The sequence below is a fragment of the Panthera leo genome, chromosome D3 (assembly GCF_018350215.1).
Source record: "Panthera leo isolate Ple1 chromosome D3, P.leo_Ple1_pat1.1, whole genome shotgun sequence".
In the NCBI taxonomy this organism is placed as follows: Eukaryota; Metazoa; Chordata; class Mammalia; order Carnivora; family Felidae; genus Panthera; species Panthera leo.
The window spans coordinates 51915214-52203571 of record NC_056690.1 but is presented as its reverse complement, the minus strand read 5'-3'; the positions used below and the strand labels follow the sequence as shown (position 1 = coordinate 52203571).

At 34.0% G+C, this 288358-nt stretch overlaps 1 long non-coding RNA gene across 1 annotated transcript; it reads right to left on the bottom strand.

The window, feature by feature from the left end:
• Nucleotides 1-91536: 91536 nt before the first annotated feature.
• LOC122203782 lies at nt 91537-268319 on the bottom strand. The gene is made up of 3 exons (XR_006195332.1): nt 268275-268319; nt 192171-192328; nt 91537-91759 (listed from the first exon to the last, which is right to left on the bottom strand). It is a non-coding gene; the product is annotated as an uncharacterized LOC122203782 (long non-coding RNA).
• Between the last annotated feature and the right edge of the window lie 20039 nt (nt 268320-288358).

Here is a 288358-nt window from a genome sequence, read left to right as displayed (position 1 = left end):
AATGCTTCATTTTGTTGTATTAATATAGTGGTGATGGAGATCTTTGATTTAATTCCTTATTTTAATGGAATTGTGGTTATTCTCCAGCTTGAGGTTTCAAAACTCTCTTCAAATTCACAATAACTCACTAGTTGATGATGCCAGCTACCTTTATTATGCTATTCAGAATAAAATATTGCTACAAGGGCTGTTCTATTAATACAGAACACATTACCTAAAGCTTGGGTAACTCCGTCTCAGGAGTTCTTTGTCATCTTTACAGTCCAGTGTTGCATTCACTGAAATAACACATTAAATTTGTATGTTCTTAAGCACCTGGCTTAATTGAAACTCATGGCAATGATAGCACAATAACTGGCCCGAATAATAAACTACAGACAATCATTGTGCAGTGAAAGGTGTCAAAGACATGCTTTTATGGAATCAAAGGTAGTAACAGGGGCTTTTTATTTGATTCAAAGGTGGGGGCAGAATTGGAACTTATTTCCCAATATTAAACTGCAGATGGATAGTGTAGTAGTCTGATTTTTAAACTTTCAATTAACATTGATGTGCTTTAATTACACATCAAAGGAAAACATGAAGAAGCTATTATGCTTTTGTTTCTTAATATGCCACATCAATTTTGATTTAAAAAAAAATCCAAGGGGACACAGAGACATATTTAAAATAGAACAATTGGTGGATATTGAATACAAATAATCCAAAGCACAAGGATGATTTGAATCTCTTAATGATGAGTTTATAACTGAAATTAGAAGGAAGAAGCAAATGATTCAGGGACCCTAACAAGAATCTAGGAACTGTAGGTCTTTTATTAAAAAGAAGATCTGTTCTTGGCAAAGATTCCCTGGATGGCTCTGGATTTACTTTGAAAAAAATTCTAAACACTGTCATCACCTGGAATAATTGGTACTAGTGTGATCCTAGAATTTTCCATCAAGCTCTAATTGGGCTCCAGTTTCAAATAGATGGCATTCTAATTTAGTTGAAATACAGACACATGTTCTTATTTTCTCACCAAACTGGAGTGTTTTTTTTTTTAAGATAAGATTACACACTAGAAATTGTTGATCCTGTCACTATGTCCATAACTGGTTTGATGTTCTGAGATGGATGACTGTTCATAGGAAGGAAACAATTTCAATCCTATGACAAAGTCTGCAATTAGGGATTATAAAAGAAAACAATGCTTTGATACCATAAAGTATTGAATTACAAATTCCTATTATCAAAATTAAAATTTAAAAATAAATGGAAAATGTAATTGCATTTAATAAATTTAGACTTCTATTACCTTTGTACTTGCAGCTAAAAATCTTTAAAATGTTATACCCTGTATCAGTCAGTATTCGCCAGAGAAACAGAACCAATAGGATATGCATAGAAAGAGTGTTAGATGTGAGGAGATTCAGCATGAGAATTGGTTCACATGATTATGGAGACCAAGAAGTCCCATGATCTGTCATCTGCAATTTGAAACATTTGGAAAGCTGGGGTTAATTCAGTCCATGTTCTGAAGGCCTAAGAATCTAGGAGCTGATGGTGTGGGCCCTGGTCTGAGTCTGAAAGCCAAAGAACCAGGAAATCAGAATAGAATACTTTAAAACTAATGTTTCAATAGATGGAATAAGGTAAAAATCATTGACTTTAGAATTAGATAAATGAAGTCATAAATTTAATTCTGTCATATTTTAGCTGTATTGTTTAGGATGTATATGTTTACAACTGACAAAAATCCAATTAATCTATCTTAAGCAAGAATGCAGAGTTAAAGTCCTACATGACTGGAAAGTCTAGGTTACAACTTGCTCTGGGCACTGCCAGATTCTAGGAACACAATATATTTAGGAAGAGTGAATATATAATCCATTACTAAGACCTGTTTCAGGGTGAGAGGAGGTTCTTAACATTAATTAAAAAACATTAATTGATCTGCAACAAATGAAAAAAATCCCAGGCAAATCAGGATATAAGGTCACTGTATTCTGAGGTGTGTGTTCTCTTTATCTCTTTTCCTGAGTGACTTGAGAGGTTGGAGCTTTCATGACACTTTGGAATGTTAGGTAGGATTGCTACCAGCAGTCATAGCTTCATAGCTTTTTAATTTAACAATCCCTGTGGGAAGATGGCTTTTTCTCTTCTATTATCTGCATATCAGTTCCAGAGAATACTTTGCTCTTCTTGGTGTATATGTCTATGAAACCAATCTGTGTTATCAGGTGATAAAATAATATAACTACTTCATTTTAGGCTTCGCTCATAGCAATAAAATGGGTAAACCCTATTGACAACCCTTTTTGGGGATCGCATGTAATAAGGAAGAATAACTCCCTCTAAAAAAGGATGATGGCAGATAAACAGATGTGGTACGATAATTTAATGCCTTAAACTTATTAATTAAACCCTCTTAAGCCACGACTTTTCATTGGAAACTGAAAAATAATACACTATCAAATAATTGCTGTGAGATCTACGTTGCCTAGCATACTGCTTGAAAAATAGTGAATAGCCATTAAATTTTAATGAACACTTTCTCTATAGAATATAAATAACCATAAAGTGAAATACTGTAAAACCTTGGATTGTAGCTTGTTCTGTGAATGTTAAGATGAACATTTCTAATAAATTTTAACTTGATAAACAAGCGATGTATTGCAATATGAGTAGTATGTGATGCCAAATGTCACATGACCACAACTGAGCCAATGGTTCTTGAAATTCACTTTGATATACAACTGCTTTGGATTACAAGCATGTTTTCAGAATGAATTATGCTCACAAACCAAGGTTTTACTGTAATCTGACATGTTAGAAGATAGCTAAGAATTATTGGTATGATTAATGCCAAAGAAAAAGTGTCTAGAGAAAAGACATGTGAAAGAGAGTTCAGGAAGCAAATATTTGTGTCATATTTTGAAAGTTAAAGGAGATCTACAAGTGCAAAATAGTACCATAAATAAAACCTAATGCATAGGGGGTATATGTGATGATATACATCCCAATGCACAGATCATTTCATTAGTAAATTCTATGAAAAATATAAGGAAGAAACAACACTACTAAATTCTAAATTATTTGGGCAAATAAAGGAGAAAAAAGCATTTCCAAACTCAATTTATGAGGAAAGCATAACCTGATACCAAAAACTTGACAAAAGTATTATGAAAAAAGAAAATTATAGACTAGTTTCAATAGAAGAAATTGATAAAGAGTTAAAGAAGCTATTTCTAGAATGGCCTTAAGCCCATGGCAGTCAAGGCTTATGCCTGTTGTCCTAGAATAAGAATTAGTTGTACCTCCTTTTACTATTAAAAATAAAATGTTCCCATTTGGATAATAAATTATATATTTACTTTAGTTGTTCTCCACAATACCAGTAGTGTGGGTGCTTTCACAGTGGACTTACAGTGAGATTTTGAGAAGTAGGTAATTCTAATGGCTTTGTAGGTAATCAATGGAAGTGTATAATGTGATTACATATTAAATGTATTTTAACTTAATGGTAGAAGGATGAAAATTTTAAACAAATTTATTCATCCAGAAAGAAAAGTATAGTTTGAGCCATATTTGACATTATTACCAGGATCAAATACTTAAATGTAAAAATAAATAAATCCATACTAATAATACAAAAAGGGAGTGAGTTCTTTCGGGTGCTTGGGTGGCTCAGTCAATTAAGCATAAGACTCTGGATTTCAGCTCATGTCATGACCTCGTGGTTTGTGAGTTTGAGCCCTGCATCAGGCTCTGTGCTGATAGTGAGGAGCTTGCTTAGGATTCTCCCTCTCTCCCTCTCATTCTTTCTCAAAATAAATAAATAAACTTTAAAAAGGGGTAAATTCTTTTATATAAGAATAAGATCTTTCTTTAAAAGTATTTCAAAATTCACAAAGAGAAAAACTATTGATAAACTTAATCTTATATAAATAAAAAAACCTTACATGTCAATATTTCAATATGCAAAGTAAAAACACAAATGGAAAAATGAAAAAAAATTTAAATTTTACTATCACAAAGTCTATCATCATTTGGGTATAAAGAAATCTGTAAGAAAAAGACCAAAACCCAATGAAAATATGGGCAAAGGATAAATGAAATGGAAATTTCACACAACATAATTACAAATGACCCCAACTATTTTCAAAGATACTTCACTCACAAAACAATATAATAAAACTAGAGAAATGTGAATTTTAACCTGTCAGACTTGCAAAAAAAATCTTAAGATTAATAACAACTTTGTCATCAAGATATGAGAGAAAAAAGTATTCAGATATTTTAGGTAAAGTTTGAAAACTCCCTCTGCAATATCCTTCTCCCCCCTACACCTATTCCATAGGGCATCCCAAGAGCAATCCCAATAAAAGTCCTGCAATTTTAACTCCATCTTGGTGTCTACTTCCCAGGGAACCCAACTCGAAATACCTGATTACTTACGAAATAATGTATGCACTTGGCTATTCAAACCTACTTTTCCCCCCCATAATAATGAATATTTGAAAACAGGTCAAATGTAATTATTGAGGATTTGGTTAAATCGGTTATATTAGAATACATATATAAAATAATATATTCATCTTAAAAATAGGAAGTTTTCTATACACTGATGTGAAAATATTTCCATAATGCGTATATAAATGTATATATGTATATCAAGGTACAAATAATGTACATAGAACACTGCCGTTGGTGTGGAAAAGGATTGTTTCTCTTTCCATAAGGAAGAAGTACTAACATGCATACGGAACAATGAAGAGTGTCTAATTTTGAAAAGTATAAGCAGAGATCTTTGAAATTAGGAATAGAGAAGGAAGAATGAATTCCCAGTGTTTACGATTTATACTATTTTAAGTTTTGGACACAGTTATTCAGAGAAATCTATCTATCTATCTATCTATCTATCTATCTATCATCTATCTATCATCTATAATTTATCTAGCCACACTTTGTTTATTTCTCTGCTTAAAGACTTTTCTTAGAATCTACCTCCAAAAAGCACATGTAATGAAATTAAAAAAAAATTTTTTGTTAACGTTTATTTACTTTTTGAGAGACAGAGACAGAGCATGAGCTGGGGAAGGGACAGAGAGAGAGGGGGAGTCACAGATTCTGAAGCAGGCTCCAGGCTCTTGAGCTGTCAGCACAGACCCCCACTCAGGGCTCAAACTCATGAACCATGAGATTATGACCTGAGCCAAAGTCAGCCACCTAACCGACTGAGCCACCCAGGCGCCCGGCTAATGAAATATTTTTTAACTGGGATCTCTTAGTTCCTTCTTACAATTTTCTAGAATAACGTCCTTTAAGATGGTCTGTTATTTCTCATGGTGTCAATTTTGTCTATAAAAAAATGACCCCTTTATCTTTTGAAGTGGAAATGCAAAAAAACAATGACTACACTGATTTCCCCATCAATTGTCAGGTAGACTTTCTTGAACCAGCCTCTTTAACTCCTGGTGTCAATGCACCAATATCCATAAGCCACATCTTAGAGAACCATAAGTTAAAAAAACTCAAGAAACCCCTTATTGAACTCTACTTAAGTATCACACATAAACCAGCAACTGCCCCCATTTAATACACATCCAACCAAGGAATGTGATGTAAGTTTTCCCTTCTGGAAAGCATGCACATTCTCCAAATGTGGTTTTCTTAAAGCTACTTTAAGTGGATGGGAGGGGCCAACTCCTTCATCTTTCCTAAAGGGGAGTGATATAAAAACTTAATAGCATTGCCAAGTTCATTAATGTATACTTCCTATTGTTTCCTTTCTTGTATTTTTAATTTTTCTGTTCTTTTTCCAACTTCTTGCCCTTATGTTTTAACAAATATCCTCATCTATAAATTTTCTTCTAATAATGTCTTTAACTGCCCTGTAACCACTTTGATATATAGTATTTTCATTATCATTCAATTTTTAATATTTTCTAATTCACATTTTTCTTTGATACATCAATTATCTTAAAATGTATTGCTTAAGTTCCAAACTTATGTAGATATTTAGCGATTTCTTAAATTTGATTTTCAACTTATCTGTGGTCAGAGAATATATTCTAAATGGTTGCAATAATTTGAAACACTTTGAGACATTTTTATGACTAAATATATGACCCATTTTGGTAAATGTCTTCTCTGTACTTGAAAAGAACATGCATTCTCATTTAAAAATTATCTTTTATTGTTTTTTTGTCTGCATATTCTATCTCTTGTTGAGTATTTAAATCTCCCATTATAATCATACATTTGAGGCTATGTTACTAAGTATATGCAAATTTAGAATAATTTTATCTTCATAGTGGAGTGACCTTTCATCATTATGCAATGTAAGTTTTCTAATGCATCTTCGTTTGAAATCTTCTTGAACCAATAGTATAGTTAAACCAGGTGAGTTTCGGTTAGTTTTTACATATTTTATCTCTTTCTTATTTCCCAGTTTTTACTTTTAATCTTTCTGTATCTTTATATTCAAATTGTGTCTCTTGTAAATATATACATTGTTTTATTCCAATCCAATTTCACAATATTGATCTCTTCATTGCAGCACTTATTTTATTTGGATTTTATGTAATTACTAACATTTACATTCAAATCTACAATGTTGCTATTTTCTACTTACCACCTCTCTTCACTGATTTTTTTATTCTTCTCTCATTATTCTGATTACCTACTGCTGTGTGATATGCCTCCTACAAAAGTTAATGGTTTAAAAAACCATTCTATTACTTCCTGTGATTCTTCTGCTGGGTGTTCTGGGCTCTGGGCTTAGTGAGGGTTTTCCTGTTTTGTTTTGTTTTATTTTATTTTGTTTTTGTGGTGTCATCTGGAGCATTAGGGCTATAGTCATTTGAGGATTTGCCTGGCTTAGAATATCCATGATGGTTCACTCACATGGCTGGCCTCCGAGGTTTGAGTTCATTTTGGAATCTAACCTGAGACTTTCAACTACAGCACCTTAGTCGTCCTTCACCTGGTCTTAGAATATCCATGATGGTTCACTCACATGGCTGGCCTCTGAGGTTTCAGTTCATTTTGGAATCTAACCTGAGACTTTCAACTACAGCACCTTAGGCGTCCTTCACCTGGTCTTAGAATATCCATGATGGTTCACTCACATGGCTGGCCTCTGAGGTTTCAGTTCATTTTGGAATCTAACCTGAGACTTTCAACTACAGCACCTTAGTCGTCCTTCACCTGGTCTTAGAATATCCATGATGGTTCACTCACATGGCTGGCCTCTGAGGTTTCAGTGCATTTTGGAATCTAACCTGAGACTTTCAACTACAGCACCTTAGGCGTCCTTCACCTGGTCTTAGAATATCCATGATGGTTCACTCACATGGCTGGCCTCTGAGGTTTCAGTTCATTTTGGAATCTAACCTGAGACTTTCAACTACAGCACCTTAGTCGTCCTTCACCTGGTCTTAGAATATCCATGATGGTTCACTCACATGGCTGGCCTCTGAGGTTTCAGTGCATTTTGGAATCTAACCTGAGACTTTCAACTACAGCACCTTAGTCGTCCTTCACCTGGTCTTAGAATATCCATGATGGTTCACTCACATGGCTGGCCTCTGAGGTTTCAGTTCATTTTGGAATCTAACCTGAGACTTTCAACTACAGCACCTTAGTCGTCCTTCACCTGGTCTTAGAATATCCATGATGGTTCACTCACATGGCTGGCCTCTGAGGTTTCAGTGCATTTTGGAATCTAACCTGAGACTTTCAACTACAGCACCTTAGGCATCCTTCACCTGGTCTCTGCAGCTTGGAGATTGCAGCAAGGTGGTTATGTTCCAAAAGGGAGCATCACAGGTGTGTGATTCAAGAATAAGGAAGTGAGAGATGAGCATCCTTTTAAGGTCTGGGTTTGGAATTTCTAGACTTGCTTCTGTTGTATTCTAATAGTCACAGCAATTATCGAGGTATCCCAGATCTAGGGCAAAAGGAATATCCTCCACTTCTCAGTGTGGGGAGCAGAGGAGGGAAGGAATCGCTGGAAATCAGTTTTGGACATGAGCTACCACACTTGTCTTCTGAATTTACTGGTCTTAGATCATTACCCTCAAATATTATCATGATAGCTGTATGTCATGTTACTAATCTTTTACTATTCTAGGATGATAGTTATTTTTTGAATCATTAAGGATAGCATTATTTTGTCTTCTGATATCCATTGCTTCTGTTGAGAGGTTAGTTTTTGCATTTTTGTTGTTTCTTGAAGGTAGTATTTCTTTTTATCTCTAGTTGCTTTTAAGATTTTGTTATACTGTTTGTCAGTTTTATTATGATTTCACTAGTTCCTATGTTAATTATTCACTGTTTATCTAATTTAGAGTTTATAGTGCTTTTTTAATTAGTGGTTTGAATTCATTTCTCAACTTTTAAAAATCCTGAAAAATCATCTCTTTAAAATTGAGTTTCTGCCCTGTTTGTCTCCTCCCTTTCTGAGACTGAACTTATATGTATGTAATGCCTTTAAAAAAGATTAATGTTTATTTTTGAGAGAAGCAGACAGAGTGTGAGTGGGAAGGGGCAGAGAGAGAGGGAGACACAGAATCTGAAACAGGCTCCAGGCTCTGAGCTGTCAGCACAGAGCCTGATGCGGGGATCAAACTCGGGAATGGCAAATTCATGACTTAGGCTGAAGTCAGACCCTTAACTGACTGAGCCACCCAGGTGCCCCTGTAATGCCTTTTGATTAAACATCTAATCAATGGTTTTGTTATTACCTCTTTTTCAATTCATTTATTTTTGTTTCAATGGTTTCAATTGTTCCCATTCTGCTGTTAAATCCATTCATTGAATTCTTAATTCCAGTTATTCTATTTTTAATTCCAGACATTTGATTTGACCCTTTTTAATAGTTAAAAAAATTAATATTTATTTATTTTTGGGACCCAGAGAGAGACAGAGTGCGAGCAAGGGACGGGCAGAGAGAGAAAGACACAGAATCTGAAGCAGGTTCCAGGCTCTGAGCTGTCAGCACAGAGCCTGACACAGGGCTTGAACTCATGAACTGTGAGATCATGACCTGAGCCGAAATCGAGAGTCAGATGTTTAACCGACTGAGCCACCCAGGTGACCCCATTAACAGTTTTAAATTCTCTGCTGAATCTCTCCATTTCATCTTAAATTCCTAGAGTGTATTAAGCATTATTATTTTTGAATCTGGTGTCTGATAAATCTGTTTTCTGGATATCCTAACTCTTCCTACTGTCTATTTTCTGTTTTTTTGTTGTTGTTTTGTTTTTTGTGTTTGTTTTTTTTTTGTCAGATATTTTTATTTCAAAACGTGCAACAATAATTTGAGGCTCTGTATGTTATATTTCCCTGGAGAAGATTTAGTTTTAGTGTTGTTAAAAAGCACTACTATTCCCAGCTCATCTTTTCCTACTCAGTAAAGGAGGGTGTTTGAAGCTAGCCTCAGCTCTGTAAGGGCCAGTGGGTGGGTGCATCCATACTTCAACTCCTATGTGAAAGCCTGGCATTTTTACCAAGGCTTCTTCTTATCAAGACTTAAGGAGTTTGTTGTTGCTGTTGTTGTTCTGGTTCTTTTTGATCCCTCCTCAAGTCCTGGATTATGTTGGGTTTGCTTGGTTTGTCTGTATCTGCCTCGAAGTTCTGGAATGGGCAAATGATTTCAAATGTAATACAATACCAAATACTAGGCTTGCCCCTTTACAATTCCTGTTTGTTCCGTAATTCCAGTCCTAAAAGTATCACTTTCTGGGTAGTACTCTGATACCTTTAGAAATATTTTTAATTGATTCTTTAGCTTTTCAGGTTGTTTCCATTGAGGACTTTGTCCAACACACCCTACTCTTACTGTAAGAAGTGTGATTGCCCCACAATGCTGTTACTCTTATGCATCTTATCGAAATGATCTTTCCTTTTGCTTTAAATAATCTCAGCTGACAGGTCAGGGCCTGGAGCCTGTTTCAGACTCTGTGTCTCCCTCCCTCTCTCACCCTCCCCCACTCACACTCTGTCTCTCTCTCTCTCTAAAAGATAAAGAAATATTTAAAAAAAATTAAAAAATGCTGTTAGAATGCCAAGAGTTGGAAGATGGAAAAATATTGTATTTTTTCCCACTCTTTTGTTATTGTTGATAATTTATTTATTTTCGGGCAGGGGGGAAGGAGGAGCAAAGAGAAAGGGGAAGAGAGAGAATTCCAAGCAGGCTCCACACTGTCAGCACAGAGCCTGACATGGGGGTCAAACTCACCAACCGTGAGATCATGACCTGAGCCGAGATCAAGAGTCAGATGCTTAACCAACTGAGCCATGCAGGTGCCCCTTCTCCCCACTCTTTAGCAAGAAGATATCCTGTTTTAAAAAGTGTTTTTATTTACTACTTGCACCTTTCCCTCAGACGTGTGTTTTCAAGCAAAAGTTAAAATTAAGATAAAAATTATCATTCATGGTCCTATTAAAATTGGAATACAAAGCAGTTAGTTATTTATTACTTGTTTCCCATAATTTTCCCCTCCATTTCTCTGATTATCCTTTAATAATGTAAAATAGAGGATGGAAGTTTTGGTGTACCACATTTCATTAGAAAATATTTTCATCACCATAGACAGCATAAAGCTATTAAAAATATAAGCATATGTATGTTATGTAACTATCTGCTACACTTATATACCTTTAGCAAGTATTAAAAATAATAAAAGAAAGCTCACAATTTAGAAAATCAGAAATATTTAGTAACATTTCTTGTTCATAATTATTCAATAATTATAAATATTTTAAAGCACAGACTATCCTCAAGATAATGATAATGATTCTCTTTCACACACAATAAACAAACCAAAACTAATCAAGAAAACTAGTGCATAAATATAATATTATTGAGTGTTTATTTGTGCTATCCAAAATATTAAGCTTCTTGCATCCATTATCTGATATAACTCTCAGAACCATGAGTTTGTCAGCAAAGATGAGGAAGTAGGTTCAGAGAGGATAGGAAATTTGCTCCTGGTTGTAGAAATGATAAGTAACAGAGGAAATACTGGAATTCAAATATGATGCTAAGACAGTTTCCCTTCAGCACCTTCCTTACTAACTCTCAGTAGAAAGTAAATGACCTAATAGTGAAGAGAGAATGGCTGCATCTGAATGAACATTAAAAGGACCTAGTGTTGGGTGAGGGAGAATTAGGAAGAGCAAATAAAAAAAAACGGAAGTGTTTGGGTCTTGGGAGAAGTTTATATGCAGAATGGCTATAGTCTCTAATGAGTCACTGCTCCTACCTGCTTAACCTTGCTTTTTTTATTTTTATTTTTTAATGTTTATTTATTTTTGAGGGAGAGAGAGAGAGAGAGAGAGAGAGAGAGAGATTGAGCATGAGCAGGGGAGGAGAAAAGAGAAAGGGAGATACAGAATCTGAAGCAGGCTCCAGGCTCTCAGCTGTCAGCACAGAGACGAACGTGGGGCTCAAACTTACCAGCTGTGAGATCATGACCTGGGCTGAAGTCTGAGGCTTAACCAACTGAGCCACCCAGGCACCCCAATATAGCCCCATATGGCAATATATGCTTTTAAAACTATATAAAGGCTTACAGAACTCTGAATACATTGTAGATCATACTCCCTTAAAACTGATGGGGTGATACAACATAGTAATGGCATTATTTACACTGTTTGCAACATGCCCTGGAGAATGAGAGACAGTCACTTGACCTCAGATAAGATTACTTTTCAATAAAAATTATAGACTCGGAATTATTTTGGGTGACAACAACCATTAAAATAAAGCACATGTGTTAAATTCTACCAGTGTCTGAAATTGCAAAACAAAACATTAAATAGATATAAAGGGAATAAAGAAACGAATTTAACATGGTGAGAATTCAGCAAAATTGCAAAATCATTTGCGATGCAAAAATGCATGAAACAGAATATGTTTATGTTGGAATATATGATAAAATGTCTCCTAATTTGTATATATTGCTTCTTTCTTTCCTAATAGTCTAGGGATTCAGTAACACAAATTAAAAATGTAATTATAAGAAAACATTAAAAATTATAAGGGAAAATGAATAGAGCAAAATATTATATATAGATGTACATATATACACACAGTCATAGTTACATTAATGTTTATAAAATATACATTTATGCACTTACATACACATATGTGATAACTAACTATTATTTTATGCATATATATTTCAATTTAATGCACTTGATAATTCATTGGATTTTGGTCCTCTATTTGATCTTTTTAGCCATGTCTATTATTCCCAGATTATACCTGATGTAATATGAATTATATATATTAGGCTTTATAATATATATTGTGTTTTGATTTCTGCTTTGTTATTTATATTCTCGAAGTCAGAAAAAAATTCAAACTTAGGCACAACAAAAAGTAAACCAATGAATGTGTGTTAAATGTTTTCCCACACTTATTCCTCAAGGAATATTTACCAAAGCCTGTTATAAAAACAATCTGCTAAGTAAGGAACAATGTGCTCTTTGCCTATAATGTATTACTACTCATTTAAAATTATAATTTACCTCTTTTCATGGTGTTAAAAAAGAAAAGGAACAAAAAAGAAGTTGGAAAGAAGGAAGGGAAAGAGTCAGAGCAGAGCATGAGAAAGACTTGGGTGATTTAGGGATTTCTTGGGATGTTATTTGATGTTTCCAATGAGTAATAATGAGTTTATTTTCATATATTTATCTATGTCCTTTATCAAATATGTGATTTAAAAATACATCTTTCAGTTTGTGGCTTACCTCTTCATTCTGTTAAGAGTGTCTTGGGGCACCTGGGTGGTCCAGTTAGTTAAACATCTTACTCTTGATTTCGGCTCAGGTCATCTCATGTTTTGGGGGTTCAAGCCTTGCATTGGGCTCTGCACTGACAAAACGGAGTCTGTTTGGGATTCTTTCTCTCTCTCTCTCTGCTCCTTCCCTGCTTGAATTCTCTCTGTCTCAAAATAAATAAATAAATAAACTTAAAAAAAAAAGTACCTTTGACAAAGCACCAATTTTTTTTTTTTTTTTTTGCTAAAGCTGAATTTATCAATTTTTTTCATTTGGGTTTGTATGTTTGTTGTCTTGCTTAAAAAATCTTTGCCTAACCCAAAGTCACACAGAATTTCTCCTATGTTTTCTTCCCTGCTTCTTACAGTTTTACATTTTAGTCTATGTGTCAAGATTCATACATTTTTACATAAGAACATCCATTTCTAGTACTATTACTTGAAAGACTATTCATTCCTCATTGAACTGCCTTTGTAACTTTGTCTAAAGTCAATTGACCATATTTGTCTGGGGCTATTTCTGGGCACCTAGTCAGCTTCATTGTTTATGTGTGTAACTTTTAGCAATAGGACACATTATATTTATTACTACAGCTTTTTAAAAATTGTTTTGTGTCTTGTATATCATTTTTATCTCCACATGCTTTATTTATTTATTTTGAGAGAAAGAGAGACACAGTGCAAGTGGGGGAAAGAGGCAGAGAGAGGGAGATCAAGCAGGCTCCGTACTCACAGTGCGGAGTCTGACGCTGAACCTGATCCCACGAATTGTGGGCTCATGACCTGAGCCGACATCAAGAATCTGATGCTTAACTAACTGAGCCGCCCAGGCAACCTTCCACATGTTCTAGCTGTTGAAATCTCTGAGAAAATGACATTTTAACATACTGATTATTCTAATCCATTTATATGGGCTATCTCTTCATTTACTTAGCACTTGTTTGATTTTATGCAGTTTTTTTTTTCTTTTTTCTTTTTTCAGTGTACCCTATGACATCTAAGAGAATGTAATTTTTATTGAGATCACTGCACAATTTTTATTTAGATAATTGCAAAATCACATGCATTTGTAGGAAGTAAGAGAAGACCACATGTACACAATTTCCCCAATGATAGTATTTTGTCAAATTATAATACAAAGTCACAATCAGGATATTGATAGTCATAAAATCCACAAAGCTCATCCATATTTTCCCAGGTTCACTAGTCCTCATTTCTGTGAGTGCATTTAGTGCTGTGGTCACTTTTGTCTGTTCCCTCAAGAACCACTGTGATCAATATTCTCAACAGGTTTCACCACAAAAATTTTTGTGTTGCTCTGTAAAACCACATCCACCTCGCATTTGTTCTGCATTTTAAAAATGTTTTACAATATTGTTATTTAAAAATATTATAAAAATGGAATCACAAAGTATGCAAACTATTGGAATTGGTTCTTATTACTTAGCATAATTTTCTGCAGATTTGTCCAAGTCTTCCATGTAATAATCATTCATTTCTTTTCATTGCTGAAAAGTATTCCACATTATGCATGCAGTGCAGTTTGTTTAATCAATTACCCATTGAAGAACATTGGTCTGTTTTCAGTTTATGGCTATTACAAATAAGGTTGCTATGAACCTTCATTTATAAGGTTTTTTTCTGTGAAGAAACATTTTTATCTTTTTGGAAAAAATGCCAAGGCATGTAATTTCTGGGTGATGTGAACGTTGCTGTTTATTTTTATTTTTTATTTTTTTAGTTTAAAGTTTTTATTTAAATTCCAGTTAGTTAACATAGTGTAATATCAGTTTCAGGAGTAGAATGTAGTGAATCATCACTTATATATAACCCAGTGCTTATCACAAGTGTGCTCCTTAATAACCATCATCCATCTAACTCGTCCCCTTCCAAGTGCCCCTCCAGGAACCCTCAATTTGTTATCTATAGTTAAGAGTCTATTTTTATGGTTTGCCTCCTCTCTTTTTTTCTCATGTTCACCTATTTTTTTTCCTGAAGTTCCACATATGAGTGAGATCATATGGTATTTGTCCTTATCTAATTGACTTTCTTTGCTTAGTATAATGCCCTCTAGCTCCATCCACAACGTTGCAAATGGCAGGATTTCATTCTTTTTTATGGCCGAGTAATATTCCATTGTGTATATATACCACATCTTCTTTATCCTTTTATCAGTTGATGGATATTTGGGTTCTTTCCATAATTTGGTTGTTTTTGATAATGTTGTTATACACTCTTATTTTTTTAAAGCACTGCTAAATGAGACTGGAGATTCTTTTTAGAATACTTTTATTAAAATCCAATGCCTTTACTGATTATAGAACCATTTTTGGTTCTCTGTTTAATCTTGTTTAATTTTGGTAGTTTGAGTTTTTGAGCTTTACTTCTTCTAAGTTGTCACATAAGTGTAAAGTTCTGTATAGTATAGTATAGTATAGTATAGTATAGTATAGTATAGTATAGCTTAACTGATTGAGCCACCCAGGCCCCCCTCTAATTGTTCATTTTTAAAAGTTCTTTGTATATTTTGTATAAGTTCTTTATCATATATGTGCTTTACTCCCATCATTTTCTCCCAGTCGTTGGCTTGTCTTTTTGTTCTCTTAACAGTGCCTTTCGTAGAGCAGAAGGTTTTAATTTTAATAAAGGCAACATCAATTTTTTTCAATTATGGATCACACTTGTGATGTGTATCCAAAAAGTAATCTCCAACCTAAGATCACTTACATTTTCTCTGATGATTTGTCTAGAAATGTTATAGTTTTGTGTTTTACATTTAGAGCTATTATACATTTTGAGTTATTACTTTTTTGTGTGTGAAATATGTAAGGTCTACATCTAGGTATTTTTATTTATTTTGCCTGTGGATATCCAGTTTTGTTGAAATAATGATTATTTTTTCTTTGGGGTGCCTTTGCTCCTTTGTCAAAATTAAATGAGCTTATCTGTGTCATCTATGTCTATATTCCGTTCTGTTGCATTGCTCTGTATGTCTTTTCTTTTACCATGAGTACCAAATTTATTACTCTCTTCCTTTGCTTGCTTTGTAATCTTCTTTCTCACGATTCTTAAGATGAAATCTTACATCACAGATATCTTACCTTTTTACTTTAACACAAGCATTTTAAAGCTATAAATTTCATCTAAAATGCATTAAATATATCCTAAAAATTTTGATATGAGGTATTTTCACTTTTATTAAGATAAAAATCTTTAAATTTCACTTGAGATAACCCTCTCTGACCATGAGATTTTTCGATGTATGTCATTTAGTTTTCAAATACTTGGGGATTTTCCAGATAATTTTCTTTTGTTGATTTCTAGTTCTATTATGGTCAGTAAACATACTTTGTATGGTTTATGTTGTACTTTTAAAAAATACTTGCTGAGGTTTATTTTAAGGCAAGAACGTAATCTATCTTGGTGAATTTTTCATGGCAATTTGAGAAGAATATGTACTTTGCTTCTTTTGGATAGAAAGTTCTACAAATATCAGTTGGATCAACTGTATTTCAGATATTCTATATCTTTAGTGATTTTCTGAATATTTATTATGTTAATTACTGAGAGTGGATAGTGAATTTTTTTTAATTTATTGGTGTACATATCTTATCTCTTCATCTATGCTGCTGTCTTTTGTTGGGGATGAATTTCATCTTTTTTTCCTGAAGCTTCAGTCAGTGTTTTCTACACTGACACCAAGTACACCTTCCTTCAGTAGCTCAAATTTGTATTAAAAATTCTACAATGCATTTATAACTTACTTTGGAAAACTATATGATGGTGAGGTCCATGTTGGCAATGCTTCACTTTTTTCTAAGGACTTCACAGTTTTGCACATTCGTGTGAAATGGTGAAAAAGTGTGAAGTAAGAAAAAGTGGTAAAACAAATTTTAAATCAAGTATTATTTTTCAGAAATATGATAAAGTTCAGAAGACAATATATTTTGTGAATTACAGTAATTCTAAGAATTTTTTTTATTAGTACCTAAGATTGTTTAGAAAACTTGGGATTGAGTGTTCATCGAAGATCAAAGGAAGGAATCGAAGATCACTAAATACATTTTAAGGGGGCAATGAAATACACAAATTTTTCTCTATAATTATGCTATTGAGTCTTGCTTCTTCAGAATAAGATAAATATGTATTTATTTTTGTCCACTAAACAGTGGATATACTGAATTATAGAGCATATAATAAAAAATTATAGATTATTAATTCTGGTTGGAATGTAGTTATCAATTTGTTCATCCTCTTCTATTTGGCCACATGGAAACATTTTAGAATTACAAAACCTATGTTTTGTGGAGTAACGTTACCTAAAGGCTATGAAGTTTGTAACCGAATATTAGGTTTTTAAATGCCGTAAGAATTCAGGTGTGGTAACACCTGAATCAGCAGGGAGCTTTAACAGAATCACACATAAAATTGCTTTAATTTGCCACCTTACATATTAATAGAGGTCAAGTCAGCTGGTGTTATTTCATAAAATTATGTAGTTTTCAGTCAATTCGTTATTAGGAATGTCTGATTTAGAATTCTTATGGTAGCTTGACTTTGTTCTAGGCTGTTACTCCTTGCTGTTTTACTCTCTTTAATTATTCCTCCCCCTGCATGTATTGAAATGGAATGCCTCAAGGATACTGTGATGGCAACACAGAGCAGCATTGTTTTTCCTTACAATGGATCTTAGAAAGGATATTGTTAGACCACTAGGCAAAATAGAAAGGTGGATTTAATTTGCATCAAATAAATATATTAAAGTTAAATGAATCAAAAAGATGCAAATAAATCAAAGATGCAAATTCTTTATGAACATCTAGTTAAGAATGTTTAGAAATTTCTTTTACTTCTAAGTATTCAAACCCATCACTTCCACAGTAAGAAATGTGGCAATCTCTTCTCCAGCAGGGCATGTGTCCTGTCAAAACATTGTTACTTTGCATATAAGGTCAGAATGTAAAACAAATGTCAAGGACATTGTCTCTTGCTCCTTGGTGTAGTATAACAAACTGTAAGCATTTTGTTTTCCTACCGCATCTTTCCTAGACAAAATAACAAGTGTTCTTTTGCCTCTGTGATTTAAGCAAAGAGGAAAAATAAGATTATTGTCTTGAGGAAAAGTCTTTTAAAAAATAAACTACATAAAATGTCCCCTTATAAATTTCAATGGAGTTACTGATTTTTATATTAGATATCAATGAAAAATTGTTCATGTCTTGAATATTTACTACATTTGGAAACTAATGAAGTTTTTTACAAGTATCATATTCATAGGCTAAAGATTCTGTCTTCTTTCCAGCAAAATGTGGTAATTTAAATTATCAGTTCTGAAACAAACAAAAACCATGGAATTAGCAACACTACTTTGATTTATAAATAATCTATTATCTAACAGATAATCAAGCTGATTAACATTTCCAATATCAGTAGAGATTTTCTAATACTAATACCAGTATTTTCTAACTTTTACAAGCTCTCTTATTGGAGTAAAATATTTATTTCAGTAATATGATTTTTTTGGTCATGATATAAAACTGATGTTTGAATACAAAACTTTTGGTTTACATTTGAGAGACATATATGTGAGAGAAGCCTTCAGATGTAGGTGATTCAGGATTTCCAGTTTTGATTAATAAGAGTCATATTTCCTATTTAATTCAATTCAGGGATAACAATTTTTATAATTATCTTTCAAGTATATAAACACTTTTTTAAATTTTTTGGTATCATTAATTTATCAAAACTCAAATTTATTATTGCAGATCCATTGCCTATGTATATTTTACTACAAATAGAACATAAAATATGCTTCAGATAAGGTAATATATGAATTGTTAACAAATGTTTCTTTACATAATTCAGTAGCAGACTTTATTGGCCAACTATTTGCCAACTTTAATAGTTGAAAGCCAAAATAATTTTGAAAGCCAAAATAGTTTTATTTTTATTTAAAAAAATGTTTTTAATGTTTTATTCATTTTTGAGAGAAAGAGCATGAATAGGGGAGGGGCAGAGAGAGAGAGAGAGAGAGTGAGAGAGAGAGAGACAGAGGATCCAAAATGGGCTCTGTGCTGACAGCAGTGAGCCAGATGTGGGGCTTGACCTCACAAACCATGAGATCACAACTTGAGCCAAAGTCGGTTGCTCAACCGACTGAGCTACTCAGGTGCCACGAAAACCAAATTGATTTTGAATTGCATTATCATGATTTAACATCTATTGGCTTTCATTCGTGCATTCATTCACTCATTACAAATTATTTAGCAAAGAAAGAAACTAAGCCATTTTCCTTCTCCTCAAGACCTCTAATTTAAGTAAGTGTAATAATACTAATATTTGTGTCCCATAATAATGGTATTAGAGAAACACTAAATGAAAATAGATGATATTGAAGTATGTATGACCTGAAACTAAATTATCTAGTCTTAATTCACAGATCTTAACATCAGAATTTAAGTTCATGAAGATTAGAGGGCGCTTAAGATATTTTTGAAAACCATAGATTTGTGCCATAAAGCAAAACACTAGAACATAATATTTAGAATAGGGAAAAAAGCATCTATAGAAAACTCACCAAAAAACAAAATAAATGCAAATAACAAAATAGGAATAAATTCTAGAAACTAAATGTGGGGCCCAGGCCATATGATTAATAGTGAGAAGACAGGAGTACTAAACAGATATCTACAAATAATGAAATGTATACCCTCACTAAATACCAGAAATGAATTTCTCTTCAGTATTAATAAAATAAGGGTATTACAATAACAATGAGGAACCATTTTCCCTATAAGATTGTAAAGTGTTAAAAGAAATGTCAATATTCACTATTGTTGAGTATATGGGAGAAAGAAGGGATGAACATTCTTTATAGCTTAGATTGTATATTAGTAAAATTTTATTAAGTTTAATATCTGTTAAAATATTCTAAAATGTACCTTAATTTACATTCAGTGTTAATTTACAGTTTGTGATATCACTCTAATAAAAACATATAAATTTACTTTCATGCATTTTTGCTAAATAGATATCAAACAAATAGATACCACTTAGAAAAAAAGTTATTTCTTTGCCATACTGATCAAACCAGAAGTCAATTCTACGTTTTTTATTTATTTTTGGGACAGAGAGAGACAGAGCATGAATGGGGGAGGGGCAGAGAGAGAGGGAGACACAGAATCAGAAACAGGCTCCAGGCTCTGAGCCATCAGCCCAGAGCCTGACGCGGGGCTTGAACTCACAGACCGCGAGATCGTGACCTGGCTGAAGTCGGACGCTTAACCGACTGCACCACCCAGGCACCCGAACCAGAAGTCAATTCTAAAAGATTACTTCTTTCTGGCCTTAACTATGCTCACAGCTGTCACTAGCATTCATTTCTAAAATACATTATCAAGGGGTTCCTCGGTGTCTCAGTAAGTTGAGGAGTCGACTCTTGGTTTTAGCTCAGGCCATGATCCCAGAGTCATGGGATAGAGTCCTGTGTTGGGCTCAGCTCAGCTTGAGCTTGCTTAAGATTCTCTATCCTTCTGTCCCTCTCCCCCACTTGTTCTCTCTCTATATAAATAAAACATAAATTTACAATACAATACAGTATAATACAGTACAATACAATACAATAAAAATGCATATTGAATCATCACTGTCCTTAAAACAATAACAGAAACATACATGACTGACTATAGCTTATTGCATCTTGTAAATTTATTATGTTTTAATCACTTGTTAAAATCACTTGATTTTGTTTTAGTTATGAGATGAGGTATAATACATATGCATATATATATATATATGTATGTAGGATCATATATGTATGATCATCTATATGTGTGGCTTTTATAATCTTTTATTATAAATCATACCCCCAACGTTTTGTTAGATTCTCAATGTGGCAGAGACAGCTAATTTTTTTTTCTTTTTATAATAATAGAGTCTTAACATTTACGTGGACCCACAGACACCCTGAATAAAAGTTGCATTTCCGTGATGTTTTGTAATTAAAAGTTTTTAGATTTGATTTACATTCTACCAACTATGTATTGCCATGAATTTTGGAAGATTGAAGGAAGGAGGGCTTTTACCTCTTCCTTCTGTATGCTTTTTTTTTTGAGGTTTAAGGTTTTTTTCTGTAGCAACAGAAACAGAGGTCTTATTAGCTAGTCAGTAGTTTTATAAGCTTTATAGGAGTTAAATACACATATAATTCCACCTTTCTTTTTTATTTAAATCCAATAGGCTCAGAAGAGATTTGGAGTCAGTATTCTTGGTTCCAGTGAGGCTTCCTAATTTCCCACCTTCATGATTTCTATATATATCAAGCCATTGTTTTATATGTGTTCTCACCTAAAATAGAGTGTTGTCTCCTCTTCAGCTGAAACCTGTTTGATTACAATCAGCATGTAAGTGCCCTGGGTTAATAGCCATCAACCTTTTCATAACAAATCTTTTTAACGTTCTCTTCATTACCTTCAAATGAGATTAATAGGTAATGTAACTTACATATACAATTCCAAGAGGAATCAATATAGTGGCATACATGTAATCTAAAGAAGATAGAAGATAAAATTAATTCATAACAAACATGTCAATATGTAAATCTCAGGCACAACAAAACAAAAAGAGAAATTATAGACATGTAGATAGTCACTGTAAGTGCAGCAGCCATAAATGTAAACTGATAAAAATGTGTTGTATTAGCTGTTCAAATACTATGTGCTACATTGACCTCAGTGATGAGATTTTCTAAATGTTGAACAGCTTTTGATAAAATTAGAAATTTAAACATTATAATTTGCCTTTACATGTTAATTGCATTGCTGGAAAATGCAAACTATACAAAAAATTAAATCATGTAAGAATTATTTAAGTTCACATGAGAATGATTAAATACATAGTCTTGGATAAATATAAATAAATTTTCATTTACCTGAATGTACAGCAAAATGTTCACAAATCACATGGGAACTGCTACATTTGTCACCTCAGTCTGCCAGTCAATAAATATCAATACCCTGCAAGTTTTACTAGAATAATACCAGAACATTTCTAAAATGCTGTGTAGGAAGCGATTCTGTGCATATAAACAGACACATAGGCGCACACACACACACACACACACACACACACACACACGCCCTCCCTACACACACCCTGCCTTAAGAAACACTTCCCAAGATTCTTCTGCTTTTTCTTCACTGTAAATACTGTGTAGTCAATTCTGTAAGGAATGAAGTCCAACATAAGCTTCAAGGTCCAGGTCAAATACCCCCTGTTTTTGAAGACAGTATTCAAGCTCTGAAAGTAAAATGGATTCCTCCTCTGATGTTCTATAAAACTGTTTGTTACATGCTTGTAACATATCACATTGTGTTGTAGTTATTCACTGGTTTTCTCCCATTTATTGCTGTATCTTCAGCTCTTCCAGAAATACAGCTTTGTTAAGGATCTGTGTTAGCATCAGATTTATTTTCCTGAGCTCTGCATCCTGAATAATATCATATGGACATGCTCTTTGCTGAATGGATGAATCTGAATCTCCCACAGTTTTGCCCTTGTTTTCATTCTGCTTCTCTCTTTTCCATGCATCTTAGTAAATAACTGCATGTTCACAGAAATAAATCTATGCCTTAAAGTTCATTGTTTAAAATTTTTTTTTTTTTTTTAACGTTTATTTATTTTTGAGACAGAGAGGGACAGAGCATGAACGGGGGAGGGTCAGAGAGAGAGGGAGACACAGAATCTGAAACAGGCCCCAGGCTCTGAGCAGTCAGCACAGAGCCCGACGCGGGGCTCGAACTCACATACCGCGAGATCGTGACTTGAGCCGAAGTCGGACGCTTAACCGACTGAGCCACCCAGGTGCCCCTAAAGTTCATTGTTTAAAATTGCTAAGTTAAAACAACGTGGACAGGCAATTATTATTATTAGTTTACTAAGATGATAACCTAAACCCACTAGCTTGTGTTCCTCAGGTCAATTTGATTTTTGACTTTTTGTATTAGTTTCATTCATCAGGGCTTTATTGGAAAATAAAATCACTATAGTATATTCTGAAAGTTTTACTTAGGAAAATGTATTTGATTGTCCAAATACAGGAATGAATGAATTTAATTCACATTAACATAATTGCCTTTTATTACATATTAATGACTTGAAAATTCTAACATATATAATAGCTGGCATTTACACTGAAAGAAATATTCTTTCAGTAATATTCTCAATTGAATATGTTAATTAATAAAAACTAGCTGAGTAGAAGAATGTGAAATACTAGTTTCAACTTTATATGCATTATATTTCATCTGAAAGCCCCCAAACCTTATAAATCACAATTTTCTCATCTAGAAAGAAGAATTCTATTGATACTACTGTATTTCTTTGTAATTAATTTCCCCACTTTATTCATTATGATCACTTTTGTTAAGCTCTTAAAAGTGAATCAGGGAGAAGTATAGAGAAAGCAAGTTCATTACTCTGTACCCATCGTATATTTACCAGGGGCAAGAGGGTGACTGGAGTTTCCTTAGAAATTTAGACATCATAATGGCCTAAAACCATTTAGAATTTGGCTATGTGCTTTAGAAAATGGATGTCTCTGCAGCTTGCTTTGAGTTAGTGTTGTGAAGTGGAAGGAAGATTGTCTCGAGTTAGAGTCATCCTATTTTAAATTCTGGCTTGGTCATTTAAGTAGATAGCTTTGGACACACAATTTAAAATTTTGGAAACTTGGTTTTGTCATTTGTTTAAAAAAAGAGAGAGAGAGATAATAACATCTAATGTGGATGTAAACTGTATTGACTAAATGAGATAATATAAAATGCAAAGATTATGCTCATCATGTACTAAAGTGTGCAGATCATGACCACTTTGAAGGATCTAATTCACCTCTGGTTTCATCTTAACATATTTATACTTCAAAAGGTTTAGAGGTGACAACCCACAACTGGGAGATAAATTCATAAATTAGATTATTTAAATTCTAATTGTGATACACTAATCCTAAAGCATGCTGCTGGACTTGACTTTTAAAGTCTATTTGAGGGCCTCCTGGGTGGCTCAGTCGGTTGAGCGTCCAACTTCGGCTCAGGTTATGATCTCACGGTTTGTGGGTTCAAACTCTGAGACGGGCTCTGGGCTGACAGCTTGGAGCCTGGAGCCACTTCAGATTGTCTTCCTCTCTCTCTCTCTCTCTCTCTCTCTCTCTCTCTCTCTCTCTCTGCTTTGTGCGCATGCTCTCGCTCGCTCTTTCTCCCTATCTTTCTATCTCAAAAATAAATAAACATTAAAAATTTAAATGAATAAATAAATAAGGTCTACTTGAATCAGGCCTGTAGTTGAAAAGGGTAACCGATCTGATGCCGAAAACATCTAAGCTTTAACCTGACATTTGTAGCTAGGATCCATGTTTTCCTCTGGTGCAGTGTGAGGTAATGGGAACACAGTGGTCTAGACCTCAGCACGTCTTGGTGTTAGGCATTGCTCGGCTGCTTTCTAGTCTGGCGGCCATCCGTGAACAAGTCATTAGTGCTCTATGTAATTCAATACCATTTTATGTATAATGTAATAAACATTTCTCTTGGTCCCAAATTTTATAAAACACACTCGGAATTGGAATAGTGAATATGAAGTGCCCATGAACAGACAATATCACTTATTTTAGAAAATCGTTTGACAATTATGCTTCAATTGAAACAATATTTCACTGGTAAAATGATAAAGTAACAAAATCTTAAACAACAGCAAAACCCCTGAAATTCCATATATTTAACTGAGCCTGAATCAAATCTTACTAACCGTTCTTGAACACTTTCAAACAGAAAATTAAATCATAATCAGCTGAGGAGAGCTACTACCGGTATACCTTGGAAATATTGTGGGTTCGGTTGCAGACTGAAATACAGTGAATGTTGCAATAAAGCAAGTCAAACACTTTTTTTTTTGGTTTCCTAGTGCATATAAAAGTTATCTTTTTACTATACTATAGTCTATTAAATATGCAATAGCATTATGTCTAAAAAAATGTACATGCCTTAATTAAAAACACTTTACTGCTAAAAGATGCTAACCATCATCTGAGCTTTCAGTGAGTTGTAATCACTGATCATGGGTCACCATAGCAAACATAGTTATAACGAAAAAGTTTGAAATATTGTGAGAATTATCACAATGTGACACAGAGACCCAGAGTGAGCAAATGCTACTGGAAAAGTGGTGCTGATAGACTTGCTTTATACAGGCTTCAATTGTAAAAAAAAAATTAAAACCACGGTATCTGCAAAGTACAGTAACGCAAAGCACAATAAAATGAGGTGTGCTTGTATACAGTATTTTTAACTTTATCATTCTTGGTAGAAAAAGATTCCCTTCAGTTAACTGTAAGGGTTTCTTTTTCTTCTTTTGTCTGCTATTTGCTGATGTATACTTGTAAATGCCTCATAAGTTTTCTTATGTAGACAAGTACCATTTTGAAGTTAGGATACTGTTAACTGCTAATTGTTCTTTAGCTTCCCTAAATTTCTATTTTATTTATAAAATACTGAGTACCTATTGTGGGTAAAAGGAGAGGTATTGTATTAAAAAAAAAAATCTGAGCTGGCCATGGCCCCAGGACCATTTTGGTACAACAGACTGAATACCAACATATATTTAGAATACTGGCCTTAAATCCTTTCAATTAACACATGCACGAACATTGTATATAATACAGCAATTCTTATGATGCAACAAGTGTTCACAATTGCCCATTTCTTATTGTTTGCTTTGTCTTGACCAAACTTTGGTCAAGCTTCTCTCCCCTCTTCAGGCCCTTGGCTTGCCCCCAAGGCTGAGTAAGCACTAAAATGCAGACCATGCTGCCCATGTCAGCTTATCATAAGAACAAGCTGACCACAGTGAGAAACATTTCCTGTCAAACTTGTACTCATCTTGCTATTTACTCACTCTTTTGATTCTCGATCTTTTCTTGAAAAGTTTTTTCTGAGCTATGCTTATTCCCCCTTATAAATTACTATACATCACAATTTATAATTTATAATTTATAATTTACAAATTTATTAATGGTGAATAAACTTTAGTTTTTTAAAAAGAATACCCTAGGTTTTAGGTATTGAGACTTGATGATTCCAAACTTAAAAAAAAACCTATTTGATAACATCCCTTTAATATATGCATCAGGGGATGAGACTTGAGGTGACACAAGTTGTTCTGTTTTAGAAAATTTCACATTAAAAAAAAAGACTGTTGCTTGACACTTGCATATATTTACAGTTCTTCCTCAGCAAATGACTTCCAGAAAATTCTCTTGTAAAACAATTTAAATGTCACAAATTCTTGTTATAGACATTGTCAGGAGAAAATGCATGACAATGCAGTGCGGGCTGGAAAAACTTAAAGAAACAAAATCAATAGTAAATAAGGGAAGCGAATACTTTCCTTGTATTTTTCACAAGCAAATCTGGCCTTAAGGACATTTAGATATACTGAACTTATTATCTGAGTCCTATCTCATTGCATTAGGTAATGAAAAGGCCAGCTGTAGAATAAAGAGTCAGTAAATATGTCACAGAGCACAAAGCTTGACCTGAAAGGAGTGCTTTCTCTATTCAGCAAGTCTCAGTTTGAGAAAAAAATGTTTCAATAAAGTTTCCTATGGACAGGGCATAATTAGGAGAAAATGACCTCGAGGTTTATACAGCTTTTAAAACAGCAACTTGGCACATCATTGTGGGCATGAATGTCAGTTTAAGGCTGATGTTTAGAAAACTCTGAAATGCAATATATATACGAAAATTTTGTCTTTTGGCATGTATGGCAAATCTTAGTGCTGAAATTTACTTTTTATCCCGTAATGCTGAGAAAGCACATAACAGATTTCATAAAAATGAGCATATGAGTTTATTGAAAGAACTAATCTAAAAATTTCATTTTCAGAAGAGACTCTGCTATTTTTAGAAAAGTAAGCATCTTTGATTATAAATTTTGTATCACAGAGACTAGTATTCTGTAAATTATTACATTTCACTTTTTATGTTCTTTGATACTTTGTAACGTGCCTAAAACATTATCCTTTCTAAATAGCATATCCTCTCAAAATGCAATAATGTGAAAAACACATTTTCATTTTTAAGCCAGTATTTTTGAAAACTAAAAATGGAGATGTCTGTCTAAAACCGTAACACTTTCTTATATATTAGAGATTACAGTATTGTTTTACAGTATTGTTGAAATATTGTAAATACTGTAAAATCTTTTACAGTATTGTTGTAACACATGCATTACAGGGAGTTATGTTGAAAATATTTCTCATATCACATTTAAGGTTCCCAATTCAATTAGTGTCAAGAAAAACATTTCTACTGAAACTAAAATCCTCAAACTCTGGTAAATAGATCAGGAGCTTATCATTCCTAGAGAGAGTACCATAAATCTAAATATTTCACCCTTATCAGATGTCTTATTTGTGATTTAAAACAAATTTGACACTGGAACATCGCAGATTTAACACATGCATTTGTATTATGAAGACTATGAAACAAGCCTGTGTTGGGTACATATAAGAGTATGATTAAGAAAATGGTCTGACAGTGTGGCAAAGTGGAAGATTAGGGAAAGAAATCTAATCTGGAAGTTGAAAAACATGAATTTTATTAAACTAACAAATCAAGTACTGATTGTATGACTGAGAAAGTGATCTACTTTCCATAGAGATGCTCTGGCGATCATTACAGGCAATGAACGTGGAAGTTATTTAAAAATAAAGATATTGGAAAGGTAAAGCATTATAAATATTTGACAGTTTTTATAAAAAACAAGAATTATTCAATGATGAATTTTAAAAAGAAATTTCGTTACAACACTACCAATAATTTCACTTCAATTACAAAGCTAGAAGTCATTATGATGGCAAAGAGGATCCTATACGCAGCTTTGCATAGAATTTCATGCCAATAGCTCTATTTGTGCACAGGATTAGAAGGGGTAGATGGATAATTCATTTGTACTTGGGACATAGACCAAGATTCAAGATAGAAGCAGAATAACACTCTTTAATCAAGAGCATTACCAACACTCTTAATGGCACAGAAGTCAATACTGTGTGGAAAAACACAAATATCAATGACTCAGAATTGAAGAGTGGTGTCCAACAGTCATATTCTGAATGTGAAATTGTTCCAGGATTACTTAAGCAAATTTATTTTCCTTTTTGGGTACACACACTAAAGATATGACAAAAAAATCTTAAAATAGTTCTTATGATAAAAAAATTCTAAGGGATAAAAAAAGACTCAAGATAGAAGATTTTCTTTTGTGAAATTCAGTCATAATATTAAACGACAAACAATACTTTTTAATGAGGTAATGAATAGAGAACTAATAGTACCAAAATAAAAATGAACAATCATAAGTATGCATATTCATATTGGTAAATATGCATAAAATGAGCACAACACTGTAATCACTCTCTACATCGAGAAATAAAACATCACCATCAAATCCAAGATTCCCTCTGTGTCCTCTCCCAGTCACTCTTGACTCCTCCTCCACAAGTTGATCACTAAATTCCTGGATTAGAGTCATGAAGCATGTACTCTTTGGTATCTAGATTCTTTCACTCAACATTATATGTATGAGACACATTCATGTGGAGAGTTTATTTATTTTAACTGATGAGTAGTGGTCCACAATTATAGTATAATATAGGTCAATCGCTTTAATTGGGGGATGGTTTAAATGCAACACAATTTACCTATCTATTGGATTACTTGTTTGTTTCCAATTTGGAGTTATTTGAATAATTGTGCTACAAATGTCCTTGTACCTACCTATATTTTGGTATACATAGTTTTCTTTCAGGAAAATTACTAGAAGTATTAGAATATGCATAAATTAAGCTTTAATAGATATTCCCAGACATTTTTTCCAAGTGACTCTACCAACTTATATTGCTACCGTCATTGTATACTTTCTGAAGATTAAAAAAAGAAGAAGAAAAAACAAAGAATGTAGAAGGAAGGAAGGAGATAGTAAAAATAAAAAAATAATAATTAACTAGGAAAAATGACAAATAATTATAACCGTAGGTGAGATTAAAAATTAACAAAGAAATCACGTAAAACAATTTTATGCATAGAAGTTTGAAAACTTAGATGAAATAAACACACAGAAATTGATAACTGTACTGTGATTACGTTAGCAGGTGTGTTTATTTTTAGGAAATATACACTGATGTATTTAGAGGAATTGGAAAATTATATATTTAACTGATATGATTTAAATGATAAAGCAGTTTGGGAAAATATTAGCCACAGTGTTGTGGGTAATGGCTATATAAGGTTCTCTTCAGTATCCTTACAACTTCACTCTAAATTTGCAATTACTTATATCTAGAAATTTTAGAAAATCTTCATATATAATTTTGCACATTAGTAGATGAAACAATTTCAGGAAAAGCCAGAATAAAATAATTTTATAAAATTCAAGTTCATTTATGATTTAAAACCTCAGGAAAATAAGGGTAGAAGGGAAGAACTTCACCCTGAGAAAGAACATCTTAGAAAAACTCTTCAAGAAAGATTCTGATTTGAAATCATTTTTTTCTGTTTTAATTTAAATAAAGTCAAATGATTTTACCTAAAAAGATTTTTTCAAGCAGTTTTAACAAATGCATATGCTCATGTAACCACAACTGCCATCTAGATATAAATCATTTTCAGCACCTCAAATGATTCCCTGGTTCCTGTTCCCATTCACTTCCAATATTATTGTCCAATTTTACATTACCACCAGCAGAGTTTCAGGCCTCCACCCTCGCCAACACTTGAGAGGTGTTTATTAAAGAGCTGCTGCTTTCTGAGGCCTTCTTGCCAGGGGATACTTCCTAATCCCATTCTCACTTGGCACAGTCATTTAACCAGTGTATGGTTGGTCTGATAAAACCAGTTCCCTGCTGCCAACATGAATGGGATTGATTTGGAGAGGAGAATGCACGCTTATGCTTGGTGGCGGTGTCTACCTAATTATAATTAGCAAGTTCATAAAGAAATGAACAGAGAAAACCCCTAGATCCATTGACTTAGGCTAAGTTGACACATATGCAGATCAGCTAGAAATTAAGTGATGAGAACCTGTATATAAGAAAGATATACTCTCCAAATCTCCCTGGATGACTGAAAAACCATCCACACATTCACAGGAGACACAAAAGAGACCCCAGGAAAAAAGGAAAATCTCAGGTTGACTTGAGAAATTGCAGCCTTGTCCCACACAGATCCATATGCAAACAGTGAAAGCTATATAGGATCAAGTCTTGGAACATAACCTATGTCCAAATTATTGGCTGATCACAAAATGATTTGTATATGGGGGCATCCCCTATGAAAAGAGGATAAAAAATAAGAATATGAATGAGAAAAACAAATCTGAATAGACATATCAGCTACCGCACATCCAAGAAGATAGAGAGATTGCACAGAATAAGTCTAGAATAGTCAGGAAAAATAAGTCATTATGATCTGAAAAAAATATTTGTATTGAACAAAGATTACAAATCAAAATGAAGCCAAAACAAACAAACAAAAAACCTCAGAAAAGTGTGGCCCATAATTATGAAACAAGAATTCATTAATACTTAACTTTGAGTGCACGCCATGTTTTTTTTAACAGCGATATCAAAGAAGTCAATTAAAGAAAAGTAAATGTAAACAAAAAAGAGAAATATTATCACAATGCCTACAATTAAAGAACCTCAATAACGATATGGAAATTATTAAAATGTGTATATGGAAATTCTGTGCTTGAAAATAACAAAATACAAAATGTATTACCTAGGGTCAACTGCAGATATGACATGGAAGAAGAAGGAATTAGTGAATTTGAAATTGGTCAATAGAAACCACCCAAACTAAAGAATGTAAAGAAAAAAATATTAAACAAAAGTAAAGGAAAATGTACTGACAGAAAAACCAGTCAATCAAGAGTTTAATAAAAAGCAACACAATATTTTAAAATGATGACAAAATAAAGGCATCCTCCAGAAAAAAAAATAAGCAGAAAGCATTCATTGCAAGAAGACCTATCTAACCAGAAATACTAGAGAGGTAAATAGGAAAGGTGCTAAATGACAACCGCTGAAAGAAATGAATAACCTCCGAAATAATACCTATTTGTGTAAACGGAAAGCCTGTATTTTTTCTCTTTCCTCCTCTGGATTCCTTTAAATTCATAAGATTTTGTGAATTACTAGCCATAATACTGTATTTATCTATATTTAAATGTTTATATTATATATCTAATTTATGACATACGACATATATTGCCAAGGGGTGGAGCTGCATTGGAGAAAAGTTGTTTTGTTTTATCAGAGTTATACTAATATTGCCTTGAACTTAATAGTGATAACTTAAGATAAATATTTTAGGCCCTATAGTAACTACTAAAAATAAATGAACAGACGAATTGAAATTCTACCCTAAAATGTACTTGTTTAACACAAAAGGAGTCAGCATCCCAAGACACATTTAATTGCTATAACTGGGGCTTTGCTGTTGTCTTACACTTGGCAGAAGCCAATAATATTGCTAAACATCCTACAATGAACAGAACAGCCTCCCACTTGGACTACAGTCTAGCCCAGGATGGCAGTAATGCTGAGGTTGAGAAACTCCACGATGACCAAGTAAGATTTATTCTAAGAAATCATTTTAGTTTAACACCTTAAAACTAAACTCTAGTGGTGGATAAGAGCCTTCGGGGTTATGAAGCTTCTGCACTTCTTCAAAACTAAAACTATTTATTGTGTCTGTACGTAGTGAGTTTGAGTAACACAGATTAATGAGAGCTCAAGGCAACAAGATCATTCCATGTCACACAGCAGTTTATATGCAGATGAGAGTTTATCTTTGCCAAGTCCTTTTAATTAGATGTTTTTGCTTCCTAAAATGGGACAAATCATTAAACTGGCTTTTGAAAAATGTAAAGGCTTTGGTATTTCAAAGCAATGAGCGCTGTGACACCCAACATTATTTTTAACGATTTGTGACCTTTTGTCATTTCTGTTCTGTCTCCTTATAACTGCTGGGAGATGGGGCTAATGTTCATGGATGCCAAGCACCTCATTTAGCATGACAGAAAGTTGGTAGAAAAGGAGTAAAAGTTCGAGCTAAAAAGACTCATCTGTGAACCCAAGTTTCTCAGGTAAACTCATTCCCATGGCAACAAGAGAGATCACATTCCCCCATCGGTGGGCACTACTGGGTGGAGATGAATGAGGTGTGTTGAAGAGCAAACAAAAGACAGAGTCCCCTAGTAGTGATCTTGGAAGGGAAGACAAGCTACTTCTACTCTCAACTGGTATTTACCTTTTATCTAAAGAGAGCTTCAGATATCAATAGTTATGACCATCAAGCACAGGCCTCAACTTTCTCTTCAGCAGGTTTTCTCCAACTGTTTGTACACTGTGGTATCAATGGACTAAATGTTTACGTCCCTCCAGAATTCATATGTTGAAATCCTAACCCCCTGCGAAGGTATTAGTAGGCGGAGCCTTTGGGAGGTGACTAGTTGGATTGGTGCCCTTAGGAAAGAGACCCTACAGAACTCCCCTGCCCCTTCCAGTATGTGAAGACACAGCAAGATGGCCATCTGCAAACCCTGAGATGCAAACCTGACCATGCTGGCACTTTGATATTGCATTTCCAGCCTCTAGAACTGTAGGAAATAAATCTGCGTTGTTTATAAGCTGCCCAGTCTATGGTATTCTGTTATAGCAGCCCAAAGTGACTCAGACACTAGGTTAAAAGTGTCTACCTGTTTTCAGAAAATATGAGAACCTCTCTTCACCACCAAGCATTTTCTCAGATCTCCGCACAACAAAAGCTATACTTCAGTAACTGACAGTTGAGAAAACATGACAAATGGTAACTGAATCCCAGGGCAAATGGTTCAGAGGTAGAGCTATTTATTGAGATGATCATTTGTTTGTTCTTTGTTCTACTAACAGGGATATTGAGAGGATTGTTCTTGTTAATACTCACATTTTTTATTTTCAGGATTATACTAACCCTACATTCCTGTAAAAAAGCTAAGCTGCACCAATGGTAATTGCTCCTTAGTAAAATAAATAAATAAATAAAAATAGAAAGATAAATGATAGGTAAAATGGATTAAATGCTTTTCTAGATAAACTTAAAGATTTTAAAATTCAGTCAGCATGTTTTGTGTTTTTTATATAGTGCTTGATTCTATTTGCTGAAGTTTTATGGAGGTTTTTTGCATCTATGTTCATGAGGATTATTGGTCTGTAGATTTTAATTTTTTTTAACATTTTATTTATTTTTGTGAGACAGAGAAAGAGAGACAGAGCATGAGTAGGAGAGGGGCAGAGAGAGAGGGAGACACAGAATCCGAAGCAGGATCCAGGCTCTGAGCTGTCAGCACAGAGCCTGATGCAGGGCTCGAACTCATGAACCGTGAGATCATGACCTGAGCCGAAGCCAGATGCTTAACTGACTGAGCCACCCAGGTGCTCCTAGATTTATTTTCTTATAATACATTTGTCTAGTATTGGTATCAGGGTATTCTGGCTTCATAAAACAAAGGAAATCATTTCAGATTTCTCAATGTAGCTTCCAACTCTCTGGAGATTTGTCCTGCAAATTCAAGCCACCTCAGTGTCCCTAAACTCTAATTTTTTCAATTCTAAAACACCATGATAATACTTAGAATCTTTCTGCACTGAGTCCTGTACTACTTTGGGGTTCATCTCTATTGTTTCCCTTCTTTCAGAGAACATAGTCCTGCTAGGTCTGGTGTGCAATGTCTGAAAACAATTGTTTTATATATTTTGTGCAGGGTCTTAGTTTACAGAAGGAAAGTAAATCCAGTCGCAGATCTCTGTCATAGCCTGAAGTGGAAGTCTGGTAAAATAGTTGATACTGCTATTAATACTTTTCAATTTGTGTGGTCTAGGACTGTATTTTTGTGCTTTAGTTTATATTATCTGGAAGTAGTGTATGATGAATGTGGCAAATGTCCATTCCCCTTGTTTTTTTTACATTTTAGTGTGTGTTAATCTGACCTCCCATTTTCAATACCACATTTCTTTATTTAACTGTGTTTTCTCTCTACCTCTCAGGTGGCATTAACCACTGACCCCACCCTAAAGGAAAGACTCATGGAAGTTGCTATAAAAGTACCTTGCTCTAATGCCTCTCTGGCGGGAGACCTCTGAGTTTTATGTTATTTTTCTCTCCTTTTCCTGTCTCACTTCTTTCCTTCCTTGCCATTATTAACTGGAATAATCTCTTAAATAGACTACTTACACAAATAAACATATTAATCATCTCAGGGTCTGATTCTGAGTAATCCCAGATGAAAAAAGAATGAGAAATCAGAAAACGTGACTTGTCTTCCCAGAATGTAACCAAATCTAAGTTCAGTATAAAAAATTCACATGACATTTTATGTTTTGTTATATTCATACTTAAAATTGATTGTTACTAAAAACAAAATTGGAAAGATCAATGATAAAATGGATTAAGTGCTCATAAATAAACTTAAAGCTATTTAAAATTAATCATACATGCATCATTACTGAAAGTAAATGATGATTATTACATACAAAATTTGTTAGTTTTTTCCCCTTGGGGGAAATTTTAGTGTGTGATGACCCAATTTTTAAAGACTGGATTATCTCGCCCAACTTCACTCATGATATACAAGGGAAAAAGTTGTATTAGGGAATACATTATTTTAAAATTAGGCAACAAACAGTTGATCATGTTTAATTTTTAAATGGACCATATAAAAGTGTGAACTATTTAGTAAAAGGACTTTCTAATTTTTATTTTTACCTTGATTTTGCAGGATTTCCCCTGACATTCATTAACTCATTCAATGTTTATATACTTATGTCATAACTATTTATTGAAAGATAATATTCTGGTCTTGGAATAGACTTTAGAGATATAACAGAAAGTAAGAAAGACATAATTCATGACTTTCCACAGATTAGTCCAGATTGGTGGAGATGATCATAAGAGACAAAATCTGAACAGTTTGCCAAATGCCATTTTAAAAAAGGACAAATATAGAAGTTCATGGAAGAACATCTAGTTCAGGTAGACAAAGATTGATCAAGAAATTGAATTTTGTCTGGTATATGTGGGATTTCTCAAATTAGCCTGGTTACTGGAGTTTATATATAGTGGAAGGAAGATTCAGGCAAGGAAAACACCAAGTTCAAAATGTGATTTTTGAGATGAGAGATTTGTGGAAATAGAAAAAACAAGTCTCTGTGGTTGTAGAATGGACTCAGAGTATATTCTTCGAGCAATGTTGGAAGAAAGGGGTACAGAGTAGGCTAGTAGTAACCGGGATGGTAGGATACGATAGATATTTTCAGAAAATATGATCAACTGCATATGAGGGTAAAGGGAAGGGCATCATCAAGGATGACATCCACTGTTCTATCTTGGAAACTGCGTGAATTAGAGATATCACATAAGCTGAACTATAAGAGGAAGTTATAAGGAGGAAGTTTTATTTAGAACATGGTGACTTTAAGGAGTTTGTTATTAATTGATAGCAGGTAGTTTGAACATATATAATTCTAAATGGAAGATGAGATACCTGATCAGGACATAAAAATTTGGGATCACCATCACTTAGATAGGAAATACAACCATGGAAATAGAATTAAGTTCATTAGAAGAAAATATCAAGGAAGGAGAAAAAAAAAACTTGAGTGTCTATATTTCAGGCATTATAAATTGGTTGTTAATCTAAGCTATCATAGTTATTAGCTGTGACACATAAATCACATGACAGAGCCTCAAACTAATCATCTCTAAAATACAGGGTAAAAGGTATGTAATAGAACACACAGCTCTAAAATTCAGTAAATCCAAGACTCTTTATATGACCAACATGTAAGTTTTATGTATATCCTTAGTGTTTTGTCTTCATCTGAACTAGGAGTTTCATATACCTAATGCTACATATATTAAAATAATATTGCATTTATGCCTGAGGGATACTGACACAAATTCATTGCCATTCTCAATAAGTGATATTCACTTTAGTCTGACATTTTTCAAAAATGGTAAAGAGAACGTACATTTACCAATCACCTGCTTTATGCCGGACACTGTTAATGGAACTTCAAAAACAACATTTACATACTGGAAGGATTGTTCAATTTTAGAGAGTTTCAAAGCTTTTCAATTTTTATCTTGATTTATTATTTGTCTTTTCTTTTTTTTTAATTTTTTTTTAACGTTTATTTATTTTTGAGAAAGAGAGAGACAGAGCATGAACAGGGGAGGGTCAGAGAGAGGGAGACACAGAATCTGAAACAGACTCCAGGCTCTGAGCCATCAGCCCAGAGCCCGACGCGGGGCTCGAACTCACGGACCGCGAGATCATGACCTGAGCTGAAGTCGGACGCTTAACCGACTGAGCCACCCAGGCTCCCCATTATTCGTCTTTTCTTAGATGTAGCATTTGAGGTTTGTAAAAACAGTAACTGAAGTGATACGCATATGTAATACATTCCCCGAATGTATGCCGTATTATTCTCACTAGAAATAACTGTTATTGACTCAATTCAGTTAGTTAGAAGTAGCAAGGGTTAAATTTGAGCTGGTTCCACAGGGGTGAAGGCCTGGTAATCAACTTTCAGACCCATTACTTTCTCAAGTGTTATGTCCTCTGAAGAGAACCAAAGAAAACTCTATACTATTCACAAAGTTTAGTTGCTTTTGTAAATGCCATCTGCTTCGTCTGTTCAGAAAAATCACTTTCATTATATTTCAAGCCCAAAGTCCCTTTTCTTTGTCTGTGACACTTTTTTTTCCCTATCCAGTGAAAGAATCCACAGCAATTTTATGGCGTTTTCCCCCTCTTCTCCTTTATAGAATTTTTCATTTGGCCCTGTGGAAAGCAGCACAAGAATTACTGGTCAATTGACAATTCATTCAATTTTACAAGGCACATTTCATTTCTACTTTTACGATTTCAAAGAGTTTTGGGGGGGAGGGGGAACCTACTTCTATTCACAATCAGGATGGCTTTGTTTGAGTTAAAAATTCCACCCCATGAAATATCTTTACTGAGAGGTAATGAATAGTGTTAGTAATGTAGAAGAGGCTCAAGAGGCTAGGAAATTATTAAAACTTCTAGCAATCAATAGGCAAATTGTGCGTTAGCCTGAATGACTACTACTAAATTGGTGATTCACAATTCTGTTAGCATTGTACAGCTTTTGTAGAAAAATTAATTGCAAAAAATGGATCTCTCCCATCTCAAACGGCACAGTTGTCTATACGTTTAATGGATGATTATGAATACTATTAAGGTGATAGACACCAGTAATATATATATACACACATCAATATCTATATCCATATGAAATTTTGATAAAGATAAGCATATAAAAAGCATATAAAATAAGAGGGCATGATTTCCAAGGCAGACAGTTATCATTCATTTTGGTTTCTTCGTCTTAGGTTAGCATGTCATTACAAAGACATAAACTGGATGTGCAATAGATTATGTAACATTGACATGATGAAAAAGAGCATTAGGTTGACCCATCACAGCTAAAAAGAGACAGGGAAAGCAAGTTACTAGGGGAACTAGCTGTTGCCCGTCTAATAACAATGTGTGCTCTGTGCGAATTCATAGATACATGCATATATTGTTAATATAAATATTTTTAAATTTTGTCTATTTAAAATTGTCTCTAGATTAGAATTATAATCATAATTTTATATTCTATAGAATTTACCATTTATTAAAGAAGACACGCAAACTTAAACATCAGAATTGGATGATCATAAGTAAGATGATATAAGTTGCATTTTTGTTTCGGTGGAGAAAAAAGGAGAAAATTGGATTATACATTATCCATATTAAAGGCATATTTAAATATTAAATGTGCATATTGCATACTCATCTGTATATTTTACTGTCTCAGAAATAGCAATGGAGTTAAGCTTGGAAAAGGAGAGTAAGTGTTGTTTTATGCTAAAATAGTGTGCATGCCACAGTTCCTTGGTGTAACAGTGATAATGATAGCTATGTTGTGCATTGAAAGATACAGCAAAATAAGAAGGTCTTTAAAAACAAAGAAAAAAAAGAACATATTTTGCCAGAGTTCTCCTATCTTTTCAGGCAACAACTGTCACTTGACTCTTAGTGTTACTCTTACTGAATTTGTCCATTATGGTGGTATTTTAAGAAAGGAAATTAATAAAACGAATTAAAAGAAATCTTCCAGTGGAGAGATTAAAGGAAAAATAATTACGGTAATAACCCTTTAAAGAATCTATTGCCTCAGAGAAGTCTTCTCCATTATAAAAAATTCTATATAATGGATATGCACATATAGAGCAGGAAAATATATACATTCGACAAATTACAGAAACAAATAATATTCAGGGAGAACAGCTATATTGAAAAGAAAACTAATAAAAGTATGAAATGCAGGCAAATGTAAGGTGATGATTTGGTAGCAGAAACATTTTGCCAAGTTAGAGAGAAACTATGAAAATCACTTTTCTCACAACAGGTTTTTTTTTTTTTCATTTTACAATAGACATAGATTTGTATTATTCTATCTACATTTTCTTTCTCCTGCCCAGACATTCTACTTTTTGATATCAATCACAATCAAAATTAAAAACATGAAACTGAAGAAGAAAACTCAATTGAATTAAATAAATGTTTATTAAGTATTTGCCATATGCAAAGTACTCTGGCAAAAACTCAACAAATACATATTAAATTTCACTGATCAAAAGATTTGTTGATACACACAAATTCAGAAAAGAAACAGTATTAGGCAAGAGAAAGAGAAACAATGGCAGACTGTACTGAGAGTTCCTCTGACCTCCTCTTAAATTGTTTTAACTCTCTTCAGGCTCTTGGACAGAGGGCCAGAGACCATTTTTTTTTTAAATTAAATTCAAGTTAGTTAACATACAGTGTAGTCTTGGCTTCAGGAGTAGACCCCAGTGATTCATCTCTTACATGTGACACCCAGTGGTCATCCCAAAAAGTGCCCTTTTTTAGTGCCCATCACCCATTTAACCCTCCCCCATGACCCACCCCCCCTCCACCAACCCTCAGTTTCTTCTCTGTATTTAAGAGTCTCTTATGGTTTGCCTCCCTCTCTATTTTTATCTTATTTTTCCTTACCTTTCCCTATGTTCATCTGTTGAGTTTCTCAAATTCCATGTATAGGTGAAATCATATGATATCCGTCTTCCTGACTTATTTCGCTTAGCATAATACACTCTAGTTCCATCCATGTTGTTGCAAATGGCAAGATTTCATTTGTTTTCACTGCCAAGTAGTATTCCATTGTATATATATACCACATCTTCTTTATTTATTCATCAGTCGATGGACATTTGGACTCTTTCCATAATTTGGCTATTGTTGATAGTGCTGCTATCAACATGTGCCCCTTCAAATCAGCATTTTTGTATTCTTTGGCTAAATACCTACTAGTACAATTGCTAGGTCATAGGGTAGTTCTATTTTTAATTTTTTGAGAAACCTCCATACTGTTTTCTAGTGTGGTTGCACCAATTTGAACTCCCAACAACAGTGCAAAAGGGTTTTCCTTCTTCTGCTTCCTCGCCAACATCTGTTGTTGCCTGAGTTGTTAATGTTAGCCATTCTGACAGGTGTGAGGCGGTATCTCATTGTGGTTTTGATTTGTATTTCCCTGATGATGAGTGATGTTGATTATTTTTGCATGTGTCTGTTAGCCATCTGGATGTCTTCTTTGGAAAAGCGTCTATTCAGGTCTTCTGCCATTTCTTCACTGGATTATTTGTTTTTTGGTTGTTGAGTTTGACAAGTTCTTTAATAGATTTTGGATACTAACGCTTTCTCCGATATGTCATTTGCAAATATCTTTTCCCATTCCATCGGTTACCTTTTAGTTTTGTTGATTTTTCCTTCGCTGTGCAGTAGCTTTTTATCTTGATGTGGTTCCAATAGTACATTTTTGCTTTTATTTCCCTTGCCTCCAGAGACATGTCAAACAAGAGGCCACTTTTTGAGTAACTTAAGGAATTCATTTCTGAGAATACTTTCACTACCTTCTGAATTTTTACTTCAAATAAAATCTCCTCTTTTTTTTTTAATTTTTTTTAACGTTTATTTATTTTTGAGACAGAGAGAGACAGAGCATGAACGGGGGAGGGTCAGAGAGAGGGAGACACAGAGTCTGAAACAGGCTCCAGGCTCTGAGCTGTCAGCACAGAGCCCGACGCGGGGCTCGAACGCACAGACCGCAAGATCATGACCTGAGCCGAAGTCGGCTGCTTAACCGACTGAGCCACCCAGGCGCCCCAATCTCCTCTTATTTTAATGTAGTCTAATATTTTGGAAAAAACTGAGGCTTATATAAGAAATATCACAAGGACCCTATGAAGAAGAATTTAAGAAATATTACAGAGTCACAAAATGGAAATGTGAAGCATCAAAAGCAAAACTTGACTATGTAACCCAGAGAAGGAAAAAGCTTAATTTATTCAATTAACACATCTAGCTTCAAAAGTGAATTTCAAGTTAAATGGAAATCTAATTTTAAGATACAATCAATATACTATGTTGTAATCAAAAGTTGCTGGTTTTAGGCATCTACCCGATTTTACTGTGTAAAATTGTTCACCCTTAGCAAGAGGAGTAATTCACTTTACAAGTTAGAAGTAAAGTGTCAATATTACATTTCCCACATATAGCACCTTATATATAAATAATGGTACAATGTAAATACACCCCAAATGATCTTTTAGGCTAAGCAAATAGGCATTGCTCATCATTTTTTTTCCCCTCTCTTGCTTCTTGAATTTCATAGTTCTTTTAACTGAGACTAGGTAATTCATAACTTAAAAGAAAAAATTATAAAGTTTCTTCATAATTAACTTTCAAGTTGAATATTTTGGCAATGGAAAAGAAAATTCTCATGCTCTAAGACAAAAAATAATTCAACTTGATCCCTATTGTAAGCAAATTAAGATCTTGTTCCTATTTGTGCATAGCCTATGCAATCCCTATACTTGAGTATAGCTGGTCCCAATTACTATGATGAAAGTTCACTCCTATACTGGACTCCTAATCATTTGAGTTTGAGTCGATCAAAGGGGAGATTACTGTAGATGGGCCTGACCTAATTAGGTGAGCCCTTCAAAAGATGCTCTCCTGATGGCCTGCAAGAAAACAAACAACAGTGGTTTGAACTTCCTGTGGAGACGGCTGGCCTCTAAAAGTTGGGCCTTTAGTCCTATAAGTACATGGAACTATGAGTACATTCTGCCAACAATCTGAATAAGCTTGAAATGAAACCCTCGCCTTCCTGATACCTTGAATGTAGCCTCATGAGAGTCTGAGTAGAGGATCCATCTAAGCCATGTCCATACTCCTAACCCAAAGAAATTGTGAGATAATAAGTGCATATTGTTATAAGCTAAGTTTGTAGTAACTTTTTATGCAGCAATAGAAAACTAAAACAGCCTCTTCTCTGCACCTATATGAATTAAACCATTTGTTATAAAATACCGGTAACTGTATTTGAAAAATGTCAAGAAACTATCACATCAAATTTTAGGTTCCCAACTAGTGTTAGTTTCCTCTCACCTTTATTTCTTCTTTCTCAAACTTAAAATTTTTCTAAGATGACTTCTTAGGGATCAGACTCCAGCAAGTCACAAACCTTTATGCTGGGTTCTTTAACCACTGGTTACAAAGTGTTACTTATTCTCCAGAAGGCCTAGAAAGAATCATCCAAATGTTACCACAGAATACAGGTCATCTGGGGTATGATGAGCTGAATTGTGTCTCATGAAATTTCATAATCCCCAGGACCCCCAGAATGTGACTGTATTCGAAGAAAGGACTATAAAGAGGTAATTAAAGTAACGTGAGGTCACATGGGTGAGCTCTAATTTCATATGCTAGGTGATATTATAAGAAGAGAAGATTAGAAGAATGTTCTCAATATCAAAGGTTCTCAATATCACTAATTATTACATAAATGCAAATCAAAAGCACAAGGAGAAAGCACCTCACACTTGTTAGTATGATACCTATTATCACAAAAGCAAATGATAACAAATGTTAATGAGGATGTGGAGAAAAGGGAACCCTTGTGCACTATTGGTGGAAATGTAAATAGATATAGCCATTATGGAATACAGCATGAAAGATCTTCAAAAATTAAAAATAGAACTATTACATGATCCAACAGTCCCCCTTCTGAGCATATATCCAAAGGAATTGAAATTAGTATCCAAAGAAATATATATGCTCCTATGTTCATTGCAGCATTACTCACAATAGCCAAGAAATGGTAACAGCCAAAGTGTCCATCAGTGGATGAATGGCTAAAAGAATTATGCTGTATATATATGCAATGGAATATTATTCAGCCTTAAATAAGAATGTGATCCTACCATTTGTGACAACACGGAAGAACTTGGAGGACATTGTGCTAAATGAAATCAGCAAGTACAGAAAGAAAAATACTTCATGATCTCATTTATATGTGGAACCTAAAAACATATTCATAGAAGCAGAGAATAGAATGGCAGTTACATAAGGGGGTAAAGAGGTGGGGGAAACGGGAGATATTGGTCAAAGGGTACAAAATTGCAGTTACGCAGAATGAGTAAGTTTTAGAGATCTAAGGTACAGACTTGTGACTATAGTTAATGATACTGTATTGTACACTAGAAAATTTCTCAGAGTAAATCTCAGGTGCTCTCACTATACACAAAATAATGTTAACTATGGATAATTAATTGCCTTGACTGTAGTAATCATTTAAATATGGATATATGTCAAAACATCACGTTTTACACAGTAAATAGATACAATTTTTATTTAAAATGCAGTAAATGAGGTTTAGTTCACAGCCAGATGAGATGATAGATATGGTAACATTAAGAGGATTTGTAATGGATGTTAACAGTAGGAGAAAGAGGTGTCGACTGCCATTTGGAATTCACAACTTTCTTAGCTTTCTAAGGCATCTGGCTGAATATTTGGCTATTCTATATCTTTATGTCAAGACCTAAAAGCAACCTGAGAAGAAAAATTATCTTTTTTTAACTTTACACTGAATTTAGATTGTGTTTCTGAATTTATTAGATATGTAGGTGTCAAACATTTAAACATTAACATTAAACGTAAAACATCTCTAGATGCTGAACTACAGGAAACTTTTTGAAACATTATATTTGACTTCAAGCCAGATTGTAGGAAGTTTCCACTGAGGCACCACTAACCATATGGTAGTATAAAGAATAATTAAGTTTTTGCATCAGGGAACTTCCACATAAAGAATAATGCACACCTAAAATAAACATCGAATGGTTATTATATAACACTCTGTTCTTTTGCAACACTAACGAATGAGTTGTGAAACTAAAAATGGAAACAGTTCCACATTCGCTTTGGTGTCCTGATTAAAGTGTTGTCAGATGTGTGAAGCCATGGTTTCTGTGAGGACCAAAATAATCTTGCACCTTTTCTTTCTGCACTTGATGGGGAAACTCACACACTGGCATTTTAGCAAGGTAGCTCAGAGGTAAGATTTGCAGGTGTTTTGTGATACTGAAAACTTAACAATTATTTAGATGATTGATTTCTGATATGCTTTCCATTACACTGAACTGCCTCTTCTCATTTCAAGCATATTAGCTATTTTGTAAGCACAATAGATTCAAAATGAATGTTTGAAATAACCTCCTCTAATGATGCCATTAATAATAACAACAACAACATTTTGTCTTCATCTTTTTTCCTGCTATTATTTGTCAGTTTTCTCTCAAGTCACATTATCAGTATTGATTAATATGGGACACATAGATAAGACACTTTAATAGGAACAGAAAAATATTTATCTCAAGTTGTAATTACATTTTATTTTATACAAGTATATGATATGTTCAGAGTCAAATTACAAATAGTATTAACAGTTTGGAGAAACACTGTATTTGAGCATGACTTATTTTTTTCAACCATCCCCATTTGATTTACTCTGCTACATGTTCTGATATATTTGGTAACTGACAAAGCTCATCAGCTATTTCCACCAAATGAATGACTTAATAGAGGGAATTAAACAGAACTTTCTACTGAAAATGCCCAGTTTTACACCTCAATATTTTTGCTCTCGTGATTCAATGAGGACTTGTCATCAGCCCTTATAAGTCTAGTTTTGAAGCAAAACCTAAAGTTATTTCTGACGTGACAATGGATGCCGGGAAAATTTCTGTAAGAATGATTGCTGAATGTAAAACAATTGTCCGGAACCCTCAATGCATTTACCTCTGTGTGGTATTTTTCAGAGTTCTGCACGTGTCTTTAATAGAAAGCCATTCAGAAGATAACTTCCACATCTGAAAGTATCTCTTGATTTCTATGCCTCTTTCCGATTATGTCACAGAGTAAAACACCTGTAAACACTTCTTTCCCACAAGATTACTGATATCCCATCTGATGGACTCCTCCCTAAGAGCTAAAGAGTTCACATTTTATGCACTTTAAAGGCAAAGGCATATAAAAAAAGATAATAAACTGCTACCTGGAATTAACATAACTGTTTGCAGTCAGACACATAGACTTTGATTTTTAGCTCTGTTATCCCTTAGCCATGTAGCATTAATGTATCCTTGATTTTAAAATGTGGGCATCACTACCTCTTGATAGAAGGTTGTGTGAGCATTATTAAGAAATGATAAACACACCGAACTAGTCAAGGGCTCAGAACAACAGATGTTAATTTGTGTCCATCTTGAAAACACTGAAGCTATGAGAGTAGATGGGAATTCACAAGAAACATACATAAAAGGGGTAAAATAGGCTTAAGGGAGCTCTTTGGGAGGCATGTGATTAACAAAGGGCAGGATGATAGTCAATGAGGATACTGAGAAAGAACAATACCAGAGTCAGGGAAAGAATCAGAAAAGAAATACATTGTTTAGGTCACGTATTACACAAAATCAAAAAGAAAGAAAGAGAAAATTGTGTAACTTTTCATGAAGAGACAAAAAGCAAGGAGCATGTGAAGAGGTCACTGGATTTGGAGATTAGGTAATTGATAATTTCTTAAACATTTTAGCAGAATCTAGGGAACAAGAAAAGGAGGATAAGAGAGATGATACCAGAAAAGGGAAGAATGAGGAAAAACTAAGACTGTATAAAGAGTAAAAAAAAAAAAAAACAACCAAAAATTTCTAGATTAAGGGGAGAAAAAGAGGGAAATATTTAGGGAGCATGTACTCATATATGTATAGATACAGATATAGGCACTGGGGATGCTACACAGTAAACACACAAACAAAAAATGAGCCACCAGCCCTGACCTAATGTGAATTTAAAAAGAATTCAAGGAAAAATAAAGGAGTTGGGGTAACAAGAAGAGATATTAACCTTGGACCCAAGGACAGAGTCCTCTGAATTTAAAGCAAATGTGACAAATATAAAGGTGAATAAAGGCAGAGTTGAAGGTGGGAAGAGAGGAAAGCTGTGGGGACTCCACATAATACTATCGTTTTCTCAGATGTGGACAGCGAATTTTTGCTGACATAAATGGGCTAGCTTTGAAAAAGGAGCAAAGTTTGAAACTTCTAAGACTAAAATGCTCAAAAGAATAGAAAAACATGTCTTCTAGATTGTATTTTCTGCAATGCTGTTCCTGATATTCAAACTACTGAATTATCAGTGCAACTTTAGGACTCTTAGTAAAGGCTTCAAATGGATGTGCTCCCCACCTCTCCTACTCTCTAAAACCGTTAATTTAGAAGGAGATAAGGAAGGGGCGCGTGGGTGGCTCAGTCGGTTAGGGGGTTGGGCGTCGGACTTTGGCTCAGGTCAGGATCTCACCGTTTGTGAGTTCAAGTCCCGCGTCAGGCTCTGTGCTGAAAGCTCAGAGCCTGGAGCCTGCTTGAAATTCTGTCTCCCTCTCTCTCTCTGCCCCTGCCCCACTCATGCTCTGTCTCTCTCTCAAAAATAAATAAACACTAAAAAGAATTTAAAAAAAAAATTATTAAAAAAGGAGATAAGGAATAGAAAACATATTGATCATAAACTAGTAGAAACCATGGTTTTTGGTCCATTTCTGCGAGAAGCTGATGATACATTCTTTTAAATGATTTGTTGGCGCTTGCGTTAGATATTTTAATGTTTTTTATTATTATTATTTATTTTTGAGACAGAGAAAGACAGAGCATGAGCAGGGGAGGGGCAGAGAGAGAGGGAGACACAGAATCTTGAAGCAGGCTCCAGGCTCTGAGCTGTCAGCACAGAGCCTGATGCAGGGCTTGAACTCACGAACTGTGAGATCATGACCTGAGCTGAAGTCGGACGCTTAACCAGCTGAGCCACCCAGGCGCCCCTAGATATTTTAAATAATCAAATTTCGCTCCTTAAAGTCAGGAGATATTAAAAGAATGCAGTCATAAAAACTGGAAATTTAAGAGTGTTTCCATAGTTGATCTATCTTTGAAAATGCTGTTTATCCAACTTTTTGAGATAGAAGCTTTTTGCTCATAGAAGTATCTATAATCTGAACTAAATGGCAACTGAGCAAGTCTCTGTAACCTCTCTATACCTTTTCGGGAGTCTTCCCCTTGGGTGAAATGGATTGTATGCATCCCAGGATACCATCATTATTTATCTGAAATGTATAGTATTAAAAAAAAAAACAAAAAACAAAAAAAACTAAGTCTTGCTCTGTGATGCTCAATCTCTGTCTTTAACAAGAAATTCTGCCTTATTCAAAATGGTTTCAGAAACTGTAACATAATATCAAGGATCTGATTTAGGCCTCTATTGCAAATATAATTTTTCTTATTCCATAATCTTTATACAATTAATCATAACTGAAATTTCTGCATTGTATAATGCCTGGAGATCAGTATTGTTTGCTGCTTTCTTATAATGCCTCTAGAAAAATCTGTATAATAAAAATCCATTTGTCCTCACAATAAAAAAAGTATTTTAAGGTAGAGAAAATAATTAGAATTTGTGCAATAATTCAACACAATAGTGCAAAAAAGTTATACTGTGCCATTATCTCAGTAACATTTGGGTTATATTACCCAGAAACATCTGATGAGGAAGGGAAATGTATCTAACTTTAGACAGCTTTTAGATACTATAAATGAAACTAACTATAAAATCTTCTAAATATGTACAATGTGAATGTACTTAATGCCACAGAACTATATTATTAAAAACTATTAAAATGGTAAATATATACACATATCTGCATAATAAAAAAGGCTTCTAAACATAAGGACAATCCGAATGTGTATTTAATTTATATCGATGATTTGTAGAGACGCGGCAGATGTTGTTGACAAGGTAAATTGAGCACTGTTATAGTATCTAAGATCTTTTAAAATGTAGTGCTATTAAGTATTCATTATTATTTGGCCTCTACTTTTCTTATGAAACATTGTGTCCTTGCTTTAAGAGTAGTCTTGTTACTTATACTGGATTAAAGCATCACATTCAAACTACATGTGATCAAAAATTATGAGAATGACAAACACAAATGCTGATGTCATAAATAGCCCAACAAATTTATTCAGAAGTGTTTGGACAAATATAAAGATATGTCTTATAATGTCATTTGATTATCAATTAATTTAAAAACATAAAACATTCAGAGTAAGAAAAAGGTGAGAAATTAATTTCAAATTGATACATAAATCTATATACATTTGTGCTTAATGAAAATAAATGATTTAATGCCTGTTATGTGTAATAAATATATAAGAAAGAAAAATGTGAGATCACATCTATACAGTATCAGGGCTTGATAAGACATTGATACAGCTTAACCTTTCATGAATAAGCATTTTTATATGTTATGTGTTGATAGAAATACTGACAACCCTTGATTTTAATTAATGTTAACAGTACATATATGAATTTTAAAAATATATAATAAGTTTTAAATTTTTGACTGAGGTGGGAAATTAAGTTTGGGGATTGGTATCTAAAACTTTCAGACATATAGTATATACATAATATACTGAATGAATGAATGAAGAAAAAAACCTATTCAGTTGATTTTTAAGTATAAGAATATTAAAATATTACCTTATAATCTAAATTACTCATGCTAACATGAGGTTTTATTTTATCTTTGCATTGCAGAAGAATTTTTTTTAATGGATACATTTTATGTTCTTTTTAAAGTACATATAGTCACAATGTACAGTAGATCTCAGGAACTTACTCATCTTGTATAACTGAAACCTAATACCTGCTTAACAGCAACTCACATTTCACCCTCCCCCTAGCCTCTGGCAACTACTGATCTATTTTCTGTTTCCATCAGTTTAACTATTTTAGATTCCTCTTACAAGTGGAATCATGAAGTATTCATCCTTCTACAACGGGCTCATTTCACTAAGCATAATATCTTCAGGTTCTTCCATTTCTGTCACATATGGTGATATTTACCTCATTTTTAAGAATAGTTTTCCAGTGTATGTATATTTTTCATTTCCTTTATCCACTCATCTGTTGATGGATATTTTTCACAATAACCAGGATATGGAAAATGCCTCAATAAAAATGGGAGTGCAAATATTTCTTTGAGATACTGATTTCATTTCTTTTGGATAAGTACCCAGAAGTGGAATGGGCTTGCAGATGATATAATTCTATTTTTAATTTTTTGAGGAACCTCCATACTGTTTTCCATAGAGACGCCACCATCTTATATTCTGACAGTATGGAAGGATCCCAATTTCTCCACATCCTCACCAACACTTGTTATCTCTTGCGTTTTGATAATAGCTATCCTAACAGTTATGAGGTTGTATCTCATTAGCTTTAATTTGAATTTACATAATGATTAATGATGTTGAACATCTTTTCATAAACCTATGGAGCTGAAAGTATAAAACTCCTAGAAGAAAATATAGGGTAAAAACTTTATGACTTTGCTCTTGGCAATGATTTCTTGACTATGACAAAAAACACAGGTAACAAAAGCAAACAAAACAAAATAAACTCCTCAATTTAAAAATGGGCAAAGGAGAGACATCTGGGTGGCTCAGTCAGTTGGGTATCCAACTGATGATTTATATATGCCATATATATATATATATATATATATATATATATATATATATATATAGCCAAGAGGGCCTCTCTCATTTTTTCTAGTGCTGGATGTACTAACTAGTACAATAGAAAAAAAAAAAAAGAAATAAAATACATACATACAGATTTGAAAGAAAAAAAAAAAAAAAAACTGCCCTTAATCACAGATGACACAATTACCTATGTAGAAAATTGTAAAGAAAACAAAACAAAAAGAAAAACAAACACCTTTTTGAACTAATAAATGAGTTCAGTATGGTTGCAGGATACAAAGTCAAATGTGGAAAACTACAAAATACTGATGAAAGAATTTAAATATATATACAGATAAGTAGGGATATGCAGTGCACATATAAATTGGAAGACTCCATATTGTTAAGATGTCAATTATCTCAAATTTAGTCTTCAGATTCAATACAATACCAATGAAAATTGCAAGAAGTTTGTGTTCATATCAACAAGCTAATCCTAAAATTCATATGGAAAGGCAAAGGTATTATAATAGACAACCTTCTAATAAAAAGTCAGAGGAATCATATTACCCAATTTGAAGACTCAATATAAAGCTACAGTACTCAAACAATATGGAATTAGAATAAGATATAATAGATAGAATAAGCAGCCCAGAAATAGGCCCACACAAAGGTAGTCAACTAATTTTTGACAAGTTGGGAATCTATCCGGTGTAAAACAGTTATCTTTTGTTAACATATGGTGCTACTGGTACAACTGGACACTCATATGCAAAAAAATAAAAAAATAATAATAAAATGGATAGGAGGGAAGAGAATAGACAAGATAAAATAAAATTAAAGGTAAGTGGGGAAAATATCTCACATCTTCCATAAAAATGAACTCAAAATAAGTCAAAGGCCTTGATGTGGAATCTATACCTATAAAACTCCTAGGCGAAAAACACAAGAGAAAATCTTCATGATCTTCATTTCAGTAAGCTTTTAGATGCAACACCAAAAGCATAACCCATGAGGAAGAAAAATGATAAACTGAACTATATAACAGTTAAAAACATCTCCTCTGTGAAACATGCCCTAAGGAATGAAAAGACATACCAAAGGCTGAGAGAAAACAATTTAGTAGTAATAAATATGTATGTCATAGTCTCACTGAAGGGGGTAAGAGAAAAAAAAAAAACAGCTGACATGAATGACTTTGGAAAACATTGTTTTGACTGGAAATCATGTGTATATAACCAATTACTGCTCTATAATCCAGCTAACTTAATTCATTGATATCTTCTTATTTCTGGAAATAAGTATTTCCCTTTCCCAATACATCATTATATTAAACATACTAAGAGAATAATTAGTGATCCAGTGACTAGCATATAGCTATGTTTTGACAGAAAGATGGTCCCATAATAAAAATATGTATCTCTCGTTCTACCTCCCTTATCTCTATTTATCTATCATCTATATATCTGCTTATACCTATATCATTCATCAGTAGCCATTATAAATGGTAACACTCAATTTAAAGTCCCAAGAAATATTTTCCTTCTGGAAACTTTGAAACTCATGGCCTTCCTAACATTTCACTTGGGGATAGTTTTTAATTCAAATAAACATGACTAAGCATAGATTTCTGATTAAAAGTATGTTCAGGGTGCTTGGGTGACTCAGTCAGTTAAGCATCCAACTCTTGGTTTCAGCTCAGGTCATGACCTCATGGTTTGTGAGTTCTAGACCCGCATCAGGCTCTGTACTGACAGAGTGGAGCCTGCTTGGGATTCTCTCTCCCCCCTCTCTCTATCCCTACCCTTCTCTTGCTCTCTCTCAAAATAAATAAATAAACTTTAAAAAATAAAAAAAGCATGTTTAAAGTTAAATTAATAAAGCAGCTCTAAATTAATAAAACAACTCTAAAACTCAAAAATGTTTCAGTTATTTTCAGCAATAAAAAAAATTTCAACAATCTTCTTAAAACATGGATTGGATATCTAAATTATACTATTTAAATAAAATACTTACTTGTGATTAATTAGCCTAAAAAGTGAGAAATTCAACTGATGTTTGCCTACACGTATAGTATTTTCAGGATGCTAATATTAATTGATATTAAATATTAAATATTTTAAAATAGTTTTCTCATGCAGAAAGCTATAATGGAATATCTCTTTAGCATATTAACTTTTATGTAATTTATAGTGTAAAAATTAAAATAATCATATTACTGTTATTTTTTTTAGAGATTATTCTTTGTAAAGGTAAAACTTTAATTTCTGATTTAGAACTTCCTTCTTTTTCATAAAGGATAGGATTAAATTTAATTTTTAAATGTTTCCACAAATAAGTAGAAAAAAACATTCATTAATTGGGTTGGTATTTTTTTAGGGGGGATAAGCATTTTTTTTCTAAGAGTTCAAACTGTTTCTATAACTTCAATACACATTTTAAAAAATCACTTTCATTTATATGTAAAGTAGGACAGCCTTTCTCCTGTCTTTTGCCAATCAGTGTTTTTTCCACTCAAGCAAACCTGTATTTATTCTGTAAGAAAATATCTATTCATGTGAAAAAAAATCTAGCTCTTCCAATTTTCATTTAATTTGCATTGGTATCTTGGAGTTACTCTGAAATCTATTTTTCTTCCTCACTAAAAATGTCATTTTTCTTCATGCTGTTTGAGTTGTAAGTAACTTTAGAAGCATGACATACACAGAGCAAGAAGGTGAAAAAAGTATTTCTTTTGTCCATGAATTTAAGTTCAGAAACAAAAGGACATATCAGCAAAGAAAAGGATAAACCTTGATAGAGAAAGAAGAAATGGAAAGAAGTGGAAGGGAGGAATATCCCTACATGCTGCATTAAAAGAGAAACTAAGGATTATCTGGAGCCTGAAATTCTAATCTAGGTTCAATTTTCTTGAAGCTATTTTCATTTATAATTCACTGCAAGAGAACAAGCAACATAGTATTAAACTCCCTGCTGGAAGTCATAATCTACAATATTAGTATACCACATATACTCATTCAAAATTGCATTAGTAGTTACTACTACCGAGGAAAAACTGGCATATTTCTGCATTAATAACAGATGAGAGTTAGGGGGTAACATAGCAAATAAAACTTCATTATCATCCACTTTTATTTAAAATCAAATTCAGGTCTCATTCCTAGTGGGAGGTTATTGTTAAAAGAGGAAACAACTGAACTTATTTATCTCATAATTGTGCTTCTATTCACACTCATGTTTTATATATATAAGATTTAAAACCACAAGATTATATTAACTTTGGACAATAGGTATGCACTATATGTTTTCCTGCTCTGCAACAGCAAGAACTACAGTCAGAGAGAAAGGCAGAAGAAAGTAGGGAGACAGGGAGAGAGGGGCAGGGAGGGAGAATCTATAGTTAAATCAGAAATATCAAACATTTTATATATAAAACATCACTTAAAGTCGTTCTGAATATGCATAACCTCAACCAATATTTATTGAAAATCTTACCATGAAAGTGTTCGTTTGTGAAAAATCCAGTCTCTGCCCCCCACCCCTACTTCCCCAGCTCCCTTCCTCGCATGTAGATTGACATACAAGTTCACACAACAATGTAGTAGTTAATTTAGGTTTGCTTAAATGTCTGGATGTGAGGGCACAGTGCCGAAATAACTTTCTGCATTTAAAGATAATAAATTAAAAAGTTACTTTTGGTCATATTCGGAACAATTGGTTGAATTCTTTTCACTTTTTAAGAAATCTGGGAATCGTTTTATTTTTCATGTTTCTATTATGTATTTTTTCATTTTGGTAAAATATACATGGCATAAAATCTACTATTTTTAACTGTTAAGCATACAGTTAAATTCTACTTAGTTCAATAGAATTAAGTGTATTCATACTACTGTGCACTGGAACTCTTAGCATCTTGTAAAACAGCTCTGTAACCATTAATTAGATAATAACACCCCATTCTTCCCTCCTCCTAGCTCCTGGCAGCCACCATTCTAGTTTCTGTCACCATAAATTTGACGACTTTAAAAGGTACCTCATATATGCGAAATCATATAGTATTTGTCTTTTTTGACTGATGTATTTAACTTAGCCTAATATCTGAACGTTTATCCATGTTGTAGCATGTGCCAGAATTTCCTTCCTTGTTAAGACTAAATAATATTGTGTGTAATTCACTTTTTGTTGGTCTGTTTATCTACTGATAGTCATTTGGATTTCTTCCATCTTTTGGTTTCTGATTATAATGCAATAGACATGGTGAACACGTATCTGTTCAACTCCTTCCTTTCATTTCAGTTCTTTCCCCAAAAGTGGAACTGCTGGATCGCAAAATAATTTATGTTTAATTTTTTTGGAACTGCCATATTGCTTTCCACAGCAATTGCACCATTTTACATTTGCACCAGCAGTGTGCAAGGGTTCCAATTTTTCCATACCCTTGAAAACAATTGTTACTTTCTAATTTTTTATAATAGCCATTCCTAATATGTGTGAAGAGATATTCCACTGTGGTTTGGTTTGTATTGCCCTAATGATAATTGATATTGAAAATCCTGTCATGTCTTTATTGGTTATTTGTTTGTTATTCTTATTTTCTTTGAAGAAAGATCTATTCAAGACCCTTTCCATTTTTTAAACCAAGTGGTTTGTTTTGTTGTTGTTGAGTTGTAGGAGTTCTTTATATATTGTAGATATTAACTTCTTACCAGAAATACAGTTTGCAAATATTTTCTCCTACTCCATGTGTTGCTTTTTCACTCTGTTGATAGTGTTCTTTGATGCACAGATATTTTTTAATTTTGATATAGTCCAAGTTTTCTGTTTTTTCTGTTCCTGTATGGGCTTTCAATATCACACTAAAAAAAAATCATTACCAAATCCAAATTCAAATCCAGTGTCATGAAGTTTTCCCCCTATGTTTTCTTCTAAGAGTTTTACAGTTTTAGTTCTTATGTTTGGGTCTATGATCCACTTTGAATTAGTTTTTTTTTTTAATATATGGTATAAGGTAAAGGTACCACTTCATTTTTTTACGTGTAGATATCCATTATTTTTTCAATACCATTTGTTGAAAAGACTGTCCTGGTTATGACACCCTTGTCAAAAATCGTTTGAGGATTTACATATGGACTCTCTAGTATATTCCATTAATCTACATTAATCTACATGTTTTTATTTATTTCAGCACCTCACTTTTGATTATTGTAGCTTTGTAGTGACTTTTAGATCAGAAAGTATAAGACTTCCAACTTGGTTCTTTTTCTTCAAGAAAGTATTTGTTATTTGGGTTTTCAAAGGATTCCATATGAATTTTAGGATGGATTTTTCTATTTTGCCAAAAAAACATCATTGGGATTTTATGAGGAATTGCATTGAATCTAGATTCAATCTAGATTGCTTGGGATACAATTTGGAAGAATTTATGTAGAACTGATGCTATTTATTCCTAAATGTTAGTAGAATTCACTAGTGAAGCCATCTGGTCCTTGAATTGTTTTGTGAATCAAAGTTTTTGAATACTAATTCTATCTCCTCACTAGTTATTGGTCTATTCAGAACTTCTATTTCTTATTTAGACAGTCTTGGTAGGTTGTGTGTTTTTTGGAATTTGTCCATGTAATAAGGTTATCTGATTGTTTGGTGCACAGTTGCTCACAGTATCCATTATAATCCTTTTCATTTCTGTATATTTGGTAATAGTATCTCCTCTTTCATTTCTAACTTCAGTTATTTGAATCTCATTTTTCTCTTAGTCAGTCTAGATAAATATTTGCCAATTTTTTGAAAGACCAAATTTTTGTTTCATTTATTTTCTCTGTTTTTCTATTTTTTTTCTATTTCTCATTTTTGTTTTTCTCTGCTCTAATATTTTATCATTTCCTTTCTTTTGCTAGCTTTGGTTTAAGTTTGTTCTTCTCTTTTTAATTCCTTAAGGTAGAAAGCTAGGTTGTTAATTTGAGATTCTTCTTCATTTTAAATATAAGTATTTACAACTATAAATGTCTCCCTTGGCACTGTTTTTGCTGAATCTCAAATGTATTGGTATTATGTGTTTTCAATTTAATTTATCTCAAAATATTTTCTAATTTCTATTATGATTTCTTCTTCGAACCACTGTTGTTTTTTTTAAGATACATTGTTAATTTAATTAAGTGATTAGATTAACAATAAGTAGTTAACTAGTCACTAAATTAACTGTTGGACTCTTTCCATTTTGTTAATTGTTTTTTGTATGTCCTACATTTTTTGTCTCTCATTTTCTTCTTTACTACCTTTGTATGCAGTTAGTTGTTGTAGTGATGTGTTTTGGTTTTGTTTTCTTGAGGATTTTTTTTTGTACTGAGACATTTTAGTTCCTTTCTTATTTTCTTGTGTGTATAATCTATAGATATTTTCTTTGTCATAACTTTGGAGATTACGTATAAGGATCTTAAGTTATAATAATCTATTTTAAACTCATACAAACTTTAACTGCATGTAAAGACATTACTACTTTACAGTTCCGCCTCCACCATTTATATTACTGACATCACGAATTACATTTTTATATATCGCATACTCGTTGACAAATTTGTAGCTCTTTTCCTGCTTTTGTCTTTTAAATCATGTAAGAAACTCAAAAGTTAAGTTACAAACCAAAATTATTATCCATTTTTGTATTTATCTATATATTTCCTTTACCTGAAAGCTTTGATATTGTTGTATGGCTTTAAATTACACCTTGTATACTTTCTTGAAAGTACTTTTTTGAAAGAGTCCCTCTAGCATCTCTTATAGGGCAGATCTAGTGAGTGAACTCAGCTTTTATCTAGGAATGTTTTCATTTATCCCACATTTTTGAAGGACAGTTATGTTAAATACAGAATTCTTAGAGGAGAATTTGGGTTATTTTTCCCAACACTTTAAATATATCATTGTTTCTGTTAAGAACCTTAACATTTTTTAAAATGTGTATTTGTTTTTGAGAGACAGAGAGAGACAGCATGAGCGAGAGAGGGCAGAGAGAGAGAGAGGGAGACCCAGAATATGAAGTAGGCTCCAGGCTCTGAGCTGTCAGCACAGAGCCTGAAGCGGGACTTGAACTCACGAGCTGTGAGATTATGACCTGAACTGAAGTCAGATGCTCAACCGACCGACCCACCCAGGTGCCCCTCTGTTAAGAAATTTGGAGAGGAATTCTTACATATGATGACTCAATTTAGTAGTACCACTTCCAAGATACGGTGTGTATTTGGTTTTGATAGTTTGATTATTATGTGTCTTGGTGTAGGTCTCTGAGTGTATCGTACTTAAACGTCATCGAGCTACTTGTATTTGAATATACATTTCTTTCCTCAAATTTGGGAAGTTTTGGTTATTATTTCTCAAATAAGCTTTCCTTCCCTTTCTTGCTTTATCTTCTGGGACTCCCATAATATGTATTATGATCCAGTTGATGGCATTCTACAAATTACTTAGGCTTGGATTACTCTTGTTCTTTTTGCTCCTCTAATTTGATAATTTCAAATTCCTTGTCTTTAAGTTTGCACATTCATTCTTCTTCATGTTGAAGTCTTCCATTTATATTTAAGACAATTGTTCTAAAGTATGTGTATAATAAGTCTAAAGAATATGTTTCTTCAAGGATAGTTTCTAGAGATTTATTTTATTCCTTTGCATAGGCCATATCTTCCTGTTTCGTTGTATACCTTGTGATCTTTATTTTGAAACTGGAGATTTGCAAAAACAGCCACTTTTCCTAGTCTTTGCAGACTGGTTCTGTGCAGGGGAAGACCTCACTACTGAGCCCAGCATGGAGGCGTAAAATGTTCTCGGCTTTTTCTGGGCATGTGTCTTCCCTGGTTCTATTTGTGTCCTTTATTTTCTCAATTCCGGCATCCATATACATAAAACATTTTTTTTAACATTTATTCATTTTGGAGAGACAGAGCGTGAGTGGGAGAGGGGCAGAGACAGAGGGAGACACAGAATGAATCTGAAGCAGGCTTCAGGCTCTGAGCTGTCAGCACTGAGCTCAATGCGCTGCTTGAGATCACGAACCATGAGATCATGATCTGTGCCAAAGTCAGATGCTCAACTGACTAAGCCACCCAGGAGCCCCCATGGGTGTTTTAAATATCTTAATTTCTCGAAGTGCCTGGGTGGCTCAGTCAGTTAAGCATCTGACTTTTGCTCAGGTCATGATCTCACAGCTGTGAGTTCAAGCCCCATATTGGGCTCTGTGTAGTCAGCTCAGAGCCTGGAGCCTGCTTCAGATTCTGTATCTGCCTCTCTCTCTGCCCCTCCCCTGCTCATGCTTTGTCTCTCTCTCCTTCAAAAATAAATAAACATTAAAAAAAATTTAAATATCTTAATTTCCTTAAGAATATTACCCCCCGTTTGTCTTGGGGCCTTTGCTATTTTATCATATTTCTCACTCAGAAATCTCTTGTCCCAGGTGTCTGTGGGCTTTTGCCCCCTGCAGTTCTAATGAGCTATGCTTGGTTCCATTATCCTGAGATCTGAGCTATTTTTAGTCATTTGAGCTCTGATTTAATTTTTATATAGACAAATCACTTTGGCAGTTTACAGACAGGTTAGAACAATGCAAAATCATCTTAATCTACTCTCTCTAGTTTGCAAAAGAGAACTGAAGTTGGGCCACTGTATCTCCTAAAATGGACCATGCCACGCTGGAGAGGAGACAGGAAAATATTAATAAGCACTCCAAATTTTCCTAGTATTTTAAGTGTGGCCTTTTCTTCACTGAACATTCACTTGATCACTTTAGATATTTGATTTTCAGAGCTCCTATGAAGTTATTTTAGTCAGCTTCTAATGGTTTATTTAGTGTTTCCATTGGGGAATGAAAGTCTGTAATTTCCTGGACTGCCATCTATCTGACGTCACTCTTCTGCCATTACTGTTTAAGTATCATCATTGGCAACTCATTTCATTTTCTCCCATAGTGCCTAATGCATACTTTCATATTAGGCACTATTTACAGTACATTGTACTTGACTATTCCCTTGTCTATAACTCCCATTCAATTGAAAAATATATTTATTACTCCATATTCTCAGCATCTTCCCTGTGTTAGCAAATGGTAGGTTCTTTAAAGGAATTTATAAGATGAAACAGCCTTCATTTATCAATAGGGTAGTCACCAGAAAAATGTGGTTACTGAACAGTTGTAATATGGTCAGTGCAACTGAGAAATTGACTTTTTAATATTATTTAATGTAATTAATTAATATTTAAATACCAATTTTCAGTTCTTTTTATGAAAAATTTTAAGTATGTTTGGAACAACGTATGTATGTGAATCTTTTTTTACTGTAAATTTTATAAACGCCAAATTCATATCAAGTTTTCTGATGAAAATCTATCATAAAACTTGTTGCGTTTAAGTATGAAATACACACAAAATTTTGAGGAATTTCAGGGAAAAATGATGTAAAATTATTAACAAAAAAAATAAATTTATAAACATATATTTTATATATTGTGTTACATTAGATTTATTATTAAATTCACATTTGCTGTTTGCTTTTTAAAAAATGTTTTATTTATTTATTTATTTATTTATTTATTTATTTATTTATTTATTTTGAGAGAGAGAGAAAGAGAGAGAGAGAGATTGTGAGCAGGGGAGTGACCAAGAGACAGAAAGAGAATCGCAGGCAGGCTCTGCACCGCCATGCAGAGCCTGATGCAGGGCTCAAACCTATGAACACTGAGATCATGACCTGAGCCAAGTTCAAGAGTCGGAGTCTCAACCAACCTAGCCACCCAGGCACCCCTGCTTGCTTTTTAACGCGCTTATTAGAAAATTCAAAATCAGGGGCCTCTAGGTGGCTCAGTAGGTTAAGCCTCCTCAGGTCATTATCTCATGGTTTGTGAGTTCGAGCCCCAGGTCAGGCTCTGCACTGAGTGTATGGAGCCTGCTTGGAATTCTCTCTCCCTCTCTCTCTGTCCCTATCCCACTCTTGTGCTTTCTCTCTCTCTCTCTCTCTCTCAATAAATAAAGAAACTTAAAAAAAAAAAAGGAAACTTTAAAATCAAATTTGGATTTCATATTATATGTCTATTAGACATCACTGATCTGAACTTTTATCAAAATCCCAGATCTAGTACTTCTCCTTTTATGAAACTGCAAGTATCAGTATTTTGTATGTTTAATATGTATTTAATTCCTTGCTAATTTGACTTAGTGGCTCAGAACATGAAATCAATAAGCTTGTTAAAGAAAGAGGCTAATTTGCCAAGTATGTAGGAAAAAATAGAGTGCACATATAATCCACATGTAGACCATTTTTTAAGGAAAACAATTCCAAACACATTTTTCTCCTGATTGTGATAATAATAATATGTTTAAGATGTAAACTTATGGTGATTAAGAAAAAAGTTGAGTTAAGCATAGGCTAAATCTTTCCATGTACTTAATTGTGTATTAAAACTTTTTTGCAATCACGCTGCTGATCAATTGTTCACTAGTATTGAAGGTATTTTTCTGCTTTATATCAAGTTGTTAACGATCCCTTATTTCAAAGATACAATTAAAAGTATATAAAATAATTATTCAAGCAATTCTAATTCTGATTTTTTTACATGTATGCATGTATGTATGTGCATATATATACATATTTGTGTATGTGTGTGTTACTTTTCCCCTTATAGTATCTTTGATTTAGGGTTTTATGTTAAAAAAGCTTTTAATATTCTCTTAGTTATTTCACCTTGCACAATGTAAAGAAGATAATCAAAGAGCTTTTAAAGTGTAGTTTGAAATACTCAACTTTTCTAAGTTGGTGGAAACCCTTGATATTTAAGCCTTTTTTCAGTTAGATGTTGGTGTTTAGAAAGGATCACTGTGACTTTCCAATGCCCTACTTGACTCAAGATTTCTCACATTTATGTAGTAAAGAGTGGGAAATAAACCGTATATTATACATGATATGCTGGATGTGCACACAAACATGATTACACACTTTCAACCAAGTTAGAATATTTTAAAATATATAAATTGTCAAATACACAGCTTTCAAAGATAATAGACCAGAAATAACATACCTGATTTGGGCAAAAAGCAAGTTATAAAAACAGCAGAAGATTAAAATAAAGAGCTATTCGTACTAAAGATTTCCATTACTTATCATTCGCTATCTTTGTTATTTTGTATTTAATTAGAGTGTGAACTTGATTTTGTTCTTCCAGACAAAATTAACTGCTAAATACAATAGGTTCAAGACACATTTATTTATAATAAGATGCATATAAAACTTTATAAAATGGTAACTAAAGTCAACATGGGATCAACTGTTTCACAAATCAAATTTGTTACATCAGCTAAAAATTAGTTTATGCAATACTTTCTTAATGAAGGTACCAGTCCCTTAAATTTCATTTTTCAGGTAAGTATCATAACTTTTTGAGTTGAATCAGCACTTTTAACTGACTGGTTCAGAGTAAGACATCCTACTGGAGCCTTTCAAGATTCTACTGCTAGAAATTTTGAAGGCTCAAATATCTGGTAAATTGTCTAAAATCCATGAAGAGAAATACAATGAAATTTTTACTGGTATGGTAAGATCTCCCCGAATTCTTTACTGAACAAATTGGAGGTCAGTTAGTATTTCCTCTATGATATATATATTTAAAATAAAAACAAAAACGGGGTGCCTGGGTGGCTCAGTTGGTTAAGCGTCCGACTTTGGCTCGGGTCATTATCTCAGGGTTCCTGAGTTTGAGCCCTGTGTTGGGCTCTGTGTTGACAGCTCGGAGCCTGGAGCCTACTTCAGATTCTGTCTCCCTCTCTATCTGCCCCTCCCCCACTCATTCTCTATCTCTTTCCATCTCTCAAAAATGAATAAATTAAAAAAAAATTAAGTAACAACAAAAACTAAGCTAAAAAGGACTTTCCTTTGGTGCCAATAATTCTTGAAAAAAGAAATCTTATTTCTAAGTATCCTTAGCATTTTCCATTATTTTTCTTTTCCCCGTACTCTTGCACAGGAAGTGTTAGTTTGAAAAATAAAGCTTCAAATAGCAAGATGAGAGAATAAAGATATTTTTAAAGCACTTAGAAAATTGCTAAATGTATGTAATTTAATTTTTAGCAGCAGAAAGGTAGAAAATGGGTCTTATAAAGTGTCATTATGGAAATGTTTTATTCTGATTAGTTAACAGCCTTGATACTATTCTAGATTAGAACAAATTTAAGCAATTGAACTTTTTCTGTATGATCAGAAAATTTTACTAGGTTTACTAAGAGAAATTTTACTAAGCTTTTCTCAAGGGATTTAAAAGTCACTTCTTTATATTATTTATTTTCTGCACTGTGTAGCATGTATAGCCTTAACTAACACTGACAATGACCATTTCTGTTAGCTCTCTCATCCCTCAGTAATTTCTCTTTCCCCATATGTATTTACTCCACCTTCATTCTTAACTTCTCATTGGTTTGTAATTTGCTGAAATCGGCTCATTAGGCACATTACAAATTTCTCTCCATGTACATTATTTATTCAACCCTCATCTTTTACTTGGTGAGTAATAAAAATTAAGTTCCTGGTGAGAAAATATATATGAAAGCTTTATACAAAATAAGAAAGGCAAGTACTCTTGATGATAGTGTTTATTATGTTTAGCAAGTTTCTAATTTTGAATAAAACAGATTTTATGAGAGTTGACAACAGAGATCTAAGACTGTATTTATATAATCTATGAGGGTTTATAGCTATTATATTTCTGATAAATCAGGACCAATCCTCTAAATTATCTTAACCCAGTGTTGTGGGAAGAGAAAATCTGATTTCTTTCCTTCCTTAAAGACTCTTTATTTATTTTTATTTTTATTTTATTTTTTTAATGTTTATTTATTTTTGAGAGGGAGACAGAAGATGAGCAGGGGAGAGGCAGAGAGACAGGGAGACATGGAAAATAAAGCAGGTTCCAGGCTTTGAGCTGTCAGCACAGAGCCCATCTCAGGGTTTGAACTCACAGACTGCAAGATCATGACCTGAGCCTGAGTCAAACACTTAACCTACTGAGCCACCCAGGTGCCCCCCCAGAGACTCTTTAAAAGTTAGTGAGTAGTTTTTCATTTCTTGTAAATTATATTTTCCTTTTAAGTTATGCAAATTTCTTGATTTCTACCAACAACTGGCTGATTCTGAAGGATTTTATAACTGGAAAAAATATTTAGGTATTTTAATAGAATGTTTAAGAGGTGTGACCAAATCACATCATGCCAGATCATAGAAAAAGTCACTTGATTCTTTTTCTTTTATGCATATCAAGGCCAGAAAGGATATTAGGTAGATTGGTATTTTTTATATCACCACATCAACTTCCTTCTAAGTGAAAATTTGAGATACCAAGGAAGCAAGTAGATGTAATAATAATAATTCAACACATAACCAGGCCACATAAAACAAACTGAATGTAATATAAATACATTTATCATAATTTGAAAGTTGCTTGAGGTTGTTTATTTCTACATATGGAGCACTATCTGGATGATATACTCCCCATCTATCTGTTTAGATACTCCAAAAAGAAACCAATTTATTCTTAGATTCTCCCTAGCAGAAGTTTATAAGGTCAGATGACATTCTTGTCTTATTTGTTTATATTTTGTCCTGATGACATAAGCATATATTTAAAAATTATGAAAAATTAGTGTACCTAAAGTAATCATTGTTGGGTATATTCTATAGCAACCCTCCCAAAATGTATTCCACATGTGCCAAAATATTTTCTTAGACATTAACCAATTTTTTATATCCACATCTCCCTCACCTTCTGATTTATTTTCTCATTTTTTTCTTTGCATTTAATTCACTTGGCCATTAGATTCTTAAATCCAAAAACAGGATAATATGAGTTAGTTAAAGGCAAAGAAAATGGCAGTTCTTCTGACTTTGGGATTAAAACTGTATTTAAATGGAAAACAGTAGGAAACGAAGTTATTTTGTAACAATAAATCTGTGCCTTATCATTATTAGTGAATCATGCATTATTCTCTTGCTTTTACTATGACATAACACAAAATATAACAGGTTCATAGTTATGACTGAAATACTTTCTCAAATCTCAGTCAGTTATCTGTAACACTGGCTCATATAAAACAAAAAGTTATAGGTGCCTTAAAAGTGGCTTTACTTTCACATAAAGTATACCATATCAAGAATGCTGTTTAACAGTATAACTAAATTTCAAAATTAGGGTGGAACTTTTTCTTAGAGTGTTCTCTTTTTGAATTGAGTTGTCAATGTACTCATCTGTTTGCCAGGGTAAAAATGCATATTACAGGAATGATCTAACATAACATTGTTTCATTAAAATTATTATAAAAATAATACTAAGATTATAAGTAATAACATTGATATGAATTGTTATATATAATCAAGACAATACTTGTGTGTCTGTATATTAATTTGTGTTCCAATTTTTACATACTTCTAATTATTACAAAAATTCATATTTTATTTTAAATAAATATAAGCCTAGACAAAGATTGACAGAATTACTTGTAAAGTGTATATAGCTGGTTGACAAAAATATGTTATTGACTTCTAATACTGATGTTTCTAAACAAATAAAAGAGTATTTTAACTAATTGTAAATTAATTAAAAATAAAATATCTGAGTGATATAAGGAACTAGGAAATTAAATAATTCAAATTAAAGTTCAAATCGATTGCCTAAATAACATAAAACCTTGAATTTTGTCTTAGTAAGTTTAGCAGTCAATATGCATAGGTCCAAGAAACCTACAATACCAAGGAAACAACTTCAGCATTTCTGGTGAGATGCTGATTGCAAGTGAAATTCCTTTTTTTTGCTCTATATTTTTTATCATGGTAAAATATACAAAAAGTTTAGCATTTTATCAATTTTTAAGTGTACACACCTTTGGATTTAAGTACATCCACACTGTTGTGTGGCCATCATCACCATCCATCCCCAGAACTTTTCATCACTGCAAACTAAAACTGGCTTATTAAACAATAATTCCCATTTCCTCCTCTCCCTGCTCCTGGTAAACACCATTCCACTTTGTGACTTTGTGAATTTGACTTCTTGAGGTACCTCTTTTAAGTGGAATCATACAATATTTGTTCTCTTCTGTCTGGCTTATTTCACTTAGGATAATGTCAAGTTTCATTCATGTTGTATCACATGTCAAAATTTATTTACTTTTAAAAACAGAATATCCCATTGCATATATATACCACATTGTATTTTACTAATCATCCATGGACAGATCAAATGAAACTCTTCAGAGAAAATGGAATTAATTTCCTCAATATGATGTATAGATTTAGAGAATTTCATGCAATTGATTTAACAATACATTTTATTTAGTCTATGTGTTCACAGTGAATTCATTACATGAGAGCAATGAGTATGACAGTAATAAGTAATGAGTTTTTTATCAAAGTTAGAGGTACCTGTAAGATTCAAGAAAGCATATATTTGAGGGTTATTTTCCAAAGAAAAAGGTGCCTGTAGAAACCTCTTATAACCCCAAGAATTCTGCTAGGTCAAAAGTGCAATAGAACATCAGCAGACAAGTGGTATCATTAAAATTTGAAACTTCTTTTTGGAATTGTTTGTGACTGTTTTGTTTCTGTTTCGAGTCCCTTTGCCTGAGCATTCAACTTGCAATTTCTTTGAAAAGATTTGTTGAGTACTTACAATGTTCAAGGCTTTTTGTTCTACCCGGAAACACAATTTAGCAGAGAAACAGACATTGTTATGCAAATAAATTTATAAGTAATTTCAATTGTGGATAGTGCCATGAAGGCAAAATCCAGAATCCTAATGAGGACTCTTAACAGAAGAACATATCCTAGTATGAGCTCAGGTAGGAGTGCTTCTCCAAACACTGAGCTTCAGTTTTCTTCCTTGCCTGGTGCACCCCTCTGACTACATTCCCTGATCTTGTCTCTAAGCTTATGATAGTTAACTGCGTAATATTGACATAATTTAATTGGTCTTGATATTCCTGGTTTTATATATTGTATTACATTGTCTCAATCATGAAATAACATCAGAATACAGAGGTTGCAATACATTGTGACCCACTCTATTTTTATCTCAGAGTTAGTGACAAGGTATTAGGAGTATGGGTGGCCTGTGTTCAGACCCTAGTCCTGCTATGAACTATGTGCATCACCTTAGGCAAGTCACATAATCTCTCCGATAATACTTGGTATTATCACCAAAAATGTGGATAATAATAATCATCATAATAATAATAGTACCTTCTTTACAGAATGACAAAATTGAAAAAAATGATATATGTAAAGCACTATATATCCCTTGAAAATTTTTCAGTCTCTGGACTGGCTACAATTAAACTACAGATGGAAAGGATACGATAGTCTTTAATGATAAAGACAGTTATGTTCACACTTGAGTTTATTAGTCCTTCATCCTTTGCACCAAGTGGATCTCATCTTTGTCCTTGGTATTCAACATATTCAAAAATCAACAAATGAAAGATCTTTTTCATTGTCTTTGAAACGATGCCAAGATTTTGTCATCTCAATCACTGCTCACTGCAGAGAGTCTGCTATCACTGTTTATGTCATGTTAAATAAGTGTCACTGTAGCACAGAAAAGCATCAGCCTTTCCTGGCCAAAATAACCAAGTGGTGTGCCAAACTGAAAAGAGGCAACTGTGTGTGACTGCCTACGGGACACTTACTGAAGATGTTTAGGCATTCCATCTGTGAGCTGAGAGACAATGTAGATTTTTGTCAATACACTCTGGTCTCCTATAATATTGATTTTAGGAACCTGAAAATTTGGACACTAAAATGACAAAATTTTTAATGCGTGTATTTTGTCAAAGGCCAAAGCACAGTGAATTGACATCACTGACATATAATCTTCAAAAATGAACACATTTCAGTCAGTAAATTGAATAATCTTTCTCTAAAAAAAGTCATTCCCAAGAATCACAGTATCTGTCACATTTTAATAACAGATGGGATATTCCTTTTGTAATTACGGATTCCTCTTTAAACTGAGTTACTGACTGTAAGATTCCATCTTGTATCAAAATAAAACCTTTTAAAAAGACATATCTTCCCTTGTGGCTGATCCTTAATAGACAACATGTGTCTCATGCTCTCCTAAATATATGATTGCCTTTTATTTTACTTGAATAAGACATGGGTTTCAGTGTGTTAGCTTACAATTGCATCGTGCTTAGAAGTTATTTCATGCCAAGTCGAAAAGATTTTGAGTTACTATACTGTACAATAGTCATCTCCCACAGGCACATTCTGCGAACCATCTGAGGTCTTCCTGTCTGAACACAAAGAGCAACATATATCCTGCAATTCCATATTGTGAGCTAACAACTTCCTCTAGGAACTGCTGTTACTAGCAACAGTATATTGCATTACCTACTGCTTTATGTGATCAGGGAAAAAGACCTTTATTTTATACCTCTTTATAAAAAATGTTCATTTGAGTAGCACATACAAATCAATTAATGAATGATCGTGTGCAGATATATTGAGAATAATGTGTAAGTATATGTTGGCAGAAAATAATTTCAATAAATTGATATTTATATTACACTGATTTCTACTGAGTACTGGAAAAGAAGGTGAGATCTCAGCTTTTTTTTTTCTTTTAGAAAACTGGAAGATCAATTTGTATTCATACCATTGTACAGAAATAAAATGTCTTATAAATTTATTCTGTTTTCTAATCATGATCATATCCTTTGCTGAGGTTTATAACTTTATCATTCAGGCTTAGAAGTTCTTGATAAAGAATCTAAGGAGCTTTTTTTTTCTTAACTCAATGGCCATGATATTGTAAAATTAAGGACATACACAAACCATTGGTCACCTGGAACAGTATGAATGTGAAAAATAAGAAAAATGCCTGGTTGGGATTGTGCTGAGCCAACTTATTTAGGTTTAGCGTGGTTAGTAAGCAGAACTAGAGCATCTTAGACATAACACTTCCTTTGACCACTTCCATAGTATTAAAACAGAGTGAATGACAATAGTAAGTAATAAACCAAGTAGGTGAAGTTTATAATGGATACTATTATGAAAAGCTGAAATATACACATTAAGTTCTTTTTACTCGGTTAAGTATGGAAATAGTTCTGAAATACACTATGTATAATGCATACAATTATGTCTTATTTCCAGATAATTTTTTTATAAACATCGTGCCTTAAATCTAAAAAACTTAGCATCAATTATAATTTGCTTTTTCCTAAGAACTCAGTAAGAATATGTCTTATTTCTGAAATTTTTTCACTCTGAGTAAACATCCAAAAAGAACCTTTAAATGGTAAGACATCTAAGAATTCTTTGAGGGTGCTTATGTAAAGTTATGACAACTATTTATCCAATAAAATAATAAATTTTCAGCCTTAGATCTTACAAAGAAATTATAGTTCTTAATCTCTTTATTTTTAATAATTAGTAAACTTGTTCATAGAACGGTGAGTCAATCTCAGTTCCTGTTACTACACGTGTATTCTATCAACATTATCAAATATACTGTTTACCCACTTGTAAACCTCATTAACAACTGATCAAAATAAGCTGAATGAATTGGATTCATTGTTCAATGTATACATAACAATGTGTTTAAATATATACCAACTATATATGTTATATATAATTTATATATACACACATACTTTTAAATATTGAATTAAATGGTTATTATAATATTAAAAGTGCCAGTGACATTGTTAATAATAATAAATATCTAGGCTGAAGTTCAGGAAATTATATCAATCAACCTTGAATCTAAGAGTTGGCCTAACCTGAGTGATGCATTTAACTACTCTAGACCTGTTTATTAAATGCTGAAATTGGACCAAATGTCTAAACCACTTTGTGGCTTGGAGTTTATATTTGTCTCTCTCTAGTGTTTGAGCACCTGAGTTCCAGTCTTGGGTCTAGCACTATTAAATGGGTAACTTTTGCCGAGTTATTTAATACATGTCCCACTTGTCAAAAAAAGATAATAATAGGAACTCCCACATAGGGTTTTTGTGGGGATTGACTGTGTAGCACTTACTACAGCACCTGGAATAATGAGAAGCACTCAGATAATGTTAGGTATTTTTGAATTTGCTATTAGCATCAAGTTTAATCCTGAGTAATTTAATGCCTATGCATTGCTATCAATAGCATTTATTCTGGACTCTGTTTATTCCTATACTGCTCCACAGTGCTTAGTTGCTACTCTTCTTATGTACCTTTAAAATAAATTACTCTAAATACTTCAATTTAGTCTTTTGTTGCCTAGACTTGTATTTGCTATTTGATCCACATACTGATTTGTTTTTTAAGAACTAAGACTAGTATCTGACCCATGGGCCTCACTAGATCCTGCTTTAGTTGAAGATATTTTTTATGCTGTCATTCATATGAAAATCTAGAAAAGGCAAAGTTATAGTGGCAGAACTTAGGTTTGTGATTATTAGAGCTAGGGATGGGGATGGAAGACAGATTGTGACAGAAACATGAGAGAATTTTGGGGGGGGTGATAGAAAGCTGTATATCATGGTTGTAGCAGTGTTTATATGATTGCATGTCATTTTCTTTTTTTTAAATTTTTTTAACGTTTATTTTTGAGACAGAAAGAGAGCATGAATGGGGGGAGGGTCAGAGAGAGCGGGAGACACAGAATCAGAAGCAGGTTCCATGTTCTGAGCTGTCAGCACAGAACCTGATGCGGGATTCGAACTCACTGACCGTGAGATCACGACCTGAGCCGAAGTCGGACGCTTAACCGACTGAGCCACCCAGGCGCCCCTGAATGTCATTTTCATAAGTCTTTAATTTGCACATTTAAAATTGTTGAATATTGTTGTATGCAAGTAATACATCATGGACTGATCTTTAAAAATTGAAATATTACTTAGAGGTAGAGCAAAGGAGAGCACAAATATCTTTGTAGTTAATGGAAATACATTATTTATAAAAAGGGTAAATTCATATGCTTTCTTTTAAAATAAACAATGAAACTATATTTTATATGTATTAAGCAAGTTTGATAAGCCAACCTCTTTCATAAAACAACTTGTCACAACAAAAACAGATTTAGGGGGATATCATTAACACAATCGCTTTTTCATAAAATATCTTAAAACAATGATGTCAAAATGTTCTGCTGGAGGTCTCAGACAGCATTAGTGGCCATCCTTTTATCTTTGTTTTTTCTAATACTTTTGAAGATAAAAACTGATCTCATAAAAGAAAATAGATGATACTGCCTTCACAAACAAAATACAGTATAAAATATATTTCAAATAATAAGAGTAGCAATGATGACATAGGTTATGAATTTTTTCTCTTTTAATAGAATATTTTTGGAGCAGTTTTGAGTTCACAGCAAAACTGAGTGGAAGGTACAGAGATTTCCCATATACTGCCTATGCCCAAATATGCATAGCCTCCCTCATTAATAGCATCTCCCACCTGAGTGGTACATAGTTAAAATAGATGAACCTATACTGACACATCACAATCACACAAATTCCACAGTTTACATTAGGGTTCACTGTATGAGTTTTGGACAATTGTTTAATGACATGTATCCATCATTACAGTATCATGCAGAGTAGATTCACTGTCCTAAAAAAGCTTTGTGTTCTACCTAGTCATCTCTCCTACGGCTCAGCTCCTGGAAATTACTGATCTTTTTGTTGTCTCCATAGTTTTCTCTTCTCTAGAATGCTATATAGTTGAAATCACACATTGTGTAGCCTTTTAATATTGGCTTCTTATTTTTTAAACATTTTATTCACTTATTTTAGGTCATCTCTAACACCAGATACGGGGACCAATCTCATGACTTAGAGATCAGAGTCACATGTTCTTCCAACTGAGCCAGCCAGGAGCCTCTGGATTGGCTTGTTTCAATTAGTGATATGCATTTCAGGTTTCTTCATGCTTTTTCATGGCTTGATAGCTTATTTATTTATTCATTCATTCATTCATTCATTCATTCCAAGTTATTATTTAAATTCCAGTTAGTTAACATACACTGTAATATTGGTTTCAGGTATAGAATCTGATGATTCATCACTTACATACAACACCCAGTGCTCATCATAAGTGCCCTCCTTAATACCCATCATTCATTTAACCCATCCCATTGCCTACCTCCCCTCCAGTAATACTCAATTTGTTCTCTGTAGTTAAGAATCTGTTTTCTGGTTCATCCTCTTTTTCCCTTTTCCCCCTATGTTCATTTGTTTCATTTGTTAAAAGTGTTTATTTTTGAGAAAGAGAGAAAGAGAGCATGCACACATATGTGGGTGCTGGTGAGGGGCAGAGAAAGAGGGAGAGAGAGAATCCTAAGTAGGCTCCCCACTCTCAGCACAGAGCCTGATGAGGGGCTTGATCTCACAAACTGTGAGATCATGACCTGAGCTGAAATCGAGACTTGGATGCTTAACTGACTGAGCAACCCTGGTGCCCCCATCTGTTTTATTTCTTAAATTCCACATATGAGTGAAATCATATTTGTATTTCTCTGACTGACTTATTTCACTTAGTATAATACTCTCTAGCAAAATTCAAGTCTTTGCAAACGGCAAGATTTCATTCATTTTTATGGCTGAGTAATATTCCATTGTATTCCATTCCAATCCATTCACCAGTCTATGGACATTTGGGCTCTTTTCATAATTTGTATGTTGTGGATAATGCTTCTGTAAATATCAGGGTGCATGTATTCCTTTGAATCAGTATTTTTGTAACCTTTGAGTAAATACCCAGCAGTGTGATTGCTGGGTCATAGGGTCATTCTATTTTTAACTTTTTGAGGAGACTCTATACTGTTTTACACAGTGACTGCACCAGTATTCCTCCCTCCAATAGTGTAAGAGGGTTCCCCTTTTCCCGCATCCTTACCAACCAATACCTGTTGTTTCCTGTGTTGTTAATTTTAGCCATTCTGACTGGGGTGAGGTGATATCTTGTAGTTTTTATTTTTATTTCTCTGATGATGAGTAACATTGATGATTTTTTTCATGTGTCTGCTAGCCATCTGTATGTCTTCTTTGGAAAAATATCTTTTTAATTGGATTTTTTAATTGGATTACTTGTGTTTTAGGTGTTGAACTTCAAAAGTTCTTTATATATTCTAACCATTCATCAGATATGTCATTTGCAAGTATATTTTCCCATTCCAAAGTTTGTCTTTAAATTTTGTTGACTGTTTCCTATGCTATGTGAAAGATTTTTATCTTGATAAAGTAATAATAGTTTATTTTTGTTTTTGTTTCCCTTGCCTCAGGAGACATACCTAATAAGAAGCTGCTATGGCCAAAGTTAAAGAGGTTACTGTTTGTGTTCTCCTCTAGGATTTTGATTGTTTCCTGTCTCACATTTAGGTCTTTCATCTACTTTGAATTTATTTTTGTGTATGGTATAAGAAAGTGGTCCAGATTCATTCTTTTGCATATTGCTGTCCAGTTTTCCCAACACCATTTGTTGAAGAGGCAAATGTTTTTTTCCATTGGATATTCTTTCTTACTTTGTCAAAGATTAGTTGACTATATAGTTGTAGGTTCATTTCTGGGCTTTCTACTCTATTGCATTGATCTATGAGTCTGTTTTTGTGCCAGTATTATACTGTTTTGATTACTAAAGCTTTGCAATATAACTTGAAGTCTGGAATTGTGATGCCTCCTTTTTTCAAGATTGATTTCACTATTGGGGGCCTTTTGTGGTTCCATACAAATTTTCTAGCTGTCTGAAATATTCTGGTAGTATTTTAATAAGGATTGCATTAAATCTGTAGATTGCTTTGGGTAAAATAGACATTTTAACAATATTTGTTCTTCTAGTCCATGAGCATGGAATGCCTTTCCATTTCTCTGTGTCATCTTCATTTCTTTCATAATTGTTTACAGTTTTCAGTGTATAGATGCTTTATCTCTTTGATTAGGTTTGTTCCCAGGTATCATTTATGTTCCTTTGTGCAATTGTAAATGGGATTGATTCCTTGATTTCTCTTTCTGCTGCTTCTAAATTCGTATGTAGAAATGCAACAGATTTCTGTATGTTGATATTGTATTTTGTGGCTTTACTGAATTCATGTATCAGTCATAGCAATTTTTTTGGTGGAGTCTTTCGGATTTTCTATGTAGAGTTTCATGTGAATAGTGAAAAGTTTGACTTTGACAATTTGGATGACTTTTATTTCCTTTTGTTGTCTGGTGATGCTGGGACTTCCTGTACTATGTTAAATAATAGTAGTGAGAGTGGATATTTCTGTCTTGTTCCTGACATAGAAGAAAAGCTCTCAGTTTTTGTCTACTGAGGATGATATTAGCTGTGGGTTTTTTATATATGGCCTTTATTATGTTGCGGTTCCCTCTATCTCTACTTTGTTGAGGGTTTTATCATGAGTGGATGTTGTACTTTGCCAAATGTTTTTTCTGCATCTATTGAGAGGATCACATGGTTCTTTTCCTTTCTTTTATTAATGTGGTATACAACATTGATTGATTTGAGAATACTGAACCACCCTTTCAATCCAGGAATAAATCTCACTTGATCATGGTGAATGATTTTTTTAAGGTACTGTTGGATTTGATTTGCTAGTATTTTGTTCACAATTTTTGCATCCATTTGGGGTATTGGCCTTTGCCTGTAGTTCTCTTTTCTAGGGGGATTGTGTCTGGTTTTGGAATCAGGGTAATGTTGAACTCACAGAATGAATTTGGAAGATTTCCTTCCATTTCTATTTGTTGGAAAAGTTTGATAATATTAGCTATTAATTCTTTAAATTTTGGTAGACTTCCCCAGTAAAGTCATTTGGGCCTGGACTTTTGTTTGTTGGGAGACTTTTGATTACCAACTCAATTTCTTTGTTGGTTATTTGTCTGTTCAAACTTTATATCTCACCCTGTTTAAGTTTTGGTATTTTATATGTTTTTAGGAATTTATCTATTTCTTCCAGATTGTATGATTTGGTGGCATATTTTTTTTAATGTTCTTTTTTTTTTTGTATTTCTGAGGTGTTGGTTGTGAATTCTCCTCTCTCATTTGTGATTTTATTTATTTGGGTTCTTTCTTTTTTCTTTTTGATAAGTCTGACTAGGGGTTTATCAATTTTATTAATTTTTTTCAGAGAACCAGCTCTTGGTATCATTAATTTTTTTTCTATCTTTTTTTGTTTCTATATCATTTATTTTGACTTTAATCTTTCTTTATTATTTCTCTTCTTTTGCTGGGTTTAGGCCTCACTTGTTCTTTTTCTAGCTCCTTTATGTGTAACTGACTGGTTGTAATGACCACATGGATAGAAGAAGCAGAGGAATGAATAAATGATATAGAAGATAGAATTATGGAAAATAATGAAACTGAACAAAAAGGTAAAGAAAAATCTTGGATCATGAAAGTAGACTTAGAGAACTCAATGACTCCATCAGACATAATAATATTCGTATCATAGGAATCCCAAAAGAAGAAGAGAGAGAAAAGGGAACAGAAGTTTTATTTGAGGAAATTATAGCTGAAAACTTCCCTAATCTGGAGAAGGAAAAAGACACCCAAATCCAGAGGTACAGAGAACTCCCACCAAAATAAAAAAAGAAGGTCAACACCAAGACATACTGTAATTAAATTTGCAAAATATAGTGTTAAAGAAAAAATCCTGAAAGCAAGACAAAAGGAGTCCCTAACTTACAAAGGAAGACCCATGAAGTTAGCTGCAGATCTCCACAAAACTTGGCAAGTCAGAGAGAGTGTCATGAAATATTTAACATACTTAATGGGTAAACTATGCAGCCAAGAATACTCCATCCAGCAAGGCTATCTCATTCAGAATAGACAGAGCAACAGTTTTCCAGACAAACAAAAACTAAAGGAGTTTGTGACCACTAAGCCAGTCCTGCAAAAATATTAAAGAGGGCTCTTTGAGTGGGAAGGAAAGACCAAAATTGACAAAGACTAGAAAATAATAGAGAAAATCTCCAGAAACAATGACAAAAGAAGTAATAAAATGGCACTAAATTCATACCAATCAATAAATACTCAAAATGTAAATGAGCTAAATGCTCCAATCAGAATGGACAAAAAAAAAAAAAAAAAAAAAGGAAAGAAAAAAATAAGACCCATCTATAAACTGCCTACAAGAGACTCATTTTAGATCTAAAGATTTATGCAGATTGCAAGTGAGGGAATGGAGAAACATCTATCATGCAAATAGACATCACAAGAAAGCCAGAGTAGCAATACTTTTATCAGACAAACTAGATTTTAAAACAAAGACTGTAACAAGAGATAAGAAGGGCACTATATAACAATAAAGGGGACTATCCAACAAGAAGATCTAATGATTGTAAATATTTATATCTCCAACTTTAAGCACCCAAATATATAAAACAATTAATATCAAACATAAAGGAACTCATTGATAATAGTAATTATTAATAGTAATTATCAATAGTAATAAGGAGTTTAACACCATACTTACATCAATGAAAATATCATCTAAGCAAAAAATCAACAAGGAAACAATTTTTTTGAATGACACACTGGGACCAGATGGAGTTAATAGATACATTCAGAACATTTCATCCTAAAGCAGCAGAATACATATTCTATTCCAGTCCAAATGGGACATTCTCTATAATAGATCACATAATCAGTTGAAAATGAGGCCTCAGTAAATACAAAAATATTGAGATCATACCATGCACAATTTCTGATCACAACACTATGAAACTTTTAGTCAACCACAAGAAAAAAGTTCAGAAAGACCACAAATACATGAGGTTAAAGAAAATACTACTAAAGAATAAATGAGTCAATCTGGAAATGAAAAAAGAAATAGAAAAAAATACATAGAAACAAATGAAAATGAAGACAGGATGGTCCAAAACCGTTTGGATACAGCAAAAATGGTCATAAGAAGGAAATACATAGCAATACAAGTCTACTTCAAAAAGCAAGAAAAATACCAAATAAACAACCTAATATATCTTTTTATTTATTAATTTTTATTTTTTAGCTCATTTATTTTTAGTGCTGAATCATATTCCACTGTCTAGATCAAACACAATTTCCTAATCTATTCATTTACTGAAGAACATCTTCATTGTTCTCAAGTTTTGGCAATTATGAATAAAGCTGCTATAAATATCTATGTGAATGTTTTTTGGTGAACATAATTTTTAGACTGCTTTGGATGTATACCATGGATCATGACAGCTGGATCATACGGTAAAAGTATGTTTAGTTTTGTAGGAAACTGCCTAATTTGTCTTCCAAAGTGGCTGTACAATTTTGGATTCCCACCAGCAATGAATAAGAGCTCCTGTTGCTCCGAGGTCTTATCAGCATGTGGTGTTTTCAGTGTTTTGGAATTTGGCCATTCTAATAGGTATGTAGTAATATCTCATTGTTACTGTGATTTGCATTCCTCTATTGATATAATATGGAGCATCTTTTAATCTGCTGTTTTGCCTGGTGTATATCTTCATGATGTGTGTCCGTTAAGGTCTTTGGCCCATTTTTTAATCAGATTGTTTTTATAATTGTTGAGTTTAAAAGTAATTTGTGTACTTTAGATAGCAGTGCTTTAAGATGTATCTTTTGAAAATATTTTCTTGCAGTCTGTGGCTTCTCTCTTCACTCTTTCAACAGTGTGTTTCACAAAGAAATTTTTAATTTTAGTGAGGTCCAGCTTATCAATTTTTTCTTTCATGGACCATGGTTTTGTTGTATTTAGAAGTTCTTATTATAGCCAAAGTTATCTATATTTTCTCTTATGTTGTCATCCAGGGGGTTTATAGTTTTATGTTTTATATTTAAGACTGTGATACACTTCTATATAATTTTTGTGAAGGGTGTAATATCTAAACCTACATTCATTTTTTTTTTTTTGCCTTGGGATGAATCAGTTTGTTCATATACACAAAATGTGTATGCAAATGATGGCATTTTGATTGGGATTGTATTGAATCTATTTCAGTTTGGGAAGAATTGATATCTTAACCATATTGAGTTTTCCTATCATGAATATGAAATGTCTCTCTATTCATTTAATTCTTCTTTGACTTTACTCTTTGCAGTTCTGCAGTTTTCTTCATAAAGATCCTATGTACATTTTGTGAGATTTATACTTACATACTTCACTTTTTGAGTGGTAATATAAATAGCATTTTTTAAATTTCAAATTTCACTTCTTCCTGGTGGTGTAGAGAAAAATGATTGACTTTTGTATATTAACCTGCAACCTCACTATAATCCCTTATTAGTTTCATTAATTTTTTTTCAATTCTTTCAGATTTTCTTTGTAGAAAGTAGCATCATCTATGAACAAAGGCAGTTTTATATCTTCCTTCCCAACTGTATATCTTTTATCTCCTTTTCTTGTCCTATTTCATTACCTTTCCAGTAGGATGTTGAAAAGCAATGGTGAGGCAAAACATCCTTGTCTTGTTTTTTATCTTATTGGGAAAATTATGAGTTTATTACCATTAAGTATGATTTTAGCTGTAGGTTTTTGTAGATATTCTTTGATCAAGCTAAGGAAGTTCTCCTTTATTCATGGTTTACCGCAAGTTTTTTTTGTTTTGTTTTATTCTGTCGCTGTTTTTTTGTTTGTTTTTATCATCAGTAGTCTGGTAGACCACAATACTAGATTTCATCAAATGCTTTTTTGCAACTGTTGATATGACATTGTGAATTTTCTTTTTTAGCCTGTTCATTTGATGAATCATATTAATTGATTTTCATATGTTAAACCAGTTTTATATACTTGGGACAAGTCCTACATGCCCACAGTTTTATAAAAACAAAGAAGTAAGAATATAACTTATCAAGGACATAGAAAAAAACAATACAAAATGAAGAAACTATTGATAAAATGGTATGGTATGGTAAGAGTTTGCTGAAATTAGTCAACCTATATTCACAGTTTGAACTGAATAGTGAAATAAATGTTAGCTAGATATAAAAAGTCTGCATAAAACTATTACAGAATATTAGAAATAAAGTGAAATCCACTGAGTTACATAAATTATTTGTAAAACGTTAAAAGATGATGAAAGTTATCTGTCATCAAGTAAAATATGACCTTTTGATACAGACCTTTCCATATTAATTTATTTGTGGACTTTCTTCTTTTTTTTTCCTTTCTTCAATTTGCTCTTTGATCCTATCACAAAAGAAAGGCCTTCCCACAGTGCTTCAATTCATAGGGATTCTAATCAGCATAGATTCTCTGATACTGCGATAGTTGAAAGCTATACCCAAATGCCTTAAAACCATAGCGTTCAGTTACATATTTCCTCACTAGGATGGATTCTTTGATGAAGAATAAGTCTTGAGTTATAGCAGAAATTTCCAGTTTAATCCCTAAGATCCAGAAAATGTCCCTGCATATTACTTGTAGTGCTCACATTTGAAAGCTTTCTTACCAGTACCACTTATGAGATGTTCAGTGAGATACGAACCTTTTTCAATGCCTTTACACACTCTTTATATTTATATGGTTTCTTACCCATGTAACTTCCCTGACATTGACTAATTTATAAGATTAGTGGAAAGATCTTCCCACTTTCCTTATATTCATTGGAATTTTCACCTAGATGAATTATTAAAAAATCATATACGAAAAAAAATGATCCACTATTAAAGGCATTCACACATTTCTTGAATTTTAGGGTTTACCACCCATGTCACTATACTAATATAAATAAATTATATGTGCTGACTATAGATATGCCCAGACTCTCTCCATTCATAGAGTTGTTCACCAAATGATTCTGATTTTGAATAAATCTGAGCCACCAATAATGTTATTGCTATATTTCTTAAATTAAGAGCATTTTCTTCATCATTTATACCTGGATGTAAAATAAGGGATGTATCCTGAAAGTGAGTACGCATTATTAGGTGAACTTTATATATTTGGAATGTCCTCTTGAGTCAGCAAGATAATTGAGATCTGTGCATTGTAATTTTTCCATGCTTCCATCATTTTCCATTTGAATAATCTTATTTTGTCTATTTCAGTTTTGCAAGATAATTTCTTGGTCTTATCACTTGATTCCTAATCGGAGTTCAGGAACACTTCTTGTCTTCCATCCAAGGTTCCGTACTTTACTCCAAAAAAAGGATCAATAATGGGTTAGAAATATTAAAACCAAGCATCTGAATTCTATAGCCCTCTGTGGTCACATTACAGAAAATTACTGGCCCTGGGACCATATTGTTAAATTTGAAGAGATGATCCGTGCTCTTCTAGGCTCGTTTTGTTTTTTTTGTTGTTGTTGTTTTTAAACAAATGAACAAGCAAAACAAACAAACATCCTGAGAAGTCAGGGCCACATGGTACCCTATGTGCTATGTGGCTTTTGGGGTTAGGCTATAATGTCTTTTTTAAGTGATTAGAAATTGACATTGTGAGATAATAGAGACTGTATATCACACTAGAGGAAAACTCTTACTCTAAAATTGAAGACTGATTTTTCATTCACTAATTTTTGCCTAATTTGCTCTTGTCTTTGTAAACACATCAGTAATGACCAAATAAACACATTCCTCCTTTCCAACCAACCATCATGAGGTTTAGTCTTTATTCTTTTTTATTTAACTTCTAAATTTAAAGATAAAATTAGAACTTTGTTGGGTTTTTTTGTTTGTGTGTTTGTTTGGTAGGTTAATTTTAAATCATGTATTTGGTAGAAGTTCATTTCATTGTCTTTATTTCAAAATGTGTTTTCTTAAAATTTCTTTATGTATCTACACTCTTGAATTTTTAATGACATGTTGAGGATAGAAATGCTAAAGATACAGAAAAGGTATGATTTTAAAATGTCATTCACAACACATGGTAATATTCTGTACCTTCTACCACTGGAAGTTAATTTAATCTGCTCATGAATAATTATGCTTTCTTTAAAAGAATGCAGACTCTTGACTAGGGACCGAAAATTGACTGCTTTTCACCACATTCATTTGAGAAATTATTGTTAACAGCATGTAGTCTAGCAGTCTTCTACTCCCTCAAGTTCTCTTCCCCTAATTTTATTAATTTTGAGGGGCAAAAGGAGACTTTAAAACTTGGCCATTCATTCGAAGTAATTAGCCTCTGTATTCACAGCTTGAAAAATCAAGATTGATAGCATACCACAGCATGTCAGATAGGTTACCAAACTTATATACATGGCTAGATATGTTAACAATTTCTAATTTGTTGAAAAAGATAAAGTCCCTCAGAAGAATAACATCACTTTTGAAATAACACTGTGACATTCTAAGTTGTTAGTTTAAAATAACACCAAAATAATTGTTCATGAATAGCAGCTGATTGCTATATCCAATGCTACAGAAAGATACCTTCCACCCTTAGTGTCTTCTTGGCAGATCAAACCTTCCCTGAAACTGTAATATTTTAATAAATAATATCCCACATATAATTTTTCTCTTAAATAGAAATTTTAATGAATTCATTCTTTCTGACATTTGCATTTGTCTTTAAATGCCACAAGATAACAGGATTTTAATCATCCCAAATAGCTTTTTAATTATAGAACTAATTACTTTTGCAGAGGTTAAGCTCCATAAACAGGAATAAAACTGTTTGCTTGTACTATGTGTGAAGAATGCTGTTGTGCTCCTGATTTAAGTATTTGGTACATTTATTTGGTCAGTTTTATCTGACTTTTTAGTATAAGAAGAAAGCTCAGTTTTAAGAGAATTTGACATTATGCAGTGTGAATTAACTAATGTTATTTTAATTAATTATAGAATCAGAGAAGGAATAAGAGACACTCTGCACGAGAAATGGCAGATAAATAACTGCTGGTTCCAGTCTCCAAGGCTGTTACCAGAAGCATATTATTTCAGTCTTCAAGAAACACATGGTTGTTGTCTTTAGTGTTCATGAAAGAACTTACTGTACAGTTCTTTACAAAAGAGAGGATTGCTATTTTGGAGCTGTGTTCAACTAATAATTTGTAGAGAGAAAAATCAACTAAATTATTTCTTATCTGGGTGGTTGTCAAATATTTGTTTTTCTCCTGTACATTTCTCATTGCAAGGCTCAACTGAATGATTTTTTAGTGTAGAGTACCAAATAAATAAGAATTTTTTTTAATATTAAGCTGTCCTATTTAACTTTCTCAAAAGTTTATATGTGAACACTGAAAATGAGACCCAAATAGGATAATTTTTGTACGTTATGCATCCTCTTCTATGAAAAACATTTCATAATTGTTTTTCTATTCTTATCTGCTATAGGTAAAAATGGTCAAAATTCATGACAATTTAATTTGATTGTATATGTCACTATGGAATATATTTTTACATTTCTCACACTCATTATAACTACAACAAACAGAAAACAAAACAAAATAATATCATACTAAGACTAAAATCCACTGAGAAACAATCATGAATCCCTTAATTGGGCACCTATGTTAAAGAAGGAGTGTCTGTTTGACTAGTTGAGTTCACTCCCTATCCACATCGAATACTATAAACCAGATATAATTCTTGATGTGTGAGGAACTTGTGGCTACAGGAGATGCTCCATTCACAGTATTTGACATCTGCTCACCAACATTTCGAGGTTGGAAAAAGATGAAGTTTCCACTGCTAGGGTCACATTTCACATTAGGATAATGAGACTCTTCAAGATGGAGTCAAATGAACAATGATTGTAAATACTGGTAGATACATGTTTTTGGTAGAATTTTTTCTAAAGACTAATTGCATGCCTTTTGCCATAAAGATTTCTACGTTCAACTTAGTTGAACCAGCTTTTATTGGAACACCCACCTTATATCAGTCCTTGTGCCAAGTGTGTGGGATAGAGCAAGAAAAAGTAGCATTTCTGCTTAAGGCTTCTTGCAGTCTGTTTTGCAGAAAAATTAATGTGCAAACGAAGTGCAAAATGCTATGATAGACTTTGTATAGAAAAACAGTGTGGATACGCTCCAAATTGAGGATCCAGAAAAGGCTTACCAGAAAGGCTGATTCTGGTGCTTTCCTAAAAGATAGCTGTGAGTTATTTAAGTAAAATTGGGGTTTCCTGACAGGAAGCATTAGAAGAAAATGAAAAGCCTTAACTATCATTGTCATGTGAAAGCAAGATATTATTGTATGGGGCAGAGTAAGAAGTGAGAGACAGGAAAAGCCAGCAGATGAATTTATAAAAATGGAGGGTGTGGCTAGATGCAGGAAGTTGTCTAAATCACACTAAAGATTCTGTTTGTTGTAAAGAGGGAGAGATAGTGAAGATCTATGTAATAAGGAGAATACCATGAGACAAAGAAGATTCTTATTTTAGATGTATTTTCCTATAGGAAGCATGGGATTGGGATCACTTATTTGAGATGTTACAGTGTTCAATTCCTACCTTAGTTGTGTCATGTTGGGTGAAATAATTAACTTCTCAAAGGATGCTGTTTACTCATCAGCACAATAAAAAATAACATTTCTTATCTCAAAATTACAAAGATTAAATGCGATAATCCATATTAAATAGTTGGTACATGGTAATTGGTAATAATAACAGGTTATTTTATTTGTATAATGATTAGGTTGGCATCACTAATCTGTGAAGAAATTTGAGGAATCTTTCATTGCTATTTGAGAAAAAAATAGGACTTTTTTCACTCTGGGTGCAACAAATAAATCCAGATACATTAAAGACTTAATGTGAAAGTAAAAATAAACAGAAAAAAATAAAATAAAAAATCTCTAAAACTATCAGAAAAAAAAAGAAGATAGGAGAATAGTTTCATGACCCTGTAAGGGAAAATAATTTTCTTTAAATATTAAGTACTGATCCAAAGAGGGGAGAACAAATTTATGATATCAAAATTAAAGGATTATATGAATGAAATTTAACAAGGAAATAAACAGTAAGTAATATTTGCAACATGAATAACTATTAAAAGATTATTATCTGAAGGATAGGGAATTCCTGAAAAGTAACAAAACAAATCATAAATATCATAAGGAAATAAGCAAATAAAATTAATAAGTTAGTAATAGGAAGGGAATCTCACTGGCTGATGAATTTATGAAGTGATGTTTAGGTTTTATAATAAAACAAAAGGGAAAAAGTTACTACTTTTTCTCATCAAATGGAAAAAAAACATTAAATAGAAGATGATAATGAAAGAAACCTTAAACATGGTGAGCTATTGGTGAGAATACAATGTTGGAAGAAAACAGACATATTTTATCAAATTACTGTGCTCATATTATATCGCTCAGAAATTCTTCTTCCAAATACATACTCAGAGAATCTTAAGTATAAATACTCAAACGAAATCTGCACAAAGAAGTTTATTACTGGAAAAATTATCATAGCAATGTAGTGGATACTACCCAAATGCCCATCAATTAAAGAAAAAATAACTGCATAAATAAAATGTAACATACTATGAAAACTGTGTAGCAGTTACAAGGAAGTAACTGGATAAGCATGTACCAATATTTAAATATTTAAAATATATAATATTCTATGAAAAAAGTGTGAGACACAGGATATCATTTATGCAAATTTAACATAAAAGAGAAATGACTCATGACAGAGGATAATGAGATTACAGATAAAATATAAATGCACAAAAATGTAAGATAAAAACAAAAGCCAGAATCCTATAGAACAATGGGAGTATACCACTATCTTAATATCATGATCCAATTTTGTGAATATGAGGTTCAAGATGAAGTGGGAAGGTAAGATTAAGATATACATTGCATTTATTTATAAAATAAACAGGTGAAGGGGCTAGAAAAATATTACAAGAAAAACAAATTTTATACCACATGTAAATTCTTCCCAAACCCTGATAATAGTATGGAAGAATTACGAAGTAAGAATCAAAGAGAACGTTATTGTAATAATATGCTAGAAAAATTAAAGCACAAAGTATTATGAACAGCTAGATAAAGCATTTGGTCAATACCTAGTCTGACTGATGGCAGACAATTAATCTAACCAGTACCACTCCTGGAACTAGAAGGACATGGTATTGTGCCTATACATACACGACATATAATATGAATAGATTTGGCCAGGCCATAGTCAGTCACACTTGCGGACTTGAAGAGTAAACAGTGACTCTCTGGGTAGTTAAAGGTGGCTATTATTTTCATGGCCTTTATCTCTTCTATATATAATTAGAAATAAACCATGCAGAAATATCAACAGGGGAATAATAATTTGGTTAAAGACAAAAAAAGAGTTTCTTCTCAAGTTTAAAAAATTTTAAGAGTGGATTAGATGTAGCACCAGAAACATGTTCAGAGTCTTTAAATGATTCAAAGCACATTCATGTCTTCCTAAATTGCACAAAACCAGCATTTATGGAAAGGCAGAAGAGGTAGAGGGAGCAAATTTAGAGTATCATATTCCAAAGCAAAGTAGGTAGATGAGCCCCTGTTGATATTAACTGTAGGAATATGAAAAATTCATTGTTACAGAGGATAAAAATGAATCAATTCAAAGTAGTGAATGGACAAAATCAGGTGGCCTACGGACATTTAATACATATTTAATCAAAATATCTGATCTGTTAAATTAGTAAATATAATTCTTCAATTACCACAATATGAAAAAAGAATAGAGATTTTGTATTTGCTAATGGAGATCTGAATGCCTGGTAAATAATGAGAGGTTTTCCGTGAGCATAGACACATGGCCACATTAAGTTAATGTCCAATTAAATTCATATACTTTTAAAACTCTCAAAATGAGGACACACTTATAACATTAACAACTGTTGCACATTTGGATTTTTAAGCGTAATTTGGGATGTATTATTTTATAGAGAGGGAGAGTAGCCAAATTAGATAATCTTCTTGTTTTTGCAGCATATGTTTAATAAAAATCCATCTGACAATTAGAACAAATGGCATGTAATATAATGACATTGCTTTTTCCAATTCATACTTCAGAACAAACTAATCATTCGAACTCAGTTTTACAAAGATTTCTCCTTTTTTGTAAACAGCATGTGCCACCATTTATTCCTTATATTCAATTTTATGAAGACTAATTTATTAGATAGTTTTACAACTAAAATTTCAGGTGACTTACATCTTACAAAATAGTTATCCTCATATACCAGATGTCTGGCTTTAAACTCCCAATTCCATGAGAGATGTATTTTATGATTCGTGTAAAATATAGAACAATAGCCAGGTTTTGTGCAGAGTATCATTTTAGTGACTATTTTTGATAGATATTTGGAAATAATCCCACATATTTATGTATATGTTTTGCTTACTTGGGGGAAAGTATTTAAAGCTTTTAAACAAATACATAGAAACTGGAAAAAAGTGGTTCTAATCATGTTGTCATATTTAGAAAACAGGTTAGTTTTTCCTCAGGATGACCCCTAAAGAAAGTTAGTAGTGTATATGTGAAATTGTAAAATCGTATCATCAAATGCATAAAGTTGGGCACTTTTGTTTTTTTATTTGAAAAAAAATACAGTTTGGGGCGCCTAGGTGGCTAAGTCGGTTGGGCGTCAGACTTCAGCTCAGGTCATGATCTCTTGGTTGGTGAATTCAAGCCCTACTTTGTGCTGACAGCTCAGAGCCTGGAGTCTACTTCAGATTTTGTGTCTCCCTCTCTCTCTCCCCCACTCACACTCTGTTCTCTCTCTCTCAACAAAATAAACATTGAAAAAAATACAGATTTATCTTTTGCTAAACATTTTACTCTGAAACAATGGAAAACAGTAAATTAAAATTCGATAAAAATAAATTATATTAATATATTCTCTATTATTTTTTTTACAACTTAAGTGTAGGAACTCCAGTAATTTTTCTATCACATAATTAAATATATTATCTTTTGATTGATAGATTCATTTGTTTATTCAAATACTTATGGAATCTTATTAACTCTTTTCTACCACTGTGAAATAGTATTTTAAATCCAGAATCATTTAGTCTATTTATCAGAATATTTTAACCCAGAAAGTTTATCATAAGTAGTTTCTAAAAATGTGCTTGTGGAAAAGCTGTCATATATATGCTGTGCAATTCATATATCTCGGTTACTTTTCCATAGCAGTTTTCTCTACTCACTTGTAAATTACAAGTAAGGGTAAGTCACCCAGGAATGCAGTGTGCAAGACTCACACACATGGGAAAAATAGTAAGTTATGAGAAGTGTTAATAGGCCTTGCTAAGAAAATTTGCTAAAAATGGATATCAAACAGATTTTGTACACTTCCACTATAATTTTAGCTAAAATGAAATAAAATATTAGGGTAGATTTCAAGTTTTAAACTTCCTTCTAACAGCTGACTTGGTGTATATATGTTAGTAATTATGAGGTTTTCCATTAATTTAGCAATTTTTAATTTTTCTCAAATTTTCTCTTCTCTCATCAAGTAAGTTTCACAATACCCAAGTTAGCCGAGCAAACATAATTAATATGGTGTATATATATTATTGTGTGCCTTAGAAAGATGATCCACCATTTTTTTTGCTAAGAAAAAGCAGAAATTGATTGAATTTAAAACTTTGACTCTTCGACCATCTGAGTTTTCCATTCTATGTCACCAATACTAGAAAATGGTAATTACATATTTTTAAAAGTACTGTCAAATCTTTCTGTATTCTTTAATATAAATAGTATACTCAATATAAACTTTTTGTTTATTCTGTTTATATTCTCAGTAATATGTCATATGAAAGATTGAGGGTTTCAATGTATCTGAGTCTTTTTGCAGTAGGGTGCTGTCTTAGATGCCAAGTAAACAATTAAAGTTTGGATAAAGAGACATTTTGAGCTTTTCCCACCTTCATCATAAATGTAACATTAAAATATGTAGTTCAAAATGCCTGAATTGATCCAGATCTGATTTCCCAAAATATATTTACCTGTAGGTTTAGATTATGAAGGGAAATTTTTCATACCAAAAGAGAATTACCAGGAAAATTATAGGGGAAACCTGGATATTACAAAGGACATTTCTGGGATCCAGTTATGAAACTTGTTAGTAGAAACTCTATCATATTATTGTATGATGGCAAGAGGCCAACCCAACTTAGACTATTAAGTTTTTGGAAGCTACTTGGGGAAAAATAATTTTAGTGTTTTCTTTATCATATTAGCATATGATTTTCTACAATACTAACAAGTTAGTCACTTAACATCTGAAAAGTTACATAATGATCTATAATAAAAACTAATCATCCCTGTCAAAGAATGAGCAGCTTGAGTGAAGATTTTAATAACAAGTATAAGTTTAGAATTAAATATAGGAATGATAAACATCACTAATTATGATATATTTAGTTTTTTCTTTTATCTGTTTCTTGTTTAACATCAATAGAATTTAGTAGCAGTATATACCTTTGGAATTATTCCATTTAGTCAATAGGTATCCCACTTTAGTACTTCAGTTAATTTCTAGTTTACTAGCTTGAAACTTGCCTTCAAAGAGGTCAATTATATGAAGCTCTAGTTAAGCTTAACAGGAACCAAAAGCAGTCATCACTTTTATGCATTTGTTGTTCTTTATTAAGTTTTTATCTCAGGCTTATTTTAACTCATTTTATCATAAGTTTCAGTTTGCTAGGGTTGCCACAACAAAGTTCTAAAGACTCCATGGCTTAAACAACACAAACTTATTTCCTCACAGTTCTGAGGGGTAGCAATCCACAATCAAGGTGTCAGCAAGGCTGGCTTATTCTGAAGGCTTCTCTCCTTGATGTTAAATGGCTACCTTCTCCCTGGGTGTTCACAGGGTTTTCCCTTGTGGGTCTTTGTGTCCTAATCTCTTATAAGGAAATCAGTATGTTGATTAGGGCCCACCCAAGCCCTCATTTTAACTTACCTCTTTAAAGACCCTGTCTCCAAAAACAGTCACATTCTGAGGTACTGGGGGTTAGGACTTCAACATATGAATTTTGGGAGGACACTATTCAGCCTATAGCGCTGGAAGTCAAGGACATATACTCTGAAAAATCTATTAATTGAAATTTTAAACTTAAATCATACATAAAAATAAGGTTTGTTGGTCTCAGGTAATGTATCACATATTGAACTTACTAAGAATACTGTTCTAAATGGTACAAAAACATCACCATTTTGCAAATACTTACTAAATCTGATAATTTACCCATGATAAACTCAGATATGAACAAACAAACAAATAAACAGAAACAGAAGAGAAAGAAAAAAAAAACTTCATTGCAGAGGGATAGCTGTGAAACTGGCCTTTTGGTGTTACACTGATTTACCAATGAATTAGAGCAGACATGAGAGGACACTAGGAACACAGTCATAATAGTCTGTAACTCTGAGCATCAATGTGAAGACAGCAAAAGCTGAATGTTCAGTTTATAGTTAAGCACACTGTGTTGTATAAGAGGTATACATTCTGTTTTGGAGTTTTATCACCTCATTTATATTTCCTATATATATCGAGAAAGAATCATTAGAGGTGGTTCTCCATTTTTTATGGGAAAATTACCTTTATATTTCACATTATTTCTTTTTTCACCTCTGAAGTTGTTTACTTGCTACTATTCTTACCTAGACTTTAGAAGGCACACTATCAATAAATGGACAAGCAAAAGCCAAAAGGATCATACTTACTATTTTTCTCAAATAGAGTATAAACTTCTTGAAGGCAGGACCCTGTCTCTCTCATCTTTGTACCCAACACAGCCATTAATATGGTGCTTTCTTCAATAAAACAGTGAGATACTATCAGACTATGAGATATTAAACTAGGAACACTTGATAGGATGGCCTTCTTATGCAAATTACTTAATCAAGCATTTGTAACATGCAGTGTAAGGATCTCTGGAGCTTCCAAGGATTGACTGAGGGTAAGTCAACCCTTAGTGCAGGATTCCTCATTCCCCTCACCACTGTGGCAAGACATCGTAATTATGTGCATATATTCATTTCCTGAGGAAAGCAACCACCATTTATTTTATCAGAATAAGTTACATTTCTCCAATACAAAAAAAGCCATTATTAATTTTGTAGATGGTTATCTGAAGATTTTCCTGAAGAAATACATCTTGCAGTCAAATTTCTAACTCTATTAGCTCAAATACAACTGGCAACATTCATAAAACAAAGAAAATGGTGTTTGTAGTAGTCTGTTTGGACTTCCATAACAAAATACCACAGATTGGGTGTCTACCCAGCAGAAACTTACTTTCTTCTAATTCTGGAGCTTGGGAAGTGTAAGATCAAGGTGCTGTCAGAATTGGTTTTATTCTGAGGCCTCTTCTCTTCGTTTGTAGGTTGCAGCCGTATCTTTCTCTCTGTACTCACATGACCTTTTCTTTGTGTGTGTGCAGAAACCAAGAGAGAATGCTTTATGGTATCTCTTCCTTTAAGAACAATAAGCCCATCAGATCAAAACCCCACCCTTGTGACCTCATTTAACCTTAATTACTTCCTCAGAGATCCTGTATCCATATACGGCACATTGGAAGCTGGGGCTTTACCTTATGAATTTTGGGGGACATAAATATTCAGTCCCAGAATTCATGTCCTTCTCATATGCAAATATATTCATTCTATCCCAGAAGCTCCAAAAGTCTTATTCCATCAACACTAAAAACTATAGACCAAAGCTTCATTGAAATATTGTCTAAATCAGACACTGTACATAGATGTACAATTCATCTTGAGGTTTAATTCCTCTCCATCTGCAAATCTGTGAAACCAGACAGGTGTGCTTTCAAAACGCAATGGTGGAACAGACATAAGATACTCATTTCTATTTCAAAAGGAAGAAATCAGAAGGGAAGAATGCAGTGACAAGTCCCAAAGAAGCCCAAGACCTAGCAAGGCAAATTCCAACAGATCTGAAGGCTTGAGAATAACGCTCCTTGGTTCAATGCTCTGCCTTCTGGACTCAGCCGGGCTGCAATACTGCACTGGAGTGGAGGTCCTGCCTCCAAAACTCTGGACAGAGGCTGGCTGACTGGCTGAAACTGAGTCAGTATCCCTGATGATCTCTAAATCACCCTAGGAGTCACTCCTCCCTTTTCTTATATAATAGCGCTTAAAGGAGGGCACTTGTGATGAGCACTGGGTGATGTAAATAAGTGATGAGTCACTAAATCCTACACCTGAAACTAGTATTACACAGTATGTTAACTGACTGGAATTTAAGTGAAAACTTGAAAAATTAATTAAAATAAAATCTTAGTAAATTAAAAAACAAAAAAGAAAAGCACCTGTCTGCCACCAGATAACTCTATGGCCTCACTGTATAAAGCCAAGAGATCTGACAGTCTTCCTTCAATTTGTACAACTTCCATCACTTTCAATTCAAACTGGCAGTGTATCTATTTATATAATCCCATAATCTATCTAGTGATCAGCCAGCCAGATCTTCAGTGTTCTCTAGGGAACATGCTTCCTCATTTTTTGAAAATATGGACAGGCTGATTTTCCAAACATTAAATTTTCTCTTCAGTCTCTTTTCTTTTGGAGCCCTTAGCAGAATCACTTTTTAGCATCCATGTTTCCACAACTATCCCTTCATGGCAATTGACTTTCTCTAACATGCACCTTAAAACTCCTCCAGCCTCCACCTATTATCCCGTTCCAAAGTGCTTACCACATGTTTATTTGTTACAATAATATCCCACTTCATAGTACCAAAACATGTATTAGTCTCAAGGGCTGCCATAACATCTTAACAACAGGGATTTATTTCTCACAGTTCTGGAAACTGGGAAGTCCAAGATCAAGGTGGCAATGGCCTCTTCTCTTTGCTTATAGGTACCTGCCATCTCTCTATGTGCTCACATAGTATTTTCTCTATGCACATGCGGAGAGAAAGAGAGAATGCACTGGTACCTTTTTTTATAAGGACATTAATCCTACTGAGTCAGGGTCCCACTCTACTGACCATATTTGACTTTACTTGCTTCCTTACAGGCTCCATCTGCAAATATAGCAACACTGGGGTTTGGGCTTCAATATATGCATTTGGGGGGGAACATATTTGGTCCATAACAGTGCTTTAACAGAAAAGAGGGACACAGGAAAAGTGAGTCCTCAAAACAATAAAAGTAAGAGGGCATTTTACATAATTAGAGAATAGGAGACTGGTTTCTTCGATACCAAAGATGGGGAACATGCCCTTATAATTGACCTATTTATAAATTAAACTCTCTGTATAATTCCACCATAGGAAAAGTAGTTCATTATTTTGCTTAAAATTAAAATGTCTAGGTAATATAGTTCAATTCTTATCAGTTTGGAAGACATCATCAAGATAAAACTGCTAGCCTAAGAAATATTTCTTAAACAGAAAGAAATTGTGCAACTTAATTTCTCACCTTACTTGGCAACTTTATACATAGAATATTTGCAAGAAAAGTAATTTTGAATAGTCTATGAAAAGCATGAGTGTGACAGTTCATATGTGGTGAATCTGTCTAAGACCTTGTTCCTCAAGCTTTTGTTCACATATCATTTGCAAAGACATCATTTAGTGATATATATTAAAGGATAGATTGCTTGGCTCCACAAAAACGCACTGGATAAGAATCTCTAGGTGCAAGAATTTAGAATTGTTAATTGAATAGTCTGGGATGTGATTTGTTAAGTGATGTCCCCAGTGAAGAACTATGGGTCTAAAATGCATTTGTCTTATGACATATCATTTTTCTGAAAAACTGAGATTTATGTAGTAATTTTTTAAAATTTCTTTTTGGTGTTTCTTATGAAAAATCTGTTATTAATTCAGGTCTCCTTTTTTTTTTTTCCCTGGGAATAGATCTCATGCTCTTGTATGCTCTGTGGTCCATGTCACTTTCAGAAGTGTGTGTTAAAGTAGGAAAATAACTGGATTAATCAAGTGCTTCCAGCATATGGTGATTGAGTGTCGTGTTGTCATTTCACTTGGATACATCGAGTATGTTGGACTGAATCCTGTGAACAGGCTTCCAGTCAGGATTATGCATGTACAGAGAAAAAATATCTTTCTGGCAGAAACAAATGAAGGGACACATAGTAAGTACTATTTTTTTAAAACATAGATGTCCAGTTCCCAGTGTCTAGGACCATTAAGTCAATTCAACTGATATGTATTCCTTATGTCATACTGGCTTTATTTCTCATAGTCAGAAACTGTGTGACAGGCTTTACGCTCCTTTGGTAAGAACATGGCATGCTCCAATATTAATTAATCAGTGATTCTGTAGCCAGGTCACTACAGCACAAATTGAAGCAAAGATCCCTTCAGTCTCTGGAGAAATTATGCTGTGTAAATTAGGAAATCCAGAAAAATAAGCCACTTAGCATGGGCTCTTATGTAGTCGTGTCCACTGTGTATATTTTCATGCCACCACTGATTTGTGATTGTGAACAAAGGAGAGGTTAACAAAGAGAGACTACATTAGACTAATATATACTTTTTTTTTTCATTTCACCACACATAATGACTAGTAAAAGGAACATCAATCAAAAGAGCAATTTTGTTCAGGGGACTCGGAAGATTTTATTAGACTCTATTTTTCCCAATTTATTAGGAATGGCAAGAAAAAGTTCTGTACTTAGTAAATCAGTGTATTTTTCTGGCTAGAAATCACAAAATATTAAAGTATGAGAGAGGTAACAGATTATTTTGCTATTACCTACTAATTTACTACATAGAAATATGAGACTCAAGCAGATTAAGTGGCTTATCTAATGTCACAAAGATAATTAGCAAAAAGTGGAACAAAACTTCTGGTTCATTGCTTTTTGGGTACTTTTAAATATGTTCTGCTGCTTTCTTGTTTTCCAGATTTGCAACAGTGCAAATGAGAGTGAATGGTCCATACTTGAAAGGAATCTTTCTGTTGAAGTAGAAATCCAAGTCAGAACATTTGCAGAGAGGAAATGTCATTTCTATAATTAAGTGAGAAGAGAAAGAAGTCTTGGCATGTTGATTACCTGGGATAGAGCACTGGAAGGTCATTTGCAGTTACAGCATCAAATAAAATGAAAGAAAAGAGGAAATAGTCGATTTTAGGTAGCTTATGCCCTAAACATTGTCAGAGTCGGAAAGGTTATTTTTTTCACCAGAGTAGCCTACAGCTTTATATAGACAATAATTTTATATTTATATTTTATATATTTTTATAAAATTTTATATTTATTTATATAAATAATATAGCTTTATATAGACAATATTTTAGCACTAGATACAGTATTTACCATTTTTTCTCCTGGTATCTGTTAAAAGTTCTCTTTATTACATTAATGACAAAATATAATTATACACACACACACACACACACACACACACACACACATGCTTAGTGAAATACTAAAGTGGTACCCCTATATAAGTTATTTACAAGCAAGACAGTTTTGTTTATTAACTATTTATATGTATTTAATTAATCTTAAAATATGTACCCATAGATGAATACTAACACTAAATTATATAAATATAATAACAAATCTCATTCCTGTTATATTTTGTGAAAAGCAATAAATCATTATCGAGAAATACAAATCATCTATTTTCTGTTGTTTTTTTTTTCTCCTGAAGATTTTCAAAGTTGGAAAATAAAAAGTCTTGTTTTTTATATTTAGAATTTTTTTATTGAATGCTTCTAGTATATCAGCTTAAAAGGAAATGAGAAGCATTTTAAATACATATTTACTTTTCTATTTTTTTAATGTTTATTTATTTAGTTTTGAGAGAGAGAGAGAGATAGACAGAAAACAGGGGAAGGGAAAAGACAGAGGGAGGTAGAATCCCAAGCAGGCTTTACGTTGTCAGCACAGAGTACGAGAGACTCGAATCCACAAACCATGAGATCATGACCTGAGCCGAAACCAAGAGATGGACACTTAACTGACTGAGCCACCCAGGTGCCCCCACTTTCCACTTTTTTAACATGAAATCAGATAAGTCCAAATGAAAAAATAAAGTTGAAAATATTGAAAACAAAGCTACACACTTTGATCAGAAACATACATACTGGAAAAGTCTCTGGAAATAAGCCAATTCGGTATGTCTTTCTGATAATAAAGAGATATCAATGGCAGGACCTCTAAACAGTTCAAATTTGAGATCTGTGAAAAACACTGAATTTATGTTTTTAATACTATATATTGTTAAGAGTGTAGAGTAGATAAGGGTATCTTAATGAGAATGTATATGATATTTAAGTGTATGAGTAAAACACATTAATTTGAGTTAAGTAACTCTTGAAAAATGATCTGAGGTCATTGTAGATCAGATTTTAAACACTGAAGGTTGTGCCCATATGAGACTGAGTTGTTAAATTAGAAAGCTCCAGAGGAAACTGGGATAATAGAACAAAAACACATTCTATGAATGGAAAATGGTATTTATATTTTATCTCTACAACTTAAAATACACTTGAAATGGAAGAAAAACAGTAAGATGACATAGAAACATCACAAAGAGATTGTTCTGAAAAGTAAATGAGCTGTTATTGTTTTGAATACTAAAATAGGTATTTCATAAAACCTTAGGAATATAGAATTTTCATTATTTGCATTATCACAATTTGCAAGTTATATATGTATTTTTTATCTCAAAATCAAATTTGTACCTCATTACATAAATGAGTAGTATGTGAGATGATTTGTTCTTAAAATTAAATATCCATGATATGAGTGTATTTGGTGGGAATATGTATTGTATTTTAATAGAACCTTACTCTAAAACATAAACCCTTTTGTTATCAACTAACCTCATAAAAATCCAATCAAAAATTTAGTAATCTAAACATGATGCCCTCTCTGGAACCCTTTAGAAATGCCATGTTGCTGAGGAAATATACATACCTTGTACATCTTAATAGAGAACCTTAAAAGATTAATTCCAATGATTGTGCAAATTGAATAACTCTCCTGTTATTTTCTTTAGTAATCTGAATTAAAAATAAAGTTAAACTGAAGAAATCCAACCAACTGTGACTCTGAGAAGTCTGAATTCAATCCAATTAATCATAATTTCATATAGCCCATTGATAATTTACAGACTTCATCCCTAATATTTTGACACTCATTGACACTTGGCAAGAATTAATTAATGAATCCAAATCCAAAAATGAAATTTTGTTTGATCATGAGGGTGGAACACATATGAAATGGGACTCATCATTTAGTGAAACCTCCCTGCCTTGTTATTTACTATCATTTCTGCACTGTTCTTATAATCACATTCCCTCTTTCATTTACTTTCGGGAACTTGTATTTTCTCCACCTCATCCATTTGTGTTCATTGGGAATGCCTACATTTTTACCTGAGTCCACTCTCTGGCCAGAGTTGACTAGTTCAAGAGTAGGCTCAAGCCAGGCAGAGATTTTCCCTGATAATTTTCAAAGTATTCAGGCTTTGTGAGTGTTAGATACCAAAAAGTGAGGGACTTGAGATTTGTGAGTAGTCAAGTGTCCTCCCTTATGAGAAATGAGCATTCAGTGAGAATAAATGAAATATATCTGGAGAGAAGACCAAAATTGTAAAACTAAGAGGGAGACCTGGTGGCATTCAAGTTTCTGGTCTGGTATGAATTTTGTTTGCTTATTTTTAAGGCTAGAAATCTCTCTCTCTTCTCACTTTGTCTCCCTTTTTTTTTTTCACTTTGATCATTCAATTTGCTTTCAGAATTTCCTTTTCAAAATGAGTTCAAATTCCAATTTCTTTAATTTCCAATCAGAATATAAATGAACAGTAGAATAGGCCTAAATAGGATTTTATGTGTTTTTTTAAAGTTTATTTATTTTGAGAGAGAGACCTTGTGAGTGGAAATGGGGGAGGAACAGACAGTGAAAGAGAGAGAGAATCCCAAGCAGGTTCTGTGCTGTCAGCACAAAGCCTGACGTGGGGCACCAACCCAGGAACCATGAGATCATGACCTGAGCTGAAACCAAGAGTCCAACGCGTAACCGAGTGAGCTACCCCAGCGCCCCAGGTTTTATATTTAAAAATAATGTAGGAAGATGTATCTAAAGCAATGGTTCATTTAGATTAATTTTATTTGGCTACTTTATTAATATCTGTATGCATAGTTATCATTTATTATCTGTACAGTGGCAGAATTGGCTGACAGGACACCACTCTCCGTTCACTTTCTGCCTCACCACAAATGCCTTCTCAGCTTCCATTGCTGGCTTCTCCTCTCCTTGTCTTTGACCTCTCAATTTTTCAGCAATACAGAGTTCAGCCTCAGAAACACTACTCTATACCATCTGTACTCATCCCAGTGACCTCAGGGCTTTAACTAATATCTACATGCTGACTGTCCGAAACTCAATTCTCTAGCCAAGGCCAGGCATATCTTCTGCATACAAGACATGTATCCCGCATGGCCTACTAGATCTTTTCACTGGAGGGGTCTAGTAGTCATCTCATGATTAACATCCACATTGAGGATCAGCATCCTCATAGCCTAAACTTACTGTCCCTACCATCCTCGTCTTAAAATAGGCCCCCACAGCCTCTCAGTTGTGCAAGCAAAAAAGGGACTGAGAGTGACTTCTGAGGTATACATATACACATACCTCAGAGATATTGCATGCTTGTTTTCAGACCACTGCAATAAAGCAAGTATCACAACAAAGTGAGTCAAATAATTGTTTTTGATTTTCAGTGCATATAAAAGCAATGTTTACACTATACTGTAGTCTATTAATTGTGCAATAGTATTACGTCTAAACAATGTACATACCTTAATTAAGAAATACTATATTGCCAAAAAGGCTATCATCTGAGCTTTTAGTGAGATACAATCACTGATCACAAATCACCATAGCAAATACAATAATAATGTCAAAGCTTGACATATTGTGAGAATTACCAAAATGTGACACAGAGATATGAAGTGAACAAATGCTATTGAAAAAATGTTGCCAATAAACTTGCTCAATTCAGGATTGCCACAAATCTTCAATTTGCAAACAAATACAGTATGTGTAAATCACAATAAAGTACAATAAATTGAGGTATACCTGCATATATATATTATATATGTTATATAATATATAATTATATTGCAATCATATAATATATGATATAATAAATATATAATAAGTATAATTATATATTTATTATAAATATATAATATATGTAATGTGTTGTATATAATAAATTATATATATTGTATATACTATGTATTTATTAATATATTATATATAATATATATTTTTATATCCTCAGGTAATTTCTGTTCTTTCTAAACACAATATGTATCGAAAACCTGACCATTACAATCTAATTTTCCACTACTTTGGTCAAAACTTTCATTATATCTAGCAGCTTTTGCAACATCTCTGACATGTCACCCTGCTTCCACCTTCCGCAAATGAATTATTGTAACAGCTTCTGAATGACTCTTTTCACTCTATACAGCAGGCAAGGAGGTACTTTAGAAAGATTCTGTCATTGATGTCTTAGGACCCCCCAACAGCATCTCATCTATTTCTAAATATAAGCCCCAATCTCCACCATGACTTTGAAAATCTAACTTAATCTGACCAGAGGCTAACTCTGATTTCATTTCTTACTGTATTTATTTTCCTTCTCTCTAACCAAGACACATTTGCCTTCTTGCTGTTCTCTGGACACACCAAATATGATCCACTTTTGTAACCTTTCCTCTGTCTGGAAGGGACAGAAATATTTGTATGACTTACTTCATTAATTCCTTTAATTATCATATTTTTTCTCAATATCCTATAGTTTTTATTTATCTTTGCTATTTTATAACATTATTTTTAAAGAATTCCTTATTTTATTTCATTTTAAAAATCCTGGGTGGCTCAATTAATTAAGCATCTGAGTCTTGATTTCAGCTCAGGTCACGATCTTGTGGTTTATGAGATCATGTCCCAATATTGGTCTCTGCACTGTCAGCACAGAGCCTGCTTGGGATTATCTCTCTCCTCTCTCTCTGTCCCTCTCCCTGCCCACGCACACACGCACACACTCTCTCAAAATAAATATAAATAAAATTTAAAAAATCCTCCATTTAGTCATTTACACTTTTCATCATTACGAATTATTACATATTTATAAAATGTAATTGTTAAAATCTCATTATATTGAGTGAATATTTTCTCTTTATTATTTCTTTCCTGAAGAATCAGACATAGAAGTTTTTAAAAAAATATTTTTAGTGTTTATTTATTTTTGAGACAGAGAGAGACAGAGCATGTATGGGAGAGGGTCAGAGAGAGAGGGAGACACAGAATCTGAAACAGGCTCCAGGCTCTGAGCTGTCAGCCCAGGGCCCGATGCGGGGCTCAAACTCACGGACCTGAGATCATGACCTGAGCCGAAGTCAGACGCTTAACCGACTGAGCCACCCAGGCACTCCAGAGTTTTTAATAGTTGATATATTAAATTATAAGTTTCAAGTTTCAGTCAAGTTTTGCAACTCAGTGGAGTAGGTGTTAATTTTCCATTTCATAAAAACCTAAGACTCAACAGCTCAGCCATACAACTAAATATTTGAGAAACAGGATTCAAACATGTTTTGTTCCTTAGACAAATGAACTTTCTCATCAGACCATAGCTCTGTTCACTACCTTTTGAGCAGTGCAACAGCTTTTATCACCTCTCAGTTAAAATCCTTTCCCATAAATTTGAATCTTTTTAATGTGTATGAACTGATTACTTAATTCTCTGATCCTCAGCGATTATTAATGAACTTTGTACATAATATGAAAGCGTGTGATGCCCACTATATACATGGGATACTGAATTGCATTTGTTAGTCATATATTCCTTAGTAAACTTTACAAAGCAATAATCAGAATTTTATGTCACCAGATATTTTGTTTAAAGATTTGATTTCTTTTTCCCCTTGGAGCACAAGATCTTTGTCTCTATTTGTCGTTACCACAATTTGTTGCTATATATTTAATGCAAACAACATGGAAAACAATGCCATACATAATCTCTATCACCATTACCACCCACCACACAATCAATGCAATCTGGTTTAAGTACTTTAAAATGTTATAAAATTTGGCAGCAATTGATAACAATATAATGAATTTTCATATAAGATAGCTTTCATCAATAAGACGCAATTTCTCTGTATGAGAAAATGTTTAAATTGGAATATTTCTTGTTCTCAAATGGTTTCTACTGCTCATTTACTTTTATAAGCATTCACCTTGGTCATAGCTAAACATTTTTAATTTTAGTAATAATGTCAAATTGTTGTAATTTTAGGCTTTTACAATATTCTATCTTGTTTGATTTACTCTCTTAATCCTATGACATAGGGGGGTAGAATAAATATTAACCTCACTTTATAGATTAATGAAATATCCCATATAAAGTAAAATGCACTGAAAATAACTAGAACATGAATAATCAAAATTAGAACAAGTTTATGGGGACTTTTAGTCTCCTGCAACTGAATATTATACTATATATAAGTCATTGCATACCTAGGTGGTTCTCTTCAGAATCTAAAACTCAGAGGTTAGGGGCGTTTGGGTGACTCAATCGGTTAAGTGTCTGACTTCAGCTCAGGTCATGGTCTTGCGGTTTGGTTCATGAGTCCCTGTGTCCAGCTCTGTGCTGACAGCTCTGAGCCTGGAGCCTGTTTTGGATACTGTGTCTCCCTCTCTCTCTGCCCCTCCCCCACTTGTGCTCTGTCTCTCTGTCTCTCAAAAATAAACAAACGTTAAAAAAATAATACTAAAACTCAGAGTTTATATTTTTATTTATTTTTCCACAGTAAATAATTGTACAAATGATGTATAACCTAGTTGGTTCTGTAAAACATATTTTAAAGTTTTCTATGTTAAGATAATGTTCTAAAAGCCTTTTTGAATTGATAAAATAATCAACTGGCACTAGTATCAAGAAGTGGCTAATTTACCTGACATTTTCAATATTTATATGGCTTTTCTGGAAAACTTTAAAAGTATTATTAACTAAAATAGTCATTGATGGCTTTATTAGAACTATTCTTTTGGATCCAGACACTGCTTCTTCAAATACAGAGAGAAGAGATAAATGATAAAGAGCAGAAAGTAATCATAATTTCCTCTTTTAAGACATGATTAAAAGGGCAATTTAGAATGTAATAATTAATGTCAGTGATAATTGCATTACTGTATGACATGCTGAGACATTCTGTGTCATTTAATAGGTTTGGATTTGCAAGGCAAACTTCTAAAAGCTGGTTAATTCCTCACAGGCAGTATGCCTACAATTTAGATAAGAGCCACTAGCTTCATTATTTTGGATCCAATGAGGTGGACATAGTGAATAATTTAGACTTATACCAGGCGGTACTCTGAAGACATTCTCCACATCATTCAGTAGGTATCACTTTTGTTTTTTAAATAGGAATAAGATTTTGATTAAAATGGTGTTATGCCAATTTAAAGTTAGTTATGAGACTGTTAAAAACTGAGAACAAACTGAGGGTTGATGGGGGGTGGGAGGGAGGGCAGGGTGGGTGATGGGTATTGAGGAGGGCACCTTTTGGGATGAGCACTGGGTGTTGTATGGAAACCAATTTGACAGTAAATTTCATATATTAAAAAATAAAAAATATACAATAAAAAAAATAAAGTTAGTTATGAGGTAGACACTACATTACGTAAGCATTAAAACACTGGGTGCACAATGATACATAGTGGCAAAAGATCTTCTATTTATTCATTGACTTACATATCATTTTTGAATACCTAATAACTGATCTAAAAATAGAAAAAGCTATAATTTGATGAAAGATACAAGTCAAAACTAAACCACACCATTCTGTAGACTTATAAATGCTGCAACTGAGATTATCATGGGTACAATGAGATTAAGAGTAAGTAGTGATAGAAAACCTAATTTTATGGGTTCAGAAAAGACTTCTTTAAAAAGGTGTTATTTATCTTGATAGGTAAAGAATAAATGCATGTTAACTAGCTAGAGACGATAGTGTAAATGAGTGAAAATTCTTAAAATACCCAAAGGCAAGAGAAATAAGGTGTTTTTTCAGGTAATTAAGGTATATTTGGACCATAAATCATTGAATAAATGGAGAACGATCAGGAAGTAGATCACAAAGGGCCTGGTGAAACATATGAGGAGATTGGACTTTATCCTGAGGGTAACAGGAATGATTGAAAGGATTTATTAGTAATTTATACTCAGATTCGTCTCTTCGTATGGCAATTCTGACTACAGTGTGGAAAATGAATCAGAGCGAAGTGACTTTAGAAATAAAACGGAAGTACTTATGAATTTATTGGTATGCTCCAAAGATGTAATGAATCATAAAAAAAGGTAGTAAAGGTTTAAACAGGGAAAAGTAAATAGATTTGAAAGATAAGGAGGTAGTTATAAAGTCATACAAGAAAGGAAACTGTATTAGTTTCCTATTGCTGCTATAATAAATTATATGAAACTTATTTGTTTAAAACAACACTAATTTATTATTCTATAGTTCTGTAGATTAGAGTCTGTGACGTAGGTCTCACTGAACTGAAATCAAGGCATCAGCAGGTTTGTGTTCTTTTCTGAATGGTTGGGAGAATCTGTTTCTTTTCCTTTTCCAGCTTATAGAGATAGTCTTTATTCCTTGGCTCTTGACACCTTTTTTCACTTTCAAAACTAGTGATGCTGCATTTTTCTGACCCTGCTTAATAGTCTCCCTCTCTTACCACAGCAGAGAAAGGTTTTTGGATTTTAAGAACTGGGTTAGACTGGGTTCACCCAGATGGTCTAGGATAATCTATTCTTGTCAAGGTCCTTCATTGAATCATGTTTTCATGGTCCCTTTTGCCACATACACTAACATATTCACAGGTTCTGGAGATTAGACATGGATATTTTTGAGGACCATTATTCTGCATATCACAGAACAGGAAAGGTCAAAGGTGAAACACTTGTGTCTCATGTGGTAAAATTTTACCTACCAAGATAGATAAAAGAAGAATTAGGAGCAGTAAGACATTATAACTAAAGTAGTAGGATAAACAAACAAAAACAAACAAACAAAAAAAGAGATGCAGATTATGAGAGAGGAGTGAACTGATGACTGATCATGGTAATACCAGTAACTGGAAAAGGAAATAAGGAAATACATGCTTCTCACCAGGTTTGAACAGCAAGATATTGATCCCTTATAATGGATCATCTCAAATCAACACATATGTGATTATTTTGTTACAAAACTTTTTAAAGTTTTGAAATAAGAGTCTCATCATATAGTTCTTTTGTTCTTTTGATTGAAGTAAAATTCACATAACATAAAATTAACTATTTTAAAGTATATGATTCAGTAGAACTTAGTACATTCACAATGGTTTGCAATCATCACCTTTATCTAGTTATGAAATATTTTTATTATCCTGAAATAAAACTCCATATCCATTAAAAACAGTATCTTGCCATTTGTTCCAACCCAACAGCCTCTGACAACCACTATTCAGCTTTCTATCTCTATGGACCATAACACAGTTTAAACTTTGGGGGTATACGGTTTTTTTCTTTTTTGTTCAAAAACTAGATGGACTAGGACAACAGATGTACATGAATAATGGTGGACTAGAGTAGATTTCATACATTTTATCCCAAGGCTAGTTATATGACTCAGATGGTAACATTCTTTCGGTGTCATAATGAGACATAACATGTTGCAGATTTATTGGGAAACATGTTTTCATAGGCAACTGCTAAAATGACAAAGAGGAAGAAAAGCATATTTGTCTCTGTGCTATATGTATCAAAATAAGATTTTTGTTATATTTTAGAAGGACTAAATATAAATTTTGTTATTAGAAGGAAATAGTCAACTGTATCAAGTAATCTAGAAAGCTCAATCAGTAAGTTAATACATATGGCAAACAATCTGATTTGTAAGTAAGAAAAACAAAATTTATATTAAAAGAAAAGTCACTTGCAACATATTTAAACAATGGATTATAGTTTATTCTTTTGTATTTAAAGTGTGGAAATTATTTCCCCTTTAACATTAAAAAGGCAACCTTCTTATAAACTTTTAAATATAAAATTTCCAGGTTTCTTTAAAGTTTTTTTTTCTTCCTGTTCAGGTTCATATTAAATATTTAGGATTAAAATTTATGTGTGATATAGAGAAGACAAAGAAAACTCTTTAAATACTTATTTTTGTAATGCTTATTTATTTTTGAGAGAGGGACAGAACATGAGCTGGGGAGGGGAAGAAAGAGAGGGAGACACAGAATCTGAAGCAGATTCAGGCTCAGAGCCTGATGCGGGGTTTGAACTCACGAATAATGAGATCATGACCTGAGCTGAAGTCTGATGCTTAACCAACTGAGCCACCAAGCCATCCCTAACTCTTTAAATACTTATATTGACAGAGTAATCTTTGAAAGAATGGCCAAAGTTTAGCCTTAGCACTTAAAAAAAAAAAAAGTTTATTTATTTATTTTGAGAGAGAGAGGGCAGGGGGAGGGACAAAGAGAGAGAGAATCCCAAGCAGACTCCATGCTGTTGGTGTAGTAGAGGCCCACACAGGACTTGATCTCATGAACTGTGAGAGAGATCATGACCTGAGCCAAAATCAAGAGTCGGATGCTTAATTGACAAGCCACCCAGGCGCCTATAGTCTTTCAGTGTCCAGTTTATATGCAAAGTTTTTCTGTATTTTCTGGATCCTGATTTCCCAATATTTTTTCTCACTGTTTCTACCAAACTGCTCTCAGAAATGATCCCAAACTTATTGCCAATGTCTTAAGAGCTAATAAGAGTTCAAGGTGAAACTAACTATAGTTTAACATGAATTAAAACCTTAAAATTATTGGATAAAGTTCTAATTATGGAATTGTTCAGGGAAAAATAGCAGATATATTGAGCATCCCAGGGAAAAGTATTGAGGCATCTGCTAGACTACTTATAAGAGGTGTTTGTTGATGATGCAGATAAAATGTGATTGTGACCCACCTCAGCAGTTAATAAATAGAGAGGAAAAACAGAGTGTGCCATAATTTGATTGTTGTATAACATTGCTTAACAGTGGGAGAAAAAAAAAACTATGTTTTGTCTATCAGTGAACACTTATTGAATGACTAATGCATGCAGAAATATGTTAGAGGAAAATACATCGGTAATAGATGTACTAAAAACTACCAAAATTCCTAATGAAGGAAAGTATATCAAGGAAATATATATCAGCTATCTTAAATGTGGTGCAAGAATGTTACTGGAATTCATAAGCAGTAGGACAAAATTGTCACCAGGCTATTGAGGAAGGCTAAATAGAGGCAGTGAGTAGAGCTGGAAATGGAGAAAAAAAAAATCTATCTATCTCTAAACAGCAATAGCCCTAATCAAAATTCTGCAACATTACCAAGAAACAAATTATTGTTCACATTTTCTACATACTCAAAGTGAGACTTGCATTTTTGTTTATCAATGAAGCACAGTGATGTCCTGTGATAGAGTCATTAGAAGCTAGGATTCATGGGTGGTTTGGTGGACGACACAGAATCATGAAAAATCATGTAACACAATTTAAATAAATAGTATTAGGAAACTGGGGAGGCAAGAAGATCTGCACTGCTTTAATATAAACATGTTCCACAGACTCATGGCATTGCAAGTACAACATTGCTACCTTTTCTTCATGTTGAGACAGGGACACATGAAATTAGTGGGGACAGCACATTTGAAAATAAAGAACATGAGGAGAAATCTTTCTGGACATTACAAAGAATCTTCTCACGCACTGATTATCAGGTAATAAGCAAGTATATAACTATCTCTTCTCCACTAATTATTCTAAAATCTTCATCAATAAATCATTATCACTACACTGGACTATGAAATATGTGACTGATTTTTCATCAACTTCTTTGTCTAAACAGAGAACACTAAAAATAGTTTTAGTGAAGTCTCAGCATTTTACGAGTCTAACATGAATAAAAAGTAATTATATGAGAAAATAATAACCTGACATTTCCTGAGTGGATGCAATGTGCCAGAAGCTCTTGTTTTCTAACTAGAATGCTCTATTTTAATGCTTAGAGCAATCTATACATGAAGTTCTACTAGTATCTTTATCCCCTTTTGATAGTTAATGGAGTTGAGGACACTGAGATTTCTAGAATTCAATACAAAAGTGTTCTGCACTTGAATATTTCTTTTAAAAATGCTCACCAACTTTATTTTGTATAAGTGTATTTATTCATTTTGAGAGAGAGCATGAGTTGGGTAAGGACATAGAGAGAGGTAGAGAGAATCCCAAGCAGACTCTGCGATGTCAGTGCAGAGACCAATGTGGGGTTCGAACTCATAAGCTGTGAGATCATGACCTGAGCCAAAATCAAGAATCAGCTGCTTAACTGACCGAGCCATGCAGGTGCCCCTGCACTTGAACATTGTTGTAATATACATAGAGATTGGCAGATTTGCCCCTCCCACCAGCTCTGCAACATCCGTTTTCATCTGGCTACAAAACTTTTCTCCTTGGATCTAGTGCCTGACAGAGTCTCTCTTGACCAATATGCTTCCTACATTCAAAAACATCTTGTAAAAATAGATCATCCTCTAAGCTTCTGACCCTTGTGCTTCTAAACAGAAGAGTTCAAACCCATGTAAAGACAACACATTCTAAAAAATTCACAGCCTTGTTGTCTGGCCAGCCACTAAATTACCAGTATTCCTGCTTCCTTGCCTCCTCCAAAATGAAATAAAACACAGTCAAACCTCCATGCATGTTAATAATAAAGACAGAGAAGTGCCAGTTACTGGAAACACATCTGAATTCTGGTGTAGCTAGGCAGAAAAGTAGTTTATTTTTGTCTTATGTACAACACTGTATACCCAGACACCTTTAGGCAAGTATGAAGGAGCATCTTACATAGGAAGAAAACACGTATTACATCAAGTATGTCTATAAATATCTAGTTTTGTACTGATTGACTTAAAAAAAATCATTTACCAGTATATTATTTATTGTCTTGTAGTTTCAGAGAGCAAAAGACCTATTATCTAACTAATAGCAAGTATACCAATATACTTTCAGTTACCATTTTACTAAATAGAAAACATACAAAAGAGAATTAAATACATCATATAGGATAAAACTCACACTTCAATATAAACTTCTATAAAAATAATTCATCAAGTGATATGCAGAGAGATAAAGCTGATCATGGGGAATATTAACTGATATGTCAAAAAATAAATGGTTCAAAAGCATTTCAGAAATAAAATCTACTATATAAATATTCACTATTAATACATATTTTATTTAATATTCCGTCCTCTATCGTTTCTTAGTATTTACCTTCAAGTCTGCCAAAGAATTTCAGGACAACCATATGGTGAATTTTGAGAAAACAATTTGCAAGCAGAAATGGGGAAAATGGGAAAATGTTATTTACTGACAAATGACTTTAAAAATCTAAACACATTAACTCTTAAAATTTTCTTCCATCTTTGCTTTGGCTGAACACTGAATTTTCTTAATAAAATGCATCTGAATAGAAACCTCAATGTCTTGGGGGTGCCTAGGAGGACCAGCCAATTAAGCATCACTCTGGATTTCTGCTCAGGCCATGATCTCAGGGTCCTGAGATTGAGCCCTGTGTCAGGCTCCATCCTCAACACGAAGCCTGATTAAGATTCTCTCTCCCTTTCCCTTTTGATAAGATAAGATAAGATAAGATAAGATAAGATAAGATAAGATAAGATAAGATATAAAATAAATAATAAATAATAAAAAAAGAAGCCTCAATGCCCAGTATTATACCTAAACTAAAAAAGTATATAATCTTGAATTTTCACAATGGGTAGCATATTCACAAACTCTAGTATAACAATTGATGTTATATTTCACTTGTTTCCTGATCTTTTTAATAGTGCTTCATTTAAAAATTATAACTAAGCACATTGATAAAGCTCAACTCATGAAAAAATGGGTTCGGATTGAAAAAAGAGTAACATTATGACAGTAGGATGTACTAGTAACCTTTTCCCACCTGCACCATGATTTGTTTTTTTAGGAGTACTTTTGAGCTTCATTATTGCAGTATTGTTCAAGTTTGCAAATATAGTTCAGATGTACCTAAAAATGTTACATTTTGGTACATTTTGTTTCTGTTATTTATCTACTTTTGCTTGGTCCAATTTATGTTATTTGTTTGTTTGTTTACTTATTCATCACTTACATATAATACCCAGTGCTCATCCCAACAAGCGCCCTCCTTGATACCCAACACCCATTTTCCCCACCCTCATAAACCCTCTGTTTCTTCTCTGTATTTAAGAGTTTCTTACGGTTTGTCTCCTTCTCTGTTTTTATCTTATTTTTCCTCCCCTTCCCTTATGATCATTTGTTTAGTTTCTCAAATTACACATCCGTGTGAAATCATATCATATCTGTCTTTCTCTGAATGACTTATTTCTCTTAACATAATGCCCTCCAGTCCCATCCGTGTTGTTAGATCCACCGTATAACAACTACCATTTTGGCAAATGTTATTTATATAAAGGACAGACTCCTTCACCTCCTTTCTTTGAATTTACCCATTCTGGTCATATTAATTGGATAGAGGTTACTAATATGATTACTAATACTGCTACTATCCCACTACTGCCACCACTATAATTTTCCTTGAACGATTAATTTCCTTTTGTAAAGTGTCTCACATACATTACAGTGTTGGGTCATCACAACAACCCGGTTTTACAGGCAAATATTTATTACTCTCTCTTTACTGAAGAAGAGAAGTTGAGGCAAGAACAAAAAGGTAATTTTCTTACTCAAGATGACACAGTTAATTTCAAGTGAAATACCTGGATGATTAGAAACTGTTAATCACTGACAAAGGAATGATTTTCAGTGCAATGTGGTAAGCAGTAGAGTAAAAATGTGTAAAAGGCACTAGAGGAAGCACACATTGTGTTTTCAAAGCCAGAACTCTACCTGAGTCTTCTCTTATTTTAGATTTTCTTGCTATATAAAATGTACCTCTTCACCCACAAAGATTTTCATAAACTGATGAGGATCTAGGGCTTTTTTTAAAGAGAGCATATCAATGGATTTGTAAACTTACAGTCTGGTCTAACTATGGACCGGGTAATATTGGCCAGATTGTTTTCTATGCTTCTTTGGAACCATTTCCTCATGTGTAATGCCAAGGGTCTGACTGAGATAGTTTCTTACAGTTTAAAAATCTGATCATTCAATCTCTGGACCTGATCACTATACCCCACCTCTACATCCCACATCTGATACTGAGCCTGGAACTTATTGCTGTGGGTATTCAGTAAACAACGAAGCCAAATTCACCCTGGCTTGGCTCGGCATGCCAGATTCTGATACTTATTCTTAGAAAGGTTTCCATGGTCCTTCCCTCACTCCCCAGCCCCCTCCCCCATATTTATCCAGCATGACACTGAACAAGAATAAGGGGCTCCCATACCAATGCAGATGCAGGAAGTCATTTTAGCAGGTAAACTTAGTAATTCATGTCCCTACAGGCTTCCTGCTTTAGGACACTTTTGTGATTGAAGTTTTGCAGATTGCCTCATTGAGGAGAGCACATGATAGGGGAGAGTGTTGGTTTATATACATAAAGGTGGTGAATTTCTTAAGTAAATATGAGACTACCGTTCTACCACCAGGAACCAGGTCCTGTGCTCCACTCCACTGCCTTAAATAACGTTAAGCTCTATCTATAGCAGGAATATATTTTTAAGTTCTCTATACATACCCTATATAAAAATAGATTAGGTTGAGTTCATGCTAATATTTCTTCTAGCTTCAGCAGTCTGGAAATTCATTTGGTGTAAGAATATTCCTTATACTATATGAAATCAGAAGTTATGCTATGTGTATAGTGATGTTTCTTTTATGTCTCCATTTAGACAGCCATTCATTTTATTTACTTTTCATGTTTTTACTGCTGCACATTTTATTTTGGTGTGAGGCTTCAGCCTATTGAAATGATATTTGCTCATATTCATCTAATTTTTTCCTCTTCGTGTTTTTCCTCCCTTGGGGCAGCTGAAAAAAACTCAATCTATAGACATTCCCCAAATCATCTAACATTTCTGCCTCATCTTCTAAAACATGGCTGTTATTACCCCTCTGCTCTGTGTTTTGTTTCTACTTTAAAATTGGATTGGTGAGAGCATGCCTGAGGCACTGAAAGACAATTATTTCTCTTATGTTCTGTTCACGGTGATTTTTTTCAGAAACTCCTTTTACGAAGACGTGAACTCCTAGCATTTTAAGTGCTACAAAAGCCACTGTGAAATTGTCACTGACGTGATTTCAACATAGGGACTACTAAACATCTTTGTGAGAAATGCTGACAAAGTCAACATCATGGGCCAGAATCTGTAACGAGAATATATGTTTCTAATGTTACAACCACATGAGGCAAAGTATTAGCCAAGAGATCCGAAGCGTCTGCAAGAATAAGAAGGCCATGCTGTTCACTTTTACTTGCACAAGCACACTTACTCTCTGTCCCCTTGTGACTCCCTCAGGCCTCATTTATTTGGGGGTACCTTGGCCATTCAGTTTAGCAGTTTATGTGTGTGTACTGCTGGAGAAATATGGATGCTCATCCTTAAGTAAAAAAAAACCAAAAAACAAAAAACAAACAAAAAAATCAGACTCCAGGGCATATATCCTCAGATTGAACAACAACCACCACCAAATATATTGGGTCTAGCTTGGGGCGCCTGGGTGGCTCAGTCGGTTGAGCGTCTGACTTCAGTTCAGGTCATGATCTCACAGTTTGTGGGTTCCAGCCCCGTGTCAGGCTCTGTGCTGACAGCTCAGAGCCTGGAGCCTGCTTCGCATTCTGTGTCTCCCTCTCTCTCTGCCCCTCTCCTACTCGCACTGTCTCTCCACAATAAATAAATGTTAAAAAAATTTAAAAAATATTGGGACTAGTTTATTAATTATTTAATAAGTATCATTTATTAATAACCTGAGTTTATTTTTTTGTTTTTATTTCAATTACAGTTAGTTAACATACAGTGTTATACTAGCTTCAGGTCTACAATGTAGTGATTCAATAATTCCATACATCACCCAGTGTTTATCATGACAAGTACACTCTTAAGCCCCATCACCTATTTAACCCATCCCCCCACCTCTCTCTCCTGCGATAACCATGTTTGTTTTCTCTAATGAAGAGTCTGTTTCTTGGTTTGTCCTTCTCTCCTTCTCCCTTTTTCCCTTGGCTTGTTTTGTTTCTTAAATTCCACACATGAGTGAAATCATACGGTATTTGTCTTTCTCTGACTGACTTATTTTGCTTAGCATTATAATCTCTAGTTCCACCTATGTCATTGCAAATGGCAAGATTCTATTCTTCAATTGATGGACATTTGGGCTGCTTCCACATCTTGGCTATTGTAAATAATGTTGCTATAAACATTGACATACATGTATCCCTTCAAATCAGTACTTCTGTATCCTTTGAGTAAATACCTAGTAGTGCTAGATCATAGGGTGATTCTATTTTTAACTTCTTGAGAAAATTCCATACTGCTTTCCAGAGTGGCTACACCAGTTTGCACTCCCAGCAATAGTGTAAGAGAGTTCCCCTTCCTCTGCATCCTCACCAATGCCTGTTGTTTCTTGTTTTGTTGATTTTAGCCATTCTGATAGGTGTGAAAAATAACCTCATTTAAATTTTAGTCTACTCTGATTTTAGGTAATTTTCTAAACTTTGAAGTTCAAATTCTTCTACCTTGAATGAGAGAAAATGATACCTCTTTAAGCAAGGATTTTAGCATAATTTAAACAAGATAATACAAGAAAATGCATACTGTGATGCCTAGTGCATATTCTTTTAATAAACATGTACATAGAATTTATTGGTTCCAGACACAGTTAAATGTGTCTTATCTACATTATATTACTTCATTTTACAGATAAGAAAGATCAGATGAGAGAGATTTTAGGTAACTGAGATCTCAAAGCTAATGCATGGAATACTGTAATTCAAATCCAGGCAATAGAGTCAAGAATTCATACTCTTGACCTAAACTTTCAATAGTGTGTGATTCCTGCCTATCCTTTTGGATCTATTCCTCCTCTTGACAGAAACCAAAAGCTTCCCAACACATCACAGTTCTCATGAAAAATTTAGTGTATTTTGACAGTTGACTACTACTACCCAAATTTGTGTATGGTAATGCGTAACTCCCAACAGATTTCTGGAATGCTAATTTTCTTTCATTCGTCTTTAGAACAGCCTAAGCAGTTTAGTAGTTCTCCAAGTGCCCATAAGATTTTTTCCTTTGGCACCGAGAATGGTTTCAATTTGATATCAAGTACTTGTGAACCACTTACACCATTTCAGAACAACCACAAAGGACCCTGGAAGAACTGATTAGGTCAAAACCCATTAATCTCTCTTTGAATGAGTCTTGGCGGTTCACAGAATTTATGAGGCCAGGATGTCTCTAACAGGTTTTACTTGTTCCTCTGAAAACATTCAATAACTCTGCAAGCATCTGTTTACACAGTTTTGGTTTTGTTTGTTTGTTTTTTTCTCTCCAAGGGAAGGAAAATAAAAAACAAGAAGAATGGGAAAGAGGGTGATTGATTACTGAGCATTTAGCGATGGAAGAGAGAAAGGTACGGACAAATAGGTCTTACACTTTATTTTTAAATGAACACAAACTGGGGGGGGGGGGGTGTGCCTGGGTGGCTCCATTGGTTGAGCGACCAACTATTGATTTCAGGTCGGGGGCATGATCTCATGGTTCCTGAGATGGAGCCCCGAGGTGGGCTCTGTGCTGAAGCATGGAACCTGCTTGGGATTCTCTGTCTCCTGTCTCCCTCTCTCTCTGCCCCTCCCCTGCTCTCTCTCTCAAAAATAAACAAACATTAAAAAAATATATTTATGCAAACTGGTATTTTTTTAAATATTAGGAGAACATCAAGCCTACCTTATTCTTTCTGATTAACACCAAAGCCTATGCTTTGACATTGTAAGACATCATAGCGTAGCTTTGGTGATTACCAGAAAATTATAATGTCAAAAGTATTTGGACAGTTGATCTCCATCAAAACTCTCAAAAGAGACAAAATTAGTTTATGTATTCTTTCACATAAGCTATTGGTGACTCTCCAGATTTATTCAAACTGTTAATCGGAATATTTGAAAAATATTTAGGCTTGAAAATTTTCCCTCCAAACCCACTCATTTTCTTTTACAAAATTGCAGTTTGCCTTGTAGCCATAAGCCGTCAGCAAGTGGAGTTATTATAATAAGTCCTCTAACACTTGTCACTGGCTTTATTTGTGAGAATGAATTAAGAGATGTTGTTTTCTTGAGTGGAGTTGTATTACATCAAAGCTTTGGTTGCATTTAACTTGATGATAAGAAAAAATAATTGTTTTACAGTGTTTGTCACAATAAAACTTAAACCCAAAACCGCTATGGAATGTATAAGGTACTATCATCATGAATACATTTGGTATCTATTAAACATTTTCTATACTTATAGATACCTGTGTAAATGCTTTTTGGCATTATATAATTTGTTTTTTACACTATCTTTGCGAGGCAAGTACTAATATACTAATGTATATTTGAGACTACTGAAGCTTAGAGAATTGTAATAATCTGCCCAAAGTCAGGTAAATTTGCAAGCAGGAATTCCAACATAATTTAGTCTAACTCTAAATTTGTGGTCTTACCCACACTGTTATATTATCCTGTCTTGCACCCTTTTTTTTCTAGTACATTCACTTCATTTTTTTATTTATTTATAATACCTTCATTTTTTAATTTATTCCATTTATCATCTAATTCAAATAGTTATGTTGCTGAATTATATTTTTTCTCCAAGTATTCATAAATCAGTATGTTTATATACTTGCATAACACTAAATCTAAGTGGACACAAGGAAGAATATAAATAAAAAACTTATAGGACATGGGAAAATGTGATTAATGGGAGGTGGTGGGTATAGAAGTAACAAACCAATAAACAAGACAAAACAAAACAACTAATGACAAAGAAACGTACGACCTTTAAATATCCTTTGCAATCCAGAGCAACAAAATGCAACTTAAATTGCAAGATGATATTTCCAAATAATGCCCCTCAACTTTTTAAACTAGTGCCAAAATGGTAAGATACTGAAACCAGCCAGGTATTTGTATGGTCAGTAGGATAGTTCCTAGTCAATTAAATCATGGGTTTTGGCCAGTCACAGGACTTTAAGTTACATAATTTCACAAAGTCTATTTCTAGTTTCCTTATCATTTTTATAAGAATTAAATATTTCAATTTTCATGATAGGAATCAACATGTAATTAATTAGAAGTGGCTATATTCAATGTTTAACAAATTGTACTTCTACTGAAAAAAAAAGCTCTAAAACCTTGAGACAATAGATTAAATTTCACTTTTTTTTAAGCTCTTGGCCTTAAAATGTTTGTTTTAATGTTTGTTTGTTTGTTTGTTTATTTTAGAGACAGTGCAAGAGTGTGAGCAGGGAGGGGAGGGGCAGAGAGAGAGGTGGGAGAGAGAATCCCAAGCAGTCTCCATGCTCAGATTGGAGCCTAGACGTGAGGATTGATCCTACAGCCATGAAATCATAACCTGAGCTGAAATGGAGTCAGTTGCCCAGCCAACTGGGCCACCCAATTGCCCCACTTTTTTTTTTCTTTTTCTTTTTTTTAGTAGGTTCCACTCCTAGCACAAAGCCCAGGGCAGGGCTTGAACTCATGCCCCTAAGATGGAGACCTAAGCTGAGAGCAAGAGTCAGATGCTTAACTGACTCAGCCACCTAGGAACCCCAGAATATGTTTCTTTGACAAAGCTTTCTCAACTGTTTTTTTTCTACTAATGCAGAGGAAAAAAGCTTTCACCCTGATTAAAAGTACAATAGTTTTTTAATTTCCCACAGCTTCTCATATGATCATGTAAAGAGATTTTTGTAGGATTGTTCATAATTCTATATGGTTTTCCCTGAACACATTTCACTTATGAGCATGATAATACATGAGAATTTTTAACTAAATTTGTAGCTAGAAGTAGCAAATTTCATCTAATTAGGAACACAAGCAGTATTAACACTTGCAACTAAGGTTTTGCTTATATATTGAAAAATGGCTGAAGATAAATGCAGCATGGTTGTGAGGGGAGAGTGAGATACATGAATTCACAAATGGCTGTTAATGGTTTCCCTTTCTGGAGTACATTATTTAGTTAACTTTTAAGATAGCATCGTTGTCCTGGTAACCTTTTAAAGCATCTAATCAGAACATCTCACAAATGTAGGGAGGATGCTGACAGAACAGGTTTTTGGTTTCTCAGTTCATGTCTCCATGTGAACTTTGTTCATCTGAGCTATGAAAGACAGAATATGTACACAGCAAAATGGCCAAAGGGGTCTGATATGAATATCTGGAGTTCATTTGAATGGAATTTATTTCCCTTCATTAATATTTAATTTGCTTAATAACATTATGTGGTAAAACTGTACAAAATTAAAGAAATCTAAAATTATTAATGGAAAATTGAGAGGAAATGGTTCTTAAAACATTCATTTATTGAATGCTCGTGAGGACTGAGCTTTGTTTTTTCAGTCTCTTCTCTCTATTATTTAATATAATTTCCCAGGGACTCTGTGAAGTGGGTACTAATATGATGCCTAATTTTCAAATGAGAAAATGCCACCACATGTGCAAGATGATATAACTGGTAGGGCACAGAATAGGGTTCCCAACTCGGGGAAGTGTAATTCAACTACTGAGCAATGAATCCTCTTTGGCTCTGCATTGTTTTAAATAATGATGCTGTCACCGATATTCACATTCTTTCTACCTTCCTTTAGAATTATCTTTAACACTTCATATTACCAAGACATTATTATTATTTTCTTTTCTTTTTTTAATGTGTATTTAGTTTGAAAGAGAAACAAAGTGTGAGTGGAGGAGGGGCACAGAGAGGGAGACACAGAATCTGAAGCAGGCTCCAGGCTCTGAGCTGTCAGTACAGAGTCCAATGTGGGGCTCAAACGCACAAACCATGACATCATGACCTGAGCCGAAGGGTGACACTTAACTGACTGAGCCACCCAGGGGCCCCCTGAGACATTCTTAATTCAATGTAAAATCTGTCAATTTGGTAATTTACTAAAGAGTAAAACCACAAGGTTAACTGGTATATGAAGGAACAATCATATTTATTACTAATTGGGAAAAAAAGAAATAGGTAGAAAAGGAGAAAGCACATACTTCACATTTTTTCCACCTATTTGAAAGAAAATCAGACAACTGGATAATGTTATTTGTGGAAACGTTGATTTATATATAAACATTCATTTTACCTTCCAGCAATATCAACAGTTGTAGTCATTTTGGCAAGCAATATGGCAAGAGTCAACTAAAAATAAAATAATCTATTATCTCATGAACATGCAATTCCACCATATAAATGTAATTTTTTTCTCTCTCTCACATAGATCTATTAAGGGCTAAGCACAAGAATGTTCCTTGCAGGAATGTTTATGGTAAAAATTTAGAATATGATAGGAATCTAGGTATCCATCTTTAGGAAGAACACTAGGCAAAATGTAGAGGATGGATATCACAGTACTGGCAAAGTTAAAAGTAACTGGTTAGACAAAAGTTTAGTCACATGGATTAAACAAAAAATATATATATAAATCTCAATGAAAAGCAAAAAAAGAAATACGAGATATGTTATAAATGACCTTACCATGTGTTAATAAAACATGCATCACCAAACACATTTTATATGAACAAATGAAGTCTACCTGAATGGTTGTCAGTAGGATGAGGGATGAAGGAGAGAATTACATGGGAATAAAATCAAATTAATCATCGAGAGAGGGTCCATGTGGGTGCTCATGATGATACCCTGCCAAGAACTATGATTAACTTAATCCTCAGTACTGTAGTCTAATTGGACTGGGAAGTTAGGGTAGAAAGGTGGGAATATTTAATCAATCTCCTATTCAGCAATTTCCCTTACATTCACATGTTCTAACATGCTATGTAGCCTACTCTTCTGGGTGAGTCTACATTATCCTAACTAATTGTCCCAAGGGAAAATATTTTTTTTTTCTCTTTAGAGTTGGTATGAGAAGATGCTCTTATACATTCACATGAATTTGGATTGTTGTAGTCTATATTATTTGAAACCTAAAATTTGTTTTATTTCATTGGGCAGATGGTATCTTTGTATGGGACTACCTGTTGGGCTGAACACAAGTGAATTTCTGAGCCAAGATACATAAATACTTCATCTCCTTAGGGGATCCATCTTTTTACTTCTCTGTTTATACTATTTGTTAATGATCTTCCTACTAACTGGTTTGGCATGAACATATTTCTTCACACAGGCAACCATATTGTTTCATAACAGATTGTCTGACATTTCAAGATAAATTCCAACAGACACTTTTGGATCTTTGGAAAATTAGCCTTTATATTCTAAATAGAAGTTACTATAATTATGCTTTTCTTTTAATGAGTTTTGAAAAGGGCTTCCCTCTATTTAGTCTGTTCTTTTTAGAAGGCAGCAATTAAATACATCACAATTGTCAGTTAACAACATTTAACTTCTTACTTTTGGAGCATGACCATGATTCTAAATAATCATACACTTTTGGAGTATCAGCAGATATCACTTAAACATAAAAAAATGCATTGCCACATACTCTAATTCAACTATCACTGTAATTCTGACTATCCAGAGTCAATTATATAGATTGATATGAAAGATGTATCATTTCCCAAAGTCTTACTTAATCTTTAGAGCAGACTCAAAAGTGTAAGAAATATTCTCATCATTTTTTTCCTATCTGTCCTAATTTATGTTTCTAATCCCTGTGCTTTTGCACATGGTAGATAATCTGTCTAGAATGGATTAGCTTTCCCCTGCCTTTAGTTTCATTGTCTCAACTTTATACCAGCAACTCACCGGGAGAGTTTCAATCCGATCAGTATCATTACAGCACTCTTCGCATCCTCCACAATTTTGGACAGATTTTCTCCTCCTGGAATCACAAATGTCTTACTCTGTCTACTTCTGGTCCCCGCACACTTATTTAAATGGTTGCTAAATCATCCGTTGTTATTCTATTAGTCCACTTTCGACTCATCCGGATTGGGCCACATCATTGTACATTAAAAATTTGGGAACTCTTAGCAAGTCTGTCATTTAGAATAGAAGGAGAGATAAAGGTCTTCCCAAACAAACAAAAACTGAAGGAATTTGTCACCACGAAACCAGCCCTACAAGAGATCCTAAGGGGGATCCTGTGAGACAAAGTACCAGAGACATCACTACAAGCATAAAACATACAGACATCACAATGACTCTAAACCCATATCTTTCTATAATAACACTGAATGTAAATGGATTAAATGCGCCAACTAAAAGACATAGGGTATCAGAATGGATAAAAAAGCAAGACCCATCTATTTGCTGTCTACAAGAGACTCATTTTAGATCTGAGGACACCTTTAGATTGAGAGTGAGGGGATGGAGAACTATTTATCATGCTCCTGGAAGCCAAAAGAAAGCTGGAGTAGCCATACTTATATCAGACAAACTAGACTTTAAATTAAAGGCTGTAACAAGAGATGAAGAAGGGCATTATATAATAATCACAGGGTCTATCCACCAGGAAGAGCTAACTATTATAAATGTCTATGCGCCAAATACCCGAGCCCCCAGATATATAAAACAATTACTCATAAACATAAGCAACCTTATTGATAAGAATGTGGTCATTGCAGGGGACTTTAACACCCCACTTACAGAAATGGATAGATCATCTAGACACACAGTCAATAAAGAAACAAGGGCCCTGAATGATACATTGGATCAGATGGACTTGACAGATATATTTAGAACTCTGCATCCCAAAGCAACAGAATATACTTTCTTCTCGAGTGCACATGGAACATTCTCCAAGATAGATCATATACTGGGTCACAAAACAGCCCTTCATAAGTTTACAAGAATTGAAATTATACCATGCATACTTTCAGACCACAATGCTATGAAGCTTGAAATCAACCACAGGAAAAAGTCTGGAAAACCTCCAAAAGCATGGAGGTTAAAGAACACCCTACTAACGAATGAGTGGGTCAACCAGGCAATTAGAGAAGAAATTAAAACATATATGGAAACAAACGAAAATGAAAATACAACAATCCAAACGCTTTGGGATGCAGCGAAGGCAGTCCTGAGAGGAAAATACATTGCAATCCAGGCCTATCTCAAGAAACAAGAAAAATCCCAAATACAAAATCTAACAGCACACCTAAAGGAAATAGAAGCAGAACAGCAAAGGCAGCCTAAACCCAGCAGAAGAAGAGAAATCATAAAGATCAGAGCAGAAATAAACAATATAGAATCTAAAAAAACTGTAGAGCAGATCAACGAAACCAAGAGTTGGTTTTTTGAAAAAATAAACAAAATTGACAAACCTCTAGCCAGGCTTCTCAAAAAGAAAAGGGAGATGACCCAAATAGATAAAATCATGAATGAAAATGGAATGATTACAACCAATCCCTCAGAGATACAAACAATTATCAGGGAATACTATGAAAAATTATATGCCAGCAAATTGGACAACCTGGAAGAAATGGACAAATTTCTAAACACCCACACTCTTCCAAAACTCAATCAGGAGGAAATAGAAAGCTTGAACAGACCCATAACCAGCGAAGAAATTGAATCGGTTATCAAAAATCTCCCAACAAATAAGAGTCCAGGACCAGATGGCTTCCCAGGGGAGTTCTACCAGACATTTAAAGCAGAGATAATACCTATCCTTCTCAAGCTATTCCAAGAAATAGAAAGGGAAGGAAAACTTCCAGACTCATTCTATGAAGCCAGTATTACTTTGATTCCTAAACCAGACAGAGACCCAGTAAAAAAAGAGAACTACAGGCCAATATCCCTGATGAATATGGATGCAAAAATTCTTAATAAGATACTAGCAAATCGAATCCAACAGCATATAAAAAGAATTATTCACCATGATCAAGTGGGATTCATTCCTGGGATGCAGGGCTGGTTCAACATTCGCAAATCGATCAACGTGATACATCACATTAACAAAAAAAAAGAGAAGAACCATATGATCCTGTCAATCGATGCAGAAAAGGCCTTTGACAAAATCCAGCACCCTTTCTTAATAAAAACCCTTGAGAAAGTCGGGATAGAAGGAACATACTTAAAGATCATAAAGGCCATTTATGAAAAGCCCACAGCTAACATCATCCTCAACGGGGAAAAACTGAGAGCTTTTTCCCTGAGATCAGGAACACGACAGGGATGCCCACTGTCACCGCTGCTCTTTAATATAGTGCTGGAAGTTCTAGCATCAGCAATCAGACAACAAAAGGAAATCAAAGGCATCAAAATTGGCAAAGATGAAGTCAAGCTTTCGCTTTTTGCAGATGACATGATATTATACATGGAAAATCCGATAGACTCCACCAAAAGTCTGCTAGAACTGATACATGAATTCAGCAAAGTTGCAGGATACAAAATCAATGTGCAGAAATCAGTTGCATTCTTATACACTAACAATGAAGCAACAGAAAGACAAATGAAGAAACTGATCCCATTCACAATTGCACCAAGAAGCATAAAATACCTAGGAATCAATCTAACCAAAGATGTAAAAGATCTGTATGCTGAAAACTATAGAAAGCTTATGCAGGTAATTGAAGAAGATATAAAGAAATGGAAAGACATTCCCTGCTCATGGATTGGAAGAATAAATATTGTCAAAATGTCAATACTACCCAAAGCTATCTACACATTCAATGCAATCCCAATCAAAATTGCACCAGCATTCTTCTCGAAACTAGAACAAGCAATCCTAAAATTCATATGGAACCACAAAAGGCCCCGAATAGCCAAAGTAATTTTGAAGAAGAAGACCAAAGCAGGAGGCATCACAATCCCAGACTTTAGCCTCTACTACAAAGCTGTCATCATCAAGACAGCATGGTATTGGCATAAAAACAGACACATAGACCAATGGAATAGAATAGAAACCCCAGAACTAGACCCACAAACGTATGGCCAACTCATCTTTGACAAAGCAGGAAAGAACATCCAATGGAAAAAAGACAGTCTCTTTAACAAATGGTGCTGGGAGAACTGGACAGCAACATGCAGAAGGTTGAAACTAGACCACTTTCTCACACCATTCACAAAAATAAACTCAAAATGGATAAAGGACCTGAATGTGAGACAGGAAATCATCAAAACCTTAGAGGAGAAAGCAGGAAAAGACCTCTCTGACCTCAGCCGTAGCAATCTCTTACTCGGCACATCCCCAAAGGCAAGGGAATTAAAAGCAAAAGTGAATTACTGGGACCTTATGAAGATAAAAAGCTTCTGCACAGCAAAGGAAACAACCAACAAAACTAAAAGGCAACCAACGGAATGGGAAAAGATATTTGCAAATGACACATCGGACAAGGGGCTAGTATCCAAAATCTATAAAGAGCTCATCAAACTCCACACCCGAAAAACAAATAACCCAGTGAAGAAATGGGCAGAAAACATGAATAGACACTTCTCTAAAGAAGACATCCGGATGGCCAACAGGCACATGAAAAGATGTTCAACGTCGCTCCTTATCAGGGAAATACAAATCAAAACCACACTCAGATACCACCTCACGCCAGTCAGAGTGGCCAAAATGAAGAAATCAGGAGACTATAGATGCTGGAGAGGATGTGGAGAAACAGGAACCCTCTTGCACTGTTGGTGGGAATGCAAATTGGTGCAGCCGCTCTGGAAAGCAGTGTGGAGGTTCCTCAGAAAATTAAAAATAGACCTACCCTATGACCCAGCAATAGCACTGCTAGGAATTTACCCAAGGGATACAGGAGTACTGATGCATAGGGGCACCTGTACCCCAATGTTTATAGCGGCACTCTCAACAATAGCCAAATTATGGAAAGAGCCTAAATGTCCATCAACTGATGAATGGATAAAGAAATTGTGGTTTATATACACAATGGAATACTACGTGGCAATGAGAAAAAATGAAATATGGCCTTTTGTAGCAACATGGATGGAACTGGAGAGTGTGATGCTAAGTGAAATAAGCCATACAGAGAAAGACAGATACCATATGGTTTCACTCTTATGTGGATCCTGAGAAACATAACAGAAACCCATGGGGGAGGGGAAGGGAAAAAAAAAAAAAAAAGAGGTTAGAGTGGGAGAGAGCCAAAGCATAAGAGACTGTTAAAAACTGAGAACAAACTGAGGGTTGATGGGGGGTGGGAGGGAGGGCAGGGTGGGAGGGAGGGCAGGGTGGGTGATGGGTATTGAGGAGGGCACCTTTTGGGATGAGCACTGGGTGTTGTATGGAAACCAATTTGACAGTAAATTTCATATATTAAAAAATAAAAAAAATAAATAAAATAAAAAATAAAAAAAATAAAAAAAAAAAATAAAAATTTGGGAACTCTTGCCATTTTTGTCATGTTCTACTGAGCGAGTTTCCAATATAGAATCTATTTATCATTCACATTCCTGTTTACACACACACACACACACACACACACACAGAAAATGTTATATACATATATTAAAATATTCATATTTCTCTAACAAGTATTTATGTTCAAAGAATAATTTAGAAAATAGACATAGAATGAAGATTTTAAATCTCCAATTCAACCACACACATACAACAACTATTAATATTTTTAATCATTTTTTTGATAGGAGAGTCATCTTTCCCCAGAGCACACAGAAAAGACATCAAGGTGTACTATTGGACAGTTATAGTTTAAAAAGAAAATTTAAATGTAAATGAACCCAATAGACACACCTATATGTATTGGGACTGTTCTTGAGGCTGACAGAATCTGAACAAACTAAGTTATCAAGACCATTTTTGTTTACACAGGATTATAGGAATGTCCTAAACTATCAGGCTCAACGCTTACGTAAAGAAATCCATGAGATTATTGTTAAATTAAGTCAGAATAGACTCACTGAATTGAAGTGGGGCAAAACATAAAGTAACCAGAATATTTTCATGTTTGCCTTGAAATATGTTCTTGTACTTTTATTTGATTTTAAAAAATTGAGTGTGCTTATATGCTATTGTGTGTTAAAAAAGATATTGTGTATCTTTTCTTCTGTTTTTCTTCCTTACCAAAACTCTCAAAACTCTTCACTCCCTAGTCTCTCTTAAAATAAACTTTGTGAAGAAATTGTTTTCCTATTGATAACAAGCTTCATTGCTTTTTAAACACCAATTTATTTACATTCTTATCCCTCACACAAACATGGGAAATTATAATAGAGGAAAATGCCAAACCATGAAATTTTGACTTGTTACGCTCTTATACTTTCTATCTTCCAATCATTTCCTGAGTGATGCTCAGTAATCCTCTTACTCAACTATATTGCACTTCTCATAGTGCTATTTCCAAAAGCCAAACTCTCTTCAAACTCAAAATCTTATCTACTGCTGCCATTCTCAGAAATAAAAAATCTGTTCATTGAAGACTGAAGTCAATTATACCCTGCCCTTCCTAACATTTGCCTGACATGTATGTGTGTGTGTGTGTGTGTGTGTGTGTGTGTGTGTGTGTGTATACTTCATCCTTTCTTTCCTTGTCTAGAAAAGGCACATCTGGTTCACCCAACCTACCTGCAACCTGAAGGATCTTCCAAAAAGATCCTGAGCTTGGAAGATTAAGTCTATCCTTGAGGACTACAGGTGGCAAGGACAAGATGTGAAATAAGGTTGAAAGACCCAGAAGCACTCTGAAGTGAATAAAGCTGAGTGGAACTTTGATATTTTTTATAGTAATAGGAGGGAGAGCTTTGGCTTTTTTGCCTTGTTTACGGTAGGAAATATTAAGAACTATGAGACTTGAATCTTCCTGCTAGAGCCATAACTTTCTTCTTTATTGGCTCCCTCTTGACTGGCGTGATTAGGTCTCTGTCTACACTATTCTTTGCATCATTTCTATCACCTAATTATCCTATTTTGTAGTAAAATCTCTGCTTCTGTCTTTAATGTAATACTCTGTCTTCACAGTATGTAAGCATAAGTGGCTACTTTTGTAGCCTGCAAAAGTCCATTTGACACTGATGTTCCTTCCCTATAGTGATTTATTTTTCTCCTTAGTTTAGTGATCTATACCAATAACTCTATTTGCCAACTTAGTTTTGTACTCATAAATGCCCGAATAAATGTACTCATGAAAGTTTCACTGGTGAAACTATCATTTGTCAAGGAAAAAAACCCAACAAATCCTGGTTTATCTTGATCTTTAATTTTCTGTAGCATGTGAAAATCTTAATGACCCATTTTGAACTTATTTGATATTCTTCCCCATCTAATATTAAATCTTAAAATTTGCCAAGAACTTATGAAGCTATATTGTGTTTACTCCTTCACATTGCTAACATTTTTCTTTAGCTTCAAAGTCAACCTATGGGTGAGTATTCTAATATCATGTTTATGATAGTGTATTCATTATTTCAAGGCAAAGTGTATTTTGAGGCAGCATTAAATACTCTAAAATCGGGCTTCATATTGAGCAAAATCAATGTCATAAACTTCCAAGCTCTCTTAGGTATGACAAAAAGCACTGTGTATATATATTTCCATTAACATTCTTTAAATATTTGGAGGCAGCTATTGATATATCCTTCCTGTTGTCAGCACCCCACCTATTCTTTAGGCAAAGTAATTATAGTTTTCTCAGTGATTATTCACTTGACATTCTCCAGCCATTTCACCATCATAATATCCCTCTCCTTAACTTTCAATATCCTTCTTATAATGTGGTGCCTAAAATTAAACTCAGCACTTTCAGTTACAATATTAACAAAAAGGGCTGAACTCTGCTCTCTCTTTTCCTCCAGCCCACATGGTGGTGGCAGCATTCTGCTGTTGCTAAATCCTGAGTTGTGTCAGCATTTTCTGTTGACAATCTCATGTTATTCCATTTTAAACTTCCACACGGAACAAATATCAACTGTGATTTCCTGCCTGATCTTCACTGAAATAAATGCCAGACAAATACAAATTTAGTAAGTCCTTAAAACAATGGTAAAAGGAAAAATCAACAACAGTGATGAAAAAACTGAAAATAGCAAAAGGAAGAAAGGACAAAAGACATGAAAGAAAAATTTAAAAATCTGGGGGTTAGGAGGTAAGGAATAAAATGTATAAGAAAAATAGAGTAAAAAGTGGTATCAGTATTTTAGACTATGGAATCAAAAGAAAAAAAGTATTCACAGAGCAAATGCAGATATGCAACAGAGCACAATAAATCAGTTTTTGAACAATAATGAGGAGTTTGCTTTTGGACCTAATGAGAATGAAGTAGGTGATGGTAGAAAGCTGAAGTAAAAAGTATGAGCAGATAGTTGCCAACTGTGTCAGAATTAGAAAGAGAATCAAAATCCATTTACAAAAAACTAATGTGTATTCTAAGACATTTGTAGGATAAAACAAAAAGCATTGAAAATCAGCCTTGGATTTGTCTCCCTCTCTGTTTTTATCTTATTTTTCCTTCCCCTCCCCTATGTTCATCTGTTGTGTTTCTCAAATTCCACATATGAGTGAAATCATATGGTATCTGTCTTTCTCTGATGGACTTATTTTGCTTAGCATAATAAAATAAAAACAGAGAGGGAAGCAAACCATAAAGAGACTCTTAAATACAGAGAAGAAACTGAGGGTTGTTGGAGGGGAGTTGGGTGGGGATATGGTTAAATAGGTGATGGGCATTAAAGAGGGCACTTTTGGGGATGAACACTGGCTGTCATATGTAAGAGAAGAATCACTGGGTTCTACTCCTGAAGCCAAGACTACAATGTATGTTATGTTATCTAACTTGAAATTAACAGCAAAAAAAAAAAAAAAAAATTAGACAAAAAATAAAAAGACAAAGAAAAAATAATCAATCTTGGTATGCCTGGGGAAATGAAAAAGAAAAGCCAGTGCAAAATGATACACTAATATATGAATAATTCTTTACAGTTTACAAAACACTATTAGATGCAGATGCTTATTTTGCTTTCACAGAAACCCTGTTAAGCTGGCAGGACAGATGGCAATAGTTCTTATTTATAGGAAAGGAAAGAAAGTAGGAGAAGAAGATAGGGAACAGTTAAAAAAAGGAAACAAATAGGAAGTGGAAACAGGATAAGATCATGGAGCATGAGGATAAAAAAACTGGTTTACATATTAATGATATTATTTCTAATGATATTATTTCTACTCATTTTATTGGGAATTAATTGAGATCCTGAAGTACTGACATTAATTTTGAAGTATGGGACTTAATTCTGTTAACAATAATTTATATCTAAAAAGAACATTAACAGATAAGGAGGGGATGGTTAGAATGATAAATGGCCTGGAAAAATGCCACATTAGTAATAATTGGTTTCAGAACGTGGTCGAGGAAGGAGAGAAATATTTTCAAACTGCATTACAGAGGAAATTAAAAGCTAAAATCCATATATTGGTGTATAGCCAATGTTTTGCACAGCAATCTATAACTATAATGGTACTTTTCCTAAACATGATTTCTTTGATTAGGAGCCACAGAGCTTGATGCTGCCCAGTGGGACAGGAACTACCAAGGAGAGATACTTCTGAAGCCACTGACTGAAACAGAGGTAAAGACGGAAAATATCTTGGTTTATACCTTCCTCTCAACTCCCAGTTTCCCACCATGACTGCCACTGGTCAAGCCTTGTTGGAAGTCAACATTCATGGAACACAGAGGGTGAAGAAATTTAGCCCCTGAGATAATTAGCAGAGCAGATGAAAGGAAGGGAATGTATCTGCAAACAAATGACAGATACTCCTATGGTATCTCATTTAATACTACAGTATTTAGGTATTGTTTCTATTTTACTGGACATGGAGGCTTCATACAAGCTGTTTCATTTTTTCTCACTACATGTTCTGGAATGCTACATACATTAAATTAAAACTCAATAAATATTTATTATTTCAAACTTATTCTCTAGGCTTACATAATTATTTCAATATTTACTGTTTTCTTTTTTCAAAAAATGCTGGAAACATCATTTAGACTCCAAATACCTCATTGTTCTTTTCTAATAAGAACCAGTGATTAAATAAATGAAAGCAAACATAAATTCTGTATAATGCAGTATTGGTATCCAAATTGTGACTGTAATTATTTACAGTATGTGCATTCAAAATTAATTGATTTAATTTAGTAATTAAGCCTGCATTCCCAGAAAATAATGTAGATAAGAGAAAATTATATTGAACTCTCATATATTTACTCAGTGGCATGTTGTCTGCATTGCCCCTGATTTATAAGCCCAAGTTTTTAAGTTTCATCCTTCATTGAGATGAATTGTATAAAATATGTGGAATAATTTATATCTCTGCTAATGATGGTTTTAGAATGTGGGTGGGGAAAATGAAATCATACTTATTTATATTATAGATGGGATCAGAAGCTAAAATGTATAAACTTGTGTATCACCAGCATTTGCATAGAAGTTGATAACTAACAAAATATTATCTTTTGATAAGCAGTTACATTAAGCTTTTACTTACTTATTTATTTATTTTTGTATCACAAAGCCTATGTTTTTATTAAGCATATATGAGTAACATTATAAATATATATAATCCATTATATATAGCATGATATACATAGTATATTTATAAAATGCTTCTCACATATTGTTATTTATCTCAGGTAATTTTAATACAATACGTTCCTTTCTCTGGAACATAATCATATTAGTTTCATAGGGCTGCCATAGCAAATTGTCACAACTGGGTGGCTTAAAACAAGAGAAATTTATTCTCTCACAGTTCTGGAGTCTAGACATTTGAAATCCAAATATCAGCAGGGCCATGCTTTCTTTAGGCTCAAGGGAAGAATCCCTCCTTGACTCATTCTAGGTTCTGGTGTCTCTGGACAATCCTTGCCTTGACTAGTAGTTGTATGACTCCAACTCCTGCCTCTGTTGTCACATGGCCCTCTACCCTGTGTGTGTGGTCTCCATGTGTCCTCTCTTTTTCTTATAAAGGCACCAGTCATTGGATTTAGGGTCCACGCTAACCCAGTATGACCTCATCTTTATTAATGATATCTGCAAAAACCCTACTTATAAATAAGGTCACATTCTGAGATTCCAGGTGGATATACATTTTTGTGGGTCACTGTTCAACACACTAATGTAGTGATTTAATTTAGGAACGACCAAACAGCGAGGGCAATAAAGCAATGAGGTCTATGACCGGGACTCAGACTTTGCTTCTAGTCATCAATCATTAAAGCATTCCAGTAATCTATCTGAAAAAGAAAGGGCCCATGAGTAATTTAAAATCACATCTGTAAAATACTTTTTTTCTAACCAGTTATATTACTGCCCAAAAAAATCAAACAAGGAAAAGGATAGATTGTCTCTTAAAACCAGTATCTATATATACCCAAAGGGCTTGTAAAATTAGGAAGTAGGACAGCCATAAGATTTTTGGATGAGTATTTCCTTTCGTTTCAGAAAAAAATTAAATCCCTGTAATTTCCCAGCCCACAGGCAATAGCTGTGAATTTTAGTGATTTTAGTTCAATTTTTTTGTGTATGAGGAAGGGTATCTGTATATGGGTATGCTTAGTAAAGATCATATACTAAATGCAAATTTATATTCATTTTCCATCTAATTTAACAGAGCCAGTTTTCCAGAAAACTAATACTATGTGAAAACACAACTATTTTACATAATCAATGAGTCATCCTCCATGGGTCTGACAGAAGATTGTTACTGTGTACATGAGTTTTGTGTTCTTTGTTTTTATAAGTACTTTCGGTCTTTCTTGGGACTTTCTTGGCACTCTAAGGATGGCAGTTAAAGAAGTTGGAACAATCTGGATCCTCAATGATATTGAGCCAGCTTACTAGTTCTGCACCACTACTGAGACCATTATGTGATAAACACATCTACATTTTGTTTCAATGACTACTTTTTTGGTCTCATATTACAACAGCCTAGTTAGTTTCCGTTATATTTAAGTCTGTCTACTCAAACAAAAAATCCATTAAGTATTTTGCTAAACAAAGGGATATCTAGTTTGTGGCTACAGTTTTTCCAAGACTTTCATCCTCCTCAAATAGCAGACACATTGAAAACATAATCTCAGGGAACAGCACTAAGCGTAATCAAGAAACTAGCATGTCTGCATGGCTGGCTTCAGAATTGCTATGGACTAGAGACTGCTGTGTCTCCCACTTTTCCCCTTTGTGTATGGGTTTGTCTTCTTTGTTTTTCCCAAGTCTGTCTCACCATTGTTGGGAGCATGAGGAAAAATGGTTTATTTTTTAAATTCACAGGTATTCATATCGACATAAATCATACTTAAACAACAAAACTCAAGGAACTTCCGCACCCGGACCTCATTTAAAAGATAAGATCCTAGGCCTGACCTTAAGTCTGATGCTATAAGGGAATGCAACTAGAAGTGGGTGTCAGGAATTGGGAAAAGAAATGTGTATTTTACATATGAAAGGAAAAAGTAAATAAATTGAAGTCAGAAGGCAGGCTGTGGTGGATTTAAAATACAGCTGCTGAGTATCCAATGGAATAAAGACAGTCTCTTTAGCAAATGGTGCTGGGAGAACTGGACAGCAATAGGCAGAAGAATGAAACTGGACCACTTTCTTACACCATACACAAAAATAAATTCAAAGTGGAAGGAAGACCCAAATGTGAGACAAGGAACCATCAAAATCCTACAGGAGAAAACAGGCAGTAACTTCTTTGACCTTGGCTGCAGCAACTTCTTACTTGACATGTCTCCAAAGGCAAAGCAAATAAAAGCAAAAATGAACTATTGGGACCTCATCAAGATGAACAGCCTCTGTGCAGTAAAGGAAACAATCAACAAAACTAAAAAGCATCTGATAGAATGGGGGAAGATATTTGCAAATGACATATCAGAGAAAGGCTTAGTATCTAAAATCTGTACTTAACACTCAAAAAGCAAATAATCCAGTGAAGAAATGGGCAGAAGACATGAATAGACACTTTTCCAAAGAAAACATCCAGATGGCCAACAAACACATGAAAAGATGATCAACATAGCTCATCATCAGGGAAATACAAATCATATCACATTGAGATACGACCTCATACTGGTCAGAGTGGCTAAAATTAACAACTCAGGAAACGAGATTTTGGCAAGGATGTAGAGAAAGCGGAACCCTCTTGCACTGTTGGTGGGAATAAAAACTGGTGCAGCCACTCAGGAAAACAGTGAGGAGGTTCCTCAAAAAATTAAAGATAGAATTACCCTATAACCCAGCAATTGCACTACTAGGGATCTATCCAAAGTACACAGGAGTGCTGATTCAAAGAGGCACATGCACCCCAATGTTTATAGCAGTGCTATCAACAATAACCAAGTTATGGAAGAGCCCAAATGTCCATCAACTGATAAATGGATAAAGATGATGTGGTGTATGTATGTGTGTGTGTGTGTGTGTGTGTGTGTATATATATATATATATATATATATATATATATATATATATATAATGGAATACTACTTGGTGATGAAAAATAATGAAATCCTGCCATTTGCAAAAAATGTAGATGAAACCAGAGGGTATTATGTTAAGGGAAATAAGTCATAGAAAGATATGATTTCACTCATATGTGGAATTTGAGAGACTTAACAGATGATCATAGGGGAAGGGAAGGAAAAATTAGATAAAAACAGAGAGGGAGGCAAACCATAGAAGACAAATACAGAGAACTGAGTGTTGATGAGGGAAAATGGGTGATTAGCATTAAGGAAGGCACTTGTTGGGATGAGCACTGGGTGTTATATGCAAATAATGAATCATTGAAATCTACTCCTAAAGCCAAGACTACACTATGTTAGGTAACTTGATAATATAAAACAAAGGAAAGAAAAGAAAAAAGAAATTAAGTTAAATTAAATTATAAAAATAAAACACTGCTACAAATTATTTGACACTCTTCTCATTGAGAGAGAAGGCTTTATAGAACCCTGAATCTGGGTGGGCTTATAGACTGCTTCAACCAATAGACTAAAATAAAAGTGACATCATGTGCCTTTTGAGTCTAAGTTATAGAAAGCCATACAGCTTCGACTTTTTCACTGACGGACTCACTTTTGCAATTCTGTCTTCTCATAAAATCCTGGATCCTAGTGAACAGCAGATCATGGACCTTCAAGCTGACAATTTCCTACGCATCTATACCCCCTAGAATGCTCACAACTTGCTTAGCCACCTGGGTCCTGGAGCTTGTCTGTTAACCACTTCCCCAGTAAGGTCTACCTTCTGATTGTGGTTGAGGCAGTATAGTCCAGGGGGTGTTCTAGATCCCCAGATCCGATTTGCTCAGTTATCTATTCTAGTTCTAACAGCTAATTATAGTTGTTTCAATTCCCAATAGTAAGTGATAGATTGAGAACAGAAATTTCTCTGAGAAGGGCCAGTAATAGGCCAATCAAAGCAGATGATAAAGAACTGGTGAGGGCCTTTTGTTAAAGACATGACATAGAGTTAAATTCTATCAAAAATCACGTACTGGTAATATTTTAGAGTCTTAATTTTGCATACTAGGAATCTTAACCAATTTCTGGAACTATTTGAGTATAAAATGGCTTTCGGTAGAAACTAGTCACTGCTTAGTAACCCTGCTGTACTTGTGAGCACTGTAATCAATAAAGTGCATTAGAAGTAACATAGGTGCTGCTTTCAAGATTTTATCTTTGGCTTTTAGCATTTTAAATCCAATGCATCTAGTTGTGGATCACTTTGTGTTTATACTACTGAGAATCTCTTGATTTTCTTGGACCTGCGAATTGTTCATCATATATGGAAAGTGGCCAGCCATCACTTCAAATATATTTTCTGCCTTTTCTCTCTTGCTTCTTGTCCAGGATTCCATTGTGTAAATAAGAAAGAATACTTTCTCTGCTAAATCCCTCATTAGGACACTTCCAGTAATTGGTTTTTTCAAGTGCATACATTCCAATTTATTATTTCTTTTTATATCTTATTATTATTATTATTATTATTATTATTATTATTATTTGAAAACTGAACACTATAGGTAATATATTGTTTCAGCCTAGATCCTAATCAGTCCTTCTTTTGTTCCTTTGGGATAATTCAAAGTAGTATGTCCTCCCAAAATGAATGGCCACTGAAGTCTCAGCTCAGTTTTTATTATTATTTTTATTTACCCCTCTCTTTTGTTTTCAATATTATTATAATTATTATTATTTTTTAAGCCGGATTCCTAGGGGTTCCCCTTGGGTTGCCATAGTTTAGTGATCAGTTAATAATTAGTAAACAGTGGTACTTAAAGTCATTGAGCCAGCAGGCACCATTGTTTGCTGACAAATCTGTGTATGTCTTGGAAACACATTCTAAGTTCAATATTTTTACAGTTCTTCTCTGGCCTTTAACTTCCATATACTCAAAGCCTCATAGTCAGCCAGAGACAAAGAGACAACTAAGGTTTTCTCTGGTATTTCCTGATTTTGGATGGATCTGTGTATAAACGCACAATATTCAAGATCACCATGGTTATGTGAAAGCTTATCCAGACCATCTAGGTTACATGAAAGTGTATCAAGACAAATTCCCCAGAACTCCTCTGAAACTTATGGCCAATCTGCTGGTATGCCACTTGCTGCAGACTATAATATGGCACTAAACTAGGTGTGATGTTGGCTCTCCAGATTGTTAGCTATTGTTCCTGGATTGTTTCTTTCTTGTTTTCAGCAGTGTGCCCTGGCATGGATCTTTCTAACATCCCGTACCAAATCAGATCAGGCTCTTTGGCAGCAAAGGTACAGATTCACATGACCTGCCCTGGACTCCACACAGTGAAGTTGTATTAGGGGAAATAGTAGACCCTTCTCAGGCTAAAAGACTACAGATTCTCATTAAGACTTCTTGAATAAACATTTTTCAATTTGTTGTATGTCTCTGGCCAATTTTCAGAATCCTAAAGTAGTTTTTTTTTTAATAATTATGTCCATTTTATCTTTGCTTTTCAAGGGGCACTTTTACTGAGCTCCTCACTCAGTCATTCCATAAGTTTTCCCTGCTCACTTGTTTAAAATGCACCTTGCATCTCTAAGTCCTTAGTTCATAGTGCTTTGGACACAGGAATATTCTACTATTTAAATTAACTGTAAGTGTTTGATTGCATTCACAACACAGCTTTTGTCATTTGTATTTAATGTCTAAAATGCATTCCTCCTTGTTTCTCTCTCTCCTTCCTGGTCATTTTTTAAAACTACTGTAACAAAACACACTCTTGATTTTCACCTAGCTACTCTTATTTCTAATGCCTTAACTGGCTTTTTTCATGCCTATCTTTTATATGTTTGGATTTCCCAAAGACTTGGTATCTGATTCTTTTCTCACCTGGCACTCCTGTGGGAGTCTTCATTCACAAGCCACACTTGAGTTGGCTCCCGCTAAGTGCAGATGATGCTAATGTCCAGGCCTGGTCTCTGAGTTCCATGATTTCAGTTCTTTGAGTCTAACTGACACCACCTTTCTGCTGCCACAAACATATCTCATACTCAATATATCTAAGTATGTACTCACATTCTTCCAACTAGAAATGTTTCTTCTTTCACGGAGTGATATCCCGATCTATCCATTTGGACCACTGCATAGAGCACAGGCTATTCTTGCTATTGTACTCATTTGTGATTCCACATTCTAGTCATTCCAACAACTTTCAATGATACTTCAAATTCTACCCCCCCCGACTTTAGTTTTATTACACAAACCATCTCATAAAAAATGTATGGGTTCTCCAAAACTGTACAGTTGTGAGCCCCTTCTTCTTGAAATAAATAAATAAACAAATTGCATTTTGATGTTGTGCTTCTCATGAAAATAAGTGTATACTATTTTTTCCCATCTATTTCCATCTATTTTCCACATATTTCAGGATAACATTATGTCCAATTGTCAACCAAAGATTTTTAAGAGTTATGTGGATGTCTGGAAAGTGCCAAAAGAGTTAAGTGATAATTAGTAAGAGGTGAAAAAATAATACTTGTGCTGAAAGACAAACTGCTAGAGAAGTAGAAAGGATTTTTTTTTTTAAATAGTTTTCCAATAGACTGGCATCATCCTTGTAGCAAAGTTTATTCCAATAGCTCAAAATCCCATCCAGGATAATAACCGTAACAATCCTGATGAGAGTTGAAGAGAACATCATCATTGCAATTACACAAATGAAAAAAAATGAAGTCCTGGGAGGACAGCTTATGTGAAGTCACAGAACTATTGTGACACAGAATTTCCTGCTTCTAAATGTTAGCCTTTTTTTTTTACTCTAATAGCAATCACATGGATGGTTGTTACACTCATTTAAATGGTCAGTGAGAAATGTGGGCAGAATTTTCAAATTATAAGCAAAATAGGGGGCGCCTGGGTGGTTCAGTTGGTTAAATGTCTGACTTCGGCTCAGGTCGTCATCTCACCGTTTTTGAGTTCAAGCCCTGCAGCTGGCTCTGTGCTGACAGCTCAGCACCTGGAGCCTGCTTTGGATTCTGTGTCTCCCTCTGTCTCTGCCCTTCCCCCACTCACACTCTGTCACTCTCTCTCAAAAAATAAACACTAATATTCTTTAATTATAAGTAAAATGGATAAAATTCAAAAGGCATTTATTTATTAATTTAAAAATAGTAAATTAATTCAGTTGAACAGACTTTAATGAATCTATGTTTTCAATATAAGCCTGTCCCAGGAATCAAGTTGCATACAGTTAAGTATTTTTGATACAACTCTTGATCTTTTAGGACAGGGATAAATCTTTAAATAAATCACACTTACTTATTTTAACAAAGATTTTCTACCTTTTAGAAACATTGGATGTTTTGAATGCCAATGAAATTTCAGAAAAGAAATACACAGCCAGGTTAAAATCAAATAAACTTTTAAGAAAACATATCTTTGGGCATTTATTCTTCAATTACACTCAGAATAGAAAAAAAAAACATGAAATGATTTTATGTTAAAGCAATGGGACACTCCAGTTATATACAAGAGGTAAATATGGCGTATAAGTATTTATCATTCTAAAGCATATTACTGAATTTATTTTAAGGAAAAAAATTATCAGAGAGTATATGTTTATTCCTACTCAAATTCATGGAGATAAAATCTAAATTAAGTTACAATGTTTACCATTAGGCCTAAAATATGATGCCACTTTTTTTTTTTCTTTCCTTTATCTTTTTTATCTTCTTTGTTTGACATTCTATTCTCACCCCAGGAAGTGGGTGGTTTTTTATTCTTCCACTGTTGCCTTTAAAGATCCTTCTGTCATCTGTGGTTCCAAGATAGGATATGTGTTTGGTGGAAGAAGATCAACACAGTTTGGGACTGAAAAATGAAAAAAACAAAAAACAAAAAAACAAAAAAACCCTCTTGCTTTTGTGCCATTTCAAGTGATTTATTTTACTCAGCAGGCCTCTCTTATTGGCCTGGGAGTTTACTTTGCCCAGTGAGCCAAGATAGGTTGGCTGTAAAAGGTCCTTAGAAGTGCCAGACTCATACTGATCCAAAAACAACAACTATCAAATCAATGGCCTCTCAGCCTCTGGCAATGTCTGCATGCACTCATAACCACCTGAGAATTTTATATTTGGTTTATTAACAAATAGGAGGTAGAAGAACAAGGAATAACATGACGTTTGGCACCATGATGGAAAATAATAAGTTAAATAATAACTATAAATTATATCAAAATTAAATGGAATAAATAAATTACTATTTGGCAGATAATATGATGGTTATCACAATTTATGTCATGTAATCACATCAAATGCTATATGAAAAATTTAACTTTTTACAAATGATAAAATAAGCCTTTGTGTGTAAACAGTTTGCTGAATAATGTGTATTAGGTGATTATCAAGTTGCTATTATGTGAATAAACAAAAAATAAATGTTTTGCATGACAAAATTAGGAGTAGAACCTAATTCTTAAAAATGAAAATAGTTTCTTTTCAATTCACCATTCATTTCAACATACAATCAGAGAAACAAATAATTTTATAATTTAAAGACTTTAGATCTATACAGTTATTATAAAAATAACTTTAGATCTACACAGTTATTATAAAAATAATTACCCCAAATTATTTTACTTTGTATTTCATAATGCTTCAAAACAGTTTAAACTTATTTTCTTTGTTATTTGGTAGCTGGCTCAGCTTTTATTTTACCATATTTTTCAACTTATGTTGATAGAATTCATCCTTCCTCAAGATTGGTCATGTGTAGGGGCACTTGGGTGGCTCAGTCAGTTAAGGGTCCAATTTGGCTCAGGTCATGATCTCACGGTTTTTGGGTTCAAGCCCTGAGCATCGGGCTCTTTGCTGTCAGCACGGAGCTGGCTTTGGATCCTCTCTCTCCCTCTCTCTCTGCCCCTCCCCTACTCACTCTCTCCCTCAAAAATAAACATTTAAAAAAAGAAAAGATTGATCACTTGTAAGTTTAGCCTATAGAGATTTCAAAATATTGTTTGCTTTTTTTTTTCTTTAATTATCATGGTTTCAATCTCATTGCAAAGAACTGCTAATCTACATCTCTAGTTGACTTCTTCCTGATTCTTATATCTCTAAGTACTTACTGAGCATGCCTGTTTGGCTACTTCATCATTACTATTAACCCAACAAGCATAAAACAGAACTCATAATCTTTCTTATTAGAGAAACTTCTTTGTTTCTTCCCTTTGTTATAGGGAAAGCCAGTAACAATGTCTTGAAAGGATAAAATACAAGACTGAAAGTTTCCTTGATGGGTGACACTGACTGGTATAGGGTTAGAGTCATGTGTATTCATTAATACAGTGCCTTAGGCAACATACAGAATTAGAGATGAGACTATTAGGAATGTCAGAATAAAAGCAAGTGGTTTGAGGGGTGACTCACTCAAGTATTAGGGAGATACTGGAGGTGAAGAGAGATATTTAAATAGGTAGAGAATAAAGACAGTTTACAGGTAATCCATAGCTACAGGAAGGCCTCGATTTAATTCAATTCAAAATAATGCATTATTTCTTGTGGGATTTGTTTTGTGAATAAATCTTAATGTGCCAAGTTTTCTTAAGATTTTATAAAAGCTAGGAGAAAACAATGGCTTCTCTGCCTTAAAAAATAAATAAATAAATAAAAATAAAAGCTTTAGTTCCAAGAGGATAGAAGTGGAAAATAATTCAAATTTCCAATGATCAAGGATCATCTCTCATCTAATGATAGACTAGCACACTGCTGAATTTCTCAGAAATCATAAAGGGCTACTAGGCCTTGAAATTTAATCTTTCCACAAAAAGAATCTAAATGACAAATTAGTTTTTCAGATAAAACTCACCCCTAATCTACAGATTTGTTTTATGGAAGATACATACCACTCAAAGCCAAAAGAAAAGAACCAGCAGTTGGTTTGCTTCAGGCCACGAGGTAAATGTCAAAATTATCAAGATGAGCGAGTGTCTTAGGCCATGGATAGGGCACTTTTAGGCATGAAAATATATCTATATCTATATCTACACCTGTATCTCTATCTATATGTCTACCGATCTAACTGAATGTAAAAAAGTATGTATAGTAAGAAATAGAAAACAAAATTATGCATAAAACTCCAGTAATAGAAAGATCTTGAATTCTCCTGCACACTCTAATGGTATCAGTGTTAAAAGCCCCAGTTTCTTGGTTCTTTTGACTTGGAAAGACCTTGTTTTTTTTTACCTTGCTTCTTTCCTCTAAAAAATAAGAGACAATCAAAGGAGTTGTGTAGATCTTATATATTTTTTGCATTACCAGTTTGCTACTTTGGTAGTTAACCCGAGTATATTTATATAGGCAAAGATCTATATATGGCCAGGCTCAACTTGACACACTATAAGTTTATCAACTAATTATTCTATGTCTTGAATATGGAAGCTGGAAAATTTGTATTTTTATATGTAAAAGCTTGTCTTAAATTATAGGATATTATTCCAAGGATATTTCTAAATCTCAGTTTCTTGATCTATAATGCAATCTGGTTGAACTACTAGATCATTTCTATGGCCAGATTTAACTTTTAAAAAAGCATATTAAAAATTATGAAGATGTAGAAACATAAAAACATTTGACAGATAGCACACTCTAGTCATTCTGTCTATATGCTGTGTTTTATTGACTGCCCTAGGTACATAAAATAGTTAAATTCAACTCACTGATTTAGCAAGTCTTACGATTTTAATGTATATGCACTGTCCAAGGTGCTGGAGATATACAAATAAATAAGAACTCTTTCATTCCTCAAAGATATAAGTAATTGAAGAATTTATTAAAGATGCTATGACAGAATTAAGGATCACCATGAAGACATAATGTAAGTGCTGTCCAGATAATTTGGTAATAATTTTAATTTTAATATGAAATTTAGAGTTAGGTGATCCTTTTTGTTTCAGCAGTAAAACACTTTCATGGACCAGAGTCTTCTTCTGGGATTTGAGCAGCAGCTTATTTTACAACCAGAGCAAAGTAAGCCAAGAGTTTATGTTGCCAAGTAAGAAATATATAAATTCAAAAAATTAGTGTCAGGCCTAGGGCTTTTCATTACTTGAACTCACAAAACTTCGGTTGTATGCTCAGTTTCACTTTTTCCACTTGGACAGTTTAATCAGATACTGGAATTAAGCCTTCAGGTATTAGAGTGAAACCTTTCTTTTCTCCTAAAGTTAGTAAATTAGTAATATGTACATCAAAGAAAAGATGATGACGATTCCATTGAAGTTCAGGTCAGAAACAACTGTAAAATTATGATAAAATTGCCTGAATGTCAATAATAATTCACTATTGATTGGATAACTATTATATCCACAATAGCCTTTTTTTTAATTTGTCTAAGAACATGAAATTCATTTTCTTGAAGCCAGTAACAGAAGAAATTATTTTTTTTTTAAATGGTGCCTGAATAGAAAATTTCACCAAATATTAACACTAACAAAGATTATTTGTAAATTGCCACTACTTGTTTCAAAGATCAAAATAACTAAAGTTTCAACAGCAAGTTTGGAATATAAAACTTACACAAATATAAGATAAATAAATAGAATATTTTTCTCATAACCGTGCTTGAATAAGCAAAAATAAATGGTGAAATTTAACATGTTTCCAATTCATTTGCTCATCACAATCTTACACAGAAAATTACTGATACATGTTGGCTTTTCTCCAGCTATTAGTAAAGACTAACTTGAGTTTCCCCTTTCCATAAATGTTTTTGTATATGATCAGATAGAGGAATCAAATGCTACAAAAGGAATTTTTGTCAGTATTATTATGAGAATAAAAATATCATGGACCAAAAGAATAATTGATGTTGCCCTCAGAACTCAACTTAGGAATGTCAATTATGAATCTATGTAAAAGCAATTTTTGTGAATAGGCAAAATAAAACAAACACAAGCACAACTTACTTATCTGTTTGCAAAAATTAAGGCGTGGACAGAAACATGATTCCATCTCCAGACACTATTTTGTAATTTACTGATATTTATGTATATATATATTTGGGAAACTTTGTTCCAATTGACCTAAATTCAGATCCTTTTCTTGTTTGTCTTTAGTGCTCATTCATTTATAAGCTTTAGATTCATTTTATAATATATATTCTCTTTTTTTTTGGCACATAGAAATGCATTTATTTTTATTTTTTCACATATAGTGTAGTATTCATTCCAGGTGTAGAAGTTAGTAATTAATCACTTATATATAACACCCAGTGCTCATCACAACTGCTCTCTTTAATACCCATCATTCATTCTACCCATCCAAAATACCTATCAACCACCCCCCTCCCCCATCACCCTCAGTTTGTTCTCTATATTAAAGAGTCTCTTATGGTTTGCTTTCCTCTCTCTCTCTCTCTCTCTCTCTCTCTCTCTCTCTCTCTCTCTCTATTGTCATTCCCCTATGTTCATGGTTTTGTTTCTTAACTTCCACGTATGAGTGAAATCATAGGGTATTTATCTTTCTCTGACTTATTTTGCTTAGTATAATATATTCTAATGTGCAAAAAGGTAAAGAAAAAAAAAACATCTATTTTAACTTTAAACCCCACTCCCTGTGGGAAATAATTATATCAATTTTTCAGCTTAGATTTTTAACCATAAGATTGATGCTCTGCAGAACTGACTGCTCAATGATTTCATTGTATTGTTTAGTTCACCACAGTTGTAGAACACATTTGCTGTTTTCAACAACTTTATTTCAGGCAATTTAAAAAGGACTTCCTATACTCCTACTCAAACCAAGTACTTGTTCAAATGCCCATGGAATTCAATATGAATCAGTTCTACTTGAGTGAAAAGCTGTTTCACAAGCCAGCAAATCTCAAAAAGTACTAGTATCTGTTGTGGTCATATATTGTCCACTGATACAATTCATCCTTATGACTGCTACCACATTTTTGTAACAGCGGATCCAGTTAAGACTATTGAAAAAAATATTTTGTTTCTCTATGGTTTGGGCTTTCTGATTTTCCATATAAATATATTTTTCTAATATATAGTATATATCTTCCTGTATACATATTCTAAATATACATATCAGAATATTTGAATAACCATCTCTTTGAATTTCTCACCTATAAAGTAGAATTGATCAAAATATTTTGTGCAACTATACCTCCCACCTCCACTTATAACCCAAAGAGGAAGCTCTATTAACTATTTCTGAAATAGAAAAGACAACTAATAATCCAAGGATGAATTATGTTCTTAATATTAGATATTCCTATTATTAGAGTCTTTCTGTAAAAGTTAATGGAAGCTTCAGTAGATGCTTTTCGATGTATGTATATAAGATTTTATTGAAGAAACTCAAGAAAAATCCGCTCTTAAAAAAACAATTTTAGTCACGCATTTTTCAGAACACAGAAAGTCTCTGAATTCTTTTTTTTAATTTTATTTTTTAAATTTTATATCCAAATTAGTTAGCATATAGTGAAAACAATGATTTCAGGAGTAGATTCCTTAATGCCCCTTACCCATTTAGCCCATCTCCCCTCCCACAACCCCTCCAGTAACCCTCAGTTTGTTCTCCATATTTATGAGTCTCTTCTGTTTTGTCTCCCTCCCTGTTTTTATATTATTTTCATTTCCATTCCCTTATGTTCATCTGTTTTGTCTCTTAAAGTCCTCATATGAGTGAAGTCATATGATTTTTGTCTTTCTCTAATTTCACTTAGCACAATACCCTCCAGTTCCAACCACATAGTTGCAAATGGCAAGATTTCATTCTTTTTGATTGCCAAGTAATACTCCATTGTGTGTGTGTGTGTGTGTGTGTGTGTGTGTGTGTGTGTGTGTATACCATATATATATATATACACCACATCTTTATCCATTCCTCCATCAATGGACATTTGGGCTCTTTCCATACTTTGGCTATTGTTGATAGTGCTGCTATAAACATGGGGGTGCATGTGTCCCTTCAAAACAGCACACCTATATCCCTTGGATAAATGCCTAGTAGTGCAATTGCTGGGTTGTTGGGTAGTTCTATTTTTAGTTTTTTGAGGAACCTCCATACTGTTTTCCAGAGTGGCTGAACCACCTTGCATTCCCAGAAAGTCTCTGAATTCTTAATAAACATTTTGGAAGGTCCCCTTTAGCCTTTTGATAGAACATAAAGCTAAGAATCAAACTGAAAAATGAATACTAACCCCCTAACTAAAATGAACACTTATCTGCTTAAATCTCTATTTTACTTATCTCTTCTTGGCTGATTGAAAAAATTGTTATGAATTCAGTGGATTAGTGAAATCATTAGCAGAAACTTGCCTGTGTCCTCAGTAAGTTACTGATGATCAGGATACCTGCCTGAGTTGTTTTGATCAGGAAATAATAATCCCTGCTCAAAGAGACTACCATATCAGAGAAGACAAAGTAAAAATAAATAGATAATTAATACAAGAACAACAATAAATATAAAAAAAAATGTTTTCAACGTGTAGGAACTTTTCTAAAAGATGTCCTCAATGTCCTTTCTATTTAACAGATATAGAAAGAGGCAAAACTAATTTTGTCCAAGATTACACAGCTCATAAATGATGGAGCTGGGATTTGAACTCAGGAAAATGTGCATTTGTCAACACTATGCTTAAGAGTCATCAGATACCAAAGGGGGAGGGGTTAAGTGGTTAATGGTATGGATATGCGCTGAATAAACTGGAGGAAACAAAAAACATAAAGCCAAAACCCATGTATTCCAGTTACCTCTGTTACAGCTGTTAGTAGCAGATTTCTCATTCTGTCTTATATGTCTCCAAAGTAACTACTCCATGATATTATTATATTCCTTGTTTGCCCCTCAAATCCTCAAGATCCACTAACCTCTCAGCTTCATACCAATGTGTTCAGTTCCCTTAGTTCTCAAGAAGAAAGAAATTTAAGAGCAAATGCATAACCTATAAATTATGTGGATTACATTAATAAACCCCTTGCAATCTAAATAAAGTTTTCTTATGTATCTTGATTGTTATATACATTTAAAAACTAGATATTTATTAAATATCCAAAGAGGAGGTAAACAAGCACACAGGTTGTTTGCAAGTGATGCTAAATTTGAGACTTCCTCACTACCTACGTAGAAGAATAAATCATGAGACCTCCTAGGACTCACGAAAGTGGGCAGAGCTACAGAATATAAGAGTCTGTAATACTCATTATTAGAGATTTCTATTCTGTGGCTATAAACAAATCTGAAATTGAAGCAAATTTTTCTTACTAGAGTTTGAAAGTTTCCTCTCAGTATGTATTTTAAACCTCAATTAATTTTTACTCTGCTTCTATTTACTTTGCTTTAATTTTGAAGGAATATAAATGATTAATCTTAATTCTCAATTATTTATAAACTAGTTGATAGATTCTTTCCTGCATGTCAACCTGTTATATATTCCGACTTGAAAAGAAACAATGAGACAAAGGCTCAGTTATCAATACAATGTCCTCATCCAGTGATGAGAAGCAGGGATGGGGAGGTGACATGTAGCAATTACAATTGACTAGGAGTCTAAAGTAATAGCTTTAGCTGTACCACTAAATTCTTTTTTGTCTTAGAAATATAGTTGACCTCATTAAACCTCAATATTTTAGAATTCAGGACAGCATAATATTCAGAATCATTTCCAATTCCAAAATGCATCAATATTATAAACAATAATCTACTAAAACACCTCAAAAATATTTATACCTTATTGCAAATAATAAGGCATGAATATTATGTGAAGGACTCCCTTAGGAGAAAAAGTAATAGAAATAGTATAGATCTTACAATTTTCCGAGCCCAAGGCTACTTTTTTAAGCCCCACCTCCGTAGGGATTGAGAAGGCGTTTAACTTGGTGTTATTTATGTCATTGTTTAAAATTTTCTATTTTTGGCTTTACCCTATTTTTATAAGCAATGGAAATGCTATAATTAATATTCTGAACTAAGTGAAATGTTCCTTTATTTATTAAAGTGTGAAATATTCAAAGCATAAGCACCCTCTCATGCATTTATAAGATATAGTTTTTCTGTTGACTTTTGGACAATGTTACCAATATGGGTGAATGTTTATCTAACAAGCTCACCTCCTTAGGGAATAAACAGAAAGGACATAACCTCTAAAATTTCATAGAGAAACTCTTGCTGACACATAGATTTTAATCATTATACCACTGAAATGTGCCACAATTCTAGAAACTTTTCTTCTAAAAAAATGATAATAGATACCAATACTATCCACAATGCTATTCTAATAAATTGACTAAATAAAAATAATTGAAACCCTAGAGGTAATAGAAAATAAAAACTTTCAAATAGCAAAGATTAAGCTGAATAAAATATTTTTTCTTCTTCTTCAGGGGGGAAAAACTAAGAGGTACCATGTGTTGAGCAAGAAATTATTCAACTGACTTTACTAATAAATTTTACTAAGCCATCATAGAGATAACATGGGAAAAAATAGGCAGTTATATGGCTTAATATAGAAAAGATAGCAAGACATAATGTGGTTGTGTGTGATCCCACCTTTCTCTAATCATTAAAAGAACATGACATGGTAGTTAGTGTGTACTGTGAGTGTGCAAGTTTAAGTAAGATTGTAGGAAGGAAGGCAGTTTGCTTGGGAATTGCAAAAAGACAGTGCCCGGTCTCCATACTGGAGACCAAAGAAAATTAAATACATCAATTCTTATCAGGCATTCATTGAGAACCTGATTATCATGTTTTCCTTATTTTGCCTTTTGGGACTATAAGCCCCCAAAACGTAGATTGAAGCAACCAAACCAAAGTGGAATGTAATGTCATTATTTTTATGCCCAATGGATACTGACTTGATCTGTTAGAAGAAATTAGAAGCATCATATTGAAAAAAAAAAATACTAAATAGAAAACCTTTAGAAGAAATACATAATGGGAGATGATATGCAAGAATATGGAATTATATAGAATTTTACTGTTAAGAACATATTCCTCAATTTTTTTCATGGTTTACTTCTTTCCTTTGCCCCCCCCCCTTTTTTTTCCCAATCAAACAATAGTATAAATTCCTTTTAGCAGCCACTGCTTCTTCAAAGTTTAATGGACTCTACAACTATAAGTAGATTTACATGTTATGTAAGAAACAGTGATACACAATCTCATCACTTCTTACCTATATCAGAATGGGTTTACTACCTTCCAAAGCACAGGAGAAGACTCATCCTGGTTCTGTCATTGACAAAACTTTACCTAATAATTCTTGGTATGACTGCCAATAGTCTTTTGTTATGTTACTTCATAATCCTGTTAATTCAGTCTAAGTAAAACCAATTCAGATTTTTCATGTGATCTTTATATTCCTCACATTACCTAGATTCTAAGCCATCTTACTTAAAATTACGTGTTATAAATGAATTATGCTCTAAAAATATTAAACTCACATCTCTCCAAAAGTCCAACATTAGTTCATTTTTCAACCCTCTAGAACTGGGCTGTCTAAAATGGTAGCCACTAGCTGTATGATACTATTTAAATTATAATTCAGTAATTAAATTAAATTAAATTAAATTAAATTAAATTAAATTAAATTTCAGTTCTTCAACCCACAGTTAACATATTCATTGGTGAAATACTGAAAACTTTTTCTCTAGAATCAGGAACAAGACAAAAATGTCCACTGTCCTCACTTCTTTTCAACACTGTACTGAAAGTCCTAGTCAGGGAAATTAAGCAAGAAATGAAATATAAGGCATCTAATATAAGGCATCTATTGCAAAGCAATAAATAAAATTATCTCTGTTCACAGATAACATAATTGTAAATGTAGAAAACCTTAAAGCTTCCACAAAAAAATTAGAAATAAACAAAATTAGCAAATTTTCAGGTTACATACTTACATGCAAAACACAGTTGTGTTTCTATACACAGAAAATGAACAGAAAAAGAAATTAAGAAAAAAAAATTACATTAACAACAGCATCAAAAGAAGAAAATATTTGGGAATAAACCTAACCAAGGAAGTAAAAGACTTGTACACTGAAAACTATAAAACATATCTGAAAGAAATTAAAGAAGACACTAATGAAAGACATCCATGTTCATGGACCGAAAGACTTAATAAAGATGTCAATGCTATGTAAAGTGATTTATGGATTCAATGCAATCCCTATCAAAATTTCAATGGCATTTTTTTTTGCAGAAAAAGGAAAAAAAAATCCTAAAATTCATATGGAAACCCAAGGGATCCCAAACAGCCAAAACAATTTTGAAAAAGAACAAGCTTGGAGGACTTACTCATGATTTAAAAGTACATCACAAAGCTATAGTAATCAAAACTCTGGTACTGGCATAAAGGCAAACATATAGACCAATGACATAGAATAGAGGGTCCTGAAATAAATCCTTGAATATGTAGTCAAATGACCTTCAACAAGGGTGACAACACCATTCAGTGAGGAAAGTACAGTTTCTTTAACAAATTGTGCTGGAAAAATTGGATATATCCACAGGCCAAAAAATAAGATTGGATTCTTATCTTACACTGTATGCAAAAACAAGCTCCAAATGAATTAAAGACCTAAACTTAAGACTTAATGCTATAAAACTCCCAGAAAAAAAACACAGGAAAAAACTTTATGACACTGGATTTGGCAATGACTTCTTGGATATGACACTAGAAGCACAGGCAAAAAAAACAAAAATAGACAAATTACTACATCAAACTTTAAACTTTGGTTCATCAAAGAACGTAATCAACAATGAATAGGAAACCTGGGGCACCTGGGTGGCTCAGTCGGTTGGGTGTCCGACTTCGGCTCAGGTCATGATCTCACGGTCTGTGAGTTTGAGCCTTGCGTCAGGCTCTGTGCTAACAGCACGGAGCCTGGAGCCTGTTTCGGATTCTGTGTCTCCCTCTCTCTGATGCTCCCCTGTTCATGCTCTGTCTCTCTCTGTCTCAAAATTAAACATTAAAAAATAAAAAAAAAGAAAACCTATGAAATGGGATAAAATACTAGCAAATCACAGATCTGATGATGATTAATATCAAGAACATATGAACAACTACAACTCAATAGAAAAATCAAATAATCTGATTAAAAAATGAGAAAGAACTTGAACAGACATTTCTTCAAAGATGATATACAAATGGCCAACAAAGCATATGAAAAGATACTCAACATAATTAATCATGAGAGAAATGTATATCAAAACCACAGTGAGGTATCACTTCACATTCATTAGTATGGCTACTATCTAAAAAAGAAGCAGGAGAAGGAGGAGGAGGTAGGGAGGAAAGAAAATAACAAATTTTGGCAGGGATGTGGAGAAATTGGTACCATTGTATACAGTTAGTGGGACTGCAAAGTGGTACACCCATTATGTAAGCAGTAAAAATAAAATTAAAAATAACAAAATAATTTTTAATTAAAAATAGAATCACCATATAATCCAGCAATCCCACTTCTGTATATATATCCAAAAGAATTAAAAACGGGATCTTAAAGAGATATATCCACACTCATATTCCTAGTAGCACTATTTACAATAGCTAAGAGGTGGAAGTGACCCAAATGTCCATGGACAGATAAATAAATGGATAAACAAAATGTGATATGTAAATACAACAGAACACCAAGCAACCTTAGAAAGGAAGAAAATCTTATCACATATTACAACATGGATGAATCTTGAGAACGTGATGCTTAGTGAAATAGGCTAAAAGGAGAAATACTGGATGATTCCATTTATATGAGTTACCTAAAGTAGTCAAATTTATAGATATAGAAAGTAGAATGGTGTTCACCAGGGATTGGGGTAAGAGGCAAAGAGAGGTTGTTGTTTAATAAGTATAGATTTTCAGTTCTGCAAGATGAACAGGTTCTAAAGATCAGTTTCACCACAATGTAAATATAGTTAACACTATTAAACAAAAATTGTTAAAGATTGTAAATTTTATATGTGTTTTTTCCACAATAAATTTAAAAAAATCAGTTCCTTTATTACCGTAGCCACTTTTCAAATGTTCAATAACTACATGTAACTAGTGGATACCATGTTGGACACCCAGATTATAGAGCAAGTCCATCTTTACAGTAAGTTCTATTGGACAGCTCTACTCTAGAATCTTTTGTTTTTCTTTGCTCCAATCTTTTATTCAATCTTTGTTTTTCTATAGACTAAACCTCATAGACCTTCTCCATAGATACTAGCTACACTTTCAACATCTTGACTCTACTGATCATTTCCTCATTTACACTCGTACTAAACACTGTATCCACAAATTTCCATCTTTTATTTGCCACCAAGACTGGTGGACAACACAAGAGAAAACAAAAAACAAAAAACAAAAAAACAAAACAAAAAAAAGCAAACAAAAAGAACAAAACTGTGGATTGTGCTATAATAAATCCATTGTTTCCATTATTAGTTGATAAGTCTTCAAAATACCTGTAAATAGGACCCTCTCATCTCATTCTCCACAGCCAAATTCTTCTAAATCTTTTATCACCCTTCTCAGGCACTTTCATTTTTTCATGCAGATGTACTTGTTTTTGTGACATAGAGATAAAATGCAGGTAAAATGGATACCCTCTGTTCAATGTTGTCCTGCTATAGGGGGTTCCAGGGATTTGGGAGCTGATTTTTTATTTATTTATTTTTTTTTTAGGATATGACCAAGAACTTACACTAGCACACAAATGCTTGGTTTGTGAGGCTCTGACATGTGAGGAAGAAGTCTCTCACAGCATGAGATGGAGGCACAGGGGACACCATTCAGAAGGGGAGGGAGGAATTGCAGAGGAAGTTACTTATCTAGGTAATGTTGATTAGCAGCATGGCAAACAATTTCTGGATCAGAGAGCTCAGAATGCAGCAGCAGCTTGAAGTCTTTATAGTTTCAGATTTTATATTATCTATGACTAGCAGATGGCAGGTGTAGGTTTGTGGAGTAGGCGAAGCAGGCAGACTGGAGATGGCTAAAAATCTTATTTGGGCTATATTTAAAACAATTTGATGTACAAAAATTTCGATTTAGTACCTGCAGTCTTTTGAGCTAATGGGTCTCAGCTTTCTGTGAAGAAATGGCCAATCTAGGGGATAAAGTATAAAGACCAACTTTAGCTTAGTTCTATAACAACTAGTTACTTAACACATCTACAACCTATTCACTTCTCTCTTCTTTAAAGTTTCATAGATGAGGATCTTTCCTCTTTTCCAAATCTAATATGTATTCTTACGCTCTGGACTTTATCTCTTGTCGACTCCTCAGGAAATAAGGTTTATCAAAGGACCTTCCTTCACCTGGAACATCATTTGTGAAGTATCCAAGGAACAAAAGAACCTGTAGCTCTTGAGAAATTAACAATTCTGTAGAACATAGGATTAGTCAGTATTTACCTTGAGTTTTTATTGACTAGTTTGAATTAATAAGGGGGAAACGCCAAGTATATTGGGAATCTTTTCCTCTTCCTGCCCTAAAACACAAAACGGTGATCACAGACCTCAAGGTTGCCCAAGTGTATACCTTAATGGAATAGAGGGAGCTGAAAAGAACATTTTTAATTACTTCTTTGTACTCTGTGCCATACATACAGCACAAGAGAATCCTTAAATCCTTTATTTTGTCCAAGGGTGAACTTTAAACCTATTACCTCTTTACCCTATTATCTATCATCTATTTTAATATGACTATTACTCGATTTTTTCTCATTACTTAAATATATCGGATATTTTATCTTTAACAATATATATTTATATATATAAATATATATATATATATATATATACTTATGCACATTATACGTTTTATATTTATATTTGTATTTATATTTATATTATTTATACACATGCACAAGCACACACAAACACACATTAATGACCGGTGGTCCTTGGTATTCAACTTCCTGATGTTGAGGCCTTTGAGGGACTATAATAACTGCTAACAGACATCTATAGGATGAGTTAAACTTTTCTTTTTAGACCATAACTCATAGTTGTGTACCCTTCCTCTAAAGCTTCAAAGTTTATTATATACTTTATTCAAAATATGAATTCATATTTCATTACAATGTATAGTTTCATGTTTTATAAATTTTGTGTTCTATTTAGAAATTTGGTGGCAGAAGGGGGGGTGCACCTGAGTGGCTCAGTCGGTTAAGCCTCCAACTTAGGCTCAGATCTGGAGGTTGGTGAGTTCCAGCCCTGCCTGCGTCAGGCTCTTTGCTGACAGCTCGGAGCCTGGAGCTTGCTTCAGATTCTGTCTGTCTCTCCCTCTCTGCCCCTTCCCTGCTCACACACACACACACTCTCTCTCTCTCTCTCAAATATAAATAAACATTTTTTAAAAAACTAAAAAAAAAGAAACTAGGGGGATAAAGAGAATTTGTATAAATCCTGTATCCTTTTGTTAACTATGCTATCTTATGCTATCTCATGTTTTGTTAACTATGCCATGCTATTTGGTCTTACAACTTTATTTGTTCTTATGTTAAATAGGAATAGAACAGCATGAACAACATAACATGACCAGAAGATGAAATGTTCAACATATCTGGTAAGTAGAAAACTTTCTACTTTTTTAAAAAGTTTTTATTTAAGTAATCTCAGGACCCTGAGATCAAGTGTGGCAAGCTCTTCTGACTCAGGCAGCCAGGCGCCCCAGAAAACTTTTAATCAATACCGATTACTACTATAAAAACATCTATGTCCCAGTAGCCTTTCCCACTTCAGCCTTCTTTTCTACCTTGTTAATCAAACCTCAAGGGAAGAGTCAACATTGGTCCTACCCACTTGTGGATTTCTATCCCATTTTTGCTATAGATTCACTTAGAACTGTGCATATGACCTAATTTGGCCAGTGGAATATAAAGGAATTCTATTTGGAGTTCTTAGAAATATTGCTCCTTCTAGAAAAAGAGAGAGAGAGAGAGAGAGAGAGAGAGAGAGAGAGAGAGAGAGAGAACAAAGGACCAAAATTTTTACCCTATCCTTCCTGCTTCTAGACATGTCTATGTGCAAACTTGAGGCTAGCCACTGCTGTAGTTTTAACCACTATTGGGGGAACCATCACTGGCACACCGACTGTGGCAGAGCCTAAATCTGAAAAGAGCCTGTCCTAGATGACAACACTAAACCACAGAACCAGTTCTAGGCTTTCTTGCAGAGTGCTTTAACTAATATAACCGCTACTAGAATCAGTAGTAGTGGTAGTAGTGATACTAGTAGTAGTAGATGCAACCTTCAGAACTGAGTACGCATGCCCATAGAACGGAGACCAGTTGATGAGTCTTATTCTTTCCTTTATCTGTTCACTGTTATTATCCTTAGCACTGCCTGCAACAACTTAGGTAATTTTTCTTCTTAGTATGTCTCTCTTGATTTCCTTGTCACTGAGAAAAAGCATAAATGGCTGCTCTCGTGTTTGACTAAACTTTTTAGCTGGCTTTCCAAATATTTACAAAATATTTCTCTGAACTTTTATTTCAGATTTACTTTTACAATTCTCTTTTACATCATGTGTCACATTTTAATATGAATTCTCAATTTCTGGTTATTTTCCATTTCTTCTTTCCATTTTATTTTAAATTCTTGCCTATAATTCGCCTTAGACATACACAGAATTCCTTTAATAGAAGTGACAGATTTGATTTATATGGCTTGTTTGTGTTCTACTTTTTTTTTCCTTTCTTTTTTTTTTAGCTATCACACATTGCTTTCTTTCTGGAAGTCATATGTCATATATTCTGAGTTCTGAACAATTTATTTTGAGCTGTACTCATCCTCCCAGAATCCACTTTTCCAATGTGTTGTCTTCAGTAATGCATACATTTTTTAAAAGCCAAACAAAACAAAATACACAAAAAAATAAGCAAGAAATTTTCAAAATAACACTGGACACAAATCATAAAATGTTAATATTAAAATAGAGAGAAAGTATAATTTATCTTAACTATGATCTATTGTGGTTTTAGAATTATAAATCTATATTGAGTATATAGACAATGCACTTACTACCTTCAAAATTCCCAAAGTGGCATTAATAAATTGGATATTATCCCTTTTCATACATCTAGGTTTACCTATTAGATTGGAGAGAAGTTAAAAAATGGACTATCTGGGTATTTCTTTCAACTCTTTCATCATACACTTTGAGGAACCTAGAAGTTTTACCTAGTAGAATAAAATGTTAAGCCAGATAAAATTACCAAAAGTTACCCCAATTATATAATAGCAGTCCGTAAAACTGTAGCTCTCCCAATTAATTTTACACAGAGCTTATGGTTTTATAAATGAATATAAATAAAAGCTGATTCTTATTTATTCAGAAGAATCATGGAGATTTCAGGACATTTAAATTCTCTTCTTTGTACTCTAGTGTTTGGGCACCATTGATAATTTAGAAAATGCTACTACTCCTTCCCATACTAAAACTATCAGGATTGTTCTTTTCTTATATATTTTTTTTAATATTTATTTTTGAGAGAGAGAGACAGAGTGCAAGTATGGAAGGCAGGGAGAGAGGGTGACACAGAATCTGAAGCAGGCTCCAGGCTCTGAGCTGTCAGCACAGAGCCTGATGCGGGGCTCGAACTCATGAACCGTGAAATCATGACCTGAGCCGAAGTCAGATGCTTAACCGTCTAAGCCACCCAGGTGCCCTTATCAGGATTTTTCTTTAACAATGAACAAAGTTCAGTTATTATCATTTTTTTAAGCCCTGCCAGAGTAGATGAAATGGTTTCAAAGAGTAAAATACTACATGCTTATTATGTTAAAGTTCAGAAGTCTGTGATCTGAGATCTGTATTGGGACAAGATAATCTTTGAAGTATTCTTTTAAAAATTTTTCACTGAGACCTGAATTGACCTCTACTCCTGATGCTACCAGCTCTATATCTGCAAGCCTTCTTTGTAATCTGTCTCTTGCAAAAGTCACAAAATACACTGAATGCTAAAATATATGCAAAGAAGTCTCCATTATGGAAATCTAAACAATTGAAACATGTCCCCAGACTATGGTGACTCCATTCAATGGCTGCCTTCCCAGACACTTCTCATACAAATCTGAGTTGCTTTGTGACTATTCCTAAACTTGATATCAGTGTTTCACTTGGAAACGTTAGGCCAGTAATGTCTCCATTCATCATTGCTTAATTCTCATATATTAAGACTCTTTATTTATTGTATCTGTTTCCTTCAACTCTAGGTTAGCTTTTATCCTTCTAATTGCTCTTTTCTCTCTTAAATGTAAGAATCAGGTCCTTCAGAAACTTTGTTCTAGGGAAAACTGACTTCTTCTATATTCTATGTATGGAATATTTTCCTTGGACTTTACACCCATTGCTTTGTTTTACCTGAAACTGGGTCTTCCCATTAGAACTGCCCATCACTTCAACCCAGGTCTGGCATCATGGTATATGACCTGCGCAGTAACACAGGGCCCTGTGCTCAGAGGAATCTTAGGTTTGATTTAATGTAGTGTTGTCGCTGTTTGATACTCTCAATATTATTTCTGACCTTTTTTTCCAATGCGATGTGCAGTAGAATATAGATGCAGACAGAGGAGATGCATGCAATATTGGAATCTCCTGTTGATCCTTGTCATTCCATTTGTGTATATCATTTGTGATTCCTCAGGAATACTGAATTCCAATGGATTCATGATGTAAGGGAGTTCAGTGAGACTAAAATGAGTGATTAGTGTATATGTTTTCTTCTTTCCTTCTTTCTTTCTTTCTTTCTTTCTTTCTTTCTTTCTTTCTTTCTTTCTTCTTTTTGAGAGAGAGAAAGCATGAGCAGGAAAGAGGTGCAGAGGGAGACAGAGAATCTTAAGCAGGATCCACATGCAGCACTGAGCTCAATGTGGTGCTCCAACCCATGACCCTGGGATCATGACCTGAGCCAAAATCAAGAGTCAGACGCTCAACTGACTCAGCCACCCAGGCGCTGCTAGGGTGTATATTTTCAACTGAGTAAGCAGGCCATTGACTGTTTCAAGCGGCCCAAAAGACACACTTTATATTAAAAGCAGAACTTGCTTTGAATCAAAACAAAACAAAACAAAACAAAAAACCAACCAACCAAACAAAAAGCAATGGGAAAGACATAATTGATCAAAGAACTGTATCATATCCTTTTGCATTCATGTTACTTCTCTGTATTTATGCTGAAAATGAAGATACAAAAAGGAAAAGAAAGCCAACCCATTGTGTTTTTTCTTTTAAACCTTTATTCATTAGTAAGCCTAAGGTAAGAGCATTGGTAGTATGTGTGTATATCAAACAATAAATTGAAAAGACTGAAGTTAGTTTTGTGCAGTGTTTCCACTGTTCTAATAAGAACAAAATATATATGCATACACAAAGTAAGAAACACAAATTGCTTAATTTTAGTGATTCTGCATATGAGTTAAATACTTATACTTGTATTAAATATTGGCATGCAAAATATAAATATGAACAGTATTATTTGTGTTCATAATTTAAATCTTTAATGTTTCTTTACTTAGAACAATATTCTATAGCAAAAGCAAACAAAAAAAACTATCAAGAAGGAGATTACAGAAGAAAACAAAAGCCTTGTATTTTAGTACCTTCAATAGGCTTTCTCCCTACTTTTTGAATAAGAAGCCCCATATTTTCATTTTGCACAGGCCTCTCCCTGTTAGGTAGCAAAACTTGCCAGGTTTGCTCTCCTACTGCATGGTGAACATTTAAGCATAGTCTTTGATCTTCATTTGCAAATCATTATTTTTCCATCATTAGGTAAAAACTTCTTATTTTAAACTTGCAACATTTCAATATGCCACAAGTTTCCTTTCTTCAACACTTCAATCCTTGGACATCTAGGCCATTCTACCCTAATCTGTTGAAACATCACACCATCACTGCAGCGTATATATTATGGATATGGGTTACACATCAACAACCTAGTTTCACATTTTCTTGAACTTACCCCCACTTTACTTCAGTCTCTTACATCATATCAACTCTGACGTTTTCACCAGCCGTAACTGAATCAAGTGATAAATCTTAAACTTTGGTGTTTAATAGTGTTTAAAGAAAAAAAAATCAAATTACAAAATTCAATTCTATAAAAAGTATTCACCATAAAAGAATAAAGTAATATGTAGCTTCACATGTCTCTGCATTTCATAAAAACTTGACAGGTTTAAACATAAGTATACACATAAGACCTATCCTGTTAGCAAGTTTTTAGGCAAACAATATGGTAGTAACTCAGGGTACTATGCTGTACAGCACATCTCTAAAAAGTATTTGTGTATTTCTGAGAAACATTAGAAAAAAAATTTTTTTTTGCATTTTATGATGCTACTTACAGTCTTCTAAGCCACAAGTTAGGCTCAATTTTCATTTTTAGTTTCTATAGATTCTATGTCTCCAGAAGCATTTAAAGTAATCATGTTGTGAAAAAATTTAAATCAGTGAAGATCTGACCCAGCCTAAGATCCCAGATGTAACGGTAACGAATGAGGGAGAAGAGGGTAATGGGAAATTTCATCTGACAGATCTTGCCAGATCTTAACATGAAGTCTAAAGCAGGTATATGAACTTGTCCTATATATTTCATCTAGCAATTGGTCTGGCATCAGTGTGTCCTTTTTTGTTTTATATTATTTAATTCCATAATAAAATGATATGAAAAGCAACATAAATTAAAACATTAAACATTCTGTATTGGCTTTCCAAAATCGGATGACACGTTATTAAAACTGTCATTGGTATACATCTTTATATATGGAAACACTTATATAATGAAGTATCATCTTCAAATTAGAATTTTAATGCTTCATAAATGAATTTACTGTTTAATAGTGTTTTTTTTTTTGAGTGGTGTTTTATAATACATGGGTATATTAGCTCTCCTGTGGTATCTTGGTGTTGAATGCTTGATAATTGTTGCATTTTTAAAAGATAGTTATATTATCACTGAACCAAAGTCCAGAAAATTGATTGTTCCCAAATTAGTTGCATCTGCTCATTATTCTAATTGCCTTGCTACCAAAGACAAAAATTAATCTGTAGTCAATTCCATTTAGCATGAAAAAGATAAACAAATACTAAAACAAAACATATAAATAAACCATTTGAATCTAAAATGTACATGAGTATAGACACGTTTGTGAAAGCTCAGTAGACAACTTCTGCTTCAGTATGGACATAGAGAAATCATATTTTGGCTTTCAATCTGGGATATGGAGTGATGAGATAAAAGGAGATGAGCTAACACACGAGTGAGTCATGGTCTAACTGAGGAGCTATTCTATATGGCAAAACATGTCTCTTGGAAGAACACTTTACTGACAAATTTTATACCTAGAAGAGGTCTATCTTTATTGCTTTGTCTGTCTTCTTCACTGAGGCTTGTTAACGAGTTTATGATTTTTGTAAAATTAAATCATCTGTGTTTTAAGCTTGTTAATTTTTCTGATTTTCCCATCTCACTAATTTCTAAGAAATGAATCTAAATTCACTTAAAGTTATTCATTAATACAAACTTATTTCTGTCTTTAGAATGTAAAAGAACATGGCTTGGAGCCTGGAGCCTGCTTCAGATTCTGTCTCCCTCTCTTTGTCCCTCCCCTATTCATACTCTGTCTCTCTTTCTCTTTCAAAAAAAGAAACATTTAAAAAAATAAGAAGGATATAAGAGAACATTCATATACTAGACCATTCATCCTTGATAAAAATATATTAAACTCTATGCATACATTTTCCATATACAAAATTATATGATCATGCCTGGCTTTTTGGGCAAAACTAGGCCATATAATTTTTCCCTACTCAAATTTTCTCATTCCATGTACCTGTTTATCTACTCACTGGAAAATAACCACTGCTGAATTAGTTGCTGTCTTCCTATAAAAGCTACAACCCCTAAACAAAGGGCAGTATATCCATGACAAATCCGTAGTTTATGTGTAAAGTATGCTTTATTAATATACCATTGACATATTAGACTTTCTAGTGCGTGAGGCACTAACACTTGAATGGCAGTGATAACACTCACTAAAAGAAAATTATTGCTTATTTTTAATCTTTTCCCAACTCCAGACAAAACAAAGCAAACAATCAAAAATACCTCCATCTCAAAAACATTTATTGCTCTTGTTACTTTACACAGAAAGGGATATTCAATCTCATTGTACACATTACCTTATCTTTACTATTTTTATTGTTTACCCAAATTGGTGTTACTACAGAGAGCAGAATAATTATGCACAGATAGATAGTAAAGAACACTGCTAAAGAAAAAAAGAGAGAGAATGAGAGAAACAGAGACAGACAAAGGGACAGAGACAAATACAGAGAGAAGAAACATTTGGGATCATGTTCTTTTCTTATGCCTTCAAGGTATATGACTTTAACATGTTACTGGACTTCATTGTAAATTGACTTACAAAAGTTAAGTATTCAGGGGCACCTCGGTGGCTCAGTCGGTTAAGCGTCAGACTCTTGATTTCAGCTCAGGTCTTGATCTCAGTAGTAGGATGAAGCCCTGTGTCATGCTCTGCGCTGACAGTGCAGAGCCTGCTTGGGATTCTCTTTCACCCTCTCTTTCTCTCTCTCTCTGACCCCTCCCGCTCATGCTTTCTCTCAAAATAAATGACTAAAACTTTAAGAAAAAAAAAAAAAGTAAATACCTAGGATTTCTGCATGCATTCAATGACACAACTTATGAGAAGATTAAATCACTTAGATTTCTGTTTAAAAGGAAATAGGGATCAATAGACACATGTATTAACAGGAAGCTCTTTACTAACTATACACAGAATTGTTCACATTGCAAATGAGTACCTTAGTTAAGGGATTCACAATAAAGTGAAGAGAGGCTTTTCACAATTAAGAATTAAGAATATGAATATCGCAATGACAGTTGAAAAAATATCTTTCCAGATAGTTTCCTCAGGTAATCTAAAATCGTTAAGGATTCATTCCCTAGATAGATTTTGATCATTTTAACAAGGCCAATACACCAAACAATAGTTATGCTGTGCTCCTTGGATATATCTTAAGGAATTTAGAAGCACAAGCCATGCCCCTCTATTTCCTTTGTGTTTAAGCTTACTATTGAAGGACATAACCATGAACAGTTTTGTGTATTTTTTTTTCTTTTAGTGGAAGATTAAGTGAAATATCTCCACTCCTGTATAGCTAAATTTCACAAAGAGTAGGCATTCATGGTTGACAGCAGAATCATCACTGGTTCTCAGGACTGACTTTCTGCATCAGCCTTTAGAGATGTAACTCCACAGGTTAGCAAGATCCACAGGTGATTCTTATATTCTTATATCTCACCTCCTCCAATTAAGCTGGCATTCTTGGCTTTACTGTGTTACTCCATGAGGGAATATGAAACAGAAGTAATCATTTTTGTTTTTTAAACTAATGATGTGTATATCTGCATGCATGTGTGACAGAGAGAAAAGAGAGATTTTACAGAGAGTACACTTGGCATGTAGTGTATTTACACGAATATCTTATCAAATATGAAATTTCCATTTTTTTCTCATTAATTCAAAACCAAGACAACTATTTCTTAAATGTACGGGAATTTTCCTATTAAATCATTATGTAACATTACCAATTTGAATGGATATAATACAATTTATAAGGAATGACCATAAGAAAAAAATTGATTATCTCAGGTTTAAAAAATGAGAACTACTAAAAATAATCATGATTCAAAGTAGTTCAGAGAATCATAATAGGTAAACATGTAGTGAGAACTAAGAAAACAAATTTAGTGGTGTTAATATTACTATTCAGGAGTGGGCACTAAAGTCCTGGAGTGCTAGCAGAATTGAAATGCAGTTTTTCAGAACTAAGCTTTTAGTCTCTTGGAATTAGAACAAACTAAAGTGAACAAAGCATTGCCATTTCTTTTTTGTCTCTGAGAACCCAACATGAGCTCAATTTTTCTTAGACATGAAAGTGAGGAAAAGGTTCACCTACTAGAGGTTGGGGGCTTTTTGATGTCAGATCACTCCACATGACATTGCATTATATGTACAACATAATACGAGGCTTCAAAAAAAGCAGCCTTAAATACCAAGGAAAAGTCTTATTGTTTAGTTTATGCATCATTTCTCAAGGAAAGTTACTTTAATTGTAGTTTGTATCCATTAAGATGAGTCTAAAAGGGAAAAAAAGTTTCTTAAATATGTTCCTTGAAGATACAATTTTAATTTTCTCAATCAGAATATGAATGTTATATGTTCTTTTTGACTACTAATACTATATCTTTAGCCTTTGAATGCCTGTTTAATATGTTATGTATCACTTCTTTTGAATAAAATGTAGCTGGAAATTTTCTAAGTTGTTTTTAGCACATGTACTAGTGGTACAATTGCCCCTGATGGCTGAACTAACAACACTTCTTCTGGAAGAATTAATACAAACAGAGTGGAAAGAGAAGATGCCCCAAGACTTGAACTAGACTATTTCAATTCACTCTAATTCAGGTACTAGAAATGAACTACTGTTGAGAAGCAATGTTTATCCCCATGACAACGTCTGTTTCTTCACACACTAGAATCATTTATTATTCATTCTCCATGAGGGGTGACCATTTGCTGAACAAAAAAGAGAAATTACTCCTTCTTTGCCCACTATCATGAAAGCTTTTATATATACAAATCAATATTTTGAAAAACATCACAATTTTATAAAACATATTTGTCAGGTAGTTGTTTTGTCCTGCCCTCACTTCTTTACTAGACTCTCCACATTGATCCACAAGGCCTAGCTCAGATCTCCCCTTCAAGAAAGCATTTCTGGACACTCTAGGCAAAATGGTTGCATATCACTTTATTCATGTGTTGTAGAGGATGCAATCATATAAACAAGTATTTGTTTGCCCATATTTCTTGCTCTTCATGCAGCATGTTCTTTGATATTAGGGATCTTAGCTATTTACCAACAACTTCCAGAGAGCCTGGCATAGAATAGCCACTGAATAAATCTCTCTCTCTCTCTCTCTCTCTCTCTTTCTTTCTCTCTCTCTCTTTTCACACACACACACACACACATTCAGAAGTCTAAACTTTAAGAACAATTTACTTTGGACTATTACCTATTATTCCCAATTTTACCCATGATTGTTAGCTACTTAGAAGTATAGTTTAATTTATTTACCTATGGTTCTTGTCCAGAGGATAGAAAAGCTACACTAATATTTTGAACAAGTATTTACCAATTCTGTACATTTGTATGTATCACTGTAGTAGAAAAAGAGAAAATGACATCTACTCTACCCTCAGCATCTAATGAGGGTCTATAAACTATCTGGAACTTTGCAGGATGTCTTACCCAAATCCTCTTATTATATCAGAAAACATATTATTAAAAAAATAATGCTAATTGTTCCTTTTAACAAAATAAATTTAATACAAATATCCATATAGTTTCTTTTGTGTACATGAATTTTTAAAAAGCAACTTTGAAAAGTCAGAAAAATAGAATAATTTTAGAAACATATTTTTAAGAAGATAAATCTATAAATGTTTATTGAACCATATGGATTCTGGTTAGAAATGTTAGCATAAAATTATGGGAAATATGAAAAACAAGTTTTAGATGTGGAGGATAGAGTAAAATAAGAGAAAGTATTACCAGAATGATGGAGAAGCTAAAATGGCAATAAATAAATAAATAAATAAATAAATATTGTATTTATTTATTATGTATTGCCAATAAATTTCACAGAATTAAAGAAAAATGAAAGAACACTGACTGACAGGGCATATAGAGTGCCAAATAATAAGTAAACTCATATCTAGACACATTACAATGAAATTCAAAAGTATCAAAGGAAGAGAAATAATTCTAAAGGTTATTAAATGGGAAATATATGTTACCTACAAAGAAAAAAAAGTACCAGTGCTCTTAAGAGCAACACTGGAAGCAAGAAGTAAGCAGAGTAATTTTTTTTAAATAATGAGTGAAATGAATATTTAACCTCGAGTTTTGTATGCAACAAAATATCAACAAGTATTTTATACTGACAATATTTTTAGAGTATATCTTAAAGAAGAAACACAAACATAGGCGATGAGCTTAAGAAATAGGGATGTAAGAGTAGTCAAAAATCTTGGAATATGTTATTGATGTCTAAAGGGTGAAAGACTAAGAGCAAATGAAAAAAAATGTATATTAATAGCAATACAAAGTTAAAATTCTAAATAATATCAATATGAAAAAGGGAATATGGGGAGGCTAACGGGTAAAAGCAAACATTAGCTGTCTCTATAAGTAAATCAGCAAAGGTGAGAAACATGTGCTCATGTCTTCAGTTGAAAATAATTATGACACAGATGAAAATGTAAGCAATAGAAGAAATTCAATTAGTGTCATAAACGGGTTAAACTAAACAATTAAAACAAAGACATCAGATTTGAGTAAAAATAAAAAAAAATATACTCACTATATGAATTTGGTATTAATTTAAACCACTTCTTATATATATTCTTGGTCAATAAAATATATATGTGCATATATATGTATATTACATACATATCCATACATATGTTTATATACACACATATACAACATGTATTATGAAAGGTATTTGGAAAGAAATCATCATTTCTTTGTGGCATCAAAAGTACGGCAGTAAAAACATAACAAACAATATTTCTACCAACGAAATAGCTTAGAATTACAAAAGTCTTTGATTATATATTTTGCCCTAGACCCTACTAAATATGTGTCTAAGATATTCATTCATTCTATAGACCTTACTAAATATGTGTATAAGATATTCATAGACTCTGCTAAATATGTGGATGAGATTCCAGTTTGTTCATATAAATTACTTTTTCTCCACTGAAATAAGATTCCTTAAATGTTATTAAGACTTGCCGTGTTTTGATTGGCTATTGCTGTGTAACAAAACTACTCCAATAACTAACGACTTATAATAACAACAGTTTATTATTTCTCATGATTCTGTGTGTTGACTGGTCTCATCTCACTGTTCTGCTTACGTGGAGGTGACTGGGCTCACTTGGTTGCATTCAGATGGTTGATTTGGCTAGGCTGGAAAATCCAAATAAATCTTTCACATCTCTCTGTCTATATTTGCTGCCTGCCTATAGATAGCTCGGGCTTCTCTACTAAGTTGTAACTATAATACAAGAGAAAAGCACAATTTGCAAGTGTTTATAAAATTTCTATTTGTGTGATACTTACCATTCTTAAATCATCTAAAGAAAGTCACATGGTCAAGCTTAGAGTCAATGTGTGAGGGGATCACACAAGGCATACATATAGGGAGTGGTTCATTGGGGAGCCATCAGTGTTAATATTTACAACATTGTTTTTACTGTGGTACCACCTCACTCAAGCAAATAATCAAAATCTAATTAACTGTGTCTCCATGTTTAAGAGCACCTCTGACTCGGAACCTCTGCTTCTAAAATAGCATCTTCAATGCAACCCAATTGTGTGAAAATTTAGTACCCTGATCACTTTCTTTTTTTTTTTTTTTTAATTTTTTTTAATGTTTATTTATTTTTGAGACAGAGAGAGACAGAGCATGAACGGGGGAGGGGCAGAGAGAGAGGGAGACACAGAATCGGAAGCAGGCTCCAGGCTCTGAGCCATCAGCCCAGAGCCCGATGTGGGGCTCAAACTCACGGACCGCGAGATTGTGACCTGAGCTGAAGTCGGACACTTAACCGACTGAGCCACCCAGACGCCCCATCTGATCACTTTCTAATCATTCCATCATATGTGAGAAACCTAGAAAATACGTTCTTTCCAAAGTTATGTTTACAATTATAATATGATTTAGGAGTACCGGGTGGCTCAGTCAGTTAAGCGTCCAGCTTCAGCTCAGGTCATGATCTCATGGTTTGTGAGTTTGAGCCCCACATCGGGCTCTGTGCTGACAGCTCAGAGCCTAGAGCCTGCTTTGGATTCTGTGACTCCCTCTCTCTCTGCCCCTCCCCCGCTCATGCTCTGTCTTTCTCTGTCTCAGAAATAAGTAAACAAAAAAAATTATTTTAAAAAGAATGAGAATGAGGTTGTTGATAATGATGGCAATTATGGTTATGATGATAATGTGCATAAGCACACACTAAAACTTCTTTTCTCTTGCTCAAAAACTGCCAGCCATGATTGGAAAGTTAGGCTAGGGTAGACCTTTAGTAAGTTTTCCACTGCATATATTTATACTGTCAATTCAGTAGACATGTAAGTCTACTGAATATTGCATATGAATTTCAAACTAATTTTCATCTCCTCTTTTGCTTAATTTACCAAATATTTAGTTGGCATTGAAGTTCTGCAATTTAGGGGTCTGCCCATCCTTTTTCCTGAACGTAAATGGTAACATTTGTCCACTGGAAATATTTTGCTTTTCAGCTGCAGACAGGCAATTTACATGTAAACATCTCTAGGGATTTTTCAGACTGCACAGAATTATGCTGTATACTACTTACCACAGAAAGCCATTGAATAACTTATAGCAGAGAGTAGCTCCTGGCTGGGTCTGTATCTAGAGGTAACGTGAGCATCTTTGAGTCATTCAGTTTCTAGACTAAGGATGCACATCATGGCAAAGATATGTGAACACTCTCAGCACCAATCTACTCTTGTAGTAGGTTTAACATCTCATTGAAAATATTACTTGAAAATGTGGGCACCTGGGTGGGTCAGGCAATTACACATCTTGCTCTTGATTTTGGATCAGGTCATGATCTCATGGTTCATGAGATGAAGTCCTGTTTGGCACTCTGTGCTAATAGTGTGAAGTCTGCTTGGGATTCTCTCTCTCCCTCCATTACTCTCTTTCTCTCTCTCTCTCAAAATAAATAAACATGAAAAAAAGAAAATATTAAAAATGCAAATTTAAAAAATTCCTGTAGAATGTATTTTTGTTTCTCAGATTTGAAAAAATCAAATCATATAAAAATGTCATATTTTAAATCCTGGCAATTTTATCGTATTAAAGTATATCCCCAATTTCCATTTGTGAATTAATCTGATTAAGGGAATTTTCTATAGGTAAAAGACATTAATTCTTATTCTGTTTTAAGTGGACTTTAAATTTTTCTCCTTAATATTGGGGCAAATGGTATTTTGTTAATATAATCAATGACAAATTATAGCTCTTGTTTTAACTATATGGGTGATCCATGAAGAAGGGGACTTTGTCTCCTATATCCTCAACAATTTGCAGAGTCCAGCTACATGTTAGGCATTCAATAATTATTACTAAATAAATTACTCAAACACTATATTATATTAGACTCCTAAATCCACAGAGAACCAACACATTTTCTTTTTTAAGTCTATTCTTGCTTTATTTTTTGGGTTAACTAATAAAATGTTTTAAACTACATTAATAACGATTTTTTTCTTTTCAAGCTTTTATTTACATTTTAGTTAGTTAACATATATGGTAAAATTGGTTTCAGGTGCAGAATTTGGTGATTCATTACTTACATATAACACCCAGGGCTCATCACAAGTACCCTCCTTAATATTCATCTCACATTTAGCTGATTTCCCACCCACCTACCTCCATGAAACCATCAGTTTGTTCTCTATTGTTAAGAGTCTCTTATGGTTTGCTTCCCTCTTTTTTCATCCCCCTATGTTTATCTATTTTGTTTACAAATTCCACATATCAGTGAAATCATAGAGTATTTGTCTTTCTCTGACTGACTTATTTCACTTGGTATAATACTCTCTAGCTCCATCGGTGTCATTGCAAATGGCAAGATTTCCTTCTTTTTTGATGGCTAAGTAATATTGATGGAGCTACAGTGTGCATTAATGGCAATTTAAAGAAAGTTAGAAAAAAAAGTAAAACTTGTAAGGTTCTGAAGAATATTCTGATGTTGAGGATTAAATTGACATTTTGGATAAGGTTCTGAAAAAATGATATATGATCCCCTCGAGTAATTCAATGATGTGGATTTTCATATTTAGGAATGAGCAAAAATACCCTACAAATCACCACATCGAAGTAGACAAAAGTGACTAATTTTATCAAGGGTCACATACACCATTTTACTGATGAGTTATGATTATTTTATTCATCTTTAAAATATAAACCATTTACTTCATTGAAAGATCTAACACATATTTACAGTATTTCATCTGTATTTTTATCTGTAGTTTATTTTGCAAATAACATTCTCATATAGCAGTATGCTTAAAAATGGAATACTTTTTTTTTCACACATTTCCACTTGAAAGACTGCAGCTGAAATGCTGTAAAGCTATAGATATTTAGGGTGAACCATATGGCATTGCATACCTGTGACCATTTTTAAATAAAAGATGGAAATTTCAAATAGTTTCATTGACAATCTGGGGCGACAAAGGATTGCTTACAGTCTGAGGAGTATTATTTGGAATTCATGAAATACAAGTTGATCAATTTTTTCAGGTTCAATAACTGAGTCAAATATGGTCAATATAATCCATAGTTTAGTTTTCAATGCTTGAGTGAGAGTTTGAGCAAGGTGTAATCCCTACTTTGCTTTAGTGTCCAATTTTCTTAATTGAAAACCCTAATATCAGGTCAGCTGTCTTTTGAACAGATGACCTGGTGAATGTCACAGTAGTCTTAGCAGGAAAAAAAATAAGCACAGCTTCTTTTAACTTATTTCTGGAGCAATGACAACTATAATAAAGAATTTTATATGCTTAATTTTAAGCACAAATCATTCACCACAGAAAAACTGAGGATGGTTATCTTTGCAGTTCACTTTGTTGACATAACGTTAATGCCACTTAGTCACTGCTGATTTAAATAACCTTGGAATTAACCACTAATAGTTGTGAAGTTCTGTGTACTTGCTCCTACAAATCCCCTGGTACAGCCTGCAACAACTTCCCATGCATTTCACAGTTTATTCTTGGTGAGAAGTGCTTCTTTCCTTTTGAACTCTCACGTTATGGGCTAAGGAAAATGAGTATAGTTTTCTTTTCATTTCACAGTTTATATCTAAGTACTTCTCACCAGGAGAGCTTCAGAATTTTGCTGTAAGCTAAATGCATGTTACTCTAAATGGTAGCTTTGACCTATGAAACATGAAATAGTTCTTTTAATGGAAAAATTCCTAAACAGCTAAGAGTCCGATAGTTCACTAAATAATTCTTAAAAAAAACTATGATAATGTATACATTATTTTAATATATGTTATACATGTTAACATATATGTTTACCATACTGATCATTATATTTTCTATATTAATTATACCTATTTTACATTTGAAATGTAATGTACTCTATGTACTATTACAACTGCTATATGGGAAAGAAACTTTAACATAAAGTATGATAAAATTCAATTCTTAAATTCACATGTTAAGTTTAAAAAAACCTGAATGCTTAATGTATTTTTAATTAGCTACTTCCATAAATATGTATTGATGTACACAAATTTTTTGTTAGGTATTATAGCATATGTAAAGATGAAAATTAAAATTATCCCTTACCTATAAGTTCGTTAAAATACTTTAAAATGTGGATAAATGCACAAATATCCCTAATACACAAAACAGAATAAGTGGTATCATAGGAGCACAAAAGTCTATTTGAACACAGAAAGGGAAAAAATAATATCTATATGGAATGGATCTGTCATCCAAGTCTCCTTTTTGCAGACTGCCTGTGAAAAAGAAGTGATCTATGTATGATGTGTATTGTGAATTAATAAATATTTTTTTATATCTGGTCATCCTGAGAACACAATTGTATGGGAATAACAAAAACAAAAACATCTTATTCCAGACAGTTATAAAAGAAATTTCAGAGTATCCATGAGACTTCTACTATATAACAAACACAAATAGGACAGTATAATAATCACTTTTAAATGGAACTGCTACCTTATCATCAATCATATAGTCATTATTAAGAAGCATCCGTCTTCTAAAGTGACCATTCTCAACAATAAATGGCTCTGGTAATTTTACTTATATCTTAAAAATAAAATCTATGACACCTTTCTTTCTGGTATTCAATTGTGTGTGTGTGTGTGTGTGTGTGTGTGTGTGTGTGTGTGTGTGTGGTACGCATGTGTTCAGGAAGGTTGAGTTACTTTTAAAAAATTTTTATTATAATTTTTATAAATGTTGAGGGAAAAAATAAGAGTCTTCAAAATGATCGATTTTTCATGATTTTAACAGAAAAAGCATATATTAAAAAATACAAAGTAGAGATATTGTAATTTAATACTTTGGCATCTACAGCATAAAATATGTCAGCAACATACATTCTAAATACTAATTTCTTAAAATTATACTCTAAAATACTTTTAAAATTGTTGTCATTAAAGGAAAGTGGAAATTTTAACCTTATCCTTTAAGTGAGCTATATAAAAGCATTATGTAATATATGTTCAGTGCTATGTCTTCAAATATTTTTCTTCACTAAGCTGCAAATCAGAAATGTACAACTCAGAATTCTATGCATCTCTACTAATTTGAGAAGATAAATCTTTTGCTTAATATTTTCCATTATATTATTACTCCTAACATTATTTATGAGTATCTGACTTTCATATGGAAATGTGTAGGAAGGAAAACAGGTCAAGCCATTACAATTCTCACTCAAATAAGTTCACAATTCTTAAGGAGAGAGTTTTTATCAACAACTACAGAGATTGTTAAGAAAAAATTAAAAAAGACAAAGGAGCAGTTGAAGCAGGTGGGTTTGCCACTAAACAGATGGGCTTGGGGAAGAGTGAAAAAAAATGATTGCAGATAGAGGGAAAAGAGTGAACATTAATCAGAATACTATTCCAAGTATATAGGGTTGTGTGAAATGAGGTGTGAAGTTTGGAGTGGGTGAAGAAGACAAATTTATAACATGGATGCATACTTAAACTAGGCACTTAGGATATTTGAATTTCTCACTTCTTTGTCATTAAAAGATCTCAAAATCCTTGAGAGCATGCCCTAAGAGTTGGTTACATTTGCTTAAGGGATAGCTTGGCTACATCTGTATTATTTCTTAATTTATAGCAAATTTTTTTAAATGCTATGTTAAAGATACTTTTTTGTCTGAAAATCCATCTCACAAGAATATGAGCTATATGAGTAATGGTTTTTAATTATTGAAAATACTTGATAGTTTGCCTTTACATTTCATGTTTTACCTACATGCTTTTGTTTTCTTTTGATTTATAAGTTCAAATGCCATTAGGGGTTAAGCAATTTTCATTTGTAGAATAAAAAGGTTGGTGTAAAGAAACAGTTGTGATGAAGTTCTGGAACTAAAGATACTGGAACACTTTGTTTAGTGAAAAACATTCTGCTAGCTCAACAAAAACTAGTACTGGAATTAAATGCAGTTCATGAGGCCTGAAAAATTCTAGAATGACATAGGTTAAGCACATGCTTATTCTGGACAAGTCAAGAAATTTACTTCGGTAACCTTACATTCAGAGAAGCTGAAATTTACATATTTGATGAAATATCAACTTTACTTCATTGTATGTAAACATGGCAACTCAGGAAAACATTTTTCATTTAAATATTACTCATTTAACTCTACTCAGTCTCTCTTCACTTTACTAGAAGTCATCACCTAAATTCTGACACCCTTCTTTCAGCATACCAAACTCAAACTTTTCTTCCCTCCATTGCACATGTCTGTCAAAACCAGAATGGGATATGGATTCCCATGGTCAGGACTTGGTTTTTGCACCTGTTAGCTGATATCTATAGGAGGTAATGGCATAATAACCAAGATCTGCGCAGTATAATTTCTGGTCCAGTAATCCCATTAGGCTTACCTATATATGGATCAGTAATCACCTTCCAGTGGCATTCTCCAAAATGACCAATTCACATCAAGTCTACATTTTTCAAGTTGTTTTTCTTGCATGACATTGTCATTATTACTTGCATCAAAGATAAATCTTGCTAACTGGGTTCTGAATTCATCCCTGTATGCCTCATTTAGGATCTTGTCTATTTTTCTTTCTGTATCTCATATTAATTTTTAACCTTTTTGTCCTGTTGCTTACTTTCTATTACTCTGTAAATATTCAGTGATACTGGGAAGTCAAACAAGATAAGGCATAAGACATAGAAACTATGTTTAGCAACATGTAGTCATTGATAACCTTAATGAGAATTGTTTCAGTCAACAGGGCATGGGATACCAGCTATGAGCAGATGCTCCCTTTCCGTCTTTCCATACTATTCTAGGAGTAATTTCTTAATTATACACTTCTGGTAACTTCAGTCTTCCAGGTCAAATACTTTCATGGCTTCCAGTTTCTGACAAGATAAGATACACTTAGCTTAGAAAGCTCAGCTAAGTAGAATACATTCCTTCAAATATACCTCATTTTTTCTTGACTTTGGCTATAACTTTGAGTTGGAATAGCCCTAAACTATGCTTCATTTGCTCTATCAAGATTCTGAGGGCACCTAGGTGGCTCAGTGGGTTAAGTGTCTGACTTTTGATTTTGGCTCAGGTCATGATCTCACAGTTTTTGGGATTGAGACCTGTGTCAGGCTCTGCACTGACAGTGTGGACCCTGCTTGGGATTCTCTTTCTCCCTCCCTCTTCCCCTTCTCTGAGCACACTCTCATCCTCTCTGTCTCTCAAAATAAAGAAATAAACTTTAAAAAAAGATTGATTAATACACCACATACTTAAGATGTTGTTATTTCATTTGGGTATATGTGGGGGTTTATGTGTATGTTTTAGTTTCTAAACTACATGAAATCCTCATGATGTCTGTACCAACTGATCCAAAAATTTTATTTTTAATACTGATGTCTGCTTAGCTTACATAAAATGCTTACATATATTTAAATCCCATGAAGGCATAAACTTTGCCTTGTTACCTGAAAATAAACTGTCAGGGAATTGCACAATTAAAAAAATCTAATAAGTGAATGAATGCATGATTGTATTAATTGATGGATGGATGGACAGAATTATGAATGAATGAAAAAATTCTACTTTGTGAAAAATCTGAGGTTATAAACTTAAATAAAAATCTATGCTAAAGACTGAGTTATATCTTTAAATCAAGTCTTGGATAAAAAAAAAATAATGTGCATTTCTAGGAGGTCCAAAATAGACTAGGAATTACAGAACTTTTTGGTGAACTTTATAAAGTTATTGCATGATTCCTACAAATGGCAATTGTGTTTAATTCTCACACTGCAGTAGAAATGATAAAGGCATAGGAAAGATAATTCTTACTTCTCCACATAAACAGAAACTTGGTTAAGTACTTTGTTTCTCTAAATCTATTTCATAGACCAGATGATATTAATACCTATTTAAAGGCAAATTAAATAATTAAATCATTAATAATTTATATGCGCCAGTCACAGAGTAGGAATTTAATATTACTTTGAGTTACATTTCTTACGTCATGGATTTCTTTTTATGTTGTTGTCTTATTCCTAATAACCTTTCGGCTAGTTTTGGATCCAGGCCCAATCCAGTCTCTCACTGATGACCATACAAAATAATGTGCAAACATAGTTCCTATTATCATCACAGAGTGAAAGTAGGCAAATGATAGTTTTTGATGGTTCATTCATTCAACAAATATTCATTTCAAAACATACCAAATTCCAAAATCTGTCTAGGTCTTGGTGATATAGTAATTGACAATTGTTCATAAGTACTATGAAGAAAAATAAAGCAAGGATGGAGAATGGTAGTGCCATGTTTCAACCTGGAGTTATGGTTTGAAATGCACTTTTAGTAGAGTTGTCAGGGAAAGTCTTTCTGAAAAGGTGACACTTTATCAAAGACCTGAGAATGTCTGAAAGGAGAAAAAAATAGCAAGTTCAAGGCCTTGAGGTTGAAGGGTGCCTGGCATATTTAAGGAACACTAAGGTTGGAACAGATTAAGTGGAGGATTAGAGGGGTGCCTAGGTGGCTCAGTTAGTTAAGCACCTGATTCTTGGTTTAGGCTCAGGTCATGATCTCACGGTTTGTGAGATTGAGCCCCGTGTCGGGCTCTGTGATGACAGCGTGGAGCTTGCTTAGGATTCTCTTCTCCCTCTCTCTCTGCCCTTCCCCTACTCATACTTTCTCTGTCTCTCTCAAAATAAATAAATAAACTTTCAAAAAAAGAAGAATAAATGGAGGGTTAGAGGTTAGAATAAAAATTAATAATAATAACAATGAGAGGGCTGGATAATGTAGTTTTCTTCTACTTAAGAGTAAGAAGGAGAGTGCCTGGGTGGCTCAGTTGGTTAAACATCCGGCTTTAGCTCAGGTCATGATCTCATGGCTCGTGAGTTTGAGCCCTGCATCAGACTCCGTGCTGACAACTCAGAGCCTGGAGCCTGCTTTGGATTCTGTGTCTCCCTCTCTGCCCCACCCCCACTCTCACTCGGTCTCTCTCAAAAATAAACAAACATTAAAAAAATTTTAAATGAGAGTAAGAAGGGAAATCACTGAAGAGTCTGAGTATTATGGAAGATATGATAGGACCTAGGGATACAGACAGCAAGATTTGAGAACACAAAGGAGATATAACATACTGTGTAGAGAACTGGTTACAGGGGCAAACTTAAAATCAGTAAGACTAGTCAGGAGGCTATCACAGTAATCCAGGAAAAAAGATTATGATGGGTTGAACTGGGGCAGCAAGTATGGAGGCAGTGACATGGCAATGTCTAAAAGGAGAATCAACAGGACTGATAGATCACATAGGAGATGTTAAAGAGAAAGTAATGACTCAAGACTTTTTTTTACCCTGTGTAACTGCCAGTTTCTGCAAAGTAGAAGGCTGTCATAGGAGCAGATAAATGTATGGTATAGCAGGGATACATATGTGGTTTCAGGACCCCTTCAAAAGAGGAATCTGGACCAGTTCAGAGGAAAATGGCTAGTGGATGGCTGCCAACTGCTAGTTCCTTCAGGGTTTGCTTCAGCTCTCAAGCCGACATCATGCTTTTCTTAGGATGGATCCAGCAGATCCAGAAGACGATAGTACCAACACAGTTTTCTTAGAGTAGCTTCTAGAGAAGGAATGAGAAAGTCATTCAGGGAGCTGGCCATTTTCATCCAACATAAGGTACTTCTAAAAAGGGCATACTTTGCTCCAGAGCTTCTCACTGACTGGTAGAACCTGGCAGGTCAGCATCCTGGTCTAATAGCTCCCCCAACTGAATCATATTTCCTCCCTTTGACTTCCACGGGTATAACCCCTGACAAGTCTTGCACAATCCACACCCACTGTCTGCAACAAGAATTCTCAGATTTTAAGGGAACAGTCTGTCCTAGGATATTAATTTTATTAATCTAAGAAATCAGATCTTCCCATTTGGTCCCAATCTCTACAGGGAACGAAGTACAGAGCTAGGATGTGCATCAAGTGTAAAGGCAGAAATGGAGACTCGGCTTCCCTTTGCACCTAAGCATCTGCCTGTATGGCTTGTGTACGTTCGTGTCACAAAGTCTAAGAGAAACTTCCTAAGGCATAAACGATGGTATCCCATGAAGTCTAAATGTTTACTTACTTTGACACCACAATCTGATGACAGAACACATTCCTTTTCACATGAATGTTCCTAAAATGTGTGAGATCAGCTGTCATGGTTTCCTGTATCTTCCCTCATTTTAAGCAAAGTATTACGGTTTTTTCTAACTTTCCTTGTCTCTGTCATTTCCTCTTTGCTGTAAGCACTATATTCTGACAATTCAAAACTTATGAAATTTCTCAGAGTGGACCACCCAGATTACTTCATAAATAAAAAGTAAAGTATAGAAAATAGTACTACTAGCATTTACTTAAACTTTTAATTATTAGGATTTTAAATGTGGCAAATTTATTATCATGATAGTGTTCGCAATTGTATTGATATGTATCTATTTGTATATCTGTGTGTATGTGGTTTTGTAATCTATATCTACAACTACATTTAATCACTTATCATGTAGCAAAAAGGGCATCAGATTTAAAGACTGAAACCTAAATTCCTGGTTCTGATGCTTCTAATTCTCATGTATTTGATATAGCCCAGGTCATAACTGCTTAACTTTGGAGTTATTTTAAAAAAGGTATAATAGATGTGAACATTTTGTGAACTACATAAATACATATGTATATAGATAATCACGTAGTTATGATACAGCTGTTGGTTTAATAGTTTGCATGTCAAACTGGTTAACTCATTTATCATAATATTCACATTTTAAACCACATGTTTGATATCTGATTCCATTAGCAGTTATCCATGCAGTTTAACAGACATGAATCACCTAGCCCATTTGCAGCTAATTGATTCCTTGATGATAAACTTGTAAACAGTCAATCTAACTGATCTTGGAGGACTTGCCTAAAATATTGTCTAAACTAGCGTTAGCAAGCACTTGTCCATTTATTCATTTTGCAAAGTATCGTTCAGTATTTTAACGTATTTCAGAAGAAATAGGTCTATTCCAATACTGTGGCATTCTGGTAAAATATACAACAAGGTTATTGCTGAAATCATTCACCCTCAATACGAAAAAAAAAGTAAATAATAATAAACTACAAATATGTATATTTAAGGCATTTTTAAATTCTAAGATATAGTTCTGCTCTTTTATATTGGTATAAATCATTATTTTTCTTTAAATATAATTTATGTAAAGAGCTAAAACCATGTTATTTTAATTTCTCTTCAAGTTTTACATGGTATATAATGGAATTCCATTAATATGAAAATGAACACTTGAAGCTATATACGTATATAGACACATATATGTATATATATGTGTCTATATGTGTGTATACACACATATATGTGTCTATAGACACATATAGACACATATCTACACACACATATACAAAATACATTTATAAAGACATTATTATACAAAACATGTCTTTATATGTTATGTATTTGTGTGTGTATATATATATACATATGCATGTATATATATACATATACATATACATGTATACATATATATATACATATATGTATGTATACACATATACATGTATACATATATATATATACACACACACACATATCTTAGAATTGGGTGATTTAATAAAGAATTCATGATAATATTTTGGTATAAGTTTAAACAGCCAGATTAAATCATCAATCTACCCATCTATCCATCCATCCATCCATCATTCTATATACTGTATAATGTTTTGTTTGTTTCCTTCTGTCATTAGCCCAATTTGTCTGAATATGAAAAGTGTTTACTATGGATTGTCTCTTTTTTCTGAAAATCCGTACCTTGGAAGTGTCAGAAGTATTTACTACATTATGCATAGACACAAAGTGCAATTTAGTCATGGCTGGGTAAACTGTTCCTTTAAATAAATCTTCTAGTAGCCCCAGTTTTGCATTCACTATATATTTATCTCACTTGGGAAATAAAATATAAACCTAAATTAGAGAAAGAGAAGATGAAGTTTGAGGGATGGTTAGTTTGTTTGCTTTATTTTTTGTTTTTTGGAGTTGAGTTGGTCCTGAAAGTACCGTATATGTAACAGGAGAGTTCATTATGGTCTCCCTTTAATTTACGAGCTTATCTATGTAGTGTGTATGGAAAGCTGGCAGTTGAAATCAGAATGTGATGTGCACTTCACTCATCCTTCCAGAACAGACTGCATTCCTCTGAACTGACAAAGAATTGACACATTCTAGTATGATTCCATCGCTAAAGACAGCTCAAGATGAGAAGTAAATTTCATAAAGCTCTGTGGATTCCCTGTAGCTCTAACATTTCTGAGTGGACACCCATTTTCTCAGAAATATCTGGAGTTCTTAGAAGCTGGTAGAGCAGTACAAATGATTCTCAAACCTATTCATCTGTACTGTCTATATAGCTTTGGAGTTTTAGAGACAATGAGAAAAATCAGCATATATATCCCTCCTATTTTCCCTTAGCATATACTGTAGTTTCTTATATACCAATAATATAACTTTATGTAAAATATCTGCGAAGTCTCTCAAGCCCCCAAATCAGAACACATTTGCAAACTTCCCAGGTCAAAGAACTACACATTTTGGATACATTTCAACTAAGAAAATCTACCATATGCACATAGCTTAAATATTTGTACATTTTCAGTTTTGCTCATTACTAATTTAATGGGACTTTGTATAATCAGAATAATGCCAAGGTATAAAATGAATATGAGGCAATATGAACTGGAGGCAATTACTTTACATAATATTTTTATTATGCATTATTTTCACTTAGAAAATTTTGTTGAAATAAAACAAGTGCATTTTCAATTTCAATGCTGCTGTGTAAATAATATGCAGTACAATATGGTGTAAATTTTCAAAATTTAGAATAATATGACTACTGCTTAGATGTTTTATTGTAATTTTAATATTCTTTAAACAGTTCAGAAACCTAAAAATATAGTGGTATTATAGGATAACAATATAATAGTTTAATCCCTTTTAGAGTTTATATAATGTTTACTTATTTAAAGAAAGATATAAAACATCTTCACTGTCAAGTCCTTTGGATTAAATGATGACTGTTAGGACCAGGACATACTATTATGGAAATAAATTTGGAAGACTTCTAATATTCTATTAGGGAAGAGGAAAATATATACTCTTCCACAAAAACAATATAGACTGACTCTAAAACCTAAGTGTCCTTCATAATCAGAAATATCTTGTCATATATTAATCCCTGCATGGCCAGTGCAGGTAATCTTATACATTCGGACTTGGAACTAGTTAGAATTTATATTTTTCAGAAGTAGCTTAGGTGATCGATCCACGGTCTTATAATGGAAATCTACCTCTGTACAGAACAAAACTAAGTTGTAACAGTTTAAAAATGCCTTACCTTTAAGCAGGATCGTTGACTATATTCAGAGGAGATAGAAATACCTTACTGAAAACAAAAGATTTTCCCCATGCAAAGATAATATGGCTCTATGATAACCTCATTTATTATAAGCAGTTCAAACTCATATTTTCATGCCCAAATATATTTTCAGACGCATGTCTAATCTAGATTGTTCAACTTTATATGAGGTTGTCAAACCTACTTTTTATATATTTTTAATCTTGAAATCTATTATACAAAAGATTGTGATATATATGTATGTACCTAATTTAAAGATTAATAAAACAAGTAAAACGAAACTGCCAGCAATTTATATAAAGACAGAATATTATCTGAAGTTTTGAACAACTTACAGTCTCTCCTGAATTCAATCCCTCTCCTTCTTTCCAGAGGTAATTATTATGTTGAATTTAGTGTTATTATTCCTTTGTTTTTGTTTTTTGTGAGATTGATGGGTGACCCTGAAAATATTTAAATAAAGCACTGAATAACAAGAATGGATGCTGCTGCATAGCACTGGAGTGAGGTCCTGGAGACCCCATATGTGCAGGCATAACTGCATTATATATTATTAAGCTAGCAGTCTGGGATGAAGTAGGAGGGAGGGTCTCTGTATTTCTTTTTTTTTTTTTTTTTTTTTTTTTTTTTTTAAATTTTTTTTTTTCAACGTTTTTAATTTATTTTTGGGACAGAGAGAGACAGAGCATGAACGGGGGAGGGGCAGAGAGAGAGGGAGACACAGAATCGGAAACAGGCTCCAGGCTCCGAGCCATCAGCCCAGAGCCTGACGCGGGGCTCGAACTCACAGACCGCGAGATCGTGACCTGGCTGAAGTCGGACGCTTAACCGACTGTGCCACCCAGGCGCCCCGAGGGTCTCTGTATTTCTAAATTGGAACCCAGGAAGGGGTCTTGCAAGTAAAGGACATTGAAGCTGACAGCATTACTGATATAGTGATATAAACTGGAACAACATAAATGGTCATCAAAAAGAAAATGACTCAATACTACTACAACGTTCATATTGCTAAATAGCACGATAATGAAAATCAAATAAAGTGTGATGCATTACATATGAGCACATGCATTTATTTATATAATATTTAACACAGGCATAACTAAACATGCATTTATATGTGCTTATATTGATATTGTATGTGCTTATATTGATATTGATCTCATATCATATCATAATATATAGAGAGATAATAAAACGTTGCTAACAGCTAGTTTGCTTCAGTGTGGCAATATCAGTTGTTAAAATGTTGAAATGCTTCCATACTGTTTCAGAAGCAGCCCTTGTCCTGCTCACCAGAGAAGCTTCCCACCTAACCCATGCCAACTACCCAGAATGTTCTGTCCCCTATCCTAGACTTCTGGATATCATCACTATTAACACCTCTCACCAGAGGCAGATTTGTATACAAAACAGCAACAATTCTCTAATGACTTATCTCCCTAAAGCATCTATAACCTTATTACAAAGAGCTAGAAATGGTCAACAGGCTAATTAATACATGTCAAATTGTTTTGTGTTTTTTTTTTTTTTTTAATCTGTTAGGGTATACTACTTAGGTAGTCTAGCACTTAGTTTTAGGATATGGGGTGACTTGGCACTATTGTGATATCCTGTGTCTCTAATGTAAATAATTACATTTTATACAAGCTCTCACATGTTGGTAAGTATCACATATGCCTCACACATCCAAAAGTTTTATGAAGCCTGAGGAAGGCCTATTGCAAAAATTCCTCTTCACTCCCTCATGACTTATAAGCTCCTTAGGCTGTTTAAATTCTTTCTTAGAAAACCAAATGATCATTTTTGCTTTCTGCCCCACACTCCATATCCTTATTTTTAAAAGCAATCAGTTGGTTTGCTTATGCATTAGCATGTGCAACTTTGATCACTTTTGAGTAGTACCAAAGGAACTGGACTTTACATTGTATCTACATTACCTCTGATTTAATTGTATCACATTATGCATATTTACCTTTTCTTATTTTTTCAAATCTGATTTTATCCTGTTTTAGTATACTTGTATTTAATCACTTCAAGCACTTTTTAGATTTTTATGTATGTATGTATGTATGTATGTTTGTATGTGTGTATGTATGTATGTATTATTAGTGAAGTAAGGACATTTGTATCTCATTATTCTTTCCTGACCAGGCAAATGTCATTTTCATCAACTCTGCGTCTGTTCTGATATCCACTTGGTTATGAGTTCTTTGGAGTCCATTTTTAAAATCACTCTTCAATATATCCCCACCTTTTCTTTTGCTGTTTTACTTCATTTGTCCAACCTTGACTATGTTATTATCATCTTTCGGTTTAATAAATGTGCCCTAATTGGTATCCTCAGCTCTAGTTTCTCCCCATTCTGGAAGGACTTTTCACACATATTTTGTGATTGTAGTAAGAAGCCAATAGCCAAACCTCCCCAAAAGGGTAGGAATGCAGCCGGGCCTTAAGAACAACTGCAAACAAGAATGGGCATTCATCATGAATAGATCTCATCATCTGCCTTCTCTGGCTTCATTCCTATTTAGAACACTCTGATCCTTTCCAGATAGTTGAAAATGTGACTCCTGGTAAGAAGGTCCCAAGTTACATATATTGACTTCTTCCAATAGATAACCTAGTTCTAGGTTTGCATGACTGTACCAGTTATCATACTGAAACATTTCCACATTCTTAATTGAATAGCTGTAATAGTTTATCACCCTGGGTCCTGCTGGGTCCTATCTGAACATTAAGCTACTAAAGTTTCATTCCTCACTAAGCAGAGGTCATCCTGATCCCTGATCCTCTGGCAATTCTATTTTTGGCTTTTAAATTCTCTGAATTAAATGTATTAAAATGTTAAAAATTATCTTTAGATTTATCCTCCTAATCCCAGGAAGAACCCAGCTATCTAATTGCATGTATATATGAAATTATATAATAAAAATGTGGCCTTTATAAATTTCATATTTAATATTAATATTTTCTTATATTCAAAGAATAATAATTTTACTAAAATACTTGATGCAGCATTACTACCTCTTCATTTGCCTTTCCATTTTTTTTTTTCCTGTCTGATACAACCAGATCTCTTGGGCATCTCTTTATTTTTTTTAACTTTTCTTTCCAAGTTTTTATTTGAATGCCAGTTACTTAACAAACAGTGTAATATTAGTTTCAAGTATAGAATTCAGTGATTCATCACTCACATACAACAACAGGTACTCATCACAACAATAATGCCCTCCTTAATACCCATCACCCATTTAACCTAACCCCTGCCCAACTCCCTTCAAGTAACCCTCAGTTTGTTCTCTATAGTTAAAAGTCTGTTTTTTTGTTTGCCTCCCTCTTTTTTTTGTCCCAATGTTCATTTGTTTTGTTTCTTATAGTCCACATATGAGTGAAATCATATGGCATTTGTCGTTCGTGGACTTATTTCGTGGACTTATAGTTCACATATGAGTGAAATTGTATGGTATTTGTCTTTCACGGGCTTATTTCACTTAGCATTATATTCTCTAGCTCCATCCATACCATTGCAAATGGCAAGATTTCATTCTTTTTGATGGCTGAGTAATATTCCATTATATATATAATTATATATATAAATAATTATATAATATAAATATATAATTATATATATAAATATAGATACAAATATATAAAATATATTTGTAATTCCATTAAATATCTATATTTGTATCTATCTATATCTATATATCTATATATCTATATATCTATATCTATATCTATATCTGTATCTATATCTATATCTATATGACAACTACTTTACTCATCAGTCAGTGGACTTTTGGGCTCTTTCCATAATTTGGCTATTGTTGATATTGCTGTTATAAACATCAGGGTGCATGTATCTATTCAAATTAGTATTATTGTATCCTTGGGTAAATGCCTAGTAAAGCATTTACTGAATCATAGTGTAGTTCATTATATTTTTAACTTTATGAACAAAATTCATACTGTTTTTCAGAGTGGCACCACCAGTTTGCATTCCCACCAACAGCATAAGAGGGTTCTCCTTTCTCCACATCCTCATCAAGTAATACCTGCTATCTCCTGTGTTAATTTTAGCCATTCTGACTACTGTAAGTTGATATCTCATTGTAATTTAGATTTGTATTTCCCTGATGATGAGTAATATAGAGTATCTTTTCATGTTTCTGTTAGCCAACTGTATGTCTTCTTTGGAAAAAATGTCTATTCATGACTTCTGTCCATTTTTTTAACTAGGTTGTTTTTTGAGTGTTGAGTTTTCTAAGTTCTTTATATATTTTGGATACTAACCTTTTATCAGATATGTTATTTGCAAATATCTTCTCCGATTTTGTAGGCTGCCTTTTACTTTTGTTGCTTGCTTCCTTTGCTGTATAGAAGTTTTTGTTTTGATGAAACCTAAATGTTTATTTTTGCATTTGTTTCCCTTGCCTAGGAGACATACCTAGGCATGTTGTTATGGCTGATGGCAAAGAGGTTAGTGCCTGTGTTCTCCTTTATGATTTTAATGGTTTCCTGTTTTACATTTAGTCCTTTAATCCATTTTGAACTTATTTTTATGTATGGTGTAAGAAAGCGATCTAGTTTCATTCTTTTGCTTGTTGCTGTCTAGTTTTCCCAATACCACTGCTGAAGAGACTTTCTCTCATTGGATATTCTTTCCTGCTTTATCAAAGATTAGTTGACCATATAGTTGTGGGTTAATTTCTAGGTTTTCTATTCTGTTCCACTGATCTATGTATTTGTTTTTGTGCCAGTACCATACTGTCTTGATCACTACCACACTGTAATATAACTGGAAGTCCGGAATTGAAATGACTCCAGCTTTTCTTTTCTTTTTCAAGACTGCTTTGTCTATTCAGGGTCTTTTCTGGTTCCATACAACTTTAGGATTGTTTATTCTAGCTCTATGAAAAACACTCATGTTATGTTGATAGACACTGCATTAAATGTGTAGGTTGCTTTCGGTAATATAGACATTTTAACAATGTTTATTTTCCAATCCATGAGCATGGAATGCTTTTCCATTTCTTTGTGTCATCTTTGATTTCTTTCATCGGTGTTTTATACATTTCAGAGTACAGATCTGTTACATCTATGGTTAGGCTTATTTCTAGGTATCTTATGGTTTTTGGTGCAATTATAAATGGGATTTATTCCTTGATTTCTCTTTCTGATGCTTTATTATTGGTGTATAGAAATGAAATAGATTTCTGTACATTAATTTTGTATCCTACAACTTTACTGAATTTGTTATCAGTTCTAGCAATTTTTTGGTGGAGTCTTTTAGGTTTTCTAAGTGTAGTATCATGTCATCAGCAAATAGTGAAAGTCTGACTTGTTCTTTGCTGATTTGGGTGCCTTTTATTTCTTTTTGTTGTTGGACTGCTATAGCCAAGACTTACAGTACTATGTTAAATAACAGTGATGAGAGTGGACATTCCTGTCTTGTTCCTGACTGTTGAGGAAACACTCTCAGTTTTTCCCCATTGAGAATGGTATTTGCTGTGGGTTTTTCATATATGGCCTTTATTATGTTATGTTCCCCCTATCTCTATTTTATTGAGAGTTTTTATCATGAATCGATGTTGTACTTTGTTAAACACTTTTTCTGCATCTATTGAAAGGATCATATGCTTCTTATCTTCTCTCTCATTAATGTGGTATATCACATTGTTTGATTTGCAAGTACTGAATCAGCCTTGCAGCCCAGGAATAAATCTCACTTGATCATGGTGAATGATTCTTTTTAATATACTGTTCGATTTGTGAGTATTTTATTAAGAATTTTTGCATCCACGTTTATCAAGGATATTGGTCTGTAATTCTTTTTTGTGAGGTCTTTGTCTGGTTTCGGTATCAGGTTAATGCTGGCCTCACAGCATGATTCTGGTAGTTTTTCTTCCTTCTATTTCTATATTTTTGAATAATTTGAGAAGAATAGGTATTAACTCTTCTTTAAATATTTTGTAGAATTCCTCTGTGAAGCCATATAGCCCTGGACTTTTGTTTGTTGGGAGATTTGTCATTACTGATTCAATTTGTTTGCTGGTTATTGGTCTATTCAAGTTTTCTATTTCCTCCTGTTTCAGTTTTGGTAGTTTACATTTCTAAGAGTATGTTTATTTCTTCCAGATTGTCCAATTTGTTGGCACATAGTTTATTCTAATATTCTCTTACAATTGTTTATATTTCTGTGGGGTTGGTTGTTATTTTTCCTCTCTCATTTGTGATTTAATTTGGGTCCTTTCTCTCTCTCTCTCTCTCTCTCTCTCTTTCCCTCTTTGGTAAGTCTGACTAGGGCTTTATCAATTCTATTAATTTTATAAAAGAACCAGCCATTGGTTTCATTGATCTGTTTCATCTCTTTCTGCTTGCTTTAGGCTTCTGGTTTTTTTTTTTTCTTTCTAGCTCCTCTAGGTGTAAGATTAGGTTGTGTACTTGGGATTTTTCTGGCTTCTTAAGGTAAACCTGTATTGCTAAATACTTCCCTCTTATGCCTGCTTTTGCTGCATCCTAAAGATTTTGGAGCATTGTGTTTTCATTTTCATTTGTTTCCAAGTATTCTTTTTTATTTGTTCTTTGATTTCATGGTTGGCCCTTTCATTCTTTAGTAGCATGCTGTTTAACTTCCATGTATTTATGGTCTTTCCAAACTTTTTCTTGTGGTTGGCTTCAAGTTTCATAGAACTGTGGTCAGAAAATATGGTATGATTTCAATATTTTTGAACTTGTTGAGACCTGATTTGTGACCTATGTGAACTACTTTGGAGAATGTCCCATGTGCACTCAAAAAGAATGTGTATTCTGCTGCTTTATGATGAAATGTTCTGAATATATGTGTTAAGTTCATCTGGTCCAGTGTGTCATTCAAAGCCGTTGTTGATTTTCTACTTACGTAATCTGTCCATTGATGTAAGTAAGCTGTTAAAGTCCCCTATTATTGTATTATTATCAATGAGTTCCTTTACACCTGTTATTGTTTTATACATTTGTGTATTTCCAAGTTGGGGGCACAAATATTTACAATTATTAGATCTTCTTGTTGGATACTCCCCTTTATAATGATATAGTGCCTTTCTTCATCTCTTGTTACGTTTTTGGTTTAAAATCTAATTTGTCTGATATAAGTATTGCTACTCTGGATTTCTTTTGACATCCATTTACATGATAATTATTTCTCCATCCCCTCACTTCAACCTGCTGGTGTCATTAGGTCTAAAATGAGTCTCTTGTAAGCAGCATATATATGGGTCTTGTTTTTTATCCATTCTGATACCCTATGTCTTTTGATTGGAGCATTTAGTCCATTATCATCCAGAGTAATTATTTTTTTTTTATTTTTTAATGTTTATTTATTTTGAAAGAAAGATACAGAGAACATGAGTGGGGGAGAGACAGAGAGAGAGGGAGAGAGAAAATCCTAAGCAGGCTCCACACTGTCATTACAAAGCCAGATGCAGGGCTCAGACTCATGAACTGTGAGATCATGACCTGAACCAAAACCAAGAGTTGGATGCTTAGCCAACTGAACCACCCAGATGCTCCCAAAGTAATTACTGATAGATGTGTATTTAGTGCCATTTTTTTTTTTTTTTGCTTGTTTTGTCATTGTTTCTGGAGATTTTTCTCTGTTGCTTTCTTGTCTTCATCACTTTTGGTCTTTCCTTTTGACTCAAAGAGTCCCCTTTAATATTTCTTGCAGGGCTTGTTTAGTGGTCACAAACTCCTTTAGATTTTGTTTATCTGGGAAACTCTTTATCCCTCTAATTCTGAATGATAGCCTTGCTGGATACAGTATTCTTGGCTACAAATTTTTCCCATTCATCACACTGAGTATATCATGCCACTCCCTTCCAGCTTGCCAAGGTTTTGTGGAGAGATCTGGAGCTAGCATTATCGGTCTTCCCTTGTAACTTAGGGACTTCTTTGGTTTTGCTGCTTTCAGGATTTTTTGTTTATCACTATATTTCGCAAATTTAATTACAGTATGTCTTCATATTGGCCTTTGTTTGTTGATTTTGATGGGAGTCCTCTGTTCCTCCTGAATTTGGATGTCATTTTCCTTTCCCAGATTAGGGAAGTTTTTAGCCATAATTTCCTCAAATAAACCTTCTGTCCGTTTTCTCTCTCTTCATCTTCTGGGACTCCTATGATATGAATGTTATTATGTTTGATGGAGTCACGGAGTTCCCTAAGTCTATTCTTGTGTTCCATAATTTGTTCCTTTTTTGGTTCAGTATCATTATTTTCCATTATTTTATCTTCTATACCACTTATTCGTTCCTCTGCTTCTTCCGTGTTTCTGTTCATTACATCCACTTGGGTTTCAAATCTCAGTTATTGTATTTTTCATTTTTGACTGGCTGTTTTTAGCTCTTTTCTCTGTGGTAAGGGTCTTGTTGAAGTCTTCTTTTCTCAAGCTCAGCAAGTATCCTTATGATTATTGTTTTAAATTCTCCATCAGGCATATTACTTATATCTGTTTCAATTAGATCTCTGGCCTTGACTTTATCTTGTTCTTTATTTGGGATGAATTCCTCCATCTTGGCATTTTTGTCTAAGTCTCTGTCTTCTTCTCTGTGTTACAAAAGCCTGTTATATTTCCTACTTCTGAGGTAATGGCTTTATGAAAAAAGAGATCACACAGTGTCTAGGGCCTGGTGTTTCATGGAGTGCCCCTGGTTTGTGCTGGTGCACTTTGCTGCTGTGTTTTGGCTGCTCTTTCAGTTCAGTCATCTTCAGAAGCTCTCCTTGCCTGCAATGGGCAGTGTATGGACCTTGATCACAGTGTGGCACACTTAAACTAGGTGTGCTCTGGTCTTGTTAAGAGACCAGATGCTACTTCCACTAGAACTGAAGCCTTGCAGAGCTCTCTAGTTGAGAGATGTGGTGTGAGCAGGAGTTTCTGCTGATCGCCTGCGGAAGGGGCCTGTGGAGCTGGGAATGAGGTACACTTGCCCAAGAAGGGCAGTATCTGGGGAATGCAGAGGGACTGGACTTGGTGCAAGCATGTTAGGCAGCCAGTGTCAGTACTATGTTGTTTATTACAGGTGGCTCTGTGCTTATGCTGAGGGGTGGGGGAGGGAAATGGCACCAGTCAGCTCCTTTGTCCCTGGAAAGGGGTCTCTGTGTTTGCTGGTCTCAGAGAAGCACACCCAGAAGAGCAAATACTCTCCCTGCTGTGCATCTGTGGCATTCTTAGATTGCTGTTTTCATGCTGTCTCCAGGTTGATTTTCTGCTTTCTCTCCAGGAGCATAGCAGTGCCCTAAGGAGTCTACCCCAGCCAAGCCCAGTGACTTTTAAAATTCCAAACTTTAGGAATATTGTGTAGGCAGGGACCTGCAGTGGTGTTCTGGATATGGTCTCGCCACACTGGGAAATAGTTTTGGCCAAGAATGGCAGTTGCACCAGAGCACAGGGGCATGGTACTTGGAGCTAGCAGCTAGTCAGCCAGTGTCAGGCTGAACTGCTTTCAGGAGGGGGCTCTGAACCTGTGCTAGGGTGCAGGGGAGGGAAATGATGCCCATTGGCTCTTTTGTGCATGGAGAGGCATCTGTGTAACTCCACCTGTCACAGATGCACTCTAAGAAGAGAGAACAATCTCCTCTCTATGCATCTTAGGAGTTCCTCAGATTGCACCATCTGCCCCAGTTGTTTGCTTGACTTCTCTTCAGGTGTAGGGCAGTGTTTTCAGGGCTCTCTCCCAGACAAGCCCACATAAAACTCTAGTCCTGGAGTCCCACTGGTTGCAAAAACTCATGAAAATCAGCCCCTCTCATTTTTCTAGCCAATGGCTTTCGGGAAGTGTTCTCCTCATGCATTCATTCCCCTGTGAGCTCCTCTCTTTTGTGCCTCCATGACTAAGACTCTTTTCACTCCATAGCACCCATGATCCATTTCTCCCTTAAACTACATCTCCACACTTCCTACCTTCCTCAGTGTGGCCTCTTCTCTCCATCTAGTTGTGGAGTTTGTTGTGTCAGTCCTTTGATCAATTTCTTGGGTCTTCAGAATGATTTGATAGTTTGAGGGATGATACAAACTTAGGGTTTTCCAAGTATGCTACAATCTTAGCTACAAATCTCCTCTTTTTTTCTTTTTTGAAATTCTTTTTTCTTATTTAAAGAAGATAGATGTTACTTCTGATTTGAGGATTGATCGAATGGTCAATTCTTAGATTATTTCCTGAAGTGTGTCTCTCTGTTTCTCTCAAAACTTAGTCACTTTATACTGAATTTGGGGGATATTCCTTTCCCACTGCTACTTTAAAGTTCTAATAATCAAAAGAACATTTTTTGACCTTTTTTAAGCATATCTTGACAGTAATTCATATGACCAACATTTCTACAGATCTCTTTTCACTTTTCCTCAATAACAAGAAAAGGATTGGATATTCTATTTTATCAATTATTTATAAAAACTGTGTCAAGTACATTGAAGCAAAGTGACACCTGATATTAGTTTGAAGTTAAATAAAATATATGAGACATTATGACATAGTCAATAAGGGTGACACAGATGAATATTTTTAGGAAATTATAACTGATATGAAGACATGTGGACAGCTGGATACAACATCAGAAACTGAAGATACTCATTTCTTTTTTAAACTGTGCAGGCAATAACTTTATCTCTCCACAAGGAAATAGTGAACAACACATACTAATTTGATTCTTGTTTTTAATCTTGAAAATTAATTCTTTTATTTATTCTTTAATTTGTTATTTTGGACTTTCCCTAACTAAATTCCTGAAAAAGACATTTTTTGTATAGCCTATTTAAGTATATTGGATGCTATCTATAGATTGCACATTAAAAGGTCCCTAAACACTGACAGAGGAGTTCATGGTCAACAACTGAGCATCCTTATTATATTTCCAAATTGGCTTTGTGGATTTGGCCAAGCCTATGTGGACATAATTCAATACATAGGATCCGGAAAAATATTAAACAACACATTAGTCAAATGAGTTAGTCAATTTAATATATATTGCTTGCGATCATAAGCCAGATGTCACAACTTTCACCTTGAAAAGTAGAAATTCTGCCAAAGTCTCTAAATATTTCACAACCATATTTCTCCCATTATGACACTAAAAACATATTTTGAACATTCACCAAAATAATGACAAATACTGAAATATTCATTGATCGTAAAAAGATTTCTTAAAATCGACTCAGACATTTACTCAAAATATTTTTAAAAACCGGACTAAATATCCACATAGAGGTATAAATTAGACTTTTTTCAAAAACAGTTATTTCTGTGAATTGTGAGTGGGTCAAGAAGCTGAAGAGAAAGGGTGTTCACTGCTTCTCAAACTCATATACACTGTCAATCATAATATTGATAGTAGGTCATAGTTTGATTACATTTGAAGATCCCCCCTCAATTATTTATAGCTTATCTGCATATGTCAGAAGGGACTATATACAATAAATGTATAATGTCAATAATTTCTTGCATAATTATTTGAATACTTTTGAATATAGATAATATTTGAAAACTTTAAAAGATACATTATTTCATCCCTATATATCATATCTTCAAATTATATTATAGATGTGTTCCTTGAATGGATATTTCCTCATGTTCCTAATATATTTTGTTTTGTCATCGATCATTTAAATTCAAGCACCATGAGGATTACTTATCTGGAAAGTCTGAATTTCTTAATTCACCTTTGACTCATCTACAAATTTATAGACAAGTTGACACATCATTACAGTATAAAAATAGCTATTGTTTTGATGATTTAATGCAACCTTTTGGAGTAAGGGAGAGATGAACGATGCTTCTGCCTAAATCACCTTATTGGCTATATTTTCTTTGAAAATAATTAAACTTCACATTTTATCATAAGCAGTATATCACATAAAGTTAGGTATAATATTCATGCTTTTCTGGGTCACTTAATTTTATTTCAAAGGACATCCACTAAACCATTAGTATCTGCTGAATGATGTAAAAGTAGATCATTTTCTATGCTAATTAGTCAGTATACAGATTCCCCTTCCCACACACACACACAAAATGAACAGACATACCAAGCCAACACTAAGTTGAATTTGACTTATCATTTCTAACTGATATGGAGTTTAATATGAACTTTTATGTCTCCAATTAAAACACTAGGGAAAACACCACAAGTGCATTCAAGCTTTTCTAGTCAGTCAATCTGTCATCATAGTAAGCGTGGCTGTCTGTTCTGCTATTTTCCAGTGCCAGTGTGATATTCACACACCATCTGCCGACTTCCACTTATTGCTATCCAGGCTCCATTGCTGGTTATTCATTTCTCATTTTGGTCATCATAAGTCAGCATGTTTGTGAAAATCCAGTACTGCTTGCTGAACTAGTATGTGTACAACTGCTATTGAATTTAGGCTTTGGGACATATATTGCTGTTCTGATAATTTCCTATGGATTCATCTTTTACAAAATTCATGGACTAACATATTGTACTGAAAGCATGCAGTAAAATAAGGCACTCATTTTTCAAAAGGAAAGAATATGAGGAATCATCAGGCACAGTTTTTCTTTTTTCATCACCATTGTTAAAAGTGCAATTTTACTTGCATGCATTGGTCTCTTTTACTTAAAGCTCTTTAAATGCTATCTTTTATTTGTGGGATCCATATTATTTAGCAATTTGCCTCATAAAATACACACAAAAATAAAGCTTTTCCAGGAGTGCCTGGGTGGCTCAGTCAGTTAAGCGTCAACTTGATTTTGGCTCAGGTCATGATCCCAAGGTCTTGGGATTGAGCCCTACTCTGGGCTCTACACTGAGCTTGGAGCTTGCTTAATATTCTCTCTTACTCCCTCTGCTCTTCTCCCCCGCTTGTACTCTCTCTAAAAAAAATTAATTAAATTAATTTAAAAATAAAATTCGAGCTTTTCCAAAGTTCAGTATGAAACAGCTAAAGTCCTAACCAGAGTTCTGGTTCTCATCATGGAGAGGAATAGTCACAGTTCTTCATTGCTATTGATAATTATCACTTCATGAAATTCTAGTGCATAACACCTCATGATCCTGTTCTCTCTTAAATTCAAACAGATACATCTAATACAAATTTCAGGTGTTTCTTATTCCTAGTCCTGCTTCTGAGTCTCCATATAACTTGTCATGATTCAGCAAACTCTTTTCTCCCAAAACCCACAAAGCTACTCAACTCCCCTTTTTAAACCTCAGATACAAAGTATGAGTTACTTACACTTAGATTATAGTGTCTATGCATTGCTTATTTAATCAATTTGTCCTTCATCTTTTATACTGTCTATTGGTAGGTATAAAGAGAAAATCTCATAATTTTGCATGGTTTTATAATAAGAAGAGAGGCTGGGAGTTCTGGATGCCCCATTTAAGACCACCCTTTCTTTGCCTCCATGACTTCATGGTCAAGTATGATTATTCATTGAAAGGCTACCCTATATTCCATGCCACCCTTACTTCACCATCACTGGTGTCTTGTGCCATATATACCAATCTCATTTGTTCTCTATTTCCTCATTTTGTCAGGCAACATGGGAAGCCCAGTTCATCCCCTTACCCCCCAGATTGTTAGTCCTATTCTAGTCTATATACATTCCTTTGTAAGCCCAGTGTCCACTCCTCCCAAACTCCTGAAATATTTCCCCAGTGTCCTCCTCATATGGTCTATGATCAATTTTCATGTTCTTGCTCTAAATGAAATCCAGCGGTCTCTTCATTTACAGCTCTCTCAGGTGGTGTCTGTTTTCTTTCCTAAATTATGTTACACTGTATTTGGATGTGGGGTTTTATTGATTTCCTACTGTACTGTTGTGACAAATTACCACAAATATAGTGGCTTAAAACAACACAAAATTATTACTGTACAGTTGGGAGGTTAGAAGTCTAAAGCAGGCTGGCAGAGCTGGGTGCCTTCTTGAGCCTGAAGAGGGGAGTTTGTTCCTCTCCTTTTCCAGATTCTAGAGGCTTCTCAACCTTGCCTTGGTTGCATCACTCTGACTTTTGTTTCTTTCATCACATCTCCCTCACTGGCTCTACCCTTCTGCCTCCCTCTTTTGAGGGTCTTTGGGATTTGGCCCACCATGATGACCCATCTCAAGATCCTTAACTTAATGACATCTGCAAAATCACTTTTGCCATGTAAGGGAATATATTCACATGTTGTAAGGATTAGGTCATGGACAACTTTGGGTGCTACTATTCTGTGTACCAAGGGAGTAGATGTCCTTTTTGCTTCCAGATGCAGCTTCTTGACAATTATGCTTCCATCATCTTGAAAACCAAGTCTGAATCTCCTATCATCAGAATATTCCACCCACTGTTCTATTTATGTATAGGCACTAAATAGGCTCTAGTCAATTCCTCAAAGACTTTATTTAAAATCTGTCTCACTCTCACTCTCTCTAATATTACTGTCATAATTCTTAGTAATTTGTGCTTCAAGGAGATAATCTTACCAACATTTTGGTAGCTGAGATCCTTCATTTCCAGTCTTTGAATGATCCTGTCTTCTTTCCCACTCTGGTCAATTTTCACCCATGGTAATGCCTAGGGCATTGTCATTACCCAAAACAGGATCTTTTCCATAATCTCAATTTGAAACATCTCACTCTGAAACCTGTTACTTACCCATCAACCACATTTGCTTTAATACCCAGAACTGAAATTAATCAACCTCCACTGAGAGCTACAATCCATCAGTCATATTACTTTTCACTGTTTTCTCTCTCTCTGTTACAATTTCCTCTTTAACTAGCTTAAATATAGATGGTCCATAATCATGCGAAAGAAAGAAAGAAAGAAAGAAAGAAAGAAAGAAAGAAAGAAAGAGGGAGGGATGGAAGAAGGGGAAAAGAGAGAGAAAGGGAGGGAAAGAAAAAATAAAAGGAAAAATGGAAGAAGAGGGGAAGGAAAGAAAGAAGGAAGGAAGGAAGGAAGGAGAAGAAGCAGTCTTCTGAAACTTACAGCTTTTCACATATTAATTGACTCTCCTACTTAGATATAAGACTGCATTTCAAATTAAATCCCTGCCAAGGGCATTTTTAAATATTTGATGCAAATGACTCCTATTGAACAAGTAAATGGAAACCTAGTTTCACAGAATGTGAAAATAATTTTTCACTGTAAGTTTCTATGTAAAAGAGATTTGAAATAAACATATTATCAATATTTTGAACATTAGAAAAGGTAAAATTATAAACATTCAACTATATTTATTATTTTTTAAAAACCTTCCAGTTTAAAATCTCTTCAAAAAGGGGCACCAGAGTGGCTCAGTCATTAAGTGTCCAACTTTGGCTTAGGTCATGGTCTCATGGTTTGTGAGTTCAAGCCCCACATAGGGCTCTCTGCTGACAGTGCAGAGCCCACTTCAGATACTCTTGTGTCCCTCTGTCTCTGCCCCTCCGCCACTCACAGAAGTGCTCTGTCTCTCTCAAAAATAAACATTTAAAAAAATCTATTCAAAAAATGTTTTGTTACAAATATAATTTAAAAGGTATATTTAAAAATCCATAGGGGCGCCTGGGTGGCTCAGTTGGTTATGTGTTTGACTTTTGATTTTGGCTCAGGTCATGATCTCACGGTTTATGGGATCAAACCATGAGTAGGATTCTGTGCTGACATTGTGGAGACTGCTTGGGATTCTATCTCTCCCTCTCTCTCTGCCCCTCCCCTGCTCATACTGTCTCTCTTTCTCAAAAATAAAAATAAACATTAAAAAATAAGTAAATAAAAATAAAAACCATAAATGTATTAAACAAAGTTTGATAAATCAGTTTATGTTTCCATCCTATCTAGAAAAATGTTACATTTAATAAAAGTATATCTTGTGATTCTTCAAATATTTAAGAAACATTTTAAGCTATAGAGTTAATGAAAATGAAAAATAAACATACTTTATAACAAAGAGCAATTATACATTCAAGTTGATAAAATTCAACACATCCTCAATACTGTTTTCCTATTATTTGTATCTATAAATTTTCCTGAAAATTTAATAATTAAAGCATTCCTTCATGTAAAAAGAATCTCATACTTTTTATGATTATAGAATATGACAATGTTTCCAGTCCCTAAAAATGTGTTTTGAACAGCAAAAGTGCAACTATTTGAAAATGTTATTTTTAAAGTAGTTTTTTCTAAAGCCTTTCATTAATCAGAAAATCAGTAGATTTTTCTCTACAAATTGAGTAATTAAAGCAAGGTATTACATTGAGGTCATCATCCAATATCACTCTTGTTCTAAAGATCACCAGTAAATAATGAATTTGACATGATTAATGCTTTAGTTCCTGACGAAGGTTCTCTATGTGATGTAGCTTTATAATCTATTATCACTCAGCTTCGCAGTTCTTGTTTTGCTATTTTGGCTGTCCTTTTTATTTTGAAATCCATGTCCTTCCAGCAATTCACTTTGTTCAAATCACTTTAGGGAAGCCACTGGTCCCCCAGTGACCATACTTCTGTCGTCTTGTAACTGAACAGCTTCCAAAGACAATAAATGCTTGAGTTATAGCACTTTTCTTCAAATACCTTTCTTTTTTCTTTTTGTTTCTCTCTCTCTCTCTTTTTTTTTTTTTTTTTTAGTTATTAAACAGGACATTTTCTGCTTGCAGGGACTGCAGTGGAAAGGGGAGCATGGGAGAAAGGGTCTCCAATGGGAAGCAGGATGGTCCTTCTTCATTCCTGCATTAGTTATGAATAGAAACTAATTGAAACAAGGCAAACATCTCCTCTGTGTATATGGGCAGAGGTTGCAGGAAGTTACATAGTTTTAGAGATGTAACCCAGAGGGTAAGTGAAAGACACCAAGATCCCAGGCATGTGGGTAATTAAACTATGATAAAATAACTGTAAGTATTGTTAGATCTTATTAGTTTCATAGGGAAGAAAAGCAAGGTACTAATTTTCAGTTTCTATGTAGGAGACAGGTGAATACTGGTTGACTTTGAATTTCTAATACTGCATGCTTTTGGGCCATGAGTAGAGTATCCTGTGCCTTACAGGAAAAGTAAGATGAGTGAGGAATTTTGGTCCTAACCAATGGACTGGCTTTAAGGATCGTATTCAAAATACAAATGAACACAAAAATTGATTTATATTATATATGTCATTGGTGATTTTCAATAATTATCAAAAATCCATATTCAAGTACCAACTATTGATATGAGAACAAGTCATTGGTCATTTTGTTCATATTTGTTCCATTATAACATTATGTATGGCTAAACATGATTATGAAACAATTACCAAGTATTTAATGACAACAATTATCAAATAATGATATGAGTGTGTCATAGTCATATTCTTGGCAATTTTTTGAGTATACTGGTCAGGGATCATCTTTATTTCTCTTATCGCTAACATTTCTGAGCAAGGAAAAAAAACCTCAATGAATCTTTTTTACAACTTCACCTTCACTTATGAAAATATAGAAGATAATGAATTAATATAACTTTATCTCAATGGAAGTTTTCCTAAAGGCTCAGCAGACGCTAGTTCTCCTTCCTCATTCAACGTACAATCTTGGCTTAAACTTCTCTGTTAATCAGCTCTCAGTGAGAATATTTCAACTGAGGACTTGAAGCCATTTTGCCCAAAATAAAATTACCATTTTTTAGGGGTACCTGGGTGACTCAGTCAGTTAAGCCTCCTAATATTGGGTGAGGTCATGATCTCGCAGTGGTGGGATCAAGCCCCACCTCAGGCTCTTCTCTGAATATAGAGCCTAATTGGGATTCTTTCTCTCCCTCTTCCTTTTCCCCTTTCCCCCTGCTTGTGTACTCTCTTTCTCTCTCAAAATAAATAAATAAACTTTAAAAAATTATTATTTTTAAAAATATTGACTGTTTTACTATTTTGAAATTCTGTGATGTATTGGAATTTTATAATCCAATTATTTATTTTATTTTATTTTATTTTATTTTATTTTATTTTATTTTAACACCCAATTTGTAAAAGTTTGTTTCACCTCCAGAAGAATGTATAGAGTGCTTATAAGGTACTCAACAACTTAGAATAATATCTCTTAAGATAAACAGCATAAACTGGGAGAGCAATTTTAAAACCATAAATTATGGATTTCATTCTATATCTTTGAAAATAGTTTGCTCATTTATTATTTTATTTCAAAGTACATATTTTTATTGCACATTTTATCAAATATATTTTTAAGGTGATTTTAGCACTCATTACACATGTAATTTTATCATTTTCTTTACTTAAAATTTAAACGCATATGCAAACTGTTCTTTTGAGAAGATAATCTCTTGAAGGAATACAGCAGTGAACAAGGCTCTCATATAGGAAATAACACTAATTGTTACATACATACAAGCACACATACACACACTCCTGGAGATTCCTCAAACTGTGATCTATGATTTGTTTTTTATTCATGTATACTGACAGGTATAATAAGACAGATAAGGTTTCTTAAATTCTCCCTAACTCCAAAAGTAAATATAAGAAGATCTCAAATTTTTTACAAATAAGTTCTCCATTTTTGTAAAATAAATACTGCTTTACTTTTTCCACTTGAATAGGGAAAAAAATGATTTGTTTTTTTTCTTTTTAAAGATATTTGAAGTCGGGTCACTGAAGTTGGGTCACAAAACTTAATCAAGATTATACATTTAAAATGCAAATAGGATTACCACCCACCACCACCAACACAAAATGTTCAATTATGTTTTGCTTTGATTTGATTTTTGTCTTTGAATTATAAGTCCCAGCTTATACACATCTACTGTGAAAGTTTTCTTCTATATAAAAACATAAGGATTCACACAGATGGTAAATTTTAAAGTATAATAAATGGATACATGAATACAAGCACAATTAGATTTCCAGCTGTGATATGTGGAATGGCAACTTTTGATAAAAATCCTTCATGTGTATTCCCCTTTATGTCCACTTTTAGCAATCTGATTACTCACCCAGTCATGGAGGCAGCTTAAAAAGAGCCTGTGCTGGTTTTGTATATCAAACACACGGTAAATGATCTGCAAGTATGCTGAAGTTCTGAACAAAAGACAGCTACTGAAGCACAGCATGCAACTCAAGAACACTGTATTTCCTGTGTGTGTACATTTGCCTTTAAAAAAAAAAAAAGTACCGTTATATACACAATTTCACAACATACATTTTGGGAAAGCTTTTCACATAGTAACGTTTCATATAGTAACATTTAAATGATTTGTTGTAAGAACAACTTATTCTTAAGGGAAAAAGAAAACCATAATAAAATGGCTCTAGAAACAGTAATTCAAAATTCATTGTATGCAGAAAAATTGAAAAGCCATAGATACATAAAATTTCTATCTTTTCGTTCCACATGATATTGATAAAAATTCATTAGCAATGATAATTTATAAGCCCTAAAACACAGCAAACTCTTAAAGTTTAATTTTCTTTCTATTTTCTCTGTGTGTTAATGGGAATAAAATTCACACAGCAGAAGGATAATGCACCCCATAATGTGACATGATGTACTGAGAATGCGGTATTACATTTCCAATGATATGCTTTCCAAAACTGTCTTCATGATGCCATGGAGAATCCTGCCCTTAGAGAATGCATCTGTTGAAGTGGATAGGTCATTCAAATAGATTCAATTAGATTCTAGCGTTAACATATTTCCTCTATCAAGGTGTTCAAGCAAACAATGAAATAAAACTAACCAGCAAGAATAACAAAAAACAAAACATGAGAAAGAATTTAAAACAGAACGAGTCATTTCTCTCCCCTGTGTATATGTGTCTTTAATCTGTCAAGTATTCTTGCCATCAAAAAAGAGTCATAGGTTGCCTGGGTGGCTCATCGGTTAAGCGTCCGACTTCAGCTCAGGTCATGATCTCATGGTTCGTGGGTTTGAACCCCATGTCAGGCTCTCTGCTGACATCTCAGAGCCTGGAGCCTGCTTTGGTTTCTGTGTCTCCCTCTCTCTGTCCCACCCCTGCTTGCTCTCTCTCTCTCTCAAAAATAAATAAAAACATTTTAAAAAATTTTAAAAAGGTGTCATATAACAAGGTATAATATATTAATTTGTATATTTTATATGCATATAAAACATATAACCATGTTTATTATATATATATATATATGTAGTATATATAATTTGGAATAGTATATATCTACTTTTGAAAGCAACAACATTAAGACATTTTTGTGCTGATTACTGAGCTATTTTCTTCATCTTTTAATACTCGTGGTGCTAGGGCTGGGATGATGCATTTATTTTACTTTGCTAGCTGTATGACTGCGCTATACTGAACTAAAAGGAGGTGCCAGAGAGAAAGACTGAGAATCTGAGGAACTCTGAGTGGACATAATATACCTAATTTGCTCACTATTCTTGTCAGCATCACTCTAGCAACAGTTCTCACTCTCCATGGATAGGTAGTTAACATGGCAGCAGTTGTTTTCAATTTCCTGTTAGCACTAGACAGCTGAAGCCTCAGCCTGAAAGGTCTAAGTCCAAGCTCCACACAGGCACTGCTGAAAACTTCAGACAACAGCACTTTTGTGGCAGTACCCTCTATGCATAGAGCTGAACCCTATATCTGTGGGATCACTTTCCTAAGATTCTAGGTTCTAATCTCTTTCTTTCACTCCCCCAGCCCTAGATGTGGTAGTTACTTTCTGGAGTTACTACTTTTGTGTTTCCTCTTTTTAGTTCAGTTTTTAAAATCATAATGTTAGTTTCTACCTGTTAAAGAATTTCTAGTTTCTGAGAACTGGAAGAAGAGCTCCTTCCACCCTTATTATAAGACCATACCTGAACAAGCTGAAGGATAATGACTACTTTGAACACATGAGAGAACTGAAGTTGTAAAGCAAACAAAGTTGAAATCTGGAGAGAGATAGGAATCTGAAAGGAGAAATAGGATTAGAGCACTGAATGACCTAGGACAGATGTCAATGAACACCAAATAAACTGATAAGAAGATTCAGGCAAAAATGATTAAAAATTGCTAAGTATTGAGCAACTTGAGAGTTAGAAATCCCTAGAGGCTGTATTCACACTCTCTTACAGGCCTTTCCTACAGGAAGCTCTCAAGCTGCTCACAAGGATGGTCATGGAATCCTAGAAAAATTTTACCTAGGACACTTAGTGCTGGCTATAGGAAGAGTCCACCAAAGCCATGTCCCCTGTTGTCAAAGAAAAGTTTTAATGACACATTAGAAATCACAAGGAAGACTTTATTTAAAGTTATTGCAATAGGGCCAAGAATATTGCAACAGAGGAGATTGAATGCCACCCTACGGGAAAGGGGGGGGGGAGGTTGGCAAAAACTTGGAGGGATTTAAACACTGAGTGAGCTATTCGAAAAGTTCTGGAGGATTTTAGGGGAAAGGGTGATGACCAGTTAGGTCATCTGTATTTGTTCATTAGTGTTTATCAAAGCTAGGCTCCCTTCCCACAGAAATGGAAAAAGAGGGGTTACTATCTTCCTTGATGATTGCTTTTCAAAGAGATGTTCCCAGGTTCTTGAAAAAGACATTCCTGGACTGTAAAACTGGCAAGAGGATGGGGAAGGATTTACATCTCAAAGGGACAGGGAGAAAATTTATAATTGCAGTTTTTCTAAAGTAAATGCTCAAAAAGGGAGGTCCAGGGTCTAACATCAGGAGGAAGCCTGTCTGAAGTATGATTGCTTTAAATGGAACTTTAGGCTCTCTTGGTCACTATCTATTCCAGCCATCACACTAAAACAAACAAAGAAACAAACAAAAACAAAACAAAAGAAAACAAACAAAAAAAAAAACCTTTAATCTGCAGGGAAATAGTCAAGAAAATTATACTCATGAGTACTGTGAAGAGAAACAGGAAAAATAAAGACTGTCCCCATAGGGAAAGAGCATGAATACATGGCTATATCTGGTAGAGAACCAGAAGCAGCTTTGAAAGTCACATTTCCCAACACACAAGGTCAGAGAGCCTACCTAAAGGTTAATCAGTGCCTCAGAGAATGTTTCCTTTCCTATGCTCCCACCAGCATGCCAACAAGCTTCTAGGAAAATCAATGGTTCGATACAGCTAGGATTGCTGGAAAAGTCAAATTATCTTTAGGGATCATCATCAAAAGAAAACAAACAAACAAAAACTGAAAACATATTAAAATGTGTGGTATAAAACCAGATTAGTGCTTAGACAGTGATTTACAAAATTAAGTGCTTATATTAGAAAATGAAAGATTTCCAATTACTAAGCAAACCTTCTCCCTTAAGAGACTAGAAAAAGGAGAACAAATTAAATGCAAAGGAAGCAGCATAGAAATCAATAAAATTGACAACATTAGGAAATAGAAAATAATAATGAAACCAGAGCTGGTGCTTGGAAGAGATGAATAAAATTGGTACTCTAGCTAAGCTGATTAACCACACAAACACTACCACCATTACCACCAAGTATATATTTCACAGTATCAGATGTGAAAGAAAAGCCAGTTTGCTGCTAAGCCCATACACTCACAAACATGATAAGGAAATAATTTTATGATAAGGAAATAATTTTATGCTCATAAATTTGAGAACCTGGATGAAATATATCAATACTTGAAATACATATACTACTGAAAGCACATTCTAAAAATGATAATTTGAAAAGATCTGTATCAGTTAAATAAATGAACACAGATAAGCTTCAACAATAACAAATTTTTAACAAAGTATTAATGACTAACTACAGCATACTATAAACTGAATAATATATCACAGCCAAGTCAGTTTCATCCCTGGAATGCAAGACTGATTCAATATTTGAAAATCAATTAATATACTTCACCATTTGAATAGAATATAAATACAATCTTCTCAACTGATGTAGGAAAATTATTGTAAAACCCATTTTTGTTTAAAAAAAACTTTTAAATCTCAGAAAATTAAGAATGAAAGGCAACATCCTTTACCTAACAAAGGGCAAGTGTACAAAAATAAATAAATAGATATCAAAAAACCCCCACAAACCCACACACACACAATCCCCCCTACACAAAGACATCAACACGTATCACACACACTACACAAAATTTAACTCAAAATATTTCATATACTTAAATTTAAACATAAATCTGTACAATCTCTAGGGGAAAAAAAACTTAGAAAAATGTTTTAATAACCATGGTTTCAAGGAGAAATTATTGAATCTAGAACTGAGGCAGGGAAAAAAATAAACTAAGCTTGAAGCTTATCAATAAATAAGGACTAAATAAATAAAATAGACAAATAAGCAATACATGAATAATGGGGAATGCCAAAAGAGCAAAAGAGTCAACCTGAAAGAATTCCCCATGATCAAAACTGAAACTATTTGATCAAAAATAAATATTCATGAATTTGTATTCATATGAATTATTGAATAAATTAACAAACAGAGTGAAAGAATAAATTTTTCCTATAGAAGGATTTTAAGCAATAAATGTATAAATAATGAAGGACATAGAAAGTGATCTTCAGAAAACCAGTATAATAATTATTGTATCCAAGAGCGCCTGGGAAGCTCAGCCGGTTAAGCATCCAAATCTTGGTTTCGGCTCAGAGTTTCGTGGGCTCATTTCCTCATCAGGCTCTGAGTTGACAGTGCAGGGCCTGCTTAAAATTCTCTCTTTTCCTCTGTCTGCCCCTCCCTACTCACACTGTCTCTGTCTCTCTCAAATAAAATAAAATAAAACTTAACAAAAATACTATATCTAAAATACACAGATGAATGCTAAATTAAAAGAAAACTTGAGGAAGAGTCTGCATGCCTCAGTCAGTTAAGCCTCCAAATCTTGATTTTGGCTCACGTCATGATCATGAGTTTGAGCCCCTCATCATGCTCTATGTGGACAGTGGAGCTTGCTTGGGATTCTCTGTCTTTCTGCCCTTCCCCTGCTCACATTCTCTCTCTCTCTCTTTACTTCTCTCTCTCTCTCTCTCCCTCAAACATAAATAAACATTAAAAAAATAGACAAAACTTTAAAGAAGAGCTGGGGTTTTTCATAGCTTCAAAGTTATCTCTTCCCCAATATATTTATTAATTTTGTGCTTGTTTAAACATATATTTACAAGTTCTTTGATATTCATCCTGCAATAGGTGGAATTTAATTCCCCTCCCCAAGACTGATGGTTGAACTTAGTGACTCCCTTCATTATTTATTTAAATAGAGTATGGAAAGGGGGAAAAAAAATAATTCATAGTGGAGAAACCTAAGAGAAATCACCTTAACCAGCTGATCAAGGTTAACATAATCTGTGTTCTAATATGTGTCTCTGATATGAAGGTACTTCACATCTGTGGTATTCAAAAATCATGCCCCTAATCATGTGAGAAATAAGGCAAACTCAAACTGAAGGACATTCTACCTAATAACTGACCAGTACTCTTCAAAAGTGTTAAGGTCATAAAAATAAGAAAAGGCTGAGAAAATGTTAAAAGCTTGTGGAGATTAAGGCTTATAAATGCAATGTGGTCTTTTGTATAGAAGATCATGGTGGGGGGGGCGGATATTATTGGGGGAAATAAACAAAAACAACAACAACAACTGATGGAATCCAAATATATCTATACTTCAGTTAACAGTATTGTGTACCAATATTAATTTCTTACTTTTTTACCAGGATTAAACCAATATTAATTTCTTAGTTTTGACTTCTGTACCAGGCTTAAACAGTGTAAGGAAGATGCTTATGCTAACATTACTATTTTTGTACAACTAAAATTATTTCAAAATTAAACAAAAGAAATGAAGCGATGCCTGTTTTCTTGTCAGTGCAATTCTATACTTGGTATTAGGAATGATCCCAAGAATCAGACTCCTATAGATAGGCTCCTGGGATTGCTTTTTACTTATTTCTAGAGTTTTAATTCTTTGCTGATATCCACAAAGATAGAAAATAAAATGATTGCCTAGGTTGGTTTTGATCATCTTACCACCCAAACAAAACCAAAGTACCCTGAATGTTCTGTTTCCTATATACATTAGCCAACCTTTCTCACTCCCTTTGGTCTCTGACAGATTGTTGTTTCAGTGCCACACCTAGAGAATGTTCTATTGTGCAATAGATAATCTGCAAGCTGTACTTACCAATGTGATGTTTGACTATTCAGTAGAACCCAGAAAAACAGGACCTCAACAAGATAAAAGTTTTGCTGTTTCTCACATTATCACATAAAAGTAGTTAAAACCACAATGCTAAGCCGAAACTTTTAGCCTGTTTTCTGCAATACCTATGGAATTACTCAAATATGGATGGTACTAGAGAGGCCATTCTGCCATATTCTCGTATTCATCTGATGGATGAGAAAAAAGGAGAAATGAGAGCATGCCCTTTACTCCTAAGCTTATGACTGACTTTTTACATATCATTCCACTTGAACACGTTGTATTATTTTTCTTTTGGCTATGTGTGACTGAAAAATATAGTTTTTAGTTGGTCATGGGGATCATTTTATTCAGTTCCTCCAAAATAAAGTCTCTGTTTACAATGTCTTATATAGATTATTTTATTAATAGCTGTCTTCTTACAATACTTCAAAAATATGTGAGACAGAAGCATACATTTTTAAATAATTTTATTGTATTACTTTGCATTCTGTACCCCTACCACTGACAGTTTTGATACATGTCACATTCTCAATTAATATCCTTGATCTATATTTATATTGTAACTTTACTCTAAAATATATAGTTTTACTCTGAACCTTACTTATATAAAATATTTTATAATCTAACAGTATGTCTTAACATACTTCCTTTCTATAATATTACTTATAATGGTTTCGGAGAACTACATCCCATGTGTATTTAAACTTTTTTTTTCTAGTATTTATTTATTTTTAAGAGACAGAGAGAGACAGCATGAGCAGGGTAGAGGCAGAAAGAGAGGGAGACACAGAATCCAAAGCAGGCTCCAGGCTCTGAGCTGCCAGCACAGAGCCTGACGCGGGGCTCAAACTCACAAACTGCAAGATCCTGACCTGAGCTGAAGTCGGAAGCTTAACTGACTGAACCACCCAGGTGCCCCAAACCCATGTGTATTTTATAATTGACTGTTATCTTTTGCTTGGTTTCTAAATTAATACTAGTCCAAACAATGCGGTAATAAAAAAAAATCTTTATAGACAAATCTTCATATATATCTGTAATTATTTCTGCATGATTAAATTCCTGGAAGAAAATTTTCTGCACCAAAAGATTTACACATTTCCACATATTTTGATATAAAAAGGCAAACTGCCCTTCAGAAATTCTATATATTCATTTATGATGAATTGCTCAGCAATGTTTCAGTATTCCAACACCTTTGACAACACTGAAACAACACAGCCTGATTGATTCAAGCCACATCAAATATGTTTAATTTTGATTTCCTCCTTATTGATCATTTTATATATATATATTTGTTTCACCTGTGATAATGCACTACAAAATATGAATTCCTCTATCATTGATAGTATTGTCATATTGCCAAAAAGCAATTTAATATGGTGGTTCAAAGGGAGTAAAACCGAAAAACTTTACTTGAGGAAAATCAATATTTTAAGAAGTTGCAATGAGAGGCACAATTCTTAGGTAAGAGATAATTTTTTTTCTTAATTTAATTTTTAAAAAAATTTTTTTCAATATATGAAGTTTATCGTCAAATTGGTTTCCATACAATATCCAGTGCTCATCCCAAAAGGTGCCCTCCTCAATACCCATCACCCACCCTCCCCTCACTCCCACCCCCCATCAACCCACTGTTTGTTCTCAGTTTTTAAGAGTCTCTTATGCTTTGGCTCTCTCCCACTCTAACCTCTTTTTTTTTTTCCTTCCCCTCCCCCATGGGTTTCTGTTAAGTTTCTCAGGATCCACATAAGAGTGAAACCATATGGTATCTCTCTTTCTCTGTATGGCTTATTTCACTTAGCATAACACTCTCCAGTTCCACCCATGTTGCTACAAAGGGCCATATTTCATTCTTTCTCATTGCCACGTAGTACTCCATTGTGTATATAAACCACAATTTTTTTATCCATTCATCAGTTGATGGACATTTAGGCTCTTTCCATAATTTGGCTATTGTTGAGAGTGCTGCTACAAACATCGGGGTACAAGAGCCCCTATGCATCAGTACTCCTGTATCCCTTGGGTAAATTCCTAGCAGTGCTACTGCTGGGTCATAGGGTAGGTCTATTTTTAATTTTCTGAGGAACCTCCACAGTTTTCCAGAGTGGCTACACCAATTTGCATTCCCACCAACAGTGCAAAAGGTTCCCGTTTCTTCACATCCTCTCCAGCATCTATAGTCTCCTGATTTGTTCACTTTGGCCACTCTGGCGTGAGGTGATATCTGAGTGTGGTTTTGATTTGTATTTCCCTGATAAGGAGCGATGTTGAGCATCTTTTCATGTGCCTGTTGGCCATCCGGATGTCTTCTTTAGAGAACTGTCTATTCATGTTTTCTGCCCATTTCTTCACTGGGTTATTTGTTTTTTGGGTGTGGAGTTTGGTGAGCTCTTTATAGATTTTGGATACTAGCCCTTTGTCCGATATGTCATTTGCAAATATCTTTTCCCATCCCATTGGTTGCCTTTTACTTTTGTTGGTTGTTTCCTTTGCTGTGCAGAAGCTTTTTATCTTCAAAAGGTCCCAGTAGTTCATTTTTGCTTTTAATTCCCTTGCCTTTGGGGATGTGTCAAGTAAGAAATTGATACGGCTGAGGACAGAGAGGTCTTTTCCTGCTTTCTCCTCTAGGGTTTTGATGGTTTCCTGTCTCACATTCAGGTCCTTTATCCATTTTGAGTTTATTTTTGTGAATGGTGTGAGAAAGTGGTCTAGTTTCAATCTTCTGCATGTTGCTGTCCAGTTCTCCGAGCACCATTTGTTAAAGAGACTGTCTTTTTTCCATTGGATATTCTTTCCTGCTTTGTCAAAGATTAGTTGGCCATACGTTTGTGGGTCTAGTTCTGGGGTTTCTATTCTATTCCATTGGTCTATGTGTGTGTTTTTGTGCCAATACCATGCTGTCTTGATGATGACAGCTTTGTAGTAGAGGCTAAAGTCTGGGATTGTGATGCCTCCTGCTTTGCTCTTCTTCTTCAAAATTACTTTGGCTATTCGGGGCCTTTTGTGGTTCCATATGAATTTTAGGGTTGCTTGTTCTAGTTTTGAGAAGAATGCTGGTGCGATTTTGACTGGGATTGCATTGAATGTGTAGATGGCTTTGGGTAGTATTGACATTTTGACAATATTTACTCTTCCAATCCATGAGCACGGAATGTCTTTCCATTTCTTTATATCTTCTTCAATTTCCTTCATAAGCTTTCTATAGTTTTCAGCATACAGATCTTTTACATCTTTGGTTAGATTTATTCCTAGGTATTTTATGCTTCTTGGTGCAATTGTGAATGGGATCAGTTTCTTTATTTGTCTTTCTGTTGCTTCATTATTAGTGTATAAGAATGTAACTGATTTCTGTACATTGATTTTGTATCCCGCAACTTTGCTGAATTCATGTATCAGTTCTAGCAGACTTTTGGTGGAGTCTATTGGATTTTCCATGTATAATATCATGTCATCTGCAAAAAGGGAAAGCTTAACTTCATGTTTGTCAATTTTGATGCCTTTGATTTCCTTTTGTTGTCTGATTACAGATGCTAGAACTTCCAACACTATGTTAAACAACAGCGGTGAGAGTGGACATCCCTGACGTGTTCCTGATCTCAGGAAAAAAGCTCTCAGTTTTTCCCCGTTGAGGATGATGTTAGCTGTGGGCTTTTCATAAATGGCTTTTATTATCTTTAAGTATGTTCCTTCTATCCCGACTTTCTCGAGGGTTTTTATTAAGAAAGGATGCTGAATTTTGTCAAAGGCCTTTTCTGCATCTATTGACAGGATCATATGGTTCTTATCTTTTCTTTTATTAATGTGATGTATCACACTGATTGATTTGCGAATGTTGAACTAGCCCTGCAGCCCAGGAATGAATCCTACTTGATTATGGTGAATAATTCTTTTTATATGCTGTTGAATTCGATTTGCTAGTATCTTATTGAGAATTGTTGCATCCATATTCATCAGGGATACTGGCCTGTAGTTCTCTTTTTTTGCTGGGTCTCTGTCTGGTTTAGGAATCAAAGTAATACTGGCTTCATAAAATGAGTCTGGAAGTTTTCCTTCCTTTCTATTTTTTGGAATAGCTTGAGAAGGATAGGTATTATCTCTGCTTTAAACGTCTGGTAGAACTCCCCTGGGAAGCCATCTGGTCCTGGACTCTTATTTGTTGGGAGATTTTTGATAGCCGATTCAATTTCTTCACTGGTTATAGGTCTGTTCAAGCTTTCTATTTCCTCCTGATTGAGTTTTGGAAGCATGTGGGTGTTTAGGAATTTGTCCATTTCTTCCAGGTTGTCCAGTTTGTTGGCATATAATTTTTCACAGTATTCCCTTATAATTGCTTGTATCTCTGAGGGATTGGTTGTAATAATTCCATTTTCATTCATGATTTTATCTATTTGGTTCATCTCCCTTTACTTTTTGAGAAGCCTGGCTAGAGGTGTATCAATTTTGTTTATTTTTTCAAAAAACCAACTCTTGGTTTCGTTGATCTGCTCTACAGTTTTTTTAGATTCTATATTGTTTATTTCTGCTCTGATCTTTATTATTTCTCTTCTTCCGCTGGATTTAGGCTGTCTTTGCTGTTCTGCTTCTATTTCCTTTAGGTGTGCTGTTAGATTTTGTATTTGGGATTTTTCTTGTTTCTTGAGATAAGCCTGGATAACAATGTATTTTCCTCTCAGGACTGCCTTCGCTGCATCCCAAAGCGTTTGTATTGTTGTATTTTCATTTTTGTTTGTTTCCATATATTTTTTAATTTCTTCTCTAATTGCCTGGTTGACCCATTCATTCTTTAGTAGGGTGTTCTTTAACCTCCATGCTTTTGGAAGTTTTCCAGACTTTTTCCTGTGGTGGATTTCAAGCTTCATAGCATTGTGGTCTGAAAGTATGCATGGTATGATTTCAATTCTTGTAAACTTATGAAGGGCTGTTTTGTGACCCAGTGTATGATCTATCTTGGAGAATATTCCATGTGCACTCGAGAAGAAAGTATATTCTGTTGCTTTGGGATGCAGAGTTCTAAATATATCTGTCAAGTCCATCTGATCCAATGTATCATTCAGGGCCCTTGTTTCTTTATTGACCGTGTGTCTAGATGATCTATCCATTTCTGTAAGTGGAGTGTTAAAGTCCCCTGCAATTACCACATTCTTATCAATAAGGTTGCTTATGTTTGTGAGTAATTGTTTTATATATTTGGGGGCTCCTGTATTCGGCGCATAGACATTTATAATTGTTAGCTCTTCCTGATGGATAGAACCTGTGATTATTATATAATGCCCTTCTTCATCTCTTGTTACAGCCTTTAATTTAAAGCCTAGTTTGTCTGATATAAGTATGGCTACTCCAGCTTTCTTTTGATTTCCAGAAGCATGATAAATAGTTCTCCATCCCCCCACTCTCAATCTGAAGGTGTCCTCAGGTCTAAAATGAGTCTCTTGTAGACAGCAAATAGATGGGTCTTGTTTTTTTATCCATTCTGATACCCTATGTCTTTTGGTTGGCACATTTAGTCCATTTACATTCAGTGTTATTATAGAATGATATGGGTTTAGAGTCATTGTGATGTCCATAGGTTTCATGCTTGTATCGATGTCTCTGGTCCTTTGTCTCACAGGATCCCCCTTAGGATCTCTTGTAGGGCTGGTTTAGTGGTGACAAATTCCTTCAGTTTTTGTTTGTTTGGGAAGACCTTTATCTCTCCTTCTAGTCTAAATGACAGACTTGCTGGATAAAGGATTCTCGGCTGCATATTTTTTCTGTTCATCACACTGAAGACCTCCTGCCATTCCTTTCTGACCTGCCAAGTTTCAGTAGAGAGACTGTCACGAGTCTTATAGGTCTCCCTTTATATGTTAGAGCACGTTTATCTCTAGCACCTTTCAGAATTTTCTCTTTATCCTTGTATTTTGCCAGTTTCACTATGATATGTCATGCAGAAGATCGATTCAAGTTACCTCTGAAGGGAGTTCTCTGTGCCTCTTGGATTTCAATGCCTTTTTCCTTCCCCAGATCAGGGAAGTTCTCAGCTATTATTTCTTCAAGTACACCTTCAGCACCTTTCCCTCTCTCTTCCTCCTCTGGAATACCAATTATGCGTACATTATTTCTCTTTAGTGCATCACTTAGTTCTCTAATTTTCCCCTCATACTCCTGGATTTTTTTATCTCTCTTTTTCTCAGCTTCTTCTTTTTCCATAATTTTACCTTCTAGTTCACCTATTCTCTCCTCTACCTCTTCAATCCGAGCCGTAGTTGTCTCCATTTTATTTTGCAACTCGTTGATAGCATTTTTTAGCTCCTCCTGGCTGTTCCTTAGTCCCTTGATCTCTGTAGCAAGAGATTCTCTGCTGTCCTTTATACTGTTTTCAAGCCCAGCCATTAATTTTATGACTATTTTTCTAAATTCATTTTCTGTTATATTGTTTAAATCATTTTTGATCAGTTCGTTAAATGTTATTTCCTGGATGTTTTTCTGAGAGGAATTCTTCCGTTTCATCATTTTGGATAGTCCCTGGAGTGGTGTGGGACTGTGGGGCACTTCCCCTGTGCTCTCTTGAATAACTTGCGTTGGTGGGTGGGGCCACAGTCAGACCTGATGTCTGCCCCCAGCCCACCACTGTGGCCACAGTTAGACTGGTGTGTGCTTTCTCTTCCCCTCTCCTAGGGGCGGGATTCACTGTGGGGTGGTGTGGCTCATCTGGGCTACTTGCACACTGCCAGGCTTGTGGTGCTGGGGATCTGGCGTATTAGCTGGGGTGGATCGGCAGGGTGCACAGGGGCGGGAGGGGCAGGCTCAGCTCACTTTTCCTTCAGAGATCTGCTTCAGGAGGGGCCCTGCAGCACAGGGAGGGAGTCAGACCCACCAGAGGGATGGATCCGCAGAGGCACAGCATTGGGTGTTTGCGCTGAGCAAGCAAGTTCCCTGGCAGGAACTGGTTCCCTTTGGGATTTTGTCTGGGGGATGGGCGAGGGAAATGGCGTTGGCCTTTTTTCCCCACCAAACTGAGCTCTGTTTCCTGGGCTCAACAACTCTCCCTCCGTTGTCCTCCAGCCCTCCCGTTCTCCGAGCAGAGCTCTTAGCTTATAACCTTCCAGACGTCTAGTCCCTCTTGCTGTAAGAACACACTCCGTCCGGCCCCTCAGCTTTTGCAACCCAGACTCGGGGGCTCTGCTTGGCCAGCGGGCCGCCCCTCCAAATCGCTCCCTCCCGCCAGTCTGTGCAGCGCGCACTGCCTCACCGCCCTTCCTACCCTCTTCCGTGGGCCTCTCGTCTGAGCTTGGCTCCGGAGACTCCGTTCTGCTAGTCTTCTGGTGGTTTTCTGGGTTATTTAGGCAGGTGTAGGTGGAATCTAAGTGATCAGCAGGACACGCGGTGTGCCCAGCGTCCTCCCACGCCGCCATCTTCCCAGAATCCTCCCAGAGATAGTATTTTATCTTGTTATTTACTGAAACCTTCAGATCAAGAATGCTCACTTCCTAAAAATAAAAACATTTCCTTCCCCCCCCCCCCTTCTATTATGGTATTATTTGGAAAAAGAACACTTCATTTTCTATACCCTTTATACTCACATCTTTTCAAATGTGATGAGTATTCTAAATGGTTATTGTTTCAACAGTACAAATAAACATTGGTGCTTTCAATAATAAATTTACAGTTACTATGGCAAGTTGAATTTTACACATATTTTAAGTATTATGTATGTTAAAACAGTTGAATTATCGTCTTTCTAGGAATTAAAAATATATTTAAAAAATTTAATGTTAAGCAGTTAAAGCATTTCAGAATGAACCCACAAAAAAGACATTGGCTTCTTTACCCTACTGGTCATTTTCACTATAAACATGATTGTTCTATTTCAGTTCATATATTCATTTGTGTGATTATTCAAAATATATTTTGTCTTTAAAGATGGCAGAAAAAGGCAGTTTTACACCCTCCCCTCTTTTGTAACCCATTGAAAATATAGAAAATTATCAAATGAAGAAAAAATAAAAAAGAAAGATCAATTTTCATTAAAATAAGAGCCAAGCCACAAATCACAAATGTATAAATGTAGAAAAATGTGTTCTACACATCTAGTAGTGACCCATGATGGAAAAAGAAGAGATCAAAGTGCTTTCTCAGCTCTGGGACAGTTAGATAATTGCCACAAATCTAGTTTCTTACAAAGTGATAAAGGAGCTAAGTCTAGAAGCAAATACGTGGACCGCATTAACAATAATTACGCAGAAACCAGCATTGCTTGATTCATCCATAAATACTAAAAAAATAAAATAAATATAAAATAAAATGAAAGAAGAGGAAAGAGGGGGAGAAGAAAAAGAAAAAGCAAGAACTGGAGCAAGAAGGAGGGGAAAAAATTACTCGACAGGTATAAAACAGTCAATGTGAAAATGAAAAATAGAGAAAATGCTTCTCCTGTTCTGTAACAAAATTAAGAAATCATTCAGCATGACCCGTTTGAGAAGTTTTAAGGAAAAGTGCAGCTATGCATTTGATTTCAAAATTATTGAAAGTGGACACACTACCCTGTAACTCCCTTAAACCAAAGTAAGAAAATATATTTAATATGCATTAAGTACATACAACACAATCCATACTGATTTTGTAAAAGAAGAAACATTCTTAGAGGACTTGTGAAATTAAGAATGAAATAGGAGAACAGTATGCTCAAGAGGAAAGATTATAATGCAAGATGTCCAAAAAAGCACACCTGAAATGTGGGTGGCAAACTCCAAAGGTAAGCCGCAAGTGGAGCTGGGAGAATATAGGAACAAAATGCCATGGAGGAAATAATCAGATTAGTCAGGTATCACAGCAGTAACATTCATTATGGTCAGTCCTCAGTAATTGTGGCAAAGGCAATGCAGTAGAATAGCTCAGTGCCACCGCATCTCACTTCTTAAGGCATCTTTCTACATACACTCTTTGAAATAGTACTCCAAGATTACAATACAAATAGCACTTCCTAGAGGTGTGAAATTCAGTGACCTTAAACTAGAATCACTGCAGAAGTGTCTGAATCATTGAAAAAGACAAGATCAGGAGGCAAAACTAGAAAAGTTTGTAAATTTCACATCTCTTCTCATTTCCACTGTTACTGAAAATGGCACAAAGTAGGGCCTTTTGCCTGTAATGTGTATATGTATCACCTATGAATTTGTTAAAATGCATTCTAATGTGGTAGGTCTGGAATAGAGCCTGAGATTCTGCATTTCTATAAGTCTCTTAAGATGATGCTAATGCTTGTTTGTAGACCATGTTTAGAATATCAAGGGCTATACCACAAGCATAAATTTCTGATTCTTCCCCTCACAGGTTACATGCTTATGAAGGATATCTTCACTCCAAAACAGAGTTAATTTAAAAAAAGAAATCACCAGATATTTAAGTAGTAACATCTACATGAAATAGCATAAACCAAGAACCAACATTAGTAAAACAAAACTTTAAACATCCATACAAAGAAAAGGAATGCTAGTGCATCAATATTACAAAAAAGAAGCCACTGTCCTTAAAATAAAAGTAAAAATTAAAAAAAAAAAAAACACTTTATTTATTGAATCGGGGGAGGGGGAGAGAGAGAGGTGAGAGACAATTCCAAGCAGGCTCCCTGCAGTCAGCACAGAGCCCCATACAGTGTTTGAACTCACAAACCAGGAGATCATGACCTGAGCCAAATTCAAGAGTCAGACACTTAACCAACTGAGCTACCCAGGTGCCCCTAAAAATTCTTGGGGCCTCTTATTTTTAATTCTTATTTTTAGGGGCGCCTGGGTAGCTCAGTTGGTTGAGCTTCCGACTCCTGCTCAGGTCATGATCTCACAGTCTGTGAGTTCGAGCCCCGTGTCAGGCTCTGTGCTGACAGCTTAGAGCCTGGGGCCTGCTTTAGATTCTGTGTCTCCCTCTCTCTCTGACCCTCCCCCATTCATGCTCTGTCTCTCTCTGTCTTAAAAACAAACTTTAATGTTTAATGTTTAAAAAAAAATTAAAAAAATAATATTAAATAAAATTAAGTAAAATAACTAGATTTCACACAGAAGAGCAAATTGATAAGCTGCAAGAACAAATAAATTCTTTCATTCTTGAAAGAATTGGGAATAAATATTTCTTAATGTTTATTTATTTTTGAGGAAGAGAGAGAGAGAGCATGTGAGCACCTGCACACACACAGGGGAAGGGCAGAGGCAGAGAGAATCCCAAGCAGACTCCACACTGTCAGCATAAAGACCTATGTGGGGCTTGAACCCATGAACTGGGAGATCATGACCTGAGCTGAAATCAGGAGTTGTATACTTAACTGACTGAGCCACCCAGGTGTCCCAAGAGTTAGAAATATTAAGACCTAGCGTGCAGAAAGCTGGAAAGAGTATCACTCCCACCCTAAACTAGGCAAAATTATAGAAAAACAGCAAAATCATATCTTCTGTTGAGACCAAATTTCTAAGAGTGATATATATATTATATATATGTAAATATATGTATATATACGTACATATACATGTATGTATGTATTAGAAATGGAACTTCTGTGGGGTGCCTGAGTGGCTCAGTTGGTTAAACATCTGACTCTTGATTTCTGCTCAGGTCATGATCTCACAGTTCATGGGTTTGAGCCCTGCACAGGTCTGTGCTGACAGCATGGAGTCTGCTTGGGATTCTGTTCCCTTTCTCTCTGCCCCCTCCCCTGCTTGCTCTCTCTCTCCTCTCAAAATAAATAAATAAATAAATATTATTTAAAAAAAAAAAAAAAAGAAGTGTAATTTTTATTAACTTGCCAAGATAACTGAATTAATAAAAGATAATTGTTGCTTAATTGTTGCTAGGACAAATGGATATCCATATGCAAAAAAAAAAAAAAAAAAAGAAAGAAAAAGAAAAAGAAACTTTGACTCCTACTTTATACCACATATAAGTATTAATTCAAATGAACTATAGATTTAAATATAAAATCCAACCTATAACACTTCTAGAAGAAAACACAGTTAAAATCTTTCTGACTTTACTTTAGGCCAAGATTTTTTACATAGGATTTAAAAAACATGAATAACTAAACAATAAATAAATAAATTGGAGTTTATAAAAATTATAATGTCCTCTTCTTTGAAAGACAATAAAAAGAAAATGAGAAGACCTGACACACAGACTGGAAGAAATGAAAAACCCATATCTAAGCAAGGATACACTAACCAGTGTATAAAGGAATACTCACAACTTAATAGTAGCAAAACCAACCAAAAAATAAAAGGCCAAAATATTTGAAAGGACACTTCACTACTAAACAGGTACTGAGGGAAAATAAGCACGTAAAAAGCTACACATAATATTTAGTCTTTGGAGAAATAGAATAAAAAAAAAAATGATATGCTACTATAAATCCAGCAGAATGGCTACAACAAAATATAACAACAAAATGTGACAATCTTTAGTGTTGCCAAGGATACACCTCAGCTGTAGCTCTCCTACTCATTATTGAAAATAAAAACACAAAATGGCACAGCTATTTTGGAAAACAGTTTGGCAGTTCTTAAAGAATTAAACATTCACTTAAGACATAACCCAGGCTCCCATTCATATGTTTCCTCACCAGATATAAAGACTCACAAGGTGCCTGGGTGGCTCAGTTGGTTAAGCGTCCCACTTGGGCTAAGGTCTTGATATCGTGAGTTTGAACCCTGCTGGGCTCCGTGCCAACAGCTGGGAGCTTGGAGCCTGCTTCGGGTTCTGTGTCTCCCTCTCTCTGCCCCTCTCCTGTTCACGCTCTGTCTCTGTCTCTGTCTCTGTCTCTGTCTCTCTCTCTCAAAAATAAATTAAAAAAAAATTAACAAAAAGAAAAACAAAAAAGATATAAGAACTCAAATCCACAGAAAACTCAGTACGTGAATGCTTGTTTATATTAGTCTTTTCCATAATTGCCAAAGTCTGGAAACAGCGCAATGTCCAACAAATGGTAATAAACAAACTGTGAGGCATCACAGTATCATACAATGAAATACTATTTAGAAAAATATATATATACATGTATATAAATTAAAGATGTAAACTCAAAACACTACATACTGTATGATTCCAAATATATGACAGTATTTTTGAGTTTTCTTAATCTGATGGATAAAAATGGTGTTTTTGTAGCTTTTTGTCTTACTACCTCTTGCCCATTTTTAAAAATTAGGTATTTGTTTTTTTCTCCTTAATTTTATCATCAAATTTATAGTAAATTCATGATACATAGTATCAATTTTTAATATTACACAGAACTTTCTATGCTAAAATTTGATATAATAAAATTTCATTGATAATTTCAGATGATACATGGCAAATTACAAGTCGGACATCATTGTCAAATCATTTCACAAGTAAACAATGAAAGAATTAAATGCTTAAGAAAAATATACTATAAGGAGTGGTCAGAGGGTGTAAGCAGGAGGTGTGTGGTGAAAATGTGAAAGAGGCGCTTTGTCAATCCTGTGTAGTCGGCAAACTTTTTCCACGGAACTGTGTGTCGTCCAATCTCACTCTTTCTATTCAAATAGTATATCTCTAAGGCAATATCCGCTTTATGAAGAAATACAATTCAATTCTGGCAAGAGTCCAGCAGATTATGTATCGGGTGGGAAAGTGATTACACAAGAATAATTTTATTTCTTCACTGAAAAGTACCATAGCATTGATTGGTGTAACTGCATTCAGTCCAAATACTGGCTCTGCAACTGGTATGTTACTTTCTACAAGTGCATTGTAAAACCCCATCCTTTGCCAGCAGGAACATTTTAATGTCAGTAAGATATTGAAGTAATTAAAATATAAACTCCATGCTGCTCCATCTATCTCTATACAAATGGCAAGTTTATTTTACTGAATCCCCATTATCGAGTGCCAAAATTGCCTATGCCCTATATTAGTCATTTAAAATAATAGGTTCTGCTTTATTGCTAGATCCAGCATAAATTGACCAATATATGTAACTGGCTAAATTACAACTGCTTACAGTTAGTCATTTCACTTCTGTTAACAATTCTTTGATCATCAATATGTAATACAAAATAGCAAGTCAAACTCTGCATAACAATTCTGATCACAAATATAGCATTATTTTTCTTAAAGTTTATTTATTTATTTTGAGAGAGAGAGACTGGGAGCGGGAAGCGGGGGGAGAGGGAGAGAGAGAGAGAGAGAGAGACAGAGACAGAGAGAGAGAAAGGATAACAAGCAGGCTCCATGCTGTCAGCGCAGAACCCCGATGTGGCGCTTGAACCCACGAACAATGAGATCATGACCTGAGCAAAACAAGAGTCAGATGCTTAACTGACTGAGCCACCCAGTTGCCCCACAAATATAGCATTCTTAACACTCTATACATTTAACCTATAGTTTAATATCAGTTTTTTCATCATTAGATAATCATTCAAAAAGACATCAGAGGAATAGCAATCAGTTTTCTTTTTATAATGATGCATTTCTCAAATCACAGTTAATGATTAAACATATATTTTTATTCAAGAAGTGATTAATATTTGCATGTATTAATCTAAATAAAGAAGGTAAACTGAGGCAAGCACAAATTACCAGAAACTGAGTTTACTTGGGCATAGCAGAAGAATTGCAATTTGGGACACACAAACTGTAGCAAGTTACAGGTGAGTCCTTTGAGAGTTTGGGGAAGACTGTATTTATGAGCAAGAAGTGCAAAAAAGGGGGAGGGAGGGATCTAGCCAGATTGCAAGCAGTCAGTTCATTGGCTTGAGGACAAGGAGAGATTCTTGCAGATATTTACTGATCAGAAGATAAGTTTCAGTCTTCTGTAAATCAGGCATTTACAGGAAATCAGTCTCTCAGTTCTTAAGCTCTGTGCTTTTGTGGGTACATGCATGAGATCGTGCATTTTATATCCACTGGTTCCATTTTAGACTGATATCCTTTCACACACTTCCTACCTTTTCAAAATACTTATTTGATGTTTACCATATTAATTCTCCCTCGATATTAATAATACAATGTGATACAAAACAATCAGTAGGTTATTCAGAATTGTATAATTCATAATAAAAATAATTGCATGCATTTCAGGAGTGATTTATAAATTCTAAAGCTCTCTTATGCATATTATATTAGTTGATCCTTACAACAAGCCACGTATAATGGTAAAAGCAGTCAGTTCACTGCCTCTTTTCCTCAGAGAAAAATTTGGGATCCCCAAAATTACTGCCATGATATTGGTCACTGGTTAAGAGGGAACAAGACAGAGATCCCCAAACAAAGGTTTGACTCCAAAATCAGGATGTCCTTCTCTGTACCAGCCATTTGACATTAACTGCATACATTTAGAAATGAAATGAGAAAGCTCTTTGTGGTTTTGCCTACGTTTCTTGACAGAGTAAAATTCAAACATCAATTTGACGTTGATGTCAAATATTGTTTCACAATTAAATTATTTTTAAAAACCTGGTATTTTCTGATATGGGACAAAAGAACATGGGTTCCTATAAACTAAACAAAAAGTGGTGAGAATTTAAACAGATTATAGTTCTCTAAATGTATACTTAATAGTACACTATTTCAGTACTTGATAAAAAGCTAGTAGGCAAAAATATTAGTTGACTTTTATACTTGATTTTAAACCTTTTAAAGGAAAGATAAAAATGAGATCTGTGATGATAAATGAAAATTCAGTAGCAACATATTCACTTATACTTAATATTTTACAACTCAATGTAAATAAAAGGAAGCATCTCTGTCTTCCACTTTTGAAAACACATTTGGAAATATATGAACCTTACTGATGACACTTTTAGTCTGATTATTCTGAATTTCTTCTGTTAAAAAGAAACAACAGGCCCATAATAGTCACTTATGTTAAGCCTTACCAAAACTAAATACCTAGCCTAATTGAAGTTTCAGCCTTTCCCAGAGTGGAATTTTTAACCAATCAGTCTGGAATTTTTTGATAAAACCCCAGCCCTTCTCCCTAAGGGAAGGTGACCTTTCCTGAAATAATCCTTTCTTTCCTTTTGCTAATAACTTCCTACTCCCAATCTCTTTCTGCCTATAAAAGCCTTCTACTTTGTATAATTCCTAGGAGCATCCATTTGTTAGGTGAGATGCTGTCTGATTCTTGAATTATTGAATAAAGCCAATTAGATCTTTAAATTTACTCAGTTGAATTTTTGTTCTTTAATACTTCTTTGAATGTCTCTAGTTATATCAACTAGAGCTGGGTTCACTGATTCTTTTTAAAGTTAGTTGATTTTTGTCACGTGGATTTTTTTTAATTCACAAAAGTGAATTTATTGCTTTTTAACCTTAAAACTTGATATAAAGGTAACAAGACTAACCCTGTATGATACTGTGATTTATAATAGAAATATGTGTTACCAAACCCAAGTTCAATCAGCTTCTCACAGGACAGTCCAGTAAATTGAGGGACCAGTTGTTGAAACAACGAATACAACTTTATTCCAGAGAGCCAGCTACTTGAGAAAATGGCAGACTAATGTCTCAAACAATCATTTTACTTCCTTGAAGCAGGCAGGGGATTTTAAAGGGGAAAGAAAGGAGAAATAAATCTCAGAGGTTAAGCAGAGGAAGTCAAAGGTTAATTATAACTCTTCAGAAGAACTTGTAGACTCTAGTTGTGGCAATCTGTCTTGATCCAATCTGTGGTTGTGGTCATGTGATTGTCATGTACTTTTGAGTTGGTGTCAGTTGCATTCTTTTAGTTCCCAATGGAGCTTTAGCAATATTATCTTGGTTACAGTTTAAGCTTTATATTTGAGAGTTACGTGCAGGAAAGTTAACAGAGTTGGTTTGTATTGTAGGTCAGGGTTTCTTATGTATAAATTACCTTACTTTCAAACAATTCAAGGCAGAAGAGAGGGGCCTTCAAAATGGCATTACTTCTGCTACATATGGATTTGGTCCTAGACTCAGTTCTAGGCACTGAGCTCTGGAAACCCCTGGGATTTCCAGTGTTTAGGGCAATACAGGTGTCTTTTGTTATCTTAATGAGTGATTCTTGGAAAGCCCTCATATGACCTAAGGATGGAGGCTGGTTATCAAAGGAACACCATATGATTAGGGGACTGGAACTTTCAGCATCCATCTGTGGAACATTCAGGGGTAGAGAGAAGCTATAGGTTGAATAATTTGCCAATAGTCAATTACTTAATCAATCATGACTAATGAAGCCTCCATAAAAACCCCAAATGCATGGTTCATAGAGCTCTGGGTTGGTGAACACAGAGGTACTGGGTGAGTGCATATGTGGAGAAGGCATGGAAGCTCCTTGCCCTTTCCCCGTATGTTGCTCTATGCATCTCTTCCACCTATCCCTTCCTGAGTCATATTCTCTTATAATAAACTCCCCATCTAATAATTAAGATATTTCTCTGAGTTCTAGCAAACCAGAGAAGCTGCTCTAGCAAGTTAAACAAACCCAAGGAAGATGTCATCAGAACCTCCAATCTGTAGCAGGTGAATCAAAAGCATAGATGATAATCTGGATTTTTGATTGGCATCTGAAGTAGAGGGGACAAGACCAGTCTTATAGGACTGAACATTTAAATCTGTGGAATCTGCAGCTGTCTCCTGGTGGACAGTGTCTGAATTGAATTGAATTGTTGGACATAGCTGGTGTCTGGAGAGTTGCATAATATTCTGTGGGTGGAGTTCATCTCTTGTAGTGGAATTGGGTCTCAGAACACCTATTTACCAAGAAATTGCTACTTGAAGTTAGAATCTGCCATTAGAGAAGATAATTTCATGTTTTATAACAACATGTAAAGAACATTAATGCTTGACAATACTGTATAAATTATTGAATATCTTTCCTTAATTTCATGTAACTAAACAACAGAGAAGTTAAAAAACTTGATTGAGTCATGCAACTTGTGAATGTATAAGCCAAACTAGAAGCCGAATCCCTTTCACCTCTGAATCCACTTCCCCCTATGCCCGCAATAGAGTTTTTGGTTCCCAGTAGACCTCTGCAACCCATTTTTGAGTGAACATTCCAAAATACATACCTAATTAGTTTTTGTTGAAACACTACAAATATTTTGTTTTTGCCAAATTACTCCCCATCATCTAATAGATACAATGAAAATTCAACATTGCATAATGTCCTATCTTCTGACTTAAGTCTATTTTTCTGACTTAATCTTGCATTTCTCCCACTGGCATTCCTACTTATTAGCAAAAACAAATTATGCCCCACTCCCCAGGCATTCATGCTTTCTCTTTATGCATTTTGTTCTCTTTGTGTAAAATACCTTCTACTTTAGAGTTCTACTTGTCCACAGAGGCTTAGTCAACCAGTAGCTCCGAAGAGATCTTTCCTAATCACTCTGTTTAGTTCAAGTCCTTTCTTTGGTTCTGCTCTAAACATGTCTATGACTCTATTATGGCACTTTTCATAGTGCCTTGTACATGTTTTTGTATTGGTCTGTGTCACATAAAATTGGAAGCTCCTCTGGTAGCTAGCAGCAGGCTACTGAATGAATCAATAATTTAATGTGTGTGAAAGAATTTCAATCTCATGCATCCACTCTCAGGAAAACAAAACTTTTAAGAACTGGGAGACTGATGTCCTATAAATGCCTGACTTAGAGGAGATCAAAACTAATTTCCCGACCTAGGAACATCCATCAAGAATCTCTCCCCATCCTCAGGCCCATGAACCTACTACTTGGACTATAGTTGGACTCCCTCCCCCAACCTCCCACTTTGCACTCTTTGACCATAAATACAGCCCACCACAAATCCTTTAAGGACTTGCCTGTAGCTTACTGCAGTTTGCATGTCCCAAATTGCAATTCTGCTATTCCTGAATTTCTTCAATGAATTAAATTTCTGGTAATTTGAGTTTGCCTCAGTTTACCTTTTTATTTAAATTGACACACGCTATACTACTTTCTCTCTTATCTTACTCTCTTAATCATGTGTGTATGCGTGCGTGTGCATGCTCATATATATATGATTTGTGCATAACTATCTTTTTTACAAATAAAATCATCAATAAAGGTAGCTGTTGCCTCTTACTGTGTACTAGGAACTGACTCTACTTAGAACTTTAACAATCTCAATTATATTCACAACAAACTAATGAGACTGGTGGTATTATTATGTCCATTAGGCTTAAAAAGGTTATGCAAATTGCCCAAAATCTCATGGCTAATGAGAACAGACCTAGGACTGTCTCCAAAGCCTGTTTGTTACCAAAGTCTATGCCAAGAGTCAAGATATTATGCTGCTTTTGTGGTTTTGGATGGTTTGGGGTAGATTATAGGTCATAACTCCAAAGACCTTTATTCCACTTAGAAAACACATCACAATAAAATATTTTCTAAATTTATAGAAATATTTTAGGAAATACATGGTCTCCTTTTCTGGTAGAAAATAAATTAAAATCTTTCCTCTGTAATTCTTTCGAGATTGAATGAAGGTAGAAGATAGTTCAATGCTGTGCATTGGTGTCTTATCTAAATGAGAAAATGCCCAGAGTTAATATTCAGATATCATGAGAAAAATCTAAAAAAAAAAAAAAAAAAAAAAAAAAAAAGCACATTTTTGCTTACTCAGCATACTTGAAGGATTAAGCGAGGCACTACTTGCCAACTTCAATACTATCTCTTCTTATCTATCAACCAGTGAGAAGCTGCTGTGCTATGGATTTGAGCAATTTTCACCTCAGGTGGATATTACAAACCATGAAAACATTTTCATCTTTATTTAATGATTTATTTTCACTTAAAGTTTCACAAAAGTCCAACCTCCCCCCTCCTAAAAATTATCATATACAGACATGTAGAATTTTCCTTCTCTTGAGATAATACTATGTGGCTGATTCGGGTCAAATGTTGCATGCTTTTTTCGTAGATAGAAATAGACTTTGATCTTGACTTCTGTGTCCTTGTCTCTTTGTGTCTCTAAACACAGCTCTCTCTCTCTTTCACACAAAAGTAGAACTATGCCCTAAACATTAGCTCCAATGCTACAGGTGTCAGTCACATCAAAAGGTTATAAGAAACAGCATTGGAGCCAGACTGTTCTTGACATCTCTGTCAAAGGGGGAAGTTATATTCTCACTGATTCAGTATGCTCATATGTACACTGGGGGTAAAAAGTAGATTGACCTTAGCAGGAGATGCTGTAAGTACCTAAGTCCATACATGTAAATTGCTACAACAATTCCTAGCACATTTTAAACTTAGTCTATTTTTTTTTCTCTTTACAGTCTACCACAGTCTTCTAAATTAGAACACATAGATGTACCTCATTATTTTTAATGATTGCAGAGTAAGTATTCCAGAGTAAAGAATTACCATATTTAATACACTCACTCCTCGATTAAATGAAATTAAGTTTTCTAATACTTTGCTTTTGCCAACCGTAAGTGGTTATGAATGTATTTTTGAAATTTCTTAATTCACTGTTCTTAAATTCTTCAAGCTAGAGTCACTGAAGTGGGATTGCTAAGTCAAAGATAAAAAATATTTTAATTTACTTTGACATTACTACCAGTATCAGTTCTACCAGCTGGCACAACCTCAACATTTATGAGTGCAATATTTTCTAACCTTTTTGGGTAATATCAATGATTTTTATGGCTCTTCTCATAAATATCCATGCTTATTATTACAAATTCAAGTAGTGTGGAGAAGGAGAAGGAATCTACTTCAAACTCCTTCACTCCGTGTTAATACATGGCAGTGTTTCAGATATTCCTTACTTCACATGTAAAAGGCATAGTGATAGAATAGTCTATACACACAAATTCTTTATAATGGAGACATTATACATGTTATATTTAATTTAAAACTACTATAGTTTACCTTAATTAAATGATAAAAAAGGTGAACCTGAAGAATTTGATGAACTTCTGAGAAATGGTTCTCTGTCACAAATGGTGTTAGTTTCCACATTGTATGTTTACTTTGTTAAGGTTTCCTAGCATATGTTTGGAGCATTTCTGACCTTAAGAGACTTATTGGGAACAAGAGTACTCTTCCTTATATAAAATTTAAACATTCTGCATTTGGACACTTTGAATGAAAAGTACAAAGGCAAAACAAACAAACAAGTGACTGTCACTGGTGCCCGTAGCATTCTGTTTCAGGAGTCGTGTGGATGCAACACATTAACGTGAAGTATGAAAATGTTCTTTTGGAATTATATATTATTCTCTATTTTATGTTACATGAATTCTAGTATTTAAACAAAAACTGCTAAAATAAGTGAACAGTGGCAATCAGTAGTAATTACTAGTAAGGATTATTTTAAATATAGCAACGTTTATATTTCTTTGTTTTTTGATAAACAATTTAAAAAAATAACACTTTTAAAACTGTTATGTATTCAAATTGTAGAGACAATGCAATTGTGCACTTTAAAAAGAAACATACCCATACGATTTTTTGAAAGGAGAATATAAATACAAGGCTAATTAAACAGATATTAGCTATATTTTATTTTTAAAGGTGACTTTATTTTTCTCTCTCATCAGTGAGAACCTGTCTTTCTCTCTCATCAGTGAGAAACTGACTTTAAAAAGTCACCTTTAAAAATAAAAAAAAAGTCACCTTTATCTGTTTTCGTTATTTCTGTTTCCTCTTCTAATACTACTACTCTGAAAGTATAATTCCCTGCAAACTTTAGGCATTTTTCTTTTATGTGTTGGTAATATGCATATAGTCCAATATTAAATTCACTTTAAATACACCTCTGCTTTTATCAAGCTTCATTAAACTGATCAGAAGTATTAGTCCAATTTGATGACATCAAACTAATATGTTCTCAAGAAAAGTGACTGAGCATACAATCTTTATGATTTTACTGATTTTACTGACTACCAAGTTTTTATACGTGTAATAGCATCCAGATCTCTAAAAATGGGCATTAGTTTTTCTTAAACTAATTACTTCTTTTTTAAAGGCTTATTTTCATAGATCACCTATTGTCAAACAAGTTCCCTTTATCCACAAATTCATCATATAGGCTATCCACATCTAAGATTCTAGTCATTTTTAAACACATAAATAATAAAACAGAGACCACCATGTTGGCATAGACCATCCATACGGGACAGAATCACATGAGAAAACCATGTCACTGCACCATTGTGACAAGGTGAACTGGGATTTTTTTAGCAACTCTCAGCAACCAAAAACCATGAGATCTGTTGCAAATATACTTACTACCCACAGGGGAAAGATTTTTACATAAAACAGTAATTAGAGAAAACAAAATTTCATGTTCAATGAATCAATTACATACATAGCTGTAGCCTTTCTGTATTCTGAGTTTTTTGCTTGAATCCTTTGGTTAGATGCTGATTTCTACAAACTATATGCCTCCTTAAAAAGAGCAGTAATTATATGTTCTTAAAAGCAGAATATATAATTACTCAATTTTAGAGTATATTAAGTCAACTTTCACAGTTTTCCTGACTTTAGTAATAAAACTATACATTGGAAGAGAAATAAATAGCACAATAATTATATTCCTTTACAATAGTAAAGGATGCTTTTACTATCTTAACTGTTTTAATTACAAAGCACTTCATGTACACATAACAATTATAATCTTCCCCATTCATATTACAGAAAGGTAAAGGTACCTACACAAAGCCACATGATTTCAAGTGTCATACGTTCCATTTAATCAATATTTATTAAATGGACACCATATTTATGTACTCTTCAAGCACCTTCTTATAATTTCAAAACAAGCTGGGAAAGATTCATGCCTCATAGAATTCTCATTCTACTGAAAAAATATGGTAGTGGACAGTGTCATAAAATAAATGACTTATTATTTAATAAATATAACTTCATAATTTCAAGATACACACAAATGAAATACAGTGGATGTTGGGAATTATGTTACAATATATTATTATTATTATTTTAATTTTTTATTTCTGAGAGAGAGATACAGAGTGTGAGAGAGGGAGGGACAAAGAGAGAGGGAGACACAGAATCAGAAGCAGGTTCCAGGAGCTGAGCTGTCAGCACAGAGCCCAATGCAGGGCTTGAACTCACAACCGTGAGATCATGACCTGAGCTGAAGTCAGACACTTAACCAACTGAGCCACCCAGGCACCCCTGTTACAATGTATTATTAAAAGTGGGCCTCTCTCTGGAGGCAGTTACATTTGACACGTTTAGCTGAGACCTCAATGGAATATAAAGATCAAACCAAAGCATTTAATATCAGAGATTTCTTATCAGAAGGAATGAGTTTGGCATGTTCAAACTAGAAACAGAGACTTTCTGCAGCTGGAGAAAATTAAGCAAGAGAGAGGAAGAAGTAGCAAAGGATAGAAGCCTGACTAATATACACCATAACTAAGTTTAGGAGATTCCCTTTTCGTAAGCTCTTATTCTGTTAGAATTACACACCTATTAATTATATGCCTCATTATTAAAAACAAAATCAAAACCTAAAATCATTTGTAAGGAACTCCCTTTGCTCTTATATTTATTGTCTTTTCTTTGTCTCCATTAAACTGTTTCCATTCTAATTGCTGCAATCAAATACTGAAGGGGTTCTATTTTATCTCAAATAAGAGACCTGAAAGCAAAGGTGAGTCAAGAGCAACTCAGGAATCAACAGCACTGGATAATTAAAGTTAGGAATACATAACCTTGACTTGTTTCAGCACAATGGCTCAAACACTGCAAGATTAGATTAAATTTACATCTGCAGGAAATGTCTGGTTTTTATAATCATACACAAAATAGTCATAATACAATATTATTAATCCAAAGACAGGATGCAGAAAGTATTATATTTCTTGGAAAATAAGTCAATACTTCATTTGCCTTTAAAATGGTTGGATTGCTTTTTTTTTTTTTCAACTATAACAGACTTATTTTAAGCACAAATAGATTTTGTTAAACCATCTGCATCCACTCCTTTACCTCACTCCTATGACAAATATACTTCTTAACATCTTTATTAAGATACGGTTGACATTCAATGAAATGCACATACTTAACTTGATGACCTGATAAATTTTGACCTAAGTATACAGAGGCAAAACCATGATAATGGTGATATCAATTACTCAAGAAAGTCTCCTTGGAAAATATAGATATGGAAAGTTATAGTCCTATACTAACTGATTCCAAGAATTACTACATAGCTGTGGTAATCAAGACAGCATGGTATTGATGAAATACAGACCTACTGTTCATTGGAACAAAACAGAGACTTTAGTAATAGAATTGCACATATAAGATCAATAAATTTCCAAAGATACTATTACAACAAAATAAAAGGAAAATGAAATATTAAAAAAATAATGGTGGAAAGACTAATATCCCAATGGATTAAAGGAAAAATGTATCAATTATTACTTATGACAATCAATAAAAAGTGAACTAAAACTACAAAACACCTAGAAAAATATTTCATAAACTTGGAGTAGGTAAAGATTTCTTATAAAGCACACAAAAAAGCATACACCATAGTAAAAAAGAAGATCCAAAATTGAACTTTAAAAGCTATTGGTTAAAAGACTTCATTAAGAAAATGAAGTATAAGCTACAGAATGGGAAAAATATGTGTGTATCATTTAAATAAAGTATATAATATTAAACAATAAAAGAAACTTTATAACTCATAAGATAATAAGATAGCTTACTTAACTAAAAACATTTGAATAGAGGATGTACAAACATCAAATAAGTACATAAAAAATGCTCCATATTGTTAATCATTATTGAATTGCAAATTAAAATCTCAATGAGATAGCACTACACAATCATTAGAATAACTAATATTAGAAAGTACACACCTATGTTAGAGTCTACACATTCCATTTGTAGCTATTTTAAGAGAGATAAAATGGATGTTTAATAAATAATTATATGGTCATGTTAATAATAAATTTGTTCAGTTTCCTAAAACTGAAAATAATTCAAATAAACATTAATAGATGTATGGATAAACAAAAGAGGTATAGTTTTCATAGAATAATATTCAGCAATAAAAATGAATACCAATACAGGAAATAATAGGAATGAATAAAAATCACTTTACTGAATGTGAGAAAATAAACTCAAAAGAATAAGTAAGTAAGTAAATACCAGAAACAGAAAATTCAAGTAGATGCAAACTAAACTCCAGTGACAAAAGATCAGTGCTTTCAGCTGGATATACATATAAGAACGCAATTCAATAAAGCATGGGAAAACTTGTGGGATTGATGGACATGTTTTACATTTTGGTTGCAGTAGTGGCATATGAGTATATAAATCTGCCAAACAGCACTGAAGCAGATATTTCAAATAATTACTGCTTAGTATACCTAAATTATACATTAATAAAGTTTAGCAAAGATACATAAAGATATGGGAGTTATGGTTCTAGTCTACCAGAATATGGTCTTACAGGAAAGATGACACTCACACAGGTAAGAACTTAACATTTAAATAAAATGAAAATAAATAAATAAATAAATAAATAAATAAATAAATAAAGAACTACCTGAAGGCATTGGGGAGTTAAATAAACCAAGCAGATTTTGCACTGACAGGATTCCTATTTTATCTGTCTTTTAAGCAGCAAATAGGTCATAGCCATTGCTGTTTGCTATGGCAAAACTTTGGTAGAAAATCTTCAATTTTGCTGGCCCAACAAAGACTGAGAGGGAATCTGACTATCACGGTCACTATTAATGGAAAAATATATATACATTATTTAAAACATATTCTAATGTACATAATATTATTTATAGAATATGGTTATTTATATGACAATAATAGGGAAAAAGAATACTAAAATATCTGTATAAACTCTGCACAGATATTTGGGTGTAAGGGTAAATCCTGAAACATGTATTCACTTAGCAAACAGCAAGCCAGTAAATGAAAACTATAAAAATGGAACCAAAATACCGGCTATAGTTCAATGCAAGCTCAGTCCTGCTAAACAAAAACAATCTACACTCTTCAGAAGAGTAAAACAGAATCCAGTATTTTCACAATATATCATTCACAGTGTTGATGATGCAATCCAAATTTCTAGTCATATGAAGTAATATCCTCAAAAGAAAATTCAATTCTACTCCCGAAAGTAATATTACACTATATGTTAACCAACTGGAATTTAAATTAAACACTTGACATAAATAAAAAAATCAAATAATACAGATCTATAATGAGAATTCTTAGCAGAAAATAATTTTACAGCAGCTATCAACTATGGCTAATGTTGTAAAGCATGATCAATGAATAAAAAATGACAGGAAATTTCTGTAGAGAAATAGAAACTATAAAGTTAAAATAACTGAATTTTTAAAAAATTTATTTATTATAATTATTTATTAGAGAGAGTGTATGAGTGGGGGAGAGGAGCAGAGAGAGATAGAATTTTAAGCAGGATTCATGCTCAACATAGAGCCTAACATGAGGCTCAATCTCACTACCCTGGGATCATGACCTAAGCTGAAACCAAAAGTTGTGTGTTCAATCAGCTGAACCAACCAGGCACCCCAAACTAACTGAAAATTTTATTACTAAAAATAAAACATCTGGAATTACAAATAAAATAAAATAAAATAAAATAAAATAAAATACTGTACTAGCTGTGGTAGAATAATTCCACTTCCTCTCCCTGAAAGAAGTCTGAGTCTTAATACCCTAAATTGGTGAATATGTCACCTTACATCATTGTAAAAATGATTCAAGTTAAGGACCTTGACAGGGGGAAATTATACTGCAACCATTTGAGGTACCTCAATCTAATTACAGGAGTCCTTAAAATTCAAGACCTTTTCTAAGCTTTTGTCAAAGAGAAATTTGATAACAGAAGAACTTTGGGTTAGGGAAATATGAATTTTTTGGCTTTGAAGATGAAGAAAGGGGCCAAGAGCAAAGAAATGTGGATAGTCTATAGAAAATGGAAAAGGCATAAGAACATGTTATCCTCTAGGCCCTCATGAAAAAAAACTCAACTCTGTTAATATCTTGATTTGAGCCCAGTGAGACCCATTTAACAGCAAATGGAGAAGCCAAGAAATAGTAAATGAACTTGAAGACAGAGTATTAAAATTGTTGACTCAGAAAAATGAAGTGAAAATAAAAGAAGAATGAAAATATGTACAGAGCCTCAAGACCATGTGACAAAGTGTCAAATGGCCTAACATAAGTGTAACTAGATTCCTAGAATGACAGCAGACAAAAAAAATGATCCAAAAATAAAATATTTGAGACAAAAATAGCTTAAACTTCTCAAATCTGGTGAAAGACATAAACTTACAGTTTTAAGAAGCTCAGAGAACACTAAACAGAATAAATATAAAGAAAATCATACCTGAGCTCATTAAAGTCAAACTGCTGAAATAAAGGTAAAGAAAATATCTTTGAAACAACAGGAGGAAATGGCCTATTGCATACAGGTGTAGATTATTTAAAATACCCTCTGAATTTTCATCAAAAACAAGACAGGCCAGAAGACAGTGGACCAACATATCTAAAATTAAAAAAAAAAAAAAATCTGTGAACTTAGAATTGTATATCCAATAAAACCAGCCTTCAAGAGTGAAGATCACATAAAAACAATTTCACATTGAAAGAAACAAAGATCATTTGTTACCAACAAATCTTAACTAAAATAAAAGCCTCTGAAAGTTCTTCAAGTTAAAAGGAAATGAGACTAGATGAAAACGTGGTTCTTCAGGAAGGAATAAAAAACAGCAAAAATTATAACCTAAGTAAATATTTAAAAAATGAGGAAACAATAACATCAAAACTATAGTAAAACAAACATTTAGACTGGGCAGAATTAAAAATATTTATAATCTTAATTAAATGAGACCACAGAAGCCTTTAGGTTAGGGCAAACTTTACCCATCACTGTGGCAATCATCTTATGAATACATACTATATTCCTTGTCAATTACAAGGTTGATGGATACACGAACTATTTCCTGTGAACATAATCCCTGTGTGAGCTCCAGAGATTGTTCATCCTACTCCTTCAGGGTGGCATGGTAGAAAGAATAATGGCCCCAAAGATGTCCTCCTCCTTATCCCTGGAATTTGTAAATTTTACCCTACATCAAAATAGGAGTTAGACTTGAAGCTGGAATTAAGGTTGCTGATCAGCTAACTTTAAAATGAAGAGGTTGTCCTTTATCACCCAGCTTGGCCAAATATAATCACATGTGCTCTTAAAGGCAGAAGAAAAACAAAAGCAACCAATAACAACAAAAACCCCACACTCAAAACTTACATAAAAAAAAAAAATAGTTATCATTATAGGAATAGAAATAGAATTTAATAAGAGGACTTGGCTTAGAATCTAAAAGAGACAGAGATCTAGTACTGTGTGATGCTTGCAGAATACCAAGGATTAAATATATTCCACTCTATGTGGGGTAATAATTGAGAAAAATGACCCATGAAATCCAAGATTACATACTGAAATAAAATATTATTCAGGAGATATAAATAAATAAAATAAAATAGCTAAAGACATGAAAACAGAAGAACATTAGCACTCAGAGACCTCTTGATAAACATTTTTAAGGAAATATTTGAACAACAAAATAAAGAGTTCTCAGAAGGATTAACTGATAACAAATGATGAGTGCTAATATGGGGAAAGATATTGGTAAAATTAATGAGAAAAAGTATCAACATAATATTTAAACGTTGTGTTTAGGCCAGCTTATCAGTAGAATTTTGCCTTAAGGGAGATGGAGTGATGCAAGACACTCTGGTCAATATGCTCCTATAGTGCCTTCATTCCCACTATAACATCACAGGCCAGATGTTCTGGATGGTGCAACCACCAAGTAGATGGGACACCTGAACACCATCAGACTTTACGTAACCCACCTCTAGGAGAATGAGAAGATGACTGTCAGAGTAAGCCTTATAGTGAGAGGAAAGCACACAAAACAGTAACAAAACCAAAATGACTTGTTATATAAGTACAAATACATTTAAATAAAGTATACAAAATGGAAAATAAATATTCAAAACAATTTCAGTATAGTGGATACTTCTAAGGAATGAGGCGGGGGATACTTGGGGGATTAAAAAATGTGGCTTTGTATTAACTGTTACATTTAATTTCCTGAGAAAGTCTGAAATATGGCAAATGCTAATATTTGCTAAGTCTGACAATATATTCTGGATATTTTGATGTTTACTTTAAATCTTTATGGTCTTATTTTTAAATATACAATTATAAAAATAAAAAAAACAGAGACTAAAATGTGAGTGGAAAAGTATAGGGCTGTACAGTAAGTACATTAAAGGGATTATTAGTTTGGAAGTTATTTTTAACCTCAACAAATCACCATAGATGGAGAGGACAGCAGACTTCATCAGTTTAGATAGAGCAGAAGCGCTTTTGCTTCTTTATCTTCTTTTTGGATACAAAGGTTGGTCAGAAATTGTAATCCAGACCTCAAACATCCATAACTTGCAGAAATCTGTTTTTAATATTCACCAAAACTTATTGTCACTGAAGACAGAATTAGCTACATAATTTGCAGAGTCCTGAAAAATGAGAATGTGTGTCCCCTTATTCAGAAATTATTAAAATTTTAAGACTACAATAAGATAGTATTAAATCAAGTGTAGGGCTCTTTTGAACACAAAGCCCCGTGAGACTGCACAGGTCAGTCTAAAGTCCAAGAAGCTGGCCCTGAATGAAAGCTTTTTCACATCTTACACTTCTAACTCAGCATGTTTACAAACCTCCTCTTGTATATGCTTCATGGATGTGTCAACATTAAGTTGCTTCTCATCCGCAATTTTTATTTCAGTAATCAAGCTGTAGTGGCAAGATTAGAGAGATGTGGGGAGCAGGCTATACTCAGGCTTACGGTGCCTTCCTTTGTAGATTCAATGGTCCTTTTCTCTACACTTCCTTCAAAATTCTTCATAGTCCACCTAAATGCACTTTCTAGATTTTTGTGATTGCATTCATCTGAAGAGCTTTTATTTTTCTGGTCTAACCACATTACAACAAAACTAAAAATAAAAGCAATGTTCAAGTTGAACATGAAATCAGAACTCAATTTTAAGACAGAAGAAGACAGAAGGAAGGACAGCAAGGTACAAGATTAGAGGATTGCCATGGTAACTTAAAAGTCAGAAGTCCTTTAAGCTATAACCTAAATTTATGAACAAAAGCTTAAATAAACTACTCAAGGGACCCTGTGAATACAAGCCGTTGTGTTAAATTATGCTAAATGGAAGAGTAAAAGTTATGTTTTTATTTTTGTTATAAATGACATACTAGTACACCACCAAATGAAAAAGGAAATAATTTAAATAAAACTAATGAAATGAAGATTTGAAACTTTGAATGCATTTAAAAAGTATAAGAAGATTTTTGGCAAATAAGAGGAAAGAGAAGCTCTGGAACAGAAATTTTTAATCATATTATAAAATAACATAAAGTCTATTTTCATTCTCATTGTGAAAAGCACAAAGAAAAACAGCACATAGTATTTAACTATACACCCAAACTTTTAAGAAGGATGAGATGAGAGAGAACTGCAAAGGAACCTGAACTCTCTTTTTCGTATGCTTATTTATTTGCAGTGGTATGCTTAAAGTGATTCTGAAATTGCTGTAGATATATTAAGGGACTAAGAAAATGAATAAAAACATTTGTGTTATTAGGAACTAGGATTTGCATTGTAGAAGAAGGAAAATACAAACATGGATTGGGTAAGGCAAAAAAGAACATTGAATCTTCAGTTGCAATTGCAATTGGTGTTGTCTCTGTAAATTGATTATACATTGTTATATATATTTATTATATATTATATATTATATATTCAGTAATTCTCTTCAATACTTGCCTTGTGTTTTAAGTATGATATTGTATACATTTAAGTAATTGCACCTATGGTACTAGGGTGAATGTGAGAACGTGTCAAAGAATGAAAATATTTTGTTGCCTAAAGGAAAGAAAGAAAGAAAGAAAGAAAGGAAGAAAGAAAGAAAGAAAGAAAGGGAAAATAAAGCCTGTTTGTAAGCATTTCAAATATGCTTAATTGTCTCTCACTACCTATTACACATGATTGTTTCATGGGTTTGTTTTGTATGCGTGTGTTGTACAGTAATTAAATCTCCAAGCAAAAAAAATCCTGAAGTCTAATATTGGTATTTTTTATTGGTTAATATACGTCAGACATAAAATTAATTTAGAAATATAGACGATCCTACTAAATATATATATGCATGTTTTTAGGATTATACTATGGTTTATTTCATTAGAAGCAGGTTATTTTGGCATAAATGTAATTTAAAAATGAATGTTAAATGAAATACACAGATTTATTTTCTTCATTATACAATGAAAAAAACCACATATATACATATATACACACATCCTCATTGTTACATTTGTATGCATGTATGTATATCCTATGTGTATGAATTTAGGTATGTTGGGTATGTATATGTGTATGTACAAGCTTTCAGTCTGTATTTCTATCTGGTGAAAGATCAGAAACAAGGAAACCTCAATAGCAATGAATACAGGTGTGCCGACGTGGCCCATCTGGTTAAGTGTCCGACTTTAGCTCAGGTCAGGATCTCACAGTCTGTGAGTTCAAACCCTGCATCTGGCTCTATGCTGTCAGGACAGAGCCCGTTTCAGATCCTTTATCCCCTTCTCTCTCTGCCTCTCTCTCTCTGTCTCTCTCTCTCAAAAAAAAAAAAAAAAAAAGCAACAAATACAGATAATTTATGTTCATGGACAGAAAGACTCAGTACTGTCAAGACATCAGTTCTTTCCAACTTGATTGATAAATTCAATTCAATCTCAATCAAGATAATAAAATTTTTTTGTATGTTTATTTTATTTATCTTGGGGCAGTCGAGAGAGAGAGAGAGAGAGAGAGAGAGAGAGAACTGGGGGAGGGGCAGAGAGGAAAGAGAGAATCCCAAGCAGGCTCTGCACCATCAACACAGAGCCCAATGGGGGGCTCAAGCCCACAAACTGTGAGATGATGACCTGAGCCAAGATCAAGAGTTGGAAGCTTAATCAACTGAGCCACCCAGGCACCCCATGATCCTAAAGATTTTTTAGTGGATATTCACAAACTGATTCTAAAGTTTATATAGAGGCAAAAGATGCAGAATAGCCAACATAATATTGAAGAAAAATAACAAAGTTGGATAACTGACATTTCTTAAATTCAAGGCTTACTATAAAGCTATAACAATCAAGACAGTGTGGTATTAGCAAAATAATAGATAATCCATGAAAAAAAAAGTGTTGATAAGCTGGATTTCATTAAAATTTTAAAAAAGTGTCTACTTTGTGAAATCAAAGTCAAGAGAATAAGACAAGCAATAGATTTTGAGGAAATACTTTAAAAAACACAACTGATAAGGACTGTTATTCAAAATATACAAAGAACTCTTAAAATCAGTAATAAGAAAATAAACAACCCTATGAAAAAAATGGGCTAAAAACCTTAAGACACCTCTCTAAAGAAGATATATGGATAGCAAATAAGCATATAACTAGAAGCTGCATACCCAATGTCATCAGGAAAATGCACATTCAAACAGCAAACCATGAGACACCATGACATTCGTACTTGAATGGCCAAGTGGTAGATCAATGACAACACCAAAAATGCTGGAAAGGATGTGGAGCAATGGTAACTCTCATTCATTTTTTGGTGAAAATGAAAAATAGGAAAGCCACTTTGGAAGGCAATTTTGTGTTTTTTTAGAAAACTACACATATTCTTACCATATGATTCAGCAAATACACTCCCTGGTACTTATCCAAAGGAGTTGAAAACTTACATCCACACAAAATCCTGCACACAATGTTTATAGCAGCTGTATTCGCAATTGCTCACACTTGGAAGCAAGCAAGATTATTCTTTCATTTTTATATTTTTACATTTTTAACATTTTTTAAAAGTTTATTTATTTATTTTTGAGAGATACAGAGAACATGAGTGGGGAAGGGGCAGAGAAAGAGGGAGACAGAGAATCGCAAGAAGGCTGCATGCTGTCAGCGCAGAGCCCAACACGGGGCTTGATCTCGTGAACATGAAATTATGACCTAAGCTGAAGTCAAGAGTTTGATGCTTAACCGACTGAGCCACCCAAGCACCCTAAGTTATTTATTTAGTTAGTTAGAGCACACACATGAGCAAGTGGGGGAGCAGCAGAGAGAGAGGGTGAGTGAGAATCCTGAGTAGGTTCCTATCAGGGCAAAGCCCAATGTGGGGCTCAATTTCATGAACTGTGAAATCATGACCTGAGCTGAAGTCAAGAGTTGGATGCTTAACCGACTGAGCCACCCTGGTGCCCCCAAGATAATTCTTTAGTAGATGAATGGATAATTAAACAGTACTACATTGAGTCATGAAAATATATGAGGGAAACAAATGCATTATTACTAAGTAAAAGAAGCTAATGTAAAAAGACTACATACTGTATGATTCCAATCATATACAATGTTGAAAAAAAGGCAAAAAAACTATGGAGACAATAAAAAGATCAGTGGTTGCCAAGAGTTGAGATTTAGGAGGGATGGACAGGCAGAACACAGGAGATGTTTAGGGCAGTGAAAATGCTCTGCATGATACCATAATGATGAATACATGTGGTTATTCATTTTTCCAAACCCACATAATGTACAACACCAAGAGTGAACAGTAATGAAAACTATGGCCTTTGAGTGATTCTGAGGTGTCAGTGTCGATTCATCAGTTGTAACAAATATATTCTCTGTTGAATGATGTTGATACTGGTGAAGGTTATGCATATATTGGTTCAGATGTATATGAGAAATCTCTGTATCTTCCCCTTAGTTTTGTTGAGAATCTAAATTTCTCTAAAAAGGTCTTAATAAGAAAAATACTTAGAGTAACATTACATTTTATGTGGACTGAATACATTTCCACTAAAATCAGCTTTCACCACTTTTAGTCATCATTGTATTCAGGGTTCTTGTTAGGATTCCAGCTTGAAAAGGAAGAAGTAAAATAATATTTGCAGATACCATGCTCTTTTATATAAAAATATTTAAGGAACTCATATGCAAAACAAAAAAAACAAACACTGTTAGAACAAATAAATAAGTTCAGCATACGTGCAGGATGCACATCAACATGCAATAATCAAGTGTATTTCTGTACACCCCCAACAATGGCAAGCATTGAGTAATCTCAGCCTCCATTCACTGTTGATGGGGAAGTAAAATGGTGCAGCCACTTTGGAAAACAGTTTGACAATTCCTCAAGGTGTTAAATACAGTTTCCATATTAGCCCACAATTCCACTCTAACGTATATATTCAAGAGAAATGAAACATACCTACACAAATATTTACACATAAAGATTCATAACAGCACTATTCATAGCACCCAAAAAGTGGGAAAAAATATTCTTCAAGTGATCAAAATGTGGTATAAAGACCGCATATTATATAATTCCATTACTTAATTAATATGAAATATCTGGAACAGGCAAGTCCATAGAGACAGACAGTATGTAAGAGGATGCCAGGAGCTGGGGTTATGACAATACAAATAGTGACTACTAATAGGATTTAACTTTTTTTGAGTGATAAAAATGTTCTAAATTTAGACAACATTTATAGTTGCATATCTGTGAATATATTAAAATTGTACCTGCACACTTTAAAAGGGTGAATTTTATGTTATGTGATTATATCTCAAAGTTTTTATAAAGAAAATGATATTAACAATCTTCTATTCCTTAGTATTTTCTTTTTGTTTTTTAGGTTTTTTTTTTTAATGTTTATTTATTTTTGAGAGACAGAGAAGACAAAGCATGAGCAGGGGAGGGGCAGAGAGAAAGGGAGACAGAATCCAAAGCAGGCTCCAGGCTCTGAGCTGTCAGCACAGAGCTTAATGTGGGTCTCAAATTCATGAACCAAACCAAGAGATCACGACCTGAGCCGAAGTGGGAAGTTGGGCGCTTAACCAACTGAGCCTTTAAGGTACCCCAGTAAAGTATTTTCTAAATCCTCTTCAGAAAATATCTACTGTTCTGGCACTTGAATAATGATTTTTTTCAATTTTATTTTTGTTTTATATCTACTGCTGAGCCTTAATCTGTTGGCTTAATTCCATTTTTTTTTTAATTTTTAAATTTCTATTTTTTTCTGTAATTAAATTTGAGGTACAATTTACATAAAATAAGATGCATTCATTCGAAGTGCACTGCTAGATGTGTTCTGACAAATGTGTATTTGTATATACCCATGTACCCACCATTACAATAATGATACAGAGTTTTTTCATCACACCCCGCCCACCCCCAGCCTACAAAAGTTCCCTCATCCCTATTTATAATCAATCCCTGTTTCATCCCTGGCCCCATGCAGCCACTGATGTGTTTTCAGTCATCATGGATTAGTCTGCTTTTATTTATTTTTTAGTATTTCATATAAAGTGAATCAAATGGTATATACTCTTATGTCTGGATGCTTTCATTAAACCTAATATTTTTGAGATTCATCCATGTTGTTGCTAGTTTCAGTGATTTATTCCTCTTTTAAGTCCAATTTTTTAATTTCTTTCTTCTTTGTTCAATTTAGAATTATTTGGCTATAATTTTCCCCATTCTCCTTTGTTTACTACATATAAATTATAACATGTTATGATAGTCTACCTTAAAGATTGTCCTCAATTCTCCTAATATTCACATTCTCATATATTCCTTTCCTACATTACATGCAGAATTAATGCTATGTTATTTTTAACCTGAGGTCATAAAAGATACTGTGGCTTCCATATATGTCACTATGTCCTTCTTGCATCACGCATTCTGGAAAAAGTCATTTACCATGTCACAAACAGACACAAAAGATGAGGAACTAAAGGCACCAACTATGTAACCACATGAGTAAGACTGGAAGTGGATTACCCAGCTCTTGTCAAGCTGTTAGTAGAATGCAGTAAGGAAAGCTACTATCAACAGCTCAATGATTTTGGAAACAGATTATCTGGCCACAGCCAAACCTTCAGTTGATTGCAGCCCTAGCTAATAGCTTGACTGCAAACACACAACAGACCCTAAGTCAGTTAAACCTCTCCTATTTTTGTGACACTGTGAAAGTGTGAGGTAAATGTTTGTTTTGTGTGGCTTTTTGTAAAGGCATTTTCTTAATGCAATGATAGATAACTAATATACATGCTGAAGCATCTAGTCCCTTCAATTTACATGTGACTAATAATTTGTATCTTAATTTTTCACTAAGGCTTTCATGGATCTGAATATGATGAATATGAATTTTCCTTAATAATAATAATGTTCTCTGCAACATTTACTCTAATAATTTAAAGGAACATAACAGCCTTTGTTCCACAGTAGATTGGTAGATTATGTATTTTCTAATATACCAACATGCCACTTTGATCAACATATGCATTGATAGTTTCTAATTTTAAAGTTGTATTTACTTTTAAAATAGTACCTATTTGAGGTACAAGATGTGTGTGTGTGTGTGTGTGTGTGTGTGTGTGTGCGCGCGCGTGTGCGTGTAAGAGGCAGATAATATTCCAAACTGTAATAACCGGAAATAATTATTGTTTTCTGTCACAGAATAAATCTTTAGGGAATGTTTGCATAAATCAGTTTACATGGCAAGATACAGAGGAAAAAGAAGAGAAAAAAAGGACTTTAGTTAAAGTTAAAACTCTTAAATTATTCATTTACAACTCCTCTAAATTTTACCACAACCAAAAATATTTTAGGTTACCTTAGAGTAAGATAAGAGCTAGTAAAGCATTTAATGAAGATAAAAATAGGTTTGCCCTACAAAATTAGTGAGATAGTTATGGAGCTAAGGAATTATAGTTGCTATTTTAATTAGCTTTTTAAATACTCAAATGACACAGATCTATTAAGGTAGGTATCACAAAGGCCCAGTATCATTTACCCTAGCTCTATGAATTTTATGACTGAGCTAAATTCAAATTTAACTCTCCTGTTGTTTTTCATTTTTAATTTTCAAGCCTTAAGAGGCAATACTTTCAAATATTGAACTATGTTTTAGTTTTTATTTTTAGTGTAGAGATCTAAAATAAATTCAACAACCCCCCCCAAATATGTTAATAACATCTGTGAATCTACATACACTCTGCTAATTTTGAATATTTTTGCTCAAAGTGAAAACGCCAGTTGTGCAATTATTAAAGTATAAATTGGCTATTGAATCTAACAGGTTTTTTTTTTTTTTTCATTTAGGAATATGGTGGAATGTGGTTGATTCTCTATTCCCTTCATTCCCCATAGTTAATCAAACACCTATACAACAGGTTTAAGCTTTAGAATGGTTCTTTTCTTCATTATTATCAAGATCTCTCTGGTACTGTTCCTTATCTGAATAACTTCTATACTCAGACTTTCATATCTCCTTTCAAATATCCATACCATTATTTATTATTATGTCACCTAGAGCAATCACATTCTGCTTCAATATCTGCTTCAAACTATTACTTGCCATATTGTTTTTTAATTACAAATCCAATAGTCACTGTTTTTTTTTAAATTTTTTTAACGTTTTATTTATTTTTGAGACAGAGACAGAGCATGAATGGGGGAGGGGCAGAGAGAGAGGGAGACACAGAATCGGAAGTAGGCTCCAGGCTCTGAGCCATCAGCCCAGAGCCCGACGCGGGGCTTGAACTCACGGACCGCGAGATCATGACCTGAGCTGAAGTCAGACGCTTAACCGACTGAGCCACCCAGGCGCCCCTAATAGTCACTGTTTTTAAATCTTTCAGATTTTGGTCTTCAGGGTAAAGTCAAAATTATTTTATATAATATACAAAGCCTTCCTTGTTCTGGCCACTGCATTATCTCCAGCTTTATCATTTCAGAATCCTAGGCCTGACATTAAATCATTATTCTATTTCAGCAAATACTGCACTTGCTTGGGTTTTCATCTATACCCAGATTAGATGATCTCCACAAATTGTCTAAAGTAATTCTTTCATGCCTTTTTCAGTTCAAGTTGTATTCCTCCAGAATTTTCTTGAAAGACCCCATCTTTTGACTATTTTATAACATGTATTATTTCATGTGTTCCTATAGTAATCTGTATATGGATCAATTTTTGTCTTGATGTCAAATATCCAAACCCATGTACCTATTGTACATATTGCAAGGCTGACCTCTATTCTATCACCTCCATTTGGGTGCAGGTATGAGGAAGGGAAGAGAATGAGGTTTGGGCATTAAATGTCTTTGCTCCCACCTTGCAGACATACTTTGACATGGATGGATCAAAAAAATACCTTCTTTTTTTTTCTTGAGGCCCTGACAACAATTTTGCTTGTGTTTTCAGGTCTGAGCACTGATAATGAAGATATTTTGGCCCTGGTCTATTGTACTATCACAGGTAATTCCTTACCTCTTGATTTCATCATTGTCAATGGTTCCTTTCTTAATTAAATTCCCACTTTGAGGGTGCCACATGAAACTTCCTAGGACCTTGACAATACTTAACAGTGTATATTAGTCAGAATAATTTGATTATGCTACATGACAAACAATCCCCAATATTTTGGTAGCTTAAAAGAAAATAAACATTTTCTCATGTGGGCTCTACTTCAACTGAGAAGGTTCTATGTTTATGTTTCTATGATATTCAAGCCAAGAAACAGAAAATATGGGAAGTCACGCAGGAGCTACTAAAGCTTTTGCTAAAAGTGACTGAGATTTCCGCTTATACTTTAGCAGCCAAAATGAGGCCCTAGCAATATGAACATTCAAGGGAAGAGGAAAGTGGATGAAAGGACAATTAGGATGCTTGATGAAAGCATTATGACCTCTGTATTTTATATTACAATAACATTTCAAAATCTCTCAGGTAAAACAGGTATGTACTTTAAGGAAAGGGTCTCACTTTTCTTCAACTTTGTATCTACATGATGTAGCACTGTATTTAGAAGATAATAAAAAATTACATAAATATTTATTGAATGAGGGGTGCCTGGGTGGCTTAGTCAGTTAAGTGTCCGACTCTTGATTGCGGTTCAGGTCATGATCTCATGGTTTGTGAGATCGAGCCCTATGTCAGGCTCTGCACTGATAGCATGGAGCCTGCTTGGTATCCTCTCTATCTCTCTCTGTCTGTCTCCTCCCTCTCAAAATAAATAAATAAACATTAAAAAATGTTGATTGAATGAATACAATTTTTTTGCTCTATACTAATAAAAACCTCACTAGCCATTAATAAAATAAGTTGATCACAGTTACTTTTGAAGAGATTCAAACAATCTATTGAATTTAGATTCAGTAGAATATAATAATTAGATTAAAAAAGGCTATCTTGCCATTTTAATAATATAACTATGCCAAAATAGCTCCACCAAACTCTATGTTGCAGAAAATATTCTCCAGAGATTGTGATTTTCATAGAGAAGCTCAGAATTGGTGTTTAGGAAATCAGGGTTTTAAAATCAGTTCAAAAATGAACTACCATGTGGCTTTGAAGAAGTCTTTACATTTGAATGTCTTATTTGTCTCCCTTGAAAATTACATTTTTTAAAAATTTAAAAACACTTTCAGATTTAACTTTGTATTTTAATGTGTAATTATTCATTTTAATGGATCCTTGGAATCTTATCATGTGATGACCAAAATGATGGCACTGTATCACTTTGAAGCTCATGCTTTAGATGAAATGTGGACACAGTAAATGAGTTCACATTACAATACATCTTAATCTATACTGGAGCACACTTCAAGTAGTGCTGGATAAGACAATACCTCTTTCTTCCTGTCATGTCTTTCCCAAGGATGAGAAACTGTGTAGCTGACTCTCATGATTAGTTTTAAAAATACAGTAGATTAGAAAAATCCTTTCAAAAGTGGTTTGATAAAAGAGATTTATTTCTCCTATGTGCTGTTTTAGAGTATAGCATACATCGATGAATGTATTAAAAATAATGCCGTCAGTCCTGCTTTCTTATCATGTAAAATACTGGTTTACTATGATATAAACTGATCCAGTGAGGGAGGCAGCTGTTCCTGTCTTGTGTTTTACTGAACACAAAATATTCATTTAAAGATTTGTGATTATTTTTTATTATAGTCGATGAGAATAAGGAAATCTTGCCTGAATTAACATGCAAATATCTTCACGGGTCTATCACAGCTGTAATAGGCAGTCTGGGCACTGGTTTTATCTAATCCTATGATTTATACTCTATTCATCATTCTTAGAACCATCAAAGATATGAAAGTTTTTGAAAACATATACAGGATATACTTAAGAGCACTTCAGTTTTATTTCAAGGGTTCCATCAAGATATACCAAACATGGAAATTATTTTTACAATAGATGCTTTACTTACCTCTGATGTTTTTCAGATTTTTAGACTAAATATTTGATTATAATAAATAAATTGCTCACTCTGAAGAGATTAAGGTATACATATTCAAAATACAATTTATACCAAGGATAAAATTTAGTGTTGCTTTTCAGGGAATCAAATGGAATTATTGCCACGAGCACTTAAAAAAAACCTATGATGATAACGCATTATTTAAGAGTGAATGAATTAAAACTTAAAAATACCTTTCTAGGCACTGAAAAACTTACAAAAAGCAGCCACATTATCATGCCACAGCTTCTCAACCTTAGCAGATCCATAAAACAAAAGTGATAAATTATAGACAGAAACTGGGAATATTATAAAGGTAATGAAAGCTGTACCAAAATATCAAGTTTGACACCCTAAGGAAAACAAAAGATCATTTCCAACAGTTTTTCTAAGGACTTGACATTTGTCATAAATGTTTAGAGAAAGAAGAGCTTGTTGGCTTCTAAAAAGCCTACTGGCATATGTCTCTGTTTCTTTACTATCTATGTGTACTCACCCTGACAATGAGAACAATTATTTCAGAAAATACTTTCATATAACATTTCATATAACAATAACTAGTTGGTGTATAGATCACCATAAATAGCATCTTTAGCTGTTTTTCTCTTTCTTTTTTTTCCAGTACTATTCCTAGTATCTCCTCTTGCCTGCTTCATGGCTCTGGTCTTAACTCAATTCTCTTTTTGCAGTTCTCACTTTCCTATGACTCCACATTATGAAAAAAAAAATCTATACCAAAACTCTAATCTCATTCTTGAACTCCAAACATACATACACCATACTACTCTCTCCTGGGATATTTTACTGACACATCAAAAAGAAATTCATCTTTGTCCTTTAAAAAATGTTATTGTAAAATAAAACAAAGGTGTATAAAACCATTCAAAACTATATTATGGACTACCAAATAGTATTACAAGATGAACACCTTTTAATGACAACTTAAATCAAGACAGAACTTTGCTACCCACTCCAAAAACTCTTTTATCATTTCAATCATAGTGCCCTCCCCTCTTCTACAAATAACCTCTATCCAGATTCTTATATGAATTACTCACTTAAAATTTTTTATAATCTTATCATCCATCAGTGCATAAATAGATAATATATGTAATGGATTTGAACCATACCAATTTAGCTAAACTGGAACTGTCTTTCCTGAATCAGCTTCTGTATACATTGGTTTTCGCCACTGTTCTTGTATTTTATTTCATTTATATCAGATATCAGCTTTTTAAATTTCTTTCCTTCTGCTTGCTTTTTAATTTGTTCTCCTTTTTGTGGTTTGTTAAGGTGATAATTAATGTAACATCTTGGTGGTTTTTTTTTTTTTTTTTTTGAGAGAAAGAGAAAAAGAGAGAGAGACTGCACAAGTGAGGGGAAGAGCAGGGGGGAGAGGTGGAGAGAATGTCAAGCAGGCTCCATGCCAAGCACCGAGCCTGATGTGGAGCCGGATCTCACAACCATGAGATCAAGAGTCTGATGCTTAACTGACTGAGCCACCCAGGAGCACCTCTTCCTTCTTTATGTTTACAATTCTAAATTTCCCTGAAAACACTGACTTATCTATAACCCATTTGTTTTTCTATGTCGTATTTTCATTTTCATTCATCTCAAGGTATTTTCTAATTTCCACTGTGATTTCTTTTTTGATTCATGTCTTATTTGGGAGTGTGTTATTTGTTTTCCACATATTTGTGAACTTTCCATGTTTCCTTCTGTTACAATGGTTTCTATTGTATTGCATGTGGTTACAGACCATAATTTAAATGTTTTCAATTCTTTTAGACTTATGCCACATTTATAACCCTTTTGATTTTTTCAGACTGGATAATCTCAATTTATCTGTATTCATGTTCCCTAATTATCTTATTTTACTAGTACTGCTGAGCTAACATCGAGAGTATTTTATGTTGTAATACAACTTCTATTTGATTTTTTAAATTTTATTGTTATTATATTCTGGAGTTAGTGTGGCATCACTCTCGTACTTCCTGTTTATTCTTTATATATATATTTTAATGTTTATTTATTTTTGAGGGAGAGAGAGTAACAGAGTGCAAGTGGGGGAGGAGCAGAGAGAGGAAAACACAGAATCTGAAGCAGGTTCTAAGCTCCAAGCTGTCAGCACAGGGCCTGACACAGAGCTTGAACCCATGAGCTGTGAGATCATGACCTGAGCCTAAGTTGAAAGCTTAACCAACTGAGCCACCCAGGCGGCCCTATTCTTTAAACATGACTTTCTTCAGTTCTTTAACATATGAATACATAGGAATAGTAGTTTTTGTCCAAGCTATTGTCCAGTAAGCCTACTCTGGAATTGTTTGGAAATAGTTTTGAGTGTTTTTTGTTTGTTTTCTCAGTGTATAGCTATACTTCCCTTTTGCTTGTAGTATCTTGAAATTTTTGGAGAAAAATGAAAATTTAAGTTACATAATGTGGTAATTATAGAAACCAGATCCTCCCCACCCAGGGTTTATTGGTGGTTTTTGTTTTTAACATTTGTTTAGTCACTTTTCTTAACTAATTATTAACTAATTCTTTAAGTATTTTTTGTCAGGTGAAGACAATACAGTCTCTGGTTGGCTTAGTGGTCAGTTAATGATTATACAGAATTTTCCTTAAATTACATGAACCAATAGTTTTTTCAGCTTTTCCTGACAGGCATTGTGTATGGGCATATCCATCATGCACTTTCAGGAAGATTACAAGTGTGCCTTAGTTTTCAATTTTTGGTTTTATGGAGCTTCAAATTCAGCCAGTAGTAAGAGATTGGGACCTTCCAGGGTCTACTGGGCATGTCCACAGTCCTGTACATCTGTATGCCCTTCTAGATTCCTATGAGTACATTGAAATTTTCAAATCTCTTTATGACTATTTCATTTGCCAGTTTTTCCTTTATGCTGTTTTGTTAGCCTTTTGTTAAGCCTACTTGTATTGCTAAATAGATAGCTGCAATGTTAAAAAATTGCCCTGGATAATTTTTGACAAACGCCTTGTGGATAGTGCTGTTTATAAACAGTGAGTTTGTCAAAGACAAGGCCTGGGAATGGAGCTTGCCACTGTAGTTGAGACAGATTAAATAGTGCTAGTCCTCTGGGGATAAAGGTACTAAGTAACTTGGTTCTTCCTACTCCTGTGGCTGCTATACTGCTTGTTTTGACAGCAACTGTAATTCTGAGACTATAGTTGGTTTTCAAGGCTAACATGGAGTTGGACAGAGAGGGATTGGTTTAGGAAAGGTTAAAACATAAGAAGAGTCATTCTTCTTATCAGATTCAGCATTTTTTTCCTGAATGAACAATTCTTAGATTGTTACAAATTTTTGTTTATTTCTTGTTTTAAAAAAGTTGGTTTTTGACAGTGTTGCAAGTGTTCTTACTGCTTTTAGTTGAACATGGATTTTCAGAGACTTTTACTTTACCATTCCAAAAGTTGCCATCTTGGTTTTCTTTATCCAAGAACATTTATTTTCTGTAAATTAGGATGATCCCTCCATCTTACATATTGGTGATATTTCTTTTACAAAATATAGGAAAAGTTGTGATAGAATATGGGGTCTTCGGAAGAGAGGCAAGACAGGACCTTGAGGAAACATTCCAGTAAACAGAGATATATAAGAAAATTAGCAGAATAAAGTAAGAGAGAAAATGAAATCAGCGAGGTAGCAAGAAAACTGGGCAATTATATCATCACAGAAGCAATGGGGTGGGGAGGGGGGAAAATTTTTAATATGAAGAAGGATAATTTTTTAAACGGCCACTGGGTCAAATAAAATGAGTTCTGCAATGTTCATTGACTTTTGACCAGGAGGTTACTGAACACAGTGAGAACTATCCTTGTTGATGCCAAATTGGTGTGTGTTTTTCACTGAGAGTAGATATAACATGAATGGGGAGTAGAGACAAATCTTTCAAGAAAATCAGCTTTAATGGAGAGAGATGAGAAATAGGACTGTGTCTGAGGTATTAGGTTCAAATAGGTATACATTTAAGAAAAAAAAATAAGGTTTTGAAAGGTAGCTTAAACATCAAGGCCAAATCTCCTGAGAATACATTTTGCTCTATTCCACACCCCCCCCCGACATATATATATCCGCACACCCCATCTCACTGTATTTTGATTATTAAACTGGATAATGAAAAGCATATGTTTTTTGCTGTTGATTTCCTCTTTTTTAAATTATACAATGATTCCCTTTTAGCTGCTATTATATGAAGTATGCATCAGAAATGCAATAAAATTCTATTGGATTTCTTAACACATAGCTAGGCTTTCATTTGACTTGAGCTTCTTAATAAACTCATAAAGTAATATTTAGTACTATCTTTGATATTTCTTCCTATGGGCTAGTTGGCCTATTGCTCAATAAACCAATGCCTAGGCACATCTACCTGCCTTTAGGCAATGACTTTCCTAGTGGAAAGTTAAGAAAAGTTTATTAGAGGTAGGTAGTTCAAAAATTGCTGAGTTCCTGATCAGTGCTAACTACAAAGTCTGTAAAGTCTCTCCTTACAGAAGAGATTAAAATTTATATATAATCTCTCCTCCTGGTTCTCCAGAGTTCCTATAATATGTTTTATATTAAAGAATAAATAATTGGACTCTACTAATGTTTAGCTGAATGACTGTCAAATTATTTTACACATATATATCTGTTTCCTCACCTCAAAATAAAAATTATAATTCTCTAAAGTGCTCTTTTTTAAAAGTGTTCTTGCATAGATCAAATATTATATAAATATTAGATATTTTTATTACTACCATTATAATAAAACCTCATTCATCAAAAGGAAATTTTCCATTTAGTGCTTGTGACTTGCTACTTAAATTTCTTTTATTTTCATAATCAATATGAGCACAGTATTACCCTGCCAAGCCAGCAAGTGCTTTTGTGCATGTTTATGAATCTTATCAAGCCACTGAGCATAATAGTTGAAAAGTATTCTGGAGTCAGACTCCATACTTAGAAATCTTGGATTACCATTTAATAATTCTGCCACATGAATCAAGCTACTTACCTTCTCTCTGCCTCAAGTTAACATACTTTAAAATAAGAATAATTACATTACATACCCCAGAGGATATGATAAGGATTAAATAGATGAGTGTATGTAAAGAAGAATTATTATATTGTCAATAATAAATTTAGTTTCGATCACTTGAAAACACCTTGGACAGAAATTATTCTGCATGAGAAACTAGTTAAGCCATTACTTCAATACAAATAGTATTTTCCCCTTACTTGGGTTTTCAACAAGTCTATAGTCAAAAAGTGTGTCTACTTGAGAGCAATCCTATACCCATGCTGGTATCTGCTTCAAATATAACCCATAATCCAAAAGCATATGATCAAACTTCAGAATTTTCGAAGTATTCATGAAATTATCATTTTTATTTCATTATTACTGAAATGAAATATGATTTTTATATTTTTGTTTTGTCGGCTAAATTTTTAACAGTTTTATTAAGTTATAATTTACATACCATCCAATCTACTCAAAGTATACAATTCAATTTTTCTATTATCCTCACAGAATTATGCAACCAACTCCAATATCAACTTAGAACATTTTCATCCCCCTGCCAAAGAAACCTTGTACTCTCCAGCTGTCACTTCTGTTTATCCCCAACTTGTCCTCCAGGTCTATGTGTCCACGAATCTACCTTTCTTTCTTTTCCTTTCCTTTCCTTTCTTTTCCTTTCCTTTCCTTTCTTTTCCTTTCCTTTCTCTCTCTCTCTCTCTCTCTCTCTCTCTCTCTCTCTCTCTTTCTTTTTTCTCTCTCTCTTGAGTTTATTTCTATTTGTTTTGAGAGAGAGAACATGTGTGTATGCAATGGGTAGGGCAACGAGAGAGGAAGAGAGAGAATCCCAAGTAGGCTCTGTGCTGTCAGCAGGGAGCCTGGTGTTGGGCTCAATCCCAGGAACCATGAGATCATGTCCTGTGCTGAAATCAAGAGTCAGAGGCTTAACCAACTGTGCCACCTAGGCACCCCTACTGTTTGCCTCTGTAGTTGTAAACTATTTTATCTTAAATAGTGGAGAATTAAAAAAAAAAAAAAAAAAAAAAAACGTTTAAACATGAAAGAGTTAAATATTGCAAGAATCTGGAAGGAGTGAAATCTCACCAAAAAAAAAAAAAAATCTCTTTTGTTCATTTTGAAAAAAATTAAATGTATTCTTTTAATAAAGTATAAAGCACCATATTGAATTCAGAAAGGTCAAGGTTAGGATTCTGGTTACATCTGAATAAATCTGCCTTGGATTACGTCATAACCATATTAAAGAAATAACTTAGTTTTAGAATTGGGAATAATTTACCATGTCACATTCTTTTAAAATGCAAATGGGGGGGTGGTGCCTGGCTGTCTCAGTCAGAAGAGCAAGCATCTTGATCTTGAGGTTGTGAGTTCGAGCTCCAGTTGGGTGTAGAGATTATTTAAAAATAAAATCTTCAAAAAAATAAAATAAAATAGGATGTGAATGGGGATGCTTCAATTGCTTCCACATGGAGAATATTAGAGAGCAATTGGATTTAGACAAAGAAATGCCAGCACCAGTGCAAGTGGCATGAACTCACAATCTACCTTAATATTTCAGAGAGACCACTACATTGTCTAGAGTGTAATGCTCTACCTTGCTTTACTTTCGGTCTTTCTGGAAGCTATATGTGACAAGACAACTTTAAATAATAATAATTTTAAAATAATGTTATTTAATTTCAAACTGTCATACTTCAACCTTGATAAATTTTTCTCTCTGAAGAATCCATAACCTCCAATATTACATGTGTATATATTTCATTATTACTTAAAAAACTGACTAAAGCCTTACTTTTCTAAAGAATTTAGAAACTTTTCTCCATTGGGGTGCCTCGGTGGCTCAGGCTCTGACGTTGGCTCAGGTCATGATCTCGTGGTTCATGAGTTCAAGCCCCACGTCGGGCTCTGTGCTAACAGCTCAGAGCCTGCTTCAGATTCTGGGTCTCCTTCTCTCTGCCCCTCCCACACTTGCACCCTGTCTCTCTCAAAAATAAACATTAAAAAAAATTTAGAAGCCTCTATCCACAACCATTACTACATTTACACAGACATTTGTTTTTATGCATTCAACTTACATAATAATGAATTAATAATATCTGTATCTAATCACCTTATCATGTTTATGCCATTCCATTATTTGAATAATATGAAATCTGCATTGATTTATCTAATACAGTTTCACTGAAGTATGACTAACAAGTAAAGATTGTATATATTTAAGGTGGGCATTTTATATATATATGTGAAATGATTACTGTAACCAAGCCAATTAACATATCCATCACATCAGGCTTTTTGTTGTTGTTTTGTTTTGTTTTTGGTGGTGAGCACACTTAAGATCTAATTTCTTAGCAAATTCTAAGTACATAACACGTTAACTTTAGTCACCATGCTGTATACATTAGGTCTCCAGAATTTATTCATCTTATAACTGTACCTTTATTTATTCATCTTAAATTGTACCTTTGGATTAACATCTCCCCATTTTCCAAACCCTAGTAACAAATCTTCTATTCTGTTTCCACGCATTTGACTTTTTTAGATTCCACGATAAATGGGATCATGCAATATTTCTCTTTCTGTGTCTGGCTTGTTTCACTTAGCATAATACCCTCTGGGTTCATCCATGTTGTTGGAAATGACAGGATTTCTTTCTTTTATAAAGCCGAATAATATTTTATCTACCTATCTATCTACCTACCTACCTACCTATCACATTTAATCACATTTTCTTTCCCCTTTATCCTCTGATGGACACTTTTGATTGTATCATTACTGTGACCATTTTAAATAATGCTTAAAGACTTGGGAGTACAGATGTCTCAAGATAATGATTTAATTTCCTTTGGGTATACACCAGATATTGGACTGCTGAATCATATGGCAGCTTTTTAATTTTTTGAAGAAACTCCATGCTGTTTTCCACAATGGCTATAACAATTTATATTCTACCAAAAAATGTATAAAGTTTCCCCTTTCTCCACATCCTCACCAACACATAACTTTTTAATAACAGCCATCCTGACAGGTGTAAGGTGATATCATGGTTTTGACTTGCATTTCCCTAATAAGTAGTGATATATACAGATATTTATGTTGCATGTATTCAAATTATATAATATTGCATTAAGTATATGTTTATCGAATCATCTTATCATGTATATGCCATTCCATTATTCCAATAATACAAAATCTATCCTTTTATATAACATGGCTCATCAGACCATAGCACTTCCTATCTTGTACCTTGCCCCTAAAATAATTAGATTTATGTTAGGTTCTAAAAAGATAAATGCTATGAGTATATAAAAAAAATAGTTTCTGGATTAGTTATGTCCTGGGTATTTGGAAAGGAGATATATATCTATCTATATATATATATATATATATTTTTTTTTTTTTGGTAACAGAAAAAAAATCAATAAAATTATTCTTTAAAGGCACTAAATACTAACTGGCAAAGGAAATAGTTCCATTATGAGGAAAACAATGTCTCACTTTTCCATGTCAAACTAATATGCTATAAGTACCTTATTTGTGAAAAAATGTGACACTTCAATTTTCAGAAGTACTACTAAAGGTAACACTAAAAAACTGGAAAATAATGTTTCCTAGTGTATAATATATATAATATATATGTTATATATTATATATATTACATATTATATATATATATATATATATATATATATATTTATTTTCCCTGATAACATTCTCTGGAAGAAGGTGATATTGAAGAGAATGATGACTGAACAATGCATGGAAAGGGATATATGACAATAAACCAACACTTGGTTCTGCTCTTATTTATTTATATGATTTTGGGAAAGCCATTAATTTTTATAGAATCTTCCTTTATTCAACTGAAAACTGAGAAGTCAGCACTCTTTGATTTCTAATAACCTGCACTGATATGTCAATCTAAATTATTTATAAATAAACACTAATATAGACTTTCATTTGATCCTTAATATGATTGACTGAAGTAAGCACAGTAGCGTCTGCTTTTACTGTTTTGTAGAGATGAAATCTGAGCCCATGCTCTTGCATGTCTGTAAGGCAATTAAATAGTAAAACCTAGTAAAGAACAAGGTCTGCTAATGTGTGGATTAGTGCTTTCCACGGCATGTTCAAGCTACTTTTGATCATTATTCTACACTATAACTTGTAGATGATTCCTACTTAAGGAACTGAAAAGAGCTAGGAAATTCCTTTAAAACCTAACTAGATAACCCTCACTGAACTGCTGCTAAATATTTTTCTAAGGCAGTAGTTAAAATTTATGTGGAAAAAAATGTTTCTTCCACAGTGGTAATATGTGGAAAGCTTACCTGCTTCGAAAATATCTATTTTGACACCGTCCAAATAATTACAACCTTTTTTATTTGTGTGACTTTTTAACCATACTGGGTATTAGTCTTCATTAAAATAGAATAATGTGTAGTTTCTATTATTTTTCAACCCATGTTTTGATTTTGTTTTCACTTAACTTAAGAGATTATCATATTTTATAAGCTGAAATTTGTAAAAATCCTACTACTACATTAAAAAATCACATATCAAATACTGGTGTCAATGCTAAGAAGAGCACTGAAGTTGAAATCAGAAGTTCAAGATTATCCCTTTTTTCCTACAAGCCAGTTTTATGTCTTTGGGTTTCTATTTCTTCATTCTGTAAATATGGCAGTTGGGATGCATCTGTTTTTAACATCTCTTCTAGCTCTATAATTCTATGATATTTGGAAAATAATAGGACCATGTGAGAAAAATATAGGGATTTTTTTACTTACCTCGTAAATTATGGAAGTCTCTGTGGATATGTGTTAAGCTACCTGTAATTTAAGACTAGCATTTACTCCTGGGGTTTTAATCACTTTTTGTGCCTTTTAAATATTTATTTACTTATTCATTGAGATGAGGATGAAAAAAAGAAATTCAAAGAAATTAAAGAGGAAAGGATTTTATAAGTAGAATACATACCAATCAGATATAAAATATCCTTTAATAAAGAACGATTATCTTCTTCACAAACCATATTGTTATAAATAAAACACAAAAGAACAGTGATTAGATGTTCTACTAATTAGTTAAATAACCTGTGTTATTTTCTACATTTTTCCACAGAATTAACAGTTATGAATTCAAAAGATTTATTCCCCTTTCTTTTGTTCTTTCCTCATTGTTAACAAGGCAATTATATATTTTTAGCCCTAAAGATTATTAGAAATCTGTTCCCTTTATTATGTCAAGTTAAATGGACAGTATTTTGCCTGCTTGAGTTTATTTTAAGCTGCCCGGCCCCAGTGTAAATATACATTATCCCCCTTCTCATTATTTTATACAAATCTATGTTTTCTGAAGTTCTGCCTAATACTCTGATTTCTTTTTCCTGAAAATATGTCATACTCTTTAAATGTTACTCAGAACCCTGTTAAAAAACAGTTGAATAAGGTTTATCTCCAAGATGAGGAAACTAAAATGTTAATTAATGGTGTACAATAGTCCTCCTCCCACCTTTCTGCACCTTCCATTATCCACGGTCAAATGCAGTCTAGAAGCAGATGATCCTCCTTCTGACATATCCTCAGAAGGCCTAATGCTATGTAACAATGCCTACATCATTCACCTCACTTCATCTCATCATGTAGGCATTTTACCATCTCACATTATCACAAGAAGAAGAAGGGAAAGGGCAAGTACATACGATAATATATTCTGAGAAAGAAATCACATTCATATAACTTTTATTACAGTACATTGTTATAATTATTACTTATTGTTAAACTCTTATTGGGCCTAATTTAGAAGTTAAGCCTTATCATAGGATTGTATGCATAGGAAAAAAACCCCAGCATACACAGGGCTCTGTATTACAGCAGATTCAGGCATCCACTGGGGCACTTGGAACACATTTTCCACGGATAAAAGAGGACTACTGTAAGTCATCCATGTTAGTTATTAATAAAGTTCATTCGAGATTGAAAGACTCACCTCTTTTTAAAAATATATATTCTCAGTCCATGTTTTGAAAAGGAGTATTTGATAGAGTTTATGAAAATGCTGATACTCCCTTACTTTCACCAAAGCAAAGACCAGGATGATTTTTATTTTATGTAATAGTGTAAGTCAGTCATGAACTCCTACAACCTTCAATAAGAAAGACCTGCTTCAACAGAAGTGATGTAGTATCCATCTAGATGCTGATGTAGTACCACTAAACAATGAATTTGAAATTTCCTATGATTCTTTAGCTCAAGGTCCTGCAAGGAAAGCAGCATGCAGTCATTTGAAGTTCAAGAGGATTTTATCAGCAGCATTTTTTCTAACTTACTTGTCCTTCTTTTATCCTTTCCGATGTGAAGCCATGGTTAAGAATCTACATTCCTTAATTACACAGTCTGGCTTTGAATCTAGTCTCTGCTACGTGCTAGATGTATAACCTAAGTCAAGCTAATTTATCACTCAGTCTGCTCTTCCTCATCTGTAAACAGGGGTGATATCTTATTCGTCTGTTATGAGAGTTAGCTGACAAAAAAGGATGTGAATCACTCTGCACAATGTCTGAACCAAAGTAAATGCTAAAAATATTACCTGTGATTACTACCATACCATTCATATGTGTGTTTATTGGAAAGGTTGAGACAGATGTCCATTTATATTCCATTTATTCGAAGAATCATATCATATTCTATTATTTGAAAACAGCACACTTTTGTCAAGATTCTCAGATCTTTAAGAAAAAAACAAAAACAAAAACCAAGAGCTAGAATATAAGCAACAGGATATAAATTATGGCGAATTCAAAGTTTATCTCCTTTAATGTACTTCAGGAATCTCTAGTTGACTAGCCAGACTATGTAGAATACGCTCAGTGGTAAGGAAGCCTCTGCTGTGGCAGGAAGTCAACTTTATTTGGACAGTTCTGTTAGTAAGCTTTCATTTAAGCTGAATCTGCAACAATCAATGGCAGTGCCTCTAATCATCAAGAAAGCTTCCACATCTTCCTCCCTTCTCTTATTATGTACTTCTGTCTAAATATCATCATTCCTAAATTTTTCTTTTCTTTCCTGAAATAATGTATTTTCAGGTATAATTTAGTTTTCCAATAATACTCTTAAATCATGACACACAGAATAAAATACTCAGGAAGGGATCATGGACCCAAAGTGTGGTCCATGACCAGAATCATTGGTACTAATTCTGTGATTATTAGAGGCTAGAAACACAGGTCTATTATAGATTTTCAGTCTTTATCTTCCTGAGTAGACAGCACAGTGATGATGCTGCTTAATATTAAACTTATTTTTTTAGAAACAATTTAAGAATATTTCTTCACATTAAAGATGGCTTAATCTAAAAGCGCCATTTTATTTTCATATGAATTATGGATTAGTTATGCTACTTAAATATCAGGATGTAACTATTTAACTCTGAATCCTCTTTTATGTTATTTTCCCCTGAAAATTACTGGGTGTGTCTTCTTAAATGTTACTCTATGTTATAATCTCAGTATTTTAAATCTACTTTGTGACAGAAAATTGGATAGAAAGTATATTATAATTAAATAATAAAGTAATTTAGGGGCACCTGGGTAGCTCAGTCAGTTGAGCATCCAACTTCAGCTCAGGTCATGATCTCATGGCTCATGGGCTCTGTGCTGACAGCTCAGAGCCTGGAGCCTGCTTCAGATCCTGTGTCTCCCTCTCTCTCTGCCCCTCCCCTACTCATCCTCGCTCTCTTTCTTTCTCCTTCAAAAACAAATAAACATTAAAAAATAAATAAAGTGGGGCCCCTGGGTGGCTCAGTTGGTTAAGCGTCCGACTTCGACTCAGGTCATGATCTCACGGTTTGTGGGTTCGAGACGTGTGTTGGGCTCTGTGCTGACAGCTCAGAGCCTGGAGCCTGCTTCAGATTCTGTGTCTCCCCCTCTCTCTGCCCCACCCCTGCTCACGCTCTGTCTCTCTCTGTCTTTCAATAATAAATAAACGTTAATTTTTTTTTAATTAAGTAATAGCTCTCTTAGGCCTAAGATATTCTTCTCTGACTACAGCTAGTAAATTTCATGCATGAATGATATAATACCATTTTGGCTGAATAAAAATGTATAGTTTCTTTATTTCTTGTGTATAGCTTTTATCCAAAATGGGGAGTCTTCAGTAAGTGTTATCTAGAAAAATGAGTTTTAACAAAATAATTATCATTTTATTGTTGCTACCTTACATGACTTAAATAGAATGTCATGGTTTCTCTTATGTCTACATTCTAATATAAACTACAATTCTATTATGATCATCTATTAAAAAAACTCATTAATTCTCACTTTATTCTGATCTTATTACAAATTAGAAACAAGAAACACAAGCCCTAGTAGAACAGTTTAAATAAATAAATGGCTCTTCTCAATATCAATGCTCTACATATTGTCATGAACATAATTCCACCTAGAACAAAAAGATGATCTCCTTCCAGATATAAATTTCTATTATGTCATATATATTTTGTACCACATAATTGCATACTTAGGAAAAACCAGAATGCTTATATTAAATTGAACTAACTCATATTAGAAAGTAATCAAGGGTTGTTAAGAAGCTTTTCAAAATATGTTTTGGGTGATTAATTTATTTTATTAATAAGCAAAAATGACTAAAATGACAACCAGAAGTGCTGTTAAAAATATGCTACCTTGCCAACATTAAACATGAGCACTCAACTGAATTCTTTCTTTCATTTTTACCTTCACCTTGGAAATCCGAATTAACAAGGCCTGTGATGAAAACACAAACACCTGTCTAAGGTATAGATGGCCCAGAAAACACTATACAAATCATAAGATAATTTCATCTGCTTTCTAACTCAATGATTTTTTTTAAGATTATTGCTATAAAAGTCAGTCCAGAAAGCATCTAGAAGTGTAAATCTAAAGTAAGTTTGGCTGCAATTTTATTTTAATTTTAAAGTAAGTATAAATAGTAAAATTGCAGAAAGCAAGTGATGTAATATAGACATGGATCTACCTATTGGTTAGGCTTTCTCAACAGCATTTTGTCTTATGCTGAACAATAATGAGCTGAAAATAATTAAAGATACAACGTGGCAGCATATTGAAAGAGCCAGATAAACTGTAGGAACTCTGTCAGAGTTGTCTTATTATGTTGGTATATATACACAGCAATGGATTTTGAGCTGAAAATACACTAGGTATCTGAAATAGTTGCAAATAACCATGACTCAAATATTCCTCTGTAAGTTGATTAAGTTAATTCATATCCTAGATTTAAATGGCAAATAAAACTAGACATCTGGTTTCTGTTACTGCATGTAAGGAGTGAGGAAGTCATCACTTCACTGTTACCAATAAATAAAAAGATGAATGGACTGGAAAATTAACAACTCTTTTTGGACCCATAAGGGAAGTAAGAAAACAGGGCAAGTCATTATCCTAAGGTTGGGGAGACAAACAGGTGAATATAGAGAGTCATGGCTTATTGAAGTAGAGACTTAAGTACCAGGGTAGGAAAGTCTGCACTGTGATTGCAAAAGGCTCACTGTGGAAGACCCTGAGTTAAAAATTCCAGGGGAACCCAGTCATACAAGGCCCCCCCCCCACAATTTTGTGAGATTTACCACCTGCATCTCGAACATGTTCTCACAGTAAATGAAAAAAAAAACCCTGGTGCATCCTGCTAGGAGAGGATTAGAGGTACCATTTTGAAACACACCATAGCATATTGTTCTTTTTAACATGTTCTGCTCTCAGGAGAAACCAGCTAACCAAAGGTTAACTTGCAGAAATATTATCAAAGCTTAAGTGACCTGGTGTAAGGAAAATACCCAACACCAGTCAGTTCTAGCCTTCCATGTGGGAGAAGAAAATACCAATTCTAACCTACGGTAGCTTTCCATGTGCACAAAAGGAAATACCCAACTGCAGCCCACTCTGGCCATCTGTGCTTATAATAAGTATGTAGAAAAAAGTCTGAGAAAAATTTGTGAAGTTCACAGTCCAGAAGCATATGCTCACTAAAAAACTGAGACTTAATTGTAGGAGCTATAGTATGTTTTTCTTTTCCTGCCACATTACTATTTACATCATTTCCTTTACTCAATACAACATGTCTGGCTATCAAGAAAAAAAAAATTACAAGACACACCACAAGGCAAACACAATTTGAAGAGACAGAGCAAACTTCAGAACTAGACATGGTGGGGATGCTGGAATTATCAAACTGTGAATTTAAAACAACTATGATTAATATGCTAAGGTTTCTATTGAATAAAACAGCACATTAAGAATAGATAAGCCACGTTAAGCAGAGAGATGGAAATCTTAAGAACCAAAATGCATGCTAGAGATAAAAAATAATATAACACAAACAGACATTACTCCAAAGAAGACATACAGATGGCTAACAGACACATGAAAAGATGTTCAACATTACTCATCATCATCATTACTTCAACATTACTCATCAAAACTACAATGAAATATCATCTCTTACCAGTCAGAATGGCTAAAATTAACAACATAGGAAACAACAGGTGTTGGTTAGTCAAGATGCAGAGAAAGGAGAATCATCTTACATTGTTGGTGGGAATGCAAACTGGTACGGCCACTCTAGAAAACAGTATGCAGGTTCCTCAAAAAATTAAAAATAGAACTACCCTATGACCCAGCAAGTGCACTACTAGGTATTTACTTATACAAAGGATACAGAAATACTAATTTGAAAGGATATATGCACCTAGATGTTTGTAATAGCATTATCAACAATAGCCAAAGTATGGAAAGAGCCCAAATGTCCATCAGCTGACAAATGGATAAAGAAGATGTGGCATATGGGATATCACTCAGCCATCAAAAAGAATGAAACCTTGCCATTTGCAATAACATAGATGGAGTAGATGAAGTTAGAGAATATTATGCTAAGCAAAATAAGAGAAAGACAAATACCATATGATTTCACTTATATGTGGTATTTAAGAAACAAAACAAACAAACATAGATGGAAAAAAGAGAGGCAAACTAAGAAACAAACTCTTAACTATAGAGTTATCAGAGGGGAGGTGGCCAGAGAATGGACTAAATGGATGATGGGTATTAAGGAGCGCACTTGTGATGAGGATTGGGTATCGTATGTAAGTGATGAATCACTGAATTCTACACCTGAAACTAATATTACAGTGTATGTTAATTAACTGGAAATTAAAACTTAGAAAGGAAAAAGAGAGACACAGAGAAAAGGCACAATAAAACAAATAAAAAATAATGTAACAGATGAAAAATGTCTTTTATGAGCTTACTTTTAGACTGGACACAGCTAAGGAAAGAATCTTGGAGCTTTACACTCAACCCAGTGGAGGTGAAAACATTCCACACAAAAACCTGCACACAAATGTGGATGGCAGCTCTATTCATAATTGCCAAAACTTGGAAGCAACAAAAATATCTTCCAGTGAAAGCATAACTACACTTTGGTACACCCAGACAATGGATTATTATTTGGTACTAAAAACTGAGCTATCAAACCATGAAAAAACATAGAGTGACCTTAAATGCATGTTGCTAGGTGAAAGAAAACAATAGGAAATGGCTACATTTTATATGATTCCAATTATATGACAATTTGGGAAAGGCAAAAATATGGATTCAGTAAAAATATCAGTGGTTGCCAGGAGTTGAGGGCTGGTGGTAAACAGAGGGAAAAATGAATAGGTGGAGCACAGAGGATTTTTAGGGCAGTGAAAACACTCCATGTGATACCATAATGATGGATACCATACGTTAACATTTGCTCAAATCCAATGAATGGACACTACCAAGAATGAACCGTAATGTAAACTTTGGACTTTGGTGACTATGATGTGTCAATATAGATTCATCAATTAAAACAAATTCACTACTCTGGTGGGAGATGTTGATAATGAGGAAGGCTACACAGGTGTAGGGGCAGAAGGTATAAGGGAAATCTTTGTACCTTCAACTCAGTTTTGCTATGAACCCCAAACAGCTTTTTAAAAAAATCTTAAAAATGCAAATAAATATTCATAAGATCTTGTAATTAAAATTTTTTTTAATGTTTATTTATTTTTGAGAGGGAGGGAGAGAGTGGGCAGAAAGAAAGTGAGACAAAGAATCCTAAGCAGGCTCCAGGTTCTGAGCTGTCAGCACAGAGCCCGACACGTGGCTCAAACCCACAGGCCACGAAATTATGACCTGAGCCAAAGTTGGCCGCTTAACTGACTGACCACCCAGGCGCCCCCATAAGATATTTTACTTTTGATATTAGAAAATTAAAAATTATTGTTAACCTAGAAAGCATTGTTTTTGAAAATTCATTTATGGAGATCATTGTACAGAGAGAATCACTAAGTTTTTATTAGGTATATATTCATGGGTTACTAATTTGTCAAATACAAATATTATAGAACTGAAAATTAGGCAAGGCTATTAACTGATGAATTTTAGAGTTTTCATTGTAACTGTTATTGTGTATATGCTTTCTCTTTAAGCTTGGATTCTGATCTCTTACTATTCAATTCCTATCATTCCAGTACATCCAAATGCCAACCTGATGCAAGAAATCATCTCTTCCTGTGAAGTCTACGGTCACCATCATTTCTCCAAATTCCTGAAAGCTACTTATAGGGCAACATTACTGTCAAGGAGCTGTATTTTCATAAAGTAAATGAGTTTATCCTAGCAACTTAAGAGTAATTTAAAGAAAACTAGATACATGCCAATTAAAACAAACAAACAAACAAACAAACAAAAACATACAAGGTATTAAATGAAACTGATGTCTGTAAGAGGTGGGTTGAACTTCTCAGGGCTCCCAGTTCCTGAGAGTAAAAGACTCCAGGTAACAAGCAAGCAAACAAACAAAAAACAGTAACAAGAATGATAATTACCCCTTCCTCAAACGAAGCATTTGGATAAAAAATATATCTGGTATGTGTACTGGCAGGTACAATTTTGTTTGGGTCATGTTTGAGCTAATAGTCATTCAATTTTCTTTTCCTTCTTTTTCTTCTCTTTCTTTTCCTCCTCATTTCATTCTAGAGCTATGAAACAGAGGTCTGGAAATTGCACAGACTGCTTTTGCAAGTTTGTTATTACAGTTACTTATAAATCAATTCAGTGCTACTATCCTCTATGTTTACCAATAAACTTTTCTTAAATGTCACAGCAATAGTATATGTAATTATAAGTAACACAATATTATTGTACTCTGTTTTGAGCAAACTTAACATAGGATACAAATATTGTTAACAGTATACAAAGCCTATTTTAAATTGTATTTAATTTTTAATTTTTTAATTTTTTTAAATGTTTATTTTTTATTTTTGAGAGAAAGAGAGACTGAGTGCAAGTGGGGGAGGGGCAGAGAAAGAGAGGGAGACACAGAATCCGAAGCAGGCTCCAGGCTCTGAGCTGTCAGCACAGAACCTGATGTGGGTCTTGAACCCACGATCTGTGAGATAATGATCTGAGCTGAAGTCTGATGCTTAACTACCTGAGCCACTCCGGCACCTGTTATTTATTTATTTATTTATTTATTTATTTATTTATTTATTTATTAATGTTTACCCATTTTTGAGAAGAAGACACAGACAGAGCATGAGTGGAGAGGGGCAGAGAGAGAGAGAATCTAAAGCAGACTCCAGGCTCCGAGCTATCAGCACAGAGCCCAATACAGGGCTCGAACTTGGGAATCTTGAGTCATGACCTGAGCACAAGTCGGACACTTCACCAACTCAGCCACCCAGGTGCTCTTTTTTTTTTTTTTTTTTTGGTTAATCTTTTGCTTTATTTTTTTTAAATACAAAGCTTTTTTTTAAATTTTATTTTTTATTTTACACCCAAATTATTTAGCATATAGTGCAACGATTACAGGAGTAGTTTTCTTAATGCCCCTTACCTATTTAGCCCATCTCCCCTTCCACAACTCCTCCAGTAACCCTTTGTTCTCTATATTTAAGAGTCTCTTATGTTTTGTCCCCCTCCCTGTTTTTATATTATTTTTTCTTCTCTTCACTTATGTTCATCTGTTCTGTGCCTTAAAGTCCTATATGAGTGAAGTCATATGATATTTGTCTTTCTCTGACGAATTTCACTTAGCATAATACCCTCTAGTTCCATCCACGTAGTTGCAAATAGCAAGATTGCTTTCTTTTTTGACTGCTGAGTAATACTCCATTGTGTATATGTATATATGTATATATGTATATACGTATATACATATATATATATATACATATATACACATATGTGTGTGTATATATATATATATATATATATATATATCACTGTCTAGAGTTGCTTTTCCTTTAAAAAGGGAATGGCATAATGTTCTTAAGTGATAGGTCCCTTTTAAAATATGACTCAGTTGATAAAAGATTGATATATACCTAACTTCTGGGAAAACATCAGTTAGTAACATTGTGAATAAACACTGTGAGGCCAGCAATATGTAAACTTACTGATAAATCTGTAAAAGTCATTTTAATATTTATATAAAACTTTCACTTTAAAATTATACTTTCTCCCACTAATTTTGTAAGCCCAATATTTCTGTCAACATATGGTTCTACTGTCTTGTATTTTAGGAGCTATATTTCATGCCTAAAATATTAATTTGTATCTGGGGAGAACTCAACCATTAGGGAAAGAAAACTTTAATGACTACTGTTTGAAAGGTAGTTCCTAATAGTGCATGCAGTATTACCAATTCAGACAAGGTTTTGAATGAAAAAAAAAAAAATACACTAAAGGAAAGTAAGTTAAAGGAAATGGGACATGTTGAGCAATAAGTGTCCCTGGGAGAGAAGAGCTGTCAACCTAAAATGAAAAATAATAACAATTAAAGCAAAATAAGAAATAGCAGCATTTGCAGTGTTTCTATGGCTTGTTCTTGAGACTTTACTTTGAAAACATAACTACAAGGGAGTGATCATCCCTTTGCTGAAAGATATATAACCTACAAAGTTTTACTACTATGATTATTTATTATGATCTTCTTTGGGAAAGGCCACTAAATTCTGAAAAATACCCACCTCCTTGGGAGGATAGTATGTATTTATATGTATTCACATAAAAATCTCCTAGCTCTTAAAACGTCCACTACTAGGTGTTTTTCTTCAGTACTGGTAATGTTTCTATGCTAACTAACCACATGGTCTTTTTTAGATCAAAAAAGATAAAAAAGTACTTTCTTACATAATTGTCATGTATTACGATTAGAATGATAGTCAAAAATCTAAAACCAAGTGAGGACTACTGGAATATTGGAATACATATGAATAACAGAAATATACAAAAGAGATTATTCTATGGTATCCAATAGATGCAGGGGACACACTGACCAAATAAGCCACAGGAAGAAAAATGTGTAAAAGCCTCATGAATGATTAATTCTTCTGAATCCAGAACACGACATGTCTAGGGAATATGTGTTAATTGTTTTGTGCTTCTGAATAAAGATTAGGCAAAGAAAAAACCTGTAATTATTAGCAGCTAAACTAATTGTTCTATACATAGAATGATTATATGTCTGAATTCTTCTGATTAATTCTCTCAGAACAAGTCTTCTATTCTTAAGAGACACAGCAGACTATAGGAACAGGCACATCCATTTCCCCAACAGTGTAAAGTGGGCCTTATGACCTCCACTTCTTCCTTCCCTTCTACGATGCTATTAGCAGGTTCTGTGCAGCAGCCAAAGGCCTGTTAAAAGCCAAAAAATGTGATTTTGATCTTTTTAGTTTCTCACTAAATTACAGAATCAGTTCTCTGGTTGTCAGCGGCTGACAATTTTATAACCATTTATTTTTCAGCACCCCTCTGAAAAACACCAATTTATGGTTTAAGGTGCTCATTTATATCAAGACAGAATCCTCAATGGTTAGTTAGATGGGTCATTTTTGCAAATATTTAGTTTGTAAGTGACCTTCATGCTTGGGATTTTTTCTTCACAACAAGACAAAAATTAAATATGCTTTAATACATTTTTTTTAATTTTAATAGAGTCAGATAGAGTTTTAAAGAATTCAACTTCCTATCCTTAGGGAAGGAGTAGATCTCTTAAAAAGTAACTTATCTAAGATCTTAAAAAACAGAAAGCTGTGAAGTTGAATATCTATAGTTAAAATATTATAGTTAACACAAATTCTCTCAACATGACTCTGGCCTGAGGTGCTATATTTGAGAAATAATAAACTTTGCTGCATTTTCCTTCTCACATGATAAATTCTGTCATTTTATTTTCCTTCTTGTTAAAAATATATACTCTGTTTCCAACAAATGTTTGTATATATTATATACATATATTATGCTATATATATATATTACATATACAGACTTAATTTCTTCATATTTAAATGTAAGTTTTATATATTTTGTAATTCTAACTATCACATGTAGTTTGCTGTCCTCATAATCTTTTTCTAAAATACACATCACAAATTTTTATATATCAATGATATGATATTCTTCATTAAAATTTTGGTTTTTATTAAATTACAGAGTAGGTCCAAGTAGAATTTCCTATTCATATAAACAGAAGTATGCAATTATCTCTCAGCTCAACCAGTATTTATTGCATATCAGTTATAGGCAGCCACTGTCTAAAGTCCTGTCTTTAAACGGATATTTTTTGGTCTTTGAGAGGCATCCAATTTAGTGGGTGAGACAACATTATTTAAATTTTTTTTTAAAGAAAGGATAAATTCATTAAATTGTAGGAAATGTTCTGCTGTGTATATATCCAAGGTGCTTCAAGATAACTGGAAGGAATAATTATTCTAGCCATTATTGTTCAGGAAAGATTTTTCTGGTGAAAATAACAGTTGACAAGTAATATAAAAGGCTGAGGGGAATTAACCAGATGAAGATAGAAGATTTTTTTCAATCAAAGGAACACTGTGAATAAATCATGAACCTATAAAATAGCATGGTATGTGCTGGGAACCAGAGTTTAAAGTACAGGATATAAAGTGGCAAATGTTGAATTAGAAGTAGTCTGAGGTCACTTCATCAAGGGTCTTTACGCTAGACAATGAGATTAAACATTTCCCTTTAGTGGTTGTAGAGCAACTGCGAATTTTTAAACAAGGGGATAATAGTCATATTTTATTTAATAAAAATGAATCTAACTGCAACCTAAAAGATCATTTTAAGAGTGACAAGAATGAATAAAGGGAGACTATTTAAGAATAGATTAGAGAGATTCAGATGACAGATAAATAGGGGTTGAACTAAGTGGTGATACAAATAAGGAAAGAATGTTGGAGTAGACTCAAGCCATATTCAGAAAGAAAATTCTACAAGACTTGGTAAAAAATCAAATAAGGGTGAATAAAAAATAGAAATTTGGCCTGATCATTAGGCTTCTAAGCTGCATAACTGGATACATGGTAGATGCCTAGAGTTATGGTGGGGAGGACAAGAATAACGATCTTACGGAACGAAGTTAAATTCAGATGTGGACAATCAGAATTATAAGTGATCATAGGGTCAGTGGGCATTTAAATGTTAGGTTTTCAGCTCTAGTTTTAGGTTGGAGCAAATGTATTCAACTGAATGAGCTTTAAGAATTAGGAGCTATCAGGACAGCTGGGTGGCTCAGTCGGATGAGATGAGCGTCAGACTACAGCTCAGGTCATGATTTCAAGGTTCCTTAATTCAAGCCCTGTGTCAGGCTCTGTGCTGATAGCTCAGAGCCTGGAGCTGGCTTCAGAATCTGTGTCTTCCTCTTTCTCTGCCCCTCCCCTGTTCACGTTTTTTTTTTTTTTTTCTGTCTCTCTCAAAAATAAATAAACAGGGGCGCCTGGGTGGCTCAATCCGTTAAGCGTCCAACTTCAGCTCAGGTAATGATCTCACAGTTCGTGAGCTCGAGCCCTGCATCGGGCTCTGTGCTGACAGCTCAGAGCCTGGAGCCTGCTGTGAATTCTGTGTCTACCTCTCTCTCTGCTCCTCCCCCGCTCATGCTCTGCCTTTCTCTCTGTCTCCTTCAAAAATAAATAAAAACATTTAAAAAATTAAAAAATAAATAAACATTAAAAATATAATAAAAAAGAATTAAGAGATATCCTCATGATAAAAAAAATAATTATATTTGGTCATTGTTAAATTCTCTTACATAATTATTTCCCAAAGGAAGTGTTTCTTCATTTATCTATATATGTCTTCACTGTTTTATTTTTTTCCTGGAAAATTGACAATGGTAAGTCACTGATTAGCTCTATTAAATTTGATTAATGATGCTTTTTTTTTTAAGTCTGGAGTTTTAATTTTTTTCTTAAGTAAACTCTACCTCTACTATGGGGCTTGAACTCATGACCTCAAGATCAACAGTTGCATACTCTACCAACCGAGCCAGCCAGGCTCCCTTAATGATTCTCTTCTTTAAGACTACACTTTCCTTTCCCTTCTTTAGTGTCAGCTAATAATTTTTATTGGTATTTGGTGATAAAGCTAAATGATTAGACAATCTCTGAGTCATTGCCAGTATCTCTCTTTTCTTTGTTTCTAAATCTTGTTCTAGCAAATTTATTATAGTATATTAACAAGATTTGCCACAAGCCAATTGGATTATTACATCCTGAAAAAAAAAGACATAACATAATTACACTATTTATATGGACTACAAATTCTCCTAAAGGAGTAATTTTATATTATAATATGCTATAGCGATCATTTATAATATGGGGTATCTGTCCATGATAATTCTAAATATTGAGTCTCTAATAAAGGTTAATCATTATTAACAAATGCATTTTTTAATACTGAATTCCATCCATTTCAATTATAGCCATTGATGGGTGAGTAGGGAACTCAAAGATGAGTTATTAGGGAGGGAATATAAATAACATACATCTAACGAACACAGATTTTGGAGCTGGACTACTGGATTCAAATCTCCAAATCTGCCATTCACTGATATTGTGACTTCACGTAAATTATTTAACAATTTGCCTTAGGTTTCTCTATTGCCTCACTTTGGCACATAATATACAGTATGTAAAGATTTCATAAATATCTAAAGGAACTTTCAATTTGGTATAGAAAATAAAGCAACTACAAAGTTATTTACAACTAAGAAGCTGCAAAAAAGCTTTAGAAAGCAAGAAAGATTATTAAATCCACAGAAAAATGGGAACTCAAAATTGTGTGATGCTTTTTGCCTAAGCATAATAGACCCAGTGATGTATAATGGATATCAAGACAAAAGACTTAACTTGGTTTTTAACAGTTGTACCTAAACACTGTCAGATACTGGACAAATTAAACACTATGTTCTCATTTGTAAAGCGGGGACAATATCAGCTCTACTTAGTAATTTAATATTTATATATTTTTATAAAAAATGTTATATGTTTATATGTAAAATATATATTTTAAAGTATAATATATTATAAAGGCACCTGGGTGGCTCAGTCAGTTAACTGTCTGACTGGCCCACGTCATGATCTCACAATCAGGGTTCGAGCTCCGTGTCGGGCTCTGTGCTGACAGCCCAGGGCCTAAAGCCTGCTTCGGATTCTGTGTCTCCCTCTCTGTCTGCCCCTCCCTTGCTCACACTCTGTCTCTTTCTCAAAAATAAATAAAAATCAAAAATATATATATTACAGAAATATAGTTTTTTCATAATAAACGTTTACAACTATAAAATATTATGATAGAAGCGGTCTAATTTTAAGTATACCTTTAAGAATGGATAACATTTTAACAGAGCAGTTAGATAAATTATTCTGATATAGAAGATAAGAGGAGGGGCACCTGGGTGGCTCAGCTGGTTAAGCATCCGACTTCGGCTCAGGTCATGATCTCACAGTTTGTGAGTTCAAGCCCTGCGTCAGGCTCTGTGCTGACAGCTCAGAGCCTGGATCCTGCTTCTGATTCTGTGTATCCCTCTCTCTCTCTTTCTGCCCCTTTCCCACTCATACTATGCCTCCCTCTCTCAAAAATAAATAAGCATTAAAAAAGTTAAAAAAAGAAAGAAAATAAGAGGAAATATACAGCAAGGTATCTCAAAAATATTCCAGGAAAAACAAATTTAGTTTGGCTGAAGGTACCATGATACTATAAATCTGACTTACATTAGGAAGATATAATACAGTATTTGACCTGAAAACACTCATTCATGTTTACCCTTACCCTTAAAGTTCTGAAGACAAATATATGAACAGAAAATTAATCAAAAGGATAAGGAGAGTAGTATTTGAGTCTAAGAAATTAGACTCAAGACCCAACACAGAACCAGGTAGAGTGAGATGGACTATATTGAGCCACCCCTGAATCTTCATCCTAATCCCCAAATCAAATCACACTGTCCAACCCAACACAGTTTCACAGGAAAGAGTTGTCAAGGTATAGTTTGGTTCCTTGCCAGTCTCTGAATATGTTTAGCATGTCTTGAGGTAGCTCTCAAGTGAACTATCTACACTGCTGTTTTACCTAGCCTACCAAAAGGAAAAAAAAAAAAATCATGACTGCAACTCTTACATCATTTGAAATTTATACATGTGAGAAAATGTGATCAATTCAGTCCAAGAAGGATACATAAATGGGTTATTATCTTGGAGTGATTCAAATAGAAAAATCAATATTTAAAGATGTGAAATAGATAACTTTAAAGGGAAGAGTACAGAGGTAATACAACGAATAACTAAATTGGGAGGAAGGATGAGGAACACACAGCAGAAACAAAGGGAGACATATAAAGAAATAGTTTTAACTCAGCTTTGAGGGGATTGATAACAACTGATTTGGGCGATGTCCCTAAATCTATTAATTTTGATGTATACAGTTCCTCCTTTACCTGGCTATCAAGCCACACCCACTGCTACCAACAAACTGAAAGAAATGTATCTACAGAGAACAAGACTGGACAAAGACCTGTTTTTGCTTATTGTGATAATTTAGCCTTCAGAACTAAATCAATTATCTGGTGATTTGGGCTCAACAAAATGGAAGTCTTAATTTGCCCTTGGATGCCAAACTAAAGGCTAGAGTACAGCAAAGATTTAAATAGCAACTTTCTTAGTCCCTTTTTAATAAGCCCACACCCACTTTCCATTTTGATGGTGATAAAGGATCAATCAGTTCAAGAAAAACCAACAGCCTTTTGGGAAAGTTGGCCTTTGTGAGGAGGCCAAGAAAATAAGAGCCTAATCTGATCCCTTTCCAACGCAAGCAGTTCCAAGCCTGTATTAAAAGCACTCTGACAAAAAAGGGCCATCTCTATAGTCTCAGAACTTTAAATCCCATAATGAACACATAAGACCAAATAATATTCCATGCCCTCGTTGCTGTGCTATTTCTTGGAAGGAAATTAAAGGTTATATGCTATTTGGTTGCCTTTACAGCCTAACATTAGGAGAGGTAATTCTGCTTCTATCTGGAAAAATGTAAGCACAAGCATTATGTATATGTAAACACAAGTATTTAATTCTCCATCTCCAAAATTCTCATGGCAACATTCAACAAACATAAATATAGGGTACACTTCTGTATCAAGTCTGAAGAAAAGTAAAGATGAATCAATGATATTCAGTTAATGAGAGACTGAATTTATATGACAAGTTTGGAAGAAAATACAGTAAATAATGAGTGCCAAATTGTTTCTGTTAACAGGGACTTCTCAATTAGCATACCTTTTTCATAGAATATTTTCTCTTCTGTTTCTTTGCAAGACTTATTTCTTGTTATCCATAAGGACACAGCTAAAGTCTTGGTAGAAGTTCATGAAATAATCCTTTTTAGTATCTCTAGACCCTCAAAAACATTTCACATTTAATAAGACCCTAAATAATCTAAGGACTTAAAGCCAACTTGAGCAATCTAATTATAACGAACTACTTTGAATTTGGGCACCAAAACTATAGATAAACTTGAAAAAAAAAAACAGTTATAATTAGGAATTTATTTATTTATTTATTTATTTATTTATTTATTTATTTATTTGTACAAGATTGCTAAGTTACTTGAGCCTAGCTAGTCTAGTCCCTTAATGTCTGGCCATGCCTATTGGCCATTAAGACAACTCTAACCAAAGAGTCTGAAAGGATCAACTAGCCATCTATTTAAAACAGGCTTAGATAACAGAGTGTGCACTGGGTAATGCCAAAATTGTAATCTCAAGACATTCAGGAAAGTAATTTTTCTTCTGAATGGACAAGTAACAAGCCAGTTTTCTTGAGGATGCCAAGGCTATCAAAACAATTTCAATTCCCTTCTCCACTATATCTTGACTAGGGTAATTAGGGACACTAAAAATTTAACTTCTTTTTGCTAAGTTTTCTACCCTTTCTTCCTTGTATGATTTTGAGAATAACTGAGGCAACATTAAAGTTAACATATCTTATTCCTAATTCTTTTGCATAAAGTCTGTTTACAAAGACTTGGTCATTTGGAGAGAAAAGAGAGGGAACACTCTTACTAACCTTATTTCTAGAAATAGAAATTTAGTCCGTAATGAAAGAAGCTGCCTTGAGGATTCCCACTGTGTCTATTGTTTAACACCTTATTCTTGCAATTCTTAAGCTTTTCACAATTTCATTTGATGTTTGTTGGGGTTTTTTTGTTTGTCTGTTTTTAATCTTGTGTGTTTTTTTATCTAAATTTATTTATTTTGAGAGAGAGAGAGAGAAAGCGAACACGGGAGGGGCAGAGAGAGAGGGAAAGAGAGGATCCTAAGCAGGTTCCTCACTGCCAGCACAGAGCCTGACACAGGGCTAGAACTCACCAACTGTGAGATCATGACCCTGGCTGAAACCAAGAGTCAGGCGCTTAGCCCACTAAACCACCTAGGCAGCCTGTTTGTTGACCTTTAATTCTTGTTTCATCAACCAGACAGTGGACTTCTATAATAATGTTTCTTTTGTTTTCTATTATATGTATTATATATATATATATATATATATATATATATATACACACACACATGTATACGTGCGCTTAATATATTACATATATATGTACATATACATGTATATTTTTTATATATATTCATTTCCTAAAATACTATCTGGAATATATAGAAGGAGCTAAATAAATATGCATGGAATGAATGAATTAAGGAATAAGTAATCAAAGCCTCCAGACACATATACTGATGGTTTATGTTTCAGAGACACAAAGGATGTTGGCAGACTAGCTTTAATCTCATTAGATGAGAAGAAGTCTCAGTTGTACTGGGTCTTCCCATGATGTTCATTTCTAGCTGCATTTGCTATGGATAGTCTAATACGGAAAGTGAGACCACTGAAACCTTTAATGACAATATTCATTCTGTTAATAAAAAGGTAAGGGTACTGTCTTAATATGCTGTAACAACATACATGAAAAAGATCACTATAGGTAAAATACTTGAGACTTTAATTTTTAACCACGCTGCATCTAGCTCCCCTAGTTCAAATTGTGAAAAAAGTGTACCAATAGCAACATGCTGATTTTCCCTTCTCATTTTTTTTGGAGCCAGAAAAATCTGAATAGTAATAACTCATTGTTTGAAAGGCATCCATGTCAATAATCAATACTGATTAAACACAGACCTCTCTTAGTATGAGCAAACAGACTGAAAAGATATGAGTTACAAGCTCTAAATAAAGTAAATGATGTGATAATAATATTATTCATAGAATACAAATATTCCTACATGGTTTAAACATAATAAATGTATGGAATATAAGACATATTTTAATAAGATTTGCGAAGAAAATGCCAATACAAACCAGAATATGCACTATGGTGAACACCTCTCTCTCTCTCTCTCTATATATATATACACACACACACACACACACACACACACACACACACCTGTCTATAAGTTCCCTTCCCTATTTTTTCTCTTTTCCCCCCTTCAAATATGAGAAGAGAGAAAAACCTATTATTATCCTATAGATAATTACACATCCCCAACTCCCACTCCACCACTCCATCCTTGCCTCATTGATAGCTCCTGCTGGTTCTGATAGACACTTTGTTCAAATAGGTTAAGGTATCACTCTAGAGAACCCAGCCCATAGGTGCACACTTGGCAAGAAGACAGTGCTATTGTAGGAATTATAAAAAAATAACAGCTATCTTTTCCAATGGGCAGACAGTGTTACTGTATATAAATTGGTAAGCAAAGTGAATGGATTTCATTCTTCTCTCATCTCGTAGGCCTGCACAATTTTGCCTAGTGCTTTTGCCTTCTTGGCCACAGTTAACTGAACCCATACTGAATCTTGACCCGAGGTAGACCACCAAAAGTACTCTGGCCTTATCATTTTGGTCATAGAAACAGAGATGGTGTGTCATTTTAGAGAGAGAGAGAGAGAGGAAAACAAACAAACAAAAAACGGCATGAAAAATTAGAATAAAATGCAGTTCTGAAAGATGCTGCATATTAGTGAAATAAATTTGTATAATATGGGGTAACTTTTTATAGAAATTATTTTCACTGTTAGGAAAATTATATACAGAAAAGTTACCGGTAATATAAAAATATCATCATCATCTCTCATCCCTGTATCATTGTTATCATTTTTATTATCATCACATGAATCTACATACCCAACTTAATCAGCAAAATAGCTGAAAGTGGTAAAGTGGAGAATATGGGATAGTGTACCAAATTTCCATATTTGAAAATGGGAGGGTGAAAATACAGACTTATTTTCGTTAAAGATAATAACCAATTAAAGAAAAAAAAGATATGTCATGCTTGATTGCAAGAGAAACTTATGTCTCCCTTACAAATGAAGAGGAATAACAAAGTAAATATTAGCAATCTGACTAGAAGATTACAACACACTCAAACAACATCTTTTTCAGGAAACTAAAGGCCTGTAGTTTAATGCCCAATTGATTATAATCATAAATCAATTAAAAATCATTATCAGTAGATGCACAAAATATAATTGATAATTTCAAACACTTATCCTTAATTAAAAAAAAATGAAAGCTACACTAAGAATAGAGGCTTCAGCTAATAAAAAAAAAGAGAACTATTTCATCTGTTAATATTTTCCTGTGTCCCATTCAAAGAAAATAACCCAAACTTTAATGTCCAAAATACTGCATCATGGGATTTGGATTTGGAGTGGAAAGAATGCAGGTAATTGGTTTAGAGTTAGGCTAATGAATTCAGATGCTTCTGGTTGAAATTCCTACTTAGATGAAGAAGACCCAAATTTACAAGTAGGGGTTGAATAGGACCAACTTAAGGGTCCGTAATTAAGTGGCACATTTTTAAATGTTGGGTTAAGAAAAACAAAATAAATCCAAAGAAAGTAGACAGAATAAAAGAGAAATAAAAGGTTGAATTAAAAAGACAGAACAACCAAGCAAAAAGTTGCTTTAAATAACCCAATAGAACTCTTCAAGTTTTTATGAGATTGAAGAAACAAGTTTTAGCAAAAATAACGGAAATGAGGAAGCGATATTATAAACAAATATCACAAACATAAAGATTAAATAATACATGGCTAGTATGCACACATTTATATCAACATAACTTGAAAAAACTGAAAATGCCCTTGGATATAACAATACCTTCATAGCAGCCAAGGATTCCAAGCACGGAATTACAGCATCTGGACGAAGAACAGAAAGAAGGGCACACTGAGGAGGGCAGGAAAGTAAGCTTCACACCCCTCCTCCCTCCTCAGGATCTGGCAGCCTTAGGCAGTCACAGGGGGACAGTGAAGTGAATGTGCGCCTCACGAGGGCAGACCCCAAAGCCGGTCGCCCGGTCACCAGTTAAACTCCTGTAGCCCTACGTTGTTCCCGGCGGGCTCCCACGTACCGGGGCTCTACTCGCCACGGTGCCCAGCGGCTGCGCAGTCGTGATGGCGTCTGGGGCACCAGGCTCCCAGCTCTCAGCGTGCCTTACGGCACCACAGCGCTATCGCTCTCCCCCGCGCCTTACGGCAGGCATCCGCGACCTCACGCTCTCAGTGGGCTCCCAGGTTCCCAGGAACCTAGCCGCGGCTCTTCTTGGTGTCTGCTGGCCCCAGTCAGGTCCCCGGGCACCGAACTCCCACCTAATTTCTGCAAACCCAGGCTTCCTGCTGTCCTCCGTGCCTGCCAGCTCCAGCTGCCCTGGGCGGCCCCAGCGGCTTCTGGTGACTTCTTCAGCTCCAGGCTCCTTGAGCGCGCCTTGAAGGCAGGCCCCAGCCCACACTGGCATGGGCTGCAGGGGCCCCACATGGGCTCCAGGCGGCTTCCTCAGAACCAGGCTCTCCGTGGGCTCCTGCGAATCCAGTCCCTGACTTCGGTGGCTTCCTCAGTTCCAGGCTCCCAGAGATCCCATAAATGCAGGCTCCCAGCATATCTGGGCACTGGCAGGCTCCAGCAGCCCTAGATGGCTCCTTGGTCGCCAGGCAGGTTCCTGGGCACCAGGCTCTCAGTGAATTTCCTCAAGCCCAGGTTCTGGATCCACTACATTACCTGTGGCTCCCTCAGCTCTTGTGGACCAATGCTCGCAAAGGCCTGTGTACCCAGAGTCCAGGCCCACCCTATTTGTCCTTAGCGCCTGGTTGGCCTCTGTGGGCCCAGAATGTAGGTCCAAGTCCATCATAATAGACTCAAGGGCCAGGCCCACCTCAGTGAACCTAGGCTCCAGGCCTGCTCCTACATACCCAGGCAGCAGGCTGGGCTCCATGTATCAAAACACCAGGCCAGTCCACCTGCCTAAGGATTCCAAGAACAAGTCCATCTGTGGATACCACCAGACCCCCTGGAGGGGCTGACTGGTGAAGGGCTTTGCCTGCTATAAAACTGGAAGAAGTACCACGTCTTCAAATGTGCAGACACCAACACAATGCCACAAGGATCGTGATTGTCACGATTGGACACGGTGGAACATGATACCACCAAACAACACTACTAAAACTCCAATGATTGACCTCAGAGAGATGGACATCTTTGAATTTTGTTTGAGGAATTCAAAGTAATCCCCTTCGAGAAATCCAGTAAACAATTATCCTTTAATTTCCTGTATTTGCTGGTGGTGAACAGAGATTCTGATAGATTCTGCCATGCTGGTTCTGCAAAACTTGCCAGATAATGTCAACAGAACTCCCATCTGAGCCACCCAAGGAGCCTGCCTGATCTGCTGGATTGGAGATTCGGAAATGCCAAGACTGGGCTGTCACCTTCTGCTGTGGTGTTCTTCTAGTCCTCAGGTATCACCATAACAAAATGAATTTACCTTCATATTACCTTTCACTGTTCTCCTTTGGTTTTCTCTTGTGTTCTTTCCAGGGCTTACAGGTGTATTTCACCAAAATACAACCTTTTTGGTCTTGTCTGACCAGAAATCCTCAACCACCTCTTTGAGACCTTCCTATCATAAATTAATATATAAAACTCTACCTCCTTCTGTATATATTTTTGCATACGCACCTCGCTGGAGGAAAAATGAATAAGATGTTTAAAAAAAGAACAAAGACAAACATGGATTACTGAGACTTACATTCTCACACAAAAAAGTAATATTTTTATTTTAAAAAAGCACATCAAGAAATCAACACTGAGGTTCGTTTCTAACTTGAGGTTTTAATATGTCTTGGTAAAATTCAAAACACACTTTTGTTTCTATTGGGAATATTTGTGTCAATGATTTGGTATTTTCAAGTGTTCTATGACTAATATTACTACAAGAAGAAAATTTTTTCTCTTTAAAATTTATTTTATTTAAAGTTTATTTTGAGAGAGGGAGAGTGTGTGAGAAGGGGAGGGGAAGAGGGAGAGAGAGAGAGAATCCCAAGGAGGCTCTGCGCTGGGAGTGCAAAGCCTGATGTGGGGCTCCAACTCGTGAACCCAACCGTGAGATCTTGACTTGAGCCACAATCAGTAGCCGGACACTCAACCGACTGAGCCACCCAGGTGCTCCTCAAGTGCATTTTAGACAAAATTTTTTAAATGAAGAAGTTAGTATTACTAGGACACTTACTAGTGTTACTAGGACTAGTGTTACAAGTTAGTGTTACTTGGATTCATAAAGATTTGTCCAATAGCTATATGGTATGGTTTAAGGATATAAACTGTTTATCATTAAACCGCAAAGATATGTCAAGGCTTTTAGTTATCTAATCATGATTACTGAGAACTCAGCATCACATTTTATTCTCTTTCATCACTGTAGGTACAATGTTTCGTGGTTTTCCACCTCTCTTAGACTGATATTCAATTGTTTAAGAAGTTCCTGTTTACTGTGAGATAGACTTATGCATTGCTATGAGTCATTTCATAAAGCTTCTTTCTGTAAAGATTTTACCCAATTGAGCCATATTTGAAGATTGGTAGAATCTTCCTGGCAGTGGATATATATCAAATCCGTCTGTATTTTTATCACTAGGGCCAGACTGAACAATGACTGTGTTTCTTATTTGTTGATCCTCCTTACTGTATGTGCTGGAAATTTCTTACATAGTTTGGAGTTAAGATAGAGGAGATTCTAAAATATGAAGCACTTACATAAAAATAGCCAAGGATTTTAGTTGGTAGAGTCCTTATAAGGGAGACCTAAGCTTGCCCATCAACTCTTGCTATGTGTATGATAGTGCTAATCACTTATAGTCAGTGTAGTTACTGAGAGATCAAATCCTAACGGTGCAACTGGATAATCTCTAAGAAATTCAGATTCAACACAGAGCATCAACCCCACATTGTCTAAACAATTGAATCTAAGTACAGATGTCTGTGCTGTCACTCATTGTATCTATTCTGGGGTTTCTGGAAATTATTAATAACTACACTAGCTATCTTCTCAGAAGAGAAGAAAGTATAAAAAATGGAAGAGTACAGTACGCTTTCAAATTAATACTTATGCATAGAGAATGTGACAATGGACTTCTACTGCTATCCAAGTGAGCAGCTGATCTTATATGTCTTAAAGGCTTGTTCCTCTGAGAGAGATAGTAGTCTAACCACTCGATCTCTTTTTACTCCACTGCCTTTTCCCAAGAATGTGACTCAGAAAGTAGCAGGGTCACTGAAAGGTAATACACATTTTATTCAATGACTGTGAATGGAGATGCTGCTTGGTACAGCTTTTCTATGGCCCAAGCTGTAATCAAAAATTCTCAAACTTCTTCAGCTATCTTTAGGAAGAGGGGCTCTTTGTGGGCTGCAATTATAGAATCCATAGTATACATTGTACACTGTGTAGCGTTGACTACTGGTTGAGGCAGTAGTATGGTGAGATCAAATTAATTAATACACATAAACATTTGTAGCAGCTCTTGGCATATAGTATGCAATAATAAAAACTCTTACTTTTAATGATACCAACTGTTTCCTTTTTATCTCAGCCAGACAAAAAAATCAGAGAGAATTATCACAACAAAAAGAAAAACAGTAACAATAACAGCAGCTGAGTAAAATATGGACAAAATATACCCCCCAATAAATTTTAGAGTCAAGAATTAAAATCAGTCTCTCTGATCCAAATGCTCATACATGTAAGCATTTTACTATTTAGTATGCAGAACATGCTAAACGTACAACTGCTACTCCCAGAAGTTTGAAGAATTTTACTACCCTTTGATCAGGAACTGTTACAAAATAGGAATGCAGGAGACTATGTCATGCATCAAGCTGAGAGAGCTAAGTAAGAGGAACAGCAATTTCTTAAAATACTTCCTCTGTTTACCTTTATTTCAAGGGCAATTCATGGTAGCTTTTTAACCCCAAATCAGTGGGGTTAAAAAACTACAAATCTCTGCTATTGAACAGGTGAAGAAAAAAGGAAACTTTACTAGGAGAACAATAGTGGAAAGATTGTCTCTGCTTACCATCACACTTAATACAAATAATTTTTCATCACTTATTTTTCCCTAATCTTTATACCAGTATAAATTTAAGTTGTACACAAATACATCTAAAACAGGTTTGCAAATTATCTTTTCTAAAATCCTCAAATATTTGGAATTATAAGAAATGCTAATATAATAAGAGGTACCTGGATGGCTCTGTTAGTTAACTGTCTCTGACTCTTGATTTTGGCTCAGGTCAGGATTTCACAGTTTGTAAATTAAGCCCCATGTTGGGCTCTGTGCTGACAGCGTGGAGCCTGCCTGGGATTCTCTCTCTCATTCTCTCTCTGCTCCTCTCTCCCCCTCTCTCTCAAGAAATAAACATTAAAAAAAATCATAGTGCCAATTATGCAATGTTTTTGCTTTGATTACAGGGTATCATTTAAATATACAAGAGCAAAATCAAAGATATGTTCATGAAAATCCAAAATAAACTTATTTAAGTCATACACACACACATACACCACATTTTTCTAAAGCTTTTTTAACTATACTTGGTATTGATACCAGTGAAAAATTTCACTCATTTGAAATATTTATAAGTGTTTATAAGGACAGCCAAAAGATACTTCTTATTTCAAACACCATCAGCATAGCCATCTGAGAAGAAATTTGTTCTGAACCCTTTCTAAAATCTTGATAAAATTCAGAAATCACTAATATTCATAGCAATATCAGAAATTATTTTGGGCATGCTACTTATCATCAGTGTTACATATTTCATTCCATTGATAGAGTATGACTTAACTGATCACTGTCATTGACTAGGGACCCATGGTTCATCCAATGAAATGGAGAAAACTCTCAGTGTGAAACAAAGTACACAGGAATGCACACTGTCTTTGTGGGTTAATTGTATCAGTATTAGGTTCTATAGCAACCACAGTGTCAGCAATGATAATCTTGAGCTAAGTTCTGTTACACCTCCTTTTCCACCGTTAGTCTTTCCATTTCATCAGTTTTTCAGAGACATAAATCCCTACAAATAACAAAAATGTGGGAAGACTTCTTTTGACATACCCTGGAAATGGAAGTAAAGCTCTGTAGGCCAATGTGGAGGCAGGGAAAACCTGAGTAGTACCATACACTAGGAAGAGGTTTTTCATGTCCTCACTCCTGAAAGTCAGGGAACTAGATGATGAGGGTATGAGGAAAACCTACATCAGTCCAGAAGAGCTGAATTGGCAGAAGGAATACTAGACTTTAGAAATATGACTAAGATACTTACATATCCATCTGGCCTTAGCCTCTCTATCTATGGTAGAAATACTAGAAACTTTGAAAGGGAAGTAACACACCTGCTGTTATTATTGGCAATACGAGGTGCATTTATTAATTATTCTGAAATAAATTAAAACATCAAAAACATGACTTTATAAAAAAGTATCAGAGATAGTGATTTAATTTTCAGCATGACATGATATACCAAGTCAGAATATGTTGATTCAGAACATATCAAAAATTATTGATTACAAGAACAAGAATTTCATTTTAGAAATTGTTTTTGGCATTCTTAATATAAGGAAAAATCGAGTCAACATGTGTTGCCAGATTAGAATATCTTGAAGGGAGGAAGCAGGTGAGATAAAAAGAAAATGAATAATATTATTAAATCTAAGAGTTTTCAATTATTGCTTACTATATTGCAGGTACTATTAAAAATACTTATGATTATTAGTTAATGCTTATTTTGTAAATTTATTTGATCACAAATAAAACTATGGTCTAATTATTATTCTCTTTTTAAAATGGGAAAATTAAGGCACTGGAAGTTAAGAATATCCCCAAGATGGTATACCTAAAATTGGCAAAGGTATATTTTAATACATTTCTTTCTGACTCCAAAGTTCATGATATTAAATTTTTTACCATACATTAAGCTTACTTTTTGTATAGACTATTAAAAAACACAAGATTTCTTAAATTCAATAATTATTTTTTTAAAACTTCAGGTAATCAACAAAATTGATAACAAATATGCGAATTATTTCCATTGACAGACATCTTAAGCTCCCTGTTCATAGTGGGACAACATTTTAATAACAAGATAATGGTATTACGCGCCATTTCTGATGAGAGATATAAGAAATAATATTAATAAATATGAGTTACTGGATATCAGGTCATAAAATTACCCATAAAATAATCTATTAAGCAATAGGAATGAACATGGAGACTTAAAAAAGAAATCTTTACCCCAGTTATGTTTTATTCTTGGTGAGTCTGTAGATTTTTACTTAATGATAAATGAATCAGTTCTCGTCAAATCCTCTCTTCCAGCTCTTTACCCCAGCCAGTTTTCTTAGGTATCCATTTCGTAATTAGATCCAGCAACAAGCTGCTAAGTCAGTTTCGGGTACATAGGTCTACCTAGGGAGTAGGTAGTGCATTGGGAAACTCTACCTAATGAGTCTACTTAGCAGCTCCTGTGCACAGATGGAGTGAGGCACCATCACCAAAAAAAAAAAAAAAAAAAAAAAAAAAAAAAGTTTTTACCTTCTATCACAACATAAGCTGTGAAGAAACAGTCTAGTCACTCACATAGCTGCTGAAGGATGCTCCTTTAAAAGTACCTCTCTTCAGGGAAGATTCATTTGTCAGTTTGGTCATATATTTCAATGGTATGTTTCCCCATCCTACCTGAAAATTTTATTTCCTTTTACCACAATATATAAATTCAGTACTGAATAATATGACATAATACCTTTGATGTTAAAGTATATCATCTGGAAATAGCATGTATCTTTTCAATACTATGTTTGAAGCATGTGTCCAGCCATCTGAAAACATTTTTGTATGTGTTGGGTGGACAACTGGAACACTAGGTTTTGTTAGCTCATTAAGAAAACTTCTGTATGGATTATATAAACAGTAATGCTAAAATAGCTCAACTCAGTCTCCTTGGATATGGATACATTTTAGATTTACACTATTAGAATAATTTATTATCATAATCAAAATATAATGGTTTGTACTTCAGTGCCATTCTCTAAAAAAATTACTTATCCTTCTTTGAGCAGAAAGTGATTTTTAAGTAATGATAAGATTCTCTTTTATGCCTTTAGAATGAGTGACTGAGATAAGCTGTCGCTAGTTCTTTCAAGTACATTCAGATTTAAAATAAATGAAATAGAAATTAATATTAGTGACACTGTTTTTATTAGTATTAGCCAATATAACTGTATGGGATAATTCTCAGTACCAACATTCTTCTTCACATTATGGTGGTAAATAATTTTAAAAAATTCTTTGAAATATTCCATTATAAAACACTTGAGTTATTAATAACTTATTTTTATAATCTCTGAATTTAAGAAGTGAATCTTAAATCTTCAATTGTGAATTATCTTCCAATCCAGCCCTCTCATTCCTGGAAGAACAAGGTGAGAGCTAGGAATATTAGTTTCTTATCCAAGAGTAAGATTGTCACTATATATAAATAGATAAATATGTAGCTAGGTAGGTAGGTAGGTAGGTAGGTAGATAGATACATAGATAGATAATAGATAGATAGATAGATTTTGCATCTATTTATCATCATCATCATTTTTAAAAATACAAAATGCTACTGAATTGTCATCGTAGAGTATAAGCACTTAGATTTTAATCATTTTGTTAAATATTCTAAATACTGAACTATTTCACATTAATGCTGAAAGCATTGTAATTGTTTTCTTGGTTTTATGGCAGACCTCATTAGGGGAAACCTTGAGTTGATATTTCTTATAAGATCTGTGATACCGAAGGTAGAAACTAACAGGGTATGTCAAATACCGTTTGTCCTTACTGGTATTTTAGAAAATTTGTCATATTATTTAGGGAAGTATCCAAGAAAGAGATGTGGAAGACAGTAATTCATCAGTAATTCTCCATGCTTTATGGAATATCCTCTTAAGGTGTTTTTGTTTATCTGATGTTGTCTACCAAATTTAAACTAGTTGTTGGTGGGGCGCCTGGGTGGCTCAGTCGGTTGGGCGGCCGACTTCGGCTCAGGTCATGATCTCGCGGTCCGTGAGTTCAAGCCCCGCGTCGGGCTCTGTGCTGACAGCTCGGAGCCTGGAGCCTGTTTCCGATTCTGTGTCTCCCTCTCTCTGACCCTCCCCCGTTCATGCTCTGTCTCTCTCTGTCTCAAAAATAAATAAACATTAAAAAAAACAAAACAAAACAAAAACTAGTTGTTGGTATAAGATCTGTAGATCGCCCTTTAGTGAAAGAAAAGAAAGAAAGAAGAAAGGAAGGGAGGAAAGAAACAAAAAAGAGAAGAAAACAAAAGAAAAAAGGAAGGAAAGAGAAAAGAAAAGAAAGGAGGAAGGAAGGAAGGAAGAAAGGAATCAGTCAGTTGGTCAGTCAGCTGTTTCAGTTCCTTTCTCTCCACACTGTTGCCTCAATACACATGAAGTAAAAAGAATCATTCACTGTCCAGTGGTTTTCAGTATCCTAGAATTCAGAGTCTTCCAGTTTTGGCAATTTCATCACTTACATATGTCCATTGGGTTTTCTTGAAAGTCCTAGATAATAATAACAAAATACTATTTTTAGAATCAATATAAAATAGATTTAAAAAATAATTTTATGATAATCCTGTCTTCCCCACTTACCTCAGCTGGAAGAAATCCCAGCTGTGTTTAGCAAAAGGCAGTTCCTAATCTACCCTGCCTGTGTCAAGAACTAAGTGGACCATCAGCTTTTGCCCAGGATTTGGCACAATGGCTTATAGAGTACTTTTGGGGAGTCTTGTACTTTCCAGGCAAAAAAAAGGTGGTAGTAAGGTGTTGGCTCCCTTCTGTTTACTCATATGAAGCTTTTGTATTTGTTTCCTTGTCTCCTACTCGAATTGTTGCTAGCAAAATATATTTCCATTTTTAATTCCTATTTGCTTTACTGTGTGATCTAAACACAATATCTGGTTTACACTGTTCTTCATACGCAGGTTGCCGAATTCTCACCATGTACTTTAAAAAATGGTTGTGGGTCACTGTGAACAAGCGTGACCATATTGCTGTTCACTGCAAATTTTTTAAACCAAATCAAATCAAAGTTTTTATCTTGCAGTAGTTGAGTATTGGAGTCTGCCCAAACCAAGCTTAAATTCAACTTGTTTTGTAAGTAGCTTTGAACTAGATAGATTCTTTAACCTATCTTATAGCTATTTTATAGCTATATCTTATAGCTATACAAGGGGCAACTCACCATTAAGTCATTTTATCAAACTTCCCTCTGTCTAGGCAAGCTTTATTCTGAAATCTCAAGGTTTATTCTAGGCAAGCTTTATTAGCAAATTAAAATCCTGGAATGTCTAGAAACACCTGTAAGAATTAAGCTATTTACTGGAGTTTAAATAATTGAATTTTGTTTCATAATCTTAAAAAAAAATTTTACCACTTATTTCAAGTTGTAAATTTAAGTATCTGAGACCAAATAATATGAATATGTTTGATTAATGAGTAGGTTTTACTGTTAATTACAATATTTTATATTGCTCCTTACTGTTTCACATATATGCCTCTCCTTGCTGTCAGGTCACCTGTGTCCTGAAGGCACATCCATGTCTTATATCTGGTTAGTTGGTACACTGAAAATGATTATATTGTGGATTAATTTAGCTCAAAACTCTTCATTCCTTTTGTCTTCTTGTTTTCTAGTGTGGTGTTTGGCACATCATGGGGGGTGGTGTTCAATAAATGTTTACACAGTGAATATTAACATAAATAATTATTGCATATTTTGAAAGGGAATCTTTTGCAGTAGAGGAGTAAATTTAATTTACAAACTCACATAAGATAAACTTGCCACAAGTGAATGAAATTTATAAGAAGTTCTAAAAGAGAAAAAGAAGTTCTAATGAAGTTAAAAGATCAAAAGGATTGTCATTTATAATGAATATGCAAAGAATAAAGTTAGAATACCTACTAGAGAAATAGAAATTGTAGTTTTCTTCTGATTTATATTTAAAATTATTTTAACTTTAAAATACTTTGAAACTAATTCATTTTCTGTTTAATATAATTTAACAATGAATTTTTTATTTTTAATATTTCCATAACTCTGTTCTGCAATAGCATGCTTTGAATTATAAGTGATTTCTAAAATATAAAGACAATGTCTTTGTTCTTTTATGTTGGCTTTTCTAATACCTTCAAATTACCTAAATTTATGTGAATGGACATACAAAATTAAGTCATATTAACATAATAATCATTATGTTTTTAATTATAATATCTTAATTATAATATAATAATTATTGATAATTATTAAGTTTTATTATATAATCTAATGAGTAGTAATCCTATACAATCAATATATCATGAGGGCTATTATAATACAATTTAAAATTGAGGTGAAATCAGCTTATTTATGCCTAATATAAAATTAAAGAATTTGACAAAACTAATTAACTGTAGAATTTTATCCCTGAATAATACAGATAATAATCAAGATTCTCCATTTCAGTCTTGAATATAGAAATAGCTGAGTAGTTATTTGACTCTTTGCTCTTTTAAGACAAGACACTAAAGTTCACAGTGATGATTCACATATATAATTTCATTTGATTATCACATCAGTTTGTATGCTGGACATGTATAGGAATTATGTTTTCGTTTTACAGCTGAAATAGAAATATCACGTGGTATAAGACAGATAAATTTTGGTTATATTTATATTAATTGCAAAAGACTTTAGTATCTAAATATATTTACAATACCTCAAAGAGAATGAGGTTATGTGTTATATTCATCAATAATATTTATATGATGGGCAGTAAAGGTTATGGGTTAATCCAGTTCCATTGGATAGTATGCTTCTCTGTGTATGTGAGCCTGGAAAAAAGCCTAAATTTACTTAGCCAGATACATGTAGAATATAGTGCCTTATGCATAGTAGATGATCTACAATGTGATACTGTTAGAAAATTGAGTTGTTGATATCTGAAATGATTTGTATATTTCAAACAGCGGAGACTATTGATTACCAATTTCCAGAGCAACAAAATGCCATAAATTGTTCTTATAGCACATGTAGTAAATTACTTCCAACAACACTGATATTGAAATCCATGAAATTATAATATTTGGAGGAAAAGGAAAATATTCCCTTCACCTTCCATTCTCATTCCAGCCACCACCATTTAGCCCTTGATTTAAATATTCTCTTTATTCTATATATAGAACTAATTACTGACTATTCAGAGTAGGGTAATGAGATGTGAATGAGTCCATATAAAATAAGTAGTATAATAGACAAGTATTGGGTATGTTATCTATGAGGAAAGTATTGACCTGTGGTCTGTGATTCTACCATTAGCTTCAGGAAAATCTTTGATTGAATCATTCTTGCAACTAACTCAATGGATTTATAAAAATATGTTAGGTCCAATATATAAATGCTCTGTACCAAAAAAGAACATGTAGTGTATTTAAGACTGCTTATTGAAAAATCAGTAATTGATAAGTTACTGATAACTAATTAAATTGAGCTGTAATAGAAAATAGGTACTGTTCATAAACCTCAGAAGGAAATGTAAAAACTCAAGGGATGTTGGAGTTTACTATTTTTCTGAGCTAGAGGTGGTCTGTACCCTACAAGCTTTGTGACTTGCGACGTTACCCACCATGCCATGGACAAAGTGGAGGGCATTAGAAGCTATGCTTTAGAGTCACCAGAATTTTGCTATGCTGTTGCTATTCTTGCTGTTACTGATTCTAAATCCTTTTTAAAGTTAGAGAAATTTGTCTGGGGTAAAACCTATTGTGTCTAATGCATCTAATCATCAATATCAACCTAAGACTATTATTGCTGATAGGGCAGAGTATTTAGTACATCATCATATAATTTCTCCTCAATATTATAGTTATCTGGAATATTTCTTTGAACAAACAAAATATTACAGAGATTTGTAAATGTGGGAGGATATATTTTGGTTTACAGTTTATAAAAACTGAAACAATCAGTAATTCATAATGTATTTGCAGTAATGGTTTTTGATAAACTAGATATTAGACAATGAAGTACAGAGTATCCCTTACAGAAGGTAAACAAGTTCAGCCCTGTGAATGCCCACCTTCCTATCTTAAGATTGACTTCAGGTGGCCATGTGAGGATGGCACACAGGCATAACCCAGCATACTCCCTGACTGAAGAGACAAAGCTGAGAATCTGTGGAGACCTAAAGTCTAAGGTTTTCTGTACAGAGACCTGGAGAGGAGAGAGGGAATGTGGATCTGCAGAAGAGTGCTCTCAAATATTCAGGTAATTACATATTAATACATATATATATGAGGCAAGCTTAAGAACTATGAGTTAATGGTGCCTGAATGTCACATAGATCCAAGAAAAATACCTGTTCTCAATAGTCTAAATGGAAAGCCTCATGACCTACAAGGCATTGAATAGCATAATCAGAAATTATTACCTTAGCTACAGTTGTGCTGAGCACAGCAAAAGGTATAGTGATGTTGAGTCACTATGTTGTACACCTGAAACTAATGTAACATTGTATGTCAAATATAGCAAAATAAAAACAAAAACAAAGAACCTAATGACAAACAGAATAAGTATCTTGCTTTAACATTGGGGAATAATTTTTCTTAGATTCAGCAATGCTCTGGCACCACTTAATAAATATTAAAAGAAATTTTTGAAACGTTAAATGGCTAAGTAACTTAACTACATTCCAGAATCAGTTCAAGAAAGTTTGTGGTAATTAAGAGAAAAAAAATCCAGCACCAAACAAGATACTCATGATATTTGGCATGAAAAAACAAATACAAACAAACATGCAATAAACAAAAACAGGCAGGGAAAAAGCATGAAAAAACTATCTCTAACAAGTAGAAAAGCAACGAGTAAAAATCAACCCAGAATTGATGCAACTATTACAATTGACACAGGACATTAAAAACAATTATTAAAAATGTCTTTATACGTTCAAAACTTAAGTATGGATATGTACATTATTAAAAAGATGGAAATCAACTTTATAGAAATTAAAACTACAGTTGTTGAGATAAAAAATAAAAACTAGAGAGGATTAAGGATAGAGTAGATATTGTAGAATAAAGGATTAGCAATCCTGAATATATAGCAATGTAACCTAAAATGAAACCCAGAGAGAAGATAAGGTCAGAAACAAAAACAAACAGATAATCAGACAAATCAGTAAGCTAGGGGAAAAGTTCTAGGGATCAATACACTTGTGATTGGAAACCCTGAAGTCAGGGGGGACAAATTTATTTGAACAATAATAGCTGACTGTTACTCAAATTTAATAAAAAATGTAAACCCAAAGTTCCAGGATACTCAACAAACATCAAGTACAACAAACATTAGTAAAATCACACAAACACATATCATAATCGTTGTTCTGAAAATAGTGATAAATAGCCGAAAGTCATCAGAGATAGAAGATACTTTATGTACAGAGTATCAAAGATAAAGATAAAAGCAGGTTTCTCATTGGAAGCAATGCAAGTGAGAAGATATTACAGCAACATCTCCATAGTATTTAAAGAAAAAATATCAATATAGAACTTTTATAGTAAGTGAAAATGTAATTCAAAAAGAAGTTGAAAGAAAGACTTCTGTGGCATACAAAAGCCAAGATAATCGCTAACCAGCAGACCTGAACTAGTTCAGGTTATTCAAATAAAGGAAAATTATACCACAGGGAAATATTTATCTACACAAAGGAACAAAGAACATGGGAATAAATATATAACATTCTTGTTACTACTTAAATCTCTTTAAAAGGTAATTGATACTTCCCCCCTCTCTCTGCCAGTCCCCCCACTCGTGCTCTGTCTCTCTCTCAAGAATAAATAAACATTAAAAAAATGTAATTAGCTCTTTACATAAAAAATAACGAGCATGGGGCACCTGGGTGGCTCAGTTGGTTGAGCGTCTGACTTCGGCTCAGGTCATGATCTCACAGTTCGTCAGTTCTAGCCCCGCATCGGGCTCTGTGCTGCCAGCTCAGAGCCTGGAGCCTGCTTCTGATCCTGTGTCTCCCTCTCTCTCTGCCCCTCCCCCGCTCCTGCTCTGTCTCTCTCTCTGTGTCAAAAATAAATAAACATTAAAAAAAATAATGAGCAGTTCAGGATTTATAACAGAGATGATGAAATAGTAATGACTGCACAAAGTTTGGGAGGGAATAAATGAAAGTATATTATTTTAAATTTCTTATACTAAACATGAGATATTAAAATATCACTTGAAGGCAGACTGTGATAATTTCAAAAGATTTACAATAAAACCTAATCAACAAATAAAATACTAAATCACATAATGTAAATGTATAATAAATTTAATAAAGAACATTTTAAGAGGAAATTTGTAGCATTCAAATCCTACATTGAAAGAGAACAGATACTTAAACTCTCAGCTTACACCCTGAGAAACTAAAAAATAAATCCCAAATAGCAAATAAATCCCAAATAGAAAAAAGGAAGTATTAAAGATCAAATAGTAAGTCAATGAAATAGAAAATAAAATAAATAGGACAAGTAGAGCAAGTCAATATTTTTAAAGCTGATGCTTTGAGAAAATCAATAAAATGGGTAAACTTTTAACTAGAATAATCAATGATTATTAGAGTACAGTACCTTTTCAGGAATGAGAGGGTGACATCACTGCAAATTCTATAAATATTAAAAGGATCAAAAAGGAATTATATTTATGTAGATAAATAAAATAGATCGATGGAACAGAGTAGGCAGTTCAGAAATGTATACCGATCTAAATGGGGAATTGATTTTTCACAAAGGTGATTTTTCACAATGTGGTGCGATTGAAAAAGAATAGTCTTTTCTTTTTCTTTTTTTAAGTTTGTTTATTTATTTTGAGAGAGAGGGAGAGAGAGCGTGAGTTGGGGCGAGGCAGAGAGATAGGGAGAGAGAGAATCCCAAGCAGGCTCCACACTGTCAGTGAGGAGCCCGACATGGGGCTTGAATCCATGAATGGTGAGATCATGGCCTGAGCCAAAACTAAGAGTTGGATGTTTAACCAACTGAGCCTCTCAGACCCCCCAAGGATAGTCTTTTCAACAGATGGTTCTGGAAAAGTTGGATGTCTGTATGCAAAATAAAGAAACACAAACAAAAAAGAACTTTGGGTCACACTTATACTCTATGAATAATTAACTAAAAACAGATTATACACCAAAAAACTTATAAAAATTCTAGAAGAAAAGATTTTTGCCTTTGAATTAGGCAATTCTTGGATGCATAATCAAGATTAGTTAACAAACTGGTTGAACATTTAGATTTCAAAAATACAACTTCTCCTCTTTGGAATGCGCAACTAAAAAATTAAAAGACAAACAATAGCTTAGAGAGAACATTTTCGCAAAGGATTTGTGTGATAAATTTTTTGCATTCAAACTATATAAAAGAATGCTCAACCCAAAAAGTGCCTGCCTTAATTCCCCTCATCCATTTAACCCATCCCCCCTCCCCACCTCCACTACATTGACGCTCACTTCTCTATATTTAAGAGTCTCTTTGGTTTGCCTCTCTCTCTCTTTTTATCTTATTTTTCCTTCCCTTCTCCTATGTTCATCTGTTTTGTTTCTCAAATTCCACATACGTCGTTGCAAATGGCAAGATTTCATTCTTTTTCATTGCCGAGTATATTCCATTGTATATATAAACCACATCTTCTTTATCCATTTATTAGTTGTTGGAAATTTAGGCTCTTTGCAAAATTTGGCTATTGTTGATACTGCTGCTATAAACATTGGTGTGCATATGCTCCTTCAAGTCAGCATTTTTGTATCCTTTGGATAAACACCTAGCAATGCAATAGCTGGGTTGTAGGGTAATTTTATTTTTAATTTTTTTGAGGAACCTTCATACTAGTTTCCAGGGTGGCTGCATCAGTTTGCATTCTCACCAGCAGTGCAAAAGTGTTCCCCTTTCCCTGCATCTTCAACAATAGTTGTGGTTTCCTGTGTTGTTAATTTTAGCCATTCAGATAGGTGTGAGGTGATATCTCACTGTACTTTTAAAAAAAATTTTTAAATATTTATTTTGAGAGAGAGAGACAACAGAGCGCGAGTGGGGGAGGTGTAGAGACACACAGAATCCAAAGCAGGCTCCAGGCTCCGAGCTCTCTGCACAAAGCCTGATGTGGGGCTCGAATCCATGAGCCTTGAGATCATGACTAGAGTCAAAGTAGGAAGCTTAACTGACTGAGCCACCCAGGCGCCCCTCATTGTAGTTTTGATTTGTCATATCCCTGGTGATGAGTGATGTTGAGCATCTTTTCATATGTTTGGATGTCTTCTTTGGAAAAGTATCTATTCATGTCTTCTGTCCACTTCTTCACTGAATTATTATTATTATTATTATTATTATTATTATTATTATTATGGATGTTGAGTTTGGTAAGTTCTTTATAGATTTGGGATACTAACCCTTTCTCCAATATGTCATTTGCAAATATCTTCTCCCATTCCATCAGATGCCTTTTAGTTTTGTTGATTGTTTCCTTTGCCCCGCATCAAGCTCTGTCTTGACAGTTCAGAGCCTGGAGCCTGCTGTGGATTTTGTGCCTCCCTCTTTTTCTGCCCCTCCACTGCTCACACGCACTTGCTCTCTCTCTGTCTCTCAAAAATAAACATTAAAATTCTTTTAAAATAAATAAAGAATAAAAGTGCTTTTCCTTTTTGTAACAACCTTATTTTGGTATCAGAGTAACAAATAGAATGAGATGGGAGTACTTCCACACTTTCAATGGAAAAGTTTTGCAGAAATTTTATTATTTCAAGTTTTTTTCATAAATATTTAATTGGTAAAGTAAACAGTCCCTAAACGTTATTTCTTGTTGTTTGTTTGTTTCATTTGGATTTTCTTCAATTTTTTAAAATGTTTATTTATTTTTGAGGGAGAGAGAGAGAGAGAGAGAGCAAGTGAAGGAGAGGTAGAGAATGAGGAAGACAGGATCTGAAGCAGGCTCCAGGCTCTAAACTGTCAGCACAAGAGCCCGATGCCAGGCTCGAACTCATAGACTGTGAGGTTACAACCTAGCTGAAGTCAGACACTTCACCAACTGAGCCACCCAGGCGCCCTGGTTTGGTTTGGTTTTGAAAGGTCTTTAATTATGGTTGTAAGGGCTATTCTGATTATCATTTTTTTTGTCTTAAGTGAACTTCGGGAATTTGTATTTCCTAAATGATTTGCCCATTTTATATAACTTGCTTAATCTATGAAATAAAGTATTTTATAACATCCTGTTATCTTTTTAATATTTGTAGAATCTGTAATCATGTCACCTCTCTCATTCCTAATATTGGCAATTTTGACAACCTTGTACCTGTACCTCTGAGGTTCCCATGAAAATAGGTCTCTATTAAAGAATCATACCCTTCTTTTGTATTTTGATGTGCCTGTTTACCTGTTGTGAAGGGACCTTCTGTGTACACTAAGGGCTACCATACTTTACATGGAGTTTTTTGTGATTCCTTTTGAGGCAAGGTACTTGAATTGGTAAATATGTGCCTTCTTAACCAAAAAGGGGGCAAGGAAGAGTAGCAGCCCCATCTGATATGTTTAAGAAGTACTTAACTAAAAAAAAACCTAATAAGCAAAGAGTAGATTCAAAACTATAAATACAGAGAATAAATTGATGATTGCTAAGGGGGGGGCAGTTGGGAGTTGAGCAAAATGAATGAAAGGGGGAGGAAGATACAGGCCTACAGTTGTGGAATGAGTGAGTCATGGGAATAAAAAGCAGAGCATAAGGAATACAGTCAATAATATTGTAATAACGATTGAATGGGACAGATGGTAGTTATACTTGTGATGAACATTACAATAATGTATAAACTTATCAAATCACTAAGTTGTATACCTGAGACTAATGTAATATCATGTGTCAATTATACTTAGAAAAAAAAAAGTACCTGATTTACAAGAAATAAACCCATGTTTATGAGGCCTACAAATTATACAAGTTTAATAAAGATGTCAATACTATTGTCATAACTTATACCAAATAAATAAAACCCTAAAAGGCTAGGGTCGTATCTAAAATAATATCTTCTCCTGTTGCTGAACACACAAATGCATGCACTCTAAATAAATAAATAAATAAATAAAAAATAAATAAATAAATAAAAATAAATAAATTTAGAAGGAATGAAAAACTCCAAGTCTTTTCATAGTCTGAAAGTAATATTAACAAAAGATTAATAAATACACTTTAAACTCATCACCCATTATGTTTTTAAATATTTTTAATATACCAAAAGGAAGGGGTTATTAATCAGTTGAGCTAAAAATAATGGTACTAAAGTTGAAAGACTCAACATTACCCTAAGACTCATATTTGTATATACTTTAGCCATCTGGGGGTTTAACAAAACTGAGTATAGATATAAAATAGAAAAATATTCTGGCCCAAATGTTGGGTTGGTTTCTCCAAAAGGCCTGAAATACAGTTTTCTGTAATGATGACTATCCTGTTTAGAATATAGCAATCTCCAGTCCCCATATATGAGGCCCCTACAATAATTAAATGACGTTATTTCTTAATCTTCTTGCATTAATGTTGTTTGATTGAATTCTATCTGTACCTAAGAGGCTTTTCCATTTTGAGATTCTTTTACACAGGGATTAAAATGTGTCCATCATCAAACTCAAAGGGACTTATTAAATACTATATTGTGGGATAGAAACTAGGGCTAGAATTCTAAACTGTTATGATACAAAAATATTGACAAACAATACACTGGGGAAGTTATAGAAGCACAATTCAGATGCACACAGAATTGAATCAGAATGTAATGTGACATATAGAGATCAGAGCAAAATTAGAAGGAATTTGGGAAAGAACGTGAAATTGGATAGCTTGGCCTGAAATCTTATTCCAACAAGATATAGCTAAAGAATAATCACAAGCCCTCACCTCTATAACAAAAAGACAAAGAATTACAGGGTATATTTACTAGTACTGAACTACAGGATTGTATCTCCACATGGGAACAGTGGATTTTGGTTATGGTTTTATTTATGGGGAGATTAAAATATTATGTAAAAAGGTTTATGATATTTATAGAGTAGCTGGAAAATGTCATTTACAGATCGAAACTGCTGAAAAATCAAACCAACATAATTTTACTTAAGGATGTATGTTTCCTATAAAGGTATGGAGCAAATATGTTAGATGAATGCTTGACATTCAAAGAGATTTAATTGACTGCAATTAAAATATCAGCATTGACTTTGATGGATGTAAGAAATGGCTAGGTTTGTCCCTATGGTTTAGAGCGAACTAAAATTTGCTTTCCAAAAAATTAACAGTTCTACATGTACCTTCAATAAGTATCCTATAATGCACTTCAATAATGGATAATGGGCTTTGTGGAACATGTCTTTCTATATTGAAAACCTTATTTGGGAAGATGGAACTATTTATGTTGGCCTTGATTTAATCTGTAAGAAAAAAAACTGGCACAATTGATGAATATTTATCAGAAATATATTGAGCCTTTGCAAGAAAAAATTTGAATCAAATCTTTAGACTATCTATGTTGACTAGACTTTGTTGATTATGAACTAGGTATATTGGGAGATCTAATTGAGAAAATATAAAATGAGAACTAAAAAATAACTTTCAAATTGTAAAGCATTTAGAAAAATGAGCTACTAAAACTAATCAACTATTTGTAAAGCTGTTTATATATTGAACGAGAATTCTTACATCTAGCTAATCAAGAATCTGCTTTAAATATATATTAAGTATATTTTCAAAGGTTCTTCGCCTGAAACGAATATTCTTTTAAAAATTTAATTTTCTATTATCATATTATTTATCATCACT